At 41.2% G+C, this 288,358-nt stretch overlaps 1 protein-coding gene across 2 annotated transcripts; it reads left to right on the top strand.

Moving 5' to 3' along the window:
• The first annotated feature begins 60,872 nt into the window (after positions 1-60,872).
• Positions 60,873-232,201, top strand: LOC126184891 (exonuclease 1). 2 transcript variants are annotated; one of them, XM_049927521.1, is made up of 11 exons: positions 60,873-61,124; positions 65,075-65,194; positions 108,297-108,558; positions 153,614-153,829; positions 155,276-155,560; positions 165,524-165,665; positions 168,122-168,229; positions 168,327-168,603; positions 181,568-182,306; positions 220,667-220,821; positions 231,587-232,200. In XM_049927521.1, the coding sequence occupies exons 1-11, from the start codon at positions 60,964-60,966 to the stop codon at positions 231,597-231,599; spliced, it is 2,478 nt and encodes an 825-aa protein (XP_049783478.1). In that variant the 5' UTR covers positions 60,873-60,963; the 3' UTR covers positions 231,600-232,200. The 2 variants fall into 2 exon arrangements, with proteins under 2 accessions (XP_049783478.1, XP_049783479.1); XM_049927522.1 differs by lacking the exon at positions 65,075-65,194 and having other exon boundaries at positions 231,587-232,201.
• The last annotated feature ends 56,157 nt before the right edge of the window (positions 232,202-288,358 follow it).

Below are 288,358 nucleotides of genomic sequence, written 5' to 3'. Positions count from 1 at the left end.
CCATACCAATACCTCTGGCTCGACTCGAAACCACGAAATTGGCTTTGCCGAATGTAATATAGCGGCTTCGTTTTCAAGAACTGCCATTTACGGCAGGAAGTGTGGTCTGCTGTATCACTAATCCTTCCTAGACAGCCGTATATTGACATGTTAACGAAGGAACAAAGCTACCGTTTGTCGGTTGCATCACTTGGTTTCATTGGCATGATCGTGCAGTTGCTGCTTCACACCAGAATAATAGCGAGTGTGTTGATACTTTACGGTGTTCGAGTAGAGGCGACGAACCGCAACATAAATCTTTTTCAACACCTTATTCACTGAAGTCAATTCTTGAATACAGGCTCTGAGTGTTCCTGTCAAAATATGGAGTGAATGCAAAGCAAAATTGTTCTGCTTGCGACTATTGCAGCAATGGCTAGCAAATTAATTACTAGTTGTGTAGCAAATGGCAGGTCACATTAAGGATATTTTGTTTCGAATGAGGCGCGAACCTATTTGTTACAATATACACAGAGGAGACAAAAGCCGTGGGTTACGTCCTAACATCGTGTCGGTACTTCTTGTGCCCGGCTTTGTGCAGCAACTCGACGTGGTTCAAAAAATGGTTCAAATGGCTCTGAGCACTGTGGGACTTAACTTCTAAGGTCATCAGTCCCCTAGAACTTAGAACTACTTAAACCTAACTAACCTAAGGACATCACACACATCCATGCCCGAGGCAGGATTCGAACCCGCGACCGTAGCGGCCGCGCGGTTCCAGACTGTAGCGCCTTTAACCGCTTGGCCACCACGGCCGGCAACTCGACGTGGCACAGACTTAACAAGTCGTTGGAAGTCCTCTGAGTCTTGCTGCCTCTCTACCCGTCCACAAATGCGAAACTATTGCCAGTGTAGGATTTTGTGCACGAACTGCGATTGGTGTGGGGCGATCTGGGTGGCGAAATCATATCGTCGAATGGTCCAGAATGTTCTTCAAACCAATCGCGAACAACTGTGGCCCGGTTACATGGCGCATCGTCGTTTGGGAACATGAAGTCCATGAATAGCTGCAAATGGTCTCCAAGTAGCCGACTGTAACCGTTTCCAATCAATGAACGGTTCAGTTGGACCAGAGGACCCAGACCATTCGATATAAACACGCCCCACACCATAATGGAGCCACCACCAGTTTGCACGATGCCTTGTTGAGAATCTGGGTCCATGGTTTCGTGGGGTCTGCCCAACTGTCGAACACTACCATCAGCTCTTACCAACAGAAATCGGGACTCATCTGACCACGCCACGGTTTTCCAGTCGTCTAGGGTCCCACCGATATGGTCACGAGCCCAGGAGAGGCGCTGCAGGGGATATCGTGCTGTTAGCAAAGGCACTCGCGTCGGTCGTCTGTTGCCATGGGCCATCAACACCAAATTTCGCCGCATTGTCCTGACGGATACGTTCGTTGTACGTCACACATTTATTTCTTCAGTTATTTCTGTTAGCACTGACAACTCTATGCAAACGCCGCTGCTCTCAGTCGTTAAGTGAAGGCCGTCGGCCACTGCGTTGTTCGTGGCGAGAGGTAATGCCTAATAATTTGTATATTCAGCTCACTCTTGATGCTGTGGATCTCAGAATACTGAATTCCCTAATAATTCCGAAATGGAATGTGTGGTGTCACCGCCAGACACCACACTTGCTAGGTGGTAGCCTTTAAATCGGCCGCGGTCCGTTAGTATACGTCGGACCCGCGTGTCGCCACTATCAGTGATTGCAGACCGAGAACCGCCACACGGCAGGTCTAGAGAGACTTCCTAGCACTAGCCCCAGTTGTGCAGCCGACTTTGCTAGCGATGGTTCACTGACAAAATACGCTCTCATTTCCCGAGACGATAGTTAGCATAGCCTTCAGCTACGTCATTTGCTACGACCTAGCAAGGCGCCATTACCAGTTACTATTGATGCTGTAAGACATGTGCCGTCAAGAGCGATGTTCACCATTTATGGATTAAAGTTAAGTATTCCACAGCTACGTCCTTTTCTGCTAGTCTCATTTCCTTGACCTGTTCCAGACCTCACGCCAGCCTGCGTGAGCTAAAACGCGTGCCTTTCGGCTTCCTCTCATAGTGGGTTGGCTCTCTTGCCAATCCACAACAGAATGTCTCATACGCCTAGCTCCAACTGACATTCCGCGTTCAATGTCCGTTAATTCCCGTCGTGCGGCCGTAATCACTTCGGAAACCTGTTCACATGAATCACCTGAGTACACACCACCACTACACTGCCCTTTTACACCTAGTGTACAGACACTGCCACCATCTTTATGTGTGTAAGTAGCTATACCGTGAGTTTTGTCACCTCAGTGTAGACATTTACCTAATGCGTGCAACAGGCAGTAACATTTCTCCACTGCGATGCTGAAACGTCAAATAGTGTAGTAATTGCAGCGATACACATACAATTGAGTGGAATATGATTTACAGACAAGTTTACACCTGCATTAATGCCCATTTGGTCCCGGGTGTCTACCATCTCAACTACACAAAGGTGGGTGCCTGTAAGGGTCACTCCAAAAGAAATGCCTTGTTTTGTTGTACGAGGGGAAGTCAAAAAATAAAGAGACTTTTGAAGTTTCTCTCCGTAGGGCTTGGTAACACTGCTAGTATACAGGGCTGAAGTATTGTCGTCTGCAAAAATTTTATACAACGTGTCACTCTCAATCCCGCGTTAATGGTTGTATTGTAGCAGACCGTGAAACATGACAGCTCCATTGTCGATGTGCGTCAAGGAGGAAAGGAGGGCAGTGATTCACTTTTTGTCTGCGGAAGGTGTTAACGTTGCGGAAATTATTCGTCGAATGCAGGATCAGTATAGTGACAGCTGTTTATCGCAAAGCAAGGGCTACGAATGGATAGAGCGCTTCAAATAGGGGAGAACTTCTCTATGTGACGAGAAAAGATCGGGCATGGCATCTACGTCAACAACTCTCGACAATTTGGAAGTCGTTCAGGTTATGGCAATGGAAAACAGACGAATCACTGCTGATGAAATCGCCAATACTTGGCATATCAGTCATGGTTTAGTGTATTCCATCTTCCACGACAGCCTAAATTTTCGGAGAGTCTATACAAGATGAGTACAGAAAGAATTCTCAGTGTTGCATAAGGCGCAAAGGATAGGCACCTCTCGTAAACATTTAGCCCGCCATAATCGGGAGGGAAATGGATTTTTACAGCAAATCGTTACTGTAGACAAAACGTGGGTGCGTCATCACGAACCGGAAAGTAAGGCTGTGAGCATAGTTTGGTAAAACCCATCCTCACCAGAATTTAATAAATTCAAACGTCAGTCATCAGCTGATAAGATTATGCTAACACTAATATGGGACATGGAAGGTGAGTTAGCCGTTCATTTCATCTCAGGAGGCAAAACTGTGAACAATGTGAACTATTGTGATGTGTTGCGAACTAAACTGAAACCTGTAATCACATCCAAACGCCGCGGAAAACCGCGAAAAGGTGTCAACCTGCGGCAAGATAACGTTCGGTCATATTATGCTAAACGCAAAGCCGAAACAATAAGGGGATTGGGATTCGAATTGCTGGAACACCCACCATACTGTCTAGACCTGGCTCTAGGCGATTTCCATATGCTTGGACCACTGACGGAAGTGATTAGGGGAGAAAGTTTTGCAACCGATGCAACCAAAAAACATTTTCCCCGACGAAATCAAAAAAACTGTAAAAGGTTGGACAAAGTGCGTTCAAATGCAGGGAGGCTGTGTAGAAAAATAATGTATGTTTTAGTTTTCTGTCATTATTCCTTTTCTTAAAAGTCCCTTTACTATTTGACTTCCCCTCGTAACATCCTATTTATTACCCTTACCTTAGATATTATCACACTATGTTGACACATTCTTCAAAGTTGAAAGTTTTTTTTCTATAGTCTCCGACCTTTCAACTGCCTTACGCCATTGTTGAACTGAGGTTGTATACTTTCACGTTGGAGGTCAGGACCAGCACGTTTGAGACACTGTTTAGCAACCTTAACAATGAAGTCATAATTTTCAAATCCCATTCCGTGAAGGAATTCCTTCAGTTTTCCAAAAGTTCACTGCACTTTTGAAAGGTATCTGTGGACAATACAAGATGAAACCTATATCTTTAAATAAAATCTATGTGTACATTGTGGGATTTACTCAGTTGGGGATTTACTCAGTTGAGTACACATTTAATTCGACATTAATTTAAGATTTAATGTGAATTTAAATTTTATTCTATGTGAATTTAGTTCAGGGTCACCATTAAAGAAATTAATCGACGGTCTCAAATATTATATTCCAAAAGAATAGATTAAATGAGCCATTGGTGCAATTGCAGGATGTCTTAGGATTAATTGGAAGTAACTCCAGCACCGTGTACTTACCTTGCTCAACAATAAATTATTTGAATTTAATAAGCAGAGGATCCCCCCCATGAGCCATGGACCTTGCCGTTGGTGGGGAGGCTTGCGTGCCTCTGCGATACAGATAGCCGTACCGTAGGTGCAACCACAAAGGAGGGGTATCTGTTGAGAGGCCAGACAAACGTATGGTATGAAGAGGGGCAGCAGCATTTTCAGTATTTGCAGGGGCAACAGTCTGGGTGATTGACTGACCTGGCCTTGTAACATTAATCAAAACGGCCTTGCTGTGCTGGTACTGCGAACGGCTGAAAGTAAGGGAAAACTACAGCTGTAATTTTTCCCGAGGGCATGCAGCTTTACTGTATGGTTAAATGATGATTGCGTCCTCTTGGATAAAATATTCCGGAGGTAAAATAGTCCCCCATTCGGATCTCCGAGCGGGGACTACTCAGGAGGACGTTGTTATCAGGAGAAAGAAAACTGGCGTTCTACGGGTCTGAGCGTGGAATGTCAGATCCCTTAATCGGGCAGGTAGGTTAGAAAATTTAAAAAGGGAAATGGGCAGGTTAAATTTAGATATAGTGAGAATTAGTGAAGTTCGGTGGCAGGAGGAACAAGACATCTGGTCAGGTGAATATAGGGTTATAAATACAAAATCAAGTAGGGGTAATGCAGGAGTAGGTTTAATAATGAATAAAAGAAATAGCAATGCGGGTAAGCTACTACACACAACATAGTGAACGCAGATACGAAGCCCACGCCTACCACAGTAGTATAAGTTTATAAGCCAACTAGCTCCGCAGATGACGAAGAGATTGATGAGATGTATGATGAGATAAAAGAAATTATTCAGATAGCGCAGGGAGACGAAAATATAATAGTCATGGGTGATTGGAATTCGATAGGAAAAGGAAGAGAAGGAAACGTAGTAGGTGAATATGGAATGGGGATAAGGAATGAAAGAGGAAGCCGCCTGGTAGAATTTTGCACAGAGCATAACTTAATCATAGCTAACACTTGGTTCAAGAATCATGAAAGAAGGTTGTATACATGGAAGAAGCCTGGAGATACTGGAAGGTCTCAGATAGATTATATAATGGTAAGATAGAGATTTAGGAACCAGGTTTTAAACTGTAAGGCATTTCCAGGGGCAGATGTGGACTCTGACCACAATCTATTGGTTATGAACTGTAGATTAAAACTGAAAAAAACTGCAAAACGGTGGGAATTTAAGGAGATTGGACCTGGTTAAATTGACAGAAACAGGAGGTTTTGGAGAGTTTCGTGGAGAGCATTAGGAAACCATTGACAAGAATGGGGGAAAGAAATACAATAGAAGAAGAATGGGTAGCTTTGAGAGGTGAAGTAGTGAAGGCAGCAGAGGATCAAGTAGGTAAAAAGACGAGGGCTAATAGAAATCTTTGGGTAACAGAAGAGATTTGAATTTAATTGAAGCAGCAAAAAGGAATACAAACGTCTCAAAAATCAGATCGACAGGAAGTGCAAAATGGCTAAGCAGGGATTGCTAGAGGACAAATGGAAGGATGTATATCACTAGGGGTAAGATAGATACTGTCTATAGGAAAATTAAAGAGGCCTTTGGAGAAAAAAGAACCACTTGCGTGAGTATCAAGACCTCAGATGGAAAACCAGTCCTAAGCAAAGAATGGAAAGCAGAATGGTGGAAGGAGTATATAAAGGGTCTATACAAGGACGATGTTCTTGAGGACAATATTATGGAAATGTAAGAGGATGTAGATATAGATGACATGGGAGATATGATACTGCGTGAAGCGTTTGACAGAGCACTGAAAGACCTAAGTCGAAACAAGGCCCCGAGAGTAGACAACATTCCATTAGAACTACTGATAGCCTTGGTAGAGCCAGCCATGACAAAACTCTACCATCTGGTGACCAAGATGTATGAGACAGGCGAAATACCCTCAGACTTCAAGAACAATATAGTAATTCCAATTCCAAAGAAAGCAGGTGTTGACAGATGTGAAAATTACCGAACTATCAGATTCATAGGCCACGGCTGCAAAATACTACCACGAATTCTTTACAGACGAATGAAAAAACTGGTGGAAGCCGACCTCGGGGAAGATCAGTTTGGATTCCGTAGAAATGTTGGAACACGTGAGGCAATACTGACTCTGCGACTTATCTTAGAAAATAGATTAAGGAAAGGCAAACCTACGTTTCTAGCATTTGTAGACTTAGAGAAAGCTTTTGACAATGTTGACTGGAATACTCTCTTTCAAATTCTGGAGGTGGCAGGTGTCAAATAGAGGGAGCGAAAGGCTATTTAGAATTTGTACAGAAACCAGATGGCAGTTATAAGAGTCGAGGGGCGTGAAAGGGAAGTAGTGGTTGGGAAGGGAGTGAGACAGGGTTGTCGCCTATCCCCGATGTTATTCAATCTGTATATTGAGCAAGCAGTAAAGGTTCAAATGGTTCAAATGACTCTGAGCACTATGGGACTTAACAGCTGAGGTCATCAGTCCCCTAGAACTTAGAACTACTTAAACCTAACTAACCTAAGGTTCAAATGTTTCAAATGGCTCTGAGCACTATGGGACTTAACATCTATGGTCATCAGTCCCCTAGAACTTAGAACTACTTAAACCTAGCTAACCTAAGGACATCACACACATCCATGCCCGAGGCAGGATTCGAACCTGCGACCGCAGCGGTCACGCGGTTCCAGACTGAAGCGCCTAGAACCACACGGCCACACCGGCCGGCCAACTAACCTGAGGATATCACACACATCCATGCCCGAGGTAGGATTCGAACCAGCGACCGTAGCGGTCTCACGGCACCAGACTGAAGCGCCTAGGACCGCTCTGTCACTACGGCCGGCTAAGCAGTAAAGGAAATTCGGAGTAGGAAATAAAATCCATGGAGAAGAAATAAAAACTTTGAGGTTCGCCGATGACGTTGTAATTCTGTCAGAGACAGCAAAGGACTTGGAAGAGCAGTTGAACGGAATGGACAGTGTCTTGAAAGGAGGATGTAAGATGAACATCAACAAAAGCAAAACAAGGATAACGGAATGTAGTCGAATTAAATCGGGTGATGCCGAGGGAATTAGATTAGGAAATGAGACGCTTAAAGTACTAAATGAGTTTTGATATTTGGGGAGCAAAATAATTGACGATGGTCGAAGTAGAGAGCATATAAAATGTAAACTGGCAATTGCAATGGCAAGGAAAGCGTTTCTGAAGAAGAGAAATTTGTTAACATCGAGTATAGATTTAAGTGTCAGAAAGTATTTATATGGAGTGTAGCCATGTATGGAAGTGAAACGTGGATGATAAATAGTTTAGACACGAAGAGAATAGAAGCTTTCGAAATGTGGTGCTACAGAAGAATGATGAAGACTAGATGGGTAGATCACATAACTAATAGGGAGGTATTGAACAGAATTGGGGAGAAGAGAAATTTGTGGCACAACTTGACTAGGAGAAGGGATCGCTTGGTAGAACGTATTCTGAGGCATCAAGGGATCACCAATTTAGTATTGGAGGGCAGTGTGGAGGGTAAAAATCGTTGAGGTAGACCAAGAGATGATTCAGACGGATGTAGGTTGCAGTAGGTACTGGGAGATGAAGAAGCTTGCACAGGATAGAGTAGCATGGAGAACTGCATCAAATCAGTCTCTGGACTGAAGACCAGCACAACAACAGCAACAACAACAACAACAAGAAGCAGACGATGAACCTTCTTTCATCAATAAATGGCACACATTCAGTGTATTAATTCTTGGGTTGTGGGCGGGCTAAAAGCATAAGACTCGCAGCTTAAATCTATTATCAAATCAAACCCCAACCCGTTTTGATGTTGATTACTCTATAAAACAAATCTTTGCTGAGAAAGAAAATGAATTAATGGACCTGTGTTCATTTGCGAAAGGGAAAACGCGGTAGGATGAAAACTATGGAACAAAGATGAGATGTGTGGGGTGAATTATCAGTAGATAAACATTTAGAAAAGCACTACGCATTTATGTAAAACCATAACCGTTGTTCGTGCCTGTCTTAAATAACCACACGAGTGCAACGCATAATCCTACACCTTGCCAGAGGGACTAGTAAATCATTAGCGCTTCGTAAAATAGAAATAACTTAAACGTAAGGAATCATAAACGCACTTCGCATTCACACTAACGGCAATCAGAAGATAGAAAAGAAACTAGAAGAGCTACAACATGCACCACAAACACAATTTATTCAACAAAAGTTCGCTGCACCGTCCTAACGCGTAACACGGAAAACTCAAGCCGAGAATTGAGCGAGAATTACGATCCGAAATGCAGATCAGATCGGCAATGGACGCAAGTCACAACACACATATGCAGAGAATATAATTTAGGTCCTGCCAAAGGCTCGTTCGTTTTTCAAACACGTGACCCAAGCTGTACAAAGCCGGACCAAGAAAAAATACAAAAATTTCGAAATGTCGGCTACTCTGTGGGAAGAATTACCCACATGAGAAAATTACCGTGGCACAATTTCAAGACGAAACGGATTCCAAGAACTGAGGGCTCTCCAAATCAACGACGAACACGTGGGGTCGAACAAACAAAAGCATACATACTGCGGACATAAATTACTGAATGAAGATTAGCCTTGAAAAGCAGCAAGAATTTTACTAGAAACTAAATCGGGATCCTCACAGGTAGCGTGAAGTCGTCAGAGAAAACGCTTTCCGCACCCGGCACAAGAGCGTTTCGAGCACAAGAAACAAATCCTCTTTGCCTCTCTCTAAGCCTACATAAAAGTTGGCTAAACCGCCACTGTGCAGACAAGAAGTGTACCCGCCACCACAGTCTCCAAATGTATTCACTCATTCCGGCATTCTAAAATGGTAGGAATGTGAAAGAAGGACAGCAGTGCAACATTAAAACATCATAATCAAGTGTGGGAAAGGTGGAGGAAACACAGATACTTAGTAAATCGACGTATATGCATGTCTCTAACAGAAACAAAACAAACATGGTTCAAATGGTTCTGAGCACTATGGGACTTAACATCTGAGGCCATCAGTCCCCTAGAACTTAGAACTACTTAAACCGAACTAACCTAAGGACATCACACACATCCATGCCCGAGGCAGGATTCGAACCTGCGCCGTAGCGGTCGCGCGGTTCCAGACTGAAGCCAGACTGAAGGCCACCATAGCCGGCAAAACAAACATGAATTCAGGGAATTCATGAATATGTGTCTGATAACTCTTTCTCTCAGCTTGATTTATTAAAAGCGCCGAAAGTATGAGGTACTAAAGACATGGAAAGCAAAGTTAATTTTAGGAAAACATTATGAAATGGCTCACACAGAGACCTTGCATCGCCCTTATTCTCTGAGGGAAAGATTATGCAGGAAGTGTTCCGGCCACGCTAGAACACTACCAAGCAGGCTTTCTGAACTCATCCCTCTAATGGTTCAAATGGCTCTGAGCACTATGGGACTTAACTTCTGAGGGCATCAGTCCCCTAGAACTTAGAACTACTTAAACCTAACTAACCTAAGGACATCACACACATCCATGCCCGAGACAGGATTCGAACATGCGACCGTAGCGGTCGTGAGCTTCCAGACTGTAGCGCCTAGAACCGCTCGGCCACTCCGGCCGTCGAACTCATTCCTCACATGTAATACTGTCAATGAACTGACACGGAAACGATTTAAAGTAAATATGCAAAACAGAGTACAGACAACCAGTACTATAGTCTAAAATATTACTTAGGGTTAACAGTTTATATTGGTTAATTCTGTGGCACCTGACTTCAATACTTAATTCAGACCTCAGTTCAGTCAGCAAAACGTAACTGCTCACTGTACTGTCCACTAAAATGAACAGGAGGCTCTTACCTTTTTGGTGTTCACCTCTTATAGCTCAATGCGACGGCAAGCAGAGACACAGGTCATCAAAAACCAAAAAAATATTCATAAATACTATCAATAAAAGCGAAAGTGCAAATAATAGTGGATTAAATAAACAATGAACTAAAGCAAAACGTTACACGAAAGAATAAACTACAAACATCAGTAAATAAAGACAAGAAAAAATAATCGAAGATTAAACATGCAAATAATATGATCCTAACTGTGGGATGTCGATTTAAACCGTCTCTACTTCAAACACTCTGAATTAAAGAAAATATAGCTATTAAAGTAAAACATTATCACACAAAAACATATCAAAATTATGATCAAACAAAGATAAGAATACAATATGATACTAACCAAAGAAATAATTATTAATTTGGTTATAAACTTTGAGTTAGGTACGCAAGAGTTAGCCTTTTCGATCATTCAAAGATTGTAAATGTCTTTGGCACATTTGTGTGCAAGAAAGGAAAAAAGACTGACTCATTTGTCATAAAAGTTCAGTAGCTACGACGATATAAAATGAAATGAAAAAAGAGAGCGTAAATTAAACTAACCAAGGAATAATATTCAGCCTTGCTGAAGGATGCGTCGCTCTTCACGTATCACACTTATCACTGACACAAAACACAGTCTTGAGGGAGACACCTTGGGATACCACTGGTGAGGATAGTAAAAGGGGGTAGGGGCTCGTCGTCACAGCTGTCAGCGGATATCAACTGCTCATTCACGTAACGCGGATTTCCTGTCCGCGATATACCAGAAATACCTCCTACAGTGGCTTGTGTGGACCCTGTTCTTCCATAGTTGACTATACCATACCGATGATTGCACTTGCATGTCCAACTGGAGTTGGCAATGTTTTGTACTATGGTGTATTGACAATTATCTGCAGGTTTCTGATGAAGAGTGGCACGTATAAGCTCTTCTTCATGTTCCCCATATATATATATATATATATATATATATATATACAATAATTGCACACCTGTAACGTAATAGTATGTCATCCTACACAAATATGTAATACATTTCACCACTCAAGAAAAATTTCTGTTGACCACACAACATAATATAATCAATAAAGAGGATCTAAGTGTCACTGAATTATTTCCAAGGCACTTTATCTGTCGATGCCCTGATGATGACTTAACCTTTGATGTGTGGTACAGCCCTCTTGATCGTCACGATCGAAGGTTCTCCACCTCCATTGCGTTGAAATGTGGGATGCACCTCATCCTAAACTAGCAAACGAAACCTCTGCTGTTCCAACCCTAGATATACATATATCAGCGAAGACTGCGTCTCTTCTGCCCTCGTAAGATGGGGCGATCAACACACCAATGCAGCTGATAAAGACCTCCAGCTTGGGTCACAATCTGCACTGAGTATCAAACTTCAGGCAACTCACTTTGGACTCATCATGTGCAATACACCTATCAATTATTGCTTTTATGGGGCTTCCTTTTACCTCCAACGTCATATATCCTCCACCCAGCTCAGTCACCACCTGATGGGAAGGCATAAAGTCTGTTTCCACAAAAACCTTCACATTCATCAGGGAAACATTTAGAAAATTGAATTCAGACTCATCTCCCTGGCATTTAAATTAATAACAGTCAGACTTCGGATTTCAACACTCTTTCCATGAATCACCCCCTCAGCTTCATACGTCGCAATGGCTAAGGTCCCACCTCCTCATAGATCTGAAACGCCGTCTCGCTGATAATGCTCAAGGGACTCCTAGTGTCCATAGTGCATGCAAGTGGCACCTCCCTAAACGGATCATTGCCATGGGACTAACAACCGGAACTCTCATGTTGGGTAGTCTTTTGTAATAATTCCTTTCTCAGCTCTTCCCTCGCAACATACCACACATGACACTCCCTCGTCATGGTTGTTCCCGCCACAATGCCTTCCATATCGGGGAACTGTCATTGCTGTACCCATCACCCCTCATCCGGTGGATTTATAAGGTGATCCGCTGGCCTAATTTCGACACCGGACGGTAGAGCAAAAGATCTGTTGTTCCCACCATGCTCATCACGGAAACGGTCGTTGTTTCCGTAATTATCCCTTTGCTAGTTCTGACCGTTACCATTGTCACACCCATCGTTTCGCTCATTGCCATACTGACCACTTTGGTTATTGTGGCTCGAGTTATTCTGATTGGCTAGTGACAGTGGTTCTCCTGATTATGCCGCCGCATGCGGTCCCGTCTTCTAGTCCTACTGCGTCCGCATGGCCCATAACGGCTTTACCCTGTGCGTTTTTCTGTGCATGCTCACCTATATCATATTCTAGCTCCTGGAGCAAAGTTTTAAATACTTCGATACCATCTTTACATCTGCTCGCTAGAATAATGTGGTGGAAATGTACTGGCAGTTTCGTAACGCAGGTACAGGTTAGTTCTGTCACTCCATAGAGATCATACAGAAATTGGTTCCACTGCAGCGTATGTTCAAACAAGCATGCAGGACTCTTGAAACTGGACTGATTAAGGTTCGGTAGCATAATAACGTCATGTCTCACTCGATCCTCTGTTGTCTCCGGCAAGTAACCCGATAAGAATGCCTGATAAAATTCGTGAACACAGTCACGTGCAACTGTTGGAATTTTAACGGTGATATCCGCTCCGTTTCACCACTGCCACCTAGTACAGTCCTATCACTATTCTCCATCATGGTAAGGTTTGATAGACTTTTAATGTTTTCTCTTCCCGGTTACTTTTAAATGTATAAGTGCCTCCCCAGCAAGAGGATGGCTGCACTATTTTTTCGTGGTATATTGTCCTGAGACGCTGCTCCACACTTTCAAACTTAGCTAAAAGGTCAGCCGCGGTGTTTGCCTTGCAAACTCTTCCATCAGATTTTCCTGCTGTTTCTCATTGTTCACAGTTAGTTCTTCGCGAACCTTCACATTCTCCACTGACAAATCTTCTCGAAGCTTCCCGATGTTCACAGCTGATTCTTCTCGACTTTTAGTAATTTGGGTTTCTAAGCCTTTACTAAGTCGTCTTCCTAATTCCGAAATGATCTGAACAAAGTCCGGCATGCGTCATTGGTGGTTTCTGAGGAGACTAGCCACGATTTCTATCTTGACTTCCTTACTACTCAGAACTTTGCGCCCTATTTGCTGGAGGCTGCCGAGCATCTTCCAAGTTTAGAATTGCTGCAATGCCACTGACATCCAGTTCACTAATTTCTCCATAGTTTTGTCTTTCAGTAGACAGAACAGCAACATTATTCCGTACATTCTCTTTCTCTTCTAGTTCAGCGCCTCAGACTTCTGCTTGGGCCATGTTACCCTAGGTCGCATTTCGCATGGGAAATGGTTCAAATGGCTCTGAGCACTATGCGACTTAACATCTGAGGCCATCAGTCCCCTAGAACTTAGAACTACCTAAACCTAAGTAACCTAAGGACATCACACTCATCCATGCCCGAAGCAGGATTCGAACCTGCGACCGCAGCGGTCGCGCGGTTCCAGACTGAAGCGCCTAGAACCGCTCGGCCACACTGGCCGGCATTACGCATGGAACTGCTGTTTGAGTGGCTGCGCGTGTCCATGTTTTACATACAAAATTAGATAGCTGCACAAAAAAATCCCTTACACAGAATTACATCCACCAAAATACAGTTTCAGACGCAAAATCTTTACACACAACCCTAATGTACACAAAAAGCAAAAAATCGCCACACGCAATTTACACAAAATCCCACACACCAAATTAAACGACAAAAAAAAAAAAATGTAGATGAATGCACACAACGGACAAATCTACGCTCAGTGTTACCCAGAGACAACAAAGGAGGTGTTTGAGTACTGAAAAATATTTACATTAGTGCATGAATACATTCTAAAAACACAACGAACTGTTTTTCAACAAGGACCGCAAGGAGGAGCGAAATTCTGACAGCGTCGGGCCGTGTGAACGATATCTATTGAGAATATAAGATGAAAGCTATCTGTTGAAATAAAATTTATATTTACATTATGAAATTTACTGAGTTGAAAGATATATTCAAAGCAGATTTAATTCAATGTTAATTTATGATTTAATGTAAATTTATATTTGATCCTAAGTGAATTTAATTCAGAGTTGCCATTAAATAAAATAATCGATGATCTCAAATGTCATATTTAAAATTAAAAGATTAAATGAGCCAGTGCTGCAATTGCTGAATAAGTATTATGGTTAATTATAAGTAACTCCAGCACCAAGTAATTGCCTTACTCAACAGTAAATATGAATTTAACAAACAGAGCATTAGCTTCTCATCAAGAAATAGTGCACTTCCAAAATATTAATTCTTTATTTTTGAGGCAGGCAGAAAATATGCGACTCATAACTTAAATCCACTACTAATTAAACAGCCAATCCGTTCCTTGGTTGATTACTTTATACAATAAATCTTCATTTATTAAGCAAATGATTGAATGAACCAGTATACTTTTTCACAAGGAAGAACACTGTAAGATGAATCCCAAGGAACAAAATTTGCGATGTATGGGATGAATTACCAGCAGTAACAATCAGATTCAATTTAACTCATACTGAATATTCGTTTTACCATAAACAATTAGAAAAAAACTACAAGCTTATATAAATACACAATCGTTGCTGGTGCCTTTCTTAAATAATCACGCGAGTTCAACGAATAGTCTGATACCTTGACTGATGGGCTTGTAAGTCATTAGCGCTTCATAAAACAGAAGTAACTTAAAGATAATGAACCACACACACACTTCGCATTCACACTAACAGAAAGCAGAATATAAAAAAAAGAAACTAGAAGAACAAACACATATAGTCGGCAAAAGTTTCGCTCCACCGGCCTAACTTCGAACATGGAAAACTCAAGCTTTGGGACTGAGCAAAACTTACAATCCGAAATGCAAATCGGATCAGGAGTGCACGCAAACACGCAAATGCAGGGAATATAATTTAAGCCCTACCAGTACAAAACAAGAATTGAAAAACGATGAGGCGAAGGCTCGCTCGCATTTCAAGCACGTGTCCCCAGCCACATTAATTCAAATCAAGAAAAAATATAAAAATCACGAAAATTCGCTTAATTTGTGGAAATAATTACCCACATAAGTAAATTGTCATGGCATAATTTAAAGAAGGAAAATATTCCGAGAACTAAGGTTTCTCCAAAACATTGATGAACATGTGGGGTTGAACAAACGAAGGCTAACATGCTAACGGATAGAAAGTGCTGAATGCAGATTAAAATGAAACTTTGTATGCACGTATGAAGTTGATGACAGTGTTATATTACACATTCACACGACATAAGTCTCAGGTGGTGGACATATTCCATTATTTCTCATCTGTGGTACTCTAAATAGCAATAAAAAACTTTGATTACAAATATTCTGCCCAGAATTGTTGTCCCTCGCTCTACCCTAATTCTTTTTCACTGAAGTTATGTATTAATAGTTTCATGATTCAGAGAACAAGTACTTCACGTCTCAGAGATAACTAGACTGTATTGTCAGGACGATATGAGCGCCGGCCGGAGTGGCCGTGCGGTTCTAGGCGCTACAGTCTGGAGCCGAGCGACCGCTACGGTCGCAGGTTCGAATCCTGCCTCGGGCATGGATGTGTGTGATGTCCTTAGGTTAGTTAGGTTTAATTAGTTCTAAGTTCTAGGCGACTGATGACCTCAGAAGTTAAGTCGCATAGTCCTCAGAGCCATTTGAACCATTTTTTGATATGAGCGGCACCATTTAAGATACTCCTTATTGTTGTGACACATTATACAAAATTTAATTAGAAGCGTGTGTTTATTTGTGAGAACGAGGTTTAACGAAATGTGGTCTGATGCTCGAAATGGCTGCTCTTAGTGCAGAGCTGTCATGTCTTATGCCGTAGCACATTTAGGAAACAACTCTATCCAACATGACGATGTCACGAACTAACATTTGTTCCGTACGAAATATCTTGAACACGTGAATAAAAATTGTCTATGAATGATATGAATACTTCCGGCAATCCTCCTAGGTAAGCACCCTCCTCTCACAGTCTGAAAACTTCTGCTGTATATTCCTCCTCCCTCCTATATCACGCGCTGCACACTTTCATCCGTGAGACATTCATCAGCCAGAGCAACTCTATGCGCACGGCTACTTTACTGAATGGAGAGGAATGCCGCAAATCGTGAGGCGTATTTAGATAATGCGTCAAGAATAATGCCGATGTTTTACACTTAAGCAAAAACGCCAGTGTCACAGTCACTGAGGCTTGTACTATTTTTCTTTACCGCATTTTATACGTGATCATTCAAAGCTCCCTTGTAATTCTAGATAAAAGCTGTAGTTGGTGCATAGGCGACATGGCAGCAACCGCAATTGTAATACAGCGTGCTCTTGAAACGGACTTCACAACTTAAAAGATTCATAAAGAATTATTCATATCCCCTACAGACTAGATTTTAGTGTAACTTTTTATCAAACTACATCTTCTTTTTTCTTTTACTTTACAACTAAATAGTTTGAAGGTGACAACAGTATATCTATAGCGATCCCAGTCCACCCCGATAGCTGAGTGGTCAGCGTGACGGATTGCCATTGTACGGGCCCGGATTCGATTCCCGGCGGGGTCGGGGATTTTCTCCACTCAGGGACTGGGTGTTGTGCTGTCTTCATCATCATTTCATCCCCATCCGGCGCTCAGGTCTCCCAATGTGGCGTCGAATGTAATAAGACCTGCACGAAGGCGGCCGGACCTGCCAAGCAAGGGGCCTCCCGCCCAATGACGCCAAACACTCATTTCCATAGCGATCCCAGAACATGGTCCAAGTTTCTGCCACTAGTTGGCGTTGCTGACATGGTTCTACAGTGACTGACGAAGCCAGGAAACAAAGAATTCAAGATGACGGATAGCTAGAAATTCAAACACTAGATAGCGATTGTGGTAAATTTAAAAATGCATGATGATATTGGAGATAATTTGAAAAACACGCGATGGAAGGAAATTTAAACAAAATTCAAAGAGTTAGCTCCTCTTCTAACTACAATCTATCGTAGATCCCTCGAACAAAAAACCGTGCCCAGTTCTTGGAAAAAAGCACAGGTTACACTCGTCTACAAGAAGGGTAGCAGAAGTGATCCGCAAAGCTACAGTCTAATATCCTTGACTTCGACTTGTTGCAGAACCTTAGAACATATTCTTAGCTCAAACATAATAACGTACCTCGAACAGAATGACCTCCTGCATGCCAACCTGCTTGGATTCCGGAGACATAGATCATATGAAACCCAACTTGTACTTTTCCCACATGACGTAATGAAAGCTTTGGATCAAGGCAGGCAGGTAGATACAGAATTTCTTGATTTCCGAAAATCGTTTGACTCAGTGCTACACCTACGCTTATTGTCAAAAATACGATCGTATGGGGTATCAAGTGAAATTCGTGACTGGACTGAGGACTCTTTGGTAGGGAGGACACAGCATGTTATCTTGGACGGAGGGAAGTGTGCTGCGATAATAGTAACCTCAGACTTTTTGCAGGTGATGCAGTTATGTATAATGAAGTATTGTCTGAAATAAGCTGCATAAATATTCTGTCAGCTCTTGATAAGATTTCAAAGTGGCGCAGAGATTGGCAACTAGCTTTAAATGTTCAAAAATGTAAAATTCACTTTACAAAATGAAAAAAACGTGGTATCCTGTAACTATAACACCAATGAGTAACGATTGGAATCGGCCAGCTCATACAAATTCCTGGTTGTAACGCTTTGTGGGGATATGAAATGGAATGATCACATAGGCTCAGTCGTGGTTAGATTTCGGTTTATTGGTAGAGTACTTGGGAAATGCAATCAGTCTACGAAGGAGATTGCTTACAAATTACTCATGCGACCGTTTCTGGAATATAGGGCGATGTGTGAGACCCGTACCAAATAGTACTAACAGTGGGTACTGAATGTAGTATACAGAGAAGGGCAGCACGAATGGTCACAGAGTTGTCTGATCTGTGGGAAAATGTGACAGAGGAACTGAAGAAACTGAACTGACAGAAAGTCTGTTAATAAAGTTTGAAGAAGCGGCTTTAAATTATGACTCTAGGAATATCCCACAACCTTCTGCGTATCGCTGACATCGGGGTCGTGAGGATTAGATTAGAATAATTACAGCATGCACAGAGGCATTCGAACAATCATTCCACCCGCACTCCACACTTGAATGTAACGGGAAGAAAGCCTAACAACTAGTACAATGGGACATACTCTCTGCCATGCACTACACGGTGGTTTGCAGAGTATAGATGCAGATGTAGATGTAGATGCAAATGTTAGTCGCTTGATAGCTTGCTTGCTATCAAGTCGTGAGAGAGCACCGTTTGTTATAGTACTACAGACGGAACGCTACGAGATTGTTTCTATTCAAAAAAAGGTACTATTGCGTGATAGAGATGCGTGGACTTTGTTCTTAGTTATTCTGACTTGAAAACTTGAACTGAAGTGATATTCTGATAGTGTACGACGAGTTAATGAACTTTAATCATTGGAGATATTATTGTTGGACTCAACCTTCATCAAAGTGAACAGTTACAACGAAGAATGGACGTAGTATCGAAGACTGCAATACCTGATTAGCCTTGAGTAGGAAACATCAGTACGACCACACGAAGATAATACAAATACGCCGATTGAAAAAGTTGTCGTAATTGTCACAATCACCGAACTGAAAAGCATCGTAATTGATCTGATCCATCGGTGTCCGTGTGGTGCGATGATTACAAATTAACCGCTAAGAAGGAAAAATAAAAATTGTTCGTCAGTAATGGAAATCTCACGTGTTGGCTCCATCGTTAATTGAACTGTGTGATAGTTGATGATCAAAATTAATTAAATGTGAACATTTTAATTGAAAGAGTGACTTGATGAACATTGAGCATTGAAAGGAGTGTTTTGCCGAAATAATATTACGACGCACGAAAGCAAGATAGCATTATAGATTATCTCTGGATTTGCGTCGTGCCGTAGCGAACAATTCTGCCTAGCAACGTAACAACAATTGCTGATACTGAACCCCAAATGAATTTTTCCTCGCTTCAGTGGTGTGAAACGAGGCCGGTGATGAACGATTCACTCAATACTGCAATAACTAACTAACCGGACATAGCAAATCATCATAAAACCATAACAGACAATTAAAATCAGCAGTTCGCATCGCTGAGAAGACTGTGTGGACTCGCAAACGGACTTCCATACATTACGCGAGGAACAACTTTCTTTAGAGATTTTCGGGTGCTGTTCCACGTTATCCGACGGGGACAATCATAACTGCGCGTCGCGTCTCCATTCCACTGACCGAGCTGCAGCAGTAGCGGCTCAGCATCAACAACGACAACAAAAGAGGAGAGGGGACGTCACAGTACAATGGACATACTCTCTGCCATGCACTTCACGATGTTTTGCAGAGTATAGATGCAGATGTAGATGTAGACGCAAATGAGTAAATATTTGAGATATCTCCATTAGACAGCAAAGTTTGGACTGTTGTATCCACATTAATTAAATCTAACTGGCTTTGAGTTGCATTTTGAGAGCAAACTGTGTACAATATGAATTTAAATTTTATTAATGTGACAACTAACCAGTTTATTATGCTGAAACAGAATCAGTTCATTCCTACTTCAAAAGCAACAAAGTGTTCAGAATCTGCGAACCCACCCCCCTCTCAAGCAAAGGTATTGTTTTCGTATTCACTTCTGATAACACATTTACATCACAACCACAACTAATGACTTCCTGTTTGAGAACTAACCACTCTTGGGAATTAACAATGGAGCCACAATAATTTTATTTTAGATATGTAATGTTAATACCTCTTATAGGTCCACTGTGTGACACTTCATCAATAAGAACTGACATTTTAGTACAACAGTTTATTTAATAGACACATATGAATACATATGTTAGATTATATCGCTATTTCTAAATCGACTGTGTCCATGTTGTTCACTCGGCCACAATATGTGATGCACACACTACCACTGTTGACAAAGTCAAATTCACTATCACTGATGGTTTAGAATCTTGACTTCAGATATACTGAATGGCTATAATTTATAATTAAACTGACATTGTGTTCCAATTGCTGCAGAGCGAACTGTATACATCGCAGGATGCTGAAACATCGTAGGTGTGTTCATTAATGGCGCATTCATGGAGCGTGCTGAAAAAAATAACAGTTCCACTTTCTGCCAACAGTTGAAAATATGGCGCTTTAAGCAGACACAATGTAGTGTGAGTACAGCAGGATGGAAGGAACGACAAAATACATGATAATGGTGGTTCTAGCACATTTATTAGAATATGGTCACAATGTACATCATGTGTTCAATATGGTTCCCCGACTCAGCAACATGCTGCATCCGTTACATGGGAAGGTCGACAGTTGCTAGCAGCATTTCCGGTGTAATCAGAACGATATGTCGTCGTATGATATCCTTCAGATCAATAGGAGTCCCGATATGTCCCTGACAGACACGATTTTTCAGATATCCACGCACCCAGAATTCACATGAACTTAGGTCTGAGGATCTGGAAGGTCACACACATTGAAACTGCCTAGAGATTATACATTTGTCATCGAAGGTATCTCTAAGTAAAACTTTGACCTGGGAAGCGACATGTGGTATCACCCCATGTTGCATATTAAATAGTCTTGTGGACACAGTTACGTTCTTGCAAAGCCGGAATCGCGTGTTGCACAAGGAGGTCCTTATAGCGTGCAGATGTAAGAGGCCTGCGAGGTGTCATCTCCTCGAAGAAAAACAACCATTTTCATGCGTGCCAAAAAACGAAGGGCAAAGTGAGGGCGTTGGGTCTTCATTTGGTGCACATTCTGAACTTGTACTGATACCAGAGTTAAATGCACCGCAAACTCTTTTAAACTGGTGGCCGTGACACAGCTTGAGCAATGGCGTCAGAATTTGAGGCATGTGCTGCACAATCGGCTATGGCTATAGGAACTTCATCAACAAGTGCCTTGGGAATGCGCCGCTTCCCTCTTCCTGCTGCACCACCTAATTTTCTTGATCATATTCTTTAGCCATTTATTGACATGGGGCCCCTCCGCAGCTGTTTATGTCGGCGATATTCGCGCAGTGGAGCGCTGCTATTGTTACCGTTCTGTATTACCAGCAATGAGCGGCATTTCTTCTCAATAGCCATGTGCTTCGTATGGAAAACTTCAACCTTCTTAACCCTTTACACCCAACAGTCACTTCACAAAAAAAGTCAGCACGCGTTGCCAAGTGACAAGCAGCATTCTGACTTGAAAACACGAAACATTTCCCATTCTGCCATATTTTCACCTGGTATCAGAAAATGGAACATTTTATTCAGCATACTCCACGTCTGCATACCTACTATATTTCAGCATCCTGCGACGTGTACAGCCCACACTGCAGCATTGGGAACACCATCAGTTTAATTACAACCACCCAGTAGTTTTCAGTCTTTCAGGTAAACAATCATCTCCCGTCAAATTTCAGTTTACGCACCTCGCATTCGATATTAGATGGCACTGCCCCTTCTCCGACGCAGATAGTCTTCCAGTGTGTATTTCACTGCTACCCATGCCTCGTTACTTCATACAGGTAAGATACAAAGGTTGCTGTGCTTTCGCCTACCTAGTTTCCGCTACCTTTCGAGGTCAGTAGATTACCTAAATTTGATTATTTTGCAAGATCACCGTCCAAAAGAACCACGTAGATCATCAAAAATAGGAAAACTTTTTCAGGATTTTGGTAGGGTAATGGACAACAAAGCACATATCCTTCTACAAAATATTTATTAATTTTTGCATATACGTTTAAGTGCGCAAAACAACTCTATCTTTGTTTGGTGTGGTTTTCATAACATCCCATTTAATTTTTTATTTATAAGCTACTTCACATCTACAGCGGGTGTTCAATATGTAATGCAACCAAATTCAGTTGACTTAATGCGGAATTCGTTGTTGGACATCATGGAATATTCCCACTTGAGCCCCTTTACACTGAGGTCACAAAAGTCATGGGGTGCCACCTGAAATCGTGTCGCACTTCCTTTTTCCCAGCATAGTGCTGCAACACGACGTGGCATGTACTCAACAAGTCATTGTAAGTTCCCTGAAGCGATATTGAACCATGCTGCCTCTACAGCCATCCATAAATGCGGAAGTGTTGCCGCTGAAGGATTTTGTGCACGAACTGACCTCTCGATTATCTCTCATAAATGTTCGATGGGATTCGTGTTGGGTAATGTAGGTGGCCAAATCATTCGTTCGAACCGTCCAGAATGTTCTTCAAACCTATCACAAACAGTTGTGGCCCAGTGACTTGTCCCATTGTCAACTATAAAAATTCCATCGTTGAATACCTGCAAATGGTCTCCAAGTAGCCGAACATATCCATTTTCAGTTAATGATCGGTTCAGTTGGACCAGAGGACCCAGTACATTCCTCGTAAACACACCCCACACTATTATGGATCCACCACCAGTTTGCACAATACCTTGTTGACAACCTAGGTCCATGGATTCGTGGGTCTCCGCCACACTCGAACCTTACCATAAGCTCTTACCAACTGAAATCGAACTCATCTGGCCACGCCACGGTTTTTCAGTCGTCTAGGGTCCAACCAATACGGTCACTAGCCCGGGAAAGGCGCTGCAGAGGATGTCGTGCTCTTAGCAAAGGCACTCGCGTCGGTCGTGTGCTCCCATAGCCATCAACGGCAAATTTCGCCGCTTTGTCCTAGCGGATAAGTTCGTCGTACGTACCACATTGATTTTTTCGGTTATTTCATGCAGTGTTGCCTGTGTGTTAACAATGACAGCTCTACTCGAACGCTGCTGCTCTCGGTCGTTAAGTGAAGGCTGTCGGCTACTGCGTTACCCTTGGTGAGAGGTAATGCCTGAAATTTGGTATTCTCAGCACACTCTTGACACTACGGATCTCGGAATACGGAATTCCCTATCGGTTTCCGAAATAGAATGTCCCAGGCATCTAGCTCGAACTATCATTCCTATTTCAAATTCCCATCGTGCGGCCTTAATCACGTCGGAAACCTTTTCGTATGAATGATCTGACTACAAATGACAGCTCCGCCAATGCACTACCCACTTATACATTGTGTGCGCAATACTACCGCTATCACATATCTTTTGTCATCTCAGTATAGTTTCATGAAGTTGTGATAGGTGGTGGCCCAATACGTAGGCATTAAAATGCCATCTGTAACAGAGGTGTGTTCCAAGCAGAGAGCTGTCAATAGGTGCATCACTTCGAATCGGAAACGGAAGGGCAATCTGTGAAGTTTTGCCACACCAGCTCTCCTCCGAAGAAAATATTCAAAGCCGCGCTCTCAGCCGGTGAATTCATGGTGACAGTCCTTTGGGACTGTGAAGGGGTTACTCTGTTTGATTTCCTCCCTACTGGTGCAACAGTCTATTGTGGTACACCTTCAGGAAATTGAAGAAACGACTTCAGCATGTTTGTCGCCACAAAAATCAAACGAACTTCTCCTTCTCCATGTCAATGCTATTCTTCCTACAGCCCAGATCTCGCACCTGCCGACTTCCATCCGTTTGGCCTAATGAAGGATGCACTTCCCAGTAGAATATACCATGCAGGCCCTCCCAGTAAGGTGGTTCAAATGGTTCAAATGGCTCTGAGCGCCATGGGACTTAACTTCTAAGGTCATCAGTGCCATATAACTTAGAACTACTTAAATCTAACTAACCTAAGGACATCACACACATCCATGCCCGAGGCAGGATTCGAACCTGCGACCGTAGCGGTCGCGCGGTTCCAGACTGTGGCACCTAGAACCGCTCGGCCATCCCGACCGGCCCAGTAAGGTGGCGTAGTGCCGTCTCACTGAACATAGATTATGTTGAAAAATAGGAGTTTGTAGCCAAAAGAGTGACGAATAGTATGGTGTATTGGAATTCTGAATAAAATCAACCTGTTTTTAGAAAAAAGTGTGCTCCATTACTTATTGAACGCCCTCCATACATCCAAATCACCAAATTTTTTTCAGACAGTAGTTCGATAAATATAGAAAAGGTATGTTCTCGGTTTCCAATACATATCTAATTTTTTTCCTATAAATTGTCTCTTTCATGGCTTTAACAATTAGCTCCATTCCTTCTTGCAACACTTCTTGCTAAGGCATTTATCGGATTTCATTTTGCCTTTTATTTCCTGCATTATGCTACTTTTGATGCATTCCACATCTCCTAGGGTTTACATTGTCAGCTCTTCTTAGCTACATTCTCGCATATTTACTAAATGGAAATGGATGTACATAAACAGATTTTTTTGTATCCTTTAATATAGTAAACGTTCTCGGATAAACTGATTTTCCCAATTACTCCAGTACGCAGCCATTATACACTGGTGTTTACAGTAAACACTGATAACTCGTATTCCCCAGTCGTGTCTAGATTATTCCGTTCACTGTGTTTCAAGTAATATGGAAACCTTGCTTGCACGTCTGCAGTGGATTCTTCTTTTTCCAACTGCAGTCGATATTCTTCCGTTGTGGCATTTTTCTTCCCCACATACTTCAGTTTTCGATTTTTGACTTCGACCTCTTCCATTTCCAGTTTTATTTTGCGTAAGCATCGACTATTTGTGACTGCAACCTTGGAGCCTTAAATCTTACCCCGGAACCAGATATGTAGCGTCAGTGCACACTTCCCAATGAGTGATTCTCGTCACAGGTTAACAAGGGAAGACGACGACGAAGAGTACGTATTAGTCAGTAACTAAACACCTGATAGAGTATAACATTGGAGAATATCATTTTACGTCAAAAAGAAAAAGACTAAAAGAGCAAACTGCTTTGACGTTACACTGAGCATGCAACAGAGGCAAAACTTCGTTTGGTGAAACGTTATGTTCATTTTTATTTGTTACATCTTTTATTATTATTTCTTTCCTTTCTCAGACGTTATGTCTATTATTATTATTTCTTCCCTTTCTCAGACGTTATGTCTGGTTAGAAATGGAAAGTGACGTGGACCTTGATCAAGCGTGACTTCCTTTTAACTGTACGATATATGTTACATTGCATTTAGGAACTTTTGGGTAATTGAACATGTATCAATAATTACAGATTTCTGTAGTTGTATATATACGTTTGGATGTAGCTGTATTGCGTTGATGTACTGGTGGATATTGTGTGGTATGACACCTGTAGTTGATAGTATAGTTGGTACAATGTCAACTTTATCCTGATGCCACATGTCCTTGACTCCCTCAGCCAGTTGGATGTGTTTTTCAATTTTTTCTCCTGTTTTCTTCTGTATATTTGTTGTATTGGGTATGGATATTTCGATCAGTTGTGTTAATTTCTTCTTTTTATTGGTGAGTATGATGTCAGGTTTGTTATGTGTTGTTATGTTATCTGTTATAATGGTTCTGTTCCAGTATAATTTGTATTCATCATTCTCCAGTACATTTTGTGGTGCATACTTGTACGTGGGAATGTGTTGTTTTGTTAGTTTATGTTGTATGGCAAGTTGTTTATGTATTATTTTTGCTGCATTGTCATGTCTTCTGGTGTATTCTGTATTTGCTAGTATTGTACATCCGCTTGTGATGTGATCTACTGTTTCTATTTGTTGTTTGCAAAGTCTGCATTTATCTGTTATGGTATTGGGATCTTTAACAATACGCTTACTGTAATATCTGGTGTTTATTGTTTGATCCTGTATTGCAATCATGAATCCTTCCGTCTCACTGTATATATTGTCTTTTCTTTGCCATTGTTGGATGCGTCTTGATCAATGTGTGGCTGTGTTAGATGATACGGGTGCTTGCCATGTAGTGTTTTCTTTTTCCAATTTACTTTCTTCGTATCTGTTGATGTTATGTGATCTAAAGGGTTGTAGAAGTGGTTATGAAATTGCAGTGGTGTAGCTGACGTATTTATATGAGTGATTGCTTTGTGTATTTTGCCAGTTTCTGCTCGTTCTATAAAGAATTTTCTTAAATTGTCTACCTGTTCATAATGTAGGTTTTTTATGTCGATAAATCCCCTTCCTCCTTCCTTTCTGCTTAATGTGAATCTTTCAGTTGCTGAATGTATGTGATGTATTCTATATTTGTGGCATTGTGATCGTGTAAGTGTATTGAGTGCTTCTAGGTCTGTGCTACTCCATTTCACTACTCCAAATGAGTAGGTCAATATTGGTATAGCGTAAGTATTTATAGCTTTTGTCTTGTTTCTTGCTGTCAACTCTGTTTTCAGTATTTTTGTTAGTCTTTGTCTATATTTTTCTTTTAATTCTTCTTTAATATTTGTATTATCTATTCCTATTTTTTGTCTGTATCCTAGATATTTATAGGCATCTGTTTTTCCCATCGCTTCTATGCAGTCGCTGTGGTTATCCAATATTTAATCTTCTTGTTTAGTGTGTTTTCCCTTGACTATGCTATTTTTCTTACATTTGTCTGTTCCAAAAGCCACATTTATATCATTGCTGAATACTTCTGTTATCTTTAGTAATTGGTTGAGTCGTTGATCTGTTGCTGCCAGTAGTTTTAGATCATCCATGTATAGCAAATGTGTGATTTTGTGTTGGTATGTTTCAGTAATATTATATCCATAATTTGTATTACTTAGCATGTTGGATAATGGGTTCAGAGTAAGTCGGAACCAGAAAGGACTTAATGAGTCTCCTTGGTATATTCCATGCTTAATCAGTATTGGCTGTGATGTGATATTATTTGAATTTGTTTGGATATTAAGTGTGGTTTTCCAATTTTTCATTACTATGTTTAGGAACTGTATCAATTTAGGATCTACTTTGTATATTTCCAATATTTGTGGTAACCATGAGTGGGGTACACTATCAAAAGCTTTTTGGTAATCAATGTTTACGTAGTGTAGTGACCTTTGTTTAGTTTTAGCTTGATATGTCACCTCTGCATCTATTATCAGCTGCTCTTTACATCCTCGTGCTCCTTTGCAGAATCCTTTTTGTTCTTCATTTATAATTTTGTTCTGTGTTGTATGTGTCATTAATTCCTGTGTAATGACTGAAGTTAATATTTTGTATATTGTTGGTAGGCATGTTATGGGGCGATATTTTGTTGGGTTTGCTGTGACTGCTTGATCTTTAGGTTTCAGATAAGTTATTCCTTGTGTAAGTGTATCAGGGAATGTGTATGGGTCTGCAATGTAACTGTTAAATAATTTAGTTAGATGTGAATGTGTCGAGGTGAACTTCTTTAGCCAGAAATTTGCTATTTTATCTTTTCCAGGGGCTTTCCAATTGTGCGTAGAATTAATTGCTCAGGTGACTTCATGTTGCAAAATTATCACTTCAGGCATTTATGGTATCATTTTGTATTGTCTGTTTCTGCTTGTGTCCACCGTGCATGTCTGTTATGTTGTACCGGGTTTGACCATATGTTGCTCCAGATGTGTTCCATGTCTGTTATTTTTGGTGGATTGTCTATTTTAATGTGTGTATTATCTATTTTCTGGTAAAATTTCTTTTGGTTTGTGTTGAATGTTTGGTTTTGTTTCCTTCTGTTTTCACTTTTTTTTTGTATCTTCTAAGTCGTTTGGCCAATGCTTGTAATTTCTGCTTCTTTTCATCTAATTGCTCTATCGCTTCTTGTTGTGAGATTTTACCTAACCTTTTTCGTTTTTTGTCTGATATTTCATTTCTTATAAACTGTTTTAGCTGCCCGGTGTCTTTTCTCAGTTTTTCTATTCTGATCCTTAGCCTGTGTTGCCATGCTGGTTTTGTGGGTTTCTTCTGTGTGTTGGTTGGTTCTGATCTCTGCCTAGTGTGTATATTTAGTGTAGTGAGTGCTCCTATATAAGTCAGTAGTTGTAACTCTTCCATAGTTGTGTTTTCGTTTATTTTGTTGTGTATGATTGTGTTGATAGTTTTTATTGTTGTGTCGACTTGTGGGTTGTTTGCCGGTCTATGCAAGAATGGTCTAATGTATTTGTGTCTTTGTATTCTATATATGCCATCTGAAATTTTTCTTCTATATCTAACATGTGTGTCACTTTGTGTTCTATTTGTGCTTGTTCTGGTGGCTCTCTTAAGATTTCATTTTCCTCTGATTGTTTAATTGATGTGTGTTGTTCTTTGTTTGTTTGCTTTGGGATGTTTCAGTCCATTACCGTATTTTCTTCTTCTTCTGATTGCACATTATTTTGTTCCAGTATTTGTTGTACTTGTTGTTTGATGTTTTTCTAATTCTGGCTGGGGTATCCTGTTATTTTTGATTATTACATGGATCTGATCAGCTAGTTATTGTTCTGTTAAAAATTTTAATTCTGGGTATCTGGTAATAAATGATGAGTATACATGTGATCTGTATCAAGTTGTGTTGGTTCCTAGGTTTTTTGTTTGGTACTAACAGAAAATGTGGTGTCGGTTAACTTCATCTGACCATCTCATCCTCTGTCTTTGTTTTCCTTCTAGGGTGGTTGCAGGAAGCATATCCTGCAAAACACCTCTATTTGGATTTAAATCATTTTCCAGTTGGCTAGCAGTGTCATTACCATTGTGGGCGGTCATAGGGTTCAAGTGTCGTTCCCGACCATGACGGCACTTGTTCGAGGCTTCTTTAGTTCTGTCCTGAACCAAGTAATCACACTAAAACGAGGGTTAGCCCTATTAGTGGTTTGTTCTTTTCGTCGCCTTTTACAACTGGTAGAACATACCGGAGGCCTATTCTTTTCCCGGGCCTCCACAGGGTTTATTATTATTATTTATTATTATAATAATTTATTATAATTTATAATAATAATAATAATAATAAACAGGAGAAAAAATTGAAAAATACCTCTAACTGGCTGAGGAAGTCAAAGACATGTGGCATCAGGATAAAATTGACATTGTACCAATTATACTATCAACTACAGGTGTCCTACCACACAATATCCACCAGTACATCAACGCAATACAGCTACATCCAAATGTATATATACAACTACAGAAATCTGTAATTATTGATACATATTCAATTGCCCAAAAGTTTCTAAATGCAATGCAACATATACAGTACAGTTAAAAGGAAGTCACGCTTGATCAAGGTCCGCGTCACTTTCCATTTTTAACCAAACATAACGTCTGAGAAAGGAAAGAAATAATAATTATTGTTATTATTATAATAATTTATTATTATTATTATTATTATTATTATTATTATTATTTACAAACTTGCAGCATGCTGCAGGTGAGAAATAGGCCCATAACTTGCCTTATAACTGAAATAAATGGTTGTAGCTCCATCATATATTGCACTGAGTACTACCTTTTTTTTATGTACGAAACTAGTCACCATCAAGAAATAAAAAAAAAACATACTTCTCAATACAACTCTTTCACAGTTTATCATCTCTAACCATATACAACTTAATGAAGAAATAATTTGTCTACATTAAGGTGTATATGGTTGCAGATGACAGACTGTGAAAGAAAACAGGAACTATAAAAACATAATACCTCAAGAGAACCTCACCATGTGGTAAAAAGGTATGAGTACATAACTGTTATGTGTTCTTCAAAAATTTGTAATTACGATTCTAAAAACTAATATTTACATGTGTGCGAACGGTAAAGCTCGCCCTTTATGTTTAACAGCCATAAAATAAAAACCCACTGATGATTCTACAACTGCAGTGAAACATGTTTGGGATATAAAACAAAACTGTGTTTTACTAAAGGCGGGCCCCATCCAAAAACACATGTAAAGCTATGTTTGATTATCCAACTATAACTATATTATAAACATCAAAGTTAAATATAAGGGAATCCATAGACTAGAAAAATCATATTTCGAATTACAAAATGTGATATCATTAAAATGCGTGCCTAAGGACTTACCGCCGGCCGGAGTGGCCGTGCGGTTCTAGACACTACAGTCTGGAACCGAGCGACCGCTACGGCAGCAGGTTCGAATCCTGCCTCGGGAATGGATGTGTGTGATGTCCTTAGGTTAGTTAGGTTTGCTTAGTTCTAAGTTCTAGGCGACTGATGACCTCAGAAGTTAAGTCGCCCAGTTCTCAGAGCCATTTGAACCATTTAAGGACTTACTTACAGTTGTCAGATATGAATATCATGATAAGTATACGACATTGACACTTAAGTCTCGAAGTTTTATACGTGTATTAAAGCAACAGAATATTTACAGATTTAGTATACATCTCCTTTAAATTACAATACAAAGGCCTATATTATGCTTCGCATATTTTACACAACCACTTCTCCACTATTCTTATAACTTCCCTTCCACCTTTGAATCCATTTCCCTTCCTAATTTAAAATACGTGTGCATTGCATTACGAAATACTATGCCGCTTTAACACATACACTGAGGTGACCGAAGTCATGGGATAACTCCCAATATCGTGTAGGCTCGACGTGGCAGGGGCTCAACAAGTCGTTTGAAGTCCCTTGCATAAATACTGAGGCATGCTACTTCTACAGTCAATCGTGATTGCGAAACTGTTGCCGGTGCAGGATCTTGTGCACGAAATGACTTCTCGATTACGTCCCGTAAATGTTCGATCGGATTCAGGTCGGGCGATCTGGATGACGAAATCATTTGCTCGGACTGTCCAGAGTATTTGGCCGAGCGGTTCTAGGCGCTACAGTTTGGAACCGCGCGACCGCTACGGTCGCAGGTTCGAATCCTGCCTTGGGCATGGATGTGTGTGATGTCCTTAGGTTAGTTAGGTTTAAGTAGTTCTAAGTTCTAGGAGACTGATGACCTCAGCAGTTGAGTCCTATAGTGCTCAGAGCCATTTGAACCATTTTTGTCCAGAGTATACTTCAAACCAGTCGCGAACAATTGTGCCCTGTTGACATACCACATTGTCATTCATAAAAATTTCATGGTGAATGATTGCAAATTGTCTCCAAGTAGCTGAACATAATCATTTTCAGTCAATCATTGGTGCAGTTAGAGCAGGGTACCCAGTCCATTCCATGTAAACACAGCCCACACCATTATGGAGCCACCACCAGCTTGCACAGTGCCTTACTGACAACGTGGGTCCACGGCTTCGTGTGGTCTGCACCATGCTCTAACCCTACCATCAGCTCTTATCAGCTGAAACAGGGACTCAGGTGAGCAGGCTACACTTTTCCAGTCTAAGATCCAACGTGTCGTGTTGTTAGCAAAGGCACACGCGTCGGTCGTCTGCTGCAATAGCCTATTAACGCCAGAATTCGCCGCCCTGTCCTAACGGGTATGTTCGTCGTACGTCCCACATTGATTTCTTCGGTTATTTCACTCACTGTTGCTTGTCTGTTAGCACTAACAACTCTACGCAAACGCCGCCGCTCTCTGTCGTTAAGTGAAGGCCATCAGCCACTGTGTTCTCCGTGGTGGGAGGTAATGCTTGAGATTTGGTATTCTCGGCATATTCTCGATAACTGTGAATCTCGGAATATTGAATTCCCTAACGATTTCCGAAATGAATTGCCCCATGTGTCTAGCTCCAATCACATTCCGCGTTGAAACAGTGCTAACTCCCGTCGTGCTGCCATAATTTCATCGGAAACCTTTTCACTCTCCGCATATCTCGTAGCTTGCGACCGAAATTAATTCCGCACATACAACGTCATTTCAGTTCCATCACCTAAGATAACACTCCAAGCAATTATTTTTGTCACTGGCTGTTAGAGCTCCATAATATTGCTGTTGACAGTTCTGAATATTTGTATTATCATCAAGAGTTTTCGACGAACTTACGCAGACATAGGATGCAAAAGTTCAACCTTGCGTATTTTCCTTGATAAGTTGGTGTGATTATCTTTTATGGTTCACAAAGACGGCCGCTACTCAACGGATACCGTATCGGTACTAAAGATGATGGCAAACTGTTATAAGTTGAGGAGATTGTTCCCGTAATGTTTGCTAGTAAAAGGAAATTTGTGGTAAGGTCTTACGGGACCAAACTGTGGAGGTCATCGGTCCCTAAGCTTACGCACTACTTAACCTAAGTTAAACTAACTTGCACTAAGGACAACACACACACCCACGCCCGAGGGAGGACTCGAACCTCCGAGGGGGAGAGGCGCGTGGGCTGTGACAAGGTGCTAGTAAAGTGGGTCGCTATGTTCATTAAAAGATTCTGACACACTAAGTGACGTTGTCACCCCCCATTAGAAACAATTATGCTAAATCGTCCCTACTGATGTCGTTTACGATAGGACGCTACACGTGCAAAGAAAAATAAAATCTTTCCCGCGCGAGGAGTCGGACCCTTCTCAAGTCCAACAAAAACGCGCAATGAAAAAATGAACACCCCCTTGTCTTACAAGTCTCTTGTGGCGTGCGCGAATTTCCAACTTAGCTTGCTGTTCGCGGTAGTTCCTAATATCAGCCGAAGCAGTGTAGTATGTTGCCCTTATCCGGTACACAGAACAGAGTGACAAGGCAGAAATCTCTAATTTCTCCGTGGCAAGGGGCTGAGAGGTGGAGCCTCACGCACATGCACAGCGAAATAATGGTAAAATTTAAAAAGATCTGACAAGTAAGAGTTATGTTGAATGAAGGGAAGAAGGTTAGGGGTTAATGCTCCGTCGACATCTAGGCCATTAAAGACCGAGTACGAGTTCAGAATAGACGATGACAGAAGACAATATGTTCCACTCTCTCAGTTAAGTAACAATAACAACATTAACCTAAAACAGTTGAGTATAGTGTTATACGGGTGATATAAATAAATATGAGAACATAATAAATACAAGGAGGAAATAAAATGCCAGTACTGTGAATGATATTGCCAAAAAAGTGGAGGTGAATACGAGCGAGATCTGTGCTATAAACAAATCAATAAAAATAAAGTGAGGCTGCATCTACATCTACATGGATACTGTGCAAATCACACTTAATTTACTGGCAGAGGGATCATCGAACCACCTACACAATAATTCTCTAATATTCTCGAACAGCGCACGGAAAAAACGAACAAATATATCTTTCCGTGCGAGCCCTGATTTCCCTTATTTTATAATGAAGATAATTTTTCCCCCTATGTAGATCGGCGTCAGCAAAATATTTACGCCTTTGGAGGAGAAAATTGGTGATTGAAATTACGTGAGAAGGTTCCGCCGCAACGAAAAACACCTTTGTTTTCATGATGTCCGCCCCAAATCCTGTATCATATCAGTGGCACTTTCTCCCCTATTTCGCAATAGTACAAAACGTACTGCTCAGCCTTTGAATTTTCACTATGTACTCCGTTAATCCTATCTAGTAAGGATCCCAGACCGCTCAGCAGTAATCCAAAAGAGGATGGACAAGCGTAGTGCAGCCAGTCCCTTTAGTAGACCTGTTATATTTTCTAAGTGTTCTGCCAATAAGTCTCAGCCTTCCCAACAAAGTTTTCTATGGGCTCTTTTCAATTTAAGTTGTTCGTAATTGTAATTCCTAGATATTTAGTTGAATTAACGCTCTTAAGATTTCACTGTTTTTTCGTGTAACCTAAGTTTAACGGATTCCTTTTAGTACTCATGTAGATGACCTCACACATTCCATTATTAAGGGTCAACTGCCAATTTTCGCACCATAAAGATATCTTTTCTAAATAGTTTTGCGATTTGTTGTAAGCTTCTGATGACGGTAAACGACAGCATCATCTTCAAAAAACGTAAGACAGCTGCTCTGACTGTCTCCTAAATCGTTTATATACGTAGATAAGGAACAGCAGAGGAATTATGAAACTACCTTGGGGAACGCCAGAAATCACTTCTGTTTTACTCGATGACTTTCCGTCGATTACTACGAATGTGACCTCTCTGACAGGAAATCACGAATCCCGTCACATAACTGAGACGATATCCCATAAGCACAAAAATTTTACTACAAGCCGCTTGTCTGGTACAGTGTCAAAAGCCTTCTGGAAATCTAGAAATACGGTATCAGTTTAAAATCCCTAGTCAATAGCACTCAACACTTAGTGTGAATAAAGAGCTAGTGGTGTTTCACAAGAACGATGTTTCTAAATCCGTGTTGGCTGTGTGTCAATAGACCGTTCTCTTCGGGGTAATTAGTAATGTTCGAACACAATATATGTTCCAAAATCCTGCTGCATATCGACGTTAACGATACGGGCCTGTAATTTAGTGGATTATTCCTGCTACCTTTTTTGAATGTTGATGTGACCTTTTCAACTTTACAGTCTTTGTGTATGGATCTTTCGTCGAGAGAGCGGTACGACTGCTTGAACACAAGCTGGTCGAGAAGTCTGACGAACTTGACAATATCAGAGACGCAATAATCTCAGATTGTTCGACATTACAGAGAATAGCAGAGAGAATACAGACGAATTAGTGACGAATCTTGTCCGCGATAAGCTAGACCTGCGCATGACATTGGATGACAGTGATAGAAGTCATAGAGCGGGACGTAGGACGCCGGGGTCTACAAAATCTAGATCAATAATAGTGAAGTAAGTGTCGTACAGAAAAAAGTCTGAAATCACCAGGGCGAAGGAGAAACTCGCGAAGTCAGGTCTGACAATACAAGAGGATCGCACCTCTGAAAGATTAAACATCTTGAACAGCGCGATTGTGGGCTACAAAACGTATGAAAAATGATGGCAAGCTAATGGTGAAGACCGAAAATGAAATAAGATCAGTTTGCAATGTAAATAAACTCGAATTCCTGTGTCTTAGGAGCTAAGAACATGTCAACTCTTACTGTCGCTAGTTTGTGTGTTCGTATCGTCACTGTAGATGACAGATAACCATAACTTAACTAATAAGTTAATAGTTTTGGTTTTACTTCGTTGCTAATTTCTGTCTTTATTGCTACTTATTTATTTAGCAATTTATTATCATATTATTGTTGTTATTCGTCATTAGCGGCACTAATAGTACACCCTGATTTTATTCCGTTTGTCTTGCTTTCATTACTTCTGTGCACAGATTATTGTAACTGTGTTTAGCGAGTCTCTTTTCTTGTCACTATTCAGCTGCTTAATGACTGCTTCAAACCCCAATGGCCTTGGTCACAAAACCTCCCTCTTCTTGGAAGATACCTGCCAGTTTCATTTCCGGGAACTCGCGCTCCCCCACCTTAGCGTGTTTCTCATCTACATCTACATCTACATCCATGCTCCGCAAGCAACCTGACGGTGTGTGGCGCAGGGCACCTTGAGTACCTCTATCGGTTCTCCCTTCTATTCCAGTCTCGTATTGTTCATGGAAAGAAAGATTTTCGGTATGTCTCTGTGTGGTTTCTAATCTCTCTGATTTTATCCTCATGGTCTCTTCGCGAAATATACGTAGGAGGGAGCAATATACTGCTTGACTTCTCGATGAAGGTATGTTCTCGAAACTTCAACAAAAGCCCGTACCGAGCTACTGAGCGTCTCTCCTGCAGAGTCTTCCACTGGAGTTTATCTATCATATCCGTAACGCATTCGCGATTACTAAATGATCCTGTAACGAAGCGCGCTGCTCTCCGTTAGATCTTCTCTATCTCTTCTATCAACCCTATCTGGTACGGATCCCACACCGGTGAACAGTATTCAAGCAGTGAGCGAACAAGTGTACTGTAACCTACTTCCTTTGTCTTCGGATTGCATTTCCTTAGGATTCTTCCAATGAATCTCAGTCTGGCATCTGCTTTACCGACGATCAACTTTATATGGTCATTCCATTTGAAATCACTCCTAATGCCTACTCCCAGATAATTTATGGAACTAGCTGCTTCCAGTTGTTGACCTGCTATATTGCAGCTAAATGATAAGGGATCTTTCTTTCTATGTATTCGCAGCACATTACACTTGTCTACATTGAGATTCAACTGCCATTCCCTGCACCATGCGTCAATTCGCTTCAGATCCTCCTGCATTTCAGTACAATTTTCCATTGTTACAACCTCTCGATATACCACAGCATCATCCGCGAAAAGCCTCAGTGAACTTTCGATGTTATCCACAAGGTCATTTATGTATATTGTGAATAGCAACGGTCCTACGACACACCCTGCGGCACACCTGAAATCACTCTTACTTCAGAAGACTTCTCTCCATTCAGAATGACATGCTGCGTTCTGTTGTCTAGGAACTCTTCAATCCAATCACACAATTGATCTGATAGTCCATAAATGCTCTTACTTTGTTCATTAAACGACTGTGGGGAACTGTATCGAACGCCTTGAGGAAGTCAAGAAACATGGCATCTACCTGGGCACCCGTGTCTATGGCCATCTGAGTCTCGTGGACGAACAGCGCAAGCTGGGTTTCACACGATCGTCTTTCTTGAAACCCACGCTGATTCCCATAGAGTAGATTTCTAGTCTCCAGAAAAGTCATTATAGTCGAACATAATACGTGTTCCAAAATTCTGCAACTGATCGACCTCAGAGATATAGGTCTATAGTTCTGTACATCTGTTCGACGTCGCTTCTTGAAAACGGGGATGACCTGTGCCCTTTTCCAATCCTTTGGAACGCTACGCTCTTCTAGAGACCTACGGTACACCACTGCAAGAAGCGGGGCAAGTTCCTTCGCGTACTCTGTGTAAAATCGAACTGGTATCCCATCAGGTCCAGCGGCCTTTCCTCTTTTGAGCGATTTTAATCGTTTCTCTATCCCTCTGTCGTCTATTTCGATATCTACCATTTTGTCATCTGTGCAACAATCTGGAGAAGGAACTACAGTGCAGTCTTCCCCTGTGAAACAGCTTTGGAAAAAGACACTTAGTATTTCGGCCTTTAGTCTGTCATCCTCTGTTTCAGTGCCATTTTGGTCACAGAGTGTCTGGACATTTTGTTTTGATCCACCTACCGCTTTGACATACGACCAAAATTTCTTAGGATTTTCTGCCAAGTCAGTACATAGAACTTTACTTTCGAATTCGTTGAACGCCTCTCGCATAGCCCTCCTCACACTACATTTCGCTTCGTGTAATTTTTGATTGTCTGCAAGGCTTTGGCTATATTTATGTTTGCTGTGACGTTCCCTTTGCTTCTTTAGCAGTTTTCTTACTCGGTTGTTGTACCACGGTGGCTCTTTTCCATCTCTTACTATCTTGCTTGGCATATACTCATCTAATGCATATTGTACGATGGTTTTGAACTTTGTCCACTGATTCTCAACACTATCTGTACTTGAGACAAAACTTTTGTGTTGAGCCGTCAAGTACTCTCAAATCTGCTTTTTGTCACTTTTGCTAAACAGAAAAATCTTCCTACCTTTTTTAATACTTCTATTTTCGGCTGAAATCATCGATGCAGTAACCGCTTTATGATCGCTGATTCCCTGTTCTGCGTTAACTGTTTCAAATAGTTCGGGTCTGTTTGTCATACAAGAGCCAATGCCTCTTTCTCTATTTGTGAATAGTTACACTGAGCTTTGGACAACACTTTTGATGCGAAAGTGATAGGCCTGTCTTTATCATCAATCCTGTGAAAAAGCACTATACCGATGTTGTAAGAGGAAGATAAACTTGCAATGCAACTGGTTTGTCAGGGTCAAAGTGAACTAAGCATCAACCACTGAGCAACGCATATTTAAGTTTTTGAAAAGCTTCTTGGTACTCATCTGTCCAAACAAAGGGGACATTCTTGCGACGCAAGCAATGCTATGGAGCTGCAATGTGTGCAGCATTCGGTATGAACCGAATATATTAGTTCATTTTCCCTAAAACTGACTGCAATTCTGTGACACTGTGAGGAACTGGCACGTCTCGTATAGCTAACAAATGTGACTGAAGAGGATGTACACCTTGACTGTTTATGACACGACAAAGATACTGCAACCCAGGTTTAAAAAAATCACACTTGTATAGTCTACACTTTTGCCCTGCCTCAGATAACACACGAAACAAAGCCCGTAAGTTTGCAATATGTTCTTCAGGTGTACGACTTGTTGCTAAAGTATCGTCCAAATAGTTTGAACAGTTTGGTACTTGCACATTCAGCTGTTCGAAATACAGTTGGAAAATGGCGGGTGTGAAAGCACTGCCAAAAGGTAAAGGTAAATATTTAAACAAGCCTAAATGAGTATTTACTACACACACTTTTTGAGATTCTTCATCGAGCGGTATTTGAAAATATACGTCGCACAAATCAGTTTTTGAAAAGTTGCGTCCACCGCCTAATCTGTCCATGAGATCCTATGGGCGTGGCATTGGATAATGACAGTTTGTGGGTTGGTTCAAATGGCTCTGAGCACTATGGAACTTAACATCTGAGGTCATCAGTCCCCTAGAACTTAGAACTACTTAAACCTAACTAACCTAAGGACATCACACACATCCATGCCCGAGGCAGGACCGAGCGAGGTGGCGCAGTGGTTAGCACACTGGACTCGCATTCGGGAGGACGACGGTTCAACCCCGCGTCCGGCCATCCTGATTTAGGTTTTCCGTGATTTCCCTAAATCGCTCCAGGCACATGCCGGGATGGTTCCCTTGAAAGGGCACGGCCGACTTCCTGCACCGTCCTTCCCAAAACAACCACAACCCAACCCCCCGAGGCAGGATTCGAACCTGCGACCGTAGCGGTCGCGCGGTTCAAGACTGAACCGGCCGGCTTTGTGGGCTGACTGTAGACATAAAGTCAACATAGAGGAGAATATGACCTGAATGTTTGGGAAGCAAAACCAGTGAACTTGCCCTCTGAGTAGCTGATATGGGTGAAATAACTCCGTTATCTTGCAATTCTTTAAGGTCACACCGACTTTGTCCCGTAATACAATGGGAACAGCTCTGCCCTAGCAAAATTTCGGCTGAGCATTATCTTTCAGAGTAATATGTGCAACAAAATTGTTAGTTTTGCCTAAACCTTCAGAAAAGAGTTCTGGGAATTCTTTTAGCAAGCTAGCTACACTGTCTTTGGCATTGAATGCAGACACTGACAACACATTGTCCTGAATGTTAAAGCCAAACAAATCAAAAGAATCAAAACCAAATATGTTATCACACTTCTGTGATCGTAGCACTGTAAAAGTATACGAGCGATATGTGGCAGGCAAAGTACATTTTCCAAGAACAGGAATGTCTTGTCCATTATAAGCTGTCAGTTGCGTGCTAGTTTTAGACAGACGCGAGGAGCCTAACAGTTCGTATGTGTGACGATTTTAGAAATGTGATGGAGGCACCCGTGTCAAATTGAAGTTTCACGTTTCCCACAAAGAAGTAAATGGACAAAATGTTTGTTTGACTGGCATATCACTGAAGAAACTGCACGCTTGTTAGGTTTGCTAATTCCCGTTCTAGGCTTCGATGATACTGCATTAATGACATGGGCCTCGTGACTAGATTTTTGAGAGTGGGCCGAATTCTTGTGTGTGTTCTGTAGCAAACATTCAGATAGTACATGTCCTTTCCTACCACAAGCGTAACACTGAGCTTGTCGGGAGGGGCAGTCTTGGTGTTTGTGCCGTGAATAACAGCGAGGGCAAGACTTAATTCTGTTCGCCCACGTAGCCGCCTGTTTAGCGAAATGCTTACGCGGTGTGGAGAGGTGTTTACTCGGCGTGGCGAACTGCCGCTGCTGAATGGGCCGGTCGGAAGTAAGCGACTCAACCCGACAAATAGCTGGCCGCTCAAATGTAACGGCTGACAGGTTTCTGGAATCGTCTTGACCTACCTGCTGAAATGATGGATTGGCCTCTTTCAAAATTTGTTCTCTGAGTCTCACATCAGGTACATTGTACACGATTGTATCACACAACATAACATCTGAACATAAAGTACTACATGAAGATTTGAATTTACATTTTCTTGTCCTACCCTGCAAATCTGTTACCCACTAGCGATAAGTTTGTTCCGACTGTTTTTTGAAATTAAAGAATTGATACCTAGCTGCTACCACATTCACTTGTTGGTCATAGTAGTTAGTTAGCGAAGTGATTACTTGGTCATAAGACAGTTCACTCGGAGTGGCGTTAGGAAAAAGTTTTTGAATGAGGCAGAACACTGCACTTCCTACCACTGATAATAGATAAGGAAGTTTCACAGTAGCTGATAAATTGTGAGCTAGTAAATGTGCCTCGAACTGTGACAAGCACTCTAGCCATTCCTCTTCTAGGTCATGAAAGGTGGTATAGCAGCTGCAGTGGTGGTGCTTGTTCCATCAGGCACGCAGCGTTGACCAGTAGCTGCTGCACCATGTTGAGTAACGCAGAGATCTGTTGCATCTGGAACTGAAACATCTGCATTAGCTATGTGGCATCTAACGCAGCTGTGGCGCCTGAGCAGAGGGCGGGACAGGTGGGGTAGGCATGCTAGAAGACACAAATGCAGACAAGGCAATAATGCAAAAAAAGCAAAGAAAATTCCTGCAACACCCATCTGAAAACATTGATTAGCAAAAACGGCAGGAAACTATTAAAGCAAAAAGCGCCTCTGTTAAAGAAAGACAAAAGAATATTAAGGCACCAGCAAAAAAAAAAAAAAAAAAAAAAAAAAAAAAAAAAAAAAAAAAAAAAAAAAAAAGAAAAGAAGAAGAAGAAGAAGAAAGAATCCGTGGCCGTCAGGCGCGAAGTTCGGTTGTAACACCTCATCGCCAAATGTAGGGTGTTGTCCAATCGTCTTGTATAGGGTACCTAAAGGATGCTGCGTTCTCGGAATGCTATACAACAATTCAAGCAAAATCACATTAACAGTTATTATTACAAATAATAAGATCGACAATATTTAACTTAGAATTTACAACAGTGTCGCAAGCGATGAGCTACATGCAAACTATCAAAGTCCTTTGCTGTATATATGTTCCATATAAGCAATTGATATGGATCACACGTCACTGCTATCGTAGCGCTCTCCCAGTGCTGTGATGATGATGATGTTTGGTTTGTGGGGCGCTCAACTGCGTGGTTATCAGCGCCCGTACAATTATCCAATCTTTGCTCAGTCCAATTTCGCCACTTTCCTGGATGATGATGAAATGATGAGGACAACACAAACACCCAGTCATCTCGAGGCAGGTGAAAATCCCTGACCCCGCCGGGAATCGAACCCGGGACCCCGTGCTCGGGAAGCGAGAACGCTACCGCGAGACCACGAGCGGCGGACACCCCAGTGCTGTGTGAATACTGTCCAGCCAAGGCTGGCAGAAGGGGTACTTATATTCTCTTTGGCTAGAGGGCACTCCTGTCATAGTGCGATCCTTGTCAGAAGGCTTGTAACACCATAGCTCTAATGATGTACTGATATATTTTGCTTTTGTTTTATTTGATGTTACATCGTTGAGCTTCTGTAAATGTGTTTGAATTGATAACACAAAATTGTATACTCCTTCCTTTGTTAAAACTTTAATGTCATGATTTGATTCTATGCAATGTAGTGTATCTGTCATTTAAATTCTTTGTCCCAATTGGAGGGAGACAAAACTTACTGTATATATTTGGAATTTGTTTAAATATTTTTTTATAGAAATGTCAATATGTGCATAGGTTCTGTTTTATTTAAAATGTTTGTTCTCTGTTATGTAAACTGCTGACCTTCACTCAGGATACTTAGTTATATGGTATGGTATGTAAAAGATAGTGTGGTTCACCTCAGGAACGGAACTTAGTAGTGCGCGCAAATTGTGGTTGGCCTAGGTAGAAAAGGTGGAACAAGAGTCAGCCGGGGACGAGCTACCAAACTGTGCATTGCCCATGTAAAAGTTGTATATTGTGCTGGTCCTGAGAGAGGCTTTTCCTGCCGCTTTCCAATGCCTCGGATGGACGGATAAATAGCTGGAATTATTCTGGAATTGGTATCTATCATCACCACCAAGAAATGACAGAGGCCAGCAATTCTACCTGCAATTCCACCTACCAACATGCAATCGCCACCACATTGCGCAATCACTATAATGGAGCACTATAGTAATGTACAGTAAAGGATCAGCTTATTGGATGTTTTAGTGTGCTCAAATACACTCCTGGAAATTGAAATAAGAACACCGTGAATTCATTGTCCCAGGAAGGGGAAACTTTATTGACACATTCCTGGGGTCAGATACATCACATGATCACACTGACAGAACCACAGGACAACGACACAGGCAACAGAGCATGCACAATGTCGGCACTAGTACAGTGTATATCCACCTTTCGCAGCAATGCAGGCTGCTATTCTCCCATGGAGACGATCGTAGAGATGCTGGATGTAGTCCTGTGGAACGGCTTGCCATGCCATTTCCACCTGGCGCCTCAGTTGGACCAGCGTTCGTGCTGGACGTGCAGACCGCGTGAGACGACGCTTCATCCAGTCCCAAACATGCTCAATGGGGGACAGATCCGGAGATCTTGCTGGCCAGGGTAGTTGACTTACACCTTCTAGAGCACGTTGGGTGGCACGGGATACATGCGGACGTGCATTGTCCTGTTGGAACAGCAAGTTCCCTTGCCAGTCTAGGAATGGTAGAACGATGGGTTCGATGACGGTTCGGATGTACCGTGCACTATTCAGTGTCCCCTCGACGATCACCAGTGGTGTACGGCCAATGTAGGAGATCGCTCCCCACACCATGATGCCGGGTGTTGGCCCTGTGTGCCTCGGTCGTATGCAGTCCTGATTGTGGCGCTCACCTGCACGGCGCCAAACACGCATACGACCATCATTGGCACCAAGGCAGAAGCGACTCTCATCGCTGAAGACGACACGTCTCCATTCGTCCCTCCATTCACGCCTGTCGGGACACCACTGGAGGCGGGCTGCACGATGTTGGGGCGTGAGCGGAAGACGGCCTAACGGTGTGCGGGACCGTAGTCCAGCTTCATGGAGACGGTTGCGAATGGTCCTCGCCGATACCCCAGGAGCAACAGTGTCCCTAATTTGCTGGGAAGTGGCGGTGCGTTCCCCTACGGCACTGCGTATGATCCTACGATCTTGGCGTGCATCCGTGCGTCGCTGCGGTCCGGTCCCAGGTCGACAGGCACGTGCATCTTCCGCCGACCACTGGCAACAACATCGATGTACTGTGGAGACCTCACGCCCCACGTGTTGAGCAATTCGGCGGTACGTCCACCCGGCCTCCCGCATGCCCACTATACGCCCTCGCTCAAAGTCCGTCAACTGCACATACGGTTCACGTCCACGCTGTCGCGGCATGCTACCAGTGTTAAAGACTGCGATGGAGCTCCGTATGCCACGGCAAACTGGCTGACAATGACGGCAGCAGTGCACAAATGCTGCGCAGCTAGCGCCATTCGACAGCCAACACCGTGGTTCCTGGTGTGTCCGCTGTGCCGTGCGTGTGATCATTGCTTGTACAGCCCTCTCGCAGTGTCCGGAGCAAGTATGGTGGGTCTGACACACCGGTGTCAATGTGTTCTTTTTTCCATTTCCAGGAGTGTATAAGATAACTTATAACTGAATTTATGTACCTACCTTGATTTTTTCCTTATCACAACACCTCTCAGATTCCTCTCCATCTGAACTATGATTACCGAGTGTCCTAGTTTGTGGAAAAAATGAAAGCCTCTAAGCCATATAGTTAATTGAATTATGTTGTTTGATCTTTGGTAAGAATGGAGTATTCAAATTTACTGTGGATTTTGTGAAATTGTGGTAGGTAGTAAATGTAGCTTTGTGAAAGCCTCCCAGTGATGGAAACAGTCCAATTTAAAGTTTTGTAGAGTTTCAAAGTCATCTATTTAATCATTTACTTGAAAGTAGAAGACTGTGGTAATAAAGACAATTTGCTGTTTCTTTTAGAGATTAAAATTTCTTAAAACTGAGGCTTATAAAGTTTTACTTAGTTAATGATCATAGTGCTACCTGTAGTAAATTTTAGAAAGGTGAGTTAGTTTCTTGCAAATTTGTCAACATTGTGTCTCACTGTAGTAAAAGTCGTGAATTGCATTTATGGAAAGTTATATACTCGTTTTCTAAGTGTTTGTCTTTCTTGTGTATTGGAAGTGCATGTTAATAGTATAAGAGGATCCACAGTTTGTCTATTGTGTTAATGCTAGGTAACAAGTAATGGGAAGACCACTATCTATGAAAACATTGTTTTCTTTATTCAAAAGACAGTGAGAAGTAACCTGTTAATGAATTCCATTTAACCTTTATTCTTAATAGAAAAGTATTTAGTTGAGAGAGACTTACCCTGTGATCAGTTCATAATTTTGCAGTGAACTACATTTATAATTTTATGTCTGCTAGGAAAATGTTTGAACAATAATACTGAACCTATGTCCAATTAATGATTCTGCAGTGAATATTAATAGTAACATTATAAAGACCATTCAGTTTCAATAAGCTCTGAAAGTAATAGTGTGTTTCGTTATCAGTTATATTTTTGCAAATAGTTTGTGCTGCTCTAGCTGTTAGTTCCAACATTAACATTAACATATGCAGGTGTCAGAGTTCATTGCACTCACGTGTGCTAAAGTATAGGTTGTGTTTATCTGTTAAAGTTACTCATACCTACTTTCTTAAACAAGAACGTTAATCTTTCTCTTGCCTAATTAGTCTGGCGACTGTCTTCCTTATTCTTTAAACAGTGTAGCTACATAAAACATTATTTGTTACTGTTCGAATAATTACATAATTCTGACTTTCACTTCCAATAAGCCACCTCCGTTAGGTACAACATGGTCAATATAACGAAATTCCTCTCAGTGGGTAACACTGCTCTGCTTCTTCATACTATAATTACTACAATAAGAATAATTTCTTTATATGAACTGCCTTAGGCTTTGAGGTTATGGTATAGTAGTAGCAGACGGAAGTTTTATAGGCTATTGGCTGACATTGTCTCACCGCCTTCTTTGCTCTTGTGATCTTTGTCTTCGAGCCAGCACTTGTCGATACACCAGAACAAATAGTATGTACCACTAACGTTTATCTTCTACATGTTATGGATAAATTACTGAAAGAGTTTGTTTTACATATTGAGATTGCTACCTAACTACCACACAGACTGCTAAACATTGCCAGAGGTGAAACAAATAATAAGGTGTATGAATTAACACAGTTGTGCATCTCAAAAAAAAATTTTAATCCAGTCTGAATGATGATATACCTACTTACACAAGTAGTAGGATCGTATTGTGAGCATCCATAGTGACATTTCTTTTTTCTAACAGAAACAGACACTACAAATGTACAAAGAGATTAATGAGTATATACAATCAAGAATTTGTTTTATAGGAAAATAATAATAAAAGAATGTGGATGAGGGGCAGATAAGTGTAACTCAATCAGTATCTAAATATTATGAGAGAAAAAATATGTAAACCAACAATGATTATAGCTTTTAAAAAAGTAATTGTAATGAAATGGCATCTCAAAGCTCAAGAAATACTAATATTTCTATAAAATTAGTAAATATTGAGAATTATTTATCAGTAATGGCTTTGACAATTAAATTACGAAAAATTATTAGAAAATATAGAATATAAATTCAAGATAAATATTGACCAATAAAAATACTAAATTAAGATAGTAAGAAAGTGATATACTGATGTACTTATAGTTCAGATGAAAACACAGTTCTGTCATATGGACAATTATGTTACAGAACTTAATTTTATTTATCTGTTGAAACATTCAAATACTGTTGCAGCAACAAGTAAATACTTCAAAAATGGACTGTTTAATAATATTTTATTCTTCATTTAAACTTACCTCAAGTGATAAGCAAGACTATTATAAATACATTGAATGACAACTTGTTTGATGGCATAAGAAAATAATTACCAATTTTCTATCCATTGACTACAAAATTATTATTATTATTCTTTCTTTCTTTTCTCAGACGTTATATCTGGTCAAAAATGGAAAGTGATGCAGACCTTGATCAAGCGTGACTTCCTTTTAACTGTACGGTATATGTTATATTGCATTTAGGAACTTTCGGGTAATTGAACATGTATCAATAATTACAGATTCCTGTAGTTGTAGATATAAGTTTGGATGTAGCTGTATAGCATTGATGTACTGGTAGATAGTGTGTGGTATGACTCCTGTAGTTGACAGTATAATTGGTATAATGTCAACTTTATCCTGATGCCACATGTCCCTGACTTCCTCAGCCAGTTGGATGTATTTTTCAATTTTTCTCCTGTTTTCTTTTGTATATTTGTTGTATTGGGTATGGATATTTCGATTAGTTGTGTTAATTTCTTATTTTTATTGGTGAGTATGATGTCAGGTTTGTTATGTGGTGTTGTTTTATCTGTTATAATGGTTCTGTTCCAGTATAATTTGTATTCATCATTCTCCAGTACATTTTGTGGTGCATACTTATACGTGGGAACGTGTTGTTTTATTAGTTTATGTTGTATGGCAAGTTGTTGATGTATTATTTTTGCTACATTGTCATGTCTTCTGGGGTATTCTGTATTTGCTAGTATTGTACATCTGCTTATGATGTGAACTACTGTTTCTATTTGTTGTTTGCAAAGTCTGCATATATCTGTTGTGGTATTGGGATCTTTAACAATATGCTTACTGTAATATCTGGTGTTTATTGTTTGATCCTGTATTGCAATCATGAATCCTTCTGTCTCACTGTATATATTGCCTATTCTTAGCCATGTGTTGGATGTGTCTTGATCGATGTGTGGCTGTGTTAGATGATTCGGGTGCTTGCCATGTAGTGTTTTCTTTTTCCAATTTACTTTCTTCATATTTGTTGATGTTATATGATCTAAAGGTTTGTAGAAGTGGTTATGAAATTGCAGTGGTGTATGTATTTATATGAGTGATTGCTTTGTGTATTTTGCCAGTTTCTGCTCGTTCTAGACAGAATTTTCTTAAATTGTCTACCTGTTCATAATGTAGGTTTTTTATGTCGATAAATCCCCTTCCTCCTTCCTTTCTCCTTAATGTGAATCTTTCAGTTGCTGAATGTATGTGATGTATTCTATATTTGTGGCATTGTGATCGTGTAAGTGTATTGAGTGCTTCTAGGTCTGTGCTACTCCATTTCACTACTCCAAATGAGTAGGTCAATATTGGTATAGCATAAGTATTTATAGCTTTTGTCTTGTTTCTTGCTGTCAATTCTGTTTTCAGTATTTTTGTTAGTCTTTGTCTATATTTTTCTTTTAATTCTTCTTTAATATATGTATTATCTATTCCTATTTTCTGTCTGTATCCTAGATATTTATAGGCATCTGTTTTTTCCATTGCGTTTATGCAGTTGCTGTGGTTATCCAATATGTAATCTTCTTGTTTAGTGTGTTTTCCCTTGACTATGCTATTTTTCTTACATTTGTCTGTTCTAAAAGACTATTTATATCATTGCTGAATACTTCTGTTATCTTTATTAATTGGCTGAGTCATTGATTTGCTGCTGCCGGTAGTTTTAGATCATCCATGTATAGCAAATATGTGATTTTGTGTGGGTATGTTCCAGTAATATTGTATCCATTATTATTATTATTATTGTTATTATTATTATTATTGTTATTATTATTATTATTATTATTATTATTATTATTATTTATTGGTGTCATTGCTGTTCCTGCTGTATGTGTTGTTATTGATGCTGTTGTTAATACTGCTTGCTGCATTTAGCATTATCCACATAAATTATTTAAGTAAAAGTAAAGCTGTCATCAATCCAAAGAGTGGTTTGAACACCACAGTACGTTACTAGGCATTATCCTGTTGAAGATGGTGTGCCTTTGCCTTCCTCTGACCTTCCTGACTTACTCAATCAACTATAGAGAGACCTAAAGTTAAACATGAACCATGGCATAACTTGGCATTTTTTACATCAAGAAACATTACCAGATATGAAAGAAGACATAAGTGATGTATAAAATGCTTGAATTGACCAGGGATGAACCAAGCTACATTGGATATCAAAGCATAATCTGATTATGTGTTGCCTAGAAAATTCGTTTTCTGTAGTTATTGTTCACAAAACTTTCCTTTTATTTGTTCACTAGTTATACCTTCCAAGACTGGAATCCAATGAATAACATCTTCTTATTCGAAACTTTCTGTTGACCAACTTGCTGTAAACCGGATTTCATAAATTCCCTAAAGTTTACCTATTCTTACTTTATCACCTAATTTACATATATGTTAAGGATCTAACAAATTTGTCACATAAACAGTTTTCAATAAGATTCTTTCAGTTTCTTTATTTTTCACCTTTTGAGACCATTTTTATTGCTGAATGTTTCGTGTTATTATTTTAATCAATAAATTTCGAAACTAAGTCAACTCATTTATAACTTCCCTAAGCCGCAACTTGCTGCCACTACTTTTCTTCAGTGTTCAATTGAACAGTTCAACAACAGTTTCTTTTATTTCACTAAAAGCTGGATTATGATTCATGTTAAATTTCTCATTAATGCTTGAAATTCTTTGTTATAAAATTGTTTACCATTTGCTGTTCGCGAATATCTTGTGTTACACAACTCAAATATGTCTTCGAAAGAATTAACAATATTTCTAACTGTTCTATTTTCAACTGGAATTTGCCAATGCAAATTTTCAAAAACCATCAATAACAGTTAACAAACATCTATATCCTTTACCTATTTTTGAAATTCCTTTCAACTTTCCAGAATCCATTTAGACGAAATCTGTTTGCCATAAATCGTTAGATCTAAGAAACATTACTTTTTTCCTTTAAATTTTTTTCTAAATTTATTATCTAATTCATCAATAAATTTTTCACTAATATTTAAATGGGGTGTCTTTGAAACAACCCCTTCACCTACAATATTTTTTTTTAACCTATACTCTCTTTTTGGCTTTACAAGTTGCACAAAGAACTTCAATTTTTCGTTTTCCATTTTTAGTTGTTAATCTATGACGATGAACTGTTTCAATAAACTATTTGCACTTCGAACAGTAAATGTGATTACCGTTCTTGATCTATATAGAATAAAAAATAAATAATTTAGTTGTTAAATGTTTGAGTCTAAATACTTCGGTAGCTCCAGATACTTATTAACTTTCACATCTAAATTAACAAATTTCGAATCCAATTACTTAAGGTTACTTTCTAGGAAATTTATTTTAGCCTTTGCATCATGGATAGTTGTTTTGTGCTATTTATTTATTATGATTTTTCATGATACCGTTAAAAATATCATTTCTTTGTCATAAGTCTGTGATCATTTGGCTATATTCAGTTTCTGAAACAGGATTTGATAAAATTTTCTCAATATCTTACTTGGAATAATAATTTTGAAACAGTGAAAACATTTACATACCGTTGTTTAAATTCTAAAAGCCTTATTTCTAAATATCTTTTACTAACTGTATCCAAATCATCATGTGTATCGTTTATACTAAGAATACTACTATTTTTAAAATGAATATAATATTTAGCTGCTTTAAAAATGTTATTTCATTCTTTCTAAGCTTGTGTAATTACAATAACTATTTTTACTTCTACAAATGACTAAATACTATTATATTTGAAAGTAATTATTTATTTATTTTTGGACGAAATGATTGAATATTTTTATTTTCTCTAAGTCTTTAGTGAGTTTATTTCCAAAATGTCCATTTAGTAAATTTAAAGTGTCAGTAAACTTATAATTCATGCAAGATGGTTTTAAAACAAATAAACATGTATGTCACAAATTACTTCAATAATGTTTTGTATTCTTTCGATCTTATAATATAAATCCTTTTTGCCACACATTTAACTAGTTGTTTTGGAATAGTTCCTCCAAAAAATCAAAAATTAATGTTATATGTTAATTTGTATAATAGCAATTCCAATGAATTCTAACAGTGTCAGAAGTACTAAAAATATTTTAGGTCATTAGGTAATTCGTCAGTCATAATAATGCCACGAAAATGTCAAAATTAGATAAAGGATTATCAATTTTTTTTATTATTTCTTTAAAATTCTTTTTACTCGTTTTCTTTTCTCTTCGATTTCGAAATTATGTCTTTTTGGTTTTTCTAATTCTTTATCACCTTTTTTCTTGTTTTAGAATGCATGTGCAATTGCTACAGAACCACCAGCAAGTAAACCAATTGTTACTAAATAAAGTAATGCAGCTATTGCTATTAGAAGAAATCCACCCTCTTTTGTGTTAATGCTGATATTTCTTTCTTTTTTGCTAGACATTCAATAATCTTTTTTACAACGGTAATACCTACTGTAATTAGGAAATTTCCGCCAGTATTTTTCAACACCCAAATGTCAGAAATTTTGAAACTCCGATTTTTTCTCTCTCTTTCATTTTTGTACATCAGGAAAAAATGGTTCAATACTATGTAGTTGTTAATTATTTAATTCAGCTGTACTTGATATTTGTTTAGTTTTGCCACTTGGTAGCAAAGTATAAGTAATTGAAATCTTATTCATTTATACAGATTTTAAAAAATAAAAATTTTATAAATCATCCATTAATTACAAGTCCTAAACCCAATACAATTTCTCATTTTCCATACTTAATTCCTCTAACTGCAGCTGCAGCTATTTTTTCACCTAATGATGCATCACTTGCATTAAAATAGAGTATTTATTTTGCAACTGACTGAAGTATTTTTATCAGCTTCATGTCTTTTAATGTCCCTATAAGAAATACCATGTTCTTTACATGATTCGTCTAATGGATTAATTCCTTGGTATCCTCTAGCTACGCTTTCTTCTACTTTGGTTCCTGGACGACAAAATTTATAGCCTGTAAGACGCATTTCGAATGGTAATTTGTTAGTTAAAGTATTAATTAAACCTTTTCCATATATTTCACTTTTCCAACATGTTTGTGTTAAGTTATTCAAATATCTAATCAAATATGGAATCCTTTTGGGATTATTAATAATAAAATCAGTTAACTGGTTGTTAATGTTTGCTTGATTCCAACTTTTTTGCATAATGACAATTTTTATTTCTTGTTAATTCTACACCCTGAATTACTGTTAATCTGTGAATTCCATCTCTAACATCATTCAGCCAAATGTACTGGACTGGGTTCTCTGTAATTTTTTTTTTTACGAAAGCTTCGCCAACATTTTCTAATGAATCATTAATATGTCTTTCTGAAACACTAGGAAAATATTCTTCAACAACTGTTTTTATCAAATAATATACTGATATCCTGTACTTGACTTTAATTTTATTTGAATTACTTTCATTGATTACTGTATTTGAAAGAAACAAAAATATTGCATAATTCTGTAAATCAAGATAATCATTCCTTTCCTAAACCATCTATAGTTATCTATCATTAACTTTCATTAATCCATCTGTTCCTTCATATTCTTTTTCACCAATTTTTAATTTATCACAATTGAATTATAGTGGTAATTTGCCAATATATTTATAAGGACCAACAGGTCTTAATGGAGAAATAGGATCTTCAATGTATTGATAAGTTATTATATTTTTTCACTTATATTTATGTTTTATCATCTTCTTCTTTTAATTTTGTTCTCTCTGTTACATAATTCGCTAACACCTTATGTATTGATGATTCACATAATGAGTAGTCATACTTAGCAGGACTATCATCAATCTATTCATATAGTCTAAATTAGTAATTTCATCTAAATAATGTCATTTACAAGGACCCATTTCTTTTTCAACTTTTCTATTTTCTTAAATTGCTTTTAAATGATTTTCTCTTTGTCCTTCAATTCGTTGATTAACTTTTTCAACTGTATCAATGACTTGTTGATCTTCTTTTTTAATTTTTTCATATGGTGTTCTTCACTGTTTTTTCGATTTCTTGATCTCCCCTTCTAATTGTTCTTTTACTTCTTATTACGTTTGGCTGTTTTAACAATTTGTGAATCATATGTTGCAAATGTTTATTAAGAATGAAGAATACAATAATCATTTTTTATTTTGGGTTTAGCATTTATGGTAATCGCTTGCATTCAATGTTTTATGTTTAACATTTATGTTCGATGATCATGCTCAATCTCTATGTTTTACACTTAATCTTTAGATTTTCGTTTAACATTTATCTTTAATGTTTATGTTTTACATTATATTTACATAAAATCTTAATGTTTAACATTTATAGTTTACATTTACGATTAACATTTATTTTTATGTTCAAATATAATGTCCAATGTTAAAAAATTATTAATCTTTTCTCTACATTTACATTCATTAGCTTTCCTTGCCATACCTATCTTAATAAAAACAAATCTATATTTATTCCAACAATTACTACATCTTTCTTTAATTTATCAAATTCTAAATCTCCACCAAGAAATTCCTAATAAATATGATTTAAATTTCTATTATCTTACCTACAAACAAACAAAAATTAAAATTATTTCTAATCCATTGTTCTGGGATTTTTGAATATGTTTGACTTACATAAAAACAATGTTTACCTTTATGTCTTCCTCTAGTAAATTATTCTCTAGCTGTATCTTGATTTTCGAAAATGAAATCATCGTAAATAGGAACTGAATTTTCTTCATATTCATCCAATGGATTAATTTCATCATCATTTTAATTAAAACTAACAATTTTTTCAGCTACTTTTTCTTAATTTTTTCATTTTTTTAGAATTCTTGACATTTTGGTTGAACTAAACATTTTGAATAACCATACAAATGATTAATTTCTTTCCAGTTTAACCATTCAGGTACTAAAAAATAATTCTCAATCAGTAGTGTTGTTTTTCCACATCTACTTGTCCTATAATTCCACATCAAAAAGAATTTGGTATATGTTTACCAGATTTATTTTCTGGTTTCTTTTCTGGAATTATTATTTTTTGTTCCAGATCTGTCATTTATTTACATAAAATTTACTGATATAAATGAGTAGATTATTTCAATTCAGTGATAATTTTCTATTCTGAAAAAACGATTAACTGTTCCAATATGAAAAACTTATAATAACGTTTCACTAGATGGTGTTATTCAACATTTTAAACTCTAAATATCATATTGAAAAGTAATAAACTTTACTGTGATGGAGAAACAATAGAAATTCCTGTTGGTCAATATAGTTTGAAAAATATAGAGAAATTTCTTCACTCAAAAAAGCCAAATATTCATATGAAAAAAGATAAAATTTTAAATAGAATTGTTATTGATAATGAAAAAAATAATGAAAAAATTATACATGGGTAGAAAAGAAAATAATACAGCAAGTGTGTTAGGATTTAATATTCAAATTATTGAAACTAATAAAAAAGCCATTGCCAATGATGTTCGTAAAATCATTCCATCTGAATTGATTAATGTAAGTTTTAATTTGGCTGATGGAACGTTTGTTAAACATAATGATCATTTTCACTGTTGAACTATTATTATTGCATCATTTAAACCTAATTCTGAATTTGGTGGACCAATAATTAATGATCCTAATCATCCTATAAAAATTCCAGTTTTCGACATTATTCAGAATTTAGAAATAACTATAACTGATGAAAATGATAATTTAATTGACTTCAATGGTGCTAATGTGACAGTAATTTTAAAATTGAATTAATCAATATATCTTTTCATAGATTAAGAACCAAATCGTAAGTGATTCATTTTACTCATTTCCAGCTAATGAGAAAACAAAAAATAATTTATTTCTTCCTAATAAAGAAATAGAAATTATAATTAAAATTCTTGATAGCTGAATTCATCCTAATTGTTCACAAACTTATATAACTTTTGATGTTATTCACACAGATGGGTCTGATTTTTCTGCATATGGAGGAAAGTCATCAATTAAACTAATTGATGATTTTGTTTTAAAATTTTTCAGTGTTATTACAGTTAAATAAGGAAATAATATTTTATCTATAATCGAACATCCTTTTATTTCTTCTTCAACTCTTATTTGATTAACTTCTTCCCTTGCGAATGAATTAAATATGGAAGGAAATATTCTTAACAATGGGAGAATTAAAACTAATCGAAATGAAGTTCTTTATTCACTAGAATGATTTGATGGGTTTTTAAAGTTTGTAAAGAAAAAGTATGTTCGAAGGTAATTTAAGTGTTATTTTTACTTGGAGTTCCATAAAATGACAAGTAGATTCTATTCTTCGTTGAAGTACAGAAAATGATAATTCTACACTTCCAAAAGAAGGTAAAATTATTGTAAAAACTATGAAATTTCACTTGAATTAGAACAAGAAAGACTTAAAAATCCAAAAATTCCAATTTTTTTCTTTCAACTCCAAACAATTGAATTTGCTTGTTCACATGGAAAAAGAAAGTTTGAAATAGATATTACTAATTATTATAGTTCTAGAGAATTTGATATACCTTAGTTTATTTTCGTTGTTTCCTGAACTAATGAAAAAAATAATCAATTACTTGATACTTTTTATTCTATCATGTTTAATTACAAAATATCTATGTTCAAAATGGAAGAAATAAAAAAAAATTTCCACAAGAACCATGGTATTTTGATCCACAAATAACTTCTAAAAACCTTATTCCTTTAGAGATTTCAAAAGAATAACTTAATTACACAATGATTTAAGTGTAAGTCCATTCAATTTTATATAAAAATTATCCAATTTATGTAATTAATATATCTAGAAGAATGAATGTTTTAACTACTCAAAAAACAACAATGAAACTATGTGCACTCTTTAATGAAAATCTTGCAAATGATACAATTGGTTACATTATTATATTTGGTTAAAATAACTTATGATGCACTACAGAAAGCTTACTGAAAATTTGTAATTAGTTAAATGAATGAAAAATTAGAAATTTTATCAGAACTTGAAAAGTTGAACTTTTACCTATTATATTTGGTGATAAAATTTTATTGCCACTATATGAAAAATATAAACTTACTCTTCCAGAGTGTTATACCAATTTGATATATTGAATTTGAATAAATTTTAAAGATTTTGTATTTGTCTTTTAATCAAATTAAGATTTCCTTCCCTATAATTTCCTAAGCTTTTTAAATAGGTCAATTTTGTTTGTGGTTTTTGTTTCCATTGTGTTTATGTAGAATTTAGTTTTTTTATATAGGGAAATGAGATTTTTTTGGTTAGGGGGAAGCTGTGAAATAGGATTTGGCTTGGAAATGCTCTTTGCTTCAGAATCAGCAGAACTACACTACTATCATGGAACAAGAACGATACGAAACTTACATTTAGTATAAGCAAACAAAAGAAAGGTACACAGTAATATTACCTACAAAGGTAATAAAATTTTACGAGAAACTGCTTCCAGAGCCAAAAGACAACTAAAAATCAAACATATAAAAAGTCACTTCAAGCATACTGGGACCTCTTAAGTTATTCATATTATAAAGACAAGGATTATTTACATTACACTGAGTAAAGAATGCAAAAGTTTACCATTATTTAACAGTGCAACTGACATTTTACAGTGTTTCATCATGTTTTAATGAGCCTTAGTGTCATATCCTATATCCAGGATCTCTAGTGAATAATTCTATTCTGCTTTAATTTGCTGGAGTTCAGCAACTCATTCATTGTGATGAAGTGCTGTGTCAGCTTTTCAGACATACCAAAGGGACAATAAAATGAATGCGACAGGTTGGCAGAAACACCATGAAAGTCCTGACAAGGGTCAAAAGTGAGTGAATATTTGTATTGTGGGCAGTGAGCAGTTATCTGATCAAATGACAGACATGAAAATGTCCAATATCTTATCTTCCCATTGGTGTGGGATGTAAATATCTGGTGATGAAGCAGTAGTTGCGAAACTTATGAAACAGAAGAGATACAAGCACTGAAGCATTCAGATCGAGCAACTGGTCTCTCCAAGCTGAGGTTAGCGCCCCTGGCAGCAGAAAGCATCAGAATATGTTGGATTCAGTGTACAGTGTCTATAATCCAAGCTTATCTGTATCAGGTACTTAGTTGCAAGTTCTGTACTACAGCCTGGCTGGTCTGTGAGGGACATCACTTCTGAAATGGCGTTGTGTCTAGTGCTCTGGCCAAAGGTGGCTTCTTCCATGCAGAAGGCATGTTTAGCACACTGTTCTCGGTAACCTCATGGAGCACCATACACACACTGACAGCGTCCTGCTACTGAGGCCTCAGCTGGGTGCATCACTTGCATGGAGGCAGTGTCTTCTGTGCTGGCCTTGGTCAGTGCATGGGACAGATAGCTTCCACGTAAAACAGGATCATTCAGGTTAGCTAATCAGGTACGTGCATTCTGTCCAATAGCAGAACCTGTGAATTAGTTTTGACATCTGTAGAATTTACAATTGTGTCACTCTGTGAGGACTAAACTTGTGTTCTGACTGTGCTTATCACAAGGATAGTTCTACTGGAATTGTGTTCTAGCTGTCCATTGTGAGATTGGTTCTCTAGCCCAAGGGTGGAGCATCCTTTGACCAATCTCGGTTTGTCACAGGATATGCCATTTTTTGCTAAGTACCGTGGGACTTCTAGCAATCGCTAGAGCTGCATTTGTCAAGTGCACTCTGCAAAGTAGAGGATCCAGCACAGTTAAAGCCTGGAGCACTCCAACTATAGTCAGCGAAGGTAGCCAAGCAGCAACCCAGTGGCCCAGTCGAAAAAAAGCATGTCATGCCAGGATGCAGACCCTTATGCTCTAGCAACTGTGGAGCTGATCCTGGCAAGGCTTGTTAGAGCTGTAGACGTTGCAGACAAGTTCCTTACCAGGTGAACTGGTAGAGGAGGCAGATATAAGGAGCTTCAAGGGACAGCTGAGGACCACACTGCTGAGTTGGGAGATGGTGCAGACGACCCTAACTTGCAAGGTGGAAGCCCTGGAGAAGGTGTTGGTGAGAACTATGGAAGCTCCAGACCTTCGCCCAGGCAGTAACTGCACCAAAACAACCAGTATCAGAACGACTGACCACAACAACTAATGCCCACTCTTCATGAGGTCAAAGTGCACAGAAACCGGCTATGAAGTAAAAAAGAAATTCGTCTCCCTGATTAAGCGAGAAGTAGAAGATGTGAAAAACACAAGGGTCCATAATGCGGGTCCAACGCTCATTGTTGATGCTGCATCAGAGAATGACCGCTGAAAACTACTGGCAAATACCAAATTAATGGATAGACTCAAATGTGAGATTACTCAATCTGCTGATTACACTCTGGTATCCGGTTAATACCGGCATTGCCAAGAGAATTACTAACCCCAAAACCGAGAAGATGTTCCCTGCAACACTAAAAAAAGAATTCTGTAGTGTGGCTGTGTGCATGAACAGACAGTGATTCAGCAGTTCACCTTGTGAGTGATACATTTTATGTACCTGTTTAAGATAAATTAGCATTAGAAATTAGTACTAGGAAGTAAACTAGAATTAGAACCACTCATGTACAATGAGATAATGTTATGTCACAAAATTGTATTTTTTTAATTCTGGTGATGTAAGTCATTATTTAACATTATGCAACAGTATGTATATACTATGCAAGCTATTATCTGCACTTACTGTGGAAGCTATTATATGTATACATTGTCTAGATTGTAAGCATAAAGGCATGTCCTATGTTACATGTGCATGAGTGAATGCATGAAAACTGACCTTGCTGTCCCATTGAGGGCAAAGGCCTCCTACAAGTAGGGGGAGCTGCTTTTAAAGATTTACGCAGTGAGCTAGTCTGCGTAAGAGAGTACCACACTTAATGCACACTACACATTGAATTACACTTGATCACTTAGTTGTAGTTCTAGTTCTTTCCACTCTTTTCTGGCTCTGCATGTCCACTGTCTTCCTGCTTGTTTTCTGAATAAGTCCGACCATTTGCATCTTGGTCTTCCTGGGAGTCTCTTGCCAATACGGGGGTCCCATGTGGTAGCTCGTGCTGTCTATCTGTCATCTTGCAGGATCGCCACAAAATGGTTCAAATGGCTCTGAGCACTATGGGACTTAACATCAGAGGTCATCAGTCCCCTAGAACTCAGAACTACTTAAACCTAACTAGCCTAAGGACATCACACACATCCATGCCCGAGGCAGGATTCGAACCTGCGACCGTAGCGGTCGCGCGGTTCCAGACTGTAGCACCTAGAACTGCTCGGCCACTTCGGCCGGCAGGATTGCCACGTGGCTGTCCCATTTCCATTTGGTTTTCATAGCCTGTTGTACTATGTCTATTTTTGCTGACATCTTGTGTTTCAAAGTGTTCGATATTTTGCATTTCAGAGAGATACTAAGGATCTTCCTCTGCATTTTCATTTGGCATACCTGTAGAGTGTTTCTCTCTTTGGCTTTTAGAGCCCATGTTTGAGATCCATGTAATAACAATGGAAAAAACGCAGCTTTCGAGTGCTTCATTTTGAGCCTCCTATTCAGGGTTCTGTCTAGCAATATGAACTATAAGGCCCAGAAAGCTTTCCAAGCTAAGGAAACTCTTCATTTTATTTCTTTTTCCATTTTGTTGTCAAAGGAAATTATTTGACCTAGGCATATTTATTGCGCTGCATACATTAGTTCCATTCCTTCAAGATATATTCGGGTTTCTAATCTATTTGTCATTAATTGCGTTTTAGATTTGTTCATTGTGAGTCCTGCCATCTTGCTTTGTGAGTTAGCTCCTGGAGCATTGATTGCAGTTCCCTTGCAGCTTTGGCAAAGAGGACTACATCGTCAGCGAACCTCAAATTAGTTAGTCTCTTGCTGTTGAGGAATATTCCATCTCTCTTATTCCATTTTAGTTTCCTGAATATGTCCTCCAGTATGGAAGTAAATAGTTTTGGGGAGATATGATCCACTTATCTAACTCCTCTTTCCATGCAGAAAGGCTGGCTTGTCTTTTTGGTTGTAACTCTAGCGAAGCTGTGGTTTTAAATGTTTCTTAGTAATTCGATGTATTTTGCTTCTACTCCTTGATTTCTTAGTGCTTGAAGTATTTCTGGTTGTTCGATGGTATCGAATGCTTTGCTGTAATCAACAAAGCAAGGTATATTTTGAAGTGGCGATCTTCCGCTTTTTTTATTATCTGATAACGTTTTGTACAGCAATTCTCGCACTATGCGAAGTAAGGAAAACAGGCGAAGCCATCATAGAGAAATCAAACGGCGATCTGTTGTATTACCAGGTTCAACCCCAGGACAAAGAGGGATAGGCTTCATCATCAAACCACAGTGATAATGTGAAGTGTTTGCTGCCTATTCAGCATAGCAGTTGATGCAAATACATATGTAGAAATGTTTGTCGCTAGTTTAGACAGGGATGTGAACAACCAACATTGCTGCCAACATATTGCCAACTTTGGTGGAACAATGTTGTGAATAGAAATATGTTTTTAAGCTTAGTATAAACGTGGCTTAAGGCACATTTACACTGAGTTTGAAATAAGTTCTGCAACAGTGTTCACAGCTATAGCGGGGAGCACATAAGAAGGGGAAGCATTCTGTGGAGAGAGAGACAGAGTATACTTTGCAGATTCACCAGTGTGTCATCTCTCTCTCTCTCTCTCTCTGTGTGTGTGTGTGTGTGTGTGTGTGTCTATCCCACGAATCATTCTCCAGTTGTTGCCTACCATGGATACTGGCAACACAGTTTCTCCTTCTGACCCTGCCTAGCAGAATTTACATGCACGGAAAACCATTGCAGTCGCTTCTCGAAACCATATTTGTCCTGTTGCTTTATATCACCAATAACTGTAGTATTCCAGTAACCACACCATACGTAAACTAACACGAAAATCAACCCTAAATGTTCCACAGGCACCCCAATGTGCATGCTACAGGCTGACGCAGCAGAATGACGCTGTTGCCTGGAGCATCACATGGGACGCTGTTCCTTGCCATTGAGATTCTGCCCCCACCTGTCTTCATATGTGCACGTCATTATAGTACTGGACTGCCGCTGTTGGCAACACAAAACCTGTATCGTACGGCTGTGTCCATATGGATCAAAGGAAGTTTGTTCCTGTCTGTTAGCACTAAATGCTAAATGTCTTTACTCTGTCTGTAATGTTTCGTGTTGTCTTACCATGTATTCCTTTACGAAATGGAATGGACAAGAATAAAAATTTAAGAACTTTTCAGACACTGTAAGGCAGAGGACTGCCTGTGGAATGTTCGAAGTCATACTTATAAAAATATTAAACGTAAGTATAAGAAGTATGAGTCTCTACAAAAAAAAAATACCATAGAACAACAACAACGCAATTTGTAGTCAACAAGTTACGTGAGGTGCCGTCCAACGAAAGGGCGTTGACAATAAAAAAAAATTTCGATGCTTTCTATGAGATATAAATGAAATATGTAGCAGGCGTAGTCATCTGATTCTATATGACATGTTATGTGACAATAAAGTCTCTATTCCATTCTATTACGCTCTTGAACTTGTTTATAGAATCGACCAGCCTCAGATTATCTTCAAAAGATTAGTTTTGAGAGATGGAACGCGTAACGCTAAGTTATTACTGCAGATGAAGGTTAAGTAAATATGAATGATGTGCAGGAAAATACCTACGAAAAAAACCTTCGATCATAGAATATTTATGATCGAAGAAGGGAACGCTATTCCAGGAATAAGCTGTTTCTGCAGACGAAGATTAAACAAATGTGAATGATGTGCGGAAAAGTATCTTCGAAAAAACCCTTCGACCATAGAATATGTATGGTCGAAGATGGGAACGCTATTCCAGGAATAACGAAACAGGGGAAAAAATCGCGTCTTGCCAACGCACACTACAAGTTAAGCAGTGGTTACCCGACCACTTGCAAAACAAATCACTGCAATGCACGCTCTATATATCGAATTTATAAGAAGTCGAAGACGCCATAATCGTAGGTTAATGAGGATCTATGGTTTTGGCGCGAAATATCGTGTTGACAGCCGGCGTTTTGTGTATGTGTTGTATGTGTAAACTTTGTGGTATAGTTTTGGTGCGTGAGGAATACCATGGGCATACAAGGACTAATTCCGTTCTTGAAAAAGTGTACCAGATCCGCCCACATATCTCATTTTTCTGGGCAATGTGTCGCTATTGACGCTTATTGCTGGCTCCATAAAGGTGCATATGCATGTGTAGAAAAGCTTGCAAGAGGCGAACCCTGCGATGCGTAAGTATTTCAGTATGTTGTGTTCACGTAAAAAAACCCTCATATGTTTTACATGTCATCTAACGCCTTAGTTTCAATCTTTGTCCAAGATGAAATATATCCACAAGAACAGACTGTTGTTGGCATACACTGTTATACGTTGTATTTATTGACGGTTAATAGTTTATCATTCATGCATAAATAAAACCTGCATTGATTGCGACTGGACTTCATTATAGGTTTATTCCTCAGCGTATTATGTGCTGTTGTCACTACCACATATTTCAATACCAGACAAAATGTTGGCTTAAGGTGTATATGATTTTGAATATTTTTGTATATCTTGCGCTCTCATGTTTAGTAAGCCCTTGGATTTACACTCTGCCAATCGTACACTCTTCATCTCGCAGCACACCATCTGTAGTGTATGTAAGCATAACATGCATGCCTGATCTTTTGTCCTATTGATAAACCTTGCACGGTGCCCAGACTTACATTAAAACACTTAATAAAATGATATATTGCTATTATGACGACGTAATGAAAGCACAACCAATGTGCCATTGGACATTGCAGTAAACAACTACGTGCGTTGTAAAATCTGTAGGTAATTTGTGATCACTGAAACGTTTGTAATATCTGTTTTAGAGCAAAGTAAAATTACATTGTGTGACTGTGAACATATACAAGATAATAAAATGTATTATTTTTCTCTTGCCTGTGGTTTTTGAAGATACAGTGTAATCTGCCTCTTGCATCTCTCTTTATTGATACCTGGATTATTGTCATCATTAACCCCTTTGCTGCAGTTGGGCGGGATAAATATGCATGAAGTAGAAAAGAATTCTGATTCTCATCGATATTCTGGTGATAGCCTGTCACTCTAAATGGAATTTCACTTATATATGTATCAACTACTAACATTTACATTGACCGTCGTAAGCAGTCCACTTTAGTTTTCACCAGGTCAAGGGAAGTGTCTGATTCTTGTAGATATTCTTTTTTTTCCATCATGTGTGTGTGATGGGCTCTGGGTGTGTCTTTTTTTAGGTCACCGCAGCTGCCAATACCAAAACACCAACTCCTACAGCAAAAACTGCTACTGCCAATACCCAAACAACGACGTCTAGCAAAAACTACAAAATTGGGATCAGACATTTCCCTTGACCAAAACACCAATACCTACATATAAAACTACGAAAATTAGAATGGATAATTTCCCATGACCTATATAGGTCAACCATAACTATTGATATGAAAAAAACCACCACCTACAACTATGAAAAACAAAAACAAAACCACAACACTTCAAAAATTCAAAAGTCAAACATTCCTACGTAAATTAAAATACATTCGATACACAATAAATACACAAAAAACACAACAAATCGACATCAACAAACACAACCAACTCATAAACTTGGCATCGTAATGACGTCACACACCACAACACCCTTATGTCATGGTGACATTGTGAATTAATTTTCATGCAAACCATACAATTCTAATATTCACGCACCTGCCTTTCATGTACTTCGACTCTTATGACTGCATTCTGGTTTCCACGTAAGTCATTCATAACCTTTCACTCTCTATATTTTATTCTTGCCAGCTTCAAAATTTTATAGTGTTGTTCCATTCTGCATTGTCAAAAGCCTTCTGTAAATCTACGAACATTGTGAGCATAGGCTTGCCTTTCTTCAAATTTTCTTCTAAGATAAGTAGTGTGGGCACTATTGTCTCACATGTTTCTACACTTTTCTGAAAATGATCTTCCCCTGGGCCAGCTTCTACCCACTGTATCCAGTATGTTGTAAAAACTCTTTGTCAGTATTTTGCAACCAGGACTTACTATACTGGTGGTTCTGTAGCATTCACACCTGTCAATGCCTTTCTTATTCTGAATTATAATCATGGCACTCTTCTTGGAGTTTGAGGGGAAAAGTGAAATGATTGTATGACATAATTGGCTGGGAGACTCCATCGGATATTGTTCCGCTACCTGTTTCAACTCTATTTGACTCCAGTGTGGTGACTTGCATGGGTTTGTGATGAATATGAGATGAAATGATTAGGACAAAACACACACACACACACACACACACACACACACACACACACACACACACACACATAGAGAGAGAGAGAGAGAGTTCCTGAGCAAAACAAGTCTGCAACCTTACCAGGAATCAAACCAGGGACCACACAGTCTAGAGGCAGTGGTGCTAAACATTAGCCAATGAGTAACAGACGAAGTCTGAGGATATTTTGCCTGTCTTGTATATATTACATTGTAAATAGATAAATTTTGCAATGGCTGGTTCTCTCAAAAATCTCAATGATTCTGAGAGTATGCAGTCTGCTCCAGTGACCTTCTTCAACATAAGTCTCTCTGAGCTCTTTCAAATTCTTCCTGCAGTATCATATTGCCCATCTCATTTCAGCTACTTCCCTTTCATTCATACATTCAAGTTTGTTTCCGTGTATGACTTTTCTATGTGTTCCTTACACCTTTCAGCCTTACCGTCTTTTCTCTTCCCCCTCTTTAAACCAACCAACCTTACCTTCCTTGTTTGATACAGGCTTGCTGACTCAGCTCTTGATATTCATAAAGCTGCTTATGCTTTCTCCAAATGTTTTTTTTTTTTTTATATTTTGTTTCATATGGAACTATGGATCAACGAAAATGTTTCACCTGGTCAGATAAATCACATTTCTTGCTACCCCAAGTCAGTGGTCATATTTGGATATGCCATCATTTAAGTGAATGGCTGCTCAAAACACAGACCCAGGCTGGTGGAGCAGTGTTATATTGTGGAGGATGTTCACCTGGCCATATATGGAGCTTGTGATCATAATTGAAGGCATCATGACAGCTGCAGACTATGTGAACATTATTGTGGACAACCTACATCCATTCATGCTTGATGTCTTCCCAGATGGTGCTGGCTTCTTCCAGCAGGGTGACTGTACATGTCAGAAGGCCAGAATCTTACTACAGTGATTTGAGGAGCATCATGATGACTCACGTGATGTCTAGTCCACCAAATGTGCCTGATCTGAATTCGGGGTCGACAGAAGCGTCCGATCCCACGCGTCGGCTCTGACCCATGACGTAAGGGTGTTGTCGTGTGACGTCATGACGGCGCGGAGTTTGGTTTGAGTGTGGCTGTCTCCAGTTCTGTTTTATCTTATTTTATTTACTTTTCTGATCTGTTCGTTCTATCTCGTGAGATTTTTTTAAATTTAAAAACGCTTATTACTTATTTTAATTATCTGTTTCCTCCAATTTCTGTTTTAGTTTATTATATTTATCTTTCTGATCTGTTCGTTCTATCCCGTGAGATAGCTACTGAAGCATCTTTATCTTCTATGGGTTGCAGGGGTTACGACCCCTGGGGAGGTGGGTGGGTATTCATGCATGGCTGTCCTCACTTACACGTTGTAGCTACGCAAGGCGTCTAAATTTGTTTATATTTAGTTTGCCCCTCCCCACCCAAAACACCCCATTTCCCGCGCTTGTCCCGTTAGTCTCATTAGGCTTCTTGTGGAAAGTGTGTGTGTTTGTTTTTGTTTCCGCCATATTTGTGACGTCATGGGTCAAAGCAGACGGGCGGGATCGGACGCTTCCGTATTTCCTGAATTCGATGTGATACATGTGGGACACTATTTGTCACCAGCTACACCTTCACAAATCATTGTCCTGTAATTTATGGGAACTGTATGACCTGTGCTTAGAAACTCGGTCCCAGATTTGTCAAATCCATGTCACGTGGTTTAAATAAAAACTGTTCTCAGAAAATATATAGCCTTGACACAAATAATGCCATTCTTTAAAAAAAAAAAATTAGTGTGTGTTCATTTTGAACTTGTGAGTAAAAAAATGAAATATTAAAATAGACATCTGCTGTGATAAGGAGCTTGTTTGTGGTAGCCATCTCATTTCTTTCTGTCTGTCCTTTTAATTCCAGGTATGTGACTTATTGTATGAAGCTTGTAAACATGTTGTTATCACATAATATAAAGCCAATTCTTGTATTTGATGGGCGTCATTTGCCAGCAAAAGCAAAAACTGAACTCAAACGACGTGAGTAAGTATATAATTTATTTACAAAGTCATTTTTCTATGTTATGTTAGTCAGTCACTATATTCGTTTATACATTAATCTTGGTAGCCTATTAAAATTTAATGTGTGTGCATTCACTTATTCCTTTCAAATTTTACTCTCAACCTTTACCTATTGATTATCAACAGCTCATCATGAACATTTTTCTAGAATATGAATCTATCTCATCATACATTAACTCCACGACCTTACTCTTCGTTTCTCATCTTTATTTTTCCCCTGTTTGAGAAAATACTCTTTTGTTATGTCATCAGTGATTTTATACAGCTATGGATGAGTTTTGCTCTATAGCAGAAAGATTTTTTGTGAAAATTTAAGTGTATATCAAAAGGATAGGCAAATGTGAAATGGGGGAGGTGTTGGTCGCAGTAGACTAAAAACTCAAATCCACTGAGATAGAAATTGAAGCTGCATGTGAGATTGTATGGGCAACACTCAGTGTCAGGGGTGGGCATAAAATGATATTTGGATCCTTCTGTCACTCTTCAGACTCATCTCCTTATGGAACCAAAAACTTCAGAGGAAACCTCAGTTCACTTGTACGTGAGTTCCCCAGTCATACTATAATCATCAGTGGAGATTTTAATCATTTAAAAGTTAATTGGGAAAAATACAGATTTGTTAATGATGGGTGTGATAAGACATCCTGTGAGACTTTACTAAATGCCTTCTCTGAAAACTACCTAGAACAGAAAGCTAGGAACCGTACTCATGATGGAAATGTATTGGGTCTAATGGCAACAAATAGACGTACCTCTATGTGATGTCCACATTGAAACTGGTATTAGTAACCATGATGCGGTTGTGGCAACAGTGATAACCAAAATACAAAGGAGAACCAAAACCAGCAGAAAGATATACACTATATGATCCAAAGTTCACCTGGCTGAAAATGACTTAAAATTTCGGGGTGCCCTCCATCGGTAATGCTGGAATTCAGTATGGTGTTGGCTAACCCTTAGCCTTGACTACAGCTTCCACGCTTGCAGGTATACGAACTCAGGTGCTGGAAGATTTCTTGGGGATTATTAGCCCACTTTCCACAGAGTGCTGCACTGAGGAGAGGTAGCGATGTCGGTCGGTGAGGCCTGGCAAGAAGTCGGCATTCCAAAACATCCCAAAGGTGTTCTATAGGATTCAGGTCAGGACTCCGTGCAGGCCAGTCCATTTCAGGGATGTTATTGTCGTGTAACCACTCCACCACAGGCCGTGCACTATGAACAGGTGCTCGATCATGTTGAAAGATACCAATCGCCATTCCCAAATTGCTCTTCAATAGTGGGAAGCAAGAAGGTGCTTAAACATCAATGTAGGCCTGTGCTGTGTTAATGCCACACAAAACAACAAGGGGTGCAAGCCCCCTCCATGAAAAACACGACCACACTATAACACCACCACCTCCCAATTTTACTGTTGGCCCTACACACGCTGACAGATGACATTCAACAGGCATTCACCATACGCACACCCTGCCGTCGCACTGCCACAGTGTGTATTGTGATTCATTATTCCATTCAACGTTTTTCCACTGTTCAATCATCCAATGTTTACACTCCTTACACCAAGCGAGGCATTTTTTGGCTTTTACTGGTGTGACGTGTGGCTTATGAGCAGCCGCTCGATCATGAAATCCAAGTTTTCTCACCTTTCGCCTAACTGTCATAGTACTTGCAGTGGATCCTGATGCAGTTTGGAATTCCTGTGTGATAGTCGGGATAGATGTCTGCCCATTACACATTACGACACTCTTCAACTGTTGGCTGCCTCTGTCAGTCAACAGACAAGGTCGGCATGTACGCTTTTGTGCTGTACGTGTCCCTTCACGTTTCTATTTCACTATCACATCGGAAACAGTGGACCTAGGGATGTTTAGGAGTGTGGAAATCTCGCGTACAGACATATGACACAAGTGACACCCAATCACCTGAGCACATTCGAAGTCCGTGAGTTCTGCAGAGCACCCCTTTCTGCTCTCTCACATTGTGTAATGACTACTGAGGTTGCTGATATGGAGTACCTCGCAGCACAATGCACCTAATATGAAAAACGTATGTTTTTGGGGGTGTCCGGATACTTCCGAACATACAGTGTGTATGCTCAGCAAACTAGATAAAAAAATCTGTAATGTCATATCTCAATGAGGAACTTGAAACTTTCAGCACAGGCTAGGAGCATGTAGAGGAACTCTGGCTCAGGATTAAACAAATAGTTGACCGCACACTGGATAGATATGTATCCATGAGAACAGTTCATACTGTGAGGGTAACTCCGTGGTATACAGCCACTGTAAAGAAACTACAAAAGAGAGAGAGAGATTACTGCGTAATAGGTGAAAACAAAGTGTAGGGCTACAGGCAGAGAGATGCTGAATGAAACACATTTGGCTGTCAAGAGACCAATGCATGATGCCATCAGTGACTACCGTAATAGAATATTGTCAGGTGACATTTCACAAAAGCCAAAGAAATTCTGGTCATATGTAAAGGCTGTTAGTGGCACCAAAGTCAGTGTACAGTCCCTCGTGAATGAGACAGGAACTGAAATTGAAGGTAGCAAAGCAAAAGCTGAAATGCTTTACTCTGTTTTCAAATGTTTCTTTACAAAGAAAAACCCCAGAGAATTGCCCGAATTTAATCTTCAGACCACTGGAAAGATGAATGAAATAAGTATTAGTGTCAGTGGTGTTGACAAACAGCTGAAGTCATTAAAACTGAACAAAGCTCCAGGCCCCAATGGAATCCTTGTCAAATTCTATACAGAATTTGTGGCTAAGTTAGCTCCTCTTCTCACTATAATCTATCATACATACCTCAGAACAAAAACCCATTTGCAGTTCTTGGAAAAAGTCACAGATCACACCCGTCTACAAGAAGGATAGTAGAAGTTATCCACAAAACTACCATCCAGTATCCTTGACATCAATTTGTTGTAGAATCTTAGAACATATTCTGAGCTCTAACATAATGAGTTTCTTGATCAGAATGACCTTCTCAATGCTAACAAGCATGGTTTTCGAAAACACTGATTGTGTGAAACCTATCTTGCACTATTCTCACATGATATACTGAAAGCATTTGGATCAAGACAACATGGTAGGTGCAGTGTTTCTTGATTTACAGAAAGCATTTGACTCAATGTCACACCTATGCTTATTGTCAAAAGTATGGTCATATGGGGTATCAACCAAAATTTGTGACTGGATTGAGGACTTTTTGGTAGGGAGGAGACAGCATGTAATCTTGGATGGAGAGTCATTGTCAGATGTAGAAGTAAATTTAAATGTGCCCCAGGGAAGTGTGTTGGTCACTTGCTGTTCATGTTGTATATTAATGCTCTTGTAGACAATATTAATTGTAAAATCAGGCTTTTTGCAGATGCTGCAGTTATCTATAGTGAAGTACTATCTGAGAGAATCTGCATAAATATTTAGTCAGATCTTGATAAGATTTCAACACGGTGCAGAGACTGGAAACTTGCTGTAAATGTTCGGAAATGTAAAATTTTGCACTTCACAAAACGAAAAAATGTAGTATCCTATGACTATAATATCAGTGAGTCACTGTTGGAATTGGCCAACTCATACAAATACCTGGGTGTAACATTATGTAGGGATATGAAATGGAATGATCACATAGGTCAGTCATGGGTAAAGCAGGTGGTAGTTTTGGTGATTGGTAGACTACTGGGAAAGTGCAATGAGTCTACAAAAGAGATTGATTAGATTAGATTAATACCAGTTCCATGAATACAATATTTCGTAATGGTATGGAATGAGTCAAATTTTCCAATACATGATGTAATTAAGTTAATTTAACAACATAAGTAAGTTAATATAACAATTTTTTCCCCTTAATTTATTTGTAAAAATTCCTCTATGGAGTAGGAGTTGTCATTCAGAAATTCTTTTAATTTCTTCTTAAAAACTTGTTGGTTATCTGTCAGACTTTTGATACTATTTGGTAAGTGACCAAAGACTTTAGTGGCAGTATAATTCACCCCTTTCTGTGCCAAAGTTAGATTTATCTTGAATAGTTAAGATCATCCTTTCTCCTAGTATTGTAGTTATGCACACTGCTATTACTTTTGAATTGGGTTTGGTTGTTAATAACAAATTTCATAAGAGAGTACACAAACTGAGTAGCTACTGTGAATATCCCTAGATCCTTAAATAAATGTCTGCTGGATGATCTTGGGTGGACTCCAGCTATTATTCTGATTACACACTTTTGTGCAATAAATACTTTATTCCTCAGTGATGAATTACCCCAAAATATGATGCCATATGCCAGCAATGAGTGAAAATAGGCATAGTAAGCTAATTTACTAAGATGTTTATCACCAATGACCCTTATTGCATAAGTAGCTGAACTCAAACATTTCAGCAGATCATCAATGTGTTTCTTTCAATTTAATCTCTCATCAATGGACACACCTAAAAATTTTGAATATTCTACCTTAGCTATATGCTTCTGATTAAGGTCTATATTTATTAATGGCGTCATACCATTTACTGTACGGAACTGTGTGTACTGTGTCTTATCAAAATTCAGTGAGAGTCCGTTTACAAGGAACCACTTAGTAATTTTCTGAAAGATATTATTGACAATTTCATCAGTTAATTCTTGTTTGTCAGGTGTGATTACTATACTTGTATCATGAGCAAAGAGAACTAACTTTGGCTCTTCATGAATATAGAATGTCAAGTCATTAATATATATTAAGAACAACAAAGGACCCAAGATCGACCCTTGTGGAACCCAATTCTTGATAGTTACCCAGTTTGAGGAATGTGCTGATCTTTGCATATTATGAGAACTGCTTATTTCAACTTTCTGCACTCTTCCAGTTCGGTACGAATTAAATCGTTTGTGCACTGTCCCACTCATGCCACAATACTTGAGCTTGTCTAGCAGAATTTCATGATTTACACAATCAAAAGCCTTTGAGAGATCACAAAAAATCCCAATGGGTGGTGTTCGGTTATTCAGATCATTCAAAATTTGATTGGTGAAAGCATATATGGCATTTTCTGTTGAAAAACCTTTCTGGAAACCAAACTTACATTTTGTTTGTACTTCATTTTTGCAGATATGTGAAGCTACTCTTGTATACATTACTTTCTCAAAAATTTTGGATAAAGCTGTTCGAAGGGAGATTGAACGGTAATTGTTGACATCAGATCTATCCCCTTTTTTATGCAAAGGTATAACAATAGCATATTTCAGTCTTATCAGGGAAAATGCCCTGTTCCAGAGAGCTATTACACAGGTGGCTGAGAATCTTACTTATCTGTTGAGAACAAGCTTTTAGTATTTCGCTGGAAATGCCATAAATTCCATGTGAGTTTTTGCTTTTAAGCAAGTTTATTATTTTCCTGATTTCAGAGGGAGAAGTGGGTGAGATTTCAATTGTATCAAATTGCATAGGTATGGCCTCTTCCATTAACAGCCTAGCATCTTCTAATGAACACCTGGATACTACTATATCCACAACATTTAGAAAATGATTATTAAAAATATTTTCAACTTCTGACTTTTTGTTCGTAAAGTTTTCATTCAATTTGATGGTAATACTGTCTTCCTGTGCTCTTGGTTGACCTGTTTCTCTTTTAATAATATTCCAAATTGTTTTTATTTTATTATCAGGGTTGTTGATTTTAGACATGATACATGTACTTCTGGATTTTTTAATAACTTTTCTTAATATAGCACAGTAGTTTTTATAATGTTTGATAGTTTCTGGGTCACTACTCTTTCTTGCTTCCGCTTACAAGATATTTGTATACTCTTAGTAAGCCATGGTTTGTTACATGGTTTCTTATGAGTATATTTAACTATTTTCTTGGGGAAGCAGTTTTCAAATGCATTTACAAAAGTGTCACGAAATAAATTATATTTTAAATTGGCATCAGGTTCACGGTACACCTCATCCCAGTCTAACTGCTGTAGGCTTTCCCTGAAATTTGCAATTGTTAAATCGTTGACTGAACGTACTACTTTGGAGGACTGTTTAGTACTGCTTACAAACCACTCATGCAACCCATGCTAGAATATTGCTCAAGTGTGTGGGACCCATACCAGATAGGGTTGAATATTGCACGTATACAGAGAAGGGCAGCACAATCGGTCACAGTTGTATTTAATCCATAGGAGAGTGTAACAGAGTTACAGAAGGAACTGAAATGGCAGACTCTTGAAGATAGATGTAAACTATCCTGAGAAAATTTATTAACCAAGTTTCAGGAACCGGCTTTAAATTATTACTCTAGGGATATACAACCCCCTATATATCACTCACACAGGGATCTTGAGGATAAGATTAGAATAATTACTGCATGCACAGAGACATTCAATCATTCTTCCCACACTCCATATGTGAACATATCAGGTAGAAACCCTAACAACTGGTACAATGTGACATACCCTCTGCCATGCACCTCACGGTGGTTCCCAGAGTATAGATGTAGATATAGAATACTGTATGATATTGTAAGAGTTCATAGTGTTAGATGTTAATATAACTCCTCAAAGAAAGGTCATTGTTCTACTTAAAATGGCCATTTCTGAACTTTGAAGCTAATTATTGCTTAATTTATGTTTATGTGATTTTGTATTTGTGGATAGCTTGAATAAAGTCAAAAGTTAGCTTGCTATGTAAAACTGAGTTAGAATTTTAAAAATATCCTCCATTACCTTCATTCATTTGTTTGTTTATTTCCTCATGGATTCATCTCAAAATGATATAGGATTTGTCACAGTAATACAATAAAAATCAGTAGCCCAAAATACGGATCAACACAATAGCTGAGTATGCTCTATAATGATAGGACGTATTGTCGGCCATGGCCTTCATGAAGGAACCATCCTTGCATTTGCCTGAAGTGATCTAGAAAGACCATGGAAATCGCAAATCATGATAGCTGGTCAGTGTGAACCCTAACCCCCTGAAAACGAGCTCAATGCCTTAACAGTTGCACAAGCTTATTTGGTTGGTCCCTGTCTACGTCTACGTAACTACTCCACAGTTCACACTTAAGTGGCTGTCAGAATGTTCATCAAACCACCTTCGGACTGTTCAAACAAATTTCGAGCTTGCAGCCGGTCTTCGTTCAATACTTCGCACGATATTTCAACTGGGGCACCTGCCAGTCATCTTCAGGTGAGCCGTCGCAGATTGGCCTTAACGTCCTCCGCTCCGCAATATGTAGCGTACTGTAACTATTCTGCGCATGCGTCGAAAACTTGATAGTTGAATCAACACTGCCCGCCGGCAGCGCCCTCGCTGGTGGAATAGCGGAACTCAGTCGCCCTCTGCGTTGCTGTTTGCCACGGCCGTCGACGCACTCTGTTGTCTTCGATATGAGCAAATCGTGGAGATGATGGGATTCCATGCACTGTCCAGCTGGTAGCCGCTGTCACAGTTTAACAGATTTTCTGCCAGTCGTATTTCTACGGATTCTTTAATAATGGAGTCCCAGAAAGACGTTGCTGTGGACAAAATCATTGTTTTCTCATACTCCATTGAATGTCCAGTAGAAATACAATATTCAGCAATAGCGGACTTTTTGCTGCAAAAGGCGGGTGTAACGTTGGTGTTCAGTGCAGCGTTTTTTCACGGTGCGTGTGGTTTGACCTATGTAAGCCATACCACATTGCCACGGTATCTTGTAAATTCCGGCCTTTCGTAGTAACAGAGTGTCCTTAACTGATCCCATGAGGTCCGCAATCTTCGATGGACGACGCTACGCTGTCTGTATTAAGCAAGGGACTCAATTTTGCACCTACACCTACAGCATCACCATTAATAAGTATTTTGAGTGGTGTTGAAGAAGCTGTACGACGGCTTCCTTTGGATGCCGCAGACGAAATAAGAAGGGAAACTTGCTGTGCTCTGTTGAAGGCTCGTACTCAATGCAGTAATTTAACCTCTGCAGAAAGGGCTGCATTACGAAATCTGAGAGGGGACCCTGACATAGTGGTATTGAAAGCTGACAAAGGTAATGCAACTGTTTTGTTACCTCGTGGTGTGTATAAAGATAAGATGTATGGTCTGCTAAGTGACTCTACCTGTAGGAGGATTGATTACGATCCTACAGGACGTGTGCAACGAAAAACTTCGGCACTATTAAATTCCTCCTCCTTACCGCAAGAGACCATCAAGAGGTTAAAACCACATGGTTGTGTACCTCCAAGACTGTATGGCCTTCCCAAGATTCATAAAGAGGGTGTTCCTCTGTGTCCAATAGTGAGCAACATTGGAGCTCCTACATATGATTTAGCTAAACATCTCGCTTCCTTACTGAGACCTTTCGTAGGCAAGTGCTCACATCACATACGAAACTCAGCTGATTTTATCCATAGACTGGGGGCTCTTCGTCTTAGCAGTGTAGACCTTCTAGTAAGTTTTGATGTGGTCTCACTTTTTACGAAAGTTCCTCTTGCAGATTCTTTGACACTGATTGGTAACATGTTTCCTGTTGATATCACTGCTTTGTTCAGGCACGCACTTTCCTCAACTTATTTTATGTTTAATCAAGAATATTTTGAACAGACTGACGGTGTCGCCATGGGTAGCCCCCTGTCTCCTTTGGTCGCCAACCTTTTTATGGAGGATTTTGAAGAGAGAGCGCTTGAATCAGCTACCCTGAAGCCAACAGTTTTTTGGCGGTATGTGGATGACACTTTCATAGTGTGGCCTCATGGAGAAGATAAATTAATGGAGTTTCTACATCACCTCAACTCCATTCATAGCAACATCCTGTTCACAATGGAAATAGAGAAAGATGGTTGTTTGCCTTTCTTGGATGTCCTGGTTCGAAGGAAGAATGATGGTTCTCTAGGGCATTCAGTTTACCGGAAACCCACTCATACTGATTTGTACCTGCAAGCATCGAGTTGCCATCACCCATCACAAACCATGAGTTTGCTTAAAACGCTTGTTCATAGAGCTCATACTGTCTCATATCTAGATAGCTTATCTCAAGAACTCACCCATCTGAAGACAGTATTCAGCAAAAATGGGTATTCCATCCGGCAGATTAACAGGGCACTAACAGTTAAAACTAAGAAGCAGGAAGTGAATAAATAGGAGAACATGCCGGAACAATCTTTAGCTTTTCTTCCTTTCGTTGGCAACACTTCGTTTAAAATAGCAAGAATCCTCCGAAAATTTCAGGTAAAAGTGGTTTTCCGCCCACCATCGAAGATTGTGGACCTTGTGGGATCAGTTAAGGATAATCTGTTACTACGAAAGGCCGGAATTTACAAGATACCGTGCCAATGTGGTATGGCTTACATAGGTCAAACCACACGCACCGTGAAAGAACGCTGCACTGAACACCAATGTTACACCCGCCTTTTGCAGCCAAGCAAGTCCGCTATTGCTGAACATTGTATTTCTACTGGACATTCAATGGAGTATGAGAAAACAATGATTTTGTCCACAGCAATGTTTTTCTGGGACTCCATTATTAAAGAATCCGTAGAAATACGACTGGCAGAAAATCTGTTAAACCGTGACAGCGGCTACCAGCTGGACAGTGCATGGAATCCCATCATCTCCACGATTTGCTCAAATCGAAGACAACAGAGTGCGTCGATGGCCGTGGCAAACAGCAACGCAGAGGGCAACTGAGTTCCGCTATTCCACCAGCGAGGGCACTGCCGGTGGGCAGTGTTGGTTCAACTATCAAGTTTTCGACGCATGCGCAGAATAGTTACAGTACGCTATATATTGCGGAGTGGAGGACGTTATGGCCAGTCTGCAACGGCTAACCTGAAGATGACTGGCAGGTGCCCCAGTTGAAATATCGTGCGAAGTATTGAACGACGACCGGCTGCAAGCCCGAAATTTGTTTGAACAGTCAATTCGGCGGGAAAATTTTAAAATTCACACCTTCGGACTATTTCTTACCTTTCTACTCTTGAACAGTGAGTGCATGGGAAAAGTAAGCAAGTCTCTCCATGCGAGCTCTGATTTCTCTTATTTTATGATGATGATAATTTCTTCGTATATTGGTTGGTGTCAATAAAATATTTTCACATTCAGAGGAGAAAGTTGGTGATATGATTCATTGAAAAAATCTTGCCACAATGAATAACTCCTTTGTTTTAATGATTGCCACCCCCTCCTGCTGCCCTTCTTTGGACCTTGTTCTTGTCCTCCAGCAATCCTATCTGGTATGGATCCCAAAAACAAAGTAATACTCCAGCAGAGGACAGACAATCATAACGTAGGCATTCTCGTCAGTAGACTTGTTGTGTCTTGTAAGTGGTCTGCCAGTAAAATACAGTCTTCGATTTGCCTTCACCACAACATTATCTATGTGGTCATTTCAATTTAAGTTGTTTGTAATTGTAATTCCTAGGTATTCAGCTGAATTGACAGTCTTTAGATTTCTGTGATTTATCATGTAACTGAAATTTAACGAATTCCTTTTCATACTCATGTGTATGACTTCATTCATACTTTTCCATGTTTAGAGTCAATTGCCATTTTTCAAACCAGGCAGCCATTGAGTCTTAAGTTATTTTACAATTGGTTTTGATTGTCTAATGACTTTACTAGATGGTAAATGACAGCATCATCTACAAACAATCTTAAGAGGGCTGCTCAGATTGGGTCCTAAATCATTTATATAGTTTAGGAATAGCAGAGGGCCTATAACACTCCCTTAGGTAATGCCAGATACCACTTGTGTTTTACTCGATGACTTTCCATCAATTATTACAAAGTGTGACATTTCTGACAGATCATGAATGCAGTTGCAAGCCAAGATGATACTCCGTAGACATACAATTTGATTAGAAGTCTCTTGTGAGGAACAGAGCTGGTTGTGTTTCACAAGAGCAGTATTTTCTGAATTCATGCTGGCTGTGTGTTAATAGGTCATTTCTTCAAGATAATTCAGAATGTTTGAACATAGTACACGAGGTCTGTTCAAAACATTCTGAAACATTGTCCATAAAATTTTTCTATGATTACCTTTTACTTATTATGCATTGTCTCCAAAATAGTCTCCTCCGCAATTGATACACTGCTCTCAACACCGTTTCCACTTCTGAAATAAGTCTTGGTATGCCTTTTGCTGGATCGCGTGAAGCACCATGTGTGAATTTTCTTTTACCTCATCTGTCGGTGCGAATCTTCATCCTTTCGATGTACGAGGGTAAGTCAATTATTATCTGCAAAGTAGTTATAAAATTTTATTGTAATCAAATAGGAAACTTACAAGTACATCATTTTTTGACATAAGTCTCATTGCATTTCAATGCAATTGGTCCATTGTTGTACAAGCTTCCTGATGCCCTCATAAAAGAAGGTTCCCAGTTGAGCTGTGAGCCAGGAATGCACCACTTCTTTCACTGCTTTGTCCGAGGCAAATCGACAGCCCCTTAATTCATGCTTGAGTGGACCAAACAGGTGATAGTCAGAAGGGGAAAGATCGGGACTATATGGAGGATGATCCAGTACTTCAAATTTGAGTTTCTGGAGTGTTTCAGCAGTGTGGGCAGCAGTATGCAGATGGGCATTGTCGTACAACAACACAACACCTTTTGACAGCAAACCTTGTTGTTTGCTTGGAATTGCAGGCTTTAGCATCTCACTGTAACGCACGCTGTTTATTGTTGTGTCCCTTTCTCCATAATGTTCCAATACTGGACCTTGTGTGTCCCAGAAAACTGTAAGCATCAGCTTTCCTGCAGACAGTTGGGTCATGAAATTTTTCTTGCACGGCAAATTTGGATTTTTCCATTCCATACTCCGCTGTTTACTCTCCGGCTCGTAATGATGGATCCATGTTTCGTCTGTTGTGGATAATTTCGTAGGCAGAACCGTGTCTGACTTGCAGACAATGTACCACTTCGTCAATAGTTAATCGTCTGCCTAAGAGAATCATTTCACGTGAACGCTCAATGTTTTCTTAATTTGTGCCAGTAAATGGTCATCTGGCTCCTTCATCATGTGTAACACTTGTATGACTATTTCGGAATTTTTCAATCCTTTTGTAGGCACTCCGCTGTGGCAAAACACTGTCCCCGTACTGCACCAAAAGTCTTCAATGAATTTTGGCGCCTGACATGCCTTCCGACCACAAAAAACGGATCACTGAATGTTGCTGTTCTTTGGTGCTAATAGACAGTGGAGCAACCATGATTAACAGCATGGCAGCGGTAACGAAACTAGCCTAGCAGCTTGAAAATTGCAAAGATATAATAACAAATAAACAAGGCATGCGTCATAATAGTAAAATGACAGTACTACCAAAATAAACAAAAATATAACTAAATTGTGGATAATAATTGACTCACCCTTGTAGTTTTCAACTTTGGAAATAAAAGAAACAGTCCGCAGGGACCAGGTCTGGAGAGTACGGAGGATGAGGCAGCACAGTGATTTCATTTTTAGTGCAATTGTCATGCACCAACAGGGATGAATATGTAGGTGCATTATAGTGATGCAAGAGCCATGAATGTCTCGCCACATTTCAGGCTGTTTCCTTCTAACGTTTTCTCGCAGGCATCGCAACATGTCTCGATAGTGCCATCAGTTCAAAAATCAGAGAAAACTATCAGCATAACTTTGAGGTTTGACCTGACCTAACAAACCGAGTGAGGTGGCGCAGTGGTTAGCACACTGGACTCTCGTTTGGGAGGATGACGGTTCAATCCCGTCTCCGGCCATCCTGATGTAGGTTTTCTGTGGTTTCCGTAAATCACTTCAGGCAAATGCCGGGATGGTTCCTTTGAAAGGGCACAGCCGATTTCCTTCCCCATCCTTCCCTACCCCGAGCTTGCACTCCGTCTCTAATGACCTCGTTGTCGACGGGACGTTAAACACTAGTCTTCTCCTCCTCCTCCTCCTGCTCCTCCTCCTCTTCTTCCTCTGACCTAACAAGCTTTTTTTGGTCTTGGAGGACCTTTCCTGACTCATTGTGAAGACTGAACTGTGGTGTCAACATCATAATTATCAACCCACATCTCATCGTAAGTTGTGATTCTCTTGAGGAACATCTTGTTCTTATTTGCACAATACAAAAGCTCTTCACACATTGCGAGGTGAAGATCTTTCTGGTCTTGACTCGTGAGCTGTGGGATGAACTTGGCGGTAACACCATGCGTTCCAAGAGGAAGACTGCATTGTAGTTCCTTCTCTAGATTGTCGCACAGATGACAAAATGGTAGATATCGAAATAGACGACAGAGGGATAGAGAAACAATTAAAATCGCTCAAAAGAGGAAAGGCTGCTGGACCTGATGGGATACCAGTTCGATTTTACACAGAATACGTGAAGGAACTTGCCCCCCGGATTGGAAAAGGGCACAGGTCATCCCCGTTTTCAAGAAGGGACGTCGAACAGATGTGCAGAACTATAGACCTATATCTCTAACGTCGATCAGTTGTAGAGTTTTGGAACACGTATTATGTTCGAGTATAATGACTTTTCTGGAGACTAGAAATCTACTCTGTAGGAATCAGCATGGGTTTCGAAAAAGACGGTCGTGTGAAACCCAGCTCGCACTATTCGTCCATGAGACTCAGAGGGCCATAGACACGGGTTCCCAGGTAGATGCCATGTTTCTTGACTTCTGAAAGGCGTTCGGTACAGTTCCCCACCAGTCATTTAATGAACAAAGTAAGAGCATATGGACTATCAGACCAATTGTGTGATTGGGTTGAAGAGTTCCTAGATAACAGAACGCAGCATGTCATTCTCAATGGAGAGAAGTCTTCCGAAGTAAGAGGGATTTCATGTGTGCCGCAGGGGAGTGTCATAGCACCGTTGCTATTCACAACATACATAAATGACCTTGTGGATGACATCAGAAGTTCACTGAGGCTTTTCGTGGATGATGCTGTGGTATATCGAGAGGTTGTAACAATGGAAAATTGTACTGAAATGCTGGAGGATCTGCAGCGAATTGACGCATGGTGCAGGGAATGGCAATTGAATCTCAATGTAGACAAGTGTAATGTGCTGTGAATACATAGAAAGATAGATCCCTTATCATTTAGGTACAATATAGCAGGTCAGCAACTGGAAGCAGTTAATGCCATAAATTATCTGGGAGTACACATTAGGAGTGATTTAAAATGGAATGATCATATAAAATTGATCGTCGGTAAAGCAGATGCCAGACTGAGATTCATTGGAAGAATCCCAAGGAAATGCAATCCGAAAACAAAGGAAGTAGGTTACAGTACGCTTGTTCGCCCACTGCTTGAATACTGCTCAGCAGTGTGGGATCCGTACCAGATAGGGTTGATAGAAGAGATAGAGAAGATCCAACGGAGAGCAGCGCGCTTCGTTACAGGATCATTTAGTAATCGCAAAAGCGTTACGGAGATGATAGATAAACTCCAGTGGAAGACTCTGCAAGAGAGATGCTCAGTAGCTCGGTATGGGCTTTTGTTGAAGTTTCGAGAACATACCTTCACCAAAGAGTCAAGCAGTATATTGCTCCCTCCTACGTATATCTCGTGAAGAGACCATGAGGATAAAATCAGAGAGCCCACACAGAGGCATACCGACAATCCTCCTTTCCACAAACAATATGAGACTGGAATAGAAGGGAGAACCGATAGAGGTACTCAAAGTACCCTCTGCCACACACTGTCAGGTGGCTTGCGGAGTATGGATGTAGATGTAGATGCTGTGTGAGGATTTCATGACATGATCCAACTGAAATGTTATATTCTTCTGTAATCTCTCAGTCAGTCTTCAGTTGGCACACCACAAGTTCATTGATGTTCCTGACATGAGCATCGTCAGTAGATGTCAGTGGGGGTCCTGAATGAGGGTCAGCTTTAACTTCCTTATGGTCATTTTTAAACTGTGTGAACCATACTTAGCAACAAGTACAGCTTAAGCACTCGCCGCTGTAGGCTTTCTGCATCATTTGGTGTGTCTCTGTGAAGATTTTCATGAGTTTAATGCAAAATTTAATGCAGACGCATTGTTCCTCTAAATCTGCCATTTCAGAATTCACAAACTGTGTGACACAACATTCTATTCAATACAGCACTGAACAACAACTAACAGACATACAACTATGAAACTTCTGGCAGTTACACATTAAACACAGGCGTGTGCAGGGATGTCAACTGCATTTTCCTCCAGCACACCATTGGCATGAAATTATGGATTTTCTGTAATTTTTTGAACAGACCTCATATGTTCTAAAATCCTGCTGCAAATTGATGTTTGTGATATTGGTCTGTAATTCAGCAGATTACATCTATTTCCTTTCTTGAGTATTCGTGTGACAAGTGAAACTTTACAGTTTTTAGTTACAGATCTTTCATTGAGTGAATGGTTTGGCATGATTGCTAAGTATGTAGGTAGTGTGTCACCATACGCTGAAAGAAACATAATTGGTATACAATCTAGTTTGGAAGACTTGCCTTAATTCAGAGATTTAAGCTGCTTTGCTACACCAAGGCCATCTACTTGGAAGTTTCTCGTGTGGGCAGTTGTTCTGGATTCAAATTCTATAATATTTATTTTGTCTTGTTTGGTGAAGACATTTCGGAAAACTGTATTTAGTAACTCCACTCTACTGGCACTGTCATTAGTGACATTACCATTGGTGTTGTGCTGTGAAGGTTGGTTGGTTGATTTGTGGGAGGGGATCAAACAGCAAGGTCAGTGATCCTATCAGCTTAGGGAAGGATGGGAAAGGAATCAGTCACACCCTTTCAAAGGAACCATCCCAGTATTTTCCTGAAGCTATTTTGGGGAATCACTGGGACCCTAAATCAGGATGGCCGGACACGTGTTTGACCCATCGTCTTCCTAAACTCGAGTCCAGTGTGCTAACCACTGTGAAGGTGTCAATTGTGTCTTGCCTCTGGTATACTTTATGTTTGACCAGTACCTCTTTGGGTCAATCCAAATGAAGTGGTCCAATAAATACTTTATGTTTGACCAGAACCTCTTTGGGTCAATCCAGATGAAGTGGTCCAATAATAATAATAATAATAATAATAATAATAATAATAATAAGTTTGGGAAACAATAAGGTTTTTGTGCATTTTTATCACCCTACTGGCCCAAGAACATCATTCTACTAGTGACAAAGTTTTGATACCAATGAAAAATGTTTTAAGGAAACCTTCAGTGCTTGAACTTACCACAGCAACTGGGGGGTCTTATTCTATATCACAGAAGCTGTCTCAAGAAATAAGTGTTCTTAACATTCACCTCCAGGTTTAGGAACAGTCAAATCTCGAAAGATGTTAATTGAAAATATTTATTTTAAGTATGTCAAAATAATATAAATGTTAATTTCAGTGATGTTTCCACTTTTTGTATATAATTCAGTACCTTACTTCAATAATACTTGATTATATGCCGCCAATATCACACATGAATAGGCAACAGCCATAAGATCAGTTGTAGAGTAATGTGAGTTATCTCCTCATTTTCAAAAATTCATATCTTTGTTGATAGATATCAATGTTGAAATTTTTGCAGTATATTGCTATCATATAGGTGTACAAACTGTGCAAAAATCATATTTTTATATTCAGTCCCACCTGAGATAACTAACCACAAACTTTACAAAAAACGAAAATTTTTAAATTTTAAAAATTCATAAAAAATTAAGGAAACATTTGTAAGTGTTTTTGCTCTGTATGAGGCTAGTAGTGTACAATATCTAACTATAGGAAAAGACTTACCAAACAAAAGCGCTGACAGGCCAATAGACACACAAACAAACACAAACATACACACAAAATTCAAGCTTTCGCAACAAACCATTGCTTCATCAGGAAAGAGGGAAGGAGAGGGAAAGACGAAAGGATGTGGGTTAAGGTAAGTCTTTCCGCTCCCGGGATTTGAATGACTCCTTACCCTCTCCCTTAAAACCCACATCCTTTCGTCTTTCCCTCTCCTTCCCTCTTTCCTGATGAAGCAACGGTTTGTTGCGAAAGCTTGAATTTTGTGTGTATGTTTGTGTTTGTTTGTGTGTCTATCGACCTGCCAGCGCTTTTGTTTGGCAAGTCTCATCTTCTTTGTTTTTAGATATATTTTTCCCACATGGAATGTTTCCCTCTATTATATAACTATAGGAAAAAATATACCTCATAAATCACTCCTTGTTTGTTATTTTTGGGCCTAAAAGCAGATTTTTGAAAATTTGGATACCAAACTTTGGAGGTCATTTTGACTGGTTATTTTTGAATTTAGGGTATTTTGTGTAATAGACAATGTTGTAGAGGACACTTTTCTAAAAACAGTCATGTTAATTGCAATGTTGTAACTTAACCCAGTGGAGGGAGATTCAAATTTTCGCTAATGTCTCCAGACAGAAAAATCATCGCGCGCCTACAAATAAAAATGGCCACCATCTTGTAAAGGTGCAAGACAAATTATTTTAAACAACTGTTTTGAGCTTCTGAAATATAGGGCAATCACAAATAAAAAATTAAAATATTTAAAAATGGTCAAGCAACCATCACTGGACCACTTCATATGGATTGACCCCATTGGATATCGCCCCCAAGGGCTTTGCATTCCTTTGCTGGGTATTGGTTGGGTGATCCCAGGGTTCCTGAGCTGGGGACTGGTAAGTACCACCAGCCTCCGGTCACAGTAAGCTCTGGGCATGCTTCAGCGACCACTGTGCGGTGCAGCAGTGGTACATTGTGTGGCATAGGAAACGACTCTTGGCTTGTGCACTGGGATCATGAACACTCTCAATCCCAAGATGTGCTTCATGCTGATGAGATGCATGGCTGTTGAGGTGGAACAGTTGTTAGTGGACAACCTCTCAGCAACATGCCATACCTGAGTAGTGTAGGGCTTACTGAGGCACACGGGGCTCTGTCTGGGTGGAGTTTTATTTCGCTGGCTGCTTGTGGGACTGAGTTGGAACCATCAAAATTTTCTCCTCTTCCTTCCAGTAGAATAGGTGGGCCACAGGCTGGTACTAACACACAGTCGTTCAGAAGACATGGTGAGTCCTGCAGATACTGGATTTGTGGGCCTTCCAGTAGAATAGGTGGGACACAGGCTGGTATTAACACTCAGTCGTTCAGAAGACATTGTGTGGTGAGTCCTGCAGATACTGGATTTGTTCAGGTTGGTTCAGTTTTTAGCAGCAGAATGCATGCTGTAGCTCAGAATGTGTTGTTGACAGTTAGAAGAAAAGAGGGAAGCTTTGAAAAAGTTTCCCCTTTGTACATTCAGAAGGGTTTAGAGGCCATCACAGGTACATTTGATGGTCAAAACCTGTAGACCTGAACAAGTGACAAACCTGCAGAAGGCAAAAATCCTTAGGTGATATACCACTGAAGCTGAGCACCACACAACCTTGAACTACAGTAAAGGTCTTGTGACATGTGGGACTCTAGTGGACATTCCCAAAGAAGAACTGAATGAAGAGTGGGCTTGAGAAGGGATAGTCGATGTGCATAATATCGTGAAGAGGATGGATGGGGACCTGGTAAAATCTGACTCCTATATCCTTACATTCAATAGCACAAAACTCCCAGAACACATCAAGGAAGGTTTTCTTCGCTTAAGTGTGCAGCATTATGTCCCTAACCAATGTGCTGTTTTAAATGCCAGTGCTTTAGGCACACCATTTTAGGTTGTAAGGGAGAAGCCACCTGTGTCAAATGTGGTAATGTTGCCTGCAGAGTCGTCATTTATTCATCTCCTTTGAAGTGTGTAAATTAATCTGAGGATTACCCTGTCTGTAGTAGGGACTGCAGCACATATCTTGAACGAGAGCTTCAAGAGCTTAAAACTGTATGACCAAACACATACAATATGGTGAGACGAAAAAGATACACAAGACCATGCTGGCCCCCATGTTCATTACATCCTTTGTGTCAGCTCGTCATCTACATTTGCGTGATTACTCTGCTATTCACAACAAAGTACCTGGTAGTGAGTTCAGTGAACCACCTTCAAGCTGACTTTCTAGCTTTCCATTCTCGAATGGCGGGCAGGGAAAACAAGCACTTAAAATTTTCTACGTGAGCCCTGATTTCTCTTATTTTATTGTGATGATCATTTCTCCCTATGTAGGTGGGTGCCAACAGAATGTTTTCGCAATCAGAGGAGAAAACTGGTGATTGAAATTTCATGAGAAGATCCCATCACAACGAAAAACGCCTTTGTTTTAATGATTGGCACTCCAGTTCATGTATCATGTCTGTAACACTGTCTCCCCTATTTCGCGATAATACAAAACAAGCTGCTCTTCTTTGAACTTTTTTGATGTCATCTGTCAGTCCCACCTGAAGCAGATCCCACACCACACAGCAATACTCCAGAATAGGGCGGAAAAGTGTGGTGTAAGCCGTCTCTTTAGTAGACCTGTTGCACTTTGAGTGTTCTGCCAGTGAATCGAAGTCTTTGGTTTGCTCTACCCATAACATTATCTATGTGATTGTTCCAATTTAGGTTATTTGTAATTGTAATCCCTAAGTATTTAGTTGAATTTACAGTTTCAGATTTGTGTTACTTATTGCGTAATTGAAATTTAGTGGATTTCTTTTAGTACTCATGTGAATAACTTTACACTTTTCTTTATTCAGGGTCAGTTGCCATTTTTGCACATTGAGATATCTTATCTAAATCATTTTGCAATTTGTTTTGGTCATCAGATGACTTTACAGGATGGTAAATGACAGCATCATCTGCAAACAACCTAAGACGGTTAGTCTGATTGTCTCCTATGTCATTAATATAGATCAGTAACAATAGAAGATCTACAACACTTCCTTGGGGAACATCGGATATTACTTCTGTTTTACTCGATGACTTTCCGTCTGTTACTATGAACTGTGACCTTTCTGACAGGAAATCATGACTCCAGTCGCACAGTTGAGGCAATATTCCGTAGGCACGCAGTTTGATTAGAAGATCTTGTGAGGAACGGTGTTGAATGCCTTCTGGAAATCTAAAAAAATGGAATCAATTTCACATTCCTTGTCAAAAGCATTCCTTACTTCATAAGTAAACAGAGCTAGTTGTGTTTCACAAGTACGATATTTTCTGAATCCGTGCTGCCTGTGTATCAATAAATTGTTTTCTTTGATGGTACTTCATAATGTGTGAACACAGAATATGTTCCAAAACCCTGCTGCAAATCAACGTTAGTGATATGGGTCTGTAATTCAGCAGATTACTCCTACTTCCCTTTTTGGGTATTGGTGTGACTTGAGCAATATTCCAGTCTTTAGGTACGGATCTTCCTGTGAGCGAGCGGTTGTATATAATTACTAAATATGCAGCTATTGTATCAGCATACTCTGAAAGGAACCTGGGTGGTACACAGTCTGGGTTGGAGGCCTTGCCTTTATTAAGTGATTTAAGCTGCTTTGCTACACCGAGGATATCTGCTTCTGTGTTTCTCATCTTGGCAGTTCTTGATTGGAATTCAGGAATATTTACTTCATCTTCTTTGGTGAAGGAGTTTCGGAAAACCGTGTTTAATAACTCTGCTGTAATGGCACTGTCATCAGTGACTTCACCGTTGTTATCGCACAGTTAAGGTATTGATTGCATCTTGCCACTGGTGTGCTTTATGTATGACCAGAATCTCTGGCTTTTCTGCCAGATTACAAGACAGAGTTTCATTATGGAGGTTATTAAAAGCATCTCGTATTGAAGTACATACTATATTTCGAACTTGTGTAAAACTTTGCCAATCTTGGGTATTTTGCGTTCTTTTAAATTTGGCTTGCTTTTTTTGTTGCTTCTGCAACAGCGATCTGACCTCTTTTGTGTACCATGGGAGCTCAATACCATCACTTATTAATTTATGTGGTATATATCTCTCAACTGCCGTTGATACTATCTCTTAGAAATCATTCCACATCTTTTCTACACTTACAGGATCAGATTGGAAGGAATGAAGACTGTCTTTTAAAAGGCATTAAGAGCATTTTTATCAGCTTTTTTAAATAGATATACTTTGCATTTCTTTTTGATGGTTGTATGTGTTACGGTATTCAGCCTAGCAGCAACTACCATATGGTTGCTAATCCCTGGATTTGTCACAATACTCACTATTTATCCAGGATTATTTGTTGTTAAGAGGTCAAGTATGCTTTCACAACCATTTACGCTTCGAGTAGGCTCATGAAATAATTGTTCAAAATAATTTGCTGAGAAAGCATTCAGTACAATTTCGGATGATGTTTTATGCCTGCCGCTGGCTTTAAATGTATAATTTTTCCAGCATATCGAGGGTAGATTGAAATCTGTTAAGAAAGCCAATGCTGCTATACAAACAAAGGTTGCTTTTATCTATCAGCACTACTACCTGCAGTTGTCAATGCACTTGTGCAGCTGCTGTTACTTTGAAGCATATACCTCCCACTCTCCTCACAGCAGAACACCAGAAAAGGCTGTGTGGTTGCTGACATTGCAGAGCTGATACCCCTTTAAAGGTTCAGTCTGGTCCAGTGTCCAGTGCTATCACTACCCCTGCCTCAGTTGGGGCACCAAAGCCTCCCCAGGTGAAAAAATCGAAGGCCAAGTGTAAACTGATGACAGAGATGGGATGTAAGCATTCCAGCGATGTTGACATCACGCCCTCTGACATCTCTCACGATACATCTTCAGAGCTGATGGACCTTGATGTCAATGTGGGGCACTCGCCTCACTGCAAGACTGAGCCTCCACCCGTTGTGGGCTCCCCTCCCTGGCAGAGAGGCGGGGTTAAAGTGCTACCCCCATGATAATGGTTATTGTAGTGGAACATTAATGAGTTCAGGACACATGTTGTGGAAATTAAATTCCTAGTACAGGAATGCCCCCTGTGCTTGTGTTCGCAGGAAACACATTTTAAAGCATTTGATGCCTCTGCACTATGGGGCTATACCCTTCAGTGCAAGGATGACCTGACTGGGGAAAGGGCCAAGCTATGTTTGTCAATAACAAGCATCTCTCCTCTGCCCTGCAGGGGGCTCAACACTTTGGTGAGTTTGTTGTGACAGTGCCACGAGATTTAAAAGTGCCGCTACGTCAGTACGCAAACACGGCGGTAGAGGCGCTCCGCAGCTCGGCTGAGCGCGGGAGCGCCACCTGGCTATGAACGGCGCCGGCCGCATGTCACGGCACGGCAGTTGAGTGACAGATACAGAGTTGGTAGCATGAAACTCACTATTGTTTCTACGTTTGTATATCCACGCAATTTATTAGTGAATTAAAGGTTATAACACTTTTTGGCGACGAGGTCGGATATTTTTTTTCCAGCGTTGGAGTATTGTGCGTTCGTGTCTGGGCAGACATGGAACAGCTCATTGAACAACAAACACAGCTGACGGCTGCTATTCAGGCGTTGTCGACGTCGCTTACTCATCGTCTGTCGTCCTCTTCTCTGCCTCCGTTCCCTCCTTACGACGAGGCCCCTGAAGACTGGGAGGATTATGAGAAGCGTTTGCGGCAACACTTCTTGGCTTTCGGCGTTGTCGACGCTCCGATGTGTAAGTCGTTATTCCTATCTTGGATTTCCCCACAGATCTATCAGCTGCTATCTCAGTTAGCACCTCTGCGGGAACCTGCCTCTATGTCCTTCCAAGAAATGTGTGACTTATTGTCTAACTATTACCGAAAAAACACACACGTCGTTGCCGCCCGCGTGGCGTTCTACCGGTGTCGTAAACAGCCCCATCAATCTTACCGGGCTTGGGCGGCGGAACTACACCGTCTGAGTAGGAAATGTCAATTTGTCACGGACACTCATCATGAGTCTTATGCTGATTCAATGGTTAGGGATGCTATTCTACGGCTTGCTCCTGATAAAGAAGTTCGGCAACGTGCCCTACAACTGCCAAACCCGTCGTTGTCGGAAGTTCTAAGCATCGCTCAATCCTTTGAAGTGTCTCACGCTGCTGGTGCGCAAATAGATGCGTGGTGTGATGTAGGCGCTGTACAGTCAGCTTTCGACACGGACAATTTGCCTGTTTCCCAGGAGAACGATGATGTGGTGGCGGTTCACTCGCGTAAACAACGTCGCGTTGGGCCGCAACGCTCGCAGCGAAAACAGCAACCACAGAAACAGGTTCGTTCCGCCCTTCCTTCTTGTCCACGTTGTTTCGTACAGCATGACAGGGCCGCGTGTCCAAAACGTTGGGCCACGTGTAATTCGTGTAGGAAAAAAGGCCACATTGCTTCTGTGTGTCAGTCCCCTAAAGTTTCTGTCGACGAGGACGAGGCATCGGACATGGATGTTAACTGTGTGCTTTCTCAAACAAATAAGTTGTTTGTTACTGTTCGTGTTCTGGATAAAGACATTCGCATGCAAGTGGACACTGGCTCTGCAGTAACTCTCATTAATTCTCACACGTATTTGGAGTTGGGCTCCCCTCCCTTGTCTCCAGTTACGCGAAATCTGAGAACTTATAATAAACAGAAAATTCCTATCGTTGGCCAGTTTGATGCTTCCACTGCTTACAAGTCTGTTGTTCGGCCCCTCACGTTTTATGTGGTGGATCATGCGGGCACTGAAAATCTGTTCGGTTATGATGCTTTCCAGTTGTTTGGGTTCTCCATTGATGATGATGTGCACCTCATATCTGAGGATATTCCGTATCAACAGCTGGATGGATTGTGTTCTGAATTCTCGTCCGTGTTCTCTGCTGGTCTGGGTCGTGCCAAGGATTTTGAAGCCCACATCACTCTTAAACCTACAGCTCGCCCTAAGTTTTTCCGGACACGCCCTATTCCGATGGCATTGCGTGCACCTGTCAAGGCTGAGATAGACAGGTTAACAGCTTCAGGGATTCTCCTTCCTGTTACCTCCAGCGAATGGGCATCGCCAATCGTGGTGGTTTCTAAACCCAACGGGAGTCTGCGATTGTGTGGCGATTTTAAAGCCACTGTCAACGCTCAGAGCCTCATTGACACTTATCCTCTTCCCCGTCCTGAGGAGTTATTTACCAAGCTCGCTGGGGGCCAGTTCTTTTCCAAACTTGACTTATCGGAGGCGTACCATCAGTTGCCGTTGGATGCGTCTTCCAAGGAATTTCTCGTCATCAACACTCCTTGTGGGTTGTATCAGTACCAGCAGTTACCATTTGGTGTCGCTAGCGCGCCGGCCATTTTTCAGCAGTTTTTGGAACAGCTCACGGCTTCCGTTCCTGGCTGCATCAACTACCTGGATGACATTGTTGTCACGGGGGCCTCCACTGAGGAGCACCTTCGCAATTTGCGTTCATTATTTCGGGTTCTGCATTCGGCTGGGTTGAAGTGCAATTTGGACAAGTCACAGTTCTTCCAACCCTCCATTGTGTATCTTGGTTTCCACTTGTCCCGTGAAGGTATACGTCCTCTACGTCAGCACGTTGCGGCCATCACCGCTCTTCCCCGGCCGTCTACGGTCAAAGAACTTCAGGCGTTTCTAGGCAAGATTGCTTATTATCACAAATTCATTCCATCCGCGGCGGCGGTGGCTCATCCTCTGCATCGGCTGTTACGAAAAAACGTTCCTTTCTGTTGGTTCGACGAGTATGAGCAGGCTTTTGTTCGCCTGAAGGCTCATTTGCAGTCGGCGCCTTGTCTTGCCACCTTCCGTCCGGGTCAGCACTTGGTTCTGGCGACTGATGCGTCACAGTATGGCCTAGGGGCTGTTCTCGCCCATCGGTATGAGGATGGGTCAGAACGACCCATCGCCTATGCTTCAAAGACCCTCAACGATGCCCAACGGCGTTACTCTCAAATCGAAAAGGAGGCGCTCGCTATCATTTATGCTCTAAAAAAGTTCAGCGTTTTTTTGTATGGTTCTAAGTTTCACCTCATCACCGACCACAAGCCGCTGGTCTCTCTGTTCAGCCCCTCGGCGTCGCTTCCGGATAAGGCAGCTCACCACCTGCAACGTTGGGCCTTATACTTGTCTCGCTTTCACTATGAGATTCACTATCGCCCCACGACCCAGCACGCCAACGCTGACACGTTGTCGCGTTTGCCGATGGGCCCCGACCCGGTTTTTGATCGAGATGAACTACTCTGTTTCCACATTGATGAGGAAGAATGTCGTGCGGTCGAGGGTTTTCCGCTTACAGGTTCGCAGGTCACGTCGGCTACTGCGCGGGACCCGGTCCTACGTCAGGTGATCGGTTTTGTTCAACGGGGTTGGCCGGACAGGACCAAGGGCCAGGCATCGGATCCCCTTCGCAACTACCATGCCTTGCGCCTTCGCCTGTCTGTTCGTGAGGGTGTTGTTCTTCTGGCCACGGATGGCGCATCTCCACGGGTCGTGGTGCCAGCTTCTCTTCGCAAAGATGTTCTCAAACTATTGCATGAAGGTCATTGGGGGATTTCTCGAACTAAGTCCCTGGCCCGCAGGCATGTTTATTGGCCCGGTATTAATTCGGACATCTCCCACATGGTCGCTGCGTGTGGTCAGTGTGCTCAACAACTGGCTGCACCCCGTACAATGCCCTCTCCGTGGCCTGATCTGGCGCAGCCATGGGAATGGGTGCACGCTGACTTTGCCGGCCCCTTCCTCGGCACTTATTGGCTACTGTTGATTGACGCCTTCTCGAAGTTTCCGTTTGTGGTTTGATGTCCGTCGCCCACCACTGCGGCGACGACGCTGGCTTTGTCCAAAATCTTTGGGCTAGAAGGTCTTCCATCCACGATTGTCACGGACAACGGCCCTCAGTTCTCTTCGCAGGCCTTCCGTGATTTTTGTACTGGACAAGGGATTCATCATGTTACAGCACCGCCCTTCCATCCCCAATCGAATGGGGAGGTCGAGCGCCTTGTCTGCACATTTAAAAGCCAGATGAAAAAATTCCTTACGGATTTTTCTACCGATGACGCTCTGTTGCAATTTCTGAGTTCTTATCGCTTCACGCCTCTGGGTGATCGCAGCCCTGCTGAACCCTTGCATGGCCACCAACCGCGCACTCTACTGCACCTGCTTCACCCTGTCAGGCCTAGTACTGTGTCCCCTAGTGCGGGAAAATACTCGGTGGGCGCCGACGTGTGGGCACGAGGGTATGGATCTCGCCCTAAATGGATTCCAGGGGTGGTCAAGGCTCTTCGCGGCCGCCGGCTTTGTGAAATACGTACGGACGACGGCATGGTTGTTCGTCATTATGACCAGATGCGCCCACGAGTGGTGGCCACGCCGGTGCCACCGCCCCTTCTTTCGCCTCCATCAGCCCGAGAAGCCAGTCCTGTCGCTGCTGCCGATCTCCCGTGCGTGTCGCTGCCGCTTCAGAGTATGCCGGAACCGGCCCCAGTCGCGACGCCGCCTTCTCCGGGACCCATCTCACTGGAGCACACCCCCAGGTCCACGACACCTATGGATGCTGCTCCGGAGTTTTCACCCATCATCTCGTCCGAGGCACGTTCCACGCACAAGCTTCCGTCCTGGACATTTTCGGCCATATTCTCGTGTTTCTCCACGGGATCTTCTTGGGGTCTCCCAAGAGGCCATGGATGTATCCGCACTGTCCGTGTCTCCAAGGAAGTGAGTGTCTTTTTTTTTTCAAGTGGGGGAAAAGTGTTGTGACAGTGCCACGAGATTTAAAAGTGCCGCTACGTCAGTACGCAAACATGGCGGTAGAGGCACTCCACAGCTCGGCTGAGCGCGGGAGCGCCACCTGGCTATGAACGGCGCCGGCCGCATGTCACGGCACGGCAGTTGAGTGACAGATACGGAGTTGGTAGCATGAAACCCACTATTGTTTCTACATTTGTATATCCACGCAATTTATTAGTGAATTAAAGGTTATAACAGAGTTAGTGCTTGGCTACCACAGGGCCCCAGCCTTTGCAGCACCCTTTCTGTGGTGCATGTCTACCCTCCTGCTATTCATTTTCTCCCTCCCTTGGGGGAACAATTCATGGGTATCTTCGGGAATGTGTTCTGAAATTTTGGTAGCCTGGCTTCGGAACAGTCCCTTGTCTGCTTTTTCCTTCTCTCTTCATTCTCCATCTCCTCCCCTTCCTCCGCTCTGGTGTTTGAGATCTCTCTTTGTTTCTTCTACCTCCTTGTGTGTACTTCTGAAATCCGGCCCATGCATTTGATGCATAGCAGGTAACCTTGTAATGCATTTTACTTTTTATTTGTAGCAATATGGCGAAGGCCTTTGGTTTGGGAACTCCGCTGTTGCTGTGACATATTTTGTGGACCTTTCTCCAAGGGGAAGTCCTATTACAAAAGTTGTACAGTCATGGAAGAAACACTGCAAACAATGGATAAAATTAACTTGGTTTTAGGTCTCTTTCCTTCCAGAGATTGGACTTAACGTATAGTTGCTTTTAATTTCTTTTACTCCTTGATGTTCGAGGTTATGACATGGGTGCATATAACCTCAGTTGTTTTTGTGCCCAAAAGAGAGAGAGAGAGAGAGAGAGAGAGAGAGAGAGAGAGAGAGAGAGAGAGAGAGAGGGAGGGAGGGGGAGGGGGGGGGGAGAGAGAGAGAGAGAGAGAGAGAGAGAGAGAGAGATCCTCTGCTCTCTCCCTGGCCACTGACTAGCAAGTAGTTGCAGTTAAAATTCACATATGCTCCCCCGTCATAAGAGGTGACTAAAAGGAGTCTCACATGTTTCGGTCTTTATGTGATGGTCCCCTGTAGGGTTTGACCATTTTTCAAAATTCCCCCAGAGTGAGCCAATTGGGGAAGGGCGCGCCTTACATGGTGCATCATGTCCAGTCTGCCTTGAGATCTTCAGCCCACTTTCTCGTCGTCACACTGCAGTCCAGTTCATTCTCCATCTCTTGGACGAGGATGCCTTCCTGGGTGCATTTTCGACCATGCACTATGCAGTGTCGCTTTTTGCGCCGACGATGACCATGGACTTCTTTGCACCTCATATCCAGCACGGTAGCCAGTCCGTTGTGGTGGGGCCGCCATGTACCCTGTTGGTTGTAGCCCCCTGACAGCACAGGGATAGCTCTGCTGATGCCTGTGGAGTTAACTCCCCACGTATGTCAAGGAGTATATGCCTGTCATTCTGGAGCCTCAGGACTACCAGCAATGGCCATCCTGCCAGGTGGCCTTTGCTGCGCCTGGGTGGCACCCGTGGGGAGGCCGCTGGTCGGAGTAGGTGGCATCAGGGTGGATGACGCGCGATGAAGCATACCACGTCATCACTTGCTGGTGATCAAACACCAGGAATCTCTAAACATTCCAAGTCTCAGTACAATGCGAGAAAGTACAACCCTAAATAATCCCCTCCCTAGCCACACCATGCGAGGAACGCCAGGCTAAGAATGGCAGCAAACCTTATTCACCCTGGTACCTCGTGTGTACGAGAACTGATGGGGACTCCTTTGTTTCGATGAAGCCACAGTTTTTTGTAGAGCATTTAGAGGACAAGTTTTGGGAGGTGGAGTACTTGTCCAAAATGCAATCTTGGTCAGTTTTGATAAAAACAACATCCTCTGCCCAGTCACGGAGTTTACTTGCTTGTAACAAGTTGGGGGATGTTTCTGTTACCATCATGCCACATAAGAGTTTAAATATGGTCCAGGGTATTATCTTCCACAGGGACTTTCTTTTGCAGTCTGACGACAAGCTCCACGCCAATTTAGAGCAGCGAGGTGTTCATTTTGTGCGGCATGTCCATTGGGGTCTGAGGGATAATCAGGTTGCCACTGGTGCCTTCATCTTGGCCGTAGAGGATGACACCTTACCCGAGAAAGTCAAGGTGATGGTCTACCGCTGTGATGTCATGCCATATATTCCTCCCTCGATGCAATGCTGGAAGTTCGGGCCATTGTCTTCCTGCTGTACTTCCAGTGTCCCCTGTCGAGATTGTGGACGTCTGTCACATCCCAATAATCCATGTGTCCCACCTCCCACCTGTGTCAACTGCGGAGAGCATCATTCACCTTGCTCGCCAGACTGCAGGATTTTACAGAAAGAGAGGAAAATCGTGGAGTACAAGACCCTGGACCAACTGATCTACACTGAGGCTAAAGAGAAAATATGAGTGCCTACATCCTGTGGCTATGGCCACCTCATACGCAACCATTACAAGAACAGTTGTAGCCCCATCAGTTCCACGAATTCCAGTTGGCTCTCAGAGCCAGAAGGCTACACTTGCCTCCTTGATGGTGGTGGGAGGGTGGGATGGGGGGGGCACTTCCCCTGCTCTTGCACCACCTACCTCGGGAGCACTGCCCCAGCCGGAGAAGCGTAAGTCTTCTTCGGCTTCTCTCGTCACGAAGGGGTCCCTTGAGTCACTGACTTCCCAGGTTTCTGCTAATGGGAAAGATGACGCCCGCCAGTGGCTGAAGTGCCCAAAAGCAGCTGGTTGTAGGGCTCGATGATCATCCTCAGTCCCAGAGACTGAATCAGTGAAGCCCTCCCAGCCAGAGAAAACCAAGGAGCAGTGAGAAAAGTCCAAAAAGAAGACCCCTAAGACCAAGGAAATTGTGGTAGCACCCACACCACTGCTACCTACAAGCTCTGTGTCTGAGGATAAGGTGGACATTCTGACATCCGCTGAGGACCTAGATCTCGCCAGACTCTCAGACAAAATGGATATAGACTGCTCGGGCAATAAGTCGGTGGCAGCAGGTGATCCTAGGGCGTAAACTGCCTCATTGAATGTTTCATGCCTTGTCAGTCTCACAATGACGTCATCCTCCAGCGGAATTGTGGTGGTTTTTTCCACTGCCTGGCTGAACTATGGCAACTGTTAAGCTTTACACCTGCTTTCTGCATTGCCCTCCAGGAAACCAGGTTCCCAGAAATGCGGACCCCTGCCCTCTGGGGCTATAAGGGTTATTACAAGAATCGTAGCTACTATAATCGAGTGTCAGGTGGAGTTTACGTGTATGTCCTAAACTCAGTCTGTAGTGAAACTGGGCTCCTTCAATTCCCTCTTGAAGCTGAGGCTGTTGGAATAAGTATGATGCACGAAATAACTGTCTGCAATGCATATCTTCCTCCAGATGGTGCAGTAACCCTGAATGTATTAGCTGCACTGATTGATCAACTCCCTAAACCTTTCCTACTTTTCAGAGGTTTTAACACTCATAACCCCTTGTGGGATGGCACCGTGCTTGCTGGCCGAGGCAGAGATGTCGAAACTTTACCGTCTCAGTTCGACCTCTGCCTTTTAAATACTGGGGCCACCACACATCTTAGTGTGGCTTGTAGTAGTTACTCAGCCGTTGATTTATCCATTTGCAGCCTGGGACTTCTCCCGTCTATCCACTGGAGAGCACATTATGACCTGTGTGGTAGTGACCACTTCCCCATTTTCCTATCACTGGCCCGGTGTCAGGTTCATGGACACCTGTCGAGATGGGCTTTAAACAAGGCAGATTAGGAAACTTTCACCTCTGTGGTCACCGTTGACTCTCCCCCACACGGTAACATCGATGTGATGGTTGAGCAGGTGACTACAACAGTCGTTACTGCGGCAGAAAATGTAATCCCTCGCTCTTTAGGGTGTCCCCGGCAAAAGGCAGTCCCTTGGTGGTAGCCGGAAGTCACTGAAGCAATTAAGGAGCATCGGCGAGCTCTACAGTGGCATAAGCAGCACCCTTCCCTGCAGCACCTCATAGCCTTTAAGCGGCTCTGTACCCGCATTCGCCAGTTTATCAAAAGACAGAAGCAGGAGTGTTGGGAGAAATACGTCTCTACCATTGGGTGCCATATGTCACCTTCCCAAGTCTGGATGAAGATCAGACGTCTTTTTGGGTACCAGACCTCAATAGGTGTTCCTTTTAACATCAATGGCGTGTTACCTACCAATGCAAACGCAGTTGCTGAGCCCTATGCTCAAGCCTCTGCATCGGAGAACTATCCCTCGGCCTTTTGTACCCTCAAACGGCAGATGGAAAGGGAAGTCCTCTCGTTCGCTACATGCCACAGTGAACCCTATAACGCCCCATTTACAGAGTGGGAGTTCCTCAGTGCCCTGCACATTGCCCCGACACAGCTCCTGGGCCAGATCAGATCCACAGTCAAATGATGAAATGTTTCTCATCTGACTACAAGCGACATCTCCTCATCATCTTCAACTGGATCTGGTGTGACGGGGTCTTTCCATCGCAATGGTGGGAGAGCACCATCATTCTGGTGCTTAAACCCAGTAAAAACCCACTTGATTTGGATAACTATCGGCCCATCAGCATCACCAACGTTCTTTGTAAGCTGCTGGAACGTATGGTGTGTCAGCGGTTGGGTTGGGTCCTGGAGTCACGTGGCTTGCTGGCTCCATGTCAGGGCGGCTTCCGCCAGGGTCGCTCTACTACTGATAATCTAGTATCCATCGAGTCTGCCATCCGAACAGCCTTTTCCTGATGCCAACACCTGGTTGCCATCTTGTTTGATTTACAAAAAACGACCTGGCGACATCATATCCTTGCCACCGTATACAAGTGGGGTCTCCAAGGCCCACTCCCGATTTTTATACACAAATTCCTGTTGCTTCTTACATTCCATGTCCAAGTTGGTGCCTCCCATAGTTCCCCCCATATCCATGAGAATGGGGTCCTGCAGGGCTCTGTATTGAGTGTATCTCTATATTTAGTGGCCATTAATGGTCTAGCAGCAGCTGTAGGGCCGTCCATCTCACCTTCTCTGTACGCAGATAACTTCTGCATTTTATACTGCTTCACCATTACCGGTGTTGCTGAGCTGCACCCACAGGGAGCCATCCACAAGGTGCAGCCGTGGGCTCTAGCCCATGGTTTCCAGTTTTCAGCCGCAAAGTCGTATGTTATGCACTTCTGTTGGTGTCATACCATTTATCCAAAACCAGAACTTTACCTTAACGACGATCCACTCATCGTAGTGGAGACATATCGATTCTTAAGACTGGTTTTTGACACCCGATTGACTTGGCTTCTTCACCTTTGTCAGCTTAAGCAGAAGTGCTGGCAGCACCTCAATGCCCTCCGCTGCCTGAGCACACCAACTGTGGTGCAGATCGCTCTACGCTGCTGCAGCTCTACAGAGCCCTTGTTAAATTCCACCTTGACTGTGGGAATGTGGTTTATGGTTTGGTGGCACCCTCAACATTAAATTTACTGTACCCAGTGCATCACTGTGGCATTCGCCTAGCAACAGGAACGTCTAGGAAGAGTCCGGTGACCAGCATCCTGGTGGAGGCCGGAGTCCCGAGTCCCTCCATTGCAGGTTAGGCGTGTGCAGTTGTTCTCCAGGTACGTTGCACATGTTTGTAGTTCTCCTGCGCATCTGAATTACCATCTCCTCTTCTCCGCCCATGGCGGTTTATCTCCCTCATTGGCAGCCCAGGTCGGGGCTTACAATTACAGATCATGTGTGATCCCTTCTCTCCGAACTGGAGTCTTTGCCTTTACCACCTATACTTGAAGTTCATTCATGAACACCTCCATGGTGTACACCTAGGCCGCGGATTCACCTGGACCTTTCACATGGCCCTAAGGACTCAGTTCACCCTGCGACTCTACGCTGTCACTTCCTCTCGATTCTCGACATGTACTGGGGCCCTGAAGTGGTTTACACCGGTGGCTCCATGGCTCATGGTCACATTGGCTTTGCCTCTGTTCATGGAGGACATACAGAACAGCACTCCTCACCAGATGGCTGCAGTGTTTTCACTGCAGAGCTGGCGGCCATATCTCGTGCTCTTGAGCACATCTGTTCATGCCCAGGTGAGTCATTTCTCCTGACCATGAGGATAAAAAGGAAAAGCCAGCCACTCTGCAGCACATTAAAACCTCCACCCAAGCCCTAGGGTGGGGGACACACAGGGACAAAGGACATGTGCTGAAACTTAGAGCAAATGATAAAACTCACCCTCACAAATACAACGTAAAACTAAAGCTGCTGTTGAGGCAGCCTACAAGCTATCGACCAGTGCTACCCTCCTCATCCTTTGGTAGTGACCATCCAGGAGTCCACCTATTCCCTGGAACGGTCCAGCCGTTCAGTGGTGTTTGTCTGGACCCCAGGTCACGTCAGAATGCCAGGCAACGAACTTTCCGACAGGCTGGCCAAACAGGCTACGCGGAAACCGCTTATGGAGATAGGCTTCTCTGAAACTGACCTTCGTTCAGTATTACACCGCAAGGTTTTGCGGCTTTGGGAGACGGAATGGCATAACCTCAGTATGCACAACAGGCTGCGTGCCATTAAGGAAACTACGAATATGTGGAAGACCTCCGTGCACCTCTCGCAGGGCCTCTGTGGTTCTCTGTTGGCTCCACATTGGCTATACTTGGCTGACACATGGTTACCTCCTGCATCGCGAGGACCCACCTCAGTGTCGCTGTGGCTCACGAATGACGGTCGTCCATCTCTTGCTGGACTGCCCACTTTTAGCCGCTCTGTGGCAGACTTTTAACTTTCCCAGCACCCTACCTTTGGTTGTTGGGTGACAATGCCTCAACAGCAGCTTTAGTTTTATGTTGTATTTGTGAGGGTGAGTTTTATCATTTGCTCTAAGTTTTAGCACATGTTCTTTTCCCCTGTGTGTCCTCCACCCTAGTGCTTTCATGGTGGAGGTTTTAATGTGCTGCAGAGTGGCTGGCTTTTCCTTTTTATCCCCATGGTCAGCCAGCCATGGTAACTTGCTTTCTTGTTTTAGCCTCTTCTACCTGTTTCTTGCGTCTTTGTAGTTTTCTTGTCCCCTTTTGTCTGTTTAAGTGTTTGTTGCCCTTCAGTCGTTGATGTGGTTTTTCCTTTCATTCTGTTTTGTGTTGCAAGTCTCATTCTCACCCTTGTGGCATTGTTTCCTTTGGAACAAGGGACTGCTGACCTTGTAGTTTGGTCCCTTCCTCCCCCCCCCCCTTTTAAACCAACCAACCAGTCACATATGCCAGAGGATCACTGTTTACTTGCTGTATTTACCTCTGCAAGATGCAACAGACTCTGAGGCTCTCACAGATCTTACAGAACAACTCCCTCCACCTATTTCTCCTACTGGGAGACTTCAATGCCCATTATGTAATGTAGGGCTCAACCTCTACTTGCCCTTGGAGTCAGGTTATGGAGAGCCTCACGATGTCTCACGAACTCAGCTCAATTTCTGTACTGCTACTGGGTCGTCCTCAGCCATTGACTTCTCTTTCTGCTCTCCAGCCCTTGTGGACTCTGTTTAATAAGTCACTATGACCTTCATTCCAGTGATCTCTTCCCACTCTGGATTCACCTATGGGATGAAGCTCTCCCAGAAAGGAAACAGCCACACTGGATGATTGGCATAGCTAACTGGATGCTCTTCAGCCAGCCGGCAGCGTTTGAATGCCACGACAGTGCCCACGAGTGGGTGAACCACATCACATAAGTGATCCACCAAGCCACTGACTTTGCCCTCAGGAAGTCCTTCACTCATTCTCAGAGACAACCTGTCCCTTGGTGGACTGATGAGCGCCATTGAGGAATCCATGTAAGGTGTGTGGCTAGGAAAGGACTGAATGTGTCCCAGTTGTCATCGGAGCATCGCCTTAACGATCTCTGCAGGAAAGGCGCTGGAACGAATGGTTAACTGACATCTAGCCTGCATGTTAGAGACCGGGCAACTCCTTAGCCACTCTCACTGTGGGTTCAGGAGATGGTGGTAAACTGTCGGTAGCCCGATCTTGCTAGAGGTGGAAATTCACCAGGCTTTCTTTGACATCAGTAAGGTGTACGACACTACATGGAGGCATAATTTCTGTACTGCTACTGGGTCATCCTCAGGCCATTGAAGATCCATGTGAAGTGTGTGATGTAGATCATTGGTATGGGGCACGTACTGGCTCAATTCTGGAGTTTTAACCGACTGCCAACCTGGTTTCTGCAGGGGCCCAGAGTAGTTTTAGATTTAGTGCAGTACAGGAGAGATTACTCTCACGCTTATATTTTTAAAAACTTATTTTCTGACATTTTAAATTATCACTGCAACTATGTAGCTGTATTCATGGATGGGTGTAAATTGGGGCACTCTGTTTTCTGTTCTGTTGTTTTCCCTGATCATGTCCTCAAGATTCTGTTACCTGCAGATTTCACAGTCTTTGATGCAGAATTATCTGTGATCTTGAGGGTGCTCGAATGTGTGAGATGTGTTGTGCCTGCAAAATTTCTAATCTCTTCTGACTCTCTGAGTACTCTTCAGTTTCTGCAATGCTTGTATCCAGCCGATAGAGTAGTTCAGGATATTCAGGACGCTCTTCTCCACTTACAAATATGGGAAGGAGGTGTCTTCCTGCTGGGTGCTATGGCATATAGGTTTGCAGGGAATGAAAGGGCAGATATAGAGCTAAGGAGGCATGACATAATCCTCAGTTCAGTGTTCCAGCCCCTTCCATGATATCACTTTGCTGTTGAGGTACAGAGTATCCATTGATGGGAAGAGGACTGGCTGGAAGTGACAGACTGTGTTTAGTAAAGTCCACAATGTAGATGTGGTGTGCCTGCTTCCAGGCACGCAGGTGGGCTAAGGTACTCCTCACTTGTCTTCACACAGGCTACAGCCCTACAACACATGGCTTCTTGCTCCTGTGAGAGGACACTCCAATGTGTGGTGTTATGGCATGTAGATCGCTGTGTGGTACATTTTATTAGACCGTGTTTTAAATCCAGACCAGAGGGCAGTGGCATATTTGCTGACAGACCTGCCGTCTGTTTTAAGTGACATTCAAATGACTGTGGTTAGAATTTTAAACTAAATTAAACTCAATCTGAACAGTTTTTGAAGGCCCAGTGGTACTGACCAACTGCCGTGTCATTCTCAGCCCACAGGTGTCGGTGGATGCAGATATGTAGCAGCATGTGGTGAGCACACTGCTCTCCCAGCCGTTGTCAGTTCTTGTGATTGGAGCTGCTACTTCCCCATCAAGTAAAACCTCAATTGGCCTCACAAGGGCTGAGTGCACCCCGGTTGTCAACAGTGTTCAACAGTCGGCACAGTCACCAGTCCAAGTGTTAGCCAATCGCAGCAGTGCTTAATTTCAGTGATCTGATGGGAACCGGTTGTACCACTTCAGCAAGACTGTTGGCTGATAAGAGTTTTAAGGTTTTGTGACATGTCCAACTTGTTTTCTAGGATCTTAGGGAGATGTTCTTGACGTATTAACCGGGTGACTGGCCACCCTTGTGTTTTGTAAGTGGTTAGCCAGTCACATTTCGCTGTACTGTTATTTTAACTCCTTTGTCATTTTATGTTTTAATCCCATGTATGGCATGTTTCGCCATTTCTCCGGTGCCTGATGGCATGTGAGATGAAGTGATTCTCTGGGTCAGCACAAGTGAGTAGGGAGTGAGTGAGCGTCATTGTGTAGCTTTACTCCTCACAATGTGTTTTAGTATTAGCAACCTAGCTGTTGAGTGCTCCTAAACTCTTAACTTACACAACTTTGGATTTTCTTCCAGATTTCAAGACAGGGTTTTGTTGTGGAAACTATTAAAAAGTGTCTCACACTGAAGTCCATGCAAAGTTTCAAGCTTCAGTAAAACATCATCAATCTTTGAGACATTGCATTTTTTAAAATTTTGCTTGCATATTTTGTTGCTTATTGTAATTGTACTGCACCTTGTTGAAAGTTCTTTAGGCAAATGCAATGGACCTATTAGATGGACCAATTCTATGGGAGAGCACAACTCTAGTCCCATAAGAAGATGCATCCCCAGCTAATACAAAAGGTTTAGCTGGATCAAAATGAACTGGACGACAATGATGACGACGACGACTTAACAAAGTGTCCTTTAAGTGCTGAAATGCATCCTGACATTCGTGGGACCATGCAAAAGGAATATCTTTCCAGCACAGCTGATTCAACGGAGCAGCAGTATGCGCACTGTTTACAACAAACTTAACGTAATATGTTATTATCCCCATGACAGCATGTAACTCCGTGATGTTGCTAGGTGCCAGCAAATCTTTAATCGTGGTCAAGTATGAATGAGCAGGATGTTTATTTATGACATGCCCTAAAAATTCAAGTTCTTTGTGGAAAAAGGAGAGCTATTCCTTATTACACTTTAAGCCAGACTCAGCGAGCACTTGGAATAAACACTCCAGATTTGCCAAATATTCAACAGGTGTATGGTCTGTGAAAACTATATCATCCAGACAGTTTGTACATAAGGGGGCATTAGCTGTTAATTGTTCCAGGAAATTGTGAAAAATAGCAAAAGGTGAAGCATTTCTGAATGATAGTCTTTGTAAGTGGAACAAACCCAGATGAGTATTGATACCAAAATTTTTGCTTGGACTGCTTGCCAAGCAGTAACTGTAAATATGCCTTGCATAAATCAGTCTTCAAAAAGAATCTGCCCTGTCTCACCTGTCCATTAATTCCTCCAGTCGTGGGAGAGGAAAAAGAGTTCTTGACAGTTTGTGAATTTACCATGGATTTGAAATCAGTACACAGACATAAACCTCTTGATTGCTGTTTAGGAATTACCTGGTGCACGCGGGGTGGGGTGGGGGGGGGGGGGGGTTGTCTACTGGCTTACAGGCACTGGTTGTCTCATCTGAATGTGTCCATCATTGCAGTTCCTTTGCAATCTGCTCATGTATAGCATGGGGGACAGGTCTAGCACGATAAGATTGTGATTACATGTTGTCTTTAACAGTAATGTGCACCTCAAAATTTTTAGCCCTTTGTAATCTTGGTTCAAAAAGATCATTTTACTGTTTTCGCAAGTCAGAAACATGAGTATGAAGCACTGACTCACTGAGTTGTAACACGTTGTCTTGTATGCAGAGGTTGAACAAATCAAACAAGTCGAAACCAAAAATGTTAGCACTGTTTCTAGAACATAGTACACGGAATGAAACACACTTAGTAATGTCTTGAGAAATTGGTGGGAAACTGCACACGCCTAGCACTGGTATTTTGTGTCCGTTATTACCAGAAATAGGCAGTTCTAACTGTGGGCTACCGATCGTATCATAGGTATCTTTATTGATTAGGGAAATGGAAATTTAATTGTCTTGTAAGCTACTCTTCATTGGAAAAAAGTTTGTTCTTCTGACTGTAGACGGTAGCAGAAGGTTTCCACAAAGCAGAAAAGCGAGACTTAATTTGTGCCTGCTGTACTGCTTCGGCTGTGACAACATTCACGTGCCAATAACCACTCCGTGGCTTCGTATTAGACTGTCACCGTGCCTGGCAGTGTTGTAAACAGACGGTCTGGATATGACCTTGCTGACCACACTTGAAACACTTTACTTCGTGACAAGGACAAGCTTTTCTGCCATGAATAGAGAAACACTGAGGACAAGACTTCCTCCCTTTATTCTGAAGTGTACCTCGTGTACTGTGTGACCAAAAGGTTTTACCTCTACTTTTATGTTGAATGAGCCCTATATTGAATCTGTAATGTCTTGTTAACCCTTTGAGCTTAGCAGTCCATTGTTTGAACGACTGTTCAGGGTGCTTTTTAAGATGAAAAGATTTAAATCTCACTTAGTGACACGAATCTATGCCTTATAATGCTCATCAATTTTTTGAACAAGTTGTTCTTTGTAATCAACGTCTTCCGGACAGGAGTCGGGAAACAATTTGGAACATAGACGATAGATGTTGACTCTGACAGTGGACAGAAAAAAATGCATTGTGTGCCGAACCTTTAATGTTGTATAGAGAGAAGTGAGCTTCCAGTTCAGCACGCCATTCTAACCAGTCTACTTCCTTGCCGTTAAACTGGTGAAACTTGGGTTCAGTAATTGGCTGTGATTCTACTTGTTATGACAGTAAGGTCATCATCTGTCAAGCATTGAGCAGCAGTCATTCAATCTGTTGCGCCTGAAACTTAACAACTTTGTTTAGGGACAGTTCATGTGGGGGCGTAGACACGATTAAACACTTTATATTAGATACAAGAACACAAATTATTATTGCCGCTGTGACTGATGGTACATCAAGTATGTCGACAGAGGCAGGTGGGGGTGGAAGTCTATTCAGCACTACTCGTTGCTGTGGTTATATATGGCGAATGAGAAAACGCACTTTAAAACATGTGAGAACATATTTGTTGCCACTTTTATATAAATCATAGCATGCCTAGACATCATCTCAATAGGTTTGACTTCTGGAGGAGGTAGAGTGGAAGCTAAAACATATAATAAGTAGTAGTTCAGTTTCAATAAAGCTTTTTAATACAGAATACTTCGCTTGAAAGGCATTCATGTCTGCATGAGGGACTATATACATTTATTATATTCACAAAACACAGCGATAACTGTTCCCTACTTTGATTAGTATTGAATGACATTAAAATATCACACTGCATTTAACTATTAACTTTGGTACACAGTTCTGACTAATGACAGTAGCTCACAACTGGATCTGAACTACTGTGAGGATGCTGCTATCCGAGTGGGCTATCAAAGAGTGGGGCAATCAGCACTGCATTCTGATGCAAGTAGATTTCCAGCAGTGGCAGCATACAGAACCTCTTGAGGGCATGTTGTCTTTGACTCCTCATTCGTGGCTGCATCTGACAGCGATTGTCCTTACCTTGTTTTTGTCACGAGGTGCCAACTTTAGCAAGGGATTACACTCTTTGGACAACACCACAGATCCTGCCAACAATGCTACAGATAGTGAGCTCTGCCTTCATCTCACAAGCTAGACTAGCAGTCCTTAGCAGGTCGTCTAGCCATCCGAAACTGGAGAGAATCTCTTCCGATCCAAAGCAGCACACATCATTAGTGCCGATGTGAGCCACCACCTGCAGTTGGTTGCACACTGTGCTCTTCGTGGCATCTGATATGTGTACATGGTGCACACTGAAACTCTTCCCTTCCTTGGCAGCCATATAACTAAGAACTCTCAACAACCAGTAATCCCACCCACTGTGAATGCCCAGATCTTGCGGGCATTATTATACAATATTCTTTGATTTACACACGTGTATCTTCTTGACAGTTAATAATATAAAAACATAGTTTTGCTCTTCATTGTTGTACACAATAAGGACACCCGCCGGTGAATGCTGTGCCGTGAAGATGCTGCTATGCCCTTTGCAGTAACTCCAGCCCATCTGGACAACTAATTTCTGACCGTGATCATTCAAGTATGCTCTGTGTTTACCTCCTGTTCTCCCTCTTTCCACCTGAAAAAACTGCATTAGTAAGGCATTACTACCATGCACTTAAGATCCTGATGCATGAATTTTTACAAAAGTGGCAAACTATAATTGTGTATTGAAATGTGACATTGTGTTGTAGAAAACCACTTTTCATTATTACCCACTACTCTTTGTCCTCCGAGTGATCTTTAATTGTGTAATATGCATTAGTTATGAAGAATGTTAGCTGCCTTTTTAAACAGATGTATTTTGGTAAAAAGTGTGGTGTCACCGCCAGACACCACACTTGCTAGGTGGTAGCCTTTAAATCGGCCGCGGTCCGTTAGTATACGACGGACCCGCGTGTCGCCACTGTCAGTGATTGCAGACCGAGCGCCACCACACGGCAGGTCTAGAGACACTTCCTAGCACTCGCCCAGTTGTACAGCTGACTTTGCTAGTGATGGTTCACTGACAAATTATGCTCTCATTTGCCGAGACGATAGTTAGCATAGCCTTCAGCTACGTCATTTGCTACGACCTAGCAAGGCGCCATTATCATTTGCTATTTATCTTGTGATGCATGTACCGTCAGACCGATGTTTACCAGTTATGGATTAAAGTTAAGTATTCCAACAGCTACAACATTTTTTGCTAAAGTCTAACTTCCTTAAATGCTCCAGACCTCACACCAGCCTGCGTGAGCTTAACGCGTGCCTTTCGGCTACCAATCATAGTGGCTTGGCTGTCTTGCCAAGTCACAACACCCTGCAACAACCTTACAAGCTTTTCAGACTGTTTCTGGCCATCCTTAATATTAAGAACAGAACTGGACCCAATATACTACCCTGAGGAACACCTATGTTTATCTGTTTCTCATGTTAGAATGTTTTCCTAAAAATGTGCCATAAGCAGATGTGTGGACTGTCTCTACCTTTTGCACCCTGTTTTCCAGGTAAGACTGGAAGCTCTTGTTTGCTATTCCTCGTAAACCTATGTTATATCGTTAACTGAGTGGTGTGATTGGTAAGTGATTCAACTCTCGTGTCGCAATCACAGATCTCTGGTTATTAACTGTGATGATATCTCAGTAAAACTTTACAGGGCGGAAGTCCACACTTGAGTACAACTTAAAAGTCCATCGTAACTGTGTATACTGGATGCCCACTATGAATAAGTCCACAATTGTCAGTAGTGGTGAAGAGCCGGGAGGTGCCAAAGATGATCAGTGGCACTGTATCACACAGCTGTAAACTGGTGGGTCATTGAGACGCAGGTCTGGGCTTCGGGATTAACTGACAGATGTCCAGCAGCTGATGATCCTGTCAAAGGCAAGAGACTGTCTGTCTGACGAGTAGGGGCAGTGGCAGGCATTGTGGTCTGAAGTGTAGGTGGCTGATGGTTGGTCTGAAGCCTGAATCAAAAGCTCACTGTCTAGGGGCTGAGCAGCACCCTAAGTACGCATCAGTGGAAGAATACAGGTGCGGTGTCACATGTAAAAGTGACTACATGGACACAAAAATGTACCTGTGATGCAGGGCTGTTAATCACGACCTACACACCATGTATTGACATGAAATGCGCCCCCAGGTGCTGTGGTGGTTGCCCTAGGCATGGTGGTAAACAGTGCAGTGAAGATTGTGGTGGCTGCAGGAGGCTTGGCGGTAAACAGTCTACCTTATCTTCTGATGACAACAAACCTTCTGAGGTAAAGCAGGGGCTGTACCTGGCCCACAAAGCACATCCATGAGTGTAGTGGCCAAATATGCAGGGACCCAGACCTGCATTTACAACCTAGCACTTCTTACAAGGGCGTGCTGAAAAGTAGTGCCTCCAAATTTCTTATGTGAAAACTCTCAATACTTTTTAAATAAGACAAATATTATTAACATTTTGCATCTTTACCATTCATGTCTACATACTTATTTCTCAGTGTAGTCATCCTGGCAATGAATGCTTTGCTCCCAGTGAGAAATCAGTTTGGTGGTACTGTCACTGTAGATGTTTTACTTTGCTGACGAAATCACAGCTTAATCTCTGCTTGCACCATTTCATCACTATCAAAGTGAAGTCCTCAAAGGTGTTCCTTAAGTTTTGAAAAAAGATGATATTCAGATGGGGTCAAATCGGGACTGTATGGAGGATGATCGATGACAGTTATCAAGGCGTCAGGTTGTTACAAATGTCGCAGTGCTTGTGTGTAGTCTGGCATTGTTGTGCTGGAAGAGAGGGTGCTCCATAAGTGGATTAACTCTTTGAATTCTAAACTTCATAAGAGAACGCTTTTTGTCATGCATTGACATAATTACATTACACGTCGCCACAATATGCACTGTAATTCAGAGCCCTCGAGTGGCAGAGGGTTGCAAATATGTAGCCATGAAGAATTTAAGATGTAGAATGTTAATAACATTTGTTTCATTTAAAAAGCTTTGAATTTCTGCATAAAAAATTCATAGGCATTACTTTTCAGCATGCCCTCGTAGCTTGCTTAGCAGTATATCTTCAACATGTTTAAGAATATGCCTGAAACAGAGTCATCCCTGTCAGGAGGTTCAAGTACCACTTTTGTGAACTCAGTAACTCTCAATATTGTACTCCTCCCACTTCGAAAACCAAACTGTGTGTTTGTTAAACAGATTGTATTTTACATGTAACTCATTAGTCTGTCCTTCATAATAGATTCAGAAAGAGGGCAGTAGTGAAACTGGTCTGTAGTATTCAATACTTTCTGCATTATATTTCTTCAGTAAAGGCATAATTCGTGTATGCTTTAGGAACTATGGAAAAGTACCTGAACTGAAGGACACATTTGTTATGTTAGTTACTGGGGCTTGTTTACACGTATGTGTTTATCAAGCAACCAGTACTATAATGTCTGATTGCTGTGTGGTGTCTCCACAGTATTAAAATCTGAATTTCCATTATCTCTGTAACTATCAGCAGCTTTCCTGGCAAAAATAATCGAGAAAATTGATGAAAGCTTGAATTTTGGTAAGAATTTGATGAGTAATATTACAGAGAACTATTTATCCTAGTAAGACTAGTTAACCAGGGGAAGGCTTTCTAAATTATTTTTAATTTTCTTTCCAGTATGTATTTTCATTAAACACAATTTCATTGTGACTGTTTGCAGATCACGACAACAGAGCCGTGCTCGGGCAGCAGAACTACTTAGAGCAGGTAGAACAGAAGAAGCAAGGAATTATTTGCGTCGTAGTATTGATATAACACACAATATGGCAGTTGACCTTATGCGTGAATGTAGGGCCAAGAATGTGGACTGTATTGTTGCTCCTTATGAAGCAGATGCACAACTAGCATATCTGAACTTAAAAAATATCGCTCAGGTTGTGATAACAGAAGATTCAGATCTGGTTCTGTTTGGGTGTAATATGGTGAGTAATAGTTGCTTTTGGTTATAGAAGAAAGAGTAGGAGTTACGTATCTTTTGGCTTTTTCAGCTGTTCAAGGTACTTGACCTTGTATTTGATTAAAGATGAAAGTGAAATTAATGCCTTCAGTCATCATTATTTCTATTTTTGTATAGAAATGTTAATGACACAGTGCATTTCTGTTGAAATGAAGTTTGTTTATTTCAATACATACTGTCAGGAGGGATTGCCACAGGAGTAGTAAGACATTGTCCCTCCATATTGAGGAAATACGCTCACCTTTAAAAGAATCTCTACTACACATTTGGCATGGCTTGTGGCAATGTAAAAAGTTTTAGTATTTTAAACATAGCTGCGCAACAGCAATGGTTTCACGTAATAAGACAGGGTGTATACGACCCGGGACAACCGGGAATGCCGGGAAAAACCCGGGAATTTTTTCATCCGGGAGAAAACCGGGAAAAACCCGGGAATTTTTCGGAATTCCGGGAATTTTTCATTGTTTTAGCTTTCAGTTACATTTTTGTAGTTTTGACTGCAGAATTGATTCTCTAGCAAAGAATGTTATTGTATCCTGCAACTGGAGAATGATACTGCAGCAATAAAATATAAACGAGAGGGAAAAAAAATAAAACTGTAGTGGCAAAGGAAATGTGCATTTTACGACAACAAAACACCGTGCACGCACAAGCGTCTACAGATAGCAAAAATATGTTAAAGGCCGTAGGGCGCAGACTGTAATTCTTCGTAACAATAAACTGCTTGCTATGAGCATGACGTCACAACTGTTCACATTAGGTTCGTTTGACCAGTTGCCAGCGGTCTGTTGCGCATGCGCATTTGACTCGCGTATAAGCAGTACCTTCTCTCGCTTCCCGCTTCTTGAAGTTTGGCTGTTAGCAGCATCGGTAGTAGCAGCAAGCAGCCAGATGCAAACGAGAAAAATTTTTCTCGCGCGCCCTAGCTGCCAGATTCGCGCTTGCACAGAGTTGTCTGAGTTGTAGTGGGGAGGTGGTTAGTCTCCACGTGACCCGTGTTTACGTTAAGTGATTTCGCTGCTTCTCTTCGCGTACAGCTCCAACGTCAAATGAAAACAAAACGGATTTCTGTGGCCGGGAGCTATCAAGTGAATTAAAATGCATTCACATAATTACAGAGGGCAGAAATATATTATTAATTTCAGTTTCTGATTTTATTTTCTTTCCAAGTTAGTAGCAGTCAAGCATTAATCGCCTTGCAGAAGAATGAAGTTATTTTTGCAAGTCTGCTAAAGAAATTCCGCTGAGGCAATCATTTTATTTGAAACGAAGTGTTTCATTTAACAATTTTGGGTACTTCCAACTGTTCGGTGAATTTCAAGTGCACGTTATCATCTTCTGCCATGTATGGCATTATGCCATAATAAAGAACCAAACACGAGATCGTAGAGTACTGGTACTCCAAGAAAATTTACATCCCAAAAACCACACTGAAAAGCTTAATATCAGATGGGACCTACTTCATTGTGAATCTGGAAAAAACCAATGTGCACTTCAAGCCGAATTATGCATTTTAGTATGATTCACGAAATTTTGGTGCCTTTTGGAGTATCCTCTGATGCCCTGTTTCTTTTATGGTGTAGTGTAAGCTCTCTTAGTGCTTTATACACACGAACATGCGGGCTTCCTACACCACTGCAGTTGCACACGCACAATAATTCGTTTTTGGCGCTCTCTGGCAACTGGTAAATCGAACCTATAACTAACAGTATTGCGAACGGTGGTTAGAAAAGCGTTACTTTCTAAGTAAATTTCTTTTTACGCAAGATGAATTATGTTACGTGTGTGAAAGTGGGATGGATATCTAAATCACAGAGCGTTCGAAACTGAACAGTTTGAGGACCAGCCACTTCAAGAATTTCGAGCCGAGGCATTTATGTCACAATTTTAAATTTACTGGCACATTTGTGTGATGTATCTTAAAGTATATCACACCAAAAAAAGACCAATATTACACGTGAAAGCTTAGCTTTTCTTGTAGATATACGGTACTGTGTACATTAATGTAAACCGTTAACTTTTCCTCTTGTGTGTTCGCGCTATGTAACCAGTAATCTTGCTAGTGGCTGACTATAACACGTGCCCTATGCTCTGAATAGCTGCTGTCATCGGCTGGCGAGATCTCGTGGCTTGAGATATGACTCGCTTACAAAAGGACATCACAACCTCGGTTGCAACGCTCCGGAAACTAACAAGCTGTGTTTGGTGCAATTCGAATTTATACTTTCGTAATACGAAAATATGCAGCGTATATGTTGCTGCAAATCAAAGGTCTTTCCAAAACTTCTCTGCTCCGGCTTTTTTTTTTTTTCCGGGAAGTTCTACGCCATTATATAAAACGTTAACCATTCAAAGGATTGATAAGTTTTACAGTTCCGAGGGAACTTTTTCTGTGCTAAGTGACAATAGGTCGCCAGGGAAAAAGCATATTTTTTAAACGGGATATCCGGGAGAAATCCGGGAATAATCCGGGAATTTTTTTTCCTTGTCCCTGTATACACCCTGTAAGACTAAAAACAGCCAACCAGTTGCAGTGGATAAAGTAATCTTTACCTAGGTTTCGACAGATTTAAATCTGTCTTCTTCAGAAGGCGGCAGTATTACATTAATATGGAATGATGTATCATCGTTGTTTTTACAAATATCTGCATAGACCCATTAGTCCAAATTAAAATATAGCCCTGAAAATAGGGTTTGTCATGTAAATAAAAATTAGTACATGGATGTTGCAGAGCTCACAAGCGACTGCCACCTTCTGAAGAAGACAGATTTAAATCTGTCGAAACCTAGGTAAAGATTACTTTATCCATTGCAACTGGTCGGCTGTTTTTAGTCTTATTAAAAAGTTTTAGATATGGCTGAAACTGTCAACTACACAAGCTGTACACATTTTATGTTCTTCAGTGCCATGAGGAGTTCCTCTATTATCACATGTAAGAGAGTAATAATCACATATAAGATAGTAAACTGCTCATGCTAAATGATTTTCTATAAAATCTTTCAAATATTATGAAACTTTTCTAGAGAGATGCATTCTAACAATTATATGTTTTGTATTTGTCTTTTAGTTGAGAAGCTATAATAACAGCAGCAACTTACGTTTACTGAAAACAATTTCAAATCAAAATGGGGGAAAAATCATTTATTTAGAGCAAGCACATGATATTTTATTACATTAGTGATTTTGTAGATGTGGTAGCAGTATGAGAGTGAATCAAATAACAAGACTTTTTGTTCTTGAACTCTAAAAAGTACAAGTCAGGTCATTTTTCTGCATAGCCCTCTGCTTTTGAAATGCATTTTGTTGTTGTTACATTGGCCACACAAACCACAGCCGACACTTTCCTGTCATTTGCATCTTCCTTCATCTCTCAGACCCAGTATTTGCATGTCTCCCATAGTATTATCCTTCCATCTCATTCTCGGCTGTCCCAGTGGTCTCTTTCCTTCAGCTTCTCCATCTATTACAGCCTTTATTGCCGTGTTCTCCCCTCTCCTCCACACATGTCTGTACAATCTTAAGTCTCTTAATTTTCACACTCGGTTTGATGTCAGGTAGCGTGTATAATTGTCTGAGTTCTCTGTTTTTCCTTATTCTCCACTGTTTTTCCTTTCACTGGTCCATATATTTTTCTCAGTACTTTATTTTCAAAAGTTTTTTCTCTGTTTTCTTTGTCAGGGTCCATGTCTCACTTGCATAGCACGCTATTGACTTGATTATGGTCTGATATATTCTTGTTTTTGCTTGCCTAGATAGTAACTTCGATCTTATGATGTTGTGCACAGCTCCTAGACATCTTCCTGCAGCTTGAAATCTTGTTACTATCTCTTGTTCTATAAGGTCTGTTGGTTGATGTTGACACCGAGGTACGTGAATGTGTCTGTCTTCTGTATTGTTAGATTTCTGAGTTTTAAATGGTTTGGTCCTAAATGAGCTCTTCTTCTTCTTCTTCTTCTTCTTCTTCTTCTTACTACCATGAACTTTTATTTTACTTTCATGTATACTTAGACCTACTTTCTTAGCTTCTTCCATTAGCACAGTACCCATTTTTTCCAGTTTTTCATGTTCTTTCCTATCAGCATAATATCATCCACAAAAGCCGTGACATTTATCTTTTTTCCTATGGTGACTCTTGCACTTTCACATGTTAATTTCCTCAGGATGTTGTTGAGGGCCAAATTGAACAGGGTTGGTGATATAACAACTCCCTGTCTCATTCCTGGTTTTACTTCAAACTCCTCCTGTACTTTCACTCTACACTTTGATTCCATCACACACGTTTTAGTTAGCTTTATCAGCTTGTCAGGTCTCCCATACTCTGCCATTGTTCTCTATATTTCCTCTCTTTCTATGCTGTCATATGCTTTGTTGAAATCTGTAAACAGGCAAAAGGTATCATGATTGTGATCCCAGTTCTTATCTAATATTTGTCTTACAAGGGGAGGCCGCCAATTGTGAAATTCAGATTCCATTCATACTGCGCACAATAATAGCTCATGACCAGAGGTGCAATGTGGCAAAGCACTAAGATGCACTTCTCAGCCGTTGTCGAGAAAATCGACAGTTAAAAGAAACCGTTGCGGTGAAATACTCACTACGATTTATAATTTCCTACAGCGTCGTAGCGCAGCGGTAAGGAACCTGTAATTAATTTTAGTTTGTTTTATTACTTTTAAATGTCAGTTGAAAATTATGTATTACTGTGGAATGTTATGACTAATAATAAAAAAAAAAAAAAGGTAAGCGCTCGGGTTCGTCATCCGAAGGTCGCCGGATCGAATCTCGCGCCATGCAACCTTTTTTTTTATATATATCGTGGGGTCTTTACTCTAATTCGAAACTTTTGACCGTTTGACTTACACTATACGTATTCGCTTCGGAATATTGTTTCTATGTCTTCCGTTAACTACACGTGTAAACATTATGAAGACAATTAATAACATTTGTGAAATACAACTTTGTTTGGGGAAAACATAATCATGTTCGAAGTCGCCAGTTTTTCCACGACAAACGACTTTCATCAACTTATTATATGCATAATTGTTGCAACTGATTGCCGGGAATTTTATATATATATATATATATATAATAATAGAGGGAAACATTCCACGTGGGAAAAATATATCTAAAAAGAAAGATGATGAGACTTACCAAACAAAAGCGCTGGCAGGTCGATAGACACACAAACACAAACATACACACAAAATTCTAGCTTTCGCAACCAATGGTTGCCTCGTCAAGAAAGAGGGAAGGAGAGGGAAAGACAAAAGGATTTGGGTTTTAAGGGAGAGGGTAAGGAGTCATTCCAATCCCGGGAGCGGAAAGACTTACCTTAGGGGGGAAAAAAGGACAGGTATACACTCGCGCACACACACACACATATCCATCCGCATATACACAGACACAAGCAATCCTCATCCTCGTAAAAATCGCAACCACAATCTACCACCAATGGTATGTTCCTAGCAGGTCTCAAGGCTGCAGGAAGTGCAAGGACCAAGTCCATAGAGGATTCCCAACAACAAATTTTATTTACCAGGCATTGAAAAAACCAACACTTGCAATAGCACAGAGACACAAAGATATTACATCTTCCTATTTGTACAAATAATACATAAAACCAAAAATTCTGAAAACTCCTGCAAAGCAATAACCATAACGTGTATGTTCAGTGCAAATACTTTAGCAATATTATTTTACAGAGGACTAACAAACCTGGTGGCTTTGAAAGGGTCGTTGTACTGGTCACCCAGCAATGCATCAGACACAGCCCAGCTGGCTTAGAAAAGAAAAAGTTAATTCTATAAAACACCAGACAAACTATTAGAACATTCCCTGTTTTACGCCTGTGAAGCCAGCCAACCTTTTGCATGCAAGATATTAAATCAGATATTAATGTACAGCCCAAAATTCTTAAAGCAAATTGCATCACTTTAAAGCACGTAAGACACTTTCATTGCAACTTTAACCATCAAATGATTTAAGTAAGAGGGTTATTGAAATACTCTAGCAGTGCGCAAAGCAGTAAAAGCACACCTCATTATAGGTTTAAGATAAAAGTACACCTTTAAAATTACAACTAAAATGGCATTGCATAATTTGAGGTGCTTGCGCACACACAATTGAGCAGACGTAACCAGTATGTAATCAAGTACTTCAAGGGCCATGGTTATCTGTAATTTGACTGACTCACAATTAAGACTACACTTGCTGCTACTCAATACAACATAATTCAGACAACGTAACAGACTCTACCAGTGTTCAGGCTTTACTGGCCTCTGCACAGCTACACTGTTCTCCAGATGTAGCTAGGCTCCAGTTCCACTATTAGTGTGAAGTCTCACGCCATGCCATCCACTTACGAGTGTTGCTTCCATATTCAGCCAAAACAAACTCCAAGTTTGCAAGGCCCACCACCAAGCACAGCATGACCAGTACTGCATTGACAACAACTGACAGGGTTACTGCCCTCTCTTGATAACCAGGGTAACTTCCACCACATCTCACTACTATGCCAATGACCTTCGAATCGTTCCGTGCATTCCTAAATAGGCTATTGCGGCCAGTCGCACTGTGGCAAAGTGTGGGCACAAGAAAGAGCCGACACACAACCAGTCCAGAGATAAGTTACGGCTCAGGCTCATTTGGATAATCTTTTTAGTTACTGGCATATTCTTATCTTTCTCTTAATTTGTGTGTAGATTCATCATTCTTCCAGCTCTTTCAAGAATTGTAAAGGTTTCCTCCATTGCTCTTTGCGTTCCTGCAGTTATATCAATATTCTCTGCATAAGCCAGCATGCAAACTTATTTATCTTGTATTGATGCCCACATTTCTTATAACCTTTTCCAAGACTGGATTAAACAGAAGACAGGAAACGTATCTTCCTGTCTTCCTTCATTTTTCGTGATCATAGCTCTTGACAACTTATTTAGTATTTTAGTTACACTTCGGGTGTTTTCCACAGTGTCCTTCACTAAATCAATCAGTTTATAAGGAATGTCTAACTCTTCCATTACTATATGCGACTCCCTTCTGTCAATACTGTCATAGGCTGACCTGAAGTCTATAAAGAGGTGATGTGTGTCAGACTCAAATTCTTCGTGTTTTTCTAGTATTTGCTGTATTTTGAAGATCTGATCAACAGTAGATTTTTCACCGCCGAAATACACATTGATAGTCACCAAGAGCATTTTCAACATAGGGTGTAAGCCTATTAAAAAGGATTTGGAGAATATTTTATATGCTGTAGGTAATAGGCATCCCTATAGTTAGAGCATGCCATAGTATCAACTTTCTTTTGTATTGGGTGTATGATTCCTATGTTCCAGTCATCAGGAGTACTTTGAACTACTCTCCATCTGAACTACCAGCTTGTGAAAATGTTTGACAAATTTCTTTCCTGCATTTTAATGAGTTCTGCTTGTATTAGAGCAATTCCTGGGGCCTTATTACTCATCTTCTTGATGACTGCCTCCACTTCCTCAGCAAGACCCCAGGGGGCTCACCACTCTTTCGTGCTTGGCTACCATGGGGCCCCAGTGTCTGCAGCTCCTTTTCCCTTTCCCTGCTGCATGTCTGTCCTGCTGCTATTCATCTTCACCTCCCTTGGGGAACATGTCTGGGATATTTACTTGTAAATTATAGATTGCAGCGAGCAGTTGTCCTTTTTAAATTTTATTGTGCAAATCTAGATTTCGGCTAGAAGCTAGGTTAATCCACTTATTATTCAGCAAGGTACTGATGCAGTTGCAGAACATGTAAAATCCTGCTCTTGTTTACATAATGACACTTTGCTTTTGGAGGTGAATTGTGATTTTCGAGCCCAACAACTGCTAGCAGCTTCGCTCCTGCATGGTTATCCTGTTCATGTTGAGGCCCCTGGGACACTGAATTATTCACATGGTGTTATTTACATTAGGCTCCTCAATGGTTTGGCCAAGGAAGAAATCCAAACTTATCTCTCTGATCAGGATGTTACTGCAGTCCACTAGGTAATGAAAAAGGTTGATGCAACCTTAGTGCTTACACACACTCTTTTCCTCACGTTTGATAGTGTAGTGCTTCCATCAAAGATCAAAGCAGGCTATGAAGTCATCATGGTCTGACCGTACATTCCAAACCCGATGTACTGTTACCAGGGTCAACGTTACAACCGCACTAGAATGTCCTGTCGAAACACAGCCAAATGTGTTACTTGTGGCAGGGATGCTCACAAGGGCGATTGTCCACCTCCTTCTCCCGTGTCAATTGCAATGGCGACCAGGGAGCCTCATCCCAAGAATGTCCTGCGTATCTCAATGAGTGGGCTGTTCAGAAGATCCGTGTGAAGGGAAATGTGCCTTATCCTGTTGCTCGCAGGTTGTTGGCTAGTCAAAAACTCTGTATTTTACCATCTGAAACTTACAGCACCGTACTTGCTATGCCTCGCTTCACGAAGGACATGGCCACACAGGCTTGCAATCTCACTTTCGGCACTGCAGTTGTCAAATCTCCCAGTGTCATGGTAGCATCCCCATCTCCTCCTCGTCCAGCTATAAAACAAGCCATCTTCACCTCCGGCAGCGAAATCACCTACTACACAACCAGCAGGCCAGAAAGGGCAGAAGGGATACTCCTGTGAAGATTTTTTACATCCTTCCAGCCAACAGACATCTGAGTCTTCATTTGCCAACTCAGAGATCCTCTTCCACATGTGACACCCTCATCTGACTGCCTCCTTTTTGCTGGTGTGCACCGCAAACTGTTTTTCTGCCTTGGAATCTGCAGGCTGACCCAGAGAGATTGTTGATACCTTTGTAGATCTCGTGGAACAGGAGCCCCTGCACCCTATAGCAGTGAGTCTTCTAAGGCAGGCACTCGGCAGCTGCTGAGCTGACAGCTTTCCACTTTTCCCCCCTCTGCTTTTCCCATCATGAATCTCCTCCAATGGAATGTTCAATTGTCAAACAAAGCATCCATTGAAAATTAGTAACCCTCAGTTTCACCCAAAAAAAAGTACAGTTACCTATAAATTTCCTATAGTCAAGATAGAGTAAGTAGATCTCTGACAGCTCGCAGCACTGTTGCCAGCTTTCAGCTGCAGAGAGAAATTATGGCTGTTCTCAGAATTACAGGTCCCCTTGTTTTCTGCCTCCAGGAAACAAAATTGCAGCCTTTTTGATCTCTAGTATTTCTTTCCAGCCTGCTGTGACCTTGCCCCCCAAGGACAGCATTCCATCTCACCGGGGAGTCATGTTTTTCATCCAGGATGATGTTCATAGTCAGACTATCTCACTGACCACCTGCCTGCAAGCTGTTGCAGCCTGCACTTTCCTTCCTCATTTCACCTTTTCTCTTTGCAACGTTTACATTCCTCCTCCATTTGGTGTCGCCAGGGCAGACTTCCTCCAGCTTATTGGTCAACTCTGTCACCCCTTTTTGCTGCTCGGTGACTTTAATGCACACCAAGAGGTTAATGCACGCCTATTCCCATTTGGACCTCTCCTTCTGCACTGCCCAGCTTGCCCATCATCTCGAGTGGGCCATTCTCTGTGATACGTACTCGAGCGACCATTATACGTGTGCTATCTGATTGCTGACTCCTACCCTACCTATGTGTAAAACCAATTGGCAGCTTTCTAAGGCCGACTGGAGGCCTTACTCCTGGTTATCTTTAATGAACAACATTTCCCCAGTTTTGATGACCAGGTAGAGTACCTTACAAATGTTATCCCTACTCCCGCAGAATGTTCCATATCTTGCACCTCATCTTTAACGTACTGTGTTCCAGTCCCTTGGTGGACTGAGGCATGCCACGATGCAATTTGTGTGCAGAGATGTGCTCTCTGCTTTTTTAACTGTCATCCTACAATGGAGAACTCTGTTCATTATAAAGAATTGCGTGCGCAGTGTCGTCACATTCTTCGGGACAGCAGAAAAGTGGGTTGGATTTCCTTTGCTAGTTATTTTAACAGTTCCACTTTTGTCGTGAGGGACAATCTTCAGTGGCTCTCTAGGACCAAGGTCTATTGCCCAATTTTCGGCATGACCATAGTAGCTGATGCCATTATGGACCCCATTGGTATCTCCAACACCTTGGGCTGATATTTTGAGGAGATTTCGAGCTCCACCCAGTATCACCTTGCCTTCCTCTATCAGCAGTGAGTGGCTCGGGTGATACTCTTCTCTTCTCAGAATCATGGATTCTACAATGCTGCCTTTACTGTGAGGTAGCTAGATCATGCTCTGACTTCATCCTGATCATCCTCCCAGGGCCAGACGATGCTCTGACTTCATCCTGATAATCCTCCCCAGGGCCAGACAATGTTTACATTCAGATGTTGCAGTACCTTTGACATGCAGACAAGCACTTTCTCCTTCAAATGTGCAATCACATCTGGCCCGATGGCACGTTTCTGAGACACTGGCGTAAAGCCACTGTCGTACCCATACCTAAGCCTGGTAAGGACAGACACCTTCCTTCTAGCTACTGCCCCAGTTCTCTCTCCAACTGTATTTGCAAGGTGATGGAATGTATAATTCATGCCCAGCTGGTCTCGCAGTTTACTAAATACTGCTTAATCTGGATTTGGAGTGTGCTGTTCTGCAGTTAACCATCTCATCACTTTGTCAACCCATGTCATGAACGGTTTTGTGTGGGAAAACCAGACTGTGGCTGTGTTTTTCAATTTGGAGAAAGCCTACGAAACCTGCTGGAAGACTGCTATCCTCTGTACTCTCTACACATGGGGCTTCTGAGGCCGTCTGGTATCCTCTGTACTCTCTGTACATGGGGCTTCTGAGGCTGTCTGCCCCATTTCCTTCAAGGGTTTTTAAAAGACTGAGGTTTTTGAGGTATGTGTGGGTTCTGCCATGTCGGATACCTTTATCCAGGAAAAAGAGGTGCAAGAGGGCTGTGTCCTGAGCGTCATCCTCTTTGCTATAGCCATTAACCCTATTATGGCCTGTCTCCTGCCAGGCATCTCCAGCTCCCTTTTTGTCAACAATTTTGCGACCTATTGTAGTTCTCCACGGACTTGCTTCCTTGACTTGCGTCTTCAGCAATGTCTCGATCATCTCATGGAGCATCGGCAATGACTTTCGCTTTTCCACTGACAAAACCATTTGTATGAATTTCTGGTGGTGCAGTGGGTTTCTTCCACCATCTCTACACCTTGGGTGTGTTGCTTTTCCGTAGACTGAGACCATGAAATTTCTGGGGCTCATGCTCAATAAAAAACTTTCTTGGTCCTCACATGTGTCTTACCTGGCCGCCCGCCGCACCCAGTCCCTTGATGTTGTATGTGTCCTAAGTGGTACGTTCTGGGGAGGGAATGTGAACATTCACCTCTGCTTGTACCGATCCCTTGTCCGTTCGATACTAGACTATTTGTGTTTTGTTTATGCATCTGCACGTCTTTCCATGTTACGCTGTCTAAATACAATCCACCATCATGGAATTCGATTGGCCACTGGTGCCTTTTACACTAGCCTGGTTAAGAGTCTCTATGCAGAAGCTGCTGAAATATCACTGTCATACCAGCATGATGATCTCCTCAGCAGATATGCATGCCATTTGTCTGACACGGCTGCCCATCCGTCTTATGCCTCCTCCTTTGATGGTGCCTTTGACTGCAAGTATTGGGTGCATCCTTCTTCTCTGCTGTCTCCTGGAGTTCGCTTTCAGCTATTGCTCCAGCAGCTTAACTTCATGCTACCTGCTTCTTTCTCGATGGGTATGAACCCTTCACCACCTTGGCTAAGTGCAGCAGCCTGTGTTCACCTTGGACTTTCTCTTCCCAAGAAAACTAATCCAGATTTGATCTATCACTGGAAGTTTCTCAGCCTTCACATGGAACTTAGCAATAGCACCTTTGTGTACGCTGATGGCTCTTGGACTGACCGTGGTGTCTGGTGTGCCTTTGTCATTGGCACTGATGATTTTTGGTATCAGCTTCCAGAACACTGCTCAGTGTGTACAGCAGAGCCCTTCGCCCTGCATCAGGCCACATAGTACATCTGGTGACATTGGTTTTTCAATCTATCATCTGCTCTGATTCTTTCAGTGCCCTTCAGAGCCTCTGTGTTCTGTACACAATCGATCCCTTAGTACAATGGGTCCAAGAAAGCTTCCACTTCAATCTTGAAGGAGCCTTGGTCCACTAGTTCTTACATTTCTTCCAATGATCTCCAAGTTGCCGTCTGTCAGAAGGTGGTGTGACTGCCATCGCCAATGGTCTTCCATTCGTAAGAACAAGCTCTGGGGAATTAAACCTCTCCCCAGTGGTTTGGCCGACATCGTCATGGTGAGAGTGCTGTGAGGAGACCATTTTGGCTAGGTTGTGTACTGGGCACTGTTGTATTATCCATCACCATTTGTTAAGTGGTGATTCCCCACCAATTTGTGCTCACTGTCATCAACCTTTGGCAGTTCCCCATTTCCTGCCCAAATGCCCTATTTTTAAACACTTACATATGAGTTATCGGCCATTTTAGCGAATGACTTGCAGGCTGTCAACTGTGTTTTATTTTTTATCTGTGGTAGCAGTATGGCGAAGGACGTTTAATCTTTAGTTCAAGAGTTCTGTTGTCTCTATGGCACATTTTGTGGAATTTTCTCCAAGAGGAAGTCCTTGTTCTTAGCTCTCTTTCCTTCCATCAATTGGGCTTAACATGTAATTGCTTTTAACTCCTTTGGATTAGTGTTTTGAGGTTCTGACATGGGTACATATGACCTTAGTTGTTTTTGTGCCCTAAAACAAAACAAAACAAACAAACAAACAAACAACTTTCTCAGCCATTGGTAATTGTCCCTCTGTTCCAAATTTTCTTGTATTTACAGCTGTACCATCATTCAACAGTTCATCAAAGCACTTCATCACTACTTGAAACTGAACCATTTGTATTTCTATATAAATTCGCCCTTGGCTGGAAATCCTTCTTATGTAGAAATTTAGGGCCAACAGTGTCCTCCTTCAGAAATAGCTGTTACGTAATTTCTTTCTACATTTATGTGAAAAAAGTTATCTTTCTGAGAATTTTTGGATGCTTCCAAACATACATTTTGAGAATATTTGTGAGTTAAGTGTTGTGTATAACTTACCTCATAGTAAATTGGTGTTTTTAATTTGCAGTTACTATAAATAAACTGACATAACAAGTGCCATAATTTTCTCTTTTAACTGGAGTATATATTGTCTGCCTTTATCATAAACTAACTGAGAAATCCAGCATTGCCTGGATATTTATTTATAGCTACCATCCAAGACTTTGTACACATGGAATTTATTTTTTACTTACAGAGCTTCTTTGTGCACAATGTTTGTAGTAGTATAATTGAGGACAGGAGTGAAGAAATTGTCTGCTATAGTGTCATGAGAGAAAGTTACGTAGAGCTGATTGTGCAAAAAGCAGCTGATGCCAAGGTCCATGCCGACAAAACTTGGCATCTGGCCTTTCACTTTGTTTTTTGTCATGGCATATTGTAAGCTCATTCAGAATTGTACATGTTTTAAGCGAAATGTTAAGTTGTTAGGAATAGTCAGGATTCGGGATGTAAAAACTATCTTGCCTTCACCACTTCCCATCAAAATTTCCACTTCTATGACATTATGTTGGAGAGAAGTAACTTTTAAGTCTCTTTGAGTGATGGGTTCAGAGGAGCAACATAATGCATTATGCCCTTGATCAGAGTTACATCGCTCCAAATTTTGGAAGTAGTTTGTCGTACCCCGAAAGGGAGTGAGTAGGATACTGTCAATTGACGAGGGATGCTTACCTCGACTTTCGCACTCGTATAGTGGCAATTCACATGGACAGTTTGCAGGTCTCCAACTGTAAGAAACCTCACTAGCTAATACAAGTGAGCAGGAATGCAGAACTCAGAGTAAATATTGGGGAACTCGTATCCAAAAAAGGCTTAAAAAGTACACTAATGAACTTCAAGCCTGGTGCTAATGTACTTGGCATGGAAACTCTTCTACTGTATTCTACATCTACATCTACATTTATACTCCGCAAGCCACCCAATGGTGTGTGGCGGAGGGCACTTTACGTGCCACTGTCATTACCTCCCTTTTCTGTTCCAGTCGCGTATGGTTCGCGGGAAGAACGACTGTCTGAAAGCCTCCGTGCGCACTCGAATCTCTCTAATTTTACATTCGTTATCTGCTCGGGAGGTATAAGTAGGGGGAAGCAATATATTCGATACCTCATCCAGAAAAGCACCCTCTCGAAACCTGGCGAGCAAGCTACACCGCGATGCAGAACACCTCTCTTGCAGAGTCTGCCACTTGAGTTCACTAAACATCTCCGTAACGCTATCACGGTTACCAAATAACCCTGTGACGAAAACGCGCTGCTCTTCTTTGGATCTTCTCTATCGGCTCCGTCAACCCAATCTGGTACGGATCCCACACTGATGAGCAATACTCAGGTATAGGTCGAACGAGTGTTTTGTAAGCCACCTCCTTTGTTGATGGACTACATTTCTAAGGACTCTCCCAATGAATCTCAACCTAGTACCCGCCTTACCAACAATTAATTTTATGTGATCATTCCACTTCAAATCATTCCGCACGCATACTCCCAGATATTTTACAGAAGTAACTGCTACCAGTGTTTGTTCCGCTATCATATAATCATACAATAAAGGATCCTTCTTTCTATGTATTCGCAGTACATTACATTTATCTATGTTAAGGGTCAGTTGCCACTCCCTGCACCAAGTGCCTATCCGCTGCAGATCTTCCTGCATTTCGCTACAATTCTCTAATGCTGCAACTTCTCTGTATACTACAGCATCATCCGCGAAAAGCCGCATGGAACTTCCGACACTATCTACTAGGTCATTTATATATATATTGTGAAAAGCAGTGGTCCCATAACGCTCCCCTGTGGCACGCCAGAGGTTACCTTAACGTCCGTAGACGTCTCTCCATTGATAACAACATGCTGTGTTCTGTTTGCTAAAAACTCTTCAATCCAGCCACACAGCTGGTCTGATATTCCGTAGGCTCTTACTTTGTTTATCAGGCGACAGTGTGGAACTGTATCGAACACCTTCCGGAAGTCAAGGAAAATAGCATCTACCTGGGAGCCTGTATCTAATATTTTCTGGGTCTCATGAACAAATAAAGCTTCACTCCAAGTTTAAACGCAACCAAAACCTCTCAGACAAATGGAAGCTAAACGATGTCAAAGTTAGCATAAGGAGGGCTATGCGTGAAGCGTTCAGTGAATTCGAAAGTAAAATACTAGGTACCGACTTGACAGAAAATCCTAGGAAGTTCTGGTCTTACGTTAAATCAGTAAGTGGCTCGAAACATCATGTCCAGACACTCCGGGATGATGATGGCATTGAAACAGAGGATGACAAGCGTAAAGCTGAAATACTAAACACCTTTTTCCAAAGCTGTTTCACAGAGGAAGACCGCACTGCAGTTCCTTCTCTAAATCCTCGCACCAACGAAAAAATGGCTGACATCGAAATAAGTGTCCAAGGAATAGAAAAGCAACTGGAATCGCTCAACAGAGGAAAGTCCACTGGACCTGACGGGATACCAATTCAATTCTACACAGAGTACGCGAAAGAACTTGCCCCCCTTCTAACAGCCGTGTACCGCAAGTCTCTAGAGGAATAGAAGGTTCCAAATGATTGGAAAAGAGCACAGGTAGTCCCAGTCTTCAAGAAGGGTCGTCGAGCAGATGCGCAAAACTAGAGACCTATATCTCTGACGTCAATCTGTTGTAGAATTTTAGAACATGTGTTTTGCTCGAGTATCATGTCGTTTTTGGAAACTCAGAATCTACTATGTAGGAATCAACATGGATTCCGGAAACAGCGATCGTGTGAAACCCAACTCCCTTTATTTGTTCATGAGACCCAGAAAATATTAGATACAGGCTCCCAGGTAGATGCTATTTTTCTTGACTTTCGGAAGGCGTTCGATACAGTTCCGCAGTGTCGCCTGATAAACAAAGTAAGAGCCTACGGAATATCAGACCAGCTGTGTGGCTGGATTGAAGAGTTTTTAGCAAACAGAACACAGCATGTTGTTATCAACGGAGAGACGTCTACGGACGTTAAAGTAACCTCTGGCGTGCCACAGGGGAGTGTTATGGGACCATTGCTTTTCACAATATATATAAATGTCCTAGTAGATAGTGTCGAAAGTTCCATGCGGCTTTTCGCGGATGATGCTGTAGTATACAGAGAAGTTGCAGCATTAGAAAATTGTAGCAAAATGCAGGAAGATCTGCAGCGGATAGGCACTTGGTGCAGGGAGTGGCAACTGACCCTTAACATAGACAAATGTAATGTATTGCGAATACATAGAAAGAAGGATCCTTTATTGTATGATTATATGATAGCGGAACAAACGCTGGTAGCAGTTACTTCTGTAAAATATCTGGGAGTATGCGTGCGGAACGATTTGAAGTGGAATGATCATATAAAATTAATTGTTGGTAAGGTGGGTACCAGGTTGAGATTCATTGGGAGAGTCCTTAGAAAATGTAGTCCATCAACAAAGGAGGTGGCTTACAAAACACTCGTTCGACCTATACTTGAGTATTGCTCATCAGTGTGGGATCCGTACCAGATCGGGTTGACGGAGGAGATAGAGAAGATCCAAAGAAGAGCGGCGTGTTTCGTCACAGGGTTATTTGGCAATCGTGATAGCGTTACGGAGATGTTTAACAAACTCAAGTGGCAGACTCTGCAAGAGAGGCGCTCTGCATCGCGGTGTAGCTTGCTCGCCAGGTTTCGAGAGGGTGCGTTTCTGGATGAGGTATCGAATATATTGCTTCCCCCTACTTATACCTCCCGAGGAGATCACGAATGTAAAATTAGAGAGATTAGAGCGCGCACAGAGGCTTTCAGACAGTCGTTCTTCCCGCGAACCATACGCGACTGGAACAGGAAAGGTAGATAATGACAGTGGCACGTAAAGTGCCCTCCGCCACACACCGTTGGGTGGCTTGCGGAGTATAAATGTAGATGTAGATCGCTGTTTCTGGAATCCATGTTGATTCCTACAGAGTAGATTCTGGGTTTCCAAAAACGACATGATACGTGAGCAAAAAACATGTTTTAAAATTCTACAACAGATCGACGTCAGAGATATAGGTCTATAGTTTTGCGCATCTGCTCGACAACCCTTCTTGATGACTGGGAGTACCTGTGCTCTTTTCCAATCATTTGGAACCTTCCGTTCCTCTAGAGACTTGCGGTACACGGCTGTTAGAAGGGGGGCAAGTTCTTTCGCGTACTCTGTGTAGAATCGAATTGGTATATAATCAGGTCCAGTGGACTTTCCTCTGTTGAGTGATTCCAGTTGCTTTTCTGTGTCTGTCTCACAGTTCCCAGCCTACCTTTTGCTCGATGTTCTCATCTGATATGCTCTGACGACTCTAAGCTCATAGCCCTGTGCCAACTGTCACAGCAGTAGTTTGGCCTGACAACTACTTGACTGTGTGTGTCTCGTTTGGAGTGGCACCCCTTTTTATACAGTTTACAATCCCTCTGGGCGCTTCCATATGGTGTACACACCTGGCATGTGCATGATGTTACCACATTAGGGACAGGTCACGAGGCACAAATGTCACGGTCGTGCACTCATTGCGAGAATTTTGAGTTGTGGGCTGCCTGTCCTGCAACTGCCGTGTGTTTGCATAAGCTGTGTCCAGCTGGGCACCTGTCTGTCATGCTGTCAGCAAACAATCGCACAAGTGCATCTACTGCCTGCTTCATACATCTCTAATCTACAACACAAATTCAGTGTTCTGTTCTAACCGGCAATACTACAATTTGCGACATGTTTCTGAAGAGCAAGCTATAACCTGAGTTCTTGAGCCACAGCAAGTCTCGCCTCATGATCTTCATTATATTCTTGAGATTCCATAGTCCTCAGTCTTTTAGTTCTCATGTGTATTCAGAAAGACTCAACTGTTTTCTAGACATTTTTATTTTCAAATGAAATGAAATCAAAATGTAATGTGTAGGTACCCAAATCACAAAGCAAACTAAATAAATTCGTGTTTCCTAGCAAAAAATATGCATAAAACTTATTGAAAGAAGCAAAGCAATGTCGTTAAGTTTTTAATACACAAACCAAAATCAGTAAATCCATATACATTAGTCAATTAAATTTGCTGTTACTTTGTACTCATAAAGATAAGATTGCGCACATAATTCTGTCACCGTCGTGAACTTCTGAAAATACACCTGTCAGTGAGTTAAAAAGACTAACAGAGCCATTTATTCGTTCTTTATTTTACTGCAAAATCAACAATACCATCTATTGGTTCTTTGGCGTACTGTGGCATGATGATTAAACATCTGCCTTCGAAGCTAGTCAGATAATTTTAAATGAAACTTTAAATCACAATATATTTTTTTCCATGTTCAGATTTTGAGGAAATAAAGCCTGTACATTACCCCAAGCTATGTTCAAGTTACCTGTGAAAACTCAGTGAAAATTTTTCTAGTTTTTTAGGAGATTAATGTGTTCAGACAGACAGATGTGATGGTTTTGCAGATTTACTACTGGTATAGATTAATGCTATTGTCGAACTTGTCAGTGACCGTAACCTTAAAGACGGTTTAGACAAAAATCCAAGTTTATACAAAGTTTTTTGTCGTTGCAATAGATACCTCATTTTTGGCTCTTAATTGGCTTAGTTCTTAAGTCATTTATAATACTTGTAGCATATCGAGCCTGTAAATTAAACGAGAATCAGAAAGCTTAGTTTAAAGTTATTTGTTTACTGTTCTGTGAAATATTGCAACAGCCACAATGCAGCCTTGCTATGTATGCTGTGCTAGTTGCTGTCGGTAAAGGAGATTGAAAGTGCCCCGACTACTGTCAAGCTGTTGGAAAGAAGAAAGATTGGTTATGTAAACTGAAGGTGGAGGGTGGAGAAAGGAAAGCAAAGGGAAGGAATTATTAATGTCAGCTGTGTCGGGACATCATGCAGAACCAGCGGCGACAAGCAAAAATGTTTCCTGGACTTTGAACCCAGGATCTCCTGCTTACTAGTTGTTGTTGTTGTGGTCTTCAGTCCTGAGACTGGTTTGATGCAGCTCTCCATGCTACTCTATCCTGTGCAAGCTTCTTCATCTCCCAGTACCTACTGCAACCTACATCCTTCTGAATCTGCTTAGTGTATTCATCTCTTGGTCTCCCCCTACGATTTTTACCCTCCACGCTGCCCTCCAATACTAAATTGGTGATCCCTTGATGCCTCAGAACATGTCCTACCAAGCGATCCCTTCTTCTGGTCAAGTTGTGCCACAAACTTCTCTTCTCCCCAATCCTATTCAATACTTCCTCATTAGTTATGTGATCTACCCACCTAATCTTCAGCATTCTTCTGTAGCACCACATTTCGAAAGCTTCAATTCTCTTCTTGTCCAAACTATTTATCGTCCATGTTTCACTTCCATACATGGCTACACTCCATACAAATACTTTCAGAAATGACTTCCTGACACTTAAATCTATAGTCGATGTTAACAAATTTCTCTTCTTCAGAAATGCTTTCCTTGCCATTGCCAGTCTACATTTTATATCCTCTCTACTTCGACCATCATCGGTTATTTTGCTCCCCAAAAAGAAAAACTCCTTTACTACTTTAAGTGTCTCATTTCCTAATCTAATTCCCTCAACATCACCCGACTTAATTCGACTACATTCCATTATCCTCGTTTTGCTTTTGTTGATGTTCATCTTATATCCTCCTTTCAAGACACTGTCCATTCCGTTCAACTGCTCTTCCAGGTCCTGTGCTGTCTCTGACAGAATTACAATGTCATCAGCAAACCTCAAGGTTCTTATTTCTTCTCCATGGATTTTAATACCTACTCCGAATTTTTCTTTTGTTTCCTTTACTGCTTGCTCAATATACAGATTGAATAGCATCGGGGAGAGGCTACAACCCTGTCTTACTCCCTTCCCAACCACTGCTTCCCTTTCATGTCCCTCTACTCTTATAACTGCCAACTGGTTTCTGTACAAATTGTAAATAGCCTTTCACTCCCTGTATTTTACCCCTGCCACCTTTAGAATTTGAAAGAGAGTATTCCAGTCAACATTGTCAAAAGCTTTCTCTAAGTCTACAAATGCTAGAAACGTAGGTTTGCCTTTCCTTAATCTTTCTTCTAAGATAAGTCGTAAGGTCAGTATTGCCTCACGTGTTCCAGTATTTCTATGGAATCCAAACTGATCTTCCCCGAGGTCGGCTTCTACTAGTTTTTCCATTCGTCTGTAAAGAATTCGTGTTAGTATTTTGCAGCTGTGGCTTATTAAACTGATTGTTCGGTAATTTTCACATCTGTCAACACCTGCTTTCTTTGGGATTGGAATTATTATATTCTTCTTGAAGTCTGATGGTATTTCGCCTGTTTCATACATCTTGCTCACCAGATGGTATAGTTTTGTCAGGACTGGCTCTCCCAAGGCCGTCAGTAGTTCCAATGGAATGTTGTCTACTCCGGGGGCCTTGTTTCGACTCAGGTCTTTCAGTGCTCTGTCAAACTCTTCACGCAGTATCGTATCTCCCATTTCATCTACATCTACATCCTCTTCCATTTCCATAATATTGTCCTCAAGTACATCGCCCTTGTATAGACCCTCTATATACTCCTTCCACCTTTCTGCTTTCCCTTCCTTGCTTAGAACTGGGTTTCCATCTGAGCTCTTGATGTTCATACAGGTGGTTCTCTTATCTCCAAAGGTCTCTTTAATTTTCCTGTAGGCAGTATCTATCTTACCCCTAGTGAGATAAGCCTCTACATCCTTACATTTGTCCTCTAACCATCCCTGCTTAGCCATTTTGCACTTCCTGTCGATCTCATTTTTGAGACGTTTGTATTCCTTTTTGCCTGCTTCATTTACTGCATTTTTATATTTTCTCCGTTCATCAATTAAATTCAATATTTCTTCTGTTACCCAAGGATTTCTAAGAGCCCTGGTCTTTTTACCTACTTGATCCTCTGCTGCCTTCACTATTTCATCCCTCAAAGCTACCCATTCTTCTTCTACTGTATTTCTTTCCCCCCTTCCTGTCAATTGTTCCCTTATGCTCTCCCTAAAACTCTGTACAACCTCTGGTTTAGTCAGTTTATCCAGGTCCCATCTCCTTAAATTCCCACCTTTTTGCAGTTTCTTCAGTTTTAATCTACAGGTCATAACCAATAGATTGTGGTCAGAGTCCACATCTGCCCCTGGAAATGTCTTACAATTTAAAACCTGGTTCCTAAATCTCTGTCTTACCATTATATAATCTATCTGATACCTTTTAGTATCTCCAGGGTTCTTCCATGTATACAACCTTCTATCATGATTCTTAAACCAAGTGTTAGCTATAATTAAGTTGTGCTCTGTGCAAAATTCTACCAGGCGGCTTCCTCTTTCATTTCTTAGCCCCAATCCATATTCACCTACTACGTCTCCTTCTCTCCCTTTTCCTACACTCGAATTCCAGTCACCCATAACTATTAAATTTTCGTCTCCCTTCACTATCTGAATAATTTCTTTGTTTTCATCATACATTTCTTCAATTTCTTCGTCATCTGCAGAGCTAGTTGGCATATAAACTTGTACTACTGTAGTAGGCGTGGACTTCGTATCTATCTTGGCCACAATAATGCGTTCTCTATGCTGTTTGTAGTAGCTTACCCGCATTCCTATTTTCCTATTCATTATTAAACCTACTCCTGCATTACCCCTATTTGACTTTGTGTTTATAACCCTGTAGTCACCTGACCAGAAGTCTTGTTCCTCCTGCCACCGAACTTCACTAATTCCCACTATATCTAACTTTAACCTATCCATTTCCCTTTTTAAATTTTCTAACCTACCTGCCCGATTAAGGGATCTGACATTCCACGCTCCGCTTACTAGAAGGTGCCTTAACCAGTGTGCATTTTGTACACACTGTTTATCGCAGTTGCATGGCCTGTTTTGGCACACCTGCTGCCTGAACCACATTCTCATCTAGTGCCACCTATCCGCAGTCCCCGTCAGTGTCATCCATGCATTCTACTTTAATATTCCTGCAGGACGCCGAACGTAATTGTACTTCCACACTGAAGGTGGTGAATTCATTGCCCATCAAGGTGAATCAGTTATATGAGAGGCATTTGAAAAGTCTGTGCAAAAATAAAAACTACTTACATGTTTGGGGTAAACCTTTTTTTTATTTTTGGACATAGTCTCCTTTTAGACTTATATACTTCATCCAATGCTGTTCTAATTTGTTGATCCATTCCGAATAATAGGAATTGCCCAAGTCTGCAAAATAACTATTAGTTGCTGCAATCACCATCTCGTTTGAATAAATCTTTGTCCCGCCAGCCATTTCTTCAGATTGGGAAACAAACAATAGTCCAAGGGAGCCAAGTCTGGAGAACAGGGGGGATGTGAAACGAGTTGGAATCCTATTTTCATTAATTTTGTGACCACAAGTGCTGAGGTGTGTGCTGGTGCATTGTTGTGATGCAAAAGGACTTTTTTGCAGTCCATTCGCCGGCATTTCTTTAACGGTCCAATAATGATGAATAATATTCACCTGTAATAGTTGTACCCTTTTCCAGATAGTCAATGAGGAACAGCCCTTCCGAATCCCAAAAGACAGTTGCCATAACCTTCCCAGCCGAAGGAATGGCCTTCGCCTTTTTTGGTGCATATTCTCCCTTGGTAACCCATTGTTTAGATTGTTGTTTTGTCTCAGGAGTATAGTAATGTGTCCATGTTTCATCCACAGTGACAAAACAATGCTTAAAGTCCTGCGGATCCTTCCTGGACAGCTGCAAACCATCCTTGCAACAGTTCACACGATTCCATTTTTTGGTCAAGCATGAGCAATCGCGGAACCCCTCTTGGGGATAGCTTTCTCATGTACAGATGTTTATGCAAAATATTATGTACCCATTCATTCGAGATGCCCACAGCACTAGCAATCTCACACACCTTAACGCTTCTGTCATCCATCACCATATCATGGATTTTATCAATGATTTCTGGAGTCGTAACCTCCACAGGGCATCCAGAACGTTCAGCATCACTTGTGCCCTTATGCCTACTCCAAAAATTTTGAAACCACTTATAAACCGTTCTAATCAAAGGTCGAGAGTCACCGTAATGTTTGTTTAGTCTCCTGAGGCGTTTTGCCTTTCATAAAGTAATTTTTAATCACCACACAAAATTCTTTTTGTCCATTTTTTGACAATCACTCAACTTCTTTGATTCACACGAATGCCAAACACAAAGAAATAGACCAATATGGCTGAAACTTGGTGTACATTCTTTTCAAAGATGCTAGTAACTAAACATGACCTCGATACACGCTGGTGGTGCCATCTCTCGTACTTTGCACGGACTTTTCAAACGCCCCTCATATCTGAATGCATGGTGTCTTTCAAAGGAACTGTCCCAGTATTTGCTTTAAGGGATTCATCTTGCTGAATGTAAGTCCATTGTGCTAACCATTGCATGACCTCGGTCAGTCAAGCTTTTGAATGCTGCTGCAACTGGGTGTGTAAACAGTCAAATACCACAGATACCAAAGGTACCTCTAATACTATCCTCTCCTGTGGATGCTGTCTCCTGTAGAGGAAGTACGGGGTTGATCACTGCTCATTCACTCAACTGTCCGCCCCAGTAGATGAGTGGTCAGTGTGACAGAATGTCAATCCTACGGGCCTCGGTTCAATTCCCGGCTGGGTTGAAGATTTTCTGCACTCAGGGACTGGGGTGTTGTGTTGTCATCATCATCATCATCATTTCATCCCCATCGACGTGAAAGTTGCCAAAGTGTTGTCAAATTGAAAGGCTTGCACCCGGCGAATGGTCTACCCGATGGAATGCCCTAGTTACACATCATTTACATTCACCCGACTAGAACTGTCATGTTAGTGATATGTCCAGGCACCCTATATGGGGGAGACAGGGGCCAGGGAGAACTCTGGATGTTAACCCACCCCCCAACCAACAAGTTCGAGGACTGTCTTCCACTGAAACTAAGCCTGGAAACTCACTTCACCTGTTGGATAAAATGCTGTGTACCACATCAAGGAAAGGAAAAACAAAAGGATAGGGGTCTGTTAACTGTCAGCAGTTTAAATGTGCAGTGGATAATGATATCTCTTAGGGAGCTGGCAGCAATGGATGGAAGAGAACACTATTTTTACCAAGTGCCTGGGTGCCTCATTCAATGTGTTGAAGAGGGTGTTCCAGCAGCCACTGAGGGTACAGGTTGCAATCACCTGCAGATCGTGACACATGTTCAGACAAGTGATACCTGTTGTCTGTGCTCCAAGGTCATACTTGGATCATTCCATTATCTGGCAAAGAAGTTTGAGAATACCAGCCTAGCTCATGGAGTTTCAGTGAAGATCACACTCTGCAGCCATCTCCCCAGAACATATCATGGCCTCCTGATTTTGGGTTGAGTGGAAAGCTTGAACCAGAGATTCTGAAGGTTCTGTGACAAGCTAGGCTGTGACTTCCTAGACGTGTGCTGTAACATTGAGAACTGTAGGGTCCCCTAAATGAGTCAGGTGATCACTACACATTGGAGGCTGTTAACCAGGTAGGTGGCTGTGCGTGGGGTGCACACAATGGTTTTATTGATTACGCAACTCTCCATCCCATTCAGATAATGATACCTGCATGGAACATGGAAGTACTGTGTGGTTACAATTAAACTGTTCTGAGTGCTGCAGTGTGAGCTGTATACATTGGAGGATGCAGAAACGCCATAGGTGAGTTCATTAATTGATGTACTTGCATAGTGTGCTGAAAAAAAATAGTAGTTCCACTTTCTGCCACCATCTGTAAATGTGGTGCTGTAAGCAGTCAGAATGTGGTGTGGGTGCAGGAAAAGGGGAGAACGATCAAACACATGATGATGGTGGTTCTGTCTTGTTTATTAGGATATAGTCACAGGCTACAACATGTGTTCAATATGGTTTCCCAACTCAGCAACATGCTGCATCCGTAACATGTTGTGGTTGACAGTTGCTTACAGCATATCTGGTGTAATCAGAGTGATATGTTGTTGTCTGCTACCCTTCAGATCAGGAAGAGACCAAATACATCCCTGATAGACACAATCTTTCAGATATCCTCACAGCCAGAAGTCACAGGGATTTAGATTGGGGGATCTGGAAGGTCACAAATCTTAAAATTGCTTAGAGATAATGCAGCCATTACCGAAAGTTTCTCAAAGCAGATCTTTCACCCGGCAAGCAACATGTGATGTCGCCACATCTTGTATAATAATAGTGGTGTGGACACCATTGCATTCTTGGAAAGCTGGAATCGGGTGTTGTGCAAGGAGGTCCTTATAACATGTTGATGCCACTGTACTCCTAACAGGCCCATGAGGTGTCATTTCATCGAAGAAACAACCAAGAATGAGGGAGCATGTGAAACCACGCCACAGTCACATAAGCTGAGTGCAGTGGATGTTCCTGCATGTGGTGTAGTAGGACCCCTTGTGTGAGAGTTCTGTGCATTCACGGCACCATGCTGAGTAACATATGGTTTGTCCACCCAGAGAATATTCCCATGCCACATGTCCATTTGTGTGCAAAAAGATGTAGGGCAAAGTTACAGCATTGTAGCCTATCTTGGCGCTTCATTTACTGCACATTCTGAATCTTGTAGAGATACCAGTGTAAAATGTGCCAAAAAATCTTTTGAACTCCAAACCAGAGGAGAGAGAATTCTTGTGACACAGCTTAAGCACTGGTTGCAGAATTTGAGGCATGTGCTGCACTGTTGGCTGTTATCGGCAACTGCCATGTGAATGGGTCACCTCCCTCTACCTGCTGCACCGCCTAATTCACCTTTCCTTCAGATTTTTTTTTCATATTCGTTAGCCCATTTATTGTCATGGGTCTTCTTCACAGCTGTTTCTGTCAACAATGTTCCCGCAATACAGCACTGCTGGTGTTACCATTCTGACAAAACATTTTTACCAGCAGTGCACGGTCTTTCTTCTCAATAGCCATTGAGTTTCATGCTGGAAACTTCACCCTTCATAACTCTTTACAATAACAGCCACTTCATAAGAGAAATTGATATGCTTCGCCAGCTGACAAACAGCATACTGATGTCCAAACAGTAAAAATTTCAGTTTCTGGCTGCTTATAGTGCCTTATTTTTACCTAGTGGCAGAAAGTGAAACTGTCACTTTTTTCAGAATACTCTGGGAGCGCACTGACTAGTGAACATACCTACGATGTTTCAGTGTCCTGCGATGTACACTGCTCGCACTGAAGCCCTCAGAATGCTGTCAGTTTAATTATAACCACCCTGTATAAGTGTAAAATACAAAATCTGGACCTGGAAGTATTAGTGTAGTATTCAAAATCCTAGTAGTTAACTACCGAAGTGTTCCCAACAAAGTGACAGGGTTTTAAGTGCTTAAAAAGCAATGAAGCTCACATTAGTATTAGGTACACAAACCTGTCTAAAACCTGGAATTGACTGCCAGGAGATTTTTTGGGTAAACTTAAGCAGGTACCGACAGGATAAGCTATTGGGAAATGATTGCTATTGGAATATGATTGTGGGAGGGGGGGGGGTGGGAGTGGTTCTCATGGTAGACAGGAAATTCATTTCCACTGAGACATAAATCGTAACTGCATGTGAGTTTTGGATAAGACTCTTTATCAAGGATGGGCATAACTTATAACTGAATCCTTCTATCAGCCACCAGACTCATCCCCTTATGTAACCAAAAGGAAACTTCAGTTCACTTGTACCCAACTTACATGATTATACTGTTATTATTAGAGGAGACTTTGATCATCCAACAACCAGTTGAGGTAATTACAGTTTTGTTAGTGGTGCAACAAGATATCTTGCAAAATATTGCTAAATGCCTTCTGTGAAAACTACTTAGAACAGATAGTTCATAGCCCCACTTAAATCAAAATATATTAGATCTAATGTCAGTAAATAGACGTGACCATCTTGGAGGATGTCCAAAGAACTTGAAACTTTCAGCTCAGGACAGGAGCATTTTGAAGAACTATGGCTCAAGTTAGAGGAATAGTTGACAGTCCACTGAAAACACATACTGAGAGCAATTAATTATGGCAGGGAGCCTTCATGGTATACAGTCACTGCAAAGAAACAGACTACTGCATAATAAGTGTAAAATAATGCACAGGATCATAGATAAAGAGGTACTAAGTGAAACCTATTTGGCAATTAAATGGGGAATGTGTGCAGCCTTCAGTGACTATCGTAGGAGAATGTTATTGAAAGATCATTCACAAAACTTGAAGATATTCTGGTCATATGGAATTACTGTTAGTAACAGCAAAGTTAATGTTCAGACAATCATGGACGAGACAGGAAGTTAAATTGAGAGTAGCAAAGCAACAGCAGAAATGCTGAACTCAATTTTCAGATATTCCTTTACAAAAGAAAATCCAGGAGTTTTCCCCAATTTCATTCTTGTACCATTGCAAAGATGAGTGAATTAGATATTAGTGTCAGCAGCATTCAGAAACAGCTTAAATTGTTAAAACTGAACAAAGCTCTCAGCCTTGATGAAATCCCAGTCAGATTCTATATTAAATTTGTGGCAGAGTTAGCCTCTGTTTTAACCATAACACACTGAAGATCCCTTGAACAAAAATCTGTGTCCATTGGTTGGGAGGAAGCACAGGTCACTTCCATGTACAAGGAAGGCAGCAGAGGTGATTCATGAAACTACCATCCATTATCCGTAACAGCCATTTGTAGTAGAATCTTAGAAAATAGTCTAAGTCCAAATGTAGTGATATATCTTGAATAGAATGACCTCAGTTGTGCCAACAAGCATGGATTCCAAAAACACTGATGATATGAAACCTAATTCATGTTTTTCTCGCATTAGGTCCTGAAAGACATGGCTCAAGGCAGTCAGGTAGACGCCTTCCAAAAGGCATTTCACTTAATACCACACATATCTGTGAAAGTACAATCATATGGGGTACCAGGTGAGATTTGTGACTAGACTGAGGATTTCTTGGTGGTGAGGACATGGCATGTTGTCTTTGATGGCGAGTCATCAACAGATGTAGATGTAACTTCATGTGTTCCACAGGTTTTCCAGGGAGGTTTGTTGGGACCATTGTGTTCATGTTGTGTATTAATGACCTTGCAGAGAATATTAATAGTAACCCCAGACTTTTCATAGCTGATGCAGTGACCTATTATTGAAAAAAAAAAAGTCTGCGCAAATATCAGATCTTGATAATATATATAAGTGGTGCATAGATTGGCAACTTGTTTTAAATGTCCGTTAATGTAAAATCTTGCACCTCAGAAAACAAAAACAAAATTAATATCCTGTGACTGTGATATCAGTGAGTTGCAACTGGATTTGGTTAACCTGGTTGCAACAATTTGTAGGGATGTGAAATGGAACTATCACATAGTTTGAGTTGTAGCTAAAGTAGGTGGCAAACTGTGGTTTGTTGGTAGACTACTAGGGACATGCAATCAGTCTACAAAGAAAACTGCATTCAAAAAACTTGCACAACCCATCCTAGAATATGCTGAAGTGTATGGGACCCGTACCATATAGGACTAACAGGGATATTGAATGTATACAAAAAAAGACAGCACAAATGTTCACAGGATGATTTGCCCATGGAAGAGTGTCATGGGAGATGCTGAAAGAACTGAACTGGCAGACAACAGTACATAGGTGCAAATTGTTTGTGGAATCAACTTTAAGTGATGAATGTAGCAAAATACTACAAACCCCTACGTATCATTGTCATTTGGATCATGAAGACAGGTTTAGACTAATTACAGTGTGCATAGAGGTGTTTAAACACTCATTTTTCCTGCACTCCATATGTGAATGGAATGGGAAAAAGTCCTTATAACTGGTACATTGGGAAGTACCATTTGCCATGGATTTCACAGTGGTTTTCAGAGTATAGATGTAAGTCTTTGCAGAGTATAGATGTAAATGTAAGTCTAGAAGCAGCAAGGTTGTATTCACCTCTATAAGCATGTGTTAACCACGGCAGTAAATATCCCATTTGAACTGGGGAGTGTTCTATCTACTTAAAGGAGAGGTAAACTGAGGATATTAAAGTATTTTTAAGTTCAAAAGGAGTGTGAAGTGAAACAACCACTATCCATTGCAGCTTCTTTTTCTATGATGCTCAAGAAGCTCACACAGAAAATTAGTATCTCTACGCATCGATAGTATCAACATTAATGTGTGTGTAAGGGGGGAGGGGGGGAGGGCATGTGTGTGCATGCACACGTGTTGCTGCAAAGACACATAAGTCCTGGGAACTTCAGTTTTCTCTGTTTTGTCATCACAAAGAAAGTTGTGACTGTAGCCCAACAGGCAGATGAAGGAAATCCAATTACTGTTGGACAAACAGTTAAGGGCCATCGTCTCCAAATAAAACAAAACATTTGGTGAAAAATAATAGCAAAACAAAGGGAACAAACTCAAAGCCATCATGCCATGCCATGTTACTACTGCTTGATGATTCAGATGACAACCGCTTGTCATTACTCGCAGAAGCTATTGTCTGCTGGAGGAACTAACAAGTACCTCTGCCTTCCACTTAGCCATCACATCATCCCCAGGTAAGTGGAAAGAAAAGAACAGGGAGATGAAAAAGCTAACCTTTCAGATGACTTCCATATTTCATACTAAAGTATAACATGAAGGGTTCACGATATGTGAGTGATCTGAAAAGCTTAACACAGAGAAGACCCACCATGCTAGCTGTTTCAGGAAATGCATTTTGAAGTAATTGACACACTTTTATTGAGCAGTACCACATTGATGAGCTTACTGGGGATAGGACTAAGGGTGGATGGATATGTTTCAGATGACATTTACCAGTCCTCTGAAGTCTCCCAGATTGTTATCTTCAAGCAGTTGCTGTGACAATCCATGCGGTACATTAGACAATGTTAAACTCAATGGAAATATTATAATGAGCCATTTAAAACAGCACTTCGTAGAACTGTTGTCCCCCACAGCTGACTTAAGTCATGGCAGTGTAGTTGTGTGTATGTGCCAGTCATTTGTACAGAATCACTGCAATAATGCAGGTTAACATGGCTACATAGAGAAAGGAGCTATTGTGTTTGGATATGCCTGTGACAACACTGTGAATGAAGCTGTCAGATTTGTCAGCTTATAGACGTGTTCGGCTAAAGTGTGTACAAGGAATGATATACACCTCACAATCATGTAACATGGCATAAGAACAGTACTCATGAAATGATCCTTAACTGATAGGAACCAGAGTAAAGTGTTCAACCTTGTCAGTGATAATCAGTTTCAAATCCAGCATGAATTGCTGCCATCAGTGAATGCTAGTTCTTCTTAACCAGTTTCCAAATGAACATTGCAAAGGGAACTGTATGCAATGAACATTAAAAGTTGGGTACTTCACAAAAGGCAATTCCTCACAATGGTATGGAAACTGGACAGTAGCTGACTGGAGGCATATACTGTGGTCTAATGAGCTCCAGTTGTGCATCTTTTTAAATTGTGCAAGGTGTTGAGTGCACATACAGCTCTATTATGTGTTTAACCTGCAGTTTGTGGTGGGCATGGTTCAGACCAGAGGTGGTTTCGTGATGTTTTGATGTGTGTTACATACCATTACCTGGGCTCAGTCTTCCAGTTTACTCTGAATATGAAAGTGAATATTTATTTCTACATTCTCAGTGACCCAGGTGTTCTGTGGACAATCCCATCTTCCAAGATGACAACACTTGTGTTCACAGGGCTGCATGCGTACATTTATGATTTGCTGAATACTTGGATACCCCTTCGCCTGTAGACTGGCTCACTAAAACACCCAATTTCAGTACCATAGAAAATGTCTGAGACTATTTGGAACAGCTGGAGAAACATAGTAGTCAACATCCCAGCAGTTTAGTTGCTTTACATGATGACTCGTCGATGAGTGACTTGAGATGCATATGGCATATGTGAAGAAATGGGTGGACTATCATCCTCACCAACTTAAAGGTCATTATCAAAGCTAAAGGTGGTGTTACACAATTATGCTACTCTCACAGACCTCATAATACAATATCCACACCATCTTTGATGCACACAGTGCAGTGCCACAACTACAACTCACATTAGGTACCATTGCACATGTCCTGGAAAACAAGGTGAACTCGTGGTGGCAGGCCCCAGCAACGACTGCCCAGAAAAAGTCATGTGTACGTTACTTACCTTAAATGAGGCAGATGTCACCAGCTCTGTCTTCATCATGTCAGAGATGCTGTTTGGGTTACCAGCATCACTGGCACTCCTGCAGCATCACACAAAGTGCTGCCTGGGGCATTTCCAGCCTTACATGCCAGTTGAAGAAGGGAGAGACATTGTATCCTCGTCTGTCAGCAACAAAGCAGAAGAGATGTATGATCCACCACTTAGTAAGCATATTGATATGACCAGCACAGAGCATATCACTGGACTAGCATATTGTTGACAATCGCACTGTGTACTTGGATTTTGTACTGCATTTCTCCTCCTATGGCTACTTTGTAGTTTATGTACTTGGCTGTGTTCATGGAACAGCTGGCTTACAACTTTACTTGGGAAGTTGTTTACCCTCATCTCAGGGCAGGTATCAATTCTGAATGTAACTGACAGCAATTAGGTATCCCATCAGCATTTCACGTTTGTGGATTTGAACCCGAGCACTGCTTTGCAGGACTCATTTGGCACATATAACAGTGTGTTTAAGGGTTTCCAGGAATAACTGCAACCATTTACCTTTTGTGATGCTTAAGTTTTTATTTTGAATAGCCTAGAAAATCATCATCAGTTGGTACACACTTTTGATGAATGTCTGAAGCATTGTGGGGATTGTGTAGCTGTGGCCAGATAGAAAAAGAAATGAGTAAGCAATGTATGTGTTGAGAATTATTTACATGGTAAAATCAATTGAAAGACATTACTTACAGTTTTTAACATCCATGTGCTTATTCCCAGTTCACACATTACAATAAATCTATAGCACTATACAAACTTTGCCACAGGCAGCAACTCCGACGTGCTTCACAGAATGTAAACGTACCAAAGAGTGTGTCTAAATTTAATGTCCAAAGAGTCTGTGTTGGAGCAGAGATTTTCTTTGGTCAACATTTGTGTTATCTACAATTGCACATTGACGATAGTAAATACGTGTATCGATTTATGTTACATTCATTATTACAACTGGCAGAAAAATGCTCCTATCGTACCACAAGAAATGTGAATGTGTTCCTGTTTATTAAAAGACTCTGACTGAAAAGTGGGGTACCAGCTGCCTCAGTCTACTGTCCACAACAACTTTAAAAAATTTTCCAAAAATTTTGTCATGCAAACCTATTTGTGCTCTTTTTAGCATGCAACTCACCTTAAACTTTCTCAAACTGCCCCAACTATAACTCACACCAACTAGTCCGTCACTGTAAGTTGGTCATACCCATTCACTCTCAGTTGTCCTTTCTCACTCACTCATTCAGCCCAATTTATTGTCATTATCTCTTTGTGTCTCTCTGTCATTGTCTTCTGTGTCACAGCCACAGTTCCCTTCGTTCTGTCCGACTACTATAGCCTTCTCTGTTACTGCTAATATCAGATTCCTTCCTTCCTACTGCTGCCATCTCTTCTCACTCTCACTATCTCTCTGTTCTTCATTGTCATTGTCATATACTCCGTCTCTCATTATTACTGGCTCACACCCCCTTCCTCTTTCTCTTTTTCCCTCTCCAACCCAGCACTCTCTCTCTGTCCTTTCCTAGCACTGTTTTGTCACTGTCAGCAATGTTCTACTGCCCCTGTGTCTGTCTCTTTCTCTCACACTGCCACTGTCTCCTTCGCTGTTTCCGTAACACGACCACTGTCTACTGTTTTCCAGTATTTATTACTTTTCCATCTCTTTGCCACTGCCACTGTTTTCTTCTCTCTCAGCATAATAAAGCGTGCATATGTTCACATGCCAAAATTTTTGAGAAAATTTTTAAAGGTGCTGAGGAAGGTAGAATGAGACATCTGGTACCCCAGTTTTCAGTTAGAGTCTTGGAAATATGCAGGTACATATTTACATTTTTTGTGCTCTGACAGGAGAATTTTTTGTTAGTTTCCTCCTTTTCTGTGCTGCAGCAGGACATGTAAATCATGTGAAAAGAAATTTATTGGTCAGTAAAATTTGTGTGTATGGGAATGCAGGCTTTCTTGGTGAATCTCAATGCTGAAGTTTTGTCAAGTTGTCAGCAGAGTCAAGGCATGGTTCTGTGGCCACAGAACAATGCCTTGACTCAGCTGATATCCCAAGAAAACTTCGTCATTAAACTTTAGATAGTTTACATGTGTGATTGAAATAATTCAAAAATAATTTTACACCTCAGAACGAATTTTATGTGCAAAACAGTTTTGCATGTGCTTCAGTACTACAACATGGGATTCCCAGGTGATAAAGAGACAGTTTACAGGTTATTTCTCCATGCTACATCACTTTATAAACTATGTTTTCATCCCACAGTGTATTGTTGTTGTTGTTGTGGTCTTCAGTCCTGAGACTGGTTTGATGCAGCTCTCCATGCTACTCTATCCTGTGCAAGCTTCTTCATCTCCCAGTACCTACTGCAACCTACATCCTTTTGAATCTGCTTAGTGTATTCATCTCTTAGTCTCCCTCTACGATTTTTACCTTCCACCCTGCCCTCTAATACTAAATTGGTGATCCCTTGATGCCTCAGAACATGTCCTACCAACCGATCCCTTCTTCTAGTCAGGTTATGCCACAAACTTATCTTCTCCCCAATCCTATTCAATACCTCCTCATTAGTTATGTGATCTACCCATCTAATCTTCAGCATTCTTCTGTAGCACCACATTTCGAAAGCTTCTATTCTCTTCTTGTCCAAACTATTTATCGTCCATGTTTCACTTCCATACATGGCCACACTCCATACAAATACTTTCAGAAATGACTTCCTGACACTTAAATCTATATTCGATATTAACAAATTTCTCTTCTTCAGAAATGCTTTCCTTGCCATTGCCAGTCTACATTTTATATCTTCTCTACTTCGACCATCATCAGTTATTTTTCTCCCCAAAAAGAAAAACTCCTTTACTACTTTAAGTGTCTCATTTCCTAATCTAATTCCCTCAGCATCACCCGTCTTAATTCGACTACATTTCATTATCCTCGTTTTGCTTCTGTTGATGTTCATCTTACATCCTCTTTTCAAAAACACTATCCATTCCGTTCAACTGCTCTTCCAAGTCCTTTGCTGTCTCTGACAGAATTACAATGTCATCGGCAAACCTCAAAGTTTTTATTACTTCTCCATGTATTTTAATACCTACTCCGAATTTTTCTTTTGTTTCCTTCACTGCTTGCTCAATATAAAGATTGAATAACATTGGGGATATGCTACAACCCTGTCTCACTCCCTTCCCAACCACTGCTTCCCTTTCATGTCCCTCGACTCTTATAACTGCCATCTAGTTTCTGTACAAATTGTAAATAGCCTTTCGCTCCCTGTATTTTACCCCTGCCACCTTCAGAATTTGAAAGAACGTATTCCAGTCAACATTGTCAAACGCTTTCTCTAAGTCTATAAATGCTAGAAACGTAGGTTTGCCTTTCCTTACTCTAGCTTCTAAGATAAGTCGTAGGGTCAGTATTGCCTCACGTGTTCCAATATTTCTACGGAATCCAAACTGATCTTCCCCGAGGTCGGCTTCTACCAGTTTTTCCATTCGTCTGTAAATAATTCGTGTTAGTATTTTGCAGCTGTGACTTATTAAACTGATAGTTCGGTCATTTTCACATCTGTCAACACCTGCTTTCTTTGGAATTGGAATTATTATATTCTTCTTGAAGTCTGAGGGTATTTTGCCTGTCTCGTACATCTTGCTCACCAGATGGTAGTTTTGTCAGGACTGGCTTTCCCAAGGCCGTCAGTAGTTCTAATGGAATGTTGTCTACTCCCGGGGCCTTGTTTCGACTCAGGTCTTTCAGTGCTCTGTCAAACTCTTCACGCAGTATCGTATCTCCTATTTCATCTTCATCTACATCCTCTTCCATTTCCAGAATATTGTCCTCAAGTACATCGCCCTTGTATAGACCCTCTATATACTCCTTCCACCTTTCTGCTTTCCCTTCTTTGCTTAGAACTGGGTTTCCCTCTGAGCTCTTGATATTCATACAAGTGGTTCTCTTTTCTCCAAAGGTCTCTTTAATTTTCCTGTAGGCAGTATCTATCTTACCCCTAGTGAGATAAGCCTCTACATCCTTACATTTGTCCTCTAGCCATCCCTGCTTAGCCATTTTGCACTTCCTGTCGATCACATTTTTGAGACGTTTGTATTCCTTTTTGTGTGCTTCATTTACTGCATTTTTATATTTTCTCCTTTCATCAATTAAATTCAATATTTCTTCTGTTACCCAAGGAGTTCTACTAGCCCTTGTCTTTTTACCTACTTGATCCTCTGCTGCCTTCACTACTTCATCCCTCAAAGCTACCCATTCTTCTTCTACTGTATTTCTTTCCCCCATTCCTGTCAATTGTTTCGTTATGCTCTCCCTGAAACTCTGTACAACCTCTGGTTTAGTCAGTTTATCCAGGTCCCATCTCCTTAAATTCCCACCTTTTTGCAGTTTCTTCAGTTTTAATCTACAGTCCATAACCAATAGATTGTGGTCAGAGTCCACATCTGCCCCTGGAAATGTCTTACAATTTAAAACCTTATTCCTAAATCTCTGTCTTACCATTATATAATCTATCTGAAACCTGTCAGTATCTCCAGGGTTCTTCCATGTATACAACCTTCTTTTATGATTCTTGAGCCAAGTGTTAGCTATGATTAAGTTGTGCCCTGTGCAAAATCCTACCAAGCGGCCTCCTCTTTCATTTCTTAGCCCCAAACCATATTCACCTACTACATTTCCTTCTCTCCCTTTTCCTACTACTGAATTCCAGTGACCCATCACTATTAAATTTTTGTCTCCCTTCACTATCTGAATAATTTCTTTGTTTTCATCATACATTTCTTCAATTTCTTCGTCATCTGCAGAGCTAGTTGGCATATAAACTTGTACTACTGTAGTAGGCGTGGACTTCGTATCTATCTTGGCCACAATAATGCGTTCTCTATACTGTTTGTAGTAGCTTACCCGCACTCCTATTTTCCTATTCATTATTAAAGCTGCTCCTGCATTACCTCTATTTGATTTTGTATTTATGATCCTGTATTCGCCTGACCAAAAGTCTTGTTCCTCCTGCCACCAAACTTCACTAATTCCCACTATATCTAACTTTAACCTGTCCATTTCCCTTTTTAAATTTTCTAACCTACCTGCCTGATTAAGGGATCTGACATTCCACGCTCCGATCCGCAGAACGCCAGTTTTCTTTCTCCTGATAACGACGTCCTCTTGAGTAGTCCCCGCCCGGAGATCCGAATTGGGGACTATTTTACCTCCAGAATATTTTACCCAAGAGGACGCCATCATCATTTAACCATACAGTAAAACTGCATGCCCTCGGGAAAAATTACGGCTGTAGTTTCCCCTTGCTTTCAGCCGTTCGCAGTACCAGCACAGCAAGGCCATTTTGGTTAGTGTTACAAGGCCAGATCAGTCAATCATCCAGACTGTTGCCCCTGCAACTACTGAAAAGGCTGCTGCCCCTCTTCAGGAACCACGCGTTTGTCTGGCCTCTCAACAGATACCCCTCCATTGTGGATGCACCTACGGTACGGCTATCTGTATCGCTGAGGCACGCAAGCCTCCCCACCAATGGCAAGGTCCACGGTTCACGGGGGGAGGTGCAGTGGATTATACTTGTGTATTTCATGTGTAAAAGTAGGGTAACTTTGAACCTCCGTATCTCTCAAACAGGTAGAGATACGGAAAAAACTTTCCGGGTTGTTCGAGATCGGGATCTTAGGGATATGTCATAAAAATTTTCAGCCATTAGCTGTGCATAGCCATTTTGGGATCTGCAACTGGGTTTTTGATACCCGAGAAACAAATTTTGTGCCGTTTCTTGATAATAGATAAAGATTTTTGAAAAAGGGAGATGGCTTTTGTAGATAAATACCTAGAGAATATACCACTGAAATTTTTAGCAATTTGCTGTGGTTATTTATTATTTTGATTTTGCCTCATACGAGATTTTACACGTAGAACTAGGTTGACTTTGAACCTCTGTACCTTGTGAACAAATGAAGATATCAAGAAAATTTTGAAGGTAAAAATCAAACAGTGGAAAATCCAGGATGGAATGTAACAATATTAGAGAAGGAAAGTTGCTCCTCAAAACGCAGCTTGCACATACGCCTGCAGTTTCGGGCAACTGGAACCACATTGCGAGCAGCAGCACCAGTGCAGGATCGGAGTGGTGACTGGGTGGGGGTAAGGAGGAGACTGGGGCAGGGAGGGGGAGGGATAGTACGGTGGGGGTTGCGGACAGTAAAGTGCTGCTATTTAGACAGAGGGCAGGAGAGAAAGTGGGGAAGGGGGAGAGTAAGTAGCGGAGAGGAGAGAAATAAGAAGAAATAAGAAGACGGTGTGGCGGTGAAATGACGGCTGTGTAGTGCTGGAATAGGAACAAGGAGGGGACTGGATGGGTGCGGACAGTGACTAACGAAGGTTGAGGCCAAGATGTCGGCTAGTAGGCCCAACTAAGCTGCTGCCCAGTGCTAAACCATCATTTTGAATATAGATTTTGTTATTAAAGGTATAGTAATCGTGAGATAGCAGCAACTTAAGCAAATCCGATGACATAGAATTCTATGTTACTTAATTTTTATGATGCAGTACTTATCTTTTACAATATTGTGCAAAGGAAAGTTGCTACTCACCATATAGTGGAGATGCTGAGTCGCAGATAGGCACAACACAAAGACTCTCACAAAGAATAGCTTTCGGCCAGAAGGCCTTTGTCAAAGTTAGACGGCAAACACAGATGTACGCACTCACAGAAATGCAACTCACACTCACATTGTTACATTCCATCCTGGATTTTCCATTGTTTGAGTACTTATCTTTTATTATTCGGTGTGTTTCTGTAAAGGTGTGTCGGTGTAAAGGTTAACTGTTTTCCGAGGGATGTGAATCTTGCTGATCTGGGTACGGTGATGGGTGTGATGCTGTCAATCGATTTATAACTGTTATTTATGAAGTATTGGGTTGTAAATGTGCAGTATTTACTGAGTATTTCATGAATTGTTTTAGTTATTTTGTATCCAGGACTGTTCATTGAATTGAATACTGGGCACGTCGTTCATTGTTACAGTGTTTGGCTTCGGTGGCCGTTGGGAGGAAGTTGCAGTTCTTTAACAGGTTTTCTATTGTAGCTTGATGTTTCAAGGTGGAATTAGATTCTAATTCATTTATGTTATTTTTTTTTTAAATTCTAAAGTTTGTTAATGTATTTCTGATTCATACATTATCACAGCTGTTCTGTCTTTGTCAGCCTTAACAACAAGGGCATTAATGTTAGCTAGTTTCATATTAATTTGCTTTAGTGTTGCAGCTTCCTTATGTGTATTTCTATGATGTTTTTCTGTTTTCAAGTTTTTCTTAATTATTTTATTTGCTTCATGGGCTAGAGCATTTTGATCACTTTGACTTAATTTTGTCAATAGACGTGCTATTTTGGTGTTAGTAATTAGGTCTTTAAATGTGTTTTCATCAAGTTTGGTTTATGTTTAAGCCCTTTGTTTAGAAAATTTAGTTCTGTTTTATTCAAGTGATGTTTGTTGTCTTTACTACTGTGTCAAAGAATTTGGCTTTTCAGCAGGTGATTGAGACTGGGAACTGAGTACCTCTATCAGTTCTCCCTTCTATCCCAGTCTTGTATTGTTCTAAAGAAGGATTGTCGGTATTCTTCTGTGTGGGCTCTAATCTCTCTGATTTTATCCTCATGGTCTCTTCGCGAGATATACGTAGGAGGGAGCAATATACTCCTTGACTCTTTGGTGAAGGTATGTTCTCGAAACTTTAACAAAAGCCCGTACCGAGCTACTGAGCGTCTCTCCTGCAGAGTCTTCCACTGGAGTTTATCTATCATCTCCGTAACGCTTTTGCGATTACTAAATGATCCTGTAACGAAGCGCGCTGCTCTCCGTTGGATCTTCTCTATCTCTTCTATCAACCCTATCTGGTACGGATCCCACACTGCTGAGCAGTATTCAAGCAGTGGGCGAACAAGCGTACTGTAACCTACTTCCTTTGTTTTCGGATTGCATTTCCTTAGGATTCTTCCAATGAATCTCAGTCTGGCATCTGCTTTACCGACGATCAACTTTATATGATCATTCCATTTTAAATCACTCCTAATGCGTACTCCCAGATAATTTGTGGAATTAACTGCTTCCAGTTGCTGACCTGCTATTTTGTAGCTAAAAGATAAGGGATCTATCTTTCTATGTATTCGCAGCACATTACACTTGTCTACATTGAGATTCAATTGCCATTCCCTGCACCATGTGTCAATTTGCTGCAGATCCTCCTGCATTTCAGTACAATTTTCCATTGTTGCAACCTCTCAATACACCACAGCATCATATGCAAAAAGCCTCAGTGAACTTCCGATGTCATCCACCAGGTCATTTATGTATATTGGGAATAGCAACGGTCCTAAGACACTCCCCTGCTGCACACCTGAAATCACTCTTAATTCGGAAGACTTCTCTCCATTGAGAGTGACATGCTGCGTTCTGTTATCTAGGAACTCCTCAATCCAATCACACAATTGGTCTGATAGTCCATATGCTCTTACTTTGTTCATTAAACGACTGTGGGGAACTGTATCGAACGCCTTGCGGAAGTCAAGAAACACGGCATCTACCTGTGAACCCGTGTCTATGGCCCTCTGAGTCTCGTGGACGAATAGCACGAGCTGGGTTTCACACGACCGTCTTTTTCGAAACCCATGCTGATTCCTACAGAGTAGATTTCTAGTCTCCAGAAAAGTCATTATACTCGAACATAATACGTGTCCCAAAATTCTACAACTGATCGACGTTAGAGATATAGGTCTATAGTTCTGCACATCTGTTTGATGTCCCTTCTTGAAAACGGGGATGACCTGTGCCCTTTTCCAATCCTTTGGAACGCTATGCTCTTCTAGAGACCTACGGTACACTGCTGCAAGAAGGGGGGCAAGTTCCTTTGCGTACTCTGTGTAAAATCGAACTGGTATCCCATCAGGTCCAGTGGCCTTTCCTCTTTTGAGTGATCTTAATTGTTTCTCTATCCCTCTGTCGTCTATTTCGATATCTACCATTTTGTCATCTGTGTGACAATCTAGAGAAGGAACTACAATGCAGTCTTCCTCTGTGAAACAGCTTTGGAAAAAGACATTTAGTATTTCGGCCTTTAGTCTGTCATCCTCTGTTTCAGTACCATTTTGGTCACAGAGTGTCTGGACATTTTGTTTTGATCCACCTACCGCTTTGACATAAGACCAAAATTTCTTAGGATTTTCTGCCAAGTCAGTACATAGAACTTTACTTTCGAATTTATTGAACGCCTTTTGCATAGCCCTCCTCACACTTCATTTCGCTTCGCGTAATTTTTGTTTGTCTGCAAGGCTTTGGCTATGTTTATGTTTGCTGTGAAGTTCCCTTTGCTTCCGCAGCAGTTTTCTAACTCGGTTGTTGTACCATGGTGGCTCTTTTCCATCTCTTACGATCTTGCTTGGCACATACTCATCTAACGCATATTGTACGATGGTTTTGAACTTTGTCCACTGATCCTCAACACTATCTGTACTTGAGACAAAACTTTTGTGTTGAGCTGTCAGGTACTCTGTAATCTGCTTTTTGTCACTTTTGCTAAACAGAAAAATCTTCCTACCTTTTTTAATATTTCTATTTAAGGCTGAAATCATCGATGCCGTAACCGCTTTATGATCACTGATTCCCTGTTCTGCGTTAACTGTTTCAAATAGTTCGGTTCTGTTTGTCACCAAAAGGTCTAATATGTTATCGCCACGAGTCGGTTCTCTGTTTAACTGCTCAAGGTAGTTTTCAGATAAAGCACTTAAAAAAATTTCACTGGATTCTTTGTCCCTGCCACCCGTTATGAACGTTTGAGTCTCCCAGTCTATATCTGGCAAATTAAAATCTCCACCCAGAACTATAACATGGTGGGGAAATCTACTCGAAATATTTTCCAAATTATCCTTCAGGTGCTCAGCCACAACAGCTGCTGAGCCAGGGGGGCCTATAGAGACATCCAATTACCATGTCTGAGCCTGCTTTAACAGTGACCTTCACCCAAATCATTTCACATTTCGGATCTCCGTCAATTTCCTTCGATACAATTGTTGAGTAGATCTTTTCACTTCTAATGAGACCTAATTTTATTTTTGATCCATGTGAGTTCAGATTTGCTGCTGGCTACTTGTGCTGAACTACCTTGTTCTTTGATTAAAACTTTGACATAATTAAAAGTAATGTTCTCTGAGATATACTGTTTATTGAATTTTTGAATAGTTTTCATTAACTTCAGTTTACACTTTCTGTGTGTATTCATTGGTCCTTTTACCTGGCTAGATAGTGAAATAAAAACTTTATCCCTTATTGATGTGGAACACTGTGACTGTGATGAGTACTATAATTATCAATGAAATGTTGTTCAGAATTATTAACTTGGTAGACTTTATAAATAGTGCACATAATTTTGCAGTAATGAATATGTGTTACTGTTGCAATAATGAATGTAATATATGTTGTGAATTGGCAGGAGCCAATTCACGGGGTTTGGAGGAAGCCGAAAGGCACGCGTTTAATCTCACGCAGGCTGGCGTGAGGTCTGGAAAATGACAATGTAATTAATATAGCCAATAAGGTACGTTGCTGCTGGAATACTTAACTTTAATCCATAATTGGTGTACATTGCTCTTGACGGTACATTAATAACAATCTCAATATAAACTGGTAATGGCGCCTTGCTAGGTCGTAGCAAATGACGTAACTGAAGGCTATGCTAACTATCGTCTCGGCAAATGAGAGCGTATTTGTCAGTGTAGCTTCGCTAGCAAAGTCGGCTGTACAACTGGGGCGAGTGCTAGGACGTCTCTCTAGACCTGCCGTGTGGCGGCGCTCGGTCTGCAATCACTGACAGTGGCGACACGCAGGTCCGACGTATACTACCGGACCACGGCCGATTTAAAGGCTACCACCTAGCAAGTGTGGTGTCTGGCGGTGACACCACAATATAAATCAATATATAGATTTACTGTTTTCAGTGTGCAATTTTCAGTAATGCGTATGTTGACAAAAAAAAAAAAAAAAGAACTCTGCTCAAACACAAATTTTTTGAGCATTAAACTTAACCACACACTTTCTGTGAAGCAGATGGGAGTTGCTGCCTGTGACAAAGTTTGTGTAGTGCTATAGATGTATCATAAATGGAAAATGTAAATTATGTTTTCCAGAGTAATATGGGCACCAGGCATAAACTCATGGATGCTAAAAACTGTGAGTAGTGCCTTTAAGTTGATTTTATGATGTAAATAATTCTCGCCCCCATTCATTGCTTGCTTGTTTCGTTTTTGTGTTTTGCCACAGCTACATGACCCCACGGTGCTCCATCTGGCAGCTTAAAACTGATAATGGTAAATAAAAATTTAAGCATCACAAAAGAGAACTAGTTGCATTTATTTCTGGAAATCTTTATTCATCGCAGTCTCAGTGTTCTACAGCAATAAGGGATAAAAGTTTCACAAAGACTGTTTGTTTCTTGAGGGACACACAACAGACTATCTTTACAGTTTCATGTTTTATCTAATGAAATATTAATGAAAATGGGACAGAGTGAGAGCACTTTCAGTGGAGTTGATTTTTAGCTAAAAAATGCACTTATTTTTCAATGTAGTTCCCTTGTAAGTTGGTACACGGTCCATTGTCCTTCAAATGAGTAAAATCCATCAGTGAAGTATGATTCTGTATGGACTGCAAAATATTCACTTAAAACTGCCATAACATCTTAATTGAACACAAAATACACATTTTGACAAGAAAAATGAAGCACCCTGAAAATATGGTTGGATGTTAATTTAACCTCATACCCATACACGCCATCAGTGGGTAGGGAAATGATTAGAGTTTCAATTCTCTACGACAGGTAGAACAATCAGTACAATGCATTAGTGTTGTTCGTGTTTTGTGTCGTTACCAGGTATGGTGAAGTATATAAGGAGTGTAACTAGAATCAGATGTTGACTGTCACTGTGAAGGACATGGGGATACCACGTACTTGTGTGAGCAGTGTTATCAGTATCTGGCAGACTTTGAAAGGGGCCTCTTCTTGTCTCCATTCACTTGGCTGGTGAAATTGTGCAATATCCAGATTTATGGAGCATTCAGATGTGGCAATGCGCCGATGTTGGAGTGCATGGGTACACAAGTGCAGGCATATGCATCAATGAAGTTATGGTCAACCTCATCTGACCACATAAGGGAGGGTCACTGTATTTTGCACCAAACCTAGTGTAATCCTTTCACATCTGCACCTGCCATCTGAGAAGAAGTAATGGACTCCCAGCAAAATTCTGTAACATCTCGCACCATATGTCGGAGACTAGCAGCAACCGGACTAGGGAATTACCACCTCATACATAGGCTGCCATTAACACACAACACAAATGCCTCATTTAGAGGGGTGCCGTGACCAGTAAGCACAGACTGCTGATAAAGGCGTCACATTGCGGTTGGTGATGGATCACGGTTCTGCATTACCACCAATGGCTATAGCTGGTGAGTATGGTGGTGGCCTTGGGAGAAAGGTCCCATTTTTCCAATGTCTTAGAGAGGAATAATGGTATTACTAATGGGGTGTCATGTCGTGGGAAGCCATTGGGTATCACTTCAGTTCATGGCTGGTAGTGACTGCGCAAACTGTGAAAGTACAACATAATTTTTTTGCAAAGGAGTTCTTGTGGTGGTAGGGTGTTCCATTTGTCCACCAGTTGTTAACATTGGCTGGATGGTCATTGGTGTATGTGGACTTGCTGCAGTATCTTTCTTTTCAACAGTACAATGCCTGTCCACATGTTTTGTGTATGAACTGTCAGTGTGATGTTGAAGTAGACCCCAGATACGTCACTGATAGAACATGTGTGGGACCAGCTCGGATGTCAACTTTGTCCCAGTGCCATTATCAAGGATCAGTTAACAGAAGTTCTAGGCCACCTTGCCTCAGGAGAGGATACCTTGGTTTTATGATACCCTTCCCAACAGAATCAGTGTATGCATCATACTCAGAGGCCAACGTCATACTGATAAATGGACTTGTACTGTCAAGTTCTTTGTAAATTTGACCTAGTTTTGTAATCACTTAAATAAGATCACATACTCTCTCAACCAGTGAATTTTCACTTAGTTTCCACTTTCCCTTCTGTGTGCGTCTTCTTCTTCTTCTTCTTCTTCTTCTTCTTCTCCCCCCCCCCCCCCCTCCCCCCGCCCCGCAGTGTATTTAGCAGCCACTAATTTCTTTAGATGGTTTAGTAGTTAGGAGTTAAAGGGTGCAAAATCTGTTGAATAGAGAAAATTTTTCAACGTTGTGTTCTCCAAATCCTTCAGGTTTTAAATTTTCTATCTTAAGCATGTCCATTGTTCTGCTTCCCTCCACCCCCTCCCCCTCCTTTTTTCCCTTTTTTTCCTGTTGTCACACAATTCTTTTTTTCATCCGTTTCACCGAAACTCTACTTTTTTAGTGATTTTTTCTGACAGATGAAAATACTTTATTTTCTTTAGTGCAGGACCAGCAGTTTCCACTCACTGTGTTTTACTGCTAGTTAAACTGTGTTCAAAAATGATATTTGTCAGTTTCCAAAACACACACACACACACACACACACACACACACACACACACACACACACAAGTTAATAATAAATTATGGTGCATTAATTATTTATAGGTATTTCTCATTAATGTATTTATTCATGTATTTTATTAATAAATTTTAAATTCTATATAATGCAGAATTTGTTTTTTTCTGTCATAGGTTATGTTCAAGATGGATATAAGTGGAAATGGACTACTTGTAGAAAAAGAAAAATTGCATTTAGCAATGGGATCAAACCCAGAGAATTTTGAGTTTGATAAATTTAGGCACATGTGCATATTGTCTGGTTGTGATTATTTAGCTTCTTTGCCTGGTATAGGACTTGCTAAAGCTTTAAAATTTGTAACAAAGACAGCTGATCCTGACATACATAGGGTAAGTTTTCTGATATTATTCAACATTATACATTATTTTTTGATTTAAATACTCACTGGCTGAAAATATATATTATTTATATTTTCATACACAGTTGATAATGTGAGACTAGCATTCATTCATTCATTCATTCATTCATTCATTCTCTTATTGTCTTTCGTAAAACACATCGTAAAGGAGAGCTTTAAGAGGTGTCGAACAAGTCATAGTGTGGGTTGGATGGCAGAGGCAGTCACTGCAGGCATACTTCGGAAAAATATGCTAACAACTATAGTGTGATTAAAATTATTTGATGGCTGATGACTGTTCTGTGGCAGACGACATGTTTTGTAGCTCTGAATTTAAACTCGTGTCATAAATTAACCACGATCTCACTGTGTGCAATGTATCTGAGAAAATGGCGGTAAATAATCTGTGGTAGAACTACAATCATAATTGCTTTATTCACAATGATTAAAGATAGCCTCTATGAGCTAACTCAAGTCAGAGAGAAAGTCATTTTCAGCACTAAATACAAACTGTAATTTCTCACTATCATTGGCTACCTGACACTATCCTCACACTGGCTACACGAGCAGACACTGATGAACAGTCCTTGTTGACACTTGGTTGCAGATTATAGGCAACACAGACAGCCTCCAGATGAGAAAAGAATGACAGGGAGAAAAATAACAGCAAATAAAAAAGTGAATATGATGATAAAAATGAACTGGCAAAGAATTAGAAATAAAAAAATGCATGTAAACAAATTAATTTAATAAAAATAATAATCAAATTCCTTTGATTAGTTTTGTAAATAAAAAATTTTCTCTCTGTTTGATGAGACTTGAACCTACAACCTTCTACACATTAGGTTTGTGCGTTAACTGGTGTGGTGCGATTCAACACTGCATTCAGTAATTATATTTATGACTCTGCTGACCCAGTCACAATGATGAATTGCAGCCTTCAAAAATTTGGCTTCACACAATGTCATGCAAAGCTTATTTAATGTGAGACAATCTCTGTGATTATGATAACTGTATGTCACGCTGAATCAAGACTGGTGCAGAAGTATCCAGTTGTGTTTGGTTAGTGCTGTGTATGAAACATGTGTATATCATTAGCATTGTGTGTGTGTGTGTGTGTGTGTGTGTGGGGGGGGGGGGGGGTGCTTTGGTGTGGTTATCATGTGTGATGAACTATGGAATAAAAGTGCCAGATGCATTATTCAAGATCCAAATATATCAAGAAAGAATGCTGGACAAGGAATTGGAAGTGAACTGACCTGTGTTGTAGCAGTTTGGCAATGGCAAACTGTTTGGGTGTGACTTTGAGTGTTCTGATTGGAGGAAACCAGCTCCAGCATGTGATGTGTCAACAATCAAGTAATTTTAATCAGACTGTAGTGCTAATTTGCTCACATTGATAATTGTCTTATATAATGTCCTCTTATCTTTTTCACAGGCATTAAGGCGGTTACCTCTTCATCTCAACATGCACAGTCTGTCTGTTTCTAATGAATATCGTGACGAGTTTGTTCAAGCAGTTGCAACTTTCAAGTATCAATTAGTTTATGACCCCATGTCTCGAAAGTTAGTGCCACTGAACGAGCCTCCAGCTGGATATGAGCACAATAGCTATGTTGGTGAAATGATGCCTGATGACATTGCTTTTCAGTTGGCTCTTGGAAATTTAGACCCATTCACTTTGAAACCAGTGGATGATTTTAACCCAGACAGGATACAGAAGGTATGTGTCATGGCAGTTTATTTGTATAATTTTAGTATTGAAAAAACTGACTGATAACATTTGACCATACTGGTTATCATTGGTCGGATCAAAATACCTATTATTTTGTTTCTGTTCCTTTACAGCAGTGGCTGTGAAATTATTTTCAAATGTTTGTAAAATATAACCCATTAAAAGTATTAAACTTGGGTCAGTCCAAGCACTCATCAAATCGCACCATGGTAAAAACATATTGGGTTTGCGGGGCTGCACAATCAAAAACATTACACAAAGTGTATCTAGAACAACAGTGATGTAGCATACCACTTAAGAGTTTTAGCTGATGATTTGTATAAACTGTAATGTGATGCAGATTGGTTGCTATAATACACTCCTGGAAATGGAAAAAAGAACACATTGACACCGGTGTGTCAGACCCATCATACTTGCTCCGGACACTGCGAGAGGGCTGTACAAGCAATGATCACACGCACGGCACAGCGGACACACCAGGAACCGCGGTGTTGGCCGTCGAATGGCGCTAACTGCGCAGCATTTGTGCACCGCCGCCGTCAGTGTCAGCCAGTTTGCCGTGGCATACGGAGCTCCATCGCAGTCTTTAACACTGGTAGCATGCCGCGACAGCGTGGACGTGAACCGTATGTGCAGTTGACGGACTTTGAGCGAGGGCGTATAGTGGGCATGCGGGAGACCGGGTGGACGTACCACCGAATTGCTCAACACGTGGGGCGTGAGGTCTCCACAGTACATTGATGTTGTCGCCAGTGGTCGGCGGAATGTGCACGTGCCCGTCGACCTGGGACCGGACCGCAGCGACGCACGGATGCACGCCAAGACCGTAGGATCCTACGCAGTGCCGTAGGGGACCGCACCGCCACTTCCCAGCAAATTAGGGACACTGTTGCTCCTGGGGTATCGGCGAGGACCATTCGCAACCGTCTCCATGAAGCTGGGCTACGGTCCCGCACACCGTTAGGCCGTCTTCCGCTCACGCCCCAACATCGTGCAGCCCGCCTCCAGTGGTGACGCGACAGGCGTGAATGGAGGGACGAATGGAGACGTGTCGTCTTCAGCGATGAGAGTCGCTTCTGCCTTGGTGCCAATGATGGTCGTATGCGTGTTTGGCGCCGTGCAGGTGAGCGCCACAATCAGGACTGCATACGACCGAGGCACACAGGGCCAACACCCGGCATCATGGTGTGGGGAGCGATCTCCTACACTGGCCGTACACCACTGGTGATCGTCGAGGGGACACTGAATAGTGCACGGTACATCCAAACCGTCATCGAACCCATCGTTCTACCATTCCTAGACCGGCAAGGGAACTTGCTGTTCCAACAGGACAATGCACGTCCGCATGTATCCCGTGCCACCCAACGTGCTCTAGAAGGTGTAAGTCAACTCCCCTGGCCAGCAAGATCTTCGGATCTGTCCCCCATTGAGTATGTTTGGGACTGGATGAAGCGTCGTCTCACGCGGACTGCACGTCCAGCACGAACGCTGGTCCAACTGAGGCGCCAGGTGGAAATGGCATGGCAAGCCGTTCCACAGGACAACATCCAGCATCTCTACGATCGTCTCCATGGGGGAATAGCAGCCTGCATTGCTGCGAAAGGTGGATATACACTGTACTAGTGCCGACATTGTGCATGCTCTGTTGCCTGTGTCTATGTGCCTGTGGTTCTGTCAGTGTGATCATGTGATGTATCTGACCCCAGGAATGTGTCAATAAAGTTTCCCCTTCCTGGGACAATGAATTCACGGTGTTCTTATTTCAATTTCCAGGAGTGTATTTTGATCTCTTCTCTGTAGACTTGAGTTCTTGTTTTGTTTTTTGTTGTTGTTGTTGTTGTCGTTGTCGTCATCGTCGTCATCGTCTTCAGTCTAAATCTTGTTTCATGCAACTTTTGATGCTAGGTAATCCTGTGCGAACCACTTCACCTCTGCAGAACTTCTGCAACATACATCAATTTGGACATGTGTACTGTAGTCTGGCCGTGTTCTCCCTCTACAATGTCTTCCCCCACACTTCCCTCCATTACCAGATTAGCTATTCTTTGATGCCCCAAGATTTGTCTTATCAGCAAATCCCTCATTTTAATCAAGTTATGACATAAATTTCTTGTCTCCCGATTTCACTTCAGTACCTCCGCATTAGTTATCTGATCTACCCATCTGATATTCAGCATTCTCCTATAATACCACATATCAAAAGCTGCTATACTCTTCTTGTCTTTGGTAAATTAACTAACCCATTCCAACTTGTGTGTGTGTGGGGGGGGGGGGAGGTTCTTTTTCCCCCTCTTATTTTTTTGTATTAATTCTTTTTAAGTGAAATCTATTCTTTGCCATAACAGACATTTAACCCTAATTGGCCTTTTGTCATTTGGATGGAATTGTATGTTCCAAGTGCATAACTTCTGTCCTCATGTGGATGGTCATTGATGCATGTGAACATGCTGCAATACATCTCCCCACTGTAGCAATTCTTTCTATGTGTGGTTCAAGATTCGACAAACTATGCTACTTGGCAATAAGAAATTTATTTTCATCCTTCAGTTTTTGATGCTGGTATACTTACTTCCTTGATAATGCCACGGAAATAAATGAAGACCTTTTCTCCTAGTACAGGGTTCATGACCTTCTGTAATATGCTGGTCACTTTGTTCAACCTTCCAGGCATATACTGCGTGTTCAGTGCTTTTTAATTGGATTATTTATCATCTAGTAGTTTCTTTCTTTGACCAAATCTAACATGGAAAAGCATTTCAAATTTTTAGACACATTGAGTACTCTGTAAAACCATTAAGCAGTAGTAGTCACCCAAAATATGCAGAGTGAGCTGCCTGCTCGCATAAAGTTTTCAGGTAACATGATACAGTATTGAGGATTGATGGCACCACTTTCAGCCATATGTTTTTAAAATTCCTTTATTTAGTGTGAAAGGTTTCAGTGCTACACTACACCATCATCAGGCCCTGTGTACATCAGTGTGACAACAACATTAGTCATACAAGAAACACAATGTCATAATAATTGCTATCTAATACTCTTCCTGCTTTTCCCTTAATAAACATAATAATACCTCTAAATATTTACTATATTATCATTAGATGAAGAAATTCATACATAAATCATAATTTGTTCATTAAATTAATTGTAAATCTCATTTAGCTAGAAAATACGTCTATTGCTTAATAAGAGTAGGCAGTCATCGAATAAATCAACCTTCAAGCAGATGCCCTAACAGTAGTTGTGAATTGAAAGTGGTCACAATACAGGACTGTTGCTCAGTGATGTTAATAAATATTATATATTAAGTACCTAATCCAGTCAGAATTAACTTGTACAAAGCATTGCACCATCAATATATCTACTGTAGCAATCGTAAGTTAGTTGAAAATGCACGAACTGTGTATGACGATCCACTGCCTTTGTCTAATATAAGTGAAATGTGAGAAATTGTCCATAAATAACAAGCTTAAGTATATAGCTCCAACAACAGCACAATGTTTCCTCTCTTTAAGTGCTGCCCTCACATACAGAACAAACTGCTACTATTCCCTGGTCACTACAGAAGTGCAGTTTGCAGCCGTTGCAAAATAGGATCGCAAAACACAATCTTTCAGTAAAGTCCTATGATATTACCAATCAGACATGGCTAAACAGTCCTCTACATCATATGAGTAGTGCACATGAAAGATGATTCTCAGGCAATACTGCACTAGTGTTAACGGTAAAAGAACGGAAACCTCCGTAGTGCCTGTAGGTCACATATAATGGAACAAAATTCTGTATTAGATGGCTATTACAAGCAATACATAAAATAAAAACAATACTGTCTAGATCAGATAGATAGTAGTACCTGTAATAGTCATTTACAGAATGTGCGGAAAAGGAACTATTCCTCTTTTACTTCACATAAGATAAAATGAATGAAGTGTCCATAGGCATGAACTCATCCATGTATCCATGTGTTACATGAAGCAGGACACTATCGTAAGATTCTAAGGCAATAATACACTAATATTAGCAGGAAATATTTTATTTCTGATACGATAATACTTGGTATCGAACATACCTTAGACTTTAAGGTGATTTATGTGGGTGTACTGAAATTCTCAATGCAAATACCTGTGTCAAGTAAGGTTATCAGAATATGCTGAATATGAGGTTCCACTAACTATGGTGTACTTTATTCATTATTTTGTGGCCAAATAATGTGCAATTACATTATGGTACTATAGCCAGTTTTTTTCTTATTCATGGCTGAGGAATTGCTAGCCTTATGACGATAGGCAGTAAGAAGTGTGGTATCATTTCATACAGCACAACCATTTATTTACTGGCTGGTTTCCTATTTGTACATTAGTTATGATATGTTGTACATAGTTCTTCTGAATATGTAGCTCCCTAATGGATCATGCAGGTTATCGTTAATTACGTACATGAGATACATGACATGTTGTTACTGGATAAGTCCCAGTGTGGGCATACATGTTGCAAGATTGTCCTGCAACTGTAGGTGGCGACATTATCATATATTTCTGACACAGTAACATAGGACTACTTATGTAACTGTGCTAGAAATTAATGCCCTTTCAGTAATACAGGAGTGATTTGTGATACACGTATGATGTTATACTACTGCGTGTGGCATGCTGAAAACCGAGACGTGTAATATCGGCACTGTAACATCTCCATACAATAGGGTCCTTCTTTATACAGTGTTAATTTCGTTGTCACAGGCATTTTCATTTTAATGCATGTGAAGGATTGTAGGAATAGATACACGAGTTGCTTTTCCATGTATTTTCATTTATCTGATATACTCATTTATGACCTATACTAAACGTTTTGTTCATTTAGTGTCTTGCTTATGATATCCATCTAATGACGGAATAGTTTAAATCTGTGTGGCATCTAGGCGCTATGAATATGTTTCATTCCCTTTTCCTGTTAATGCTGGTAAATTATTTCCTTTGTGTCATGTGATAGTGTCCTGTTCTATGTGTGATCTGTGGGCACTGCACAGGTTTCAGTTCTTTTACTGTTAATACTAGTATAGTATTGCCTTGGAATCAGGCCAGCCATGCATTCCAAGATGTGCTTGGATTTGCACAGGTTCTTTCAATATTTGTCATCATCTGAGATATTGTGTGTTTTATGTGGTGTTAATGCATATGCCATGTGACTGCTATTAGGCTTTGGAACTGAGTGTATGGTATCGTGTTACGTGATGCCAAACACAGATTCAGGTAGCATACAAATTTACCTTCCTTTTGTGCTGTCTGTATCATGTAGAGGGTTGTTTGGTCATGTCTGACTGGTGATATAATAAGATTTCATAGAAAGTTTTTGTTTTGTGATCCTATTTTGCAGTGACCGCAAACTGCGTTTCTGTGGTGAGCGGGGAATGTGGGCAGTTTATTATGGACAAGAGGGCAACACTTGAGAATTTGTAAACTTTGCTGTTGTTAGAGCTTTATACTTATGCTTGTTTACCTGTATCAAACACAGATAGTAGAACTTTATAATACAGTCTATGCCTTTTCGACTAACTTATGATTGCTACTGTGGATATAATGATGGTGAGATATTTTCTACAAGTTCATTTTGGTTGGCTTGGGTACTCAGTGTATACTATTTACTAATGTCACTGATTGACAGTCTTAGTTTGTGATGTGTTTGAATTCACAACTATTACTAGGACATCCTGTTGTAGGTTAATGTATTCAATGACTGGTTACTCTTATCAAGCAATAGATACAAGTTCTAGGTGTATGAGATTTATAATTAATTCAGTTACTGGACAGAACTAATTATGATTCATTTATGAATTTTTTTCATGTAATGATAATGTGGTAAATATTTTGTGGAATCATTATGTTTATTAATTGAAGAGTAGGAAGAGTATTAGATAGCATTTATTATGACATTGTTTTTGTGTTTCTTGTATGACTAATGTTGTTATCATATTGATGTACATAGGGCCTGATGACAGTGCAGTGTAGCGCCGACACTGGTCGCATTGAATAAAGGAATTTTAAAAACAAACGGCTGGTTGCGATACCATCAGTCCTCACATACTGACCAGCCGTCATCTTGTTTCTCACAGAATTATTTAAAAACAGCCTTGACCACAGTCGATATTAACTTCTGACCAGATTCAGCCTTTTAATTATGGGCTGTCATCAGAGTTTGCACTGTAATATCAAAAGTAAAAGTGCTATATTAGATAGAGAAGCCAATGATGTAAAAGTGTTCTCCCAAATGAAACATCATTACCCATCTGGATGATGGTGAAGTGCCTGACTTGCTATGGAGGTCTCAGTCACTGTAACTGATGCTGATGACTAAGCAGCCACAAGTTATATAAGGTATAGAGAGGATTCTCTAGAACCTAAGGCATCGCCATGAGCCAATAAGCAATATCTTAAATATCGTTTTGAGTCTTCATTTTTAAATATTTATCTTTTAAATTTAACTAGTCAAGAAATGAGTTTATATTTATTATGGTTCATAATCTACATTACAGCCAGCCTGATAAAATGCATTAAAATTTAGTGTAATTCGTTAACTGGAGTCCAGAGTATTGTCTGGAGGATATAAGTAGCACTGAAATGTTAATTCTATAGCTGCTGCTATTTATTCGTAATAAAATCAGATGTGTGGCATATTAATATGAAAATTATACATATTGAATTTTGTGTATTAGTAGACAGTTATTTAATCATAAAAATACAGTTGATGTCACTTACCAAAGATAAAAGGGGCATTGTTCACGGAAGTGGCACCAGTTTAGCCACATTATATTATTGTGGATAATTTGCGATACATCACTGTTCACAAGATGAAACTATTTGTTACAAATAATTTAGAATCGTTTGGAGCTTAGAATAAAAATATATCATAAGAAGAGCATTAAAAACGTAGATATTATGTTACAATCTTATCCATGTCATTTGTAAAATTGTTGACATTGCTGGTATTATAAAGTAATATTTTTGCGATTGTTCCATATCGTATATCAGGAGAGAGTCACAACTATTAGAGTAATGAGGTATATTTATAAGATTTGTTGTCTAGTTGACACTAAAATTCGTAAATGGCTGTAACATAGAAGCTTAAAAATCAAATAGAACTGTAGATAATTGGAGGAGCAAGTATCCTGTATTTCAAAAGATGTCTTCATATAATTCAAAAAGGACTTTTTCATGAAAATCTAACTATTCGTTTAACAGAGCTAGCGTGATTTTCCTATAGTGAAAAAAATTTCTAATTGTTCCAACATATTTAAAAGTAAACCGTGAGGGCTGGTGTTCATTACATGAAGATTATTCATGAAGTCACCTTCTGAATATTTACTGTTAGTAAGTAAGGTGTTGCCCAAAAACCGATTTGTCTCATGATGTACCTGAGATGTGTTCTTTGAAGCAAGTCTTAAAATTGCAACCAGTCTGGCCAATATATATTTTGTCACAATTGTTACAAGGTAACTTATACACTTCTGATCCACAGTATTGTTTATCAGATTTGCCTATAATGTGTTTAAAATTATTGAAAAGCATACTCGTGGTTGAAAAAGCAATGGTAAAAGTAGAATTTATAAAGAGTCTGTTTATTCTGTTAGATACTGTTCCCATATATATCATTTTAGAAAATGTCTGTTTTGTAGGAGCACGTGGTTGTTTTGATCAAAGATTTTGGAAAAGATCATCAACTATTCTAGAATTAGTTGTTAGCAGATACAGTTTGTTTTAAAAATTCGATTTCTTTCTGTATTTGATTGGTAGATAAATGAAGTTTGATCATTCTACTCAACCGAGTGATGTGGCGCAGTGGTTAGCACACTGGACTCGCATTCGGAAGGACGACGGTTCAATCCTGCGTCCGGCCATCCTGCTTTAGGTTTTCCGTGATTTCCCTAAATCGCTCCAGGCAAATGCCGGGATGGTTCCTTTGAAAGGGCACGGCCGACTTCCTTCCTAATCCTATGAGACCGATAACCTCGCTGTTTGGTCTCTTCCTCCAAACAACCAACCAACCATTCTATTCAACATGGTTAAGAAGAAAGCTCTCTTATTTCATAGGGTGGCACGGATTAGTATTAATAATGCCATCAGTCATTGTTGGTTTCCTAAAAATGCTAAACAAGTATTTTCCATTTCTATTAGAAAAAGTCAGATCTAAAAAGTCAATGGTTCCTTGTGTTTCATGTTCTATTGTGAATATAAAATTTGGATGCAAATTACTCAGAGAACTCATTACATAGTTAAGATCTTATTCAGAGCCATTAATGGCAATAACGTGTCATCTACATAACGTTTGTAATAAATAACTTTATTATGTATGTGTGGTTTGTCTTCAAAAAAAATTTTTTTTTTCAATGTTGTTGACAAAAATAGCTGTCATCCTTCTGAGTGCAAAAATTTACCGTTAAGTGTAAAACTATTAAAATTGAAAGTGGTTTTCAACGGTGTTGTTATTTCAGAAATTTCTTCACAGTTCATCAGGTAATGCTTGACTAAGTTGTTTGTGATAATTTTGATGGTCTCTGCTGCTGGAATATTAGTACATATGTTTTTTATATCTAGTGAGGCAAACCAAGCTCCTGGTGGAATATCTACATTAAAGATATTTGTTGCTAACTCGTAACTGTTTTTTACACTATAATTCTCCTCAAATATATAAAATTCTTTTAAAATGTCATTAAGTCAAGTAACATAGACATGAACCATAAATGGGTATAAACTCGTTTCTTGTTAGTTAAATTTAAAAGATAAATATTTAAAAATGAAGACTCAAAACAATATCCAATTCGTTCCCCATTGGTTGACGGTGATGCCTTAGGCTCTGGAGCACCCTTGTGGCTGCTTAGCCATCAGCATCAGTTACTGTGACAGAGACCTCCACAGCGAGTCAGGCACTTCGCCATCATCCAGATGGATAATGGTGCATTGTTTTAGAGTACACTTTTACGTCATTGGCTCCTTTATGTAACATAGCACTTTTACTTTTGTTATTACAGTGCAAACTCTGATGACGGTCTGTAATTAAAAGGCTGAAACCAGTCAGAAGTTAACATCGGCTGCAATCAAGATGGTTTTTAAATAATTTTACGACAATAAAGATTGCTGTTCTCCAACAATGTTATATGAAATTATTTCTCATAGGAGATGCATATGCAAATGATAACAGTAGTGGGGATTGAATTTAGAGAATGGGTGGTAGGAAACTGTTATAACTTCAAGTTGAACAAATATATTTCAAGGACGACGCAATACATGGAAGTCACAGATCAAGTAAACAGAGTAAGACGAGTGTCACTTTAACAATCAAACCATAACTGAGTCCAAGTCTAGTGGCTGCTCGCTGGCTGGCCACTTAGGTGGCGCTGCTGCTACATGGCTGGCGGACAGTGCCGCATGTAGAGGACGCGCATAACTGCGCGGCGGCACTTTGAAAGATCGGCGAGTCACAACAGAAACATAGTTTTTTATTTCCAGATCTGATCTATATTTTGTAGTAGGTAAAATGTGTTCTACTATCTCTAGTCATAAATGTTTCTCCTGTTTCTAATTCAGAGAGTAGTGATAATTCAGAGAGTAGTGACGCAGTGTCAAAAGTTGTGTCTATCACATGACAACACAGCTGGGACACAGCGTTTCTGTTTTATATTTTAATATATAGACATAAAATTTTATGAAGTCATTGTTTTATATTAGAGGTTAATTTGGAGAGATTCATGCTGCATATAGATCTCATTGTGCAGTTGTGACAGAGAAGTTTTGAGGTGTGTTAGACCAACGCAAAAAATGCTAGATATTTTCTGACCGGGAAAAGAATAAATGTTGTTAGGGTATAATTACATAATAACTGATCTGTATGTGACAAAGAGCTTACATGTCCTATTTCAAAGAAGATCTTATGTTATGTATTGTTTTTGCTTCATGCTTTCAGCATTCATTTTCCACTAGACAGCCAGCAGATAAAAGTCAGCCCAGCATCTGGACATCTGCTTCTGTTTTGAGCATCAATGAATTGCTGCCAGTGCAAACTAAGAAAACAGATACACAAGTGAAACCCAAAAGGATTGTTATAAGTAAGCATAACTTGAGCTCCATAGTAGTCAGCAAATTTAAGCAGTTGTGTTTTTTCCATGTACATACCAAATTAATTACAGGAATGTTTGTTGAAAAGTGATCTAACAACATTTTAATAATGCTCATAGCACAAATCTGTGCTTACATGATAGTCTTACTGCAAAATTTTGCCATGTGCATACAGGGGGTTGAGTTGGTGATGGGAGGAAGAACATTGGCAGTAATGTAGTATATCTGTCTAATGGTATAACAGTTTTCCTTCTCAGTTTATGGGAGGCTGTATGGTTTGAATCTATAAATTAAGAAATGAAGCAAGTACTGGCATGCAAGTCTCATGACATATAGACTTAGATGGGTTTATCATTTCAACACTGACACATTTTGAAGACAGAAATTTTATAGATTGATACAGCTACTTAGCAGTAAATTGATAAGATTATCAAACATTAAAATTAACTTATCATGATGTGTTCCACATTTTACTTAAAATTTTGAAAGTAATTCATGTTTATGTTTGTATCAAAAGGAGGAGGCCACAGTAAAACTTAGTGTTTTTGTGTACTTCCCCTCCCCCCCGAGCCACTCCTGTGTTATGTCTTTGTTTTAACATTTTGTGTTACATAATTCCTGTGACATGTTGTTTTCCAGTTTCTCACTGAGTATTTTCATTGTACCACTCTAACAGTGCCCTTCAGTTCTCAGAGATAACACACATTATCTTAAAATACTGGCATCAGCAGGGCATGGAGCTGCGTGATCCAATATTACAAATAATCTGTTGAATTTGATGTTACTGCCACATCCTGTCCTTGCTTACTGACAACAATGGTCCCTGGAAATGAGCAATCTGATATACATGCAAATAAGATTTGTGGCATAATATGGTATTCCTTGACATGTCATTACCACATTGTTGAAGAAGACAGTCTTTTTTGTGTTGGAGCTAATTGAGCTGGAAGTGGAGGATATAACTTATGGTTAGTGAAACTAACACAACCATGGCAAACATTTTTCTGGTTACGTTAGATGTAGAAGGTAACTTTATTCTGCAGATAACCATGTCATCTGTTTGTCTTGTTTAATGCAATGATAACAAGCAGGGATTTTAACTCTATACCTGAGCAACTGAACATGGTTCAATTTGAATCCTGCCTGTGCTACTAAAGTGAGCAAGGAGTGCGGATGAAAAATACATTTATGGTAGATCTAAAGAATTAATTGCCATGAATTTTTCTCATAATAGAAAGCGATAGATTTGACTGTCTAAAAAGTCCACAAACGTGAGGCTTTCTGTACTCGGATATGAAGAACATGCTCATTAACCTATCACACATTTGTGCTGCCACTTTCTTAAATTGTATGGACCTTCGACTTTGTGGATTGGCTGATAAGTACATCCCCAGTTTCTGTGCAATATGCTTTTGTTACTAAAAACTAGTGCCTTCATTTAAATATGATTAGATACATAACAGTTTTGCAAATCACAAGCAGCAACTCTACTTTAAATGACACAAGTGTCCTTAATGGCAGAAGATAATGATTGATGAACAGTTCAATCAATAAGAATTGACCTTTGCAGTTTGTGACGTGTGTAACTTAGGAAACGATACCATAATTATGAACTTCGCAGGAAAAATTAATTTTATTTTATAATTATCATCTAATAAAAAGAGAAATATGTATCACAAATTTAAGGTTTTTTGTTCCAGTATCATGCAGTTTTTATGCCAAATACAACAACAGCCTAGAAATTAATTACCTTGTATGCATCTTAATACAAGGGCACACTGAAAAGTAATGCCACTGTATTGTTTATGTGAAAACTCTTAAAGATTTTTAAATAAAAAAGCGTTATCAACATTCTACATCTTTATTCTTTCTGTCATTTATTTCTCAACATAGTCGTCCTGGTGACTAACACATTGCTCCCAGTGAGACACCAGTTTGTTGATTCTGTCACTGTAGAATGTTTGACTTCGTTGATAGTCACAACCGAACCTTTTCTTGCACTGCTTCATCACTATCAAAGTGAAGTTCTCGAAGGTGTTCTTTAAGTTTTGGAAACAGATGAAAATCGGATGGGGTCAGGTTGGGGCTATATAGAGGATGTTAGATTACAGTCAGATTGTTGCAGACGTTGCAGCATTTGTGTGTGGTCTGGTATTGCCATGCTGAAGCAGAGAGTGCTCTATGTGTGGACGAACTCAACTACAGCACACTGTTTCTCACGTACCACTAGAGTTATGTTACACATTTGGAGGCCTCTAGTTACAGAGTGTTGCAAATATGTAGACATGAAGAATAAAGATGTGTAATGTTAATAACATACGTTTTATTTAAAAAAATCTTTTAAGAGTTTTCACATAAAAAATTCATAGATATTTCAGCATGTCCTCATTTTACCAAAAAGATAGAAATATATGAGTTATTTATGTTCACTTTGTTTACATTTTAGCTGATACAGGAAAGGATATACATACGTCAGGAGAGCTGCAGGCCTTATATGGCGCAAAGAAATTGAATGCATCACCTCGTTTGAAGGACGATTCAGAGATAATAGATGGTAAGTTTTTAAATGAACTTACTAGGCCTCATAAATCACAAAAAGTATTTTCTAATAGTCAACACTAAGTTTTTACTCTTACACTAATTTATTTTAGATGACAGATCATCTGAAGAAGAGCCTCATCCGAAGAAGCAGTGTATTGATGATAGCCAGAAAGAGAATCATTGTATATCACCGCGGAGAAAACCTAAACTCCCTGATGCTCTTTCACCTGTTTTGACTCAAAGAAAGGCACGAAATCCTTTTGCTTTGAGCATTAACAGAGAACAAATTCAAAATATCTGCAACATTGAAAGGGAAGTCATATCCTGTAAAAGGATTAAATTATTTAAAAAAAATGTGGAGGCTGGTGTCCAAGTTATAAGAAGCAGGTAAATTTAATTATTTATGCATGTGTGTGTGTGTGCTTGTGTATTTGCGCATGCGTGCATGCTTGGGTGTGTCCTCTAGCTTGAGAAAAGATTACTCAGAAAGCTGGCAAGTTATCTTTCTTTTATATGTGTGCCTCTCAACAACTCGGCTTTTCATTGAATGGTCTCCATTACTCCTAAAGTACAGGGTGAATCTAAGTAAAGTTCCAGTTTCAAAATGCTGTAAAAGAAAAGAGAGAGAGCTGCTGCTACTTAGAATTACATCAAATTTGAACAATATTATCGAAGAAGGAGGAAATGTTTTGGGGGAAAAAAGAAATGTTTACTTCTGACCAGTTTCAGCCTTTTAATTACATCTCATCATCAGAGTTTTACCATCTCAATGACGGTCTGGGGCGGCGGTGCCGTCTCTTATGAGAGCCTAGAAACTATTTTTGTGGTCAGCCACAAAGCAATGGAGAACATCCTGACCATAATTTCCAGTGTTCAAGTCCACATTCTTGTCCATCCCACGGAAAGAAATGTTTATATTCTCTATTTACTCTGGGGGGGTCAGGAACTATGATTATAAATGAATATTTTGAGTTCTAATTGATAGATACGCTTGATCTACTTTCACACACACAACATGGTAATATTCCTGACAATTATACTATTAATAAATGTCTACCATTAAATGGTCTTTCGCCCTGTTATTTATGATAATCTAAATAACTGCTCGTCACAAAAGTGAAAAATAATTGTCACCATTTGCCACGTGGATTTGTTAACATTATGCGCGGCACACTAGCAGTAACTACTGCAAAATCTAAGCGATCCAAGATGGTGTACAGTCTTCGTGATTTCACTTCCTATCTGTACTGAAAACATGAGTTTAATTGCAGTCTGGTTGTGACGTCATCCGAGGCATCGCGTACTCCAGCGTTTGACTGACGTGGACCATAAGGTAGCTGGGTGCGAAGTGAAGTCCTTTCACAAATCTAAACGATCCAGGACAGTGTACAGTCCTCACGAATTCACTTTCTATTATTATTGAAAATGCACATTTATTAACAGCCTGTCTGTGACGTCATCCAAGACAGTGCATACTCAGGCCGTACGGTAGCTGGATGTGAAGTGAAGCCTTGCCTCTCAGGCTGTATTTATATATGGGTGCAGTGGACAGCCAAGGGAACAGCTGCTGTCATCTGCTCTATGCCCCTGGTAGTAGCCTCTAAACAGCTGCTTACCCGGACACAATATTTTATAACACTGTTGTGTATTAATTTTGAATTTTCATAATTTTTGTGTGAATGTAGTTAAGATGGTTATATTCACAGGAAACGAATTGGCTCGCCTACATATAAACTTTGCCATATAGAATTTTGCTCTGATTGTTGCAAAAGCAAAAGAGCAAAACAAATCAGAAATGTAAGGACTATGGTATGAAGATTAGCATCTCCAAAATGAAAGTAATGTCAGTGGGAAAGAAATATAAATGGATTGAGTGCCAAATAGGAGGAACAAAGTTAGAATAGGTGGACGGTTTCAAGTACTTAGGATGCATATTCTCACAGGATGGCAACATAGTGAAAGAACTGGAAGCGAGGTGTAGCAAAGCTAATGCAGTGAGCGCTCAGCTACGATCTACTCTCTTCTGCAAGTCAGTACCAAGACTTAAGTTATCTGTGCACCGTTCGATCTTTCAACCAACTTTGTTGCATGGGAGCGAAAGCTGGGTGGATTCAGGTTACCGTATCAACATGGTTGAGGTTACGGATATGAAAGTAGCTAGGATGATTGCAGGTACTAGTAGATGGGAACAATGGCAGGAGGGTGTCCACAATGAGGAAATCAAAGAAAAACTGGGAATGAACTCTATAGATGTAGCAGTCAGGGTGAACAGGCTTAGATGGTGGGGTCATGTTACACGCATGGGAGAAGCAAGGTTACCCAAAAGACTCATGGATTCAGCAGTAGAGGGTAGGAGGAGTCGGGGCAGACCGAGGAGAAGGTACCTGGATTCGGTTAAGAATGATTTTGAAGTAATAGGTTTAACATCAGAAGAGGCACCAATGTTAGCACTGAATAGGGGATCATGGAGGAACTGTATAAGGGGGGCTATGCTCCAGACTGAACGCTGAAAGGCATAATCAGTCTTAAATGATGATGATGATGATGATCTAGAATTTTTAGAGTGGAACTGACAGAACTTTAATAAGAGACCTTGTTTCAGCTGTTATGAACATCAAGGTGTTGAAATGTTTTATAGCTCTATTATTTAATAGGTTTCATCACATGCTGTAATCAGAACTTTGTAACATTAATATAACAGATACTTAATCTATTACAAATAAGGATGTTTTTGTCCCAAATTTAGTTTTCGGTAAATTACTCAAAAACTATTAGAGGTAGCTCAGTGGGGTCACATAGTTACTATTTTTGTGTTTAACTAAAGCTTAATACAGATTTTCATATTTCTAAGTCTAATATTTAGCGCCTTCAATTTTTCTTAAAAACATAGATTATGACCAAAATATTGCTTTAATCACATTGAAACTTGTGCCAGTTAATTTTGACATACATCTGCACATTATGACCAATTTTTGGCTTCCTAGCCTTATTGTTTAGTGACACTTATTTTTTTCTTAAAAACATGTATTTGGCAAAAGATATTCATCTGATCAACCTGAGATTTGACAGTTTAAACATTAATATACTAAAGCACATGCTGACAAAGTTTGGAAAAGCAACTTTAACTTTTAATTTCATTCTTAAATTATGGTGCGGTACGTAGGTACTACGCAAAGATGCATTGTTATAGTAGCAGTGAACTGGGGTAAGTCCCGGCACACTCACTCGCCTCTGTATCTCTCAAATGATACAGCACTTGTTTTGCCACAATGACGATGGCACCTGACTCCTCTAATTATTTTCAATTCTACCAAAACCTGACTTGGTAAAGCATTCATGATTTTATATAACATTGTCAGAGAACAGCGATCTTACTGTTATCACAAAGTAGTCAGAAGCTAACATTAGTTACGATCAAGACTGCTTTTATATAATTTTATCACAATAAGATCGCTGTCCTTCATCAGTGTTATAAATTATGAGTGCTTACCAAGCCAAGAAGCAGGAGGATCCTGCTCCATGGCGTTCACAGAAGCATCGGCTTTCTTGTACTGTCGATCTGCAGATCCAACGCAGAAAAACGGTTGGTGGTGCGCACCAGTGATGTGGAGGTCAGCTGGATGAGGGTATTACCTGGCGACACTATCGAAGAGGATCTTCGAATCAGCCTCAGCCTCTGCCTCTGCCTCCTGACCTTCCCCCTGAGATCAGCATTCCATCTCATGGGGGCGTCGTGCTGCTCATTCGGGATGACGTTCATAGTCAGCCCATCTCGCTGACCACCTTTCTTCAAGCTGTTGCAGTTCGCCTTTTCCTTCCTCACCTGACGTTTTCCCTTTGTACCATTTATATCCCTCCGTCTGTCGATGTCACCAGGGCAAACTTCCTCCAACTTACTGGGCAGCTACCTCACCCGTTTCTGCTGCTCGATGACTTTCATGCACACCATTCCCTTTGGGGTTCTCCCATAACCTGTCAGAGAGGTGCCCTCATGGCTGACCTTCTTAATGAACTTAATCTCTTATGCCTTAACACAGGAGCACCTACATTCCGTTCTGACTCCTCGCACACCTATTCCAATTTGAACCTATCCTTCTGCACTGCCCAGCTTGCCCATTGTCTCGAGTGGTCCTTTTTTCCTGACATGTACTCGAGCGACCGTTTCCCGTGTGCTATGCATTTGCTGACTCCTACCCCACCTGTGCGCACACGCAAATGGCAGCTTGCTCAGGCCAGCTGGTGGCTTTACTCCTTCCTGTTGACCTTCGACAAACACAATTTCCCCAGTTGTGATGACCAGGTGGACTATCTTACAAACATTATCCTTACTGCTGCACAATACTCCATTCCCCACACTTCCTTTTTACCACACCATGTCCCGGTCCCTTGGTGGACTGAGGCATGCTGCGACGCAATTCACGTGCGGAGGTCTACTATCTGCATTTTTAACTGTCATCCTATAATGGTAAACTGCATTCATTATAAACAGATGCATGCACAGTGTCGTCGCATTATTCAGGATAGCAAAAAAGTGAGCTGGATTTCATTCACTAGTTCTTTTAACAGTTTCACTGCCTCCTCTGTTGTGTGAGCCAACCTACGATGGCTCTCGGGGCCCAAGATCCAATTTCCAGCTTGACAGGAGTAGAAGTCATCGTGGATCCTATTGCTATCTCCAACACCTTGGGCCGCCATTTTGCGGAAATTTCGAGCTCTTCCTACTATCACCCTGCCTTCCTCCATTGGAAACGAGCAGAGGAGGCTCTTCTCTGAATCGTGAGTGCTACAATGCTGCCTTTACTATGAGGAGTTTGATTTAGCTCTCACTTCATCCCGATCCTCCGCCCCACAGCCAGACACTGTTCACATTCATATGTTGCAGCAGCTTTCTCTTATGGGCAAGCCCTTTCTGCTTAATACATACAATTGCGTCTGGGCAGAGGGCACATTTTTCAGGTGCTCGCATGAAGCCATTGTCATACCTGTACCTAATCCCGGTAAGGACGAATTCCTTCCTTCTAGCTATCACCCCATCTCTCTCACCAGCTGTGTTTGCAACGTGATGGAATGTATGATTCATACTTGACTGGTATAGTGGCTCAAGTCTTGCAATTTACTAACGACTGCACAGTCATAAACAGTTTTCTGTAGAAATCGCAGACTGTGGCCATGTTTTTCGATTTGGAGAAAGCCTACAACACCTGCTGGAGGACTAGTATCCTCCGTACTCTCTAGACATGGGGCTTACATGGCCACCTGCCGTATTTCCTTGCAGAATTTTTAACAGACCGAGTTGTCAAGGTCCGTGTGGGTTCTGCCTTGTCAGACACCTTTATCCAAGAAAACAGTGTGCCTCAGGGTTCCATCCCGAGTGTCGTCCTCTTTTCTATCCCCATTAGGCCTATAAATGGCCTCTCCCGTGCCGGGCATCTCCGGCTCACTTTTTGTTGATGATTTTGCCATCCATTTCAGTTCTCCCTGGGCTTGTCTCGTTGAGCACCATCTTCAGTGATGTCTTGATTGTCCTTACTCAAGGAGCATTGACAATGGCTTTCATTTTTCCACTGATAAAATTGTTCGTATGAATTTCTGGTGGCACAATTGGTTTCTCCCACCATCTTTACATCTTGGGCCTGTTGCTCTTCCTGGGGCTCATGCTCGATAGGAAACACTCTTGGTCCTCCCATGTGTCGTACCTGGCAGCTCGCTGAATACGATCCCTCAGTGTCCTACGTGTCCTCAATGGTACATCCCGGGGTGCAGATCAAACCACCCTCCTACATTTGTACTGGTCTCTTGTCCTCTCAAAACTAGATTATGAGTGCTTTGTTTATGCATCTGCACATCTGTCCCTCTTACGCTGTCTCAATACTGTCCACCATTGTGGCATCTGTTTGGCCACTGGTGCCTTTTACACTAGCCCGGTTGAGAGTCTGTTTGCAGAAGCTGCTGAATTACCACTGTCCTATGGCTGTGACCTTCTCCTCAGCAGGTGTGCATGGCGTTTAACTGCCATGCATGGCCACCTGTCCTATGCTTCATCCTTCAATGACACCCTTGATCGCCAGTATGGGGTGCGTCCCTCTTCTCCGTTACCTCCTGGAGTTTGCTTTCGGCTCTTGTGACGGCAGCTTAACTTCTTGCTCCCCACAACTTTCCCGGTTGGTGTAAATACTTCACCAACTTGGCTTCGTGCGGCGGCCCGTGTACACCTTGGCCTTCATTTGCTTCCTAGGGACACTACTCCAGTTTCACGACCTTTGCTCGGAACGTCGCGGCCGTACCTTAATGTACACTGATGGCCTTCGGACTGACTGTGGTGTCAGGTGTGCCTTTGTCATGGGCACCAACATTTTTTGGTATCGGCTTCCAGCACACTGCCCAGTATGTACAGCAGAACTCTTCACCCTGTATTAGGCCATGGAGTACATCCAGCAACACAAGCTTTTCGATTGTGTCATCTGCTCAGACACTCTGTGCCATTAAAAGCCTCTGTGCGCTGTACACTGCCCATTCCTTAGTGCAACAGGTTCAGGGAAACTGTCATCTACTCACTCTTGATGGAGCCACTGTGCTATTTATGTGGGTTCCTGGTCATGTCGGTCTGACAGGAAATGAGGCTGCTGATGCTTGTGCCAAGGCTGAGTCCTCGTACCTCAGACCACTAGTTCTTATACTCCTTCTGATGATGATCTCTTTGTTACTGTCTGTCAGGAGGTGGTGTCACTTCAGCACCGCCACTGGTCATCCCTTCATGGGAATAAGCCCCAGGTTATTAAGCCTCTCCAAGCAGCTTGGATGACCTCCACTCGGCCCTTCTGCCGTGAGGAGGTCATTTTAACTAGGTTGCATATTTGGCACTGCCTCTTTAGCCATCGTCATTTGTTAAGTGGTGCTCCCCCACCACTTTGTACATATTGCGCCCAAGTTTTAACTGTCCACCATTTCCTGATGGAATGCCCATTTCTTCACTGTTTAGGTTTGCACTTGGGTTTGCCGTCTGAGTTATCGTCCGTTTTAGAAAAAGACACACGGGCTGTCGACTGTGTTTTACTTTTTATCCATCATAGCAATATGACGAAAGCCATTTAAATAATATTTCTGGACCTCTAAGCCATTTAAATAATATTTCTGGACCTCTGTTTTTTTATGGTGTATTTTATAGACCTTTCTGCATGTCCCTGTTTTAGCTGTCTTCTCTTACATCTATTGGGCTTGACGTGTTGTCGTTTTTTTCCTCCTCTTTGTCTTCTTGTTCTATAGTTTTGACATGGGGGCATATGACCCTAGTTGTTTTTGCGCCCTAAAACAAAACAAACGAACATCCATCCCAAGAATCAACCACAAAGACGTGCTCATCCTCCCCCTTGTCATCATCATGCCCTGAAATGAGAGACATCCTACCCAAGATACTTCCAACCTTTCCCAAAGTGATGTTCAGCTGCCCACCCAACATTCACAACATCCTAGTCCACCACTATGCCACACCTATCCCCAATCCCCTGCCACAGGGATCATACCCCTGTGGAAGACACACATCTACATCTACATCTACATTTATACTCCGCAAGCCACCCAACGGTGTGTGGCGGAGGGCACTTTACGTGCCACTGTCATTACCTCCCTTTCCTGTTCCAGTCACGTATGGTTCGCGGGAAGAACGACTGTCTGAAAGCCTCTGTGCGCGCTCTAATCTCTCTAATTTTACATTCGTGATCTCCTCGGGAGGTATAAGTAGGGGGAAGCAATATATTCGATACCTCATCCAGAAACGCACCCTCTCGAAACCTGGCGAGCAAGCTACACCGCGAAGCAGAGCACCTCTCTTGCAGAGTCCGCCACTTGAGTTTGTTAAACATCTCCGTAACGCTATCACGGTTACCAAATAACCCTGTGACGAAACGCGCCGCTCTTCTTTGAATCTTCTCTATCTCCTCCGTCAACCCGATCTGGTACGGATCCCACACTGATGAGCAATACTCAAGTATAGGTCGAACGAGTGTTTTGTAAGCCACCTCCTTTGTTGATGGACTACATTTTCTAAGGACTCTCCCAAAGAATCTCAACCTGGTACCCGCCTTACCAACAATTAATTTTATATGATCATTCCACTTCAAATCGTTCCGCACGCATACTCCCAGATATTTTACAGAAGTAACTGCTACCAGTGTTTGTTCCGCTATCATATAATCATACAATAAAGGATCCTTCTTTCTATGTATTCGCAATACATTACATTTGTCTATGTTAAGGGTCAGTTGCCACTCTCTGCACCAAGTGCCTATCCGCTGCAGATCTTCCTGCATTTCACTACAATTTTCTAATGCTGCAACTTCTCTGTATACTACAGCATCATCCGCGAAAAGCCGCATGGAACTTCCGACACTATCTACTAGATCATTTATATATATTGTGAAAAGCAATGGTCCCATAACACTCCCCTGTGGCACACCAGAGGTTACTTTAACATCTGTAGACGTCTCTCCGTTGATAACAACATGCTGCGTTCTGTTTGCTAAAAACTCTTCAATCCAGCCACACAGCTGGTCTGATATTCCGTAGGCTCTTACTTTGTTTATCAGGCGACAGTGCGGAACTGTATCGAACGCCTTCCGGAAGTCAAGAAAAATAGCATCTACCTGGGAGCCTGTATCTAATATTTTCTGGGTCTCATGAACAAATAAAGCGAGTTGGGTCTCACACGATCGCTGTTTCCGGAATCCATGTTGATTCCTACATAGTAGATTCTGAGTTTCCAAAAACGACATGATATTCGAGCAAAAAATATGTTCTAAAATTCTACAACAGATCGACGTCAGAGATATAGGTCTATAGTTTTGCGCATCTGCTCGACGACCCTTCTTGAAGACTGGGACTACCTGTGCTCTTTTCCAATCATTTGGAACCTTCCGTTCCTCTAGAGACTTGCGGTACACGGCTGTTAGAAGGGGGGCAAGTTCTTTCGCGTACTCTGTGTAGAATCGAATTGGTATCCCGTCAGGTCCAGTGGACTTTCCTCTGTTGAGTGATTCCAGTTGCTTTTCTATTCCTTGGACACTTATTTCGATGTCAGCCATTTTTTCGTTTGTGCGAGGATTTAGAGAAGGAACTGCAGTGCGGTCTTCCTCTGTGAAACAGCTTTGGAAAAAGGTGTTTAGTATTTCAGCTTTACGCTTGTCATCCTCTGTTTCAATGCCATCATCATCCCGGAGTGTCTGGACATGATGTTTCGAGCCACTTACTGATTTAACGTAAGACCAGAACTTCCTAGGATTTTCTGTCAAGTAGGTACATAGAATTTTACTTTCGAATTCACCGAACGCTTCACGCATAGCCCTCCTTACGCTAACTTTGACATTGTTTAGCTTCTGTTTGTCTGAGAGGTTTTGGCTGCATTTAAACTTGCAGTGAAGCTCTCTTTGCTTTCGCAGTAGTTTCCTAACTTTGTTGTTATACCACGGTGGGTTTTTCCCGTCCCTCACAGTTTTACTCGGCACGTACCTGTCTAAAACGCATTTTACGATTGCCTTGAACTTTTTCCATAAACACTCAACATTGTCAGTGTCGGAACAGAAATTTTCATTTTGATCTGTTAGGTAGTCTGAAATCTGCCTTCTATTACTCTTGCTAAACAGATAAACCTTCCGCCCTTTTTTTATATTCCTATTAGCTTCCAAATTCAGGGATGCTGCAACGGCCTTATGATCACTGATTCCCTGTTCTGCACTTACAGAGTCGAAAAGTTCGGGTCTGTTTGTTATCAGTAGGTCCAAGATGTTATCTCCACGAGTCGGTTCTCTGTTTAATTGCTCGAGATAATTTTCGGATAGTGCACTCAGTATAATGTCACTCGATGCTCTGTCCCTACCACCCGTCCTAAACATCTGAGTGTCCCAGTCGATATCTGGTAAATTGAAATCTCCACCTAAGACTATAACATGCTGAGAAAATTTATGTGAAATATATTCCAAATTTTCTCTCAGTTGTTCTGCCACTAATGCTGCTGAGTCGGGGGGTCGGTAAAAGGAGCCAATTATTAACCTAGCTCGGTTGTTGAGTGTAACCTCCACCCATAATAATTCACAGGAACTATCAACTTCTACTTCACTACAGGATAAACTACTACTAACAGCGACGAACACTCCGCCACCGGTTGCATGCAATCTATCCTTTCTAAACACCGTCTGTACCTTTGTAAAAATTTCGGCAGAATTTATCTCTGGCTTCAGCCAGCTTTCTGTACCTATAACGATTTCAGCTTCAGTGCTTTCTATCAGCGCTTGAAGTTCCGGTACTTTACCAACGCAGCTTCGACAGTTTACAACTACAATACCGATTGCTGCTTGGTCCCCGCATGTTCTGACTTTGCCCCGCACCCGTTGAGGCTGTTGCCCTTTCTGTACTTGCCCGAGGCCATCTAACCTAAAAAACCGCCCAGCCCACGCCACACAACCCCTGCTACCCGTGTAGCCGCTTGTTGCGTGTAGTGGACTCCTGACCTATCCAGCGGAACCCGAAACCCCACCACCCTATGGCGCAAGTCGAGGAATCTGCAGCCCACAAGGTCGCAGAACCGTCTCAGCCTCTGATTCAGACCCTCCACTCGGCTCTGTACCAAAGGTCCGCAGTCAGTCCTGTCGACGATGCTGCAGATGGTGAGCTCTGCTTTCATCCCGCTAGCGAGACTGGCAGTCTTCACCAAATCATCCATTCCACCCACCCAACACCACCTATTCAAGTTCCATCACAGGCTTATCCTACCCCGTCAGAGGCTGGGCCACCTGTGAAAGCAGCCATGTTATATACCAGCTCTGCTGCAACCACTGCACATTATTTTACATTGGTATGACACAAAACCAGTCATCAATTAGAATGAATGGCAACCACCAAGCTGTTGCCAGAAACAAGGAGGACCACCCAGTGGCAGAGCACACAACATATGAGATTTCAGTGTCTGCATCACAACCCGTGCCATCTGGATCCTCCCCACCACCAGCTTTTCTGAGCTGCACAGATGGGAGGTATCCTTACACCACATCATTTTTTCACATAACGTTCTGGGCCTAAACGTAAGGTAACTCGATGCTGCTCTCCCCCCCCCCCCCCCCTCCCCCGAAACCCAATAGATAGATAGAGAGAGAGAGAGAGAGAGAGAGAGAGAGAGAGAGAGAGTGTGTGGGTGTGGGTGCGTGCGCGCGCGGGCGTGCGTGCGTGCGCTCACGCACGTGATTATGCGCGCGCGCATCCCCTGCCCCCAATCCAATGTGTGTCCCCACATCTGCTAGTTGTGTGCTGTTATCTTACTCCGTCTGCCACCCGCCCCTTCTGCTTGCACTCCTAATTAGCTCACAGATGGCTCACCCCTCTCCTACAAGCTGCTAGATGCCTCCCCCCCCCCCTCAGCCCCTCCCTGCCTCCTGCCTCTCTCCATCCCCCACCACACACCACACCGCTTGTGGGCCAGGAAAGAGCTGGCATGCAGTTAAGCACAGTGTAGGGAGACAGGTCGTGTCCACAAGCTTGAATAAGAAAGCACATGCTGAAAGGTAGCCAAGCTCTATAGCTTTTGTTTTTGTACCTACTGATGATGCAGTGCTTCTGCCTTTGAGTGAGTCGTCTCCTTTATTCTTAAATAATTCGTAGTGCTACAGAATTGGAAGATGTAAGATAACAAAATTTCAGACAAAATGTCAATTTGACAATGCACAGCAAACTGTGGAATAGGCATGAAAAAATTTAGGTGAGATAAACAAACCTTTCTCATTGTTCAGTAAGAAATTTGTTTTCATCTCCAAGCAATCAGGATGTGAAGAGGAAATGCATATGAAAGGAATGCTGGAAATTAGAGGTACGAAGAGAGTTATATCAAGATCCATTAACATCAGTGCCTTGCCATATTCATATACAATTAGGCGACTGTTAATCTATATGGTAAATTGACTGGAAAGTAATTTATTGTGCTGCAAGAATTCTTGTGGACGCGATCTTGCAAGGGCAGTAGGGAATATTTACGTCACAGTAGGCAAAAGTGGGAAAATGGGCATAAGAGAACTACAACTATGGTGTGAACACTGCTTTTGGCCAATAGCTGGTGAAAATAACTTGCTTTTGCTTGATTCCTGGTCTGGATATAAAAATCGTACTCCTTTAGAGCAAACTATCACTCCTGAAAAGTGTGTGACATTGCTGTTCATACCATCTGGAACCACAGGACGAAGTCAACCTCTGGATTTTCGTTTTTTTCTGTGCCTGTAAAACATGTAATCACACTATCTGCAGCAACATCTTAAAGGATTTGGTTGCTTGCCATCACATTCCATCAGTTATCATCACTCAGTTACACCAATGAATTCTTTAAGAGTGGATGGCTAGCTGAGTGTCCTACACGGTTTGTAACTCCCTAGGAGTTCGCCTCCAATCTCGATGCTGCGAACCTGAGTTATCACTGTGACGCACCATTTTTCATTTGATCTTCGTGGTGCAAGTTCATGATTTGTTTTGAACATGTCTTTAATGTCAATGATGTCCATTTTGTGAAGTGTAATATATACATCCCATAAGGTTGATCTCTGCCCCCCCCCCCCTCCCCCCCCCCTCCCAACCCCCGTACATCTTCTGATTTTCTGTTGCCCTCCTGATGCACATAGTGAGCCATTAGCAGCTAATATTTTTCCTCCCATAATTGTTAACACAGCACTTTCAAATTAGCCTTACTAATGATTGAACTTGTGACTCTGCGCTCAAGGTATTCCTTGTGAGATCGATTCGAGATATGACAAATTTAGATGCTTTCAAGTTTCAGAAATTATGAAGTAACACTCACATAGCTGTATATCGATATTCTTTACAGGAAATACCATTTTTTCATGCAACATGCGATACTTAGTTATCTACATTTACAGAAAAAGACCAATATTGAAGAAAATATATTGCAAAATTGTTTGTCATCATATGAACCCCACTTGTAAACATCCATGCCCAATTCTTACATCAGTAAGTGAATGTTTATCATACTGTGTTGAAAATGTAATCTGTGCGAAAATCAAAGTAAAATAAAATGACAAAAACTAGTGTAACAGTACAACTTCATTAACCCTACATATCCATTAATGAACCTATAGTTGGACATGTTACTAGATAAATGTAAGTAAATAACATTTTACCAGACGAACCTTATGCTCCATCCTTAATGATCCCATGCTTGATACAACATTAAATCCTATTTTTTTCCTTCCTTCATTCGGAATACAAAGTCAAAAGCTCCCATGATTGTCCTTTTTCAATTTACATGTATGTAATAAATTGCAACAGCATTCAAATTTTGTGATTTGATTTTGAATTCTCTTTTTAGGTATTTTACGTCCAACAATCTTGACTGTAATAGTGATACAACTGAAACTGCACAGAAAGACTCATCTGAAGATAAAAACAATCCACCATCTGACAGTGTCCTGCAGTTGTATTCAGCAGTGAGTGAGAAATCTCTGTGTACAGATGAGCGAGGGAAACTAAGTGATGTTTCAGATCCAGTGGAGATGAGCAACTCTGCTTTTTTTGCCTTGAAAAGCAGAGAAATGGTCCAGTGTGATGTTGACTTAGAGGATTCTTTAACTCAGCCCAGCAGTCAGTTTACATCACAGTCAAGTAATTTAGAAACTCAAGCATCCCAGCGTAGTAACTCAGAAACTCAGTTCGATAGTGGAACAGGTACAAACAGTAGCATGTCAGAAGAACTTGAGAAACCCTTCAAACTGATTGGAATGCATGACAGCTTATCAGGAGAAATTGATGACTCGATGAAAACAAAGAGGACTTGTGAAGATACAGATAGTAAATTATTGACAGATGAGACAACCCCCATGGTACAGAAGAAACCCTTTACATCAGTATTTAAGTGGAGAAAAGTAGATGCAGAGATCATGGGAAACAAAATACCTGACGTAAGCGAAACATTAAGAGAAAACGATGGGACAACGATGTCAGATCAGCACATCAGCAAGGACAACAAAACTTCTTCATCCAATGAAAATGTTGCTTGTTATAATGTGGACCAGCGTTCTCAATTGAAGTCCCAGAAAGTTCAGTATGAGGTAAGAAAAATACTACTGCTATATGTTCAGTAGCCCACTGATGTGTTAGAATTGCTGTTTATTTCTGATATAAGATATATTACAAAATCTTGCAGCATTTCGTTTTCAAATATAATACTTCACTGTAATTTGATGAGACTTTTTCATCACCTGTAATGTTGACACCATGTAATTTAACTCCTATAAATATCGCATCATGTAGAGCAGTTTCTGCTAATGATAAGTTACTGCAGTCATAAAAGAGTGTGAAATATTGTACATTGTTGCAACATGTACATGATAAGGAGAAATACAATTCAAAAATAAGCAATGCATAAATCCAGTGACAGTGTTGCACACATAGCAACAACTAGCTAATGTTTAATGACAGTGCAAAGAAACATAGTGTATCCACACAAATGAAAATGTCTAGTGCTCAGAATAACTGCAAAATAGGTGGACTCAGAGCTCTGTGGCTGCATAAATTATGTCGTAGAAGTTATGGAAAAATTGTGTCTTCTGTTATCCCATTTGCTACTTTCGTGTGTGATACATCCCATTCGATAGCTCAGTTCTTCTCTGACTTAATTCATAACACCGACTTTGACGTAAGTACAACAGGGCAACAATCTTACACACTGTACACCAATCAGGCAGTATAGAAGTCAGCATGTTGATCACATGCTGCCTAAGTGAAAAGCAGACATTGTGAAATCTGTTTTGTACACTAAGTGATCAGTAACAGTGACCACCTTACCAGCCGGTGAGCCTGGCAGTGTGGGCAGATCAGTGCACAGCCCATTAATTTATAATGACATGGACTAGGCAGTCAGGAATTAACGAAAATTTAACCTGTTAGTGCACAAATTATTTTTATTATTTTTTTACATTTATTGCTTCTGTCTTGTTTGTTAGATTGAGTAAGAAGCATTTAAAATTAAAAGGTATTTTTTCCTTTCTAGTTTCATATAATACACCATACCATAAATGTAACCTTAAGCCCTTGTATTAACACGATTCACATTGTCCGTCGCACTTCACATAGTATAGACCGGGAACTGTCTGCTAGGCATGCCCGCTGGCAGAGGGCACGGCCGAATTCTCGCGTGTCCTCTGGTGGACGGGACTTTACTTGCGGCAACTACTGTCCGTGACACGCCGTGCTGATGTGCGCCTCCCACGATCTTTCTGGTGGCTACTGCACTCCTCCTCCTTCAGGGGGTGAAGCCACTGTGATCCACTGCGTTGGAAGGTTGAGCGTCGTGCAGTAGCGATGACCTCCACGTCCAGTGGAATGCTGGAGTCGGGGGGGGGGGGGGGGAGATCTGCCAACCCTCGAGCCGGAACCTTCGAATATGGTTGGAAGTGACCCACACGAAGAGGTTCCCGTCGTCCCACCACCGGAGCCCGGGACAGAACGGACGACAAGCTGTCGAACTCCGGATCCTGTTCCACCTCAGCAGGGGCAAGACCCAGTGGCAGGGACGACAGGGGCGGCACGACCACAGGAGAACCAGCCTCTTGAGAAACGGGGCCGGCTCTCGCCGGGGCATCTCTAACGATGCCGATGCCATGCTGGTGCTGGAACTACTGGAGGCCGCCGAGGCTGAGACCCATCCCAGTGTGGCGGAGTCACAGGTGGGAGGGGTGGTAGTGTCCCCTGAGAAAACAACACGGGTGCCAGCAATGGGAAGCCGGCGCCTGAGGGGTCGGAGGGTGAGTGCCCAAACATGGTCGTACCTGATTTTGGTGACGACGTACCTCCCGGTCCCCCACCTGCAAGATATAGAGCCAGCGGCCATTGCGGTGCAGTACCACCGCCAGTATCCAACGTGGATTGCGACCAAACCCACGTGTTGAAATATGTTTTCCCGGCTACAGTCCACAGTTGAAATATGGTTTCCCGACTACGACACAGTTGAAATATGCTATCCCGGACGAGCCACAAGTTGAAAATATGCTCACTATTTATTATTTACTTAAATTTGCCATATTTCCTGACAGTACCTTTTCCGTTAGATGTTTACACGGCGATATTAGTCTTGGCTTCAGTTGTCTAAGTATGATTCCACAATGCATCTTTGTCAGTTGCAGAATTGACGTGGTTCAACGTGTTTCCCTCATTTTGGTGTTTCAAATACCAATTCTTCAAATGTTGTTTCTTCTTATAGTTAATACAAAAAAAAAAAAATTACAGTACCACTTGTAATCAGTCTCTTCGCTATTCTTCGACACATTTGCTAATAGTATCAATATGCTTTCACTCTCAAAAATATAGGTAAATTAACATATCATAAGGCAAATTATAATAAATTCTGACAAAAAATATAAGAAAACATTCACAATTTGGTATCGACAAATACAGTAAAAAAAAAAATAACATAACTCCCAGATCCATTACAGCTGCTCCCCAGGGCTTTTGTTGTTATGGACATATACAACAAAATCCCGACCACACTCAGTAATGGATCTGTATTACACAATTGGTACATTAATGATGCAGTCTGATAACCTCTTCCAAATTTGGACTCTCTGAATCTGTGGACTTGTTACTGGCTGTTGTTGCAATGATCCTTCCCCATCAATCTCATACACAAAAAAATTCAAGTAAAGAAATTATTTGACATGACAAATATACATGGTATAAAACATACATGAGAAATATTCCAACATACAGCATACAGATTGAAAATAATAGAAAGGTAAAACTTCTGTGCTAGAATAAGATATCTACAACCACTTCTTTGGTCACACTGTGCCAACTGGTTCTTGAACATATATAGTGTAGTGCTTTTTTTATATATATTTGCCTTTTTATATTTTTTTTACTTCTGATTTTTTTAATTTTATTTTTGTTACTCATGTTTTTTTTTTCTTTTGTATATTTTTTTGCTTATGATTTTCTTTTTTTAGTACAGCTGAAGATACATCAGTATTATCTAAATTTTTTGCAATTATTTATGTGCACTTGCCTCTCTACTACAATATTATTACAAGTCACATTCTTGTGAAGATTACTTTCGCTCCCCACATCATCAGTATAAAGAACAATAAATTGCTCATATATCATGAGGCTTTATCAAATATTGCTTTTGAAACTTATACCCTTGCATGCATGTCCTCACATGCATGCCTTCACTCACAGGGAAGACTTAGCTTCCAAAAATTTGAAAAATTCAGAAATGCTCACTAGGGAGACCATTTTTTAATTTTTTTTTTAAGTAAAAATAAATCTTTCTCTCATTTTTTGTTACAACAGTGTTTTTTCATCAGTTTCAATTAACATGTGACTTCAAATTATTAATTTATACATGCAAATATACATACTTGGTTGTACAGGTAGTTTTTTTTTGTTCTAACAAGCATATTCCAGTGGAGGACTTTTGTTTTAGATTATAATAGGTTATTTAAATTTTGAAATTATGATTTCTATTTATATAGTTTCACTCCACTCTTTTTTAAACCACTACTAGAGGATTATTATATGCACTGATACTCCTTTCTATTATATTACATCCTTCCATGTTTTTCAGCTCTTTCTCAACAGCAGGTCTTTTTGATATTGCAATACTGTATGTTTTTATGAAAAATAGTTCATGAGGTTTTACCTGAAGCTCACACTGATAACCCTTTAGCCTACCAGATATGCCACTGAAAACATCACTGTATTCCCACAGCAGATTTTCTAACTGTTGTTTTTCCTCCCCAGATAAATTTTGTGTTTCTGAAATTTTCAAATTTACTAAATTCCCAAATTCAACTTAATCAGTATCAAATCTATGAGTTTCAATATTCTCCAGTCTATTTTCTTTTAATAAATTGATACTGTCAAAATTTCCATTACTCTGATCACCAAGTGTGTTCACAAAATTTGTCTGAATGTATTCCCTTTCACTAGTTTCTATCAAAAGTTTTCTTCCAACCCAATCAAATGCTGTATTTACTTTTACTATCCAATTCATACCCAAAAGAAAATCCTCATTAAATTCCTGAATTACAAAACATCCATGTGTGAACAACTTGCCTTCAATTAAAAATGTCACGAAAGCCTGGCTTTTTACCACTTTACTGCTCTTCCCAGTAGCACCTTTTATCTTTACCCCAACAACTGGCATTTCAACATAATCTTTCCCCGCTTTCAATTTCTTGCTTAACCTTTCAGATATTCCCGAGATCTCACTTCCTGTATCAATTAAACATTTACCAATCCATGACCCAATTTGAACTTTTATATAAGGACTGCAAAATTGACACTTTTCTCAGAACCTGTATCCTCATGTAATAAATCACTTTCAATTTCCCCAAACCTATACTTATCAGAATCATATGGTATACCATTACATGTATTATTTGTCACAGTTATAAAACTTGCACAAGATACAAAATTGTCATTAGTACTCTCTATTATCTCAAATAGCCAAGAATTTTCATCCAAATCACATTGTATACTGTTATCCTTCAGCTTTTCAAAAATAAAATATCTCATCTTTTTCCACCACTCAGGACATACAGTTTCTGTTGTGTCTAGACAAGACAGTCTAGACACAAGGCAAGGAAGCCGAAAGGGCATGCGTCAACTCACGCCGGCTGGCGTTAGGTCTGAAACAGGATACGTAATGAATGCTATAAAGAAAAGTACGTAGCTGCTGGAATACTTAACTTTAATCCATCATTTGTATACAGTATTCTTGATGATACAAGTGAGACTCTCTCTAGAAATTGTTAATGGCGCCTTGCTAGGTCGTAGCCATGGCCTTAGCTGAAGGCTATTCTAACTATCTCTCGGCAAATGAGAGAAAGGCTTGGTCAGTGTAGTCGCTAGCAAAATCGTCCGTACAACTGGGGCGAGTGCTAGTACGTCTCTCAAGACCTCCCGTGTAGTGGTGCTCGGTCTGCGATCACTGACAGTGACGACACGCGGGTCCGACAAGTACTAATGGACCGTGGCCTATTTAAAGCTACCACCTAGCAAGTGTGGTGTCTGGCGGTGACACCACAGTTTCACATACATTAATAAGCATGTTTCTAAAGTTCTTGTCGAAAGAAATAGTTTCACTGTTCAGCCATATATTCACAAGAAATGTGTGTGTATCATTAGTGTCTGTAAAAGTTTCACTTAGGCTAGAAGTTGTACATGTGTCATCGTTATTTGTGTAGTCAGATTCTTTACCAACAACATCAAAATTCACACTTTCACATACACCCTGCTTGTGAGCCTTATTCATCCTGGTAACATCCCTGGGAATTTCTATAACATTCTCACTATTTAATCCATTTTCAACAATGTGTATACCCAACTCCCTATTTAAACTAATGAAACACCTTACCTCAACATCATCATCAATCTCATTACTATCATTATCAACTTTATCATCAACATCATTATCATCATACATATTCAGGTCATATACATTCAAATTATTCCCCAAAATATAATTTCCCCTTTCTAAAGTTACCAGATCCCTTTCACCAATATTTTCATTCTCACAGCGTGCATTCTCTCTTTCATTCCCACACATCTCTGAACTACTACAAATTACATCATCTGACAAAGTGTTGTTCTTTTCTGCCCAAGTGTAAAACTCTGTTAAATTAAATGAATCACAATTACTTTTATCTACTGTATGTTCTTGTGTACTGAAAATTTTATCTGTATCAATATCATTATTTTCCTCTTGAAATTTCTTCAATAAGTAACAACTAATAACCTCATGTGATAGCTTAGGTTTGGAACTGTCATGTTTGTGTTTATGATAGTCACATCCATTGGTCCTTTCATCATGCTCACCTTCTGCCTCAACCTTGCGGACCTTCAAGGGGGCGTCTACTCGTTTTTTGTTTCCTGAATTACAACTTGTTCCTGCTTGAACTGCTGATTATGGTTCTGCCAATGCCTCTGATCCACATTTCTGTTCCCATTCCTATGCCAAACATTACCTGATTGTTGGTAGTTTCTATTGTACTGATCTCTAGCAAAATTTCTGTGATTTTGATCCCTAAAGTGTTCTCTATTTTGTTGATTTTTTTCCGAGAAAATGTTGTTCTTGTTTTGGATAAACATTATGGTCCTTCTTCTGAAAATTGTTATATCCCCCTGAATTTTGACTGACACCATGATAATTGTTTTGTTCCCTTTTTTGAAAGTTATCATTTCCCCAATTTTGACCATTACCTTTCTGAGTAAACCCACTGTGTGTTCTTGTTGTTACCCTATCCAACTTTTCAATATAATTGAGAAACTGCTCTACATTACTATCAGGACAATGAACTAAACTCAACTGCATTGCTGATGGCAATCTTCTCTTTAAGGTATCAATTTTGATCAAGTCATCCAAAGGTTTTGTTAAGTGAATAAGTTTTTGAAGTTCACTTTTGCAAAATTGTTTCATGCCCCCATCTGATTCTCTATAGTTTCTCCCATTCAAAAATTCACTTTTGATTCTAGTTTGTTTAAGATCATCCCAAAAATTTACCAGAAATTTTGATTCAAATTCTGAAAAGGTTATCCCCAAAGTTACAATCTGGTTTGCCCAAGTCAAAGCTTCCCCTTCCAAGAATTTTTTCACAAATTTAATTTTCATATCATCTGGTGAGTGAGGTAAAAAATAATCCTTACAATACTGTATAAAATCAACGGGATGTAAGGGTCCATCTACCGAAAAGTACTTCACTGGAATATTAGATACAAGATTGCATGTGTTGACATTGTAATTTTTGCTTTGAAATTCAATGTCAAAACTCAATTTTTTCGCTAAGTTCTTAGACAGATTTTTTTGTTTTCTAAATCATTGCACTCAACTTTTTTTTCTAAAGTAACCAAACGATTGTCAGTTTTTTGTTCTACAGTTTTTACTAAAACTTTTGTATTCTCATCCAAATTTTTAATTTCCCCTTTTATCTAATTAAAATCAATTACATTTCTTTCCCTATCTGCTAGTAACTCATTTTTTACAGTATTAATTTCACCGCTCAATTTAGCATCAATTTCATTTACTTTTGCTTCCACAGATTCAATTTTTTCCTCAACACTGCCAACTCTGTTCGAAAGATCACCCACTTGGGTATTGACTGCTTGGACTTGCAACAAAATGTTATCAATTTTTTTCATCCCAGTAAGTCTTATTGTCGTCAACTGATTGTTTAATTTCTTTCGTGAAATTTACAAGAAAACTTTTTAAATCAAACTGATCGGTTCTTTCTGTTACATTTGACCTGTCTTGATTTACAAAGTCTATTAAATTACTAGTTTCTACTTTAGGCACAATACTCTCGAAAATCTCATAAGTCATTGTGAAGAAAAAAATTTATACACAAGAATGCAAAACAAGATAAAAAGATTGTTTTAACAAAATACGAGGGTTTCGTGACTTATCTGGAACACACTACTACTGGTGCAAATCCACGTTTTCCATCCATGTGATTGTTGACCAAAATTCTTGAAATATTTTCTTCTGTCGAAAATTATATTTTTTGCCGAAACATTTCTTCTCCAAAACCTTTACTTCCCGATGAACACAAATACTGTAACACACATTCTGAAAAAACTGGTATTAACACACAAAAATTTTCTTCCTCGTAGCACTGTTGAAGATCTCGTGAACACAATATCCCGGCTGAGCCCCCAATTGAAATATGTTTTCCCGGCTACAGTCCACAGTTGAAATATGGTTTCCCGACTACGACACAGTTGAAATATGCTATCCCGGATGAGCCACAAGTTGAAAATATGCTCACTATTTATTAGTTACTTAAATTTGCCATATTTTGTGACAGTACCTTTTCCGTTAGATGTTTACACGGCGATATTAGTCTTGGCTTCAGTTGTCTAAGTATGATTCCACAATGCATCTTTGTCGGTTGCAGAATTGACGTGGTTCAACGTGTTTCCCTCATTTTCGTGTTTCAAATACCAATTCTTCAAATGTAGTTTCTTCTTATAGTTAATACAAAAAAAAAAAAAAAAACAGTAACATAATTCAAAATTATTTATGACGGCGACCTTCACATTGTTCTACCGTCAATACACTCCAAGAGTTAACTGCCGACTGACTACAGTCAAAGACGACTACAGCGTCAAAGATGTTTTACACAACACACAAGCTTCCACTTGTAATCAGTCTCTTTGCTATTCTTCGACACATTTGCTAATAGTAATCAATATGCTTTCACTCTCAAAAATATAGGTAAATTAACATATCATAAGGCAAATTATAATAAATTCTGACAAAAAATATAAGAAAACATTCACAATTTGGTATCGACAAATACAGTAAAAAAAAAAAAAATAACATAACTCCCAGATCCATTACAGTGTCCAGATCGACATACCCTGTGGAAAGCCGGGTACCCCATTTTGCGAAGTCTGGCGAGGACCAGGCCAGAGGAGCTGCAGCAGAGACCTAGGTCGGAGCCCGTGGAGGAGCTCTGCGGGGCTGCGTTCTCCCATCGGTGTGGTCCGGTATGCCATCAGGAAAAACGTCAATGCGTCCTCCGCAGGAAATTTGTGCACATACTTTTTCATCTGAGTCTTAAATGTGCACACCATGCGCTCGGCTTCCCCATTTGATTGTGGATGAAAGGGGGGAGAGTAAACGTGCCAAATACCAAAGAGCCTACAAAAATCCTGGAACGTCTGCGAAATAAACCGAGGTCCATTGTACGATACCAGGGTGACTGGCACGTCTTCCACAGTAAAGATTTTTGGAAGTGCCTGGATTGCAACTTCTGAAGTGGTTGAGGGGCAGTGAACCACATATGGGAATCGGAAATAAGCATCAATGACAATGAGCCAAAAGCCATTGAGAAACGGGCCCGCAAAATCTATGTGAACATGTTCCCATGCCTGGGTTGCAGGCAGCCATGAAGAGAACGCTGACCTGGGGAAAGCCTGTTGACTCGCACACTTGGAACAGGCGGCCACCAAGTGCTCAATTTCTCTGTCAATACCGGGCCAGTACACGTGTCTGCGAGCCAAGGTTTTAGTACGGGAAACACCCCAGTGCCTCTTACGTAATAACGTGAGGACCTTCCTTCGCAAACTTGCAGGAACAACCACACGAGGAGCTATATCGTCGGTAGCCAGAAGGAGAACTCCTTCCAAGACTGAGAGGTGGTCTCGTAGAACAAAATAATTACGAAGAGGATCCGAGGCCCGACCTGGAGGTCGGGATGACCACCCCTGCTGAACGAGGCGAACTACTTGCCGGAGAACTGGGTCAGCTGCCGTTTCCCTGGCGACTCTAGAACTAGTGATCGGGAAGCCATCGACCACTTGGCGGGACGCCACATCCAAATGAAAACACACAATCTAAAAAAACATGAGTACAAAATACAAATCAAAAACAACACTAAATAGTTGGTATGATAAGCAGCAAACCATTCAACACAGGGTCCCACATTACATTTCTTGCACTGTGCTCGTGCTGCCGTCTTACAATTTTTTTCAACACATTGTTGTCTTTTGCATTGCTATGTTTTCACAAGTGAGTGCTGCTGTTGTGGATAGGAGGCAACCCGAGCAAGACAGAGGAAACAGCTTTACTGAGGTCAGGATGAAGCACCTCTTCTTTCTTCTGGATGTGGGTTGTGAGTGCTGACGGTGACTGGAATAGAGCGGCAGACCTCTAGTAAGACGTCCTAGAATGAATTAGACTTTTATTCATATTAGGCACAGAGATGCGCTCGCTGCTGGACTGTAGGCCGTTGGCCCCAAGATGATGTAATGAGCTGCAGAAACTCAGCAAGCTGCCATCAGCAGTACTGCCTTGGCAATGACGTGCGTAGGCAGTGTAACCTGCTGATGTCAGCAAGATTACAGTAGGTGACAGGGACTGTACACTGCAGTCAATGAGTGGCAGCCATGTCTGGGCTGCTCTTGTGCCTCGGGCTGTGGAATACGGCACAGGAAAGGATGATACTCGTACTGAAGGCCCCAGCACGATTAACCTCAAAGGCATGTTTATGCCAACTCGAACACGTCCCACCAGGGAAGTGGTTGCCCTCTGGAGGTAGTCACCCAGTAGGTGACTCGGCAGTGTGAACATATCAGGTAGCTCACATACAATCTTCTGCTCACGCAGATGCCTGTAGCTTCTGGAACCTAAGTACAGAGTAGGTAACTGGCAGAATCATTTGTACTGCAAACCGTCTTCGTCTCAAAGTTAGAGGTTGACGCCGATGATATAGCTCGGCGTCACAAACCTGGGTACTGTCTGAAAACATCTGAGTGCACTGGTAATGCGCATCCATACTTGCAACTCAGAACCAAACCAGTACATAAAGCTTAGCTGTATCAGTGTTGTTCTTGACTGTTGATATACGATAAAACAATGGCTACATCTGTTCGCTTGGTTCTACTATGTGCTGCCATTAATTCTTGCTGCAGCTACCACAGGCCACTTAGGAACTGTCATTGAGGTAGCAACATAGGACTTAATTGTTCTCATACTGCATGATGTATGGTCTCCGGAAATGCTGTCACCTCTATCCTTACAGCACCTAGGCTGTCTGCCAGAGACCACAGCAGCCTCTACGGCCACTCTCCCACCCAATAAGTTTAGTCGAGCCTGTACTTTATCCATATCCCCATTACTAGTTCCCGGAGCTGCCTAAATGTATCCTGTCAATTCCATAGTTAATTCTCATATCAGTCTGGTTCGATATATATTGCTCCAAATTTTCCAACTACATGGCATGCCATTCCATAGTTTCTCTGTTAGTATTTGTTACTCCCTGCACTTGTACCAGCTTGCTGTTTAGTTCCTGAATGTTGTCACCATCTGCTTTACCAAACTCCATCTTCAATAACATTCCACTTGCATTTAACCATCCCCTCTTCCATTGCAACAATGTGCACGGCACCTGATCAATCACTTGATGCAATTGATCCCCTAACCACTCAAACGAAGCCTCAATCCTGTATGCCTCTAATATTACTTCCCTCGCAGCTTTGAAATACTGCCCTATTAATGTTTCTTCATATATCATTTATTACTTCCCTTGTGTTGTAGGTTAGCATTAATATTTACTGGTGGCTAGTTAGCACTACGTCCTCCTGCCAGAAAAACTGCACTCCCAGTTCAAGTTTTTTGCCCCGTCACGTATCCGCGACGTCTCCATCAAAGAGGTGCAGTATCATCAAAATTGTCATACTCATTCTGGACGTTCTTGGTGGTAACATCATCTGGGGACAAGGAATTCACATCACTCTCTATACCTTAACTCATAAGATGCAAAGTGTACACGACACAGTACAACATCAACATCAAATCACTATAGCACACTCCTGTTCACTTAGAAACTAAACATTTATCACAAAAACTTAAAAAAATGTGATATTGGCATATATTTTACCCCTAAAACTACTTCATATATCCTGCGCAATCGGTATCTGTTTGAGTGATCTGAGTGCATAAGGCTCTCCTCGTACCTTCCACTCGCCAGTTTCCATTTCCTTCTTAGCTTTAACTTTTCTTGCTGGAACAATACTGGCATGTGTGGGAAAGTGTGTAAAGTTCCCTTAAATGGCTCAAAGTGTCCTACATGAACTATGGAAGCTATTGTCACCAACTGTAACTTCATATTCACAGGTGATATCTATGACTTGATATGACCATTGATGTGGCCCTTCAGTGTGTAGGGATGCACCAGCATAACTCATTGACTGATTCTATTCTCAGATAGTTTACCAACATGTTGTCCCTCCTGCTTTTGCCACACAAGTACTTCTGTATTCACTTGTAATGTTATGCATATGTAGCCGAGTGATTTGGCTGTCTAGAATTGGTACAAGAGGACAAGAGGAGGAGAAGTTGTTTCTGCATCTGAACGCTAATTGACAATCCGGGGGCATGTCATGGCCTCTCCAGGTGAGCCCAAGAGTAGATGTGACAGCGAAGGGCTGGATGAGGGGTACATCCCTGTACAGGAAATTTTGATGATAGTAAATCACTTAGAAGAAGAGATGATGCACCTGCAATGGCAGAGTGTCAGACAGGCAGAAGGATGGCATCTTTCAGCTCTTAGAAATCTGACAAATAAAGCAAATCTGGATACATTGGCAGTCTCCGATAAATGAGGCGCGCATCCAATGAAAGAACAATATTTTCAATATCTTTAAAACTAAAGAAGACTAAACATTTTCATGATGGGAAGTGCTCAAGTTTGTGACGAAGCAAGCTAGGATCTTTTTACTTCCTCTCTTGTTTTGCCATCTGCCTCCTTAAATTCATTTTATTTTCATTTTTGCCTGGTGAATATTTTGTGTATTGTGATCACAAAATAGATTCAGTTTTTCACACGTCTTGGATGACTGTTTAGCTTCAGGATTCTGCTACCATTCTCTTATTTAATTCCAAAGTAATTACCAAGTTTGTTGTTTGTATAACTATATCTGTTAATTTCATTATTTAAGCAAATGATTCGGCCTAACCCTTGTAGTAGAAGAAATTGTTAAAAAGAAGGAATTTTTATATATATTTAGTTACTTGAATGAGTTATGTTTTAATTGGAATTTCTGTAACTTTAACATCAAACAATGAATAGAGTCAGTGCCTGTTATTGTGAGGATATATATAGACCCCAATTTCGGTCCCGAGACAGTCAGTCCACGGCCGATTTTCAGACGAGAAACCTGTATTGGTTAGATCAACAACAATGCATCAACTTAACTGTGAAATAAGTGTAACACAAATAGGTCGTATGTTAAAATAATGAAATTGTCTGTTCAATAGCGTCACATGTACCGTATTATTCCGCAAGAGCTGTGTGGTTAGGTTTTTACTGCTCGTAGATGTTCAACGGTAAACTATTGTAGCAGTATGCCGATATTTGCCTGCAAACTATGAATGAGGCTTATCAAAAGTGAACCGATAGTGAACTGGCCATATAACTATGTAATATTGTGAGGTTGTGAACAGTAAAAGTAAAGAACTGTGAAATGCAACTGTGCAAGTATCAGCTACATCATTTACAGCAGTTAGTGTTGAACTTCCAGCCCCCCTTTTTTCGGCCAGTATAACAATGCAGTATGTCAACACTGAGGACTATCATAGAAGAAATAAAGCAGGCGAATGTCACAAGTTGAGTCAAATAATGTCTGTAGAACTTAAGAATGATTTATATTTGTTGGGGGTGGTATTCAGCCACCATAAAAGTAGACAGTGGCAGAACACCAATGGAGTTAAGTGAAGAGAGATTTTTTTGAGTGGTACACTCAAGGAAGCTATTCTGGACCCTTTGTTGAGTTCTTGAAGATGTGAGATCTGCCTGTGGTATCATGTGGTATTTGGTCATGTGGGTGATAGATTATGGGTGGTGAATGGCCGCTACAAGACTTTAACTTCTAGGGCACATTTACATGAGTTCTGGAAGAAGGCAGACCTGCCTGAGGTAGTGTGAATTATTCAGTCATGTAGGTGATGGATTCTGGGTGGTGAACGGCTACTACAACACTCGATAACTTTTTCTGGTTGCCTTACAGAACTGAGAATAGACAGAGCATGTTTTCCTACTTGTTATCTCCCGTGTTATTATGTAAATTGGCATACTGACTTTGACCTCTGTATTATTTTGAGCTGGCAGATATTTTGTGTATTGTGATCATGGCATATATTTAGTTTTTCACACATCTTGGATGACTGTTTAGCTTCATGATTCTGCTAGCATTCTCATAACGCTCTCAACACAGCTTAACTCCACTTGATAAGGTTGTTTTCTGTCTATATTTTAATTTGATATCATAGGAACACTGTCTGTTTATTTGTTTTACTTTCTTGAATAAACATTATTCAACATAATTCTCTGTCATCCACATCAATTACAGACATTAGAACTGTTTTTATCAATTATTCATTTATCTTTTATTTTATGTGTGTCTTTGTTTCATTAATTTACAATTGTGCCCAATGCATAGACTATTTGACTGCAGGATCATGGCTTCAGGTTATTATTTGCAGCAAGATAGTTGCTGGGCATGAAAGCAGATATGTAGGGTTCAACTCTACAACATTACTGATCTGTACTTTTTTAAGGAGATCCTTGCATTGCCCAGTTACCTGTGGCGTGAGCAACAGCAGGTAAAGTCACAACTGGTTTGCTTGTATGGGATGCTGTCTTGAAAGCAACTACTTTAGCAGAAAACCTTTAGATAATGTCGCACACTGTTTTCACACATTTCCACACATCTCATAATATCTTCACAAACTACTTCGCCAAATCTCCATTTTTCTCAACTTTGGGCTTAACCACTTTAAAGGGCGGAGATGTATTTCTACTGTATACCACTTTGTACCACGAAACCCCAAAGGTGTCATGTCCTTTAGAATTGTACGCAGTTATGACATAAGGTAGGGAAATATCCCAGTTGTTGTGATGGCTGTTCACATAACAACATGTTACTGACAATGTGATGGATATGTTCCATTCTTCCATTTTATGGCAGAATGGACTAGTTCTTAGGTTTTGGATTTGCAGTTTGTACAACAGCTTAATTAATTTGGATATGAAGTTGGTGCTCTGATCTGTACTTACTGTGTTGATAACGCGAAACTGCAATAACCAGTTGTTTACCATTGCCTGTGCCACCAACTTGCTTGTTTATTCGGGATCGCAGCTGTCTCCACATAACATGAAAGGTGGTCTATGATGCTTAACACATAGCAATTTCCCTGTGGTGTTGGGTTGAATGGACCCAAAATACACATTCCCACCATTTCCAGTGACAGCAGTATGCAATGATGACCGAGATCAATATGTTGTACAAGTGGTACACAATTATTCACATGCTGGTCAATGTCCTGTCTCCGTGTCCTCTACCAATATTGCTCAGCTATTAGACGATCATTTGTCCTGTGCCTTCCACGATTTGCTAACACACAATCTTGAGCTTCCTTCAGTACTTTGTCCTTCAAAGATGTGGGTACCATAACGCATAACCCAAACATCATCATTCTACACAACAGCCTGTTGTCCTTCACAAAATACAGCTGTGTACTAAATAACTGGCAGTCTGCAACAGAAGTCTGCTCCTCTTGCCACCTTGGAGGGCTTTACCAAGCACTTGTATGACCCCGGTCTTTATGCTCAAGCCATCGGCATTACTTTGTGTCATGCCAGGTTTGTGTACTACCTCATAATCAAACTCAGTCAACCTTAGTGCCCAACGTGTTGATCTGCTTGAAGTATTCTTCAATTCTAATAACCACTTTAACACCACATGATCTGATCTGATACAACTTGATCTGATACAACTTTAAATTTTGTACTGTACAGGTAGTGAAGGAAGTAGATAATACCATATGAGACTTAGCCTGTCTTTCTCCGTGGCTGAGTAATTTTGTAAGGCTTTATTCAACTGCCTTGATGCATATACTACTGGGTGTTTCGTGCAATTTATATCCTAACTAAGAACACAAAGTCTGTAGAGAAAATAACCGAACATTTTGAGTTATGTGCTAGTGGAGATATTTAGTAACATGCAGTTGACAGCACTACCTTGTGCATCACCTCCTTTGTAACCACATGTCTTTGGAATGTTGGTATCTTTTTTATTTTCATGATATTGTTATTTAAGTGCAATGTGTTTCAGTGTTCATGGCGATTTCTTTAATGTGCTGTTCTCTGTAACTGTGATGAAATGTAAAATTTTCCATGAAATTAGGAAAACTTAAGTGGTTGTCAGTCAGTTGAACATGATCCTTCACCAGGAAGCCCTTCCGCTTCAACTGATGATGCCGCTGTTCAGAAAAGGTGAAACAGTGAACCCTGTAGGCTATCAAGGCATTTTGCAACAGCTACTTGAAAAATTTGCAGAAAGAGAAAATACTTGTGGTGAGACAATTCATGGTTCTTGCACCACAACAATGTGCCTGAACACTCAGCTTTGTCAGTTTGTCAGCTTTGTGCTAAAAATCAGTGACTCTCCTCCTGTATTCTCCTGACTCACCAGAGGCTATTTTCAGAGTGTCGAATGGCATCAAAGCAAATTCGTCATAGACCTGTAAGAAAATATTTCTTAAGATACTATGTTAAACATCGGTAGCAGAAGTAAACCATTCACTTGATATTTGTACCCCATCAACAAGGTTGAAACCTCTCTTTTTAAATCCCTTTCATTCTTCAAATGTAACAATATTTTCTGCTTACTTAAAGGATATATAAAAGCTATCAAGGAGTGCTTTGCAAAATGGTGACGAACCCCCCTCCCCCTGCGCCTGCGGGTCTGGGGTTTAGAATAGGCCCAAGGTATTCCTGCCTGTCGTAAGAGGCGACTAAAAGGAGTTTCACACATTTCGGCCCTATAAGTGTAGGTCCCATTTTATGGATTGACCTACCACTTTCCAAATTCCACAGAAGTGTGGGCCGTATTGGGAAGGACATCTTACATGGTGCACGGGTTGTCCATTGTGCCCTTAGATTCAATCTCCTGCACCTCTTGTCATCATGGCTTTGCATCTCAATTATTTGGGGGAGGACACTTTCCGGGTTATGTCATCTTCTTCCGTTGTGTCCTGTCCTGTTTCACCCCCATGACAATATTGGACTTCTCTGCACACAATATCCAGCCCGGTAGCCAGTCCATTGTGGTGGAGCCATCATCTACCCATTTGGTGGTAGCCCCCTGACAACACAGGGATCGCACTGCCGATGCCTGAGCTGTAAACTCCCCTCGTATGCCAAGGAGTAGATGCCCATCTTAAGGGGGAAACTGGACTCGCAGCAAGGGCCATCGTGACAGGTGGCCTTTGTTGTGGCTGGGTGGCTCCCGTGGGGAGAGCCCCTGATTGGAGTGGGTGGCATCAGGGCAGATGACCTGCAATTAAGCGGACTAAGTCATCTTTTGCTGGGGACTGAATGGCCCCAGCAGTCTCTAAGAAAGGAAGGGTTGATTACAATGCTGACAGGTATGACCCTAAATCATTCCCCTCCCTAGCAACATCTTGGGAGGAACATAGGGCTTCAGAGAGACAGGATCCTTATTTGCCACATTACTTAGTTGCATGATGAGTACTCCTTTCTAGAAACGAAGCATCTGTTTTTTGTTGAGCACCTGGAGGATAAGTTTGGGGAAGTGACAGCACTGTCCAAAATGCGCAGTGGGTCAGTTTTGATTCAGACGGCATCCTCAACCCAGTCGCAGGCATTACTAGCCTGTGACAAGCTGGGTGATATTCCTGTTTCGGTCACTCCCCACAAAAGCCTCAATATGGTCCAGGGAATTATTTTTCATTGCGACCTCCTGTTACAGCCCGATGACAAGCTACGTGCCAATTTAGAACGGTGGGGTATTCATTTCGTCTGGCGTGTTTGCTAGGGACCCAGAGACAATAGAGTTGCCACCAATGCCTTCATCTTGGCCTTTGAGGGTGATTCATTACCTGAAAAGGTCAAGGTGATGGTGTATTGATGTGATGTCGAACCCTATGTCCCTCCCCCTATGCGGTGCTTTAAGTGCTGGAAATTTGGGAACTTTTCCTCCCGGTCCCCTTCCAGTGCCACATGTAGAGACTGCGGACATTCGCTGCATCCAAATACTCGATGTGCACCTCCTCCCACCTGTATGAACTGTGGACAGCATCACTCCCCTTGCTCACCGAACTGCCCGGTACTCCAAAAGGAGCGCAAAATTATGAAGTACAAGACTGTGGACAGGTTATCTTACCATGAGGCTAAACTCAAATATGAAATATTTACTATCAAAAACAGTCTTGATCACAATTTATTTATTACGGTGACCGGTTTCGACCACTACTGTGGTCATCTCCAGACCAGTGATTTACCACCAGAAGGAGGTTCTTACTCATTGGTCTGAAGATGACCACGGTAGTGGTCGAAAGCGGTCACCGTAATAAATAAATTGTGATCAAGACTGTTTTTGATAGTAAATATTTGTAACACATTGATCACTGTTCACACCCACAATGTATTCAAAAGTAATCAAATATGAAAGACTATACCCTGTTCCCATGCTATCTTCTTATGCTGCCGCCGCGACGGCATCGCCATCAATGGTGCTGTTTTACACCCATCATCTAAGGTTGCTCCAGTGGACCCTCAGGGCCACCCATCTTCCTCCACCATCCAGTTGGCTGGGGGCACGTCTTCTTCCTTTACTCCCAAAGCTTCTACTTTGGAAGCATTGCCCCCCAAAATGCCAGGACATCGGTTCCCTCCCCCCTGCTGGAGAAGCAACGGCCTCCTCTGGCTCCTCTTATGTGGAAGGGGTCCCTTGGGACTCTTACCTTCCACAGTCCCCCCCAGTGGTCCAGTGGACACCAGCCAGTGGTTGAAAGAGCCACTGGCTGTGGTCGAAAGGCTTCAAGGTCTTCCTCTGGCCCTGAAGGTACTTAGGTACTTCCAAGAAGCCCTCCCAGCAAACTCCTAAGGAGCAGCGAGAGGGCAAAACCTCAAAGAAAAGGTCCACTAAGAAACAGGAGCTTCCAGTGCCCCCTACACCAGCACTCCCCCATGGCTCTGCATCCAAGAACAAGGTGGAGATTCTGGCATCGTCTGTGGACCTAGATGTCGCCAACGCCTCGGATGCAGTGGTACTGAATGCCGACACTCAACCAGTGGCGACAGGTGATGCTGAGGCCTAATTTGCCTCCTTGGTCACTCCATGCCACCCCAGACAACAGAAAGCGTCATTCTCCAGTGGAACTGGAGTGGTTTTTTTATCCCACCTGGCTGAGTTACATTAACTCTTAAGCAGTACACCTGCTTTCTGCATTGTCCTTAAAGAGACCTGGTTTCCAGCAATGCGAACCCCTGCACTTTGTGGCTACCAGCTGTATTACAAAAACTGTTCTGTATTTTCGTCCATACCTCTGTCTGTAGCAAACCTGTGGCTCTTCGGACACCTTTAGAAGCTGTGGCTGTCAGGGTGAGGACAATGCAGGAAATTACCATCTGTAGCATCTACCTCCATCCAGATTGTGAAGTATCATCCCATGTTTGGCTGCACTCATTTCACAACTCCCCGCTCCCACCCTTCTTCTGGGTGATTTTAATGCCAATAACCCTTGGTGAGGTGGAGCTGAGATTAATGCCGTGGCAAAGATGTTGAGGACCTACTAACTCACCTGGAACTTTGCCTCCTAAAAACAGGTGTCCCCACAAATTTCAGTGTGGCATATGACACATATTCGGCCATTGATCTCTGGGTTTGCAGTCTTGGCTTTCTCCAGTCTATCCACCGGAGAGCACATAACAACTTGTGTGGTAGTGACCACTTTCAACTCTTCCTGCCCCTACCGCAGTGTCCCTCATCTCGACACTTGCCCAGGTCGGTTCTTCCCAAGGGTGATCAGCAATGCCTCGCTCCTCCGATTGTCCCTAGTGGAAGTCAGTGCCTTGGTGGTCGCCGGAAATCGTTGCGGCCATTAGAGACTGTAGGTGGGCCCTCCAATGCCATAAGTGTCAGCCCTCCCTGAGGAACCTTAATGCCTTCAAATGGCCCCGAGCACAGGTTCGCCTCTTCATCAAACGAAGGAAGCACGAGTGTTTGGAACACTATGTCTTCACCGTTGGAACATGAACCTCTCCCTCCCAGGTTTGGACCAAGCTCCACCAACTTCACGGTTATCAGAACCCAGCAGGTGTATCTGGAATTTCCAAATATATAGCTGTATCTGCCGATCTAGACATAATTGCAGAGCACCTTGTTGAGCATTACACTCGCATCTCTGCATCAGAGAATTACCACTCCACCTTTCGTCTCCTCAAACAGAGGGTGGAGGGACAACACCTCTCTTTTGCTCCACACCACCCTGAGCCTTATATGCTCCCTTCAGCTAGTGGAAATTTCTCAGTGCCCTTGCCGACTGTCCTGACACATCCCCTGGCCCAGATCGCATCCATTTGCAAATGTTAAAACATCTGTCATTGGATTCTCAATGCTGCCTCCTTGCTGTCTTCAACCTCATTGGGAGCAATGGTGAATTCCCATAGCAATGGTGGGAAAGTGTTGTCATTCCAGTGCCAAAGCCCGGCAAGAACCTACTAGATTTTGACATGAGCCTAAAAGCTCTCAACCAGTGCTTCCCTAGGACGCTCAGTGACCTTCATTTGGACCCCAGGACATGTTGGGATAGCGGGCAATGAAACTTGCTGACTGCCTGGCCAAACAGGCCACCAGTAAACCATCTCTGGAGATTGGCCTACCAGAGCAAAGTTTTCGCGATAGGGGGTACTGAATGGTGCACCCTGTGTACACCAAATAAACTCCGTGGTATCAAGGAGACGATGAATGTGTGGCGGTGATCCATGCAAGCCACTCGCAGAGAATCTGTTGTCCTTTGCTGGCTCCGCATTGGCCATACATGGTTAACACATGGTTACTTTGTCCGTAGCAAGGACCCACCTCAGTGTCGCTGTGGGTCCCTTCTGACTGTCGTCTACATATTGCTGGACTGCCCAATTTTAGCTGCTCTGCGGTGGATTTTTTATCTTCCCAGCGCCCTGCCTTCGGTATTGGGCAACAATGCCTCAACAGCAGATTTAGTTTTACGTTTTATTTGTGGGGGGGGAGGTATATCATACCATCTAAGGGTGGGAATTTGGCCCTATCTCCGAAGCCTCCACTCTCCCTCCATTTTTAACTCTTGTCACCCTTTCTTTACATTTGTTTGTCTTTGTGTTCGTCTTTTCCCTACATGTGTTCATCTTGCCTTGTCTTTTTGGGGTGGACATTTTTGCGTGTTGCAGAGTGGCTGGCTCATCCTCTTTTATTCTTGTGATCAGCCAGCCCAGACCATATTAATTTCAGATTATTTGTTAGCCCTTCTTTCAGTTTTTCAAATGTGGCTGGCCAGTCAGTTGTCCACTGGGATTTCACACCTTTTTCTTAATAAATGACAATAGTTTAACAATGTCAGCAAAACCTCATGACAGTTTTTCTGCAATAATTACATAGGACTAAAAGTGACAAGCTGGTTTGTTGCTTGTGACAGCAAGCAATTGCAGAGAATATGTATCAGTCTTAGGCCAGCCTCCATGCCATTTTGACTATCACATGACCTAAATATTCTATCTCTGTGGACACGAAATGGCATATTTCAGTATTTAATGGTAAATTTACCAAACACAACCTCTTAAAGACTTCATCCAGTCGCCGCACATCCTCTATAGTGTCAGAAAACACAACAGTATTGTCTAACTAGACTGACATGGTTTTAATTCCCGTAGTACTCCATCCAACAATATCTGCAACATGGCTGGTGCACTCTTAAGCCCAAATGGTATTTGTTGATACTGGTAGTGTCCCCAAGGAATGACAAATGCAGTCTTTGGCCATTCTTTTGCAAACACTTCAATACGGTGATATCCACTCTAATCGATCATGAAGGAGTATTTACACCGACCAAGGTTTTCCAGTGTTTCTTTTATATTCAGTACATGCTATGCATCCATCACGTTCTTGTGTTCAGATATTGCTAATAGCAGCAAAACCTGTATTTCTTCACACTGTCAGATGAGTTCTTTGGCACAGGTGCACGGCATGGAGTATCACTTTTCTCAATAACACCATCCTCAACTTTGATGGCTGAATTCTGCCAATATCAGCTGCAAGTACAGTATTCTGTATGGCTCCTTGCAGACCAGAGGTTATCCCCCACTGGAATTTTATGCTGTGTCACAGGTGGGTCTGGTAATTGTCTACTAGGATTGAACAAATCTGTGAATCATATTAACAGAGTTTCCATAATTGTCCTATCTTTTCCTTGTAAATGTTTTACTTCCTCACATAATTCAGATGCATCAATGGTGTGCTTGTGGCAAAGGTCTCCACTTGACCTCCCTAAGTTGTCCTCATCTAGAGCATCCAAATTGACAATCGATAATTCCTTTGGCAGCTCCACTTTGTCAGAGCCAGAATTATCCATGCTCACTGAAACTATGTACCGTATTTACTCGAATCTAAGCCGCACTCGAATCTAAGCCGCACCTGAAAAATGAGACTCGAAATCAAGAAAAGAAAATTCCCGAATCTAAGCCGCACCTGAAATTTGAGACTCGAAATTCAAGGGGAGAGAAAAGTTTTAGGCCGCACCTCCAAATCGAAACAAAGTTGGTCCATTGTAATATGAGACACAATTTAGGCCGAATGAATGACGATACAGCTACAGTAGGTTCGAGTCGTAAGCTTAGCAGTTAAGCTTTACTAGGTAGCCATTGCTATGCGTCACGCGCTCCGTCCGTATTTATACGGGTACCTCTCCTTTTTCACGTGCTTCGTCTGGTTTGAATTGATTGCTTATTTTGCTTTGATCTGGTAAGTGCCATTCTCTTTGTTATAGGTGTTTACGTCTCTCTAAGCTGAAAATGCATTACTGTACTGTGTCATGAATTGTTTGTCGCATTCTAATAATGAGTGTTTATGGCCTGTCCCCGCTCGCGGCATGGCTTGCTTTTGTGCGCACTACTGCCGCTTACAATTAAAAAAAGAGAGGAATCGTTTCATTAGCAAAACAATGGCAAGAGACTGCTATTTGTTGTAACTTACACTGCTGCTTTCTTTGATAATGATCAACAAGAACCAAATAATAGACTGCTTTTGATAGAAGACGTTCTGACCGAGAGTTTAGCGAAAATTTTTCTCCGTTTGAAAATCTTTGCAGACGCCTCTTTAGTATTTTAAATTCTGCACAGAAATTAGAGTCATCTTAGATTTAAAAATCTAGTCAATTGTCGTGCTTCATTTCTGACTGTATCACTATTAGGCATAAGAATAATACGAAAATAAACATGACATATTCTTCCGCGTTTACTGTTGTCTCACCCTAGTTTCGTAGTTTATTAGGCAGACAGGATTTAAATGAGATAGCAGCAAACACGAAAGAATACATGGCAAAATGTTTATATTCATATTATTCTTATGGCGAAGAGAATACTGCATGTGATTCACAATTCGTGAAAGTTCCTATTAGCAACCATCTCTTCTCACAGGTTGAAAAAATTCAGAACCTAGAGTTGGCCATATTGACAAACATCCCAAACAGTCTTGCCAGTCCGATTTTCGTAGTACATTGAAATGCTGCTACATTCGAAAATGAACAATACGGAATTTCTATTTACTTCGTTGGATAATGTATAAAATGCAGTGGTCGAAACTCGGGGCGGAGAAGAAGGCTCGTCTTCCACCCTTTTTTTTTTTTTAATTTATTTACTGACGCGGAGGTTTTGGCGCCAGTATTTATCTTTGTGCTTGCAAAGCATGCCTGTGCAGCGCTACATATATTCGATGGCAGAAGTTAGTTGTGGCGCCTCCTACCAACATTTTTCAGAACTTCCGCTTACTTTGCACTTGATTCTAAGCCGCAGGCGGTCTTTTGGATTACAAAAACCGGAAAAAAAGTGCGGCTTAGATTCGAGTAAATACGGTAATCCCCATTTACTTGCTGCACACGTGCCACAATGCTACATACAAAACAATGTGAAATGTACAATTGGTCATTGTGTTCTAGTGGCTGTATTACACGTAACATATTGTTCAGTAAGTCAGTATCTACAATCGCCCACATTCACCTAGAGTATCTTTCCCTTACCCATCAGTACTTCATCATGCAAATTGAGCTTCAATGAATGTTTGTGCAGTTTACTTGGCTGCTCCTTCATGATCGGCAAGCTTGCAACAATGTATCATTTGCGGCAGTCACTCCCAGGCACAAAAATTTCCCACTAAATTAGTTAGTGTGCTGTGAAAGATTAATTTCTGCTTGATGCCTATTCAGATAATTCAGCACGAGAGATGCGCAGTACCCATCCCAACATGCGCAATACTTCCATATATTCCCAGAAATTTCTTGTTGCAGCACAGAAGTTGAACAACAATGATGCCACATCAATAACCTATACTACACATAATCTATATTGTGGAGAATTCAGTCTCTTCTTATCCAGGGGGTCCAGACTAGGTACCTGTGTCCACTAAGCATTTGTATACCACTCTGTTTGCCATGCCCACCAAGTAGCACTCTGCCTCTGCACATACATTCGTAACATTATGCTTTACTGGAAGTGCTGTCCCAGGTTGGAGGAATTCCCATTGGCATTGAACAAACCCTTAGGTGATGCTGTCCACTTTGCTTTCTGTTTGACAATCTCACACCCAATGTCCACCACCTCACATTAATAGAATTGCAATTGGTGGCATTGTTTCAGAATGTGGTACACACCTATAGTATTTCACTTCTGAGGAAAAACACTCCATTTATCCTGCACCCAAGTCGCTGTGCCTACTTCTGCTAGTTGCCTAGCAACCTGAATGGCAGTAGCCAAATCCTTTGGATTCTTCATCTTATTCAACGTATAGGGTGGTAGATCTCTCAAAAACACATCTCGTGCTCTGTGTTCTGTCTCTTTCAGATTCAGTTTTGTCCGCCTTCTCATTCTGTGTTAACTCATATGTTTGTACATTGATTTTTCCTGATCCTCTCTAAGAATGCTTCCACTGACTCGTTTCCTATCTGCGACATCCCATTAAGTTGTTCCCTGAAGAATCACACTATTCCACTTGTGGTAACACTGATAGAGTCCCTTCTTAAGTTGTTCAAATGTGCATGCCTCATTCAACCTCTTATGATACATGACATATGTCTCTGCCTCACCCGCTAACTGTAACTTGGTCATGTGGAAACGTTCCTTGCCTGGCCGAATACCCAGAAAAGGAGCAGCTTCAAGGTCCTCAGTAAAGGCTGACACATCCTCAGTTGGTTTACCTGAAAAAGGAGCCATGAGACTAGCCACAGTGGGATCCACAGAAGGAACAGATACACTTCATGAAGCTTTTGCCTGTACCGTCCGAGCTAGTTCACCATGCTTATTCGCATTCATTACCATTAAAGTAACCATCTCCTTTGTAATGCGGCATTCTTCGATAGTTCAGTCATCAGTTTCACGAATGTTTCAACTGCTTTTTGCCTCATCACTGCTCATGTTTCTGGCATTTGTACAACCTCTGTCTAGGAATAGAACACTCTTAAACTACACCACGTAACAGCCAAGCAAGGACAGCTACCAGGAACAGTCGGACAGAGAGGTAGCAGAAAAATGATATTAAATCTTATGACAAATTATAGCCCGTCGAGACACTGAGCACCAATGTGCCTCGTGCCCTCAACTTCAGCAGGTCCCACATCTGGCTTGTAATGCCTGCACACACACACACAGCAAATCGTGACCACCAAATTGCAACATTGACACCTCACCGGCCATAATTAGCACTCTCGACAATTTCCTCTAAAAGTCAACAATTGCACAGGTTCTTGGGGCTTCTCAAACTGTGCCTACAAATTCCTATGCACCTCAGCCCTATCTGTCATGATCGAATACAAGAACAACATAAAAAGGCCTCCAAAAATGTAAAACCTACTCACCAAACTCGTACCACTGAAACCACAAGCCAGAGCTGGTGATGACATCACAGCCAATGCATCCTCTTGATAAATGGCAGCAGCCAACGTTGCAGTAGTCACTTCTGACACTAGATTGTTGGGGCTGAGAGGTGAGCCCGACAGTGATGTAGGAAATGGCTGTACAAAGATTAGGATGAAGCACCACTTCCTTCATCAGGACATGGATTGAGAATGGTGGTGGGACTGGAATCGAGTGGCAGACCACTCGTAAAGCATCCCAGAATCAATTTTACTTTTATTCATGTTGTGTACAGAGGTGGGGTCACTGCTGGAGTGGTGGCCATCAGCCTCAAGATGACATTGTGAACTGCAGAAACTTAGCAAGCCACTGTCAGCAGGACCGACTGGGCAGCGGTGTCCGTAGAGTGTCACCCACTGTCCAGCAGGACGGCAGTTGCTGAAAGTGACTGCATGCTGTGGTCAATGAAAGGCAGCCCATGCCAGTTTGCTTGCTCGCCTTGGGCCGTAGAATACCAGATTATATACCAGAATACGGCATGGGAAAACAGACACTTTTATTTGTCATTCTGTTTTACACGTCTGGCTCCATAGGACCAAATTGAAGAGCAAATTCCATGGTCATGGAATGGGTCAATACATGAAATTAACATAAACAAAATAAAATGTAGAGGAATCCTATGCAAATTAAAAGTTGCGAGTATCTATTATCATAATTGATTATATAACACAGGAATTAGCTTAATTTTTCCAGGAACTCCCCGACAGAATAGACGGAGTGATCCATGAGGAAATTCTTTGGTTTAGACTTGAATGTGTGAGCATTACTGCTGAGGTATTGTAATTCCTGTGGCTCTCTATTGAAGATTCATGCAGCAGAATACTTCGTGTCTGTGCATAAGAGTCAAGGAGGTGTGATCCAAATGCAGATTGTATTCTGCATAGTATTATCTAATTGAAAGCTGAGTGGTCCCAGCACCAACCCCTGAAGGCACCTCCTACTTAACTATGCCCCAATCAGACATTATGTCATAGCTGGTTTTTTTTTTTTTTTTTACCGTGGAGAATACCTGTGTGTTCTTAAAGCATGAAAGCTACTTCTCTTATTTCATAATGGTCCAACTTATGCACTAATATTTTGTGAACCACACAATCAAACACCGTAGTTAAATCAAAGAAGATGCCTAGCGTTTGCAACTTCTTGATTAATCCATCCATCACCTCACCGAGAAAAGAGAATATAGTGTTTTCAGTTGCTAAGCCTCTTCTGAAAACATACTGTATGTTTGACGGCAACTTATATGAATCAAAATGATCAATTACGCATATCTATGCAACCTTTTCAAAAACTTCTGCAAATACCAATGGCATAGAAACAGATCTAAAATTGCCTACATTATACCTTTCTCCTTTTTTATAAAGCAGTTTTACTATTCAGTACTTAAATCATTCAGGAAACTGACTATTCCTGAAGGAAAAATTACAAATATGGGTAAGTACTATGCTAACATATGCAGCGAAGTGATTCATTATCCTGCTAGACACCCTATCAGATCCATGAGAGTTCTTAGTTTTCAGTGAGTTAATTATTGACACAATCTTCCCTTTGCCAGTATCATGGAGGTGTGTTTCAGATAGAAGTCTTGAAAAGCATTCCCCATAGAAACTAAGTTTTGTTTAATTCACCTGCTGTATTGAGAAAGTGGTTGTTAAATACTGTGCATATATCTGACTTATCACTAACAAAAACATTTTTACTATGTATCTTTGACCTTGCGCCATTGACCAAACACTTTCTTCGTAACTGCCCAAATGATTTTAATTTTATCCTGAGAATTAATTACTGTATTTGCATACGTTTTCCCTTTCTGTGACATTTTTTTAATCACTTTACAATACTGTTTGTAATGGACTACAGCAGCTTGATTGTTACTATCCATAATGTTTTGATATTATTCCCATTTTGTTCTACATGATATCCTTTTCACATTAGTCAGACATCCAGGTTGCCTGTTAGTGCCAGTATCGTGTTTCAAACATTCTGACGGAAAGGAGCTTTCATAGAGCAAGAGAGAAATGTTCAGGAAAGCATTACACAATGTTCTATGTTATCTGCACTTACTGTTTAATGTAGTTTAAAAAAGTCTATTGCCCCTGGATTAACTTTTCTGAATAATATGTTATGATATTTAACGTGTATGTGCACAAATTCCTTTTAATGTTAACATTTGTGAATCACAGTCTGAAAGGCCGTTTACCCTTTTACTAACAGACTGTCCCTATAGTAATGAAGAATGAACAAAAATGTGGTTGGAGAGAATACAGTCTGCATCAGATAATGTGAATTTAGGAGCTCTTCCTACTTTTCCTTACACAATCACTTTTAAAATGAATATTAAAGTAATTTTTGGTACTTTTTTTTTCAAGTGAACCAAGAACACTCTCTAGCTTGGAACAGAAACATCCTAAAGTCAGAGTTATGGGACCTATAAGTAATTATAATTAAAAATGCAATTCCACTAAATTCAGCAGCCCCTGCACAATATTCAGTGACCTGTTCAGTACAGTGCTTTGACGTGTCACTAGATTCAAATGGAATACCTTTTTCACATATATGGCCAAGGGTTGAGGAAAACCCAATCCAGTGGGTTAATTTGGGTTTTCTCATGTTGACAATTAAATGGTTAAATTTAAATTCTTATAATTAATTTCTTCCAAAAAATAGCTCAGTCTTACAACTAATTTATTCTTAATATGTAGAAACTGTAACAGAGCACTTCGAAGAAGTCCCTGCTAACATAAGTGAAATGTTAGATAATTGATAAAGATGCCACTCATCTTCTTCTCAAACAATTGTCAGAGGTTTGTAGAGTCCTGGACCTTCTTCAGTCAGACTGCACAAATATTGCACAAGTTGTCAAGCCATGGTTCAATCTTGTAGAAAGTCGTAATGTGGAACCCCATAAGAAAGTAATAAAAAACACAAGGAACTAGCACTAGAACCATTTCACTATCTTGCTGATATGCTAGATCCAAGATTCAGAGGGACGGTTAACTGCCAAACAAGAAAAAAGTGGCTCATAGAGATGCATTCAGAGTGGATTGCAAGTTTTATGTCTTTTAGGATTGCAACTTCCTGTCAGAAAGGTCACAGTTCATAGTAATAGACGGAAAGTCATCGAGTAAAACGGAAGTAATATCTGGTGTTCCCCAAGGAAGTGTTATAGGCCCTCTGTTGTTCCTGATCTATATTAACGACATAGGAGGCAATCTAAGTAGCTGTCTTAGATTGTTTGCAGATGATGCACTCATTTACCATCTTGTAAAGTCATCAGATGACCAAAACAAATTGGAAAATGATTTAGATAAGATATCTGTATGGTGCGAAAAGTGGCAATTGATCCTGAATAAAGAATAGTTTGAAGTTATTCACATGAGTGCTAAAAGAAATCCACTAAATTTTGATTATGCAATTAGTCACACAAATCTGAAGGCTGTAAATTCAACTAAATTCTTAGGGATTACAATTATAAATAACCTAAATTGGAACGACCAAATAGATAATGTTGTGGGTAGAGCAAACCAAAGACTGTGATTCATTGGCAGAACACTTAGAAGGTGCAACGGGCCTACTAAAGAGACTGCTTACACCACACTTGTCCACCCTATTGTGGAGTATTGCTGTGTGGTGTGGGATCCGCATCAGGTGGGACTGACGGATGACATCGAAAAAGCTCAAAGAAGGGCAGCTTGTTTTGTATTATCACGAAATAGGGGAGATAGTGTCACAGAAATGATACAAGAATTGGAGTGCCAATCATTAAAACAAAGGTGTTTTTCGTTGCAACAGGATCTTCTCATGAAATTTTGGTCACCTTTTCTCCTCTAATTGCGAAAACATTCTGTTGGCACCCACCTACATAGGGAGAAATGATCATCATGATAAAATAAGAGAAACCAAGGCTCGCACAGAAAAATTTAACTGCTCATTTTCACTGTTCGATAGTGGAACAGTAAAGAGACAGCATGAAGGTGGTTCATTGAACCCTCTGCCAGGCAGTTTATTGTGAATAGCAGAGTAATCATGTAGATGCAGATTCTGATTATTTTCCTGCCACCCTCTTTTCTTATGCAGTTGTAACACAGTTGCATGCAAGTAAGTGGTGGAAGACACACAGTTGGAAACAACAAAGAAATGAAACTTACTAACTAATAGGACTTACTGCTTTCATGAAAAGTCTCACTTCTCATCCTCCCAGCGCTTTGTCCATTGAGAGAATCTTCTCCGCCTATGGGCTTGTTTGGTCAAAATTAATAAATAATTTAGGAGCGAAAATAGCTGAGAAATTAGTGAAGAAATATAAATTTCTGCGTGTTTCTAAAGGACTAAATTGTGCTTTACAGTCATTATGGTTATACATGAAATGAAAGTCTTTTTTTGTCTGGAAGTTAAATGTTATTTAACTGTGTTTCTCATGTGACAAAAATAGTTAAAACACAATATCCGCACATATTATAAAAAAGTGTGTGTGTGTGTGCTACTGTCTGGAAAGAATTGCTATGGGGTAAGAACCACCTAGATATCAAAGTGGCATAGGTAGGGATGAAGAAGAAATGTAGCCCATGATGTACGAATGCCCAGACTTTGTTCCTGGAGTATTTGAGAATGAGAACAATTAGTAATTTGCAACGAACTTTACACATAATTTCAAACCCTTACGAAAATTTTTCTCGCTGACAAACCACCAACGCCCCTCCACCCCCCTACCGCCCCCCCCCCCCTCACATCCCAAAATGGTGAAAGGAAGGAAGTTTATTGCTCACAACAGTTTTGCTGTTCATGCAGTAAAACTACCACATCTGCATGATGTTTTAATTTATTACTTCTTTACTACTAACTGTATTGAAGACACATTTTGCAAGCAGTATTCACATTTGCCACTTGATGTACATGCAAAATTTTATCATTGTATGACACACAGTTCAGGAGAAATGATGTCATGAACATTGAACTGCATGAAAATGAAACTGCAGGGCGAAATTTGCTAGAGATACAGGTGAAATATGTGTACAAATATGTGTGAAATAAATGAAATATCTGAAATATATGTAAAACATGTAATGTGTATCCAGGCAAAGCCATGAGTAAAAAACTACTACTAAACCCCTAGAGCATATCAGCTAAACCTGGTACACACATTACTTACTAACTGAAAAGAAATACTGTGGGGATAAGAGCCAGCAACATCGTATTGGGATGGGGGTGATCATATGGGAGAGAAGGGGGAGGAAGAGATGGACAGAGGAAGGAAAGAGGAGGAGCTGGACAGGGTGAGGTGGAGGGGAGGGGGGATGGATTGTGAGAGAGTGAAGGAGATGGTGGACAGAGAGACAGGCAGGAGGTGACAGACAAATAGATTCGGAATAAGTATATACCCAGACAGTGCTGGGTACTCAGCTAGTTAATAAAATAAATTCTTGTGATAGTAAATAATAGATTTGTTTATAAATAATTCTTCTGCTGCCAGTCATGATTTTCTTTCTTTTACTTTTCACATGGCACGTTTCAGGAAATGATTCCCATTTTTAAGAGCGTTTTTTTTTTGTGTTTGTTATGCCATTTCAGTGTGATGTTGTTGATATGTGGGGGGGGGGGTCTGCTTCATTTCATTGACTTTACTGCAATATATAAGAAACATGCAATTTTTCATTGGTTGTCAATCTTTTTGTGAAGTTAATGGCAAAATTTAGAAGAATTTGTACTTACAGTTTTCTTACGGTCTATTTGTATGGAGTCTCACTCACACTAAACATCACATATAACTTGCTGTACACTTTAAACATCGAAAATATCTTGCATTTAAAATAAGAAAAATAAAAAAAGACAGTTACGGAGATGTTCCTACAAATAGTCGACAGTTAACATTATAGGTCTTCCGTAGAGTATGATATGCTTTTGTACAGTGATTATTTATCCTAACAAGTTAAATAATAATTTACTTATATCAATTTTACAATTGTGCTTATTTCTATGTGTTACTATTTTTATTTAAGTATACTATCGAAATATTTGAAGAAATTCACTGATACACTTTCAAGTTTTTCGTTTAATATTTTATCTTCATTTTTTCTTTAATGTGAATATATCTCCAGTGCTCTGAAAATGTGTTCTAGCAGCAGCATAGCAAAACTTATAAAGCCTAATGCAGAAAAGCTCTGGTTAAAAACTGACATAAGGCAGTCACACAAGGAGGAGGAGTTACTAAACAGAAAGCTTTCAACATGCAGATAGGAGCAGGAAACAACATGTAACCCACAGTTTATGACAGCATAAGCAAGCACATCTAAGACATAGTCAACAACGAGTACTTGACACTTGACCATTTGCCACAGACATAAAAAGACATAAAATCCGATACATCCCATGGTGAACTCTACAAATAGCCCAGCACACAAACTGTCACAAAAACTGAATAACATAGTGATGAAAAAATTATACATATGAAGCAATATATTCCATTAAAAAAACTGCATCACACTGAAATGGCATAACTAAGAACCAGAAAGCTCCTCAAGATGCTCAGTTTACATCACTTGATATCACCGATCTTTACTCAAACATACCCGTACAAGAAGCTGTAACAGTAATAGAAAAGAACCTTATAAAACGCAAGAAAATTTCATACACAGAAATTGTTGAATTTATGGAACTCCTGTAGCTAACTCTAAGTTACGACTACTTTGCTTTTAATCGCAAAAATCAAACAACGGAAAATCCAGGATGGAATGTAACAGTTTTATGAGAAGGAAAGTTTCTACTCACCATATTGCTTATTTGCAGATAGGCACAATTAAAAGTCTCACACAATTATAGCTTTCAGCCGTTAAGGCCTTCGTCAACAAATGGCACACACACACACACACACACACACACACACACACACACACAAACACGTGCAATCGCAGCTCACACACACGACTGCAGTCTCAGGCAACTGAAACCTCACTGTGAGCAGCAGAACCAGGACATGATGGGGATGGCAACTGGGTAGGGGTAAGGAGAAGGCTGGAGTGGGGAGGGGGAGGAGGAGCAATAGTGTGGTGGGGACGGCAGACAGCGATATGCTGCAGGTTAGACTGAGGGTCGATGAGAGGTGGGGAGGGGAGGGGGAAGTTGCGGAAAAGGAGATAAATTAATAGACTAGGTGTAGTGATGGAATGATGGCTCTGTAGTGCTGGAATGGGAACAGGGAAGGGGATGGATGGGTGAGGACAGTGACTAACGAAGGCTGAGGTCAGGAGGGTTATGGGAATGTAGGATGTAGTGCAGGGAAAGTTCCCACCTGCTGAATTCAGAAAAGCTGATGTTGGTGGGAAGGATCAATATGGCACAGGCTGTGAAGCAATAATTGAAATGAAGGATATGACATACTGATAAACACACTCACATATAACACCCTTCTCAAAGCTATAATGGTACAAGATAATCCAGTGTGAATATAAGTCCACTTCTAATTACTTTTAGAGTAAGTATTACCAAAACCAATTATTAAAAAAGTATTTGAAACCTAAAACTGTTTAAAAAACTGGAGAGTGGTGTGAATAGCAGTCTGCCACCTGTGACATCATACCAAAGGTGTGTCCAAAGCATAGCCCCCAATATGATCAACATAGGAGGCATTTGTTTGCTTTAGGCTGAGGCCAGTGATGAGGTGGTCCACAAGGAGTGAAGCGACAGGGTGGCCAGTCAGCAACCATTCCAAACTCAAACACATATCCTGTCTGGGAGGTAGTCATCCAGTAGGTGATTCAGCTGTGTGAAGATGCCAGGTAGCCCATATACAACCTTCTGCTCTGACAGATGCATGTAGCTTTTGAAACCTAAGTACAGAGTAGGTGACTAGCTGCATCACTTTGCAATGTGAACAGTCTTTGTCTCGAATTTAGAGGTTGACACTGGTCGTGTAGTTTGACCTCACTTACACACCTGGATGCTGTTTGAGAACATCTGAGCACACTGATAGGGAGTGTCTAATTCAAGTACTATTTATGTGAACCAAGTCAGCTAATGTTTTTCTCTCACCATCATCTCAGCCCAGAAACCAAAACAAGGTAACCTGCTTGCTCGCAACCGTGAAGCAGTAGTGGCTTCTCATCCATTCAGCTTTTGTGCGTACCCTGTTGTAGTTGAAAGATGTCTCAACTTCACTTTTGAGAAGTGGTGGAAGACCTATTTTTTGGCACTGGTGTGCTGAATAAATACCCTTGCACTCTGAATATATCTTCCTACTTCACGCTATATAGACACCATGATAATAGCACCTCACTCCTTATCGCATCAATTTGCTGCATTGGTGCCAAGCTGTACAATGCTCCAGACTAAGTTGTGGTGTAACACTTCATTTCATCTAATCAAAACTTGCCTGCTACTGTACTGGAGTGCGGGATTTGTCTAGGCCCTTTTGGGGGCATAGGATACCTCTTCATAAGTAACTACATAATTTCTATTTGAAAATTTACACGAGGCATTGTATCTCCATTTCTGTGGTAAAGTATCCAGACATTGTCTACAGTGGCATTCAATAATCAACTGAAACTATTACAGTTATTTATGCTCAACTGATTCACAGTTTGATCCATTCAATAAGTTCCACCCATGTGTTTGTTGTATTTCATCAGGATGGAAGGTCAGGGAACAACAGTGTGTTTCCTCGACTCCTAAAGATATCTTTTAAAATTAGTTACTTAATTCACACTAGTTGTATTTCAAAATGGTAGAGAGCAGCAATCAGACATCATTTCTGTTCTAACGGTATTAAAGCAAATCCAGGTTTCGGCTACTAAAACCTTTAGTCCTTAATGAACTGTGACAGGAGTCCAAACAACAGGTATAGACATACTAGGACATGTATAACAACTCTGAAATATGGCCCAAAATCTGTATCTGCTTTAATAAAGTTAGAATGGAAAGAACTACAGACTGATGCTCTCTACCATTTTGAATGTCATATCATAGTCGTTGAGAACATTCGACTTTCCTAGTGGAAGTTAATTTGACAAAGGAGTTGTCATGCCAATTACTCAGGAACAAATAATGTTCCTTGTGTGTGGTGGAATGAATAGTAGCACTTTCTTCTTTTTGCATTTCCTTCTTCTGTGGAAGGGAGCAGTTTTGGGGGATATGATTCTCACAAAATCCCTGCCCCAGAAGAATAAGCAATTAAACAGCAGTAGGAATAATAGACGAACATGTAAAAATTATTCTCATTAATTCTAGAAGCACTTTTATGTAACACTGAAAATTCAGGATTTGTCCCTGCAGTACAAATAATGTTGCATAAATTTAAGTAAATGGTATGTGATTGTAGGTGTATTAAGGAACTGTTCACTGTTTTTGAACCTGAATGATTAAAGTATTTTAATTGTTGTACTAACCATATTCTAAATACATGGCTGTATTCAAAATGTTTTAAATTCAGTTTTCAGTTGCCACAGCAGTCAGTCAGTACTGTTAGGGTCTTCCAAGACCTTTCAGACGGAGTTTAGCTTAGTTTAGTTTTAGTGTTCCCAGTACTGGACTGATTCTCACAGTGACTAATAGGGGAATGAAGAAGAAAAAAAGTTGAACAATCCTTAAATAAGTATAACAAGGTTATAGATATTCATTGTTGTTCAAAAAAATCAGTAAAAATCTAGTCGTGTCATGTGCACCATTAATGTTATGCTGTGAACTAATGGGTTAATCACCATGAGGAAAAGAAATGATAGATTGATGCATCATAAAAGGTAGACTGCTGTGACCTTGAAGGGCTGACATCCATCATACATACTTGTGTAGTGATCAAGGTATGATGTGGTTAACTGTTATCAAAATTGATGCCAACTTAGGACAAAAAAGTTATCACAATCTTCAGAGGCAACAAAAAGTTGACAAGTAGCCATGTGACACGTTCAGAGTTTTTGTATGTGTACCATGTTAGGTTTGTGACATGTTCATATAGCAAGAACCAAGGAATCTTTTGCCTGTACGTGAATGCACATCTTCTTTTCCATTATTGTGACATTTTTGAATACTGGCTGTATCAGACAGTGTTGCTCTTCTCTCTGTTATAGAAGGCATCCTTCTAGCTGACAATACTCTTACACAATATACACAAGCTATATAGAAATCTCTTGAATATACTAATTTAAGTGAGACATTAGTTAAGAATGGACATATATTCAAAATGAATAGGGCTGTCCCCCTCCAATGTTCCAGAATTATGTTTACCATAGTGTCCCTAAATCTCATCATACATTCTAGTTCGACTGACCTCGCAACTAGTCCAAAGTGCTTGATGGCGGTGATGTCATTTGGCTGTAATCTGTCTTCCTTATAAAATTATGAATCAGTATTTCCTAATCTTGAGTGCGTTTAGACTCACCAAATATTGTCATTCTGTATGCCAGCCAACTTCATAAGGACATGAAAGTCAGTGTTACGTAATGTGTGCTTGACTGTATTATGAAGCTGGTGGTGTATCAATCATTACAACACTGCCACACACATCTGTTAATGAACCTATCAGTGGACATATTACTAGATCAAATGCAACAAAATAATTCTTTTCCAGTCGAGGGTTATGCTTCATCCTTAATAACCTCGAGTTTGGCAGAAAATTAAGCCCTATTTTTTCCCGTCCTTCTTTCCTTCCAGTCACACAGTCAAAAGCTCTTGTGTTGTCCTTTCTTATTTTTCAATTTACATATGTGCTGCAGTACAGTAATCAAAAAGAGACCCTGCACAGTTTCAGTTAGTTGAACATGATTCACTGATTACATAATGTATACATTCTGTAGAAATCGTATTGGTTAAGGGTGTGCAAATTATGATCATTAACCAGTAGATCAGTATTTCACTGAAGGCCAGATGTGAGTGTGTAAAAGCCTCTTCCATTCTGTTGTGTTATGCCTGCTGCAGACAGTTCCCCATTTGAACCACACCTGACTTGCAGCACCCAGTCATTTCATAATGTTTCTCCAGTTATCTTTCATTCATATATTTTTTTGTCACGTATTGTTTCACCTGTGGCAAAGATTAGTTATTGTGAAAAATAACAAATCATACCATGTTTCAGAAACCACATACAGCTTTATGGGCCCAGATACACAGACGATCGAAGGGAGATGAGTACTTACAATTTCCGTACCGCGTAAAGCAGTGTATTTTTGAAGCCAACCTCCAGATTGAGGATAGCTTTACAAGGCCATTATGCCTGATTTATATGCTTTTGAAAGTTCTTTTCCATATTCTGCTCCAGAGATACCAAGTGAGATGCCATTCGGGAACTGCTACACTATTTTCTTGAATTTTACTCTGTAGAATTAATGGTGTTATGGGTATTAAGTAATATTTTCAGAGATTATTAAGAGTATGCCCTAATCCCCATCCCTGTTATCATTTTCTCTTCAAAGATTTGGCAAGTGACTTTTGAACTTACCATCTGCTACCTCAAAGCATTTAACAGGTGATACATGATTACTGTTTTCAATTATTCAGGTGATTTCATGAGAATGGAAAACAAAAAAACATTCAGTGATTCTAAATGGGGATCTTCTGCTTATTTTCACTTGACTACGGGATGGTGATTTCAACCAGTTCCACATTTTTTTAAGAGACACGAACTTCCAGATTGTTTTCACAGATGTGTACATTATGTGTTATAAAATAAGTGTAAGGTTATTGAAACTTCCTGGCAGATTAAAACTGTGTGCCCGACTGAGACTCGAACTCGGGACCTTTGCCTTTTGCGGGAAAGTGCTCTACCATCTGAGCTACCGAAGCACGACTCACGCCCGGTCCTCACAGCTTTGCAAGGTTCGCAGGAGAGTTTCTGTAAAGTTTGGAAGGTAGGAGACGAGATACTGGCAGAAGTAAAGCTGTGAGGACCGGGCGTGAGTCGTACTTAGGTAGCTCAGATGGTAAAGCACTTGGCCGCGAAAGGCAAAGGTCCCGAGTTCGAGTCTCGGTTGGGCACACAGTTTTAATCTACCAGGAAGTTTCATATCAGCGCACACTCTGCTGCAGAGTGAAAATCTCATTCTGTAAGGTTATTGTTATAACTTCAAGTTGAACAAATATATCTCAAGGCCGATGCAATACATGAGTCACAGATCAAGTAAACAGAGTAAGACGTGTGTCACTTTACCAGTCAAAACATAAACTGAGTCAGAGTCTAGCGGCCACTGGCTGGCTGGCCACTTAGGTGGCACTGCTGCTGCATGGCTGGCAGACAGCGCCGCATGTAGAGGACGCGCGTAACTGTGCGGCGGCACTTTGAAAGATCGGCGAGTCACTACAGTTATAAGTTGTTGTTTAAATTTTTGCAGACTGTAGTGGTAGTGTCCCTGAAGATGTAAACATGAAATGTCTTACTTTTGTAATGGGGAACTTTTTCATAGGATTGACTGGCAGTTAAGTCAGCAAAAAAGCTACTATGTGCTGGTATCAGTCTGGGCTAATACATGCGAGTCTTTGAGTTTTATGGCTCGAAATGTTAGTTAATTGATAAGCTTCATAAGTTGCTTCATGCTTTGAGTACAAAATGTATAACTCGGTTGGGAAAAATTTGTTGAATTCTTTTGGGAAATTTTTATACAAAATTATGTATGTTAAAATAATAATGGAAATTCTTGGATGAAAAAATTGCATACAGAAACTCGTAATAGGAAACAGTTAACACTAGCTTTTGAGCACACATTCACACAAACTCCTACTAAAATAAGAGCAAGAGCTCGAAAACTAGTGTTAACCTTTTTCTATTACATGCTCCTGTGTGCCACCCACCAATCCTCTGTAGATAAGTGGTTACCTTTCCTATTTTGCGTATTTTGGTAGGTTTCTATATGTTCCATTTCCATACTCCTTAGTAGAGTAAGTTTTGTTTGTTTGAAATGTAAACATATTTGATGATCCGTATTTTAAAGTATTGTCTGCATCCATTATTTATACCAATGTCCATTTTCTTTCAGGGCGTAATTTCCAGTGCTAAAAAATCACCTGCCCTGCGTCCATTGTCAAGGAGCGTTGGCAGTTGTCGGAAGCAAGGGCTGAACAAGAAGGATCGACCAAGGGAAAAATCCCTGCTCCAGCAGAATCTTCTAACCTTGTTTGCATGTCAAAAGGAGTAAGTACCTCAGTTTACTATATCACAGCATTAGATACGAGGTTTGTTCACATTTTTTGTGATAAAAATAATTATTTAACAAAATGTGCAAATCATTTTCAGCTGTGTTGGTCTGCATTTATACCATTTTAGTTTCATTTTGTGATCTGGCTGTGTGAGTAATGGTTGTTTCAGAGAAATGTGACCTGAAATAAGTTGACTTCTAGAATACATAGATTTAAAATGTTCATTCGATAGAGCTACAAACAAAGTTAGAAACTGAAAGCTGTAAAATACAATATAGACTGCAGAGTAAAAAACTGGTTTTATAATACTGTAAAAAAAAGCATTGCTTAGTGCATCAAAATTGCTGTTGCTTTTTTTCTGTAGTTACTAATTAGTTCCTCAGTTCAGATTCTCAGGCCACACTTATATGGGGTTTTATGTAAAACGAGAAATTATCCTTGGTGGGTGGCCGTTGAGTCATAGTTTATTGGTTTGAATCCTGGTGGTGAAAAAAATCTTCACTGCTAGTATTTAGTTGGCATTGGTAGAAATGGTGGTGGTGTAAACCTCCAGATCATCATATTTAGCACCTATGTCTTGGGTTAAATTTCACATTTCTTCACAGTGTCTCATGGAAATGGGCAAGTGTGGCACGAGGCTTCACCTTCTCTCATTACCATAAACAACATTACTTTATACACTGATGAGCCAAATCATTATGACCACTGCCCACTGTGATGTCGGATTCCACACGGTGGCGCTGTGGGCACATGACACAGTAACAAAAGTATGTAAGTGGAGCACACACAGGGGATCACCTTAGTGAAGATATGGGCTGCAAATGGGGAAATCCATTGATATAAGCAACTTTGACAAAGGGCAGATTATTATTATTATTATGCAGAGCCTGTGAACGAGTATCTCGTAAATGGTGAAGCCGGTTGAATGTTCGTGTGCTACTTTCGTGAGCACCTACAGAAAGAGTAAGAGAACAGTGAAACTACCACTAGGTGCTAAATGGTTGAACATACACAACTCTTGACAGAACATGGGGTTTGGAGGTCTCTCTGCTCTGTAAAGTAGGATAGTGGTGATCTGTAGTATCTCCACTGGAGGAGCACAATGCTGGTGCACGCACACTGTTCATCGTACATTGTTAAATGTGGAACTCCACAGCAGACAACCCCTACGGGTTCACATGTTGACCCAACGACATCGCCAATACGACTGCAGTGGGCACGGGACCACTGAGATTCGATCATCGATCAATGTAAATGTGTTGGCTGTATGGGTGAAGCAGATTTCTGCTACACTAGTTCGACGGTCGTCTCCACAGACACTGTCATCGAGGTGAATGGTGGCTCGAAATGTGCAATGCGTCAAGGTCGCAGGCTGGTGGGAGCAGTATTATGCTATGGGAGGCGTTGTCCTGTGCTTGTAATCCGAGACACGCTGACAGCTGTGAACCGCCTGCATCCCTTTGTGTGTGACATCGTCTTTCAGCAGTATAATGGTCATCTCTGAGCCAGAACTGTGCTACAGTGGTTTGAGGAGCATCATAGTGAACTCACGTTGCTGTCTCGGTGACCAAATTCACCTGACGTAAGTTCTACGAAACCTATCTAAGTCGCTATCGGGCACCATCACCACGTACACAAATCAGCAGCCTGTTATTTATGTGAATTACGTGACCTGTGCATAGAAATCTAATGCCACATAGCTCCACAAACCTATCAACAAACTGTCAGATCCCAGATACACAGAATCGGTGATGTATTTTTGTTCCAAAGAGGGACACAGAAGCAGGTGGTCATAACGTTTTGGCTCATCAGTGTAGATGAACTAACCAAAGTCACCCACAAAGAACATTAACATGCAGGTAACCCAAATGCCATTACCTACTAAGTATCATACCCTTAAAACATTGATAATGTGTAACATAATAGCATGCAGGTGACACAAACAGACATATATTGATAATGGACATGTCACAGATTGTGGTATCACAATTGACAAGTTGTCAGCTATGTTGTTTACATGTAAAAGTATTTATCATACACACATCCTGTGGAGTACAAGATGCTGAAATGTTTTATATATTCTAAGGAATATATTTGTACTTGCAAATTCCTGGAATCAAAACAAAATAAAACATATTACACAAATCACTGTTACTGAGTTCCATATTACAGTGTTACTGCATGTTAAGTAACCATGTCACCACAAGTAGCAATACTTGCATGACGCTGCCTCAACACAGACCAGCATATCTTCTCAGTGGTACTCACATTTCCATCTTCATTCGTATTCTTCAGCCCATTCTGCCATGCGGAGTGTACTTTCCGTTGTACCGCATGTTTCTTCCCATTCCATCTGTGTATGAAGTACATGAGGAATTGCTGATTAAATGCCTCTGTGCATACTGTAATTACAGTAGTCTAAACTTTTTACTGCAGTCTTTATCAGAGTGATACATAAAAGACTGCAGTATATCCATAGATTTCTTGCATATATCATTTCTTGAAACTTTGTTAGTAGATATTTGTGAGATAGTTGATGTGTATTTTCAAGCGTCCACCAGTACAAGTTTTTCAACATGTCTGTGATACACGCACAAGAGTTAAACATGTCTGCTGAACAGATTTATAGCCATACACTAGCTGTTCTGCCATTTTACTGTTCAAAAAGTGACATGCATACAAACTGAAATGTGTTTGGTACACATGGCATAGGAAATGCACAGTGCAGTGAACTACCAAGGGCTCATTTTCGAGTACTACAAGTGGATTTTACCTCAAGTTCAAATGGTGGTGTGGTCTCCAGTTCAAAGTCTGGTGTGACGCAGCTCTCCACGCAAGTCTATCCTCTGCAATCTACATCCACTTCAACACACTAGCTATAGTCAACCATTGGTATCTCTCTGCAGTTTGACTGCCCCCCCCCCCCTCCCTCCACACACACAAACACACACACACACACACACACACACACACACCACTACACTTTGGGTACATAACACTAGCAGATTAATAGAACACTTTATTTCTAAAAAGGAAAGAAACGTAACTTAACTTCATGTTATGAGGTGCCTTATGTGCTTCCTTTGTCTTCTACTTGCAATTACTTTTGTGCACCATTACTACTCACAGAAAGCAGGCTAAGTATTGTCATCCTATTAATCAGTGCTAATGCTCTCAAAGTCTATGACTGGACTGCACCATACCAGCGATAGGCAGCTGGTTATGTCATCATTGACATGGGATGCTGAACTCTGTCTTCCTACTCACTCTTTTCTTTGGCCCGCAGGTCATTGCCTTCTTGATGCCGTTCAACGATGCTGCACCGGTCAGTGTGCAGTCGATGCTTTAGAACTGCACATCATCCACGTTTAGAACCTTCTTCGACGGTATTTAGACCATTTGTTAGCAATGTTAGCACTCTGTGCAAAATTCTACCAGAGGGATTCCCTTTTCATTCCTTTTCTGCAGTCCACATTCTGCTACTACTTTCCTCCCCTTCCTTTTCGTACTATTGAATTCCAATCCCACACCGCCCTTAAATTTTCATCTGTCTGAACTACCTGAATAGTTTCTTTTATCGCCGTATTAACCCGGGTAAGATTCCACACCCGCAATTCGGGCATCAAGCTTTACAGTGTGACACTGCCGGAGGCCCCCACTCTTGGATGCACGTGCAGCCTCTCCTTAGTGCACTCTCCCGGCCGAGCTCGATTCTGTAAATCGTCGGCTGTCCAGTGGGATGCACTATTGAGAGGCTGCATGTGCATCTGAGACTGATGGTGCTGTCGTCTTGTGACTTCAGTGGCGCACCATACACCTGCTTGCCTGGCTCGCAGAGCACTGCAGTCGTATTGTATGTTCTCTTAATCACCTGTGGAGCTGGTTAGCGTATAAACTTGTACTATTATGGTACATGTTTGCTTTCTTTCTGTTTGGCTATGCATTCATAGTAATATTCCTGCATTCCAATTTTCTTATTCATAGTTTGACATATTCTTGCATTATTCCTATTTGATTTTGCTTATAACCCTGTACTCACCTGTCTAGAAAACCTGTTCTTCCTGCCATCACACTTCATTAATTCCCAGTATAACTAACTTCAGCCTATCCTTTTCTCATACATATTCAGTTGAGTGATTTACTATTCCACACTCGGACTCGTAGAATGCCAAATGTGTTTATCTTTGTGACAACATCCTCTTATTGTGCTTCCTGGAAGGAGATCCAAATAGGGAACTATTTTACCCAAAAAGATGCCATTATAATTAAGTCATACAGTATAGCTGCATGTCCTCAGGAAATATAACAACTAGAATGAGTTCTCCTTTCTTCCAGGAGTGCTAGTTCTGCAAGGTTCGCAGAAGAGCTTCTGTGAAGTTTGGAAGGTAGGAGACGGGGTACTGGCAGAATTGAAGCTGTGAGGGCGGGTCGAGTGTCCCGCTCTGATAGCTCAGTCAGTATAACACTTGCCCGCGAAAGGCAGAAGTCCCGAGTTCAAGTCTCGGCCCGGCACAATTGTAATCTACCGGGAAGTTTCAATGTAACAACTAGTTTCTCCTTGCTTCCAGCTTATTACATTATCAACAGAGCGAGGCAGTGGTGGCTAATGTTACCAGGCCATGTTAGTCAATCTTCCGTGCTGTAGCTTCTGCAGCAACTGAAAAGATTGCTGTGCTCCTTCAGGAACCATATGTTAATCTGATCTCTCCTCAGTTACCCCCGTGATTCGGTCACTCTTACGGTACGTCTGTTTGTATCACTGAGTCACGGAAGTCCATCATTTGTGGATGCGAGTTCCAGTATACTTGTCCATTCATTTGGCAGTTTAGTGTAACAGGCCTCAGATGGCACAACGGTACTGACTGACTGCTGTTTCATCCTCAGCTGATAGGCATCACTGGATGCAGATATGGAGGGCACGTGGTCAGCTCATTGCTCTCCCTACCGTTTCCAATTTTCATGACCGGAGCTGCTACTTCTCAATCGAGTAATTCCTCAATTGGCCTCACGAGGACTGAGTGCACCCTGCTTACCGACAGTGCTCAGCAGACCCGGACAGTCATCCATCCTAGAGCTAGCTGAACTTAACATTGCTTAGCTTCGGTGATCTGATGGGAACTGGTGTTACCACTGTAGTGAGGCCATTGGCTATGGAAGTTCACGATGTTCTCTAATTCGAGTGGAGTTTTGTTGGAGGACAAATTGGGTGACACACATACCAGTGTACACGTGGCCGTATGAAAGAAACCGTGATGTAGTACTGCCTTAGTGCAGATATTAGTGTCACTTTATCCCTTATGCACATTACAGGGCTATTACAAATGATTAAAGCGATTTCATAAATTCACTGTAGCTCCATTCGTTGACATATGGTCACGACACACTACAGGTACGTAGAAAAACTCATAAAGTTTTGTTCGGCTGAAGCCGCACTTCAGGTTTCTGCCGCCAGAGCGCTCGAGAGCGCAGTGAGACAAAATGGCGACAGGAGCCGAGAAAGCGTATGTCGTGCTTGAAATGCACTCACATCAGTCAGTCGTAACAGTGCGACGACACTTCGGGACGAATTTCAACAAAGATCCCCCAACTGCTAACTCCATTCGGCGATGGTATGTGCAGTTTAAAGCTTCTGGATGCCTCTGTAAGGGGAAATCCACGGGTCGGCCTGCAGTGAGCGAAGAAACGGTTGAACGCGTGCGGGCAAGTTTCACGCATAGCCCGCGGAAGTCGACGAATAAAGCAAGCAGGGAGCTAAACGTACCACAGCCGACGGTTTGGAAAACCTTACGGAAAAGGCTAAAGCAGAAGCCTTACCGTTTACAATTGCTACAAGCCCTGACACCGATGACAAAGTCAAACGCTTTGAATTTTTGGCGCGGTTGCAACAGCTCGTGGAAGAGGATGCGTTCAGTGCGAAACTTGTTTTCAGTGATGAAGCAACATTTTTTCTTAATGGTGAAGTGAACAGACACAATGTGCGAATCTGGGCGGTAGAGAATCCTCACGCATTCGTGCAGCAAATTCGCAATTCACCAAAAGTTAACGTGTTTTGTGCAATCTCGCGGTTTAAAGTTTACGGCGCCTTTTTCTTCTGCGGAAAAAACGTTACAGGACACGTCTATCTGGACATGCTGGAAAATTGGCTCATGCCACAACTGGAGACCGACAGCGCCGACTTCATCTTTCAACAGGATGTTGCTCCACCGCATTTCCATCACGATGTTCGGCATTTCTTAACCAGGAGATTGGAAAACCGATGGATCGGTCGTGGTGGAGATCATGATCAGCAATTCGTGTTATGGCCTCCACGCTCTCCCGACTTAACCCCATGCGATTTCTTTCTGTGGGGTTATGTGAAAGATTCAGTGTTTAAACCTCCTCTACCAAGAAACGTGCCAGAACTGCGAGCTCGCATCAACGATGCTTTCGAACTCATCGATGGGGACATGCTGCGCCGAGTGTGGGAGGAACTTGATTATCGGCTTGATGTCTGCCGAATCACTAAAGGGGCATATATCGAACATTTGTGAATGCCTAAAAAAAGTTTTTGAGTTTTTGTATGTGTGTGAAAAGCATTGTGAAAATACCTCAAATAATAAAGTTATTGTAGAGCTGTGAAATCGCTTCAATCATTTGTAATAACCCTGTACTGTAGCATGAGTTCACGGCTGACCTGTGTATTCATACCAGGACATTGTCTACCCATTGCAAAACATGTTCGCCCATGCCAAAAAAATTTTCACAGTGGGGTCAACCATCATACATGAAGAAAGGCAGTACTTAGCCTGTTATACACCTGCAACAATTTACTCCTACAAATATCTTGTGTTATGCCTGCAGTCAGTTCAGCAAATGGTGCCATTACAGGTGTTCTACTTCATACTCATTGCAGACTCCATGACCATACAAGAACAGCATATCTCCTTGTTCTTTTAGCAATACCCACAGATTTTTCTCACTTTGTCTACTGAATTTCTCATGATCTCATGGTTTTTCATGATCTCATGGTTTTGCCACAAATGAAGATTTAAATCCCAATATATGTAATGATCTGTGTGTGGATTTCTATATGCTTCTTGGCCTAAGTGGCCACCTCATTTCTTGAGATTTAATACACCCAAAAATTTAATCTGTTGTCTGCCTCTTCCATGGTGAATTGATTCTTCAGATTGCTTTATTCGCGTGTTCGTAAAAACAGCTAGTTCCTTTATGCTATCACTCCACAAACTGTGTAACAAATCATAGAAACTTTGACAGTGAGGAAAATCTTGTAGGAGGACTAGAATATCTCGCCAGCGCATTGTTAAAGAATGGGTACTTTTCCTTAGACATATAAAAGGTGTTATGACCCTCATGGAGACATCACAGGCTGTGAAATCAGTGGTATCTTAACCCTTCGTTATTTATGTCACAGACTGTACAAGAAATATCTTGCAAAAGCTGAGTGTCACTGTAGTGTACAATTCCATGAGCAAGGTAATGGGGAATACTGACAGTTGGCCAAGGATTGTCACCAACCATTACAAATTTCAGGCTGACTATGAGCAAGTATGTAGAGGAACATAAAGCCAACTGTCCAAGAGGAGAAACAGATAGATCACCTGTAGTGAAACACACTCCGCAGTCAGGTCAGGAAACCACAGGGTTTAATTTGAAAAGGCCTAAATCTTGGCAGCCATGATAGGCTAAGCAGAGGCATTAGAGACAGCCAAACGTAAGTCATTTTGATCAGGAGGAGGAAGAAGAAGATGTTAAGCGCAATAGTATTTAGTTTATGGTACTGAAAGAGAAGTGCAGCATATACCCATTATGTGGCAGTAACAGCAGCATGAAATTGGTCACCTGTATTCAGATTTCAAGAACATGTGATGTCAAAACCTAGCACAGATGCACCTTGCCATGAAAATTCATTGTCAGCAGCAAGCCAGTGTATGCATCAATCCAAGTCATAAATGACCTCCCCCCCCCCCCCCTCCACTTTTCCCATAATTCTGTTGTCTACAGATAATGAGGGACCTATTCAGTTTGAGGGAAATCCATTGAACTATAGCATTATAATTGAGAAAATTATAATAATTTTAACATTTCTGGCCATGAAGGCTTACATTATGTGAGGCTTAAACTCCCATGTGTTCCACAGTTTTAACTTCTCTCTGATACTCTGGTAAAAAGTAAAAACATTTCATATAAACTACTTCTTCATCATCATTGTCATCTTGTCTCTCTATGGAGTCGACATATTATCTCAGTTGTGGCAATTTTAATGGCAGCTGATCATGGGTGCCCTTCGTGACGTCACCACAATGCCCTTTCTGTTGCCACCACTTCCCCCAGAATTCATGTACCCCATCTGTCTACATCTAGAGTAAATCTCAAGTTCACGTGTGAGAATATTTTCTAACTGTTTGCATAACGTGTATCTCAGGTGAGATGTGGGGGACAGCCCAATATTTACCCTGTTGGATGTGGGAAACTCCCTAAAAACCTCATCCAGATTGACCAGCACACCCATGACCATCAATAATCCACCAGGCATATTCAAACTAGGGCCAGTGTGGCTCCTGATGTCCCAGAAGTAGTGGGTTCGTTGATGTGCTTGGCTTTCTGGGTGGGTTGTTTTGTATGAAGATACATGAAGTTTATGTTTTCACAACAGGGCAATGATATGCTGACAAGAGAGAAAAAAGTTGATCACTGACACCGTCATTTTGTTTTCAGTCTTAATTTAGTTGTGAAACTTTAGATTGTAATTGTTTCTTCCAATTTGTAGACATACGCAAGGCAATTTTTCAGATTCATACACTATATTAGATACAGCCACTAATATTTGTTTACATATGTATTTATACCACACCTGAGGTTTTATTACCAGTTCTTCACCAACAGCATATGCTAAAATGTATCTTCCAGGTCCACATTGATTGCATCAATAGCATAGGATTTAAGGCTTTGTTCCTTCGTTGAAATAATAAACATGGAATTTTGCGTTCAATAATAAGATCATATTATTATTATTATTATTATTATTATTATTATTATTATTACACGTGGGAGAGAATGAGATACAATAGTGTCATTTCCCTCCCTATTATTTATGATTAGTCATAAACAATGTTCAGTTTATAGTGTGTGCTAATGTGCACTGCATAAATGCTGTCTTGCACACAATACGGAAATGGGCTGAAGGAGTGGTTTATTGATACTGTGGGTTCCAGATAACCAATAAACCGTCCGCCGCTCGTGGTCTCGCGGTAGCGTTCTCGCTTCCCGAGCATGGGGTCCCGGGTTCGATTCCCGGCGGGGTCAGGGATTTTCACCTGCCTCGAGATGACTGGGTGTTTGTGTTGTCCTCATCATTTCATCATCATCCAGGAAAGTGGCGAAATTGGACTGAGCAAAAGATTGGGTAATTGTACGGGCGCTGATAACCACGCAGTTGAGCGCCCCACAAACCAAACATCATCATCAACCAATAAACCATAGTTGAGAAAAACCCAGGTACTTAAAAAACACCCCAGTGGATAAAATTGGGTTTTTATAGGTGGTCTTGGTTTTAAGGGAATTTTTTTTCATCTTGATGATTAAATAGTTCAGTTTAAATTTTTATGATTAATTTACTCAAAACACTAACCCATTCTTACAACTGCTTTATTAGTGCCATATTTCTTTCCCTGCCACTGCTGCACACATTTAGAGAATCGTCTCTACCTACAGGTTTGTTTTGTCAAAATTTAGAAATACTTTGGGAGAGAAAAGACCAGAGAAGTTAGTGAAGATCTATAAATGTATGCATTAAAACTAAATTGTACTTTACTGTCATTACAATTCTATATAAAGTCAAAGCTTGCAAGAAATGTCAAAACACAATATTAATAAAATAAATTATTGTGACAGTAAATAGATGCCTTCAACAAATATGGTGGCTCTTTTTAATTCGTGTAAGGCTAACTGTGTAACATTTTATATGTTAATTAAATTTTTCTAATTAAATATAGTTGGGTTTTAATTGATTTTTTGGTGTCTATTTAATAAAAAATTCATGTTTTTTTTAATTTTTTTTAAATCATTTGAACAGTGGTTTTGCAAATCATTAACACTGAAATCATGATATTGTAAGAATTAAGTTAAAGATATCATTCTTCATGAGAAAGGCATGACATAGCTCATAAAATCATGTGTGGTTCATAAAAGCATCAATATAAATGCAATTACACATTCATAAGCAGTAGAAGCTTAGAAGTATTTTGCTCCTATATACCACAAATAAATATGAAGACAAAATTTTGAAGCCTGTAATGTCCATTGTGAACAAAAATATCATGACCAATAATCGCCGTTTATTTTATGATCTTTCAACTAATGTGCAGTTGTAATTAACAAAACCAAAGGGTGCTGAATCTCTCTGGACAATACACTTCCATGATCACTTACAACTACTTGATCCCTATGTAGTTTGGGCAGATACCAAAACGAAGCTTCAAGAAGATAAAACTGTGAGAAATATTTTTGTCCCAGACAATAATCAATTATATTATAAATCTAAGAAATTCCATTGACACTTCTTGTTCAATCATTTCTTGGAAAGTGCCATGCTCGTCTGAATAGTGTAAATGCTCCATGCACATATTACCTGCATTCAGTTGTCTATAAGCAAGAACTATCATTATGTAAATTAGAAATAAATGGGTTATCTATCAGTGTATTATGATAAACTTCTTTATGAAAAGTTTTCCAGCTACATAATTTCTTTTCTCTTGCAGGAAACAGCTGTAATGTGCATTTATCATATTTTGTGGTGGAATCTACGTGAAAAACTATTATTTCAAGATCCTGGTACCATCAAATTGCTGTACAGTTACTTTTATTGTATCTTTGTGTTTAATCATGTTTGTAATTTTGTGTATTGACTTTTCACTATTGCAGTATTGTTGTAGTGTGTACTTTATAATTTACATTTTTTTTGTGTGTGTGGTAGTGTGAAATGATGGTCACTTACTTTTGTGCTATTATTGCTATGTTCCTATACAAGATTGGGTAGCATAAGTAAATATGTTCTTTCCTAAGTATTTGTGTTCATGGCAGCATGAGTAAATATTTCAAATACAGTGTTATAGCACTGTTTACCTGTATTTGTCTCAGTACAGCATAGGGGAAAAAATGTGAGAGTCACACTAATGTAGAAAAAAAACTAGACATTTACATTCAAAGCTACTGTGAATGAACTAGAAGATGTACTGATGTAACAGAATCTGAGAAAAAATTGTCTCTATAATTAATTGTTATTTATGTGCAAATGTTATATGTGAAAACAAAACTCATTAAACATTTGTAGGATGCCCTGACCAGTTTGTTTGCAATACAGCCCAAGACCATTCTTATTAATCCTTGTTGCCCCAGTAATGTCAGTAAGAACATTTTATAAAAGAAGCATATTGTCAGTATTTATATAGATCTTCTGATAACCTTAGCTGTTAAACAACCAAATTATATTGCAAACGCCCGTTCCTCATATTTCAGTTTACATCTTATTTTATTTTATTCTTCTCAGATCCATATCCATCCTCAGATCACTATTATCCTGACTCACTGTCTCACAGAATCTGCAGGATTTCTGAGCTATATTTGCACTCTGGAAGATGCTAAGGGGTTAGCACCAAAAGGAAATAATCAGTCCTATACGAGTTTGTAAAACCCAGAATTCTTGAGCTGGGTACTGGCAGTGCTGTTAGTCCTTTATACTGAAGCTCTGAGCTTCCTTCTGTGATCCCGTTTAGTCATTATGATGATGTGTATGCTGCAAAGAGTAGTTTTGGCTTAACTATCTGGATTCAAAAATGGCAAAATTAGATGTGCATTGAGTGGATGCTTGTCTAACATAGTTGATAGCAAGAAACCTGGGGCACATATGCTTCATCCCACATGCATTTTGTTTGCTCAGGTGTGTGGGACTTTGGCAGAATATGTTTAGTCGCTAACAGAACCAATAGTCCATCATTCACAAACAGGAACCATTCCCAAAGCGATGAACCTGCACAACAGACAAAAAGTTTATCTCCAGCAGACATATACTAATTCTGTGTAACAGTGCCTCTGGTCTTGGTATTTGCTTCAATTTGACTAGGAAGAGAATCCACAGATTTCTTCAGATATTGAGCTGAGTGACACGTTGAAGATTAGATCCTGTAGAACTGCTAAATTGTTAGGATATTGATTGCTGTGTTTCACCCAATGTTCCACATAGTGCCGGACATTTTCTATGAGATTAAAATCAGGTGATACAACGGGCCAGTCAAGAGGCTATAGGATGCTCAAGTGTTTGTCAAACCAGGAACTTACTTGTGCAGCACTGTGAACTGGGGTATTGTTCTCTTGGAAGACGAGAGTGTTCACAACATGTTCAGCATAAAGATGTAGTAGGAAGGGCAACACTTGGTCACAAGAACATTGAAATAAACAGCCTGGTTCATGGTCAGGGAAACCCAAATGAGTGGGTCCCCATCATCGTACAAAAAACACTCACCCCCCTCCCCCCCCCCCCCTCCACCTCCAAATCCAGTGCACTCGACTCGTTGCATCATTTGAAAAAGAGGCAAACAAAATTGCGACTTTTCTTACTGTATTACACACCTGCTGCAAGCTACAGTCAAATGTTTGTATTGTTTGGTTCATTGAAGTTTTGCTGCTTTGCATGTTACTGTGAGCCATGCCATTTTGTGAGATACCTGACTCCCAAATATCCATTGCATGTTGTCCACTTTCCGGTGTTCGCCTGGAAATTGGTTGAAATGGACCTGGATTCACTGACCACAGCAATTCCTGTTGGTTTGAAACTAATTGTTATTACTAGGCCACGACACTCTTCTTTAGTCCCTGTTGGTCAGGATCTGTTTATGACCACTGTTCTTACTCCATGTACTGAATGGTACATCATGCCTTGTAGGTACACTAGACAGTTTGCATTGATAAACAAACAAACTGGGCAACTTCATTCAAGGTGTTGTCATGGGTGTGTCCCAACACTTCTCCCTCCTTTATGCCATTGTGCCAGAAATAACGTCCATTCGAGAAAGAGGACTTCAATACTTGCATACGCACACATGCCCCGACCCTCATTTCACAGCCATGACATCCATCAGCACTGAAGGTTGTAACAATGGAAAATTGTACTGAAATGCAGGAGGATCTGCAATGAATTGACCCATGGTGCAGGGAATGGCAATTGAATCTCAATGTAGACAAGTGTAATGTGCTGCGAATACATAGAAAGAAAGATCCTTTATCATTTAGCTACAATATAGCAGGCAAGCAACTGGAAGCAGTTAATGCCATAAATTATCTGGGAGTAGGCATTAGGAGTGATTTAAAATGGAATGACCATATAAAATTAATCGTCGGTAAAGCAGATGCCAGACTGAGATTCATTGGAAGGATCCTAAGGAAATGCAGTCCCTAAACAAAGGAAGTAGGTTACAGTACACTTGTTCACCCACTGCTTGAATACTGCTCACCAGTGTGGGATTGGTACCAGATAGGGTTGATAGAAGGGATAGAGAAGATCCAACGGAGAACATTGCGCTTCATTACAGGATCATTTAGTAATCGCAAAAGCGTTACAGAGGTGATAGATAAACTCCAGTGAAAGACTCTGCAAGAGAGACGCTCAGTAGCTCGGTACGGGCTTTTGTTGAAGTTTCAAGAACATACCTTCACCGAGGAGTCGAGCAGCGTATTGCACTCTCCTACGTATATCTCGAGAAGAGACCATGAGAATAAAATCAGAGGTATTAGAGCCCACACAGAGGCATACCGACAATCTTTCTTTCCACAAACAATACGAGAGTGGAATAGAAAGGAGAACTAATTTTGTAAAAGGTTCTTTTCATTAAATATCATCCTCTTTACATTCATAAAAATGCTCCTTGTACATGCATGTTTGTAAAAGATACATAATTGGTCACAATTGGGACATCTACTTGCTCTCAGGCTACAAAGCTGCAATTGCTTCAGTGAAGACATTGCAAGATACCATATGTATCAGTGTCAAATTATCACAAGCGTTCCCTGTAATGAACTATGTCAAATGAGGGTATGTACTGGTTCCTAAAATTTCTGGCATTGGGCATGTATCTGTACACGACTGATGGCAAACTTTTCATTGGTGTTGCCTCTAAAAACAAAACTAAAGTAAGGTACTGGTACATGAGCTCTTACATGTTGATGATGCTGCTTTGATAGCCCCCACTAAATTGTATGTCCACCATTTCATTAATAGGTTACCTGATGCCAGTAGAGAAATTTGTCTTAACATTAGCATGAAGAAAACCGTGATTGTGTAAGGCACACACATTCACATATCCATTATTGTAACACCTGGTCTGTGTAACATAAGTGATTTATTTCACTACAGTTTGTACAACACCAAAATACTCTGATAGGTTACTAAAATTAATCCACCCATTGAAATCATAAAAATGATAGATAACCAGCCAAAGATCTACCAAAAGTCAGTATTCTTGCAGTCTAAGCAGCTGCCAGGTAAACAGTCCAAATAAATAACCATAAGAGCGCCCTAAATCACATTGAGTTAGAACAGTGCACGGTGTTGGCAAGAGTCATCAATGAAATGCAGCACAGTCTAAAGTGATTTCACACCACTGGACAGCAAGTTTTATTAACCATCTGACTCTAGTGGTTCGTCCCATGTGCCAGCCTTCTTACACCATCTTGCTATGGTTGCTGAAGTCCGTGGTAGTGATGATTTTTGTATCCCACCTGGTAGGTAGCGCATGGGTCTGCTCCTGTAAACTGAAGGGTAGGCCGAATGTAGGAAGGGAGTAGGAGCAGGAAGAGGTGAAATGCTTCGGTACTGTGTTTAACTTTACAGAACATGTAATAGCAAATAGTAGTCAATGACATACGTAACTTTGCACTGAAGAGCACGTAGGTGCAAAGCTGGATAAGCATGAACGCTAATAGCCACTAGTAGTTGGACAAACTATCATTGAAGTAACAAAGTCTGTAATGGCTAGCCCCTTATGAAGTAGGGGCTAAGTTGCTTGGTCATCGGCTCGGAATCAAATGGGATGAATCTGGTGCGACACTCGTAGAACTGCACAGCACCTGCTAGAGGGCAATGTCGTCGGTGTCATAGTGCCAACCTAGCAGAGCGCACCTACATTGTGGCATCATAGCTATCGATACCACATCCCTCCCCCCTGAAACGACGCAACATCATTGAGTAGGGTTTCCGACAGCGGGTGGAGGGACCCAGGGTCAGCGCAACTGAAGGGGTGGGCAGTGGAACTGCCGTGGCACACTGCCCACCTCTGTCCCCAAATTGCTTGCGAGGGGGCAAGGAAAATGCCCCATGGAGAACCTGTCCAGGCCGCGCACCACCACTGGGTATGCTTGGATGAGGAGATGGAGCAACGACCTCCATGGGCGACGCTGGCAGCAGTGTGACGGTAGCCTCAGCATCCATCGATTCCAGCACTGCGGAGGAACACAGCAGTGGCAAAGGCAGCGGCCGGAGGTGGGGCCATGGCAGTGGCGAGAGGCATCCGTCTGGTGCAGGTGACCGGACCGGCAGGAGCGCCCGCAGCGGAGACACGAGGGGCGGAGGCGCCATCGGAGTTGTGGGCTGCTGCAGCAGAAGCCACGAAGCCTCCAATTCTGCCAGAAAACAACCAGCAGCAGATAACAGAGGACAGCACAAACGGATCTGGTTCCGGCATTGCTTGACAGTGCCAGAGGGACCAGAAATGACAAATAAGGTGCGGCCATGCTGGCAAGGAATGCGCCCCTGCTCCCAGCGCTGCCTGCCAGAGAAAACGCGATAGAACACCAAATCATGCGGTGCCAAGCCAAGACGAGGCGAAGCGGTGGGAGCGCACAGCGGCGGGTGCAATAGCTGCAGGAACGACTGATGGGCGTGGCCATGTAGCAATTCTGCTGGGGAGCGGGTTACACGCGGCTGGGAGTGATTGGAAAGTTCCGAGCGCACACTCGCGAGAGTGCATGGTGCACAACTTGCTCATCTGCGACTTAAACTTACGCACAAAGTGTTCAGCCTCACCGTTCGACTGGAGGTGGAATGGGGCTGAGGTCAGATGGCAAATTCCATTAGCAGCACAGAACGCTTCAAACTTGGAGGACACAAATTGGGGGCCATTGTCAAAGACAATAACTTCACGAAGGCCCTCAGTGCAGAAAATAGATGTCAAAACCCGAACAGTACTGGCAGATGTAGTAGAAGACATGGGCACAACAAAAGGAAAGTTGCTGCACGCATCAGTAACTATCACCCAGCGGGTGTCCGAGAAAGGACCCACAACATCAATATTAAAGCGCTGCCAAGGCGCAGTAGGAGTGTGTCACGCAAAGAAGCGGTGGCGGGGAGAAGATTGATGCTCCGCGCAAGAGAAACAGTTAGCAAGCAAATTCTCAATTTGAAACTTCCTGGCAGATTAAAACTGTGTGGAAGGTAGGAGACGAGGTACTGGCAGAAGTAAAGCTGTTAGGACGGGGCATGAGTCATGCTTGGGTAGCTCAGTTGGTAGAGCACTTGCCCGTGAAAGGCAGAGGTCCCGAGTTCGAGTCTCGGTCTGGCACACAGTTTTAATCTGCCAGGAAGTTTCATATCAGCGCACACTCCGCTGCAGAGTGAAAATCTCATTTTGGAAATTCTCACTTTGTTTATCAATGCCGACCCAAGTGCAGTGACGACGCTCTAATTGCTTCATCCGCACTATACTCCAATGACCAGTGTGCAGTAATCGGAGGATTTCCGACTCCAACAAACAAGGTACAACCACATGAGACTGATCATTGTCAGTCCGTAACAAGATAACACCATGGTTTACAGACAAGTTGTGATGTTGCGCAAAGTAACGCTGTACAAGGGGATCACTAATCTGGGTAGCAGATGGAGGCCATTGAGTACGAATATACTGCAAAGAAGCATCGGCGGCTGTCGCGGCAGCAGTGCAATGTAAATCCACTGGAAAACCATCGGCTAATTTCTTATCTTGCGAATCAATAAACATGTATGACAGTTCAGAAGAATCGAACACTGCATCAGGACTGATACGTAGATGAGCCAAAGCATCAGCATTGACATGCTGGGCCGTAGGCCAAAACAAAACTTAATAATTGTAGTTAGACAAAGACAAAGACCAATGTTGCAACTTTAGTGCAGTACAAGCTGGAACTGGCTTTGATGGGTGGAACAATGTCAAAGGCTTATGGTCGGTGACCAAATAGAACTTCCGACTGTACAAAAAATCATGAAACTGTGTCACTCCATAGACAATAGCTAAAGCTTCTTTCTCAATTTGAGAATAGTTTTGCTGGACAGAATTTAGTGACTTAGATGCAAAAGCGATTGGGCGATGGACAGAATTAATGCGGTGCGAGAGAACCACTCCGATGCCGTGAGAAGCTGCATCGACAGCCAAAACAACTGGTTTGGAGGAATCGAAAGGAATCGAACAGCGATCACTCAACAAAGCAGGTTTGAGCTTGTGGAAAGCAGCATCAGATTCTGAAGACCAAACAAAAGGAACGTTCTTACGCCGAAGGTGATGCAAAGGCGCTGCAATCTGCACTGCATTTGGTATAAACCGAATATAACATGTAATTTTACCCAACACAGACAAGTTCTTTCAAGTTCCTGGGTGCTGGCAAGTCTCTGATCGCACTGAGATGTGACAGGGAGGGGTGGATACCCTGTCCGTTAATCATATGTCCTAAATACTGAATCTCAGTTTGAAAACATTTGCACTTGTCTCTGTTAACATTTGAGTCCGTCCTGCAGAAGTACAGTAAGTAAGGCACGCAAATTCTGCAAATGTTCGTCATGGGTGCAAACTGATACAACTATATCGTCCAGATAATTGGAACAACCAGGGACAGTGGCACACAACTGCTGCAAATAAGACTGACAAATAGCAGGAGCCGAAGCACAACTGGACGGAAGGCAGCGAAACAATCCAAGGTGGGTGTTGATCACAAAATAGTGCTGCGACTGTTCGTCAAGCGGAATTTGAAAGTATGCATCCCACAAGTCAATCGTGGGAAAGAATTTTCCCGTACCAAGCTTATCAAAAATGTCTTCAGGACGCGGTAAGTAAAACGTAGCTACCACTGTCTAGGGATTTACTGTAGACTTAAAGTCAGCACAAATATGGAGATGACCATTTGGTTTCTTCACACACACTATAGGCAAAGCCCATGGCGAAGCACAAACAGGTTCAATGCCACCACTGTCTTGCAAATGCATAAGTTCAGCAGCTACGGTATCGCGAGGTGTGTGCAGTATCAGGCATGCACGCTGGAAAATAGGCATGGCATTGTCTTTAACTACAACATGCACTGCAAAATCTATGGCACATCCAAGGCCATCAAAAAAAAGAGTTCAGCAAAATCATCGCATAGGGCGGCAACACTGCATGGTCACTAGTGTTGATGCAAACTACATTGTCCTGAATTGTGAGGCCAAAAAGTTCAAATGCGTCCATGCCAAAAATGTTTGTAGCATCACTAGAGCAGAGCACATGAAAAGACAGTTTTCATCATTGCACTATATGTGGCCTGCAAACTACACACACCGAGCACTGAGGTTTCCTGTCCAGTAAATGCAGTCAGTGTGGAATGTGAATGACGAAGTGGGGGCGAACCAAGCAAGTCATATGGTGATTTGTTCAGTAAAGAAACTGACACACCAGTGTACAGCTGCATGCGAACAGAACGTCCACAAATGTTCAAAGTCACAAAAAGTTTCCTCACATCGCAATGATTGCAAGAGGAAGTGTCTGGTAAAACTTAATTCACACAACGAGCTGTAGAAGCACGTGAAGCAGAAGGCTTTCAATAAATGGCATTAACGTCCATAGGCTGATGTGAACCACGATTACAGCGGTTTTCGTTGCGGTGACGCTCATGCAAGTCACACAAACAGGAGACAAGTTGTGAATTAGAGGCTCTTCAGCTTGCACATGTCCTTTCTTATTACAAAAATAACACTGTGCTTGATGGGATGGGGAACTGTCCCGTGGGTGGGAACGAAAGCAGTTCGGACATGATTTCAGTTTCTGTGTAGGTGCCAGGCGTGAAACTTCTTTACATGCGTGCAAGCGGCGTGGCTGGCTGTGCTGGGGCCGGGCTGGAGGGCACGTGTTGTGCCGCGCTGACAGTACACACACCCGGGGTCATGTTGAACGCGGAAGTCGCCATGTCTAATATATCTTGTCTGTGTAGCAAGTCCACTACTTCCTGCAAAGATGGGTTTTTAAATCTTAGGATTTGTTCGCGGATGCGGTGATCTGCCACATTCTGTGCAATAGTATCTTTAATCATTATATCCGCATATGAGCATCCACATGAGCAATTAAAGCCACACTCAGAAGCTATTCCCTGAAGGTACACTAACCAAGATTTATTGGACTGAGTAGGGCCACACCGGAGGCAAGAGAATTTGTAGCGTGCAGCTACCACATTTACACACTGTCACAGAAGTGGGAATTTGTGGTGTGCATACTGTAAGACCATTGGTACACACACCATCAGATTATTTGACTTGTCACTCTAACGAAGTAGGCGAGTGTCAGCAATATGTCTCATGGTCTTATTGTGGCGTGTTTATCTTCTGCCGTTAGGTCAGACGATACAAAAGCCACTTGATTAATTTTCACACACATTTATTAAAATAATAAAAAGCATAGACAGTACATAACTTGATTCTGGATGCTGTTTACAATTGACAGCCTGAAGTTCCTTTGGTCTTGGTACGTTAATCTTATTCTCCCATATCTCTGATACTTGACTAAGTGTCTATTCATTTATCTTCATGGCTATGTACAGGAATATGGTAATCTTATTAGGCGCAGACTGAAACTTGACTACAGACTAATGCAGACTGACTAATCAGAGGTCTGTACACTCGTTATAATACCTCGCGCGTTCAGATATCACTGCGCGAGTGTGATCCGCGAGGAGAAAAGGTTCTACATTAGCAGCAATCTCATTGGCTGCGAGACATATTAATACGCAGATCAGCGGAAGCAGAATTTGGTCCGTCTCTAAGACAGCGCCATCTCGTAGTGCGGAGACGGACGAGCGCTGCGCCTGCGCTGTTGTGCTTAGCGGGGCACGCTCTAGTGGGAAAGTTGTGTACACGCTGACTACGCGGAACTATGTATACAACAGAATTCAAAGCAACAATCACTTTGTTGTAAGTTTTAGTTTCTGGGTGTGTGGTGGGAAACAATTTCATGAACACACGGTGTAACACAACACCCGCATTGGCAATGAAAAAGGCATGGTGCTCTGTACCTGGTATGTTGTATGCTGCAAAGTGTGCCTCAAGCTGGGTGATGTATTCTGGTCAGCGTTCGACGTCAGGATTGAAGGCCCAAAATGGCGGCGACGGTGTCAGTACAGGCGGTGGCGTCAGAGGCGCTGTAGTAGCTGCAGTTTGTAGTGTGACCAGTCCATTTATGGCAGCAAGCAGCTGCGTAATTTTCTGAGCCTGAAAACGGACAAGATCGGACAATGAAGCCTGTTCGTGTTGTGGAGCCTTGGTTGTTACAAATGAAAATCTTAAAGTGAAAGGTGGGAGCACTTAGGTACAGTCACTCAGTCACACGGGGATATCACAAAAAAGATAAACCAGTACCAAGCAAAAAAAGAAATGATAGGAGAGGGAAAAAAATTTTTTTAATCCCACCCTTGTTGCCACTTTTTTGTATCCCGTCTGGAAGGCGGCGCTTGGGTCTGCTTCAGTAAACTGAAGGGTAGGCTGAATGTAGGAAGTGAGTAGGAGCAGGAAAAGGTGAAATGCTTCGGTACTGTGTTTAACTTTACAAAACATTTAATAGCAAATAGTAGTCAATGACATACCTAACTTTGCACTGAAGAGCACGTAGGTGCGAAGCTGGATAGGCATCAACGCTAATAGCAACTAGTAGTTGGACAAACTATCATTGAAGTAACAAAGTCTGAAATTTATAGCCCCTTATGAAGTAGAGGCTAAGTTGCTTGGTCGTCAGCTCGGAATCAAATGGGGTGAATCTGGAGCGGCGCTCGTAGAGCTGTACAGCACCGGCTAGAGGGCGCTGTTGCTGGTGTAGGTGTTGTAGTGTCAACGTAGCGGAGTGCACCTACATTGTGGCATCCTAGCTATCAATACCACAATGATCATAGGCTATTGATCTTGCTGTTCAAAAACAGAGATATGCCTTTACCACCCTGAAATGACCCCTCCTGGTAGCATAATTTTCAGCTTGAAAAGGGGGGGGGGGGAGGTGTGGGTAGTCAGGCCAGCAAGAGGATCTGGGGACATCATGTGAGGTTCAGGAACATCCAGTGTCAATGGCCATTTAGCAGTTGTGCCAGGGTCTGCCCCTGGATTGGTATGGCACTCTATAAGGCATGGAACTGAGTAGGACCTTTGATTTTGATGTGGCCACAAACATCATGTACATTTATACCTGGAATCCTGGAATGTGTGGATGAACTGCTCGGCCTCCCAACTGGAGGTTGGATGGAATGACACTTGTGTAAGGTGGATTATGATGTTTCTTGTGCAGAATGCCAGAAACAAACTGTAAACATATTGTGGGCCATTGTCTCTCACATTGGTTTCTAGGGTGCCTTCTACAGCAATTATTTTTTATAAGGAACTGACAGAGTCTCAGGCTGTGGTGTTAGGTATTCGCACTAAGAGTATATGCAGGATTTTCACGTATCTGTTGATCTGGATCAGCCAGTTATCCTGGAAGTAGACATGTACACATTTCCACAGGCACAGTAATGTTAGCCAAGCATGGAAGCATTGTCATGGGCCAACTCAAATAGCCTCACAGGTTTCACAGGAGCGGTCTTTTCACTTGTCTGTGCGTGATGGCAGGGCAGTAGGCATGCAGTCTTGGGGGAACCTTATTCTCATCATCTTCCTGTAGTCAACATGTAGAAGCTCAACGATGCACTGATGCAGAGATAGCCAGATGACCACCGAGCATTTTCCATCGTCATCTGTTGCCAGTATCTGTACTCCTTGGACCACTTTTATTCTGTTTTTAAAAGAGAAATAGGTATTAAAAGTTTTAAATGGCATGGGACAGGAGGTGCTCTGTTCAACCGTACTGAATGTGCTTGGTCATTTGTCATAGTAGTGGATCCTCCTGGTAGCAGACACAACTTTGACTGCATTGGGATGAAAATCTTGTAAACGATTTTGCAAGGAATTGTCAGTTTGTGAGTACATCATTTGCAGAAAGACTCAAATGTGGGACCAGCCCCATGAGGAATCTGTACAAAGCGTTGCCATGTATTTATTGCATTGTCAATATATAGTGAATTGTGTTACTGTAATTGCTTAGGAAGAAGGCGTGTCATTGGAGGTGCCGAGCCAGAAGCTTTGTGATCGTCAGTTAGGTGAAATTTTGTACTATGAGGAGATGTGTGAAACTTCTGAGTGTTACACGAGATCATAAGAGCTTCACTTTGAATTTAGAAATAATTTATCCAAGTTGAAGGTGTTTGCAATGCACTGTTTATTGCCAGTCCTGTGGAAGAGTATCACCTGTGTCTCAGTGCCATACTAAAATGTATGAGTGGGTGTCAATTTGATGGGTCATATATTACTAGACAAGGAGTGGACTTAAGACACTTAATTTTTGAAAAGCTGCCTAGCACTGCTGGAATCATTCATACTTTCTGCCTTCTTGTATAAGGCAGCATCAGATACAAATTTGGCATAATAATTAGTTTTTCCAAGAACTATTTGAAAATCTTTTAAGTCTGTGGACATTTGAATTTTGTCTACCTCTTTTACATGTTGTTGGCTTTTTGCAAACCTCTGTGACTGAAGGTGTTTCCTAGGTATTCCGCTTCTTTTTGAACTGATCACATTTTAGTCCATTTATGATAATGTGTTGAAGAGCATATTACATTAGTTTATCAGATGTTGTTCTCTTGTTGCACCAGTGACAGTTATGAGGGCGTGCTGAAAAGTAGTGCCCCAAATTTTTTGTGTGAAAACTCTTGAAGCTTTCTAACTAAAAGAAACATTGTTAACATTCTACATCTTTGTTCTTCATGTCTCCATATTTGTAACCCTGTGCCACTAGAGGGCTTGGAAATGTAGTGTGTAACATAGTGGTACATAACATAACTATATCAGTGTGTGAGAAACAGTGTGCTGTAATTGAGTTTCAAATTCAAAGAGTTCATCCACACATGGCGCATCCTTTCCTTTTGCCAGACCACATATGAGCACTGCAATATCTGTGACAGACGCCTTGGGTTCACTGTCGTCAGTCAGCCTCTATACAGTCCCTAATTGGCCCCATCTGATTTTCATCTGTTTCCAAAACTTAAAGAACACCTTCAAGGACTTCGCTTTGATAGTACAGAAGCAGTGCAAGCAGAGCTGAGGTTGTGGTTCCGTCAACAAAGTCGAAAATTCTACAGTGATGGTATTAACAAACTTGGCTCTCATTGTGAGAAATGTGTTCATCGCCAGGGTGACTGTGTTGAGAAATAAATATGTAGACGTGAAGATTAAAGATGTAGAATGTTAATAATGTTTGTTTTATTTAAATAGCTTTAAGGATTTTCACATAAAGAGTTTGAAGGCATTACTTTTCAGCACATCCTTGTGTATCAGTCAATTAGTTACCCATGTTCAGAATCTTTCAAATTATTTGTTCCAAGCAGCATTAGAAAATTATTCATGCCCTAATAATTCTGGAAGTTAATCTGTTATGTCTATACAATCTGAAGTTCCAGTTAATTACCATGAATTCATATGACTGTCCTTTTAGAGGAACTTGCAAGCAGGCTTTGGCGAGATCTATTTTGGAGAATTACTAGGCATCATATAGTTTTGACATTAATTCTTCTGGTCATGAAATTGGATGGTTGTCAGTGGTTCCTTTGAAATCAGTACAAATGCATAGGGAACCATTTGCTTTCTGTAGAACTACCAAGGGGCTTCCTGTTGACTAGATGTGATAATAATAACAATAATAATAATTTTATTGTCATTCAGCTGATTACAGCAATAGACAAAGTCAAGAGCATATATTTCTACATAAACTACTATATCGAAGTAAATTGGTTTACATAAAATAGGTACATGTTAGAATACAGTATTTCCATCTTCAAAGAATTCATCAATGGAGTAAAATGGATTGTTCACTAGTAGCTTGTATAATTAGTCCAAGAACTAGGTAAGAGTTATGCGATTTTGATAATCTATGATATGGTATGTCTACAGATGTTCTGTTTCTAGTATTATGGCTATGAATATCACTTCTCAACACAAAATTAGACACATTGTTTCTAATGTACATTAAAACATTGTAGATGAATAAGTTTACTACTGTAAGACACTGCAATTTAATAAACAGAGGTTTACAATGTTCTGTTTTATCAGAATCCGTTATTATTCTTATTACTTTCTTCTGTAAAAGTAAAATGTCATTTACATGACAGCTGTGAGAATACTTTGTTTCACTACGCGATTTAACTTTGTTGAGATGCTGTTGCAGTGTTACTACGACTGGTCAAGCATGGAAGCAATGAGGCATTGTAGAAGATTTTAATTGAATAGTAGCCTCATAATTGTTGATACACCCTTAACTTGGAGAAAAGAGTGATTCAAGATCATCAGCCAGTGCAGTTACAGATGCGATGTTATCACCATGTATGATTTGAAACCCAAAAACTTAAAATATCCATTCCAAATATGTTTACTAAAAACATAAGTGAAGGACATACTTCTTCATACAGTGTTGTTATTGTGCTTTCATCGTGCAACATTTATAGTTTACTATAGTATTTTAGTCTTTTTGATGTAGGCTGGAGTGGCAGTGAAAAAATCTGAACATAGACATCCTCATGGCAGGAACTGACCATCTAGTGTCAACAAGAAAATTTGTTGCATGTTTTTGAATTATTAATGGAAGAGAGAACTTTTGTGAGTGTGCCATAAAAAGATTTATGTTGATGTGGTTGAAGCACATCTAAGCTATGTCAGTGTTGTTGAGTCAACTAACAGGGCTTTCTGAATATAGTTGCAGTAGACCTATGCCACATGTCCATGTTCCTATCACCCCCCCCCCCCCCCCCACACACACACATTATGTTTTGTTTTCCTTATATGGGCACTGACTGCAAAGATGCTTTGAAAAAGCTTTGTTACAGTGAGGCTGGACTGGTGAATTTTCCTGTGAAGATTGAGATGTGTGACACTGCTGTATGAGTGCTGCAGATTATACAGGGTGTTTCACAGTTCATGTTACACACTCCTAGACATTGCAGAGAGGAATTAGTAGATCAAGTTGTACATAGAAACCCACGTACGGAAACGCGATCTGACAATATTACAAAGCATCAAACTAATAGGGAATATCAATAATTCAAGAACAGTCTTAATCGCATTTATTATTGTTATAATACTGCCAACTGGTTTCAACCCGATGTAGGTGTCATCTTCTGGGCGTTTACACCATTGGTCAACTGCTAGTGTTGTCACTCCTGTCTACATAACGGCAGGAAACTATAGGGATAGTTTCCTGCCATTATGTAGACAGGAGTGACACCACCAGCAGTCGACCAGTGGTGTAAACGGCCAGAAGATGACCCCTACGTCGGGTTGAAACCAGTTGGCGGTATTATAACAATAATAAATGCGATTAAGACTGTTCTTGAATTATTGCTTAATCATACTAATTGCTGCTTCTCTCCACAACCATATTGTCCAAAAAACTAATAGGGGTTGGTGCCTGTAAATGTATGTAATGTGCAGGATGATTCCGTGATGATATTTACAAGTTTTCAAGGGTGATGGAGGAGGATAAATGAATCATTGTGACGTGAGGGTCCCTGTACTGTAAACGAACGAGTCAAAAATTATAAGCAAAGACCATTCTGATTCCCATGATAGTGGAATAAATGTATCATACTGTTGTTGTTAAGACTGAATGGCAGGTAACTTTCAGTTGTGGTAGTGTGGACCAAAACAAGAAAAAATGTGCAGTAAACATTGGCTCTAAAATACATACCTTAAGAACTATGAACATGTGTTCAGTAGAGATGTGTTTCACACTAGTGAAGATGACCGAGTGCTATAGCTCCTCAGGTATGCATTTCATAGCCCATCGTTACTGGAAATTTTTTTCTTGCCTTGGTCCATACTACCATCTCTGAAAGTTGCATACTGTACATTCTTAGCAACAACAGTACCGATACATGTATGCGCTGTCAGAGGTATCAGAATGATTTTCATTTGTAACTTTCAACTTATTCATTTCTTACCTCAAATTCATACATCTATTCCATCATCCTTGAAAGTCTGTAACATCACCAAGGGATTATCCTGTATATACATACATTTGCAAGTGCTGCCACCTATAACTTCATCACTCTGTAGTATTGTTGGATGACGTTTCCAGACATGGGTTCCTGTGTAAATTTTGATCTATTAAGTCCCCTCTACAGCATCTAAAAGTGTGTAACATGAACTGTGAACACTATGTGTATATTACCAGTGACCCATTCTGGCTTCGCACTGACTTATCTGTTGTAGCGGTAATAAGGTATAGACATAAACTTCCATTGTGAACCAGACTCTCTAGTAGTGAAAACTGTATCAAAATCTGTACAGTAGTTCCTGAGATTAGCCTTCACATACAGACAGAAAAATGCAGGAGGGGGCTTTCTTATATGTACTTCACGTCAGGGACTGAATCCAGAGTACAGTGAGAAAGCGAACTTGTGTTCCAGTCATTCTTAGTGTGATATGAATAGTAATGTTGTTTTATAGAAGACAAGTCATGTTCATTAAAAGATTGCTGTGCTGCAGCAAATGTATTGAAAGTTTTTGGAATTGTTAACATTTACTGGAGAGCAGGATTTACTAGTTTAAGCGCCTCTGCACAAACTTCCCTATCGGGTGTGTATGTAAATATGTCTCGTACTAATAATTCAGCATAGGATTATTTACACGCTTAATTTTCACATTTGAATTTACATTTACGCAGTAGACCTTTTGAGATCAGCTGCAATGTAGCATGTTGTTGATTGTATTTCTTATAACAATGTAAGAATTCAAGCCTCGTTGCCATTACCTGCAAAGAGAGCATGCCATTGATTTCTGATATTTATTTACACTCAGGATTAGTGTAATGGTGTAATGTTTTAAAAGACATGTTAACAACATATTATCAGCTAACAAGAAGCGTGCTCCTGAGCAATGTTGATAATAATACAAGGGGACTTCAAAAAGTAAGTTACACATAATTTTTGCGAGTCAATTAACTACATTTCAGAATAACAAAGATACATGACTCTATTTTCAAGATAGTTAGCAAGGTCTCTAAACAACAATCGTTCAATTCCTGGATGAAAGAAATGTGTTCCTTGGTCACAGAGCCATTTGAGAACCACTCGTTAACTCTGTGTACACAACTCCATCACAGTTGATGAAAACTGAGGGTATGACTTTCCCTGCAGCTTTTTTTTTTCTGCAGAGGTGAGGTGGTGTGCGTCCATTCCCTAGGTGCTCTCTTTCTTGTAGCTGTGAAATTATGAACCCATGTCTGATCCTCCGTAATGATTCAGCTTGGGAAATTATTGCCTTCCATTCAGTAATGCTCAGGGAAGACCAGAGGTTGCATAAATCTTGTGCCTTTGTGTGCAAGTGACAGTGATCATGAAACCCTGTGTGAGGACAATTTTCAATAATGCGAATGATCTCGGGTGTTGTATGAGCACTGCCTATTGGGATGCACATGTGCTGAAAAATTTCTACGGTAGTCACTCTGCAGTTAGCTGCGAATGAGCTCTCCAATTGCTAGGACATTGTCATGTGTGGTCGATGTCGATGGCCTTACTTTCCGATCGGCATCACCTACATCTGTGTGGCCTCGGTTGTGTTGTTGACGCCATTTTACTGCAGATGAATGCTACATTGCACTTGGTCTATGTATTGCCAGAATTTCACAGTAAATTTGTGTGTGATTTAGATGTTTCGTCCACAAGAATGGTACTGTGCCAGATACTTTAACTTTGAATACATTTTCAATTGGTGCAGCTATTCACTCACTCATTTTGATGCATCTGGTATCCATACCACAGCAGAACTGTGTTTGCAGGAAACCTGAAACATGTACTCTCTTCTGACAATGTGCCATTTTTATTGCACAATTGTCTTAGGGTGAGACAAAATGTGTAACTTCCTTTCTGAAGTCCCTTGCATGGAAGTGAAACTGCAGGCGTCCGTAGTACGAATCGTAATATTCATCTTCTGGATGAAATGGTGCGAATCGTGGTGGTTACTGTGCTGTGGGTGCAATAGTGTGAATGGTGGAAGTTACTTTGCTGTTGTGATGGGCTGCTGCAGTATGAGCTGCTGTTGTGCAGCTTCCTTGGCTTGTTGTTACAGGATGGCCTGTAGTTCAGCATAATGCTGCATTTGAAGCTGCAGCTCTTGCTGCCATGATTTCATGAATTCCAAAAATGTTAATTTAATTTTAGTCTGCCTTCTAAACATACAGGCACTAAGTTTGGGTCTTCTTAGCAGATGTAACAACTGGTCAGTGTAAAAAAAAGTGATAAATTTCACTATTCTTTGGACAGCATCAAAATACACTGATAGCTTGCCAAAACCGGTCTGCTTCTTGAGGCCATAAATGTGACAGATAACCAACCAATAGATGCATCGAGAAAGTCTGTAGTCATGCCAGTCCTGTCAGCCACCAGGCAGACAGTCTGAACAAATAAATTTTGCCCACACAGAATGGATCACAATGTTACCAATAGTCACGAGTGAATCACAGCATGATCTGAAGTGATTGTGCTCCACTGGACGGTGAATTACGTTAGCTGTATGACGTCTGCTGTTTGTCCCACGTGACATTCTTCTTATGCTTTATTGCGGCAGTCAGTGATTGTAAAATCAACAATAGTAGGCTGTGATCTTGCTGTTTGAGAAGAGAGATATAGCAGTTACTGTCAATAAACATTTTATGGAAATGGGTAGGTAGCTTCAAGTTCATAGGATTCACAATTGGACACTGAGATCATGGCGAGGACAGCAAGTACAGCAATATGTATGACCAGTGTAAGAAAAGGTTTTGTGAAATAATTGTTTAAAAAGAAATACCAAACTTAGAGTGTACCAGGCCTGTGTAATCAGGAGGCTTGCTAACAACAGTGAAAAATAAAAACCGGTATGAGACAACTATGTATATTGAACACTTTTCTTCTCCACTGTCAAAGGAAGGTTCTCCAGACTTCATTGACAGACGAAGTCCCAAACACCTGTGTTCTTCAGAGAACAAGTTTGCTTAGCTTATACAGCTTACTCAGTCAGCAACGACTTCGACAGGTAAGCCAAGTCAGACTCATAGTTCTTATGAAGAACTTTAGCTTATACAGCTTACTCAGTCAGCAACGACTTCAACAGGTATGCCAAGTCAGACTCGTGGTTCTTGCGAAGAACTTTGTGAGAAAATACTGGCAACTGAAAAAGCCCTTTTAACTTCACAGACGTGTACAAGAGAGATATGAAAAAACCATGACAACACGTATCGCTGATGTGAGGTGTATGATCGATGACTGTGCAAAATGGAATTCAGGAAGCAGGTAACAAATCAAATAAAAAATTCTTTGCAAAGAGAGGTAGATGGAAAGTGTATTTTCATTTATGCCACATCCACACTTTGAATTGTGAAGAGCTTGTGCCACTCTAGAGCAGGGCTAGTCAGTCAGTCTTGGAAATGTGAGAATTATACCAGAGTGATACTAAGTAATCTTTAAGGACATGCAGATGCCTCCATTTGCTGTGGAAATCTCCAGTTACTAGGACTGGGATTTGCTCTCCTGTAAAGTTCATTTTTGTATTTGGAGTAGTAATTTCTGATTTTGGCTTGGGATAGATTTTCGGTTTTCTGTTTCACTATTTTTCGGGATACTGTCTGGTTTGTTCATCTTTAATATTTTTGAGTACCGTAGCCTTTTTAATTCTACATTCACCTTCCACACAATTTAAGAAATTAATTTTGTCATCAGTTGTGCAAAATTTTCGTCTTCTGCACCTATGTAAATACTCCGCAATCGGCACACGGTTGATGGTACCCCGTACCACTACTACTCATTTCAATTCCTTTTCCACTCACAAATAAAGCGAGGGAAGAATGACTATCTGTATGCCTCTGTATGAGACCTAATTTCACATGTCTTATCTTCGTGAACCTTACGTGCAACGTATGTTGGTGGAAGTAGAATCATTCTGCAATTAGCTTCAAATGCAGGTTCTTAAATTTTATCAATTGTGTTCCTCGAAAATAATTTCACTTTCCCTCCAGGGCTTACCCCTCCAGGGATTCCCATGTGAGTTCCCCAAAATATGTCTGTAACACTTGTGTGTTGTTCGAACCTGCCAGTAACATATCAAGCAGCCCACCTGTGAATTGCTGTGACGTCTTCCTTTAATCTGACCTGGTATGGATCCCAAACACTCTAGCAATACTCAAGATCGTCCTACAGTCACTCAACTTCGTCACGTTACTGAACACCACAGCATCATCAGGAAACAACCGCAGATTGCTGCCCACCCTGTCCGCCAAATCATTTATATATGTAGATAATAATAGCGGTCCAGTCACACTTCCCTGTGGGACTCTTGATGATACCCTCATCACTAATGAACACTCACTGTCAAGGACAGCATACTGGGTCCTATTACTTAAGAAGTCCTTGAGCCACTCACATATCTGTGAACCTATTCCATATGCTCGTACTTTCTTTAACAGCCTGCAGTAGGGCTAGATGTCTTTGTAGTCATGATAAAGCACATGCAGTTATATTACTGGATCCTGGTTTATACCGTATTTTGAAACCATTTTCTTGGATTGCTGATGTCTATCTTGTTAAAAGTTTGTGCATCAGCTTACACTTCAACAAAAAGAAAAAGCCTTATGGTCAGATTGTACTATTGGTTTGCAGTCCAGACAAAAAAAAATTAAAATTATCAAACCCCGAGATAATAGCAAGAGCTTCTTGTTTGGTTCCTGTATATACCCTCTGACAAGGAGATAATGCTCTGTTCACATAAGTTGTTTCATCAGTACATTTACTTCATAAATTGGTATGAAGGTGAGTGCCAATTGCAAATTAACCTAATATGTCTAAACAAAAATTGTGATGTATATCAGGCTGAAGTAAGATCAGAGCTTGTAACAGTTTTGCTTTAATTTCGTCAAAAATCTTCTGCTGCTTGGCTTTCCAAACTCAAAGTGCTTCTTTCTTCAATAGATTTATTAAGATTGATTATGACAAGTAATGTCCTTAGATGAACCAGTGATTAAAAAAATACAAAAGCTGAGAAATCCCTTAAGCTGTTTCTTGTTGTTATTGTAAAATTATTGACTGCTTCTTTCATCGTAGGATCTGCTTTAATACTAAATGTCCAATAAATTCCATTTGTTTATGTGAAAATTCCAACTCATCCAGATTTAATACCAACGTCTGATGTCCGAAATGCTTGCAGAACTTGATGTAGAATGTTAACAGAATAAAAATCTGCTTCAGTTGCCACTATTTTCTTATTTATTACATGACCAGTTTCAAAGCCTAGAGCTCCATCTTCTGGTGCCACTAACTGCAAACAAGAGGATGAGCTACTTGCTTTCAGGAACTATTGGGTTGACATACCAAAATGAAAGTCAAAGCCATGAAAAGTGCTATTACTCATGTAATTAAGAAAACATAAATGTGTGGCAATCAGGTCTGTCAGCCAAACAAATTCATAGGGCTCGAACAAAGATGTTAACTAGAGGGAGGAATCTGGACAAAAATGGAAACAATAATAAATAAATGCACTCAAGTGTAAGACCAGCAACTGGGATGTTCACTTCGACAGCCGACACACAAGTGAATAGTGCAACATACCAGGAAGCCAGCTGAACATGGTGGCGGAAGTAACTGACTTAGGAACCAATGTGCAGGAGAATTGAAAAGGTGGTTGAAAATGTATGGGAAGCAAGGGCTGACTGATCTATCTACTTACATCAGTGTGCTTCACAAGATCAATAAAAAATAAAACTATAAATAGAAGAATAAATATGGTAACATAAAAACACAAGTATTCAGCAAAACTGCCTAAAAGACAAAGTGACACAGCACACAACAATAAAAATACAACTAAAACAGGGGGTACAGATAGTATACAAAATATACTCTTGAAATTGATCAATTAAGCAATGACAGGTGAAGTGTGGCAAGAGAATGACGCCAACCGTTAACATAAGAAACCAAATATAGACTCACCTTTAAGAGCCATTGCTAGTCCTGTTGTGTATACCTTTTCAATCCTGATTAAGCTTTTTAAACTTAGACTTTCTTTTGGCTCTTAAGGACAAGGCTGTACATGGTTACTGATATTAACAGTTGGCATCATTCTCTTTCCACATTTCACCTTTCATCATTTAATTGCTTAATTTAGAAGTATATATTTGTATACTTTCCATATCACGTTTTCCGCATATATTCATTATAGTGCATTCTGTCACTTGCCCTTCAGGCATTTTTTCTAAATGCTTTTGTGTTTATATGTTGCCATATATATTCTTATATTTAGTCAATTCTGTGTCAGCTGTCAAGGTGGACTACAAATGACTGCAGTTAATTATTTATTATTGTTTTAATTTTTGTCCAAATCCCTCCCTCTATGTTAGTGTCTTTCTTCCAGTCCCAGGCATTTGTTTGTTGTGGGTGTGACCCCTGGTGACTGACTGGCCCAGTTGCCACACAGTTATGTTTTCTTAATTATTATTCCTTACCTTTCATTTTTGTTTGTCAACTCCATAGTTCTTGTAAGCTAGCAGCTTCTCCTCTTGTTCACAACGGATGTCACTTGAAGATGGAGCATTAGACTTCAAAACCAGTTGTGTAATACATAAGAAATTACTGGCAAGTAAAGCAGATTTTTACACTCCTGGAAATTGAAATAAGAACACCGTGAATTCATTGTCCCAGGAAGGGGAAACTTTATTGACACATTCCTGGGGTCAGATACATCACATGATCACACTGACAGAACCACAGGCACATAGACACAGGCAACAGAGCATGCACAATGTCGCCACTAGTACAGTGTATATCCACCTTTCGCAGCAATGCAGGCTGCTATTCTCCCATGGAGACGATCGTAGAGATGCTGGATGTAGTCCTGTGGAACGGCTTGCCATGCCATTTCCACCTGGCGCCTCAGTTGGACCAGCGTTCGTGCTGGACGTGCAGACCACGTGAGACGACGCTTCATCCAGTCCCAAACATGCTCAATGGGGGACAGATCCAGAGATCTTGCTGGCCAGGGTAGTTGACTTACACCTTCTAGAGCATGTTGGGTGGCACGGGATACATGCGGACGTGCATTGTCCTGTTGAAACAGCACGTTCCCTTGCCGGTCTAGGAATGGTAGAACGATGGGTTCGATGACGGTTTGGATGTACCGTGCACTATTCAGTGTCCCCTCGACGATCACCAGTGGTGTACAGCCAGTGTAGGAGATCGCTCCCCACACCATGATCGCCGGGTGTTGGCCCTGTGTGCCTCGGTCGTATGCAGTCCTGATTGTGGCGCTCACCTGCACGGTGCCAAACACGCATACGACCATCATTGGCACCAAGGCAGAAGCGACTCTCATCGCTGAAGACGACACATCTCCATTCGTCCCTCCATTCACGCCTGTCGCGACACCACTGGAGGCGGGCTGCACGATGTTGGGGCGTGAGCGGAAGACGGCCTAACGGTGTGCGGGACCGTAGCCCAGCTTCATGGAGACGGTTGCGAATGGTCCTCGCCGATACCCCAGGAGCAACAGTGTCCCTAATTTGCTGGGAAGTGGCGGTGCGGTCCCCTACGGCACTGCGTAGGATCCTACGGTCTTGGCGTGCATCCGTGCGTCGCTGCGGTCCGGTCCCAGGTCGACGGGCACGTGCACCTTCCGCCGACCACTGGCGACAACATCGATGTACTGTGGAGACCTCACGCCCCACGTGTTGAGCAATTCAGCGGTACGTCCACCCGGCCTCCCGCATGCCCACTATACGCCCTCGCTCAAAGTCCGTCAACTGCACATACGGTTCACGTCCACGCTGTCGCGGCATGCTACCAGTGTTAAAGACTGCGATGGAGCTCCATATGCCACGGCAAACTGGCTGACACTGACGGCGGCGGTGCACAAATGCTGCGCAGCTAGCGCCATTTGACGGCCAACACCGCGGTTCCTGGTGTGTCCGCTGTGCTGTGTGTGTGATCATTGCTTGTACAGCCCTCTCGCAGTGTCCGGAGCAAGTATGGTGGATCTGACACACCGGTGTCAATGTGTTCTTTTTTCCATTTCCAGGAGTGTATTCTATTAGTGTGTTCCTCAGTTGTGGATGTTCCCCTGATAGTGTTTTGATGTAAATGTTGATGTGTTCTTGACAGGATATTGAACTAATTAATGTGTACTGTCTGCTAGACTGGGGGATGTGCTACCGATCATTGTTTTCCTATCAGACTGAAAGTTGCACTCACCTGTTAAACTTCTATCACTGGAACGTGAAGGCATTGGACTTCTTCTCTTTGCAGATGTTTTGTCACCTAATTGATAGTTTAATTAAAGAGAAAGGGACAGTGGGAAAGCTACAGATCAGTGGTAGCCAGTAAATGTGATTAAGGGTGAATATATTGTACAAAAAGACACAAATATGATGTAGATATGTCACAATATCTTACAGCTTAGACCCACCATTCTGAGTGACTTGGGGAGATGCCATCTTGCTGCATGAAAAGGAATGAAATAAAAATAACATTGAAAACTAAACGAGACACATCCAGCCCCTGGAGAGAATGAGAAATGTTTAATCAAGAGGAATCAAAAAATATAGGAGATGCTAGCACCAAGTCCTCTGGTACTTATATAGAGACAGGGGCCCAATGATGAGCTTACCACATTATGATGGTGGAGCTGCAATGCTGGGTACTCACAGGCCAAATGGTGTGACTGGACAGTAACACCCATGTAGGCCTGTCATAAATTGTGCTGACCTAAATGGATCCTTTTAATGTGAGGCTGCTCCTGAGGTAATCAAAATAGCGGCAAATTCTGCACTACTCTTATTGGCGATGTGAAGGCATCCAGGATTACCAGCCAAATAGGGCAGGAGAGTGACTCTCGATGTTATTTGTAAACTTAGACACTGCACTTTAGTGTGCACCTGCAGTTAACAAAAAGCTTCCCATAGCCAACATGGCTGAGGTAGAGATGGAATCATTGCTGCTGCCTGGCCCACTGGATGACACAGTCTTGTGGCCCTCAAGTTGTTTGGGTACTAGATCTCTGAACGAGGTAAGAGTTAGTTTGGCAGTGTGACACTGTGGCTTGAAGTTGAATTCAAACGTAATGGTGCAGAATTTTGCCATCTTGTGTGTTTTCTAAATCAATTAAATGGTTAACATAGAAATTATTTCAACCCTTCCAACCAATGTTCCTCCTGCAGGCAAGCCATTGGTGGTATCCACTGGGCGAGAAGAATTAATCTAATTACGTAAACTGATTTAGTTTTGTCACTTTTTAATTAATTATCCATCTGGTCTGAGATTTCTGTCATTGAATTTGGGATTTCGCAGACAATCCGAATCTGTGATAGTAATTATGAAATTAATTTTATTTGGCTGTCTTTCTCTGTAATACAGACTGTCCTGAGGAGCCATTGTAGCATAATGTATGCCTTCAAGAAGTCTTCATGTTATGACATTATTGTGGTGTTGCCTCCAGTATTTAAATCTAAAGTCTCAGATAGTTACCTTATCTCTTTATTGACTCTACACCCAGTGTTGTTCAGAACGTATAATTCTCTGTAGTATCCCTAGATTATCCCTTTATTTAAATTACAATCTCAATTCCCATTTTACATTACCCGTTTTCAGTGTGCTCTCTTTTATACATCCCAGATGTTCGTAACATTGTCTTTCTTGTCTGGTGGCCTTCTACATAATTACAAATTAAGCAATTGAAATACTTATAGTTACCTCACTTTTTCCACTTTTTTTTTTTAATTTTTTCCTGCAATGATCTATTTTACTGTAAACGGTTGGTAATGGTGAGTGTTAGAAGTTGTGCATGTCTTAAGCTGTGTGTCTGCTGGTTGTGTTATCAAATGAAACTAACCTGTTCTGTTGGGGGTGGTTTTAATATTGCAGATCAATTCTCAATGTGTATGGGTGGGTGGGAGGGGGGGGGCACAGTGGCAGAGGAGTAGATTCTTTGTAATGCACTGGTTATAGCCTGTAATGCAGCACAGCAGTCACCTCCATGGTGCTTCCTGCCTCAAGGGGAACAGCTGTCTTGCTGCTACCATACTAGTCTCCCACCTCGGGACAAGTGCCTAGTACTTCCTGCTTCCTTTACCCACTAATAAACCAGGTCTCTCATCACTGTTTTCAGAAGTTTGCGGTTTCAGAAGTTGTATGCTATTTTCCTCTGGATTCACGTCGTTGAACTACTAGAAATCAAACAGTTTTAAATAACAACTTCAATCTTAATAAAGGAAGCACAGTACCCTGTATGCAAACAAATGCAATAGAAACAAAACAATCTTGCACTTATGTCGGTACAGTCAACTGCCTACACAATTAGCACAACAATTACACTTGTAAATAACCCAGGGATATTAAACTACTAATCTAATGGTGTGGTGATTTTAGCTGTTGGAGCAACTGATAATTTTGATTGTAAGCCCTTCTCAGGGGAAGGTAATAATCTCACTACCTCTCTCACGGCCCAGATTAGTGGCCTCTCTAACATGAGTTCATCCGCAGAATAACCTGTGAAAGTGTCTTTTAAGGGACTGATAATATCCTCGAACTGCAGAATATATTCAACCCACTTTGTATGCTTTGGTGAGTGGTGAATTCATGCCAGCTTCCCAGGTTCCTGAAAACAACATTCAATTTGATTTAATGCTGCGTGGTACACACTCGCCATGTGGATAGTGACTTCTCTTTGCTGCACCTCAGTAATCCAATTGCAGGAGCAACTAGACTGAACCTGTTAGGTTTTTGGAGTCACCTCCATAATGGAAGCTGTCACTACTGGTGGTGTACTTCCTGTAGTGTTTTGATGTGTTGGATGCCACCAGTGGCTTGTGTTTTACTTAGGGAAGAGTGGGGCACTCTGAACCACGGGGCACAATGATTCAGGTAGCATAATTTCAGTATAAGGTGGTAAATTATTTTTTCCTCTGTGCATATGTTGTCAGTACTGCTCTATTGACTGTCATTTGTTTTCTGCAGGATCTAGTTCCTGCCATTAGTGTTGTATTGGTGATATGTTAGTTTCGTGACAGTGAAGTAATTTTTGGAGATGTAGATAGATTGAATTTTGTTCAATCCTTTGTCACCAAATTTTAGCGAAACTAGGTCATTGTAACAATATCAATACTGTATTTTAATGAAATAGATCTTAAAATATTAACAATGTTCATACATAACCTCACATGAGCTTTGTTTGAAATATGTACTGTTGGGGCACACTGAACCAAGCTCTCCCGGGGCACAATGAGCCATGGTTCGTTGTGCCCCTGGGCAGTCTATTGTGCCCCAGGAATATTATAATTGTCCAATACAAGCACTCTGTACTTTGTTTGCTTAGCATGGGTAAATACAGAAATTACAGACGTCCAGCAGTCCTGTTTTATACTATCACGTTTGAAGATGGTTCATTTGTACTGCAGGAAGACGAACAGAGGTAAAACTGACCATGGTGTTATGCAAGAAGCTGTGCAGGACGTTCTTAATAAGGGTATGGCAGTTCGCCAAGCAGCTAAATCTCATTTAATACCTTACCCTACTCTTCGACGATATGTTCAAAGCATTAAATGTGGTTCCAGTGAAAGATTGACACCAAACTACGAAAATCGAAAGGTATTTTCTGTGGAGCAGGAGAAAGAATTAGTGGAGTATTTGTTGCATTCTTCTAAGATATGCTTTGGTGTTGACACTAAAACATGCAGGCTCTTAGCAAGTGAGCTGGCCGTGAAAAATGGTCTGAAATATCCTGAGAACTGGATGGAGGGAATGGCTGGTGTAGACTGGTTCTATGGGTTCATGAAACGAAATCCAAGTTTAAGTATCTGAACTCCAGAGGGCTGCAGCTTATCCACATCAACATCCATTAATCGGTATACTGTTTAGAATTTCTTCAAAAGCTTGAAAGACCTTTACCATAGATACCCTACTTTCGCTGATGGTACAAGGATTTTCAATCTGGATGAAGCAAGTACCTCAACTGTACCAGTTAGGCTTCCAAAGGTAGTGGCACAAAAGGGAAGTAAACAGATTTCTCAAGTTACTAGTGGAGAATGTGGTGTCTTAGTGACCACCTGTTGCATAATCAGTGCAGGTGGTACTTTCCCCTGCCCTCAGCAATGATATTTCCTCGAGTACATTTTAAACAATATATGATAAGTAATGCACCAACAGGCACCCTGTGGTTAGAAATAAAGAGTGGCTGGCTGAATAGCAAACTTTTTGTGGGTGTCGTGAAACATTTCATCCACAAATTCAGTAGTAGCAAAGACAATCCTGCACTTCTAATTTTAGACAATCATTAAACCCTTCTGTCAATTGAGGTAATAGATGTAGCAAAAGCCAATGGGGTGGTTACGCTAACTCAGGTTCAAGTCCATGGATGATCGATAATTCCAAAATAAGTTACATGACTGTGTGCCTACAGATATAATTATATGATTCACACATGGAATATATGTAAACATTATGTTTAAAGTACATTTACACTTACTTTGTATGCTAAATAGGTTCTTTCAATGAATGTATTTAAAGTGGTTCATTGTACCCCACATGTGAGGCACAATGAACCATTTACCAAATTTTCTTCAAAGGTGTGCAGCTAAAAAACAATTAATGACAATGCAGTCATATAAGGCCATTTGATACTTGAATGATTAAACTGTAACATCTGTAGATCACAACTCTGCAATAACATTATTGCATGAGTAACACGAGGAAATATTTTTTATGGTTCAATGTGCCCCACTCTCCCCTACTCCTCCAGGCCTAGGTAAGTCTGGTTGTATTAATCATTTTTTAATTGTTATAATTTTGTAGTCATTTATTTCCTTGACTCAGTCTTTCATTATGTTAAAGTTGATGATGGCTCTCCTCCTGAAAATCATCTGCAGTGGTCAAAACCTCTAGATTGCTCTGTGCTGACAGTAGGTAGAGTCAGCAACTGTCTCCATGCCTATTCCAGCATCCGGTGATAAATTAATAGGATCACCTCCTTGGAGTCTATAGGTGGCACTAGGACTCGCACTGCCAACACCTCACATAAAAACAGCTCTTATAGACTTCCACCACTCTGACTGTATGCCAGGTCCATCTTTAGGTTGCTGACTCCATTGACGTTGTGCAAAGACTGATCAGTAACATCTGGTGATTTGCCACCAGAGACTCACCCGAATACAAGTAACAGCTGGTGATGACTGATACTGATGGTGTCATACCAGTTTCGAAAATTGTGAAGAAAATCGACTGGATGTATTCCACAGTTCATCTCATTGAAATGTTCACAGTTAGGGGCAGTGAATGGCATGGGAGGATTCCACAACTGTGAATTATTTCCTACTAGTCAATAGGACAGCCCTTCCGTGACTGTATTATAAGAATTTGTCCCCACAGGAAGATTTGTGGTTCTCTCCACAATAGTGCTTGATCCTGTTCGATTTGCTCTTTCTACCCCATAGGTTATTGGAGGGCAGTCAAAGTTAACTGCTGCAGCAATGGTTCAGCCAGAGTGGGCCTGAACAAGTGTTGGCATCTGGCAAGGAGGCCATGTGTGGAGCTATTAGCACTAAAGCTGCCCACTTACAAGCCGACTAGTCTTGCGACCCCATCCTACCTGCTAGCAAGCCTGCCCTGACACTTTCACATTTCTGTAAGTGATTTTATAGCCCACTGTTGCATTCCTATCTGCTATCTCCAAATGCTACCTGCTACCACACACTGCCCTTTATCCTTCTATTTTGGCACGCTGAAAACTGTCACTTGACTGTGGGCAGGTAGGGTCCACCATGCAGTTGCAGTGTGACCACACGAGGTCACACGGTTCGGTGATGCGCTCAGCAGGTCAGGGTCAGCCGACTCGGCCTGTGAATGGACGGCTTTGTTGTTGCCACACGATGTGGCAGCTCAGGCTGAATGGACTGCCTGAGGACTTTCCGACAAAAATTTGCTCGCACCAGTGTCAGAGACCCAACAGGAAGCCATAACTGGGTGAATCTTATCACTGATCGTATTGTCTAATTTAATTCTAATTCAGTGTACTGCACTGTGATCTTTGCAACAACACCAGTTTGAAAGTCCTCCGACTAGCCCTCAGTTTCTTTGAAGCGGGTGTCCATGGGCTCGTCTCTGTCACCTGTTCACTCAGCAACTCAAGTGTATCCTTTTGTTCCTCGATTTGACTGGCGATAATGACAACCTGCTCGTTTCTCTCTCTCTCTCTCTCTCTCTCTCTCTCTCTATGATTTTTTTTAAAACTGAGGTCAGCTTCGATTCGATATTTTCTGAGGCCTCCTTGCTGTCAAGAAGCATTTGGTCTGAAACTTCTCGCTGTCTTCTTAAATCTAGAGCCTGAGAGTCTACGCAACTGAAGAACTTTTCATTGTGCGCCTAAATGGCGTCTGAAAATGACTTTTTGACCTCCTCCAGTGCTCACAATTGCTGCTCAAACTTCTTTGTTAGTTCTGAACTTAATTTTGAACTATGTGCTTCCAAATATGCGCGTAATTCAGTACTGTGTACTTCTAATTTTGTATTTTACTTGCCTCCCACTCTTCATACTTGCCTCCCACTCTTCAGATTTAGCGTACTGTGTTGCAACTGCTGTCGGCAACTCACCCAACATAGCCTGCGTTGCGTCATTGGCAACAGCTGGCTGCCTAGCAGTACCCTTTTGTAGGTTGGTGTCAGCAAACGGAAGAGTCAAGGCCCACGCAACGTTTCCCTCGGTGTGAGCATGCTGCAACACAATGGTATAGATATCAGTGGCGATATTAGGGGCGGTAGCGGTTGAGGGCAGTGCTCAGATCGTGGCTGGGCAGTATGCTGGCATTGGTTGTAGTGTTGGCAGACAGTGAGCTATCTGTATACCCTTTGGCATAAATCTGCTCGACGGCCGCTGCAGAGTGTAATTCCACACTGATCCCGACATGGGGCGAATAACATGACTACGCTGATAAAACTCCAAAGTCCATCTATTTGCACAATCTGGCAACATTGGAGGCTACAGCAGTCTCTGGAGGCAGTCTCGTCTTACGATCGAGATGTTCTGCAAGGTCTACGCTTGTGATCTAGCAGTAAACCGCGTATCGTCTGAATGCGACGTCTGGCGATCAATACCACTCACTGCATAACTATCTGTAGCGATTTTCGTTTGAATACTGAAGTCGTGAGTGTAATGGTAGCGTAGCCACAACGTATTTCACTTTCTGACTCACTCATCGGACGTTACTGTTCCACGCAATAATATTTGTGCGACATATTTCTTCGCAGTCTGCCTGTCTATGAACTCCACATGCACATCTCTCCATGATCCATTAGCTGGGAACCAGCAGCGGCTGCAGAGGCAATGCTGCGCTGCCTCGTCATCTGTCGAAAGTGCCATCTGCCGCTTATTGCTCTGGATAGTATAAAATGCTTTAGTGTTGTTAAATGATGCTCCACAAAAAAGTCTACAATTTGCATTTCGCAATTGATAGCAACGGATCCAAACGAACCATTTTAATACGATGAGTATTTTCATAACCTAATATGAAAGACAAGAGTGTGGCTCGAAATTCATTGTGTGGTTCGTGATCCAATAAGAATACCTCACTACCTTGTTTAATTTTGTTATAAATGCTTTATATCTCTCTGATTTCCTTTTACAAAAAGTTCTGCGTGCAGTTTTGTCGTCAGGAATTGGTCTGTCTTCGTCAAGCCAGAGTGAGTAACTGTCGTGTAATGTATTCTACGGTCATTGTTTGATTCCTTACAATAAGCGTACGTGATAAACTGTGTGAATAACTGGCAGACGCTAGCCTCGCTGGACGAGCGGTTCTAGGCGCTTCAGACCGGAACCGCGCGACTGCTACGGTCGCAGGTTCGAATCCTGCCTTGGGCATGGATGTGTGTGATATCCTTAGGTTAGTTAGGTTTAAGTAGTTCTAAGATCTAGGGGACTGATGACCTCAGATGTTAAGTCCCATAGAGCTCAGAGCCATTTGAACCATTTGAATACCTGGCAGTGCATGTTCTATAGTAACGCATGTGCAATGCACATTTTGAGATCCATGTACAGATTCATGGAGAACTAAACGCTGATCGAAAGCGATGTTTAAGATACTCAAAAAACGGTTCAAATGGCTCTGAGCACTATGGAACTTAACATCTGTGGTCATCACTCCCCTAGAACTTAGAACTACTTAAGCCTAACTAACCTAAGGACATCACACACATCCATGCCAGAGGCAGGATTCGAACCTGCGACCGTAGCGGTCACACCGATCCAGACTGAAGTGCCTAGAACCGCACGGCCACACCGGCCGGCTAAGATACTCAACTTTAAATCAACAAAATCTCCCATTTTCGAAACTACCCAGAGTGGAAGGAAGCTGCTAACGCCAGTATCAGCAAACATGTACAGGGGTACCTAATTACTACTACAGAAGTTTAGCGCAGAGGAACTATATTGATCAGGATGTTCACTTAACAGCTATTCCCCTTATACACTGAGCTGATAAAAGTCATGGGATAGCAATATGCACATTTACAGATAGCATTAGTATCACGTACACGAGATATAAAATGGCAGTGCACTGGTGGAACTGTCAATTATACTCATGTGTTTCAAGTGAAAAATTTTCCAACATGACTATGGCCCCCAGACAGGAATTAACAGACTTTGAATCCAGAATGGTAGTAGGAGCTAGATGCATGGGACATTCTGTTTCGGAAATCGTTAGAAATTCAGTATTCCGACATCCACACTGTCAAGAGCGTGCCTGTGAACAGTTCAGTGACACGGTTGTTCTTATCAGAATCGACAGCAAACCAAGACCGACAACAATAGTTCAGGTATACATGGCGACGTCGCAAGCTGCAAATGAAGAGAGAGAAAGTGTATGAGGATATTGAAAGGGAATTGCAGTATGTAAATGGGGATGAAAATCTGATAGTAATGGAGGATTGGAATGCAGTTGTAGGGGAAGGCGTAGAAGAAAAGGTTACAGGAGAATATCGGCTTGGGACAAAGAATGAGAGAGGAGAAAGACTAATTGAGTTTTGTAACATGTTTCAGCTAGTACTAACGAATACCCTGTTCAAGAATCACACGAAGAGGTGCTAAACTTGGAAAAGGCCGGGTGATATGGTAAGATTTCAGTTAGATTACATCGTGGTCAGACAGAGATTCCGAAATCAGATACTGGATTGTAAGACGTACTCAGGAGCAGATATAGACTCAGATCACAATATAGTAGCGATGAAGAGTAGGCTGATGTTTAAGACATTAGTCAGGAAGAATCAATACACAAAGAAGTTGGATACGGAAGTACTAAAGAATGAAGAGATACGCTTGAAGTTCTCTAAGGCTATAGATAGAGCAATAAGGAATAGCTCAGTAGGCAGTACAGTTGAAGAGGAAGGGACATCTCTAAAAAGGCCCATCACGGAAACTGGGAAGGAAAACATAGATTCAAAGAAGGTAATGGCAAAGAAACCATGGGTAACAGAAAAAATACTTAAGTTGATTGATGAAAGGAGGAAGTACAAAAATGTTTCGGGAAACTCAGGAATACAGAAATACAAGTCACTGAGGAATGAAGTAAATAGGAAGTGAAGGGACGCTAAGACGAAATGGCTGCGGGAAAAATGTGAAGACATCGAAAAAGAAATGATTGTCGGAAGGACAGACTCAGCATACAGGAAAGGCAAAACAACCTTCGATGACATTAAAAGCAAAGGTGGTAATATTACGAGCGCACGGCGAGAATTCCATTGTTAAATGCAGAGGAGAGAGCGATTAGGTGGAAAGAATACACTGAACGCCTCTATGAGGGGGAAGATTTGTCTGATGTGATAGAAGAAGAAACAGGAGTCGATTTAGAAGAGGTAGGGGATCCAGTATTAGAATCAGAATTTAAAAGAGCTTTGAAGGACTTAAGGTCAAATAAGGTGGAAGGGATAGATAACATTCCACCAGAATTTCTAAAATCATTGGGGGAAGTGGCAACAAAACTATTATCCACATTAGTGTGTAGAATATATGAGTCTGGCTACATACCATCCGACTTTCCGAAAAGCATCATCTACACAATTCCGAAGACAGCAAGAGCTGACAGATCCGAGAATTATCGCACAATCAGCTTAACAGCTCATGCATCCAAGTTGCTTACGAGAATAATACACAGAAGAATGGAAAAGCAAATTGTTGATGCGCTAGATGATTATCAGTTTGGCTTTAGGAAAAGTAAGGGCACGAGAGAGGCAATTCTGAAGTTGCGGTTAATGATGGAAGCAAGACTACAGAAAAATCAAGACACGTTCATAGGATTTGTCGACTTGGAAAAAGCTTTCGACAATATAAAATGGTGCAAAATATTCGAAATTCTGAAAAATTAGGGATAAGCTATAGGGAAAGACGGGTCATATGCAATATGTACAACAACCAAGAGTGAATAATAAGAGTGGATGACCAAGAACAAAGTGCTCATATTAAAAAGCGTGTAAGACAAAGATGTAGCCTTTCGCCCCTACTGTTCAATCAGTACATTGAGGAAGCAATGATGGAAATAAAAGAAAGGTTCAGGAGTGGAATTAAAATTCAAGGTGAAAGGATATCAATGATAGGTTCACTGATGACATGCTGTTCTGAGAGAAAGTGAAGAAGGATTACATGATCTGCTGAACGGAATGAAGAGTCTAATGAGTACACAGTATAGATTGACAGCAAATCGAAGAAAGACGAAGGTAATGAAAAGTAGTAGAAATGAGAACAGCGAGAAACTTAACATCAGGATTCATGGTCAGAAAGTAGACGAAGTTGAGGAATTCTGCTACCTAGGCAGTAAAATAACCAATGACGGACAGAGTAAGGAGGACATCTAAAGCAGACTAGCTATAGCAAAAAAGACATTCCTGGCCAAGAGAAGTCTACTAATATCAAATATCGGCCTTAATTTGAGGAAGAAATTTCTGAGAATGTACGTCTAGAGCACAGCATTGTATGGTAGTGAAACATGGCCTGTGAGAAAACCTGAACAGAAGAGAATCGAAGCATTTGAGATGTGGTGCTACAGACGAATGTTGAAAATTAGGTGGACTGATAAGGTAAGGAATGAGGAGGTTCTATGCAGAACCAGAGAAAAAGAATATGTGGAAAACACTGATAAGGAGAATGGACAGGATGATAGGACATCTGCTAAGACATGAGGGAATGACTTCCATGGTACTAGAGGGAGCTGTAGAAGGCAAAAACTGTAGAGGAAGACAGAGATTGGAATACATCCAGCAAATAATTCAGGACGTGGGTTGCAAGAGCTACCCCGAGATGAAGAGGTGAGGCACAGGAGAGGAATTCGTGGTGGGCCGCATCAAAACAGTCATACGACAGATGAACAAAAAAAGAAAGAAAACGTCCTGCTACGGATAACACAGTGGCCGACGCCTTGTCTCGATGACCAAGAGCAGCGGCGTGTGCATAGAGTTGTCAGTGCTAACAGACAAGCAACACTGTGTGAAATAACTGTAGAAATCAATGTGGGATGTAGGACGAACATATCCATTAGGACAGTGCAGCGTAATTTGACATTAATGGGCTATGTTAGCAGACGACCGACTCAACTGGCTTTGCTAACAGCTTGATGTTGCCTGCGACACCTCTCCTCTGCTTGTGACCACATCATTTGAACCTTAGACAACTGGAAAATCATCGTCTGGTCAGACGAATCCCAGTTTCATGTGGTGAGAGCGGATGGTAAGGTTCAAATGTGGCACGTACCCCATGAATTCGTGGACCAAAGTTGTCAGCAAGGCACTGTGCAAGCTTGTGGTGGTTCCATATTAGTGTGGGCTGCAGTTACACAGATTGGACTTGACCCTCTGATCCAGCTGAACCGATCGTTGCATGGAAATGATTATGTTGGAGGCCATTTGCAGCTATACATGGACCTCATGTTCCCAAACAATGAAGGAATTTTCGTGAATGACAATGCGTCATGTTACCAGGCTACAGTTGTTTTTAATTGGTTTGAAGAACATTTTGGACAACAGCAAATGGTTTGGCCACTCAGATCTCCTGACGTGAATCGTATCAAACGTTTATGGGACATAATCTAGAGGTCAGTTTATGCACAAAGTCCTGCTCCACAACACTTTCAAAACTGTAGAAGAAACATGGCTCAATATTTCTTGTCGGGGCCATTCCACTTCGACTTGCTGTACTATGGCAGGCAAAAGTAGGTCTAACATGATGTTAGAAGGTATCCCATGACTTTTGTCATCTCAATGTATATTGGTCCTACATGATGTACTAAACTCAGATTCGTGTCATTGATGGTTGAGTTGAAGCTCTTCAGAGACGTTTGTATAGTGATGCAGCTTGGTTTCGTAAGTAGATATTGTAGGGGCATCGTGGACAAAGTAGATCACCACTGACGTCATGACTCGCTACTGCATAAAGCTTCGCAGATTACTCATATTCGCTTTCCTACGGCTTCCATCAGACATTTCCACTGAATTTCTAAGTCGGACATTGAAGTACCACAAGCAAAGTGGTATCATTTCTACAGAAGTCGGAAAACATACGAGACTTACTGTCAGTTCTTGAAAAATGCGAATGACTGTTGGACAACATATTGGTATACGTTACAGCTTCGATTCTGTGTTACACATGGTGAGAATGTTGCTGATGGCATTGACACATTTTGAATTTGTCATACAAAGCGTAGTAACCATCCTGTATTGCGTAATTTATGAAATCAAAGAAGTGTGCCGCTGTAACTGTGAAAGGTTTGCTTGATAATAATCATTTGATAGGAAAAAAATGGTTCAAATGGCTCTGAGCACTATGGGACTTAACATCTGAGGTCATCAGTCCCCTAGAACATAGAACTACTTAAACCTCACTAACCTAAGGACATCACACACATCCATGCCTGAGGCAGGATTCGAACCTGCGACCGTAGCTGTCCCGGGGTTCTAGACTGAAGCGCCTAGAACCGCACTGCCACAGCGGCCGGCCGTTTGATAGGTGGTGTGACTTCCGTTTGATGGCGTAGTAGCCAGCCGGGGTGGCCAAGCGGTTCTGGGCGCCACAGTCTGGAACCGCGCGATCGCTACGGTCGCAGGTTCGAATTCTGCCTCGGGCATGGATGTGTGTGATGTCCTTAGGTTAGTTAGATTTAAGTAGTTCTAAGTTATAGGGGACTGATGACCTTAGAAGTTAAGTCCCATAGTGCTCAGAGCCATTTGAACCATTTGATGGCATAGTTGTTTTTGAAGAGGTTATATGGCAGACATATACGTAAAATTTTCAGGGTCACTTGACAAGCAGTCAAGATCCAAATTTCATCTCTCTGTTCAGAAATAACTGTGCAAGAACGTAACGCATTGCTTCTACTGATTTAAAAGCATTTCAGAGATGTGTGGATGTTTATTTCGCGAAACAGTAAGCTAAGCTTTACAGAACAGGAGTACAAATCACTCACTCAACGCACCAGTATCTTCTTCAGCAACGACAATTCCATCTTTAACGTGTTGGGGGATGATACGATGACGGTAACATCTTGAGGGCCAGCACAATGTGCTTATTTAAAGCGCCCGTCATGAGCCTGCATGACCTGTACAATACAATATGAATTACAATGGCGAGACTCAGTCAATGGCAGAGGTATGTTAAACAGCTCTTCGATGATATTGTCAAGTATCTATTGGAACATGAAGTGAATGATGAGGATTACGAGTCTACCAGTATTACTTCTATAAATATAAATTTCATACAAGTGGAGTTTAAAGATAGTATTCCTAAGTCTATTTGTGCTCCAATTGGTTTGCACGAAATACATGCTTAATTTAAAGCATACAAAAAACAGTTATTTGGAAAGCATTTCACAGTGATGAATAGAGTTGATGTAGAAAAAAAGAGGATGACAATGTTTTTTTTAATGATCGTTATCAATTATCCACAGTTCACAAAGTACATAATTTGTATTGAAATTTATAAAATTTGTATTTAATAAATAACATTTTTACAAATTGCACTATGTTTTACGCCATCATACTTACATCATAGGAGACTTAATAGTTCAGATGTTGGAGAGAGAGAGAGAGAGAGAGAGAGAGAGAGAGGGCCTTAATAGTTCATACATTTGTGATGCCATAGAGAGACTTTACAGTCCAGCTGCTTCTGCTGTGTCCATGACACTTAGTGGATTATACATGAGATGAGCTTTTTACCCTGAAAGATCTGAGAGTTATATTTTCTTGTACAGTTCTCAGAGTTTTTTTGAACATATGGCCACTAGCAACTGCTGTCCTATCACGTTCCTAGAGCAGTGGGAAGAGTCTGTGACACATTCAGCTGTCAGGCAAGTAGATTTCCAATAATGTGGTGAATAGATGTTTGAAATTCTAATAAAATAGGCAATTGTAATAAAACAACATATAGAAGAACCTATTGCAATGTAAGTCCAAAAACAAGATGGCTGGACTGACAGTGAGTAAGACAAACTTACAGTTGATCATGTGCATCGAAGAAGAACAGAATTGCTGCAATACTTCAAACAGTTATTCCATCAGAGAAATAGTTTTAACCTCAGCCTATCCCAAATTACATGGTTTGTTCACGGCTCTTTTAGATAGTTTCTTGCTGATTTTACACAATGTTCTTCCTGCAGTCACATTGTCATGCCCACGCATACATGACAAATCACAAACATGTATAGGGTAATGAATGGATGAACCGCCCAAGATGTCTGTGGCCACAGAGGGGGACAGGAGGAAGAGGAGACTGCTCTTCACGAGCATCACCATATCACAGGCCGCATACTCCCTCAACCGCATTCGCATACAGCACAACAATACACCATCGGGCTAATGGGTTGTAGCACCCCTGTATAAAACGGTGTTTTGGTGGTATACTCCACCACCCGTCGGAGGCACTGTACCACCTCATCTGGAACTGCGTTTGCGTTTACCACTGTATTATACTATCCACCTAAAGCACTGTACTACTGCACCCGAAGCAGCATTCGGCTACAGTACTATACTCAGCCATCCATCTAAGGCACTGTTCCACACCTTCTGTAACTATTTCTGGGTAAAGTGTTACGCTATACTTCTCAGCTATAGTGCTGCACTGCCTGCACACTTGTGATGGGCTGTCTCCCCTCCCCCTGCCACAAACACTTTGTGTGGGTCAGCTGTCTGACACATACGTTTGTGATTTGTCATGTATGCTTCAAACATTTGTTTACCACCTCGTTGGAAATCTACATTTCTGACAGTTGAATGTGTCACAGACTCATACCACTGCTGTAGGGTTGTGATAGGAAGATGGTAGATACTTGATAATGGTCATATGTTGGATGGAACTGTGAGAAGCTGTACAAGAAAATATAATTCTTAGACTTTTCAGGGTAAAAATCTTATCTAGAGTAAAATTTGCTAAGTGTCTCGGACATAGCAGCAGCAAGTGGACTGTGAAGTCTCTCTCTGTCTGGTATTGCAAATGTAAAGGCTCTCTCTCCAACATCTGAACTGTTAAGTCTCACAGGATATGAGTATGTTGGAGTAAAAAACATTATATACAGCTTTTATATATTTTTAATATACCTATTGTACTTTGTGAACTGTGGAAAATGAATAATGACCATTACAAAAAAAAAACATCATTCTGTTTTTTCTACATCAGCCCCATTCATCACTGGGCAGTACTTTCCAAACAAATATGTTTATGTGCTTTAAATGCAGCATGTATTTCATGCAAACCAACTGGAGCACTAATAGACTAAGGAATGCCATTTGTAAAACTGCTGCTTGTATGGAATCACTGTCTATAGGAATAATACTAGCACACTTAGGTATAGTACACATACACACATATATATACACACTTTACTCGCCATCCTCCTCGCCATCCTTATCATGCACTCCATGTTCCAATAGATACCTGAAGTACCATTGAGGAGCAGTTTAACATATCTTCACCATAGAATCATTCTCTGCCTGGTGATCTGCATCACACAGGCCATGCAGGTTTGTGACACATGGATGCTTTAAATATACACATTGTGCTGGTTCTTGATATGTTAACTTCATTGCATCACTCTAAAATGTGCTGACAATGGATACACTATTGCTGCCAAAGTTACTGATGTGTTGAGTGAATGGTTTGTTCTTGGTTGTCACGCAGTCTTCAATGTATTTCAGCTTGATTCATAGCTGATGCCATTCCATATGAATGAACTGCACCTCTGTATCCTATCAGACATGCTCTATTTCCACTGTAACTTCAAAGTCTGTGTCAGATGCTAAACCAACATTAACAAGCTTGGATCCATTGGTGGTCAACGGACAAGTAATGTTGAACAACAGCACTCCATAATGACTTAGCAGAGACTTGATGAGTGGTGCAGTCTTTGGATATTGTGGAAAATCAGGTTCTAGAAACAATTCTGTGTCCTGCTTCAAAATATCAGGTGGTGAATGAGAGAGCTTGTCTGCATTCTGACTTATTGGCGCCAGTGATGCATGTAGTGGAAACACAAAGTCTGGAAATCTCTGCGGGAGGCTTACCACTCTTTGACGAGGTAATGTTTGGCTACCAAAGGACGCCAGCCTTTGCAGCACCTTTTCTCTTTCATGCTGCATGTCTATCCACGTGATATTTTTTCCCCTCCCTTGGAGTCTTGGGTATTTTCGGGAATGCACTCTGAAGTTTTGGCTGCCCAGCATCAGAACAGTCCCTCAATTGTTTTTTCCTTCTTTCTTCATTCTCCATCTCCTCCACTTCCTCCGCTTCAGCGTTTGAGGTCTCTTTGTGTTTGCTTCTTCCCTGTGTGATCCTGAAGGCCAGCCCACGCATTTGAAGCATAACAGGTGACTGGGTAGTGCATAATTCACAGTCTTGTATCGACAAATAAGGTTTGCATGTACCTCTGGTATAGGCCCAGCCCAGGTATGGGTGACTGCCTGAGCTATTACCTTCCGAATTGCCACTTGATCCCTTGGTCTGGAGTTCTAGAAGTGTAAACAATCACATAAGGTGGGTGAGTCCCCCCTATGAGGGGCTTTCCAGTAGCAAGCAGTGCGCCATTTGAGAGCGTTTTTTTTTCGGAATGAGACAGTCATCTTCATCTCAGACATTGTCTACTAAATGGTAAACAGAATGAGGCTAAAGATTCAATGACTCTCCCAGCTGCACCTCGGTTTCTCATGGTGCCACATACTGAAGGAGGTCAGTCTTTCACTACAGTTAATCCGTTTGTTATTAAGAAAGTTGTTGATGCAATTGCAGGCCCTGTGAAATCCTGTTCTTGCTTACATAATGGGAATTTGGCACTGGACACCAATTGTGATTTTCAAGGCCAACAACTGCTTACAGATTCACTCCACCACAGCTATCCTGTTCGTGGCAAGGCCATCATACACTGAATTCTTCATATGGTTTTATTTACACTTGGCTGCTTGATGATCTGACTGAGGGAGAAACCCAAAATTATCTCTCTGATCAGGGTGTCACTGCGGCCCATCGGCAAGTGAAAAAGGTTGATGCAAACTTACTGCTGACACGCTCTCTTTTCCTCACATTTGACCAAATAGTGCTTCCATTGAAGATTAAGGCAGGCTATGAAGTCATCATGATCCGATCATACATTCCTGACCCTATGCATTGCTGCTGTTGTCGACACTGTAACCACACCTGCATGTCCTGTCAAAACATGGCCAAAGTGTTACTTGTGGTAGAGATGCTCATGAGGATGACTGCCTGCCTCCTTCTCTCCACTGTATCAACTGTAATGGTTACCATGCAGCCTCATCCCGACCAGGAGATCTGGATGAAGGAAAAAGTACCCTACCCTGTTGCTCGCAAGTTGTTGGCTACTTGAAAGCACTGCATTTTAGCATCCAGTAGCTATAGTACCATTCTTGTTATGCCTCGCACCACAAAGGACATGGCCATGCAGGCTTGTTACCTCCAATTCAGTGCTGCAGTTGTGTCATAGGCCAGCATCATGGTAGCATCCCTCTCTCTTTCTCCCACAGAAGTGCAACAAGCTACCAAATCTTCGCCCCTGGCGGCGAAATTACCTGCTACCCAACTGGCAAGTTGTAAAGGACAAAAGGAATACTCCCGTGAAGACTCTGTATGTCCCTCCATGCAACAAACGTCAGTGTCTTCGTCTGCTAACCGTAAAAGCTTTAAGAAATCGACAAAGGAAAATGGTCTTCCCTGACTTGGAGATCTTCAGTGGTTTCACCACGTGATACTCTCATATGGCTGACTTCAATTTCGCCAGTATGCACTGGCTACCGTTTTTCTGCCCTAGAATCCACAGGCCAACCCTAGGAGAATGTTGATGCCTCCGTAGATTTCATGAAGCAGGGACCTCCAGCCTCTGCACTCTGTAGCAGTGAGTCTTCGAAGGCTGGCACTTGGTGACTGCCCTTCCCTGTTATGGCTCTTCTGAAGTGGACCCAGGTTCGATTCCCAGCGGGGTCAGGGATTTTCACCTACCTCGAGATGACTGGGTGTTTGTGTTGTCCTCATCATTTCATCATCATTCCTGAAAGTGGCAAGATTGGACTGGGCAAGAGTTGGGAATTAGAAACGGGCGCTGATAACTGCACAGTTGAGCGCCCCACAAACCAAACATCATCATCATCTTCTGCAGTGGAATGGTGGTGGCATTAGATCCAAAAAGGAGGAATTACAGCTGCTCTTGGAATCGCAGCATCTGGTTATTTTTTGGCTCCAAAAAACGAAACTGCATTCTCACGATCACCTTGACCTCTTGTGTTTCCTTCTGGTCTGCTATGACCTCCCCCCCCCCCCCCCCCCAGAGGACGGCATTCTTTCTGATGGAGGAGTCATGATACTTATTTGGGATGAAAACCATAGCCAAATCATCTCATTGAACACTTCGGTGCAAGCTGTTGCAGTCCACATTTTCCTTCTTCATTTCACCATTTCTCTTTGTAATGTCTACAACCTTTCGTCATTCGCTGTCACCAGGGCAGATTTACTCCAGCTTATTTGTCAGCTCCCTCACACATTTTTGGTGCTCGGTGAATTTGAAGGCCCACCATCCCCTTTGGGGCTCTTCGAGAACCTGCCCCATAGGTTCCCTCTTGTCTAACCTTCTCATTCAATTCACGACATCTATCTACACACTGGAGCACTCATGTTCCTTTCAGACTCCATGCACACCTATTCCATTTTGGACGTCTTGTTATGAAGTGCCCAGCATGCCCGTCATCTCAAGTGATCCATTCTTTCTGGCATGTACTTGAGCAACCATTTCACATGTGCTATCAGTTTTCCGGCTCCTACCCCACCTGCATGTAAACTCAATTGGCAACTTCCTAAAGCTGACTGGAGTCTACTCCTCCCTGGCGACAAATAACATTTCCCCAGTTGCGATGACCAGGTGGAGTTCGTTACCAGTGCAGAAATTTCCATGCCTTGCACCTCTTCTTTAACGCTCCGTGTCCCGGTCCCCTGGTGGACTGATGCATGCCATAAAGTGATTTGCATGCAGAAACGTGCTCTGAATTTTAACTGTCATCCTATGATGGTGAACTGTATTCCTGATAAAAAGTTGTGTGTACAGCGTTATCATATTCTTCGAGATAGCAAAAATGCTAGCTGGATTTCCTTTACTAGTTCTCTTAAGGGCGGTAGGACGTGAAACGGGCCGACTTGGAGCGGGAGAGGCACCACAGGACATTTTAATTTACACTGTCTATACTTTTACAAATAAATTCATAAAACTTTGTTAGCACGACCAGGAAGGATTCACGATTCACACTCATAGCAGAGGAAGTTCAAAAACATAACGAAACAAAATTTTTTTACATGTGAAATTTCATCACTTTTTCACTTGGTATTGGCTGCATTTGTTGCTGTAGGTACACTTTTCTTCATAAGTAAGAGAGATTCTTCGATGAATTTTGCACAGCATACAAACCATACTTACAGGTGTATGAAACTCTAGCATTTCCCAAATCTGTTAAAAACTGTGGTAAAAATTGCGATAATTAAGTATAAAATTCGAGTTTTCTCTAAACACGAAGTTTAAAATGTAACAACCCATTCATTTTTCCATACATCAAATAAATTCTAGAGTTTCATACACCTGTAAGTATGGTTTGTAAGCTGTGCAAAATTCATCGAAGAATCTCTCTTACTGATGAAGAAAAGTGTACCTATAGCAACAAATGCAGCCAACAGTAAGTGAAAAAAATCGTGAAATTTCACATTTAAAAAATATTATTTTTTCATGTTCTTGAACTTCCACTGCTATGAGTGCGAATTCTGAATCCTTCCTGGTCATGCTGACAAAGTTTTATGAATTTATTTGTAAAAGTATAGACAGTGCAAATTAAAATGTCCTGTGGTGCCTCTCCTTCTTGAAATCGGCCCATTTGACGTCCTACCCCCCTTAACAGTTTCACTCCCTCTTCCGTCATGTGGGTCAACCTCCATCGTCTCTCTGGGACCAAGATACATTCCCCGATTTCAGGCCTGACCATAGCAGATCTAGCCTATTGCTAGATCCAACACCTTTGGCCGCTATTTTGCGGAGATTTCGAGCACCACCTTGCCTTCCTCCCAGGAAACGAGTGGAGGAGGTTCAGGTGATACCATCCTCCTCTCAGAATCATGAATGCTATAATTCCGCCTTTACTACAGGGGATATTGACCATGCTCTCACCTCATCTCGGTCTTCCGCACCAGGGCCAGATGATGTTCAAATCCAGCACTTTTCTCTTGCAGCAAGCACTTCCTCCTCCATACATACAGTCGCATTTTGGCAGATCAAATGTTTTCCAGATCCTGAGATAAAACACTGTGGTAGCCATACCTAAGCCCAGTAAGGACAATTACCTTCCTTCTAGCTATCACCGTATTTCTCTCACCAGCTGTGTTTGCAAGATGATGGAATGTATGATTCATGGCCGACTGGTATTGTGACTGGAGTCTTGCAATCTTCTAACTGCTGCACAATGTGGATTTTGTGCCCGCCGCTCTGCAGTTGATCGTCTCGTCATTTTGTCAATCCATGTCATGAACGGTTTTCTGCAGAAATGCCAGACTGTAACCGTGTTTTTTGATTGGGAGACAGCCTATAACACCTGCTGGACGACTGGTATCCTCCTTGCGCTATACACATGGCTTCTGAGGCCGCCTGCCCCATTTTCTTCAGGAATTTTTAAAAGGCCGAGTTCTCAAGGTACGATTGGGTTCAGCCTTGTCGGACACCTTTATCCAGGAGAATGGGATGCCTCAAGGCTCTATTCTGAGCATCATCCTCTTTTCTACAGCCATTAACCCTATTATGGCCTACCTCCTGCCTGGCATCTCCGGCTCGTTTTTCGTTGGCGACGATCTATTGCAGTTCTCCACGGACTCATCTCCTTGAGTGGCATCGTCAGCGATGTCTCGATCGTCTTTACTTGTAGAGCATCGACAATGGCTTTTGCTTTATCCACTAACTAAACCATTTTTATGAATTTTTGGCAGCACAGTGGGTTTCTTCCACTGTCTTTACATATTGCGCCTGTTGCTTTCCTGTTCACTGAAACTACGAAATTCCTGGGGCACGTGCTTGATAGGAAACTTTCTTGGTCCTCCCGTGTGTCTTACTTGGACACATGCTGTACCCAGTCCCTCAATGTCCTGCATGTCCCAGGTGGTACTTCCTAGGGGTGGATCATATCACCCTCCTCTGTTTGTACTGATCCCTTATCTGTTCCAAAGTAGACTATGGTTGCCTCATTTATTTCTCTGCATGTCCAGCCATATTTCGCCATCTTAACACAATCCACCATCACGGAATACATTTGGCCACTGGTGCCTTTTAAAGTAGCCTGGTTGAGAGTCTCTTTGCAGAAGTTGTCGAACTACTGCTGTCATACTGACATGATGTTCTCCTCAGCAGATTCGCGTGCCATTTCATGTCACTGATTGTGCAGCCACTCCTGCCGGAGGTTTGAGTTCTCCCTCGGGCCTGGGTGTGTGTGCTGTTCTTAGTATAAGAACACACACACACATATTCACATGTCATTTGTCTTTCATGCTTGGCCACCCATTGTATGCCCCGTTTTTTGATGACTCTCTTGACCACCAGTTTGGGGCGCACCCTTTTTCTTTGTTACCTCCGAGAGTTCTCTTTCGGTTACTGCTCCTGCAGCTTCATTTCACGCCACGTGCCACCTTCCCAGTGGGTGTGAACCCTCCATCGCCTTGGCTATGTACAGTGGCCTCTGTCCATCTTGGACTTCATTTGCTTCCCAAGGACACTACTCCAGATTCCGTCTGGCGCTGTAAGTTTCTCTGCCTTTCCACACAACTTAGCAATAGCACCTTCGTGTACACTGATGGCTATAAGACTGATTGTGGTGTCAGATGTGCCTTTGTTATTGTCACAAACCAGTTTTGGTATCGGCTTCCACCACACTTCCCGATTTTTACAGCAGGACTCTTTGCTCTCTATCAGGGCAACCAGTACGGTGCCATTCAGAGCCTCTGTGTGCTGTACACCAGGTCGAAGAAAGCTTTCACTAGCTGGCTACTGTGATGTTCATGTGGGTTCCTTGTCACGCTGTTCTGACAAGAAATGAAGGTGCTAATTCTACTGCCAAGGCTGCAGTCCTCCTACCTTGGCCTGCTTGCTCTTCCATTCCTTTGGATGCCCTCCATGGTGTCATCTGTCAGCAGATGGTGTCACTCTGGCATCACTACTGGTCTTCTCTTCAGAGGAACAAGCTCCAGGGAATTAAGCCTCTCCCAGTTATAATGATGGCATTCTGATGGCACTGGAGAGAATTCACAGACATCACTGTACAACGTTTCTTGTCTGTTCCAACTCGCTTAGTGTACTAAAAGTACTTCACCAAATGTATCCAGTAAACCAGCTGGTTCAGCTCATCCATGACTCCTTACAGTGGCTCCAGCACTGTGGCAAGGAGCTGAACTTTTGCTGGGTACCTGACCACATCGGGATACAGGGAAACGACATGGCTGATAAAACTTCCAAGGAAGCATCTTGGGATGGTGCTGTCCATCAATGTCCCATCCCATTGCATGCCATCGTCTCATTTTCTGACAGAGGCATCATGTGTCAATGGTAGACTGAATGGTTGCAGGTAACAGGGCGACAGAAAACAAACTGTGATTGCTCCAATCGACCACACAGGCATGGCAGACTTCATGTCAGCCTCATCACTGGAAGGTTGTTCCGCTTACCAGACTGCACATCAGACATAGCCCTTTAATATATGGCTTCCTCCTCTGGCGGGAGGATCCACCACTCTGTGAAACTTTTGGAGTGCAACTTTAAGTTCAGCACATTATGGCAATGTGTGTCCTATATACTGATATTAGGGTAGCCATCAGTCTCGGTGGAGAACTGCTCACCATTGTTGCAGATACTGATTCCAGGGTTATAAGAGTAGTATTTTTGTGAACTGTCACGCCTCATCCCTAATTTGGTGGGGAAGGGAGGCAGACTTTAATATATTATAAACTGCTCTGCTTGAAGGGACAGCCTTCGTCCCCACCCATGAGATTTGCATGCCGAATTTTCGTCAGGGCACTGATGACCATGATGTTGAGCGCCCCTCACCTCAAATCATCATTATCATCGTATCATCATCATCATCATCATCATAATCGATCACATTCTGTTAATAGGAATGAGGGTTGGAGTTTAACTCTTTTTCTACATATATATCAAATTTCCATCACACCAAGGCGTGTGCCACCCATCAAAAGGGAGTGTGGGTCACAGTGGTACAGCTGGCTGTGAATCCTACAGTTAGCCGGGAACCTATTCAAATCTGAATTCATCATGGGGCCTAGTGTAAGAATGCAGAGTCTAGTACTTGCAGGGTGACGTCAGTGCTCAGTGGTTTACTATTTTTGAATCTACTGCTACAAATTCCAGTATGACACTATACCAGTTGAGCCAAAGCGACCCACATGTCTGTATTATAGCAGATTTTTCTGTACATACACCCTTACAGTTTATCAGAAATGAGAGGCGTCTGTTGTTAAAGAATCTGATGCCACTTCTGCTAAGCCTCAAACCTAAGAAAGGCGACTGTGTATACCCTGGAAGCCTGCACACAACACATCGTCTAGAATATCTTATATCACTGCTAGTTGACCCATTCTGTTATTCCACCTGCATATGAAACAATGGAAGAACGAATATAGGTCTCTGTCAAGAAATTTTAAGTGTTCTAGTGTAGTGAACCTGTGCGACTTGTACTCTGCTATATGGATCGCTATGGAGAGACTACCTATGGTGGACATATCTTAACTGTTCGTCGATAATGCTCTCAAGTATTTGTTGGACCACAAAGTTAGAATTCCTGACTTCTGGTTTGTGTTAAATACGGGGTACATTGTGGTCTGGAGTCTGGCAGTGGCGGCTGTTTGAAGATAATGGGCTATTACTCTTATAGGATGTCGCTGTTTTGTCTCATACATTTACCGTCACTGAAGATCATTTTGTAGCTATTATGTGAACATACCACAATTTCTGAGCTGTAATCGGACGCGAACTTTGTAAAACGTTGATGTTATGCATCTCCAGAAACCTATAAATGGCTTCTATCCGACTTGATCAATGTTGTATTTGGTGTCCAAGATAGTAATTTCACCCTCTTAAAGTTTGTGACCGTAGTGTTTAGAACTTGCTAGCTGAATGTAATTTTAAGGGTTGCTGGATTAAATCACCATCAGCATGTTTGCATCATCTGTGTTCTGCACTCCCACCTTTTGTGCATCTGTGTGCTTCTCAAGAAAGACGAAAAATGGTCTGTCGGTTCAAAAAATTACACTGCTCGTCAGAAGTGTTTATGGAATGCTCAGCTTCCAGGTTGTGGTGGTTTTGGAACTGTTGTAAAAATGCGAATACCTTAACGTGATAATTCAATGTTTAGTACTACTTTATGTCAGATATACACCTGTTCTGTGAGTTAGAAGTTATAGTAGAAACATAAAATCTATTATACTAAGTATCATTGAGATGGTGCACGCAACCAAAGACCTACATCGCTAGTTGGCTGCTCAGTTTTCGAAAACGTCATATGTCCTTTTTGGAGACAGAGTAATATCATGTATTCCATCTCTTTCAACCTCAAGAGCTTGTCCAGTCCATTTAATCCAGAATGGCGACACTGTATTGGGTACGAAAAGAGGTGGAGAGGTGAACTACACGGCAAATTTCAGTGTTGTCAGTACAATATTCGTTTTCAAAGCATAAGGCTACACCTGGAAAGGAATAAACACTTATTTAGGTGGAAACATCATTGACTTCAATGTGTTATTCCTTGATTTCACCATTGTATAACACAGAATTGATGTAGTAATGTATACCGATATGCTATTCAATAGCTGTTCCCATTTTTGAAAAACTGATAGTAAATGTGATATAACTTCCGTAGAAATGATACCACTTTGCTTGCATTACTTCAACGTCCGACTTAGAAATCCAGTCTTATGGAACCCTTAGAAAATCGCCTATGTATACTCTGTAAACTTTTATTCAGTGGCAACTCATCCTGGGAGTCGGCATGTGCGTGTCAGCAGCCAGAGCTCTCTGCCCGGTGAGCTGGAGGGTAGCTTCGGTGCTGGCGTGCATCAGTCATATGCGATGGCTAGAGGTTTCACACCCCATTCCTGTCAGCCCTCTGGCTGTGCTCTCGAGGCATGTCTTTCATATTTCTTCCACCAGATGGACATGGTGGCCTGCCTGTGCTGCGTCGGAAGCGTGGATCAGTCATGTGCAGTCAGTTGGAGCTGCAGTCTGGTGTGAAGGTAGTTCAGTTTTTCTTCCCGAAGTGTTGTGTACAAGTATGGTACTGGTTACTCTTCTTGTAGAAAATATCATACTTTCCCATCATACATATTTGCCACGTTTTGATGGCTACTGTTCAACTTGTCAGTAAATATAAGCGCGCTTTATTCTCAAACGTTGCTGCTACACGGTGTCAGTAAACAGCCACCATCCATTTCACACCAATTTACTTTTGTGGTAATGTTACAGACATAGCCCTTTAACAAATTATTATTATTATTATTTGATTCAGAGACACCGAAGAAGTGTACACTGCACCTTTAGGTTATCAAATTAGTAGTATGCATGTGGTGTCCCTCTCTGCCCGGAGCTTCCACTGATGGACGGTGAGCCGACTACCAGCTGTCTGACTCTTACGTTTTAGGTGGGATGGTGGCCCTGGCAGTTGACATCTCTGACCAACCTTCTAGACGGGCAGTAATGGTATGCGATGGCAGGCTTCCCAACCGTGGAAAGGGAGCTCTCCATGAAAAGGTTTGTTTAAATAAAGATGCAAGTGTTCATTCTACAGAGCATACAAGTTCGACTTCAACACGTGGAGTAAGTCGAGGCAGTGCGTCTGGAGGGTCTGTCTCTCCTGCTGTTTGTTTGAATAAAGATGCAGGTAGAAGGACTCAAACTTAGAGTTAGGAGAAGCAGTGATCATACACGTCTGAGTGAATAGTAGCTTACAGTAGGACTCAGCCAGTATCTCAAGTGTGGGCCAGTATGCTGGAATTCTCCACTGTTATAAAAGTAGCCCAACAGATCTGAGCTGGGTTGTGATGTCATAGAGCCACGGGCAGCATTTCAAGTCAGCCAGCAAGACAGTGCGCCATTTTAAATTTCCTGCCAATTTATACTTAGGACAACCACCCTCTTTCCCTAGGAAATACACTAGCACAGTTGTTCTATTTTTTTAATTCCTCGCGATTTTTTACATAGGGCAATTGGCCTCTTTCAGCTGGGGGCAGGCTGGAGGTAGGGAAAGCCCACGATGTCACTGATGACATCGTCGGTGACCTACTTTGTCCGCAAGTTTACTTTCGTAAAGCAAACATCTATCAGCAGAAAAGTGCTCGTATTGGTGTTCAGAAAAGGCGAATATGCTCCTGTTTAAGAGACTCTAAGAGAAAAGTTGGGTACTGGCTGCCCCATCCTACCTTCCTCGGCACTTTTAAAAATTCTCCCAAAAATTTTGGCATGTAAACATATGCACACTCTTTTTGACATGCGGCTGTCACTCCCATAAGCTCCCCTAACTGTAACTCTCTCACACCCGCTAGTCCATCACTGTAAGTCGCTCATACTCATCCACTACTTGTTGTCCTTTCTCTCTCACTCATTCAGAAGAACTCATTGACATTAACTCTTTGTATCTCTCTGTCATTGTCTCCTGTCTCACTGCCACAGTCTCCTTCGTTCTGTCCTACTACTACTACTGTCACCTCTGTCACTGTCTTCTTCTTGTTCTATCTTACTGCCACTATCTCATTCGTTCCTTCACACTCCTGCTGTCTCTTCTCACCGACACTATCTCTCTCTTCCTCATTGTCATTGTCGTATACTTTGCCTTTTATTATCACTGGCTGTCATCCACTTCCACTTTCTCCTTCTCTTTATTCCTCTTCCTCTGACATTGTCTCCTCATTCTTTTCCTAGCGCTGTTCTGTCACTGTCAGCTATGTTTCACTGCCACTGTGTCCGTCTCTTTCTCTCACACTGCAAATACCTCCACGATTCTTTCTATACCACAATCATTGTCTACTATCTTCCAATATTTATTAATTTTCCGTCTCTTTACCATTGCCACTGTCTCCTCGTCTCTCAACATATAAAAGTGCCAATATGTTCATACGCCAAAATTGTTGGGGAAATTTTTAAAGGTTCAGAGTGAGGTAGAATGAGGCAGCTGGTATCCCACTTTTCAATTAGAGTCTTATAAACCAACAGGAAGATATCTGAATTTTTTGTGCTCCAATAAAACCATTTTTCTACTGATTCTATTCTTTCCCCTGCTACAGAAGGGCTTGTCACTCATATGAAAAGAACTTCACGGGTCAGTAAAATTTTGACAGTTTACTTATCTTACATGATATACTGCGAACTATGGATGATGGGCTCCAGGCAGATTCCATATTTTTAGATTTCTGGAAAGTGTTTGATACAGTGCCCCATGCAGGCTGTTAAAGAAGGTATGAACATATGGAATGGGTTCACGTAAATGTGAGTATCTAGAACACTTCTTAAGTTATACAGCTCAGTATGTTGACTTCGATGAGAAGTGTTCATACGAGACAAGGGTATCGTCAGGGGTGCCACAGGGAAGTGTGAGAGGACTACTATTTTTCTCTACATACATAAAGGATTTGGCAGACAGGGTGTGCAGAAATCTGCGGTAGTTTGCTGATGATCCTGTGGTGTACAGTAAGGTATCGAAGCTGAGTGACTGTAGGAGGATACAAGATGACTTTAGGGACTGATGTCCTTAGCAGTTAAGTCCCATAAGATTTCACACACATTTGAACATTTGAACAAGATGACTTAGACAAAATTTGTGGTTGGTGTGATGAATGACAGCTAGCTCTAAATGTAGAAAAATGTAAGTTAATGCATGTAAGTAGGAAAAACAATCCCCTAATGTTTGGATGCAGCATTAGTAGTGTCATGGTTGACACACATTGTTTAAATATCTGTGCGTAACGTTGCAAAGCAATTTGAAATGGAATGAGCATGTGAGGGTTGTGGTGCAGAAGGCGAGTGGTCGACTTCGGTTTATTGGGAGAATTCTAGGAAAATATGGTTTGTAATGTTGCGAGTCAAAACGCAGTAGCATTTATTGCACTACTTTGCAGTACGGCTCGTAGCTTTGTAGCTGCTGGCAGTAACAGAAACAGCCGCTTGTAGCTGACTCATTCGCACCTGTCGCTAACCTAGCCGTGGGAAGCGGTACCCGTGCCAATTCGATCGACAGTATATTCGAGCCCTAAGAATCTAAATAAACTGTATTTAATATTATTCAATGTAGTTAAAAGCCAATATACTGCCCTTCATTATTAAAAAGTAGATCGTGTAAAAACTCAGCTTTCTAGCGGACATACTTTCAGAATTAGAGAAAATTACCTAAAACACCCCAAACCGACACTTGTAAGATTTAAGTCAGTTAGGATTCATAACAGTTTGTATTTTAGTATCATTTGGAATTTTTACTGAAGTACACAAAATGTTAGGTCGATTTGTTTCAATTTTCATAGTTAAAAATGTTACATATTTTTCATTTTCGTAATATAAAATTCAGAAAAGATCAGTATTTATTTAATGTGTTGTTGTGTGAGTGAATGAGTGAGAGTGTGTATGTGGCACATACGAAAAAATTCAATATTATCTCATGTTAAACATTACGTAATGTCATGGGAAAGTGTTAAGCAAGCAAGTTGCAACGAAAAATGTAATTTCCCCACCGTGCTGATGACGTGTGTCCAAGAGTATTTGCTTTTGTAAGAAGGTAGCCAGAATAGTCATTTGCAGAGTAATAGTTTTCTAAAGTTATTTCAAGATTAGCTTTCTTTTCATTTGGTTTCGTTGAACATTTTATTAATATTTGCATGATGAAGTGACATAAATGCACCTGTAAATGTTGATTGGCGTAAGAAAGTTTTAGCGCGAGAAAGAACTTGAAGGATTCTTTTGATTGGCTGGTCATTTTGAACAACCAATCAGAGCTAACCAGTTCCCGCACACTGCTAGGTAGTTTACTGGGAGAGAAGCAGAATGAAGAGGAGTCGCTAGTCAGCTGTCGGACATGCGGGTCATGTTGAACTCTTCCGTCTTCATTATGTGTAAAATGAAGAAATAATTGGCTTCTCGCATCCAGATTGTGTGGCCAGCATAGCAGTTGCATTTACGGACAGTGTCGTGAAGTTTGGAAGTTTTTGGATTGTTTTTTTGGAAGGAAAACCGCGTGTGAAGTTTCGGCCTTATTAAAAATTCCACGTGGCATGTTTCATATTCGTTTATGGAATATTTGGCGAGCAGTTTCTGTTAAAGAAATCTTCTGTAAAGGACCGAATGTGAAGCTCATATATAGTAGCAGAGTATTGACTGTGAAATCGCGTATTCAATCGGGTTTTCTGGCATTTCTGGCTGCTTTCTGTGTGTAATGTATGGCATGACTGTGAACTGAGAACAGTGATCTGGTTAGTTAAGTAAATTCGGGCTGATGGCAAGTGTTTATTTTTGAACCTAAAGAAATGAAAGAACTCGTTGCAGGATTTTGCCATTTTTCTAAAGAGATGAAGCAATCGCCCTCCACCCGAATTTGTTATAATATATTACAGGACAGCTTGCTACCAGAGTTTACACGGACTTTGCTAACGTCAGTATTGACGGTGTTTTTCTTCAAGGCTGCTTTTGACATCGTCTGGACAGTATCTACGTATGCAGAAAAACGGGCTGGTGATCAGACGCGGTACTGAGAGGTAGGTGGAACTTTTGTAGTGCACAGTACGACGAGAGTCAGTGAACAAACATTTACGCCACAATCATAACCCGCCCAGCCGCAGGTTCATCTGTAAGGGAGACCGCATGTAGGACGCTAGTATTCATGAGTACTGCTCGGGTGTTTGGGATCCGTACCAGATCGGATTGAAGGAAGACATCAAAGCAGTTCAGAAGCCGACTGCCATATTTGTTACTGGTAGGTTTGAACAACACGCAGATCACTGAAGTTAAGTGCTGTCGTGTTTGGAAGGGTGACCATCTGGGCCTGCCGGGAGATGTTGGCAAGTGAGGTGCGATCGCCCCCTTGTGAGGCCCATTGTGCAGCTACTTAACTGAGAAGTAGCGGCTCGGGTTACGAAAGCTGACAACGGCCGGGAGAGCAGTGTGCTGACCACATGCCCTTCCGTATCCGCATCCTGTGAAGGCTGTCGGCAGAGGATGAAACGGCGGCCGGTCGGTACCGTTTGGTCTTCCTAGGCCTGTTCGGACGGAACTTAGTTTCTTTTTCGGTACTACAACATGGGATTCCCAGAGCCCCTCTGATGATAACAGAGACACTTTATAACATATTTCTCCGTCCTACATCACTTTATAAGCTATGTTTTCGCCTCGTATTGGATTTTACGTGCGTGTTTTACGTGTGCAAGTAGAATATCTCTCAAATGAATAACATTCTCAAGAAAATGTTCAAGGTTGTTTGATATTAGGGTCTTCATCTATTTCCTGTGCATAACAGTTTTGGAATCTGCAGCTCGATTGTAGTATCCAGAAACCATGTTTTTGGTGTGTTTCTCCATAGCAGGCAAATATTTTTGAAAATAGGGAGATTGCGCTTCTAGATCCACTGCTGCCGGCGAAAAATTGGTGAAAAACGCTTTTTTTCGGGTTTTCTCAGGAATCAGTCATGAATTAAATGGTGGTTTCATAAGTCATAAGCCCCTTAAGGTGCACCGTAGACGACATCTAATGCAAAAGAACCAACCTATTTGCTCCATTTGCCTAAGCTGGGGTAAGTGTGTAATAGTCAAACTTTGACCCTGTACTATAGGATAGTTACACTAAGAAGACCCTTCTGTTAGTTACATAAATGGTGCTTATCCCGAGGGCTATCCAAAGCAGTTGACCATGCTTTTATATCACCTGTACAACTCTAGGTACAAGCCCCGGAATAATTTCGTTTTCACGCGGAGCGTTCTGGAACACGTTGGTGGCTCATGTTGTTGCATGCATACCGATGACCATTAACACATCGTACTGTGTTGACTGTTGAGCTTGTGATAAGACTTGATGTGTTGAGATTTTCTTCGGTTTTTGTTGAGGATTTCTTCTAGCAGTTTGCAATTCCATTAAATAAAACTGAAAATAAGAACTCGAGTACACTGGACAGCACCACCATTATTGACAACACACATTGCTCTTGCATCACAAGACGTAAAGAACCACTGGGCTAATGAGACACTGCTGGGAGCAAGTTTGTCTCTTCGCAGTATTGGTCTCTGAGCCTCATATGTGTGTGTGTGTGTGTGTGTGTGTGTGTGTGTGTGTGTGTGTGTGTGTACAAATTTTAAAAGAAATGAATGTGAGTAACATGACTAAAATTGTTGTCACATAGTGAGGAGGATACCGATAAAAAGACTTTCACTGGCTCCCACCTCATTTGTGATGACCCACACAATCATTGTATCTAGCACGCCTTGAGACAACGGAGAAAGTGCGAAAGATGCTATAACTGGGATTCAAACGTAAGTAAAACGAACGAGGAGCTAAATTAATGCCACAGTGAAATGTGACTGGCTGGCCACTTCCTTAAAACTCTCGCCATATTCGTTCAGCCTAACTTAAAATAGGGGGCAGATTTGTTGGCAAATCTGTAGCTGCCCTCTGAACTGAAAATAAAACGCAGTCTAATAAAATGTGATGAACAGTGATCTGAACGCCTCTGCCACCACACACTGAAGGGTCCTTTCGCCAGAAAAGGGTTGTGGCCTTTGAAAGGAGGATCTCATCCCACCTGCATGGGAGGGATGTACACCTCAGCCACATTGTAGACTTTACTAGAGGCAGCTTATTGTCTGCCACTGCCAGCCACTCTTCTCTGCCAGCGACTGTTAAAGCAAGTAGACACACTTGCAAAGAAAAGACAAGAGAGAATTAAGGTGCCAACAAAACACAGAAAATTCCGTGGCCTCGAGACACGGGGTTCTTCCTACAACTCGTCGCCAATGTAGTCTAATATAGGGTGCCTAGACAACAGTTCAAGCAAATCGTATTAATGGAGTTCATTTCGGCAGATTAATTGACAATACTTAACTTTGCGTATTCACAAAGGTGAATGTCCTTCAATATACACAATTTCAATGAAGGCAAATAATACAGTTCATAAGTCACTGCTGTAGCGTTTGTATGACGGCTTGTCTTTTACTGCGGCCGCGACTCGGCGGCACGGCGCTTATGTTCTCTTCGTGTAGATGCCGCTCCAGTCGTAGTATCGATATAGTCAGCGAACTATTGGCTGACGTCTTCTCCCAGCTCACTCTGCTCTTCCGTTCTCCATCGTCGTTCTGGCGCTTGATGTTACGCCTTTAGCTGTATTTCATTGGCAATAATGTATGGTCTAAAACGTATCTAATAGTAAGTTACCCCCTATCATACCGTTCGCTACAATATTTGTAAATCAAGTGCACATGTTGACAAATAGCTTTATTTCGCAATGACTGTTATGGCTTGTAAGTGGGCGAATGGTTTACTAAGAAGCTAAAATGCTACAATACCACGTGTACAAAAAGAACATATTTGTTAAGAGCATACTTCTTCAAAATCGACTGAGAACTTTACGAAACTAAA

The sequence above is a fragment of the Schistocerca cancellata genome, chromosome 4 (genome assembly GCF_023864275.1).
Source record: "Schistocerca cancellata isolate TAMUIC-IGC-003103 chromosome 4, iqSchCanc2.1, whole genome shotgun sequence".
In the NCBI taxonomy this organism is placed as follows: domain Eukaryota; kingdom Metazoa; phylum Arthropoda; class Insecta; order Orthoptera; family Acrididae; genus Schistocerca; species Schistocerca cancellata.
Note: the sequence above shows the minus strand (reverse complement) of the source record. Positions and strands in the feature narration are given on the sequence as shown.

Excerpts from the sequence above, each read along its gene's own strand:
- LOC126184891 (XM_049927521.1), top strand. The coding sequence starts at position 60,964 with ATGGGCATACAAGGACTAATTCCGTTCTTGAAAAAGTGTACCAGATCC. Across the intron at positions 165,666-168,121 it reads ACCCAAAAGGATTGTTATAA|CTGATACAGGAAAGGATATA; the intron begins GTAAGCATAACT and ends TTTACATTTTAG. Across the intron at positions 168,230-168,326 it reads CGATTCAGAGATAATAGATG|ATGACAGATCATCTGAAGAA; the intron begins GTAAGTTTTTAA and ends AATTTATTTTAG.